A 285,033-nucleotide genomic window follows, 5' to 3' on the forward strand; every position below is an offset into this window, starting at 1 on the left:
TATAGAAGTTCATTCGTGGAAGAGCCCAAAGAGTACACAGTGGGAGAAATGCTGCTTGTGTTCCACCTCAACTAAAGCAGAGCTCTTCGGGTAAAACTGCGTGTTTTGGGAGAGGAAATGCTTACAATCCTTACTATCGCCTAGCTTCGTTGAGGCAGTTCACTGCATGTGGGACACCCTGCATAATGAAGATATATTCGGGGAAGGGCCTTTGTATAAAGTGTGGGACAAATGCAACTTGTATTCCACCTGCAACTAAAGCAGGGTTCTTCGGGTAAAAGTGCCATGTTTTCAGAGAGGAGATCCTTAGAGTCCACAGTACAGCCTGCCATGGTTGAGGCAGTTCGCTCCACACGGGAAACCATTCTTATAGAACAAGTTCATTAGGTGAAGTGCCCATTGTGTACACTGAGGGAGAAAAGCTGCTTGTGCTCCCCATGCAACTACAGCAGAGTTCTTCCGTTAAAACTGCGTGGTTTGGGAGACGATATGCTTACAGTCCTCGCTATAGCCTGCCATGTTTGAGGCAGTTCGCTCCACGTGGGAAACCCTGCATAAAGAAATTCATTAGTGGAAGAGCCCCAAGAGTACACACTGGGAGTAATGCTGCTTGTGTTCCACCTGCAACTAAAGCAGAGTTCTTTGGTTAAAACTGCCGTCTTTTGGAAGAGGAAATGCTTAGAGGCCTCACTAGAGCCAGGCTTGCTTTACGCATTTCACTACAGGTGGGACACCTTGAGTATAGAAATTCTTTCGGGCAAAGGCCCATTGGGTACTGTGGGAGAAAAGCTGCTTGTGTTCCACCTGCACCTAAAGAAGAGTTCTTCGGGTAAAACTGCGTGTATTGGGAGAGGAAGTGCTTACAGTCCTTACGAGAGCCTGCCTTGGTTGAGGCAGTTCGCTGCACGTGGGACTACCCTGCATATACAAGATTCATTCAGGGAATGGCCCTTTGTGTACAGTGTGGGACAAATGCAGCTTGTGTTCCACCTGCAACTAAAGCAGAGTTCTTCGCGTAAAAGTGCCGTGTTTTCAGAGAGGAAACCCTTAGATACCACAGTAGAGCCTGCCATGGTTGAGGCAGTTCGCTCCATTCGGAAAACCATTCTTATAAAACAAGTTCATTAGGGGAAGTGCCCATTGTGTACACTGTGGGAGGAAAGCTGATGGGGTTCCCCCTGCAACTAAAGCAGAGTTCTTCAGGTAAAACTGCGTGTTTTGGGAGAGGAAATGCTTACAGTCCACGCTACAGCCTGCCCTGGTTGAGGCCGTTCACTCCACGTGGGAATTCCGGCATAAAGAATTTCATTCGAGGAAGAGCCCAAAGAGTACACAGTGGGAGTAATGTTGCTTGTGTTCCATCTGCAATTAACCAGAGTTCCTTGGGTAAAACTGCCGTGTTTTGGGAGAGGAAATGCTTAGAGGCCTCACTAGAGCCTGCCTTGCTTTAGGCATTTCACTCCATCCCGGAACCCATGAGTATAAATATTCTTTCGGGCAAAGGCCCATTGGGTACACAGTGGGAGAAAAGCTCTTTGTGTTCCACCTGCACCTAAAGAAGAGTTCTTCGGGTAAAACTGCGTGTATTGGGAGAGGAAATGCTTACAGTCCTTACGAGAGCCTGCCTTGGTTGAGGCAGTTCGCTCCACGTGGGAATCCCTGCATAAAGAAGTTCATTCGTGGAAAAGCCCAAAGAGTACACAGTGGGAGAAATGATGCTTGTGTTCCACATGCAACTAAAGCAGAGTTCTTTGGGTAAAACTGCCGTGTTTTGGAAGAGGAAATGCTTACAGTCCTCACTACAGCCTGCCGCAGTTGAGGCAGTTCGCTCCACGTGGGAAACCCTGCATATAGAAGTTCATTCGTGGAAGAGACAAAGAGTACACAGTGGGAGAAATGCTGCTTGTGTTCCACCTCCTCTAAAGCACAGCTCTTCGGGTAAAACTGCGTGTTTTGGGAGAGGAAATGCTTACAATCCTTACTATCGCCTAGCTTCGTTGAGGCAGTTCACTGCATGTGGGACACCCTGCATATTGAAGATATATTCGGGGAAGGGCCCTTTGTATAAAGTGTGGGACAAATGCAGCTTGTATTCCACCTGCAACTAAAGCAGGGTTCTTCGGGTAAAAGTGCCATGTTTTCAGAGAGGAGATCCTTAGAGACCACAGTACAGCCTGCCATGGTTGAGGCAGTTCGCTCCACACGGGAAACCATTCTTATAGAACAAGTTCATTAGGGGAAGTGCCCATTGTGTACACTGAGGGAGAAAAGCTGCTTGTGCTCCCCATGCAACTACAGCAGAGTTCTTCCATTAAAACTGCGTGCTTTGGGAGAGGATATGCTTACAGTCCTCGCTATAGCCTGCCATGTTTGAGGCAGTTCGCTCCACGTGGGAAACCCTGCATAAAGAAATTCATTAGTGGAAGAGCCCCAAGAGTACACACTGGGAGTAATGCTGCTTGTGTTCCACCTGCAACTAAAGCAGAGTTCTTTGGGTAAAACTGCCGTCTTTTGGAAGAGGAAATGCTTAGAGGCCTCACTAGAGCCAGGCTTGCTTTAGGCATTTCACTCCAGGTGGGACACCTTGAGTATAGAAATTCTTTCGGGCAAAGGCCCATTGGGTACTGTGGGAGAAAAGCTGCTTGTGTTCCACCTGCACCTAAAGAAGAGTTCTTTGGGTAAAACTGCGTGTATTGGGAGAGGAAGTGCTTACAGTCCTTACGAGAGCCTGCCTTGGTTGAGGCAGTTCGCTGCACGTGGGACTACCCTGCATATAGAAGATTCATTAGGGGAATGGCCCTTTGTGTACAGTGTGGGACAAATGCAGCTTGTGTTCCACCTGCAACTAAAGCAGAGTACTTCGGGTAAAAGTGCCGTGTTTTCAGAGAGGAAACCCTTAGATACCACAGTAGAGCCTGCCATGGTTGAGGCAGTTCGCTCCATTCGGGAAACCATTCTTATAAAACAAGTTCATTAGGGGAAGTGCCCATTGTGTACACTGTGGGAGGAAAGCTGATGGGGTTCCCCCTTCAACTAAAGCAGAGTTCTTCAGGTAAAACTGCGTGTTTTGTGAGAGGAAATGCTTACATTCCTCGCTACAGCCTGCCTTGGTTGAGGCCGTTCGCTCCACGTGGGAAACCCTGCATACAGAAGTTCATTCGTGGAAGAGCCCAAAGAGTACACAGTGGGAGTAATGCTGCTTGTGTTCCACCTGCAACTAAAGCAGAGTTCCTTGGGTAAAACTGCCGTTTTTTGGGAGAGGAAATGCTTAGAGTCCTCACTAGATCCTAGCTTGCTTTAGGCATTTCACTCAACGCCGGCCGCCTTGAGTATAAATATTCTTTCGGGCAAAGGCCCATTGGGTACACTGTGGGAAAAAAGCTACTTGTGTTCCACCTGCACCTAAAGAAGAGTTCTTCAGGTAAAACTGCGTGTATTGGGAGAGGAAATGCTTACAGTCCTTACGAAAGCCTGCCTTGGTTGAGGCAGTTTGCTCCACGTGGGAATCCCTGCATAAAGAAGTTCATTCGTGGAAGAGCCCAAAGAGTACACAGTGGGAGAAATGATGCTTGTGTTCCACATGCAACTAAATGAGAGTTCTTTGGGTATAACTGCCATGTTTTGGGTGAGGAAATGCTTACAGTCCTCGCTACAGCCTGCCCTGGTTGAGGCAGTTCGCTCCACGTGGGAAACCCTGCATATTGAAGTGCATTCGTGGAAGAGACCTAAGAGTACATGGTGGGAGAAATGCTGCTTGTGTTCCACCTGCATCTAAATCAGAGTTCTTTGGGTATAACTCCTGTGTTTTGGACGAGGAAATGCTTACAGTCCTCGCTACAGCCTGCCCTCGTTGAGGCAGTTCGCTCCACGTGGGAATCCCTGCAAAATGAAGTTCATTCGTGGAAGAGCCCAAAGAGTACACAGTGGGAGTAATGTTGCTTGTGTTCCACCTGCAACTAAAGCAGAGTTCCTTGGGTAAAACTGCCGTGTTTTGGGAGAGGAAATGCTTAGAGGCCTCACTAGAGCCTGCCTTGCTTTAGGCATTTCACTCCACGCCGGACGCCTTGAGTATAAATATTCTTTCGGGCAAAGGCCCATTGGGTACACTGTGGGAGAAAAGCTGCTTCTGTTCCACCTGCACCTGAAGAAGAGTTCTTCGGGTAAAACTGTGTGTATTGGGAGAGGAAATGCTTACAGTCGTTACGAGAGCCTGCCTTGGTTGAGGCAGTTCACTCCACGTTGGAATCCCTGAATAAAGAAGTTTTTTCACGGAAGAGCCCAAAGAGTACACAGTGGGAGAAATGCTGCTTGTGTTCCACATGCAAATAAAGCAGAGTTCTTTGGGTAAAACTGCCGTGTTTTGGAAGAGGAAATGCTTACAGTCCTCACTACAGCTTGCCCCGGTTGAGGCAGTTCGCCCCACGTGGGAAAACTGCATATAGAAGTTCATTCGTGGAAGAGCCTAAAGAGAACACAGTGGGAGAAATGCTGCTTGTGTTCCACCTGCAACTAAAGCAGAGCTCTTCGGGTAAAACTGCGTGTTTTGGGAGAGGAAATGCTTACAGTCCTTACTATGTCCTTCCTTCGTTGAGGCAGTTCAGTGCATATGGGACACCCTGCATACTGAAGATTTATTCGGGGAAGGGCCCTTTGTATAAAGTGTGGGACAAATGCAGCTTGTATTCCACCTACAACTAAAGCAGAGTTCTTCAGGTAAATGTGCCGTGTTTTCAGAGAGGAAATCCTTAGAGACCACAGTAGATTCTGCCATGGTTGAGGCAGTTTTCTCCACACGGGAAACCATTCTTATAGAACAAGTTCCTTAGGGGAAGTGCCCATTGTGTACACTGAAGGAGAAAAGCTGCTTGTGCTCCCCATGCAACTAAAGCAGCGTTCTTCCTTAAAACTGCGTGGTTTTGGAGAGGATATGCTTACAGCCCTTGCTACAGCCTGCCATGGTTGAGGCAGTTCGCTCCACGTGGGAATCCCTGCTTAAAGAATTTCATTAGTGGAAGAGCCCCAAGTGTACACACTGGGAGTAATGCTGCTTGTATTCCACCTGCAACTAAAGCAGAGTTCTTTGGGTAAAACTGCCATGTTTTGGCAGAGGAAATGCTTAGAGGCCTCACTAGAGCCAGGCTTGCTTTAGGCATTTCACTCCACGCCGGACGCCTTGAGTATAAATATTCTTTCGGGCAAAGGCCCATTGGGTACACTGTGGGAGAAAAGCTGCTTCTGTTCCACCTGCACCTGAAGAAGAGTTCTTCGGGTAAAACTGTGTGTATTGGGAGAGGAAATGCTTACAGTCGTTACGAGAGCCTGCCTTGGTTGAGGCAGTTCACTCCACGTTGGAATCCCTGAATAAAGAAGTTTTTTCACGGAAGAGCCCAAAGAGTACACAGTGGGAGAAATGCTGCTTGTGTTCCACATGCAAATAAAGCAGAGTTCTTTGGGTAAAACTGCCGTGTTTTGGAAGAGGAAATGCTTACAGTCCTCACTACAGCTTGCCCCGGTTGAGGCAGTTCGCCCCACGTGGGAAAACTGCATATAGAAGTTCATTCGTGGAAGAGCCTAAAGAGAACACAGTGGGAGAAATGCTGCTTGTGTTCCACCTGCAACTAAAGCAGAGCTCTTCGGGTAAAACTGCGTGTTTTGGGAGAGGAAATGCTTACAGTCCTTACTATGTCCTTCCTTCGTTGAGGCAGTTCAGTGCATATGGGACACCCTGCATACTGAAGATTTATTCGGGGAAGGGCCCTTTGTATAAAGTGTGGGACAAATGCAGCTTGTATTCCACCTACAACTAAAGCAGAGTTCTTCAGGTAAATGTGCCGTGTTTTCAGAGAGGAAATCCTTAGAGACCACAGTAGATTCTGCCATGGTTGAGGCAGTTTTCTCCACACGGGAAACCATTCTTATAGAACAAGTTCCTTAGGGGAAGTGCCCATTGTGTACACTGAAGGAGAAAAGCTGCTTGTGCTCCCCATGCAACTAAAGCAGCGTTCTTCCTTAAAACTGCGTGGTTTTGGAGAGGATATGCTTACAGCCCTTGCTACAGCCTGCCATGGTTGAGGCAGTTCGCTCCACGTGGGAATCCCTGCTTAAAGAATTTCATTAGTGGAAGAGCCCCAAGTGTACACACTGGGAGTAATGCTGCTTGTATTCCACCTGCAACTAAAGCAGAGTTCTTTGGGTAAAACTGCCATGTTTTGGCAGAGGAAATGCTTAGAGGCCTCACTAGAGCCAGGCTTGCTTTAGGCATTTCACTCCAGGTGGGACACCTTGAATATAGAAATTCTTTCGGGCAAAGGCCCATTGGGTACACTGTGGGAGAAAAGCTGCTTGTGTTCCACCTGCACCTAAAGAAGTGTTCTTCGGGTAAAACTGCGTGTATTGGGAGAGGAAATGCTTACAGTCCTTATGAGAGACTGCCTTGATTGAGGCAGTTCCCTCCACGTGGGAATCCCTGCATAAAAAGTTCATTCGTGGAAGAGCCCAAAGAGTACACAGTGGGAGTAATGCTGCTTGTGTTCCACCTGAAACTAAAGCAGAGTTCTTTGGGTATAACTGCCGTGCTTTGTACAAGGAAATTCTTACAGTCCTCGCTACAGCCTGCCTTGGTTGAGGCCGTTCGCTCCACGTGGGAAAGCCTGCATATAGAAGTTCATTCGTGGAAGAGCCCAAAGAGTACACAGTGGGAGTAATGCTGCTTGTGTTCCACCTGCAACTAAAGCAGAGTTCCTTGGGTAAAACTGCCGTTTTTTGGGAGAGGAAATGCTTAGAGTCCTCTCTACAGCCTGCCTTGTTTTCGGCATTTCACTCCACGCCAGACGCCTTGAGTATAAATATTCTTTCGGGCAAAGGCCCATTGGGTACACTGTGGGAGAAAAGCTGCTTGTTTTCCACCTGCCCCTAAAGAAGAGTTCTTCGGGTAAAACTGCCTGTTTTGGGAGAGGAAATGCTTACAGTCCTTACGAGAGCCTGCCTTCATTGAGGCACTTCACGGCACGTGGGACACCCTACATATTGAACATTCATTCGGCGAAGGGCCCTTTGTATAAAGTGTGTGACAACTGCAGCTTGTGTTCCACCTGCAACTAAAGCACAGTTCTTCGGGTTTAAGTGCCGTGTTTTCAGAGAGGAAATCCTTAGAGACCACAGTAGAGCCTGCCATGGTTGAGGCAGTTTGCTCCACGCGGGAAACCATTCTTATAAACAAGTTAATTAATGGAAGGGCCCTTTGTGTACACTGTGGGAGGAAAGCTGATTGTGTTCGCCCTCCAACTAAAGCAGAGTTCTTCCGTTTAAACTGCGTGTTTTGGGAGTGGAAATGCTAACAGCCCTCGATACAGCCGGCCTTGGATGAGGCTGTTCACTCCACGTGGGAACCCCTGCATATAGAAGTTTATTCGTGAAAGAGACCAAAGAGTACACAGTGGGGGAAATGCTGCTTGTGTTCCACCTGCAACTAAAGCAGAGTCCTTCGGGTAAAACTGCGTGTTTTGGGAGAGGAAATGCTTACAGTCCGTATGAGAGCCTGCCGTCGTTGAGGCAGTTCACTGCACGTGGGACACCCTGCATATTGAAGATTCATTATGGAAATGGCCCTTTGTATAATGTGTGGGACAAATGCAGCTTGTGTACCACCTGCAAATAAAGCAGAGTTCTTTGGGTAAAACTGCCATGTTTTGGAAGAGGAAAGGCTTACAGTCCTCACTACAGCCTGGCCCGGTTGAGGCAGTTCGCTCCACGTGGGAATCCCTGCATAAAGAAGTTCATTCGTGGAAGAGCCCAAAGAGTACACAGTGGGAGAAATGATGCTTGTGTTCCACATGCAACTAAATGAGAGTTCTTTGGGTATAACTGCCATGTTTTGGGTGAGGAAATGCTTACAGTCCTCGCTACAGCCTGCCCTGGTTGAGGCAGTTCGCTCCACGTGGGAAACCCTGCATATTGAAGTGCATTCGTGGAAGAGACCTAAGAGTACATGGTGGGAGAAATGCTGCTTGTGTTCCACCTGCATCTAAATCAGAGTTCTTTGGGTATAACTCCTGTGTTTTGGACGAGGAAATGCTTACAGTCCTCGCTACAGCCTGCCCTCGTTGAGGCAGTTCGCTCCACGTGGGAATCCCTGCAAAATGAAGTTCATTCGTGGAAGAGCCCAAAGAGTACACAGTGGGAGTAATGTTGCTTGTGTTCCACCTGCAACTAAAGCAGAGTTCCTTGGGTAAAACTGCCGTGTTTTGGGAGAGGAAATGCTTAGAGGCCTCACTAGAGCCTGCCTTGCTTTAGGCATTTCACTCCACGCCGGACGCCTTGAGTATAAATATTCTTTCGGGCAAAGGCCCATTGGGTACACTGTGGGAGAAAAGCTGCTTCTGTTCCACCTGCACCTGAAGAAGAGTTCTTCGGGTAAAACTGTGTGTATTGGGAGAGGAAATGCTTACAGTCGTTACGAGAGCCTGCCTTGGTTGAGGCAGTTCACTCCACGTTGGAATCCCTGAATAAAGAAGTTTTTTCACGGAAGAGCCCAAAGAGTACACAGTGGGAGAAATGCTGCTTGTGTTCCACATGCAAATAAAGCAGAGTTCTTTGGGTAAAACTGCCGTGTTTTGGAAGAGGAAATGCTTACAGTCCTCACTACAGCTTGCCCCGGTTGAGGCAGTTCGCCCCACGTGGGAAAACTGCATATAGAAGTTCATTCGTGGAAGAGCCTAAAGAGAACACAGTGGGAGAAATGCTGCTTGTGTTCCACCTGCAACTAAAGCAGAGCTCTTCGGGTAAAACTGCGTGTTTTGGGAGAGGAAATGCTTACAGTCCTTACTATGTCCTTCCTTCGTTGAGGCAGTTCAGTGCATATGGGACACCCTGCATACTGAAGATTTATTCGGGGAAGGGCCCTTTGTATAAAGTGTGGGACAAATGCAGCTTGTATTCCACCTACAACTAAAGCAGAGTTCTTCAGGTAAATGTGCCGTGTTTTCAGAGAGGAAATCCTTAGAGACCACAGTAGATTCTGCCATGGTTGAGGCAGTTTTCTCCACACGGGAAACCATTCTTATAGAACAAGTTCCTTAGGGGAAGTGCCCATTGTGTACACTGAAGGAGAAAAGCTGCTTGTGCTCCCCATGCAACTAAAGCAGCGTTCTTCCTTAAAACTGCGTGGTTTTGGAGAGGATATGCTTACAGCCCTCGCTACAGCCTGCCATGGTTGAGGCAGTTCGCTCCACGTGGGAATCCCTGCTTAAAGAATTTCATTAGTGGAAGAGCCCCAAGTGTACACACTGGGAGTAATGCTGCTTGTATTCCACCTGCAACTAAAGCAGAGTTCTTTGGGTAAAACTGCCATGTTTTGGCAGAGGAAATGCTTAGAGGCCTCACTAGAGCCAGGCTTGCTTTAGGCATTTCACTCCAGGTGGGACACCTTGAATATAGAAATTCTTTCGGGCAAAGGCCCATTGGGTACACTGTGGGAGAAAAGCTGCTTGTGTTCCACCTGCACCTAAAGAAGTGTTCTTCGGGTAAAACTGCGTGTATTGGGAGAGGAAATGCTTACAGTCCTTATGAGAGACTGCCTTGATTGAGGCAGTTCCCTCCACGTGGGAATCCCTGCATAAAAAGTTCATTCGTGGAAGAGCCCAAAGAGTACACAGTGGGAGTAATGCTGCTTGTGTTCCACCTGAAACTAAAGCAGAGTTCTTTGGGTATAACTGCCGTGCTTTGTACAAGGAAATTCTTACAGTCCTCGCTACAGCCTGCCTTGGTTGAGGCCGTTCGCTCCACGTGGGAAACCCTGCATATAGAAGTTCATTCGTGGAAGAGCCCAAAGAGTACACAGTGGGAGTAATGCTGCTTGTGTTCCACCTGCAACTAAAGCCGAGTTCCTTGGGTAAAACTGCCGTTTTTTGGGAGAGGAAATGCTTAGAGTCCTCACTACAGCCTGCCTTGTTTTCGGCATTTCACTCCACGCCAGACGCCTTGAGTATAAATATTCTTTCGGGCAAAGGCCCATTGGGTACACTGTGGGAGAAAAGCTGCTTGTTTTCCACCTGCCCCTAAAGAAGAGTTCTTCGGGTAAAACTGCCTGTTTTGGGAGAGGAAATGCTTACAGTCCTTACGAGAGCCTGCCTTCATTGAGGCACTTCACGGCACGTGGGACACCCTACATATTGAACATTCATTCGGCGAAGGGCCCTTTGTATAAAGTGTGTGACAACTGCAGCTTGTGTTCCACCTGCAACTAAAGCACAGTTCTTCGGGTTTAAGTGCCGTGTTTTCAGAGAGGAAATCCTTAGAGACCACAGTAGAGCCTGCCATGGTTGAGGCAGTTTGCTCCACGCGGGAAACCATTCTTATAAACAAGTTAATTAATGGAAGGGCCCTTTGTGTACACTGTGGGAGGAAAGCTGATTGTGTTCGCCCTCCAACTAAAGCAGAGTTCTTCCGTTTAAACTGCGTGTTTTGGGAGTGGAAATGCTAACAGCCCTCAATACAGCCGGCCTTGGATGAGGCTGTTCACTCCACGTGGGAACCCCTGCATATAGAAGTTTATTCGTGAAAGAGACCAAAGAGTACACAGTGGGGGAAATGCTGCTTGTGTTCCACCTGCAACTAAAGCAGAGTCCTTCGGGTAAAACTGCGTGTTTTGGGAGAGGAAATGCTTACAGTCCGTATGAGAGCCTGCCGTCGTTGAGGCAGTTCACTGCACGTGGGACACCCTGCATATTGAAGATTCATTCTGGAAATGGCCCTTTGTATAATGTGTGGGACAAATGCAGCTTGTGTACCACCTGCAAATAAAGCAGAGTTCTTTGGGTAAAACTGCCATGTTTTGGAAGAGGAAATGCTTACAGTCCTCACTACAGCCTGGCCCGGTTGAGGCAGTTCGCTCCACGTGGGAAACCCTTCATATAGAAGTTCATTCGTGGAAGAGCCCAAAGAGTACACAGTGGGAGAAATGCTGCATGTGTTCCACCTGCAACAAAAGCAGAGCTCTTCGGGTAAAACTGCGTGTTTTGGGAGAGGAAATGCTTACAATCCTTACTATAGCCTAGCTTCGTTGAGGCAGTTCACTGCATGTGGGACACCCTGCATATTGAAGATATATTCGGGGAAAGGCCCTTTGTATAAAGTGTGGGACAAATGCAGCTTGTATTCCACCTGCAACTAAAGCAGGGTTCTTCGGGTAACAGTGCCATGTTTTCAGAGAGGAGATCTTTAGAGACCACAGTACAGCCTGCCATTGTTGAGGCAGTTCGCTCCACACGGGAAACCATTCTTATAGAACAAGTTCATTAGGTGAAGTGCCCATTGTGTACACTGAGGGAGAAAAGCTGCTTGTGCTCGCCATGCAACTACAGCAGAGTTATTCCGTTAAAATTGCGTGCTTTGGGAGAGGATATGCTTACAGTCCTCGCTATAGCCTGCCATGTTTGAGGCAGTTCGCTCCACGTGGGAAACGCTGCATAAAGAAATTCATTAGTGGAAGAGCCCCAAGAGTACACACTGGGAGTAATGCTGCTTGTGTTCCACCTGCAACTAAAGCAGAGTTCTTTGGGTAAAACTGCCGTCTTTTGGAAGAGGAAATGCTTAGAGGCCTCACTAGAGCCAGGCTTGCTTTAGGCATTTCACTCCAGGTGGGACACCTTGAGTATAGAAATTCTTTCGGGCAAAGGCCCATTGGGTACACTGTGGGAGAAAAGCTGCTTGTGTTCCACCTGCACCTAAAGAAGTGTTCTTCGGGTAAAACTGCGTGTATTGGGAGAGGAAATGCTTACAGTCCTTATGAGAGACTGCCTTGATTGAGGCAGTTCCCTCCACGTGGGAATCCCTGCATAAAAAGTTCATTCGTGGAAGAGCCCAAAGAGTACACAGTGGGAGTAATGCTGCTTGTGTTCCACCTGAAACTAAAGCAGAGTTCTTTGGGTATAACTGCCGTGCTTTGTACGAGGAAATGCTTACAGTCCTCGCTACAGCCTGCCCTGGTTGATGCAGTTCGCTTCACATGGGAAACCCTGCATATAGAAGTGCATTCGTGGAAGAGACCTAAGAGTACATGGTGGGAAAAATTCTGCTTGTGTTGAACCTGCAACTAAAGCAGAGTTCTTCTGGTAAAACTGAGTGTTTTGTGACAGGAAATGCTTACAGTCCTCGCTACAGCCTGCCTTGGTTGAGGCCGTTCGCTCCACGTGGGAAACCCTGCATACAGAAGTTCATTCGTGGAAGAGCCCAATGAGTACACAGTGGGAGTAATGCTCCTTGTGTTCCACCTGCAACTAAAGCAGAGTTCCTTGGGTAAAACTGCCATTTTTTGGGAGAGGAAATGCTTAGAGTCCTCACTACAGCCTGCCTTGTTTTCGGCATTTCACTCCACGCCAGACGCCTTGAGTATAAATATTCTTTCGGGCAAAGGCCCATTGGGTACACTGTGGGAGAAAAGCTGCTTGTTTTCCACCTGCCCCTAAAGAAGAGTTCTTCGGGTAAAACTGCCTGTTTTGGGAGAGGAAATGCTTACAGTCCTTACGAGAGCCTGCCTTCATTGAGGCACTTCACGGCACGTGGGACACCGTACATATTGAACATTCATTCGGCGAAGGGCCCTTTGTATAAAGTGTGTGACAACTGCAGCTTGTGTTCCACCTGCAACTAAAGCACAGTTCTTCGGGTTTAAGTGCCGTGTTTTCAGAGAGGAAATCCTTAGAGACCACAGTAGAGCCTGCCATGGTTGAGGCAGTTTGCTCCACGCGGGAAACCATTCTTATAACCAAGTTAATTAATGGAAGGGCCCTTTGTGTACACTGTGGGAGGAAAGCTGATTGTGTTCGCCCTCCAACTAAAGCAGAGTTCTTCCGTTTAAACTGCGTGTTTTGGGAGAGGAAATGCTAACAGTCCTCGATACAGCCGGCCTTGGATGAGGCCGTTCACTCCACGTGGGAACCCCTGCATATAGAAGTTTATTCGTGAAAGAGACCAAAGAGTACACAGTGGGGGAAATGCTGCTTGTGTTCCACCTGCAACTAAAGCAGAGGCCTTCGGGTACAACTGCGTGTTTTGGGAGAGGAAATGCTTACAGTCCGTATGAGAGCCTGCCGTCGTTGAGGCAGTTCACTGCACGTGGGACACCCTGCCTAATGAAGATTCATTCTGGAAATGGCCCTTTGTATAAAGTGTGGGACAAATTCAGCTTGTGTTCCACCTGCAACTAAAGCAGAGTTCTTCGGGTAAAAGTGCCGTGTTTTCAGAGAGGAAACCCTTAGATACCACAGTAGAGCCTGCCATGGTTGAGGCAGTTCGCTCCATTAGGGAAACAATTCTTATAAAACAAGTTCATTAGGGGAAGTGCCCATTGTGTACACTGTGGGAGGAAAGCTGATGGGGTTCCCCCTTCAACTAAAGCAGAGTTCTTCAGGTAAAACTGCGTGTTTTGGGAGAGGAAATGCTTACAGTCCTCGCTACAGCCTGCCTTGGTTGAGGCCGTTCGCTCCACGTGGGAATTCCTGCATAAAAAGTTCATTCGAGGAAGAGCCCAAAGAGTACACAGTCGGAGTAATGTTGCTTGTGTTCCATCTGCAATTAACCAGAGTTTCTTGGGTAAAACTGCCGTGTTTTGGAAGAGGAAATGCTTAGAGGCCTCACTAGAGCCTGCCTTGCTTTAGGCATTTCACTCCACCCCGGACCCCATGAGTATAAATATTCTTTCGGGCAAAGGCCCATTGGGTACACAGTGGGAGAAAAGCTGTTTGTGTTCCACCTGCACCTAAAGAAGAGTTCTTCGGGTAAAACTGCGTGTATTGGGAGAGGAAATGCTTACAGTCCTTACGAGAGCCTGCCTTGGTTGAGGCAGTTCGCTCCACGTGGGAATCCCTGCATAAAGAAGTTCATTCGTGGAAAAGCCCAAAGAGTACACAGTGGGAGAAATGATGCTTGTGTTCCACATGCAACTAAAGCAGAGTTCTTTGTGTAAAACTGCCGTGTTTGGGAAGAGGAAATGCTTACAGTCCTCACTACAGCCTGCCCCAGTTGAGGCAGTTCGCTCCACGTGGGAAACCCTGCATATAGAAGTTCATTCGTGGAAGAGCCCAAAGAGTACACAGTGGGAGAAATGCTGCTTGTGTTCCACCTCAACTAAAGCAGAGCTCTTCGGGTAAAACTGCGTGTTTTGGGAGAGGAAATGCTTACAATCCTTACTATCGCCTAGCTTCGTTGAGGCAGTTCACTGCATGTGGGACACCCTGCATAATGAAGATATATTCGGGGAAGGGCCCTTTGTATAAAGTGTGGGACAAATGCAGCTTGTATTCCACCTGCAACTAAAGCAGGGTTCTTCGGGTAAAAGTGCCATGTTTTCAGAGAGGAGATCCTTAGAGACCACAGTACAGCCTGCCATGGTTGAGGCAGTTCGCTCCACACGGGAAACCATTCTTATAGAACAAGTTCATTAGGTGAAGTGCCCATTGTGTACACTGAGGGAGAAAAGCTGCTTGTGCTCCCCATGCAACTACAGCAGAGTTCTTCCGTTAAAACTGCGTGGTTTGGGAGAGGATATGCTTACAGTCCTCGCTATAGCCTGCCATGTTTGAGGCAGTTCGCTCCACGTGGGAAACCCTGCATAAAGAAATTCATTAGTGGAAGAGCCCCAAGAGTACACACTGGGAGTAATGCTGCTTGTGTTCCACCTGCAACTAAAGCAGAGTTCTTTGGGTAAAACTGCCGTGTTTTGGAAGAGGAAATGCTTAGAGGCCTCACTAGAGACAGGCTTGCTTTAGGCATTTCACTCCAGGTTGGACACCTTGAGTATAGAAATTCTTTCGGGCAAAGTCCCATTGGGTACACTGTGGGAGAAAAGCTGCTTGTGTTCCACCTGCACCTAAAGAAGAGTTCTTCGGGTAAAACTGCGTGTATTGGGAGAGGAAATGCTTACAGTCCTTACGAGAGCCTGCCTTGGTTGAGGCAGTTCGCTGCACGTGGGACTACCCTGCATATAGAAGATTCATTCGGGGAATGGCCCTTTGTGTACAGTGTGGGACAAATGCAGCTTGTGTTCCACCTGCAACTAAAGCAGAGTTCTTCGGGTAAAAGTGCCGTGTTTTCAGAGAGGAAACTCTTAGATACCACAGTAGAGCCTGCCATGGTTGAGGCAGTTCGCTCCATTCGGGAAACCATTCTTATAAAACAAGTTCATTAGGGGAAGTGCCCATTGTGTACACTGTGGGAGGAAAGCTGATGGGGTTCCCCCTGCAACTAAAGCAGAGTTCTTCAGGTAAAACTGCGTGTTTTGTGAGAGGAAATGCTTACAGTCCTCGCTACAGACTGCCTTGGTTGAGGCCGTTCGCTCCACGTGGAAACCCTGCATACAGAAGTTCATTCGTGGAAGAGCCCAAAGTGTATACAGTGGGAGTAATGCTGCTTGTGTTCCACCTGCAACTAAAGCAGAGTTCCTTGGGTAAAACTGCCGTTTTTTGGGAGAAGAAATGCTTAGTGTCCTCACTAGAGTCTGCCTTGCTTTAGGCATTTCACTCCACGCCGGACGCCTTGAGTATGAATATTCTTTCGGGCAAAGGCCCATTGGGTACACTGTGGGAGAAAAGCTTCTTCTGTTCCACCTCCACCTAAAGAAGAGTTCTTCGGGTAAAACTGCTTGTATTGGGAGAGGAAATGCTTACAGTCCTTACGAGAGCCTGCCTTGGTTGAGGCAGTTCGCTCCACGTGGGAATCACTGCATAAAGAAGTTTATTCCTGGAACAGCCCAAAGAGTACACAGTGGGAGAAATGATGCTTGTGTTCCACATGCAACTAAAGCAGAGTTCTTTGGGTAAAAGTGCCGTGTTTTGGAAGAGGAAATGCTTACAATCCGCAATACAGCCTGCCCCGGTTGAGGCAGTTCGCCCCACGTGGGAAACCCTGCATATAGAAGTTCATTCGTGGAAGAGCCCAAAGAGTACACAGTGGGAGAAATGCTGCTTGTGTTCCACCTGCAAATAAGCAGAGCTCTTCGGGTCAAACTGCGTGTTTTGAGAGAGGAAATGCTTACAGTCCTTACTATGTCCTGCCTTCGTTGAGGAAGTTCACTGCATATGAGACACCCTGCATACTGAAGATTTATTAGGGGAAGGGCCCTTTGTATAAAGTGTGGGACAAATGCAGCTTGTAGTCCACCTGCAACTAAAGCAGAGTTCTTCGGGTAAAAGTGCCATGTTTTCAGAGAGGAATTCCTTAGAGACCACAGTAGAGCCTGCCATGGTTGAGGCAGTTTTCTCCACACGGGAAACCATTCTTATAGAACAAGTTCATTAGGGGAAGTGCCCATTGTGTACACTGAGGGAGAAAAGATTCTTGTGCGCCCCATGCAACTACAGCAGAGTTCTTCCGTTAAAACTGCGTGGTTTGAGAGAGGATATGCTTACAGTCCACGCTATAGCCTGCCATGGTTGAGGCAGTTTGCTCCACGTGGGAAACCCTGCATAAAGAAATTCATTAGTTGAAGAGCCCCAAGAATACACACTGGGAGTAATGCTGCTTGTGTTCCACCTGCAACTAAAGCAGAGTTCTTTGGGTAAAACTGCCGTGTTTTGGAAGAGGAAATGCTTAGAGGCCTCACTAGAGCCAGGCTTGCTTTAGGCATTTCACTCCAGGTGGGACACCTTGAGTATAGAAATTCTTTCGGGCAAAGGCCCATTGGGTACACTGTGGGAGAAAAGCTGCTTGTGTTCCACCTGCACCTAAAGAAGAGTTCTTCAGGTAAAACTGCGTGTATTGGGAGAGGAAATGCTTACAGTCCTTACGAGAGCCTGCCTTGGTTGAGGCAGTTCGCTGCACGTGGGAAATCCTGCATAAAGAATTTCATTCTTGGAAGAGCCCTAAGAGTTCACAGTGGGAGTAATGCTGCTTGTGTTCCACCTGCAACTAAAGCAGAGTTCTTTGGGTATAACTGCCGTGTTTTGGACGGGGAAATGCTTACAGTCCTTGCTACAGCCTGCCCTTGTTGAGGCAGTTCGCTCCACATGGGAAACCCTGCATATAGAACTGCATTCGTGGAAGAGACCTAAGAGTACATGGTGGGAGAAATGCTGCTTGTGTTCCACCTGCAACTAAAGCAGTGTTCTTTTGGTAAAACTGCGTGTTTTGGAAGAGGAAATGCTTACAGTCCTTATGAGAGCCTGCTTTCATTGAGGCAGTTCACTGCACGTGGGACACCCTGCATATTGAAGATTCATTCGGGGAAGGGCCCTTTGTATAAAGTGTGGGACAAATGCAGCTTGTGTTCCACCTGCAAGTAAAGCACAGTTCTTCGGGTAAAAGTGCCGTGTTTTCAGAGAGGAAATCCTTAGAGACCACAGTACAGCCTGCCATGGTTGAGGCAGTTCGCTCCACGCGGGAAACCATTCTTATAAACAAGTTCTTTAATGGAAGTGCACATTGTGTACACTGTGGGAGGAAAGCTGATTGTGTTCCCGCTGCAACTAAAGCAGACTTCTTCCATTAAAACTGCGTGTTTTGAGAGAGGATATGCTTACAGTCCTCGCTACAGACTGCCATGGTTGAGGCACTTCACTCCACGTGGGAATTCCTGCATAAAGAATTTCATTCGTGGAAGAGCCCAAAGAGTACACAGTGGGAGTAATGCTGCTTGTGTTCCATCTGCAATTAACCAGAGGTCCTTTGGTAAAACTGCCGCGTTTTGGGAGAGGAAATGCTTAGAGGCCTCACTAGAGCCTGCCTTGCTTTAAGCATTTCACTCCACCCCGGACCCCATGAGTATAAATATTCTTTCAGGCAAAGGCCCATTTGGGTACACTGTGGGAGAAAATCTGCTTGTGTTCCACCTGCACCTAAAGAAGAGTTCTTCGGGTAAAACTGCGTGTATTGGGAGAAGAAATGCTTACAATCGTTACGCGAGCCTGCCTTGGTTGAGGCAGTTCACTCCACGTTGGAATCCCTGAATAAAGAAGTTCTTTCACGGAAGAGCCCAAAGAGTACACAGTGGGAGAAATGCTGCTTGTGTTCCACATGCAAATAAAGCAGAGTTCTTTGGGTAAAACTGCCGTGTTTTGGAAGAGGAAATGCTTACAGTCCTCACTACAGCTTGCCCCGGTTGAGGCAGTTCGCCCCACGTGGGAAAACTGCATATAGAAGTTCATTCGTGGAAGAGCCTAAAGAGTACACAGTGGGAGAAATGCTGCGTGTGTTCCACCTGCAACTAAAGCAGAGCTCTTCGGGTAAAACTGCGTGTTTTGGGTGAGGAAATGCTTACAGTCCTTACTATGTCCTTCCTTCGTTGAGGCAGTTCAGTGCATATGGGACACCCTGCATACTGAAGATTTATTTGGGGAAGGGCCCTTTGTATAAAGTGTGGGACAAATGCAGCTTGTATTCCACCTACAACTAAAGCAGAGTTCTTCGGGTAAATGTGCCGTGTTTTCAGAGATGAAATCCTTAGAGACCACAGTAGAGCCTGCCATGGTTGAGGCAGTTTTCTCCACACGGGAAACCATTCTTATAGAACAAGTTCCTTAGGGGAAGTGCCCATTGTGTACACTGAGGGAGAAAAGCTGCTTGTGCTCCCCATGCAACTAAAGCAGCATTCTTCCGTTAAAACTGCGTGGTTTTGCAGAGGATATGCTTACAGCCCTCGCTACAGCCTGCCATGGTTGAGGCAGTTCGCTCCACGTGGGAATCCCTGCTTAAAGAATTTCACTAGTGGAAGAGCCCCAAGTGTACACACTGGGAGTAATGCTGCTTGTATTCCACCTGCAACTAAAGCAGAGTTCTTTGGGTAAAACTGCCGTGTTTTGGCAGAGGAAATGCTTAGAGGCCTCACTAGAGCCAGGCTTGCTTTAGGCATTTCACTCCAGGTGGGACACCTTGAGTATAGAAATTCTTTCGGGAAAAGAACCTTTGGGTACACTGTGGGAGAATAGCTGCTTGTGTTCCACCTGCAACTAACGCAGAGTTCTTCAGGTAAAACTGCGTGTATTGGGAGAGGAAATGCTTACATTCCTTATGAGAGCCTGCCTTGGTTGAGCAGTTCGCTGCACGTGGGACACCCTTCATATAGAAGATTCATTCGGGTAAAGGCCCTTTGTGCACAGTGTGGGACAAATGCATCTTGTGTTCCACCTGCAACTAAAGCAGAGTTCTTCGGGTAAAAGTGCCGTGTTTTCATAGAGGAAACCGTTAGAGACCACAGTAGCGCCTTCCATGGTTGAGGCAGTTCGCTCTATGCGGTAAACAATTCTTATAGACCAAGTTCATTAGGGGAGTGCCCATTGTGTACACTGTGGTAGAAAAGATGCTTGAGTTCCCCCTGCAACTAAAGCAGAGTTCTTCCGTTTAAACCGCGTGTTTTGGGAGAGGAAATGCTTACAGTCCTTATGAGAGACTGCCTTGATTGAGGCAGTTCCCTCCACGTGGGAATCCCTGCATAAAATGTTCATTCGTGGAAGAGCCCAAAGAGTACACAGTGGGAGTAATGCTGCTTGTGTTCCACCTGCAACTAAAGCAGAGTTCTTCTGGTAAAACTGCGTGTTTTGGGTGAGGAAATGCTTACAGTCCTTACGAGAGCCTGCCTTCATTGAGGCACTTCACTGCACGTGGGACACCCTACATATTGAAGATTCATTCGGCGAAGGGCCCTTTGTATAAAGTGTGGGACAAATGCAGCTTGTGTTCCACCTGCAAGTAAAGCACAGTTCTTCGGGTAAAAGTGCCGTGTTTTCAGAGAGAAAATCCTTAGAGACCACAGTAGAGCCTGCCATGGTTGAGGCAGTTCGCTGCACGTGGGACTAACCTGCATATAGAAGATTCATTCGGGTAAGGGCCCATTGTGTACAGTGTGGGACAAATGCAGCTTGTGTTCCACCTGCAACTAAAGCAGTGTTCTTCGGGTAAAAGTGCCGTGTTTTCAGAGAGGAAACCGTTAGAGACAACAGTAGAGCCTGCCATGGTTGAGGCAGTTCGCTCCATGCGGGAAACCATTCTTATAGAACAAATACATTAGTGGAGTGCCCATTGTGTACACTGTGGGAGAAAAGATGCTTGTGTTACCCCTGCAACGAAAGCAGATTTCTTCGGGTAAACCTGCGTGTTTTCGGAGAGGATATGCTTACAGTCCTCGCTACAGCCTGCCATGGTTGAGGCAGTTCGCTCCTTGTGGGAATCCCTGCATAAAGAAGTTCATTCGTGGAAGAGCCCAAAGAGTACACAGTGGGGGTAATGCTGCTTGTGTTCCACCTGCAACTAAAGCAGAGTTCTTTGGGTATAACTGCCGTGTTTTGGACGAGGAAATGCTTACAGTCCTCGCTACAGCCTCCCCTGGTTGAGGCAGTTCGCTCCACGTGGGAAACCCTGCATAAAGAAGTGCATTCGTGGAAGAGCCCAAAGAGTACACAGTGGGAGTAATGCAGCTTGTGTTCCACCTGCAACTAAAGCAGAGTTCTTCGGGTAAAAGTGCCGTGTTTTCAGGGTGAAATCCTTAGTGAACACAGTAAAGCCTCTCATGGTTGAGGCAGTTCGCTCCTCAGGGAAACCATTCTTATAGAACAAGTTCATTAGGGGAAGTGCCCATTGTGAACACTGGGGAGAAAAGCTGCTTGTGCTCCCCATGCAACTAAAGCAGAGTTCTTCCGTTAAAACTGCGTGGTTTGGGAGAGGATATGATTACATTCCGCGCTACAGCCTGCCATGGTTGAGGCAGTTCGCTCCACGTGGGAAACCCTGCATAAAGAAACTCATTAGTGGAAGAGCCCAAAGAGTACACACTGGGAGTAATGCTGCTTGTGTTCCACCTGCAACTAAAGCAGACTTCTTTGGGTAAAACTGCCGTGTTTTGGATGAGGAAATGCTTAGAGGCCTCACTAGAGCCTGGCTTGCTTTAGGCATTTCACTCCAGGTGGGACACCTTGAGTATAGAAATTCTTTCGGGAAAAGAACCTTTGGGTACACTGTGGGAGAATAGCTGCTTGTGTTCCACCTGCAACTAACACAGAGTACTTCAGGTAAAACTGCGTGTATTGGGAGAGGAAATGCTTACATTCCTTATGAGAGCCTGCCTTGGCTGAGCAGTTCGCTGCACGTGGGACACCCTTCATATAGAAGATTCATTCGGGTAAGGGCCCTTTGGGCACAGTGTGGGACAAATGCATCTTGTGTTCCACCTGCAACTAAAGCAGAGTTCTTCGGGTAAAAGTGCCGTGTTTTCATAGAGGAAACCGTTAGAGACCACAGTAGCGCCTTCCATGGTTGAGGCAGTTCGCTCTATGCGGTAAACAATTCTTATAGACCAAGTTCATTAGGGGAGTGCCCATTGTGTACACTGTGGTAGAAAAGATGCTTGAGTTCCCCCTGCAACTAAAGCAGAGTTCTTCCGTTTAAACCGCGTGTTTTGGGAGAGGAAATGCTTACAGTCCTTACGAGAGCCTGCCTTCATTGAGGCACTTCACTGCACGTGGGACACCCTACATATTGAAGATTCATTCGGAGAAGGGCCCTTTGTATAAAGTGTGGGAAAAATGCAGCTTGTGTTCCACCTGCAAGTAAAGCACAGTTCTTCGGGTAAAAGTGCCGTGTTTTCAGAGAGGAAATCCTTAGAGACCACAGTAGAGCCTGCCATGGTTGAGGCAGTTCGTTGCACGTGGGACTAACCTGCATATAGAAGATTCATTCGGGTAAGGGCCCATTGTGTACAGTGTGGGACAAATGCAGCTTGTGTTCCACCTGCAACTAAAGCAGTGTTCTTCGGGTAAAAGTGCTGTGTTTTCAGAGAGGAAACCGTTAAAGACAACAGTAGAGCCTGCCATGGTTGAGGCAGTTCGCTCCATGCGGGAAACCATTCTTATAGAACAAGTACATTAGTGGAGTGCCCATTGTGTACACTGTGGGAGAAAAGATGCTTGTGTTACCCCTGCAACGAAAGCAGATTTCTTCGGGTAAACCTGCGTGTTTTCGGAGAGGATATGCTTACAGTCCTCGCTACAGCCTGCCATGGTTGAGGCAGTTCGCTCCTTGTGGGAATCCCTGCATAAAGAAGTTCATTCGTGGAAGAGCCCAAAGAGTACACAGTGGGGGTAATGCTGCTTGTGTTCCACCTGCAACTAAAGCAGAGTTCTTTGGGTATAACTGCCGTGTTTTGGACGAGGAAATGCTTACAGTCCTCGCTACAGCCTCCCCTGGTTGAGGCAGTTCGCTCCACGTGGGAAACCCTGCATAAAGAAGTGCATTCGTGGAAGAGCCCAAAGAGTACACAGTGGGAGTAATGCAGCTTGTGTTCCACCTGCAACTAAAGCAGAGTTCTTCGGGTAAAAGTGCCGTGTTTTCAGGGTGAAATCCTTAGTGAACACAGTAGAGCCTCTCATGGTTGAGGCAGTTCGCTCCTCAGGGAAACCATTCTTATTGAACAAGTTCATTAGGGGAAGTGCCCATTGTGAACACTGGGGAGAAAAGCTGCTTGTGCTCCCCATGCAACTAAAGCAGAGTTCTTCCGTTAAAACTGCGTGGTTTGGGAGAGGATATGATTACATTCCGCGCTACAGCCTGCCATGGTTGAGGCAGTTCGCTCCACGTGGGAAACCTTGCATAAAGAAACTCATTAGTGGAAGAGCCCAAAGAGTACACACAGGGAGTAATGCTGCTTGTATTCCACCTGCAACTAAAGCAGAGTTCTTTGGGTAAAACTGCCGTGTTTTGGATGAGGAAATGCTTAGAGGCCTCACTAGAGCCTGGCTTGCTTTAGGCATTTCACTCCAGGTGGGACACCTTGAGTATAGAAATTCTTTCGGGAAAAGAACCTTTGGGTACACTGTGGGAGAATAGCTGCTTGTGTTCCACCTGCAACTAACGCAGAGTACTTCAGGTAAAACTGCGTGTATTGGGAGAGGAAATGCTTACATTCCTTATGAGAGCCTGCCTTGGCTGAGCAGTTCGCTGCACGTGGGACACCCTTCATATAGAAGATTCATTCGGGTAAGGGCCCTTTGTGCACAGTGTGGGACAAATGCATCTTGTGTTCCACCTGCAACTAAAGCAGAGTTCTTCGGGTAAAAGTGCCGTGTTTTCATAGAGGAAACCGTTAGAGACCACAGTAGCGCCTTCCATGGTTGAGGCAGTTCGCTCTATGCGGTAAACAATTCTTATAGACCAAGTTCATTAGGGGAGTGCCCATTGTGTACACTGTGGTAGAAAAGATGCTTGAGTTCCCCCTGCAACTAAAGCAGAGGTCTTCCGTTTAAACCGCGTGTTTTGGGAGAGGAAATGCTTACAGTCCTTACGAGAGCCTGCCTTGGTTGAGGCAGTTCGCTCCACGTGGGAATCCCTGCATAAAGAAGTTCATTCTTGGAAGAGCCCAAAGAGTACACAGTGGGAGTAATGCTGCTTGTGTTCCAACTGCAACTAAAGCAGAGTTTTTTGGGTAAAACTGCCGTGTTTTGGGAGAGGAAATGCTTAGATGCCTCACTAGATATTGCCTTTGCTTAGGCATTTAACTCCACGCGGGACACCTTGAGTATAGAATTTCTTTCGGGCAAAGGCCCATTGGGTACACAGTGGGAGAAGTGCTGCTTGTGTTCCACCTGCAACTAAAGCAGAGTTCTTCGGGTAAAAGTGCCGTGTTTTCAGAGAGGAAACCGTTAGAGACCACAGTAGAGCCTGCCATGGTTGAGGCAGTTCGCCCCATGAGGAAAACCATTCTTATAGAACAAGTTCAATAGGGGAGTGCCCATTGTGTACACTGTGGGAGAAAAGCTGCTTGAGTTCCCCCTGCAACTAAAGCACAGTTCTTCCGTTTAAACTGTGTGTTTTGGGAGAGGAAATGCTTACAGTCCTTGCGAAAGCCTGCCTTCATTGAGGCAGTTCACTGCACATGGGACACCCTGCATATTGAACATTCATTCGGGGAAGGGCCCTTTGTATAAGTGTGGGTCACATGCATCTAGTGTTCCACCTGCAACTAAAGCAGAGTTCTTCGGGTAAAAGTGCCGTGTTTTCAGAGAGGAAACCGTTAGAGACCACAGTAGAGCCTGCCATGGTTGAGGCAGTTCGCCCCATGCGGGAAACCATTCTTATAGAACAAGTTCAATAGGGGAGTGCCCATTATGTACACTGTGGGAGAAAAGCTGCTTGAGTTCCCCCTGCAACTAAAGCACAGTTCTTCCGTTTAAACTGTGTGTTTTGGGAGAGGAAATGCTTACAGTCCTTACGAAAGCCTGCCTTTTGAGGCAGTTCACTGCACATGGGACACCCTGCATATTGAAGATTCATTCGGGGAAGGGCCCTTTGTATAAGTGTGGGACAAATGCATCTTGTGTTCCACCTGCAACTAAAGCAGAGTTCTTCAGGTAAAAGTGCCGTGTTATCAGAGAAGAAATCCTTAGAGACCACAGTAGAGCCTGCCATGGCTTAGGCAGTTCGCTCCACGCGGGAAACCATTCTTATAGAACAAGTTCATTATGGGAAGTGCGCATTGTGTACACTGTATGAGAAAAGATGCTTGTGTTCCCCCTGCAACTAAAGTAGATTTCTTCGGGTAAACCTGCGTGTTTTGGGAGAGGATATGCTTACAGTCCTCGCTACAGCCTGCCATGGTTGAGGCAGTTCGCTCCTCGTGGGAATCCCTGCATAAAGAACTTCATTCGTTGAAGAGCCCAAAGAGTACACAGTGGGTGTAATGTTGCTTGTGTTCCACCTGCAACTAAAGCAGAGTTCTTTGGGTATAACTGCCGTGCTTTGGACGAGGAAATGCATACAGTCCTCGCTACAGCCTGCCCTGGTTGAGTCAGTTCGCTGCACGTGGGAAACCCTGCATATAGAAGTTCATTAGTGGAAGAGACCCAAGAGTACACGGTGGGAGAAATGCTGCTTGTGTTCCACCTGCAACTAAAGCAGAGCTCTTCGGGTAAAACTGCCTTTTTTGGGAGAGGAAATGCTTACAGTCCTTACGAGAGCCTGCCTTCATTGAGGCACTTCACTGCACGTGGGACACCCTGCATATTGAAGATTCATTCGGGGAAGGGCCCTTTGTATAAAGTGTGGGACAAATGCAGCTTGTGTTCCACCTGCAACCAAAGCACAGTTCCTCGGGTAAAAGTGCCGTGTTTTCAGAGAGGAAATCCTTAGAGACCACAGTAGAGCCTGCCATGGTTGAGGCAGTTCGCTCCACGCGGGAAACCATTCTTATAAACAAGTTATTTAATGGAAGGGCCCTTTGTGTACACTGTGGGAGGAAAGCTGATTGTGTTCGCCCTCCAACTAAAGCTGAGTTCTTCCGTTTAAACTGCGTGTTTTGGGAGAGGAAATGCTTACAGTCCTCGCTACAGCCTGCCTTGGATGAGGCCATTCGCTCCACGTGGGAACCCCTGCATATAGAAGTTTATTCGTGGAAGAGACCAAAGAGTACACAGTGGGAGAGATGCTGCTTGTGTTCCACCTGCAACTAAAGCAGAGTCCTTCGGGTAAAACTGCGTGTTTTGGGAGAGGAAATGCTTACAGTCGTTACGAGAGCCTGCCTTGGTTGAGGCAGTTCACTCCACGTTGGAATCCCTGAATAAAGAATTTGTTTTATGGAAGTTCCCAAGGAGTACACAGTGGGAGAAATGCTTCTTGTGTTCCACATGCAAATAAAGCAGAGTTCTTTGGGTAAAACTGCCGTGTTTTGGAAGAGGAAATGCTTACAGTCCTCACTACAGCTTGCCCCGGTTGAGGCAGTTCGCCCCACGTGGGAAAACTGCATATAGAAGTTCATTAGTGGAAGAGCCTAAAGAGTACACAGTGGGAGAAATGCTGCTTGTGTTCCACCTGCAACTAAAGCAGAGCTCTTGGGGTAAAACTGCGTGTTTTGGGAGAGGAAATGCTTACAGTCCTTACTATGTCCTTCCTTCGTTGAGGCAGTTCAGTGCATATGGGACACCCTGCATACTGAAGATTTATTCGGGGAAGGGCCCTTTTTATAAAGTGTGGGACAAATCTAGCTTGTATTCCACCTGCAACTAAAGCAGGGTTCTTCGGGTAAAAGTGCCATGTTTTCAGAGAGGAGATCCTTAGAGACCACATTACAGCCTGCCATGGTTGAGGCAGTTCGCTCCACACGGGAAACCATTCTTATAGAACAAGTTCATTAGGTGAAGTGCCCATTGTGTACACTGAGGGAGAAAAGCTGCTTGTGCTCCCCATGCAACTACAGCAGAGTTCTTCCGTTAAAACTGCGTGGTTTGGGAGAGTATATGGTTACAGTCCTCGCTATAGCCTGCCATGTTTGAGGCAGTTCGCTCCACGTGGGAAACCCTGCATAAAGAAATTCATTAGTAGAAGAGCCCCAAGAGTACACACTGGGAGTAATGCTGCTTGTGTTCCACCTATAACTAAAGCAGAGTTCTCTGGGTAAAACTGCCGTCTTTTGGAAGAGGAAATGCTTACAGGCCTCACTAGAGCCAGGCTTGCTTTAGGCATTTCACTCCAGGTGGGACACCTGGAGTATATAAATTCATTCGGGCAAAGGCCCATTGGGTACTGTGGGAGAAAAGCTGCTTGTGTTCCACCTGCACCTAAAGAAGAGTTCTTCAGGTAAAACTGCGTGTATTGGGAGAGGATATGCTTACAGTCCTTATGAGAGACTGCCTTGATTGAGGCAGTTCCCTCCACGTGGGAATCCCTGCATAAAAAGTTCATTCGTGGAAGAGCCCAAAGAGTGCACAGTGGGAGTAATGCTGCTTGTGTTCCACCTGCAACTAAAGCAGAGTTCTTTGGGTATAACTGCCGTGCTTTGTACGAGGAAATGCTTACAGTCCTCGCTACAGCCTGCCCTGGTGGATGCAGTTCGCTTCACATGGGAAACCCTGCATATAGAAGTGCATTCGTGGAAGAGACCTAAGAGTACATGGTGGGAAAAATTCTGCTTGTGTTCCACCTGCAACTAAAGCAGAGTTCTTCTGGTAAAACTGCGTGTTTTGGGAGAGGAAATGCTTACAGTCCTTACGAGAGCCTGCCTTCATTGAGGCACTTCACTGCACGTGGGACACCCTACATATTGAAGATTCATTCGGCGAAGGGCCCTTTGTATAAAGTGTGGGACAAATGCAGCTTGTGTTCCACCTGCAAGTGAAGCACAGTTCTTCGGATAAAAGTGCCGTGTTTTCAGAGAGGAAATCCTTAGAGACCACAGTAGAGCCTGCCATGGTTGAGGCAGTTCGCTCCACGCGGGAAACCATTCTTATAAACAAGTTAATTAATGGAAGGGCCCTTTGTGTACACTGTGGGAGGAAAGCTGATTGTGTTCGCCCTCCAACTAAAGCAGAGTTCTTCCGTTTAAACTGCGTGTTTTGGGAGAGGAAATGCTTACAGTCCTCGCTAAAGCCTGCCTTGGATGAGGCCGTTCGCTCCACGTGGGAACCCCTGCATATAGAAGTTTATTCGTGGAAGAGACCAAAGAGTACACAGTGGGAGAGATGCTGCTTGTGTTCCACCTGCAACTAAAGCAGAGTCCTTCGGGTAAAACTGCGTGTTTTGGGAGAGGAAATGCTTACAGACCGTATGAGAGCCTGCCGTCATTGAGGCAGTTCACTGCACGTGGGACACCCTGCATATTGAAGATTCATTCTGGAAATGGCCCTTTGTATAAAGTGTGGGACAAATGCAGCTTGTGTTCCACCTGCAACTAAAGCAGAGTTCTTCGGGTAAAAGTGCCCTGTTTTCAGGGTGAAATCCTTAGTGAACACAGTAGAGCCTGTCATGGTTGAGGCAGTTCGCTCCACGGAGAAACCATTCTTATAGAACAAGTTCATTAGGGGAAGTGCCCATTGTGTACACTGGGGAGAAAAGCTGCTTGTGCTCCCCATGCAACTAAAGCAGAGTTCTTCCGTTGAAACTGCGTGGTTTGGGAGAGGATATGATTACAGTCCTCGCTACAGCCTGCCTTGGTTGAGGCAGTTCGCTGCACGTGGGACTACCCTGCATATAGAAGATTCATTCGGGGAATGGCCCTTTGTGTACAGTGTGGGACAAATGCAGCTTGTGTTCCACCTGCAACTAAAGCAGAGTTCTTGGGGTAAAAGTGCCGTGTTTTCAGAGAGGAAACCCTTAGATACCACAGTAGAGCCTGCCATGGTTGAGGCAGTTCGCTCCATTCGGGAAACCATTCTTATAAAACAAGTTCATTAGGAGAAGTGCCCATTGTGTACACTGTGGGAGGAAAGCTGATGGAGTTCCCCTTGCAACTACAGCAGAGTTCTTCAGGTAAAACTGCGTGTTTTGTGAGAGGAAATGCTTACAGTCCTCGCTACAGCCTGCCTTGGTTGAGGCCGTTCGCTCCACGTGGGAAACCCTGCATACAGAAGTTCATTCGTGGAAGAGCCCAAAGAGTACACAGTGGGAGTAATGCTGCTTGTGTTCCACCTGCAACTAAAGCAGAGTTCCTTGGGTAAAACTGCCGTTTTTTGGGAGAGGAAATGCTTAGAGTCCTCACTAGATCCTGCCTTGCTTTAGGCATTTCACTCAACGCCGGACGCCTTGAGTATAAATATTCTTTCGGGCAAAGGCCCATTGGGTACACTGTGGGAAAAAAGCTGCTTGTGTTCCACCTGCACCTAAAGAAGAGTTCTTTAGGTAAAACTGCGTGTATTGGGAGAGGAAATGCTTACAGTCCTTACGAGAGCCTGCCTTGGTTGAGGCAGTTTGCTCCACGTGGGAATCCCTGCATAAAGAAGTTCATGCGTGGAAGAGCCCAAAGAGTACACAGTGGGAGAAATGATGCTTGTGTTCCACATGCAACTAAATGAGAGTTCTTTGGGTATAACTGCCATGTTTTGGACGAGGAAATGCTTACAGTCCTCGCTACAGCCTGCCCTGGTTGAGGCAGTTCGCTCCACGTGGGAAACCCTGCATATTGAAGTGCATTCGTGGAAGAGACCTAAGAGTACATGTTGGGAGAAATGCTGCTTGTGTTCCACCTGCATCTAAATCAGAGTTCTTTGGGTATAACTCCTGTGTTTTGGACGAGGAAATGCTTACAGTCCTCGCTACAGCCTGCCCTCATTGAGGCAGTTCGCTCCACGTGGGAATCCCTGCAAAATGAAGTTCATTCGTGGAAGAGCCCAAAGAGTACACAGTGGGAGTAATGTTGCTTGTGTTCCACCTGCAACTAAAGCAGAGTTCCTTGGGTAAAACTGCCGTGTTTTGGGAGAGGAAATGCTTAGAGGCCTCACTAGAGCCTGCCTTGCTTTAGGCATTTCACTCCACGCCGGACGCCTTGAGTATAAATATTCTTTCGGGCAAATGCCCATTGGGTACACTGTGGGAGAAACGCTGCTTCTGTTCCACCTGCACCTAAAGAAGAGTTCTTCGGGTAAAACTGTGTGTATTGGGAGAGGAAATGCTTACAGTCGTTACGAGAGCCTGCCTTGGTTGAGGCAGTTCACTCCACGTTGGAATCCCTGAATAAAGAAGTTCTTTCACGGAAGAGCCCAAAGAGTACACAGTGGGAGAAATGCTGCTTGTGTTCCACATGCAAATAAAGCAGAGTTCTTTGGGTAAAACTGCCGTGTTTTGGAAGAGGAAATGCTTACAGTCCTCACTACAGCTTGCCCCGGTTGAGGCAGTTCGCCCCACGTGGGAAAACTGCATATAGAAGTTCATTCGTGGAAGAGCCTAAAGAGTACACAGTGGGAGAAATGCTGCGTGTGTTCCACCTGCAACTAAAGCAGAGCTCTTCGGGTAAAACTGCGTGTTTTGGGAGAGGAAATGCTTACAGTCCTTACTATGTCCTTCCTTCGTTGAGGCAGTTCAGTGCATATGGGACACCCTGCATACTGAAGATTTATTTGGGGAAGGGCCCTTTGTATAAAGTGTGGGACAAATGCAGCTTGTATTCCACCTACAACTAAAGCAGAGTTCTTCGGGTAAATGTGCCGTGTTTTCAGAGATGAAATCCTTAGAGACCACAGTAGAGCCTGCCATGGTTGAGGCAGTTTTCTCCACACGGGAAACCATTCTTATAGAACAAGTTCCTTAGGGGAAGTGCCCATTGTGTACACTGAGGGAGAAAAGCTGCTTGTGCTCCCCATGCAACTAAAGCAGCATTCTTCCGTTAAAACTGCGTGGTTTTGCAGAGGATATGCTTACAGCCCTCGCTACAGCCTGCCATGGTTGAGGCAGTTCGCTCCACGTGGGAATCCCTGCTTAAAGAATTTCACTAGTGGAAGAGCCCCAAGTGTACACACTGGGAGTAATGCTGCTTGTATTCCACCTGCAACTAAAGCAGAGTTCTTTGGGTAAAACTGCCGTGTTTTGGCAGAGGAAATGCTTAGAGGCCTCACTAGAGCCAGGCTTGCTTTAGGCATTTCACTCCAGGTGGGACACCTTGAGTATAGAAATTCTTTCGGGAAAAGAACCTTTGGGTACACTGTGGGAGAATAGCTGCTTGTGTTCCACCTGCAACTAACGCAGAGTTCTTCAGGTAAAACTGCGTGTATTGGGAGAGGAAATGCTTACATTCCTTATGAGAGCCTGCCTTGGTTGAGCAGTTCGCTGCACGTGGGACACCCTTCATATAGAAGATTCATTCGGGTAAAGGCCCTTTGTGCACAGTGTGGGACAAATGCATCTTGTGTTCCACCTGCAACTAAAGCAGAGTTCTTCGGGTAAAAGTGCCGTGTTTTCATAGAGGAAACCGTTAGAGACCACAGTAGCGCCTTCCATGGTTGAGGCAGTTCGCTCTATGCGGTAAACAATTCTTATAGACCAAGTTCATTAGGGGAGTGCCCATTGTGTACACTGTGGTAGAAAAGATGCTTGAGTTCCCCCTGCAACTAAAGCAGAGTTCTTCCGTTTAAACCGCGTGTTTTGGGAGAGGAAATGCTTACAGTCCTTATGAGAGACTGCCTTGATTGAGGCAGTTCCCTCCACGTGGGAATCCCTGCATAAAATGTTCATTCGTGGAAGAGCCCAAAGAGTACACAGTGGGAGTAATGCTGCTTGTGTTCCACCTGCAACTAAAGCAGAGTTCTTCTGGTAAAACTGCGTGTTTTGGGTGAGGAAATGCTTACAGTCCTTACGAGAGCCTGCCTTCATTGAGGCACTTCACTGCACGTGGGACACCCTACATATTGAAGATTCATTCGGCGAAGGGCCCTTTGTATAAAGTGTGGGACAAATGCAGCTTGTGTTCCACCTGCAAGTAAAGCACAGTTCTTCGGGTAAAAGTGCCGTGTTTTCAGAGAGAAAATCCTTAGAGACCACAGTAGAGCCTGCCATGGTTGAGGCAGTTCGCTGCACGTGGGACTAACCTGCATATAGAAGATTCATTCGGGTAAGGGCCCATTGTGTACAGTGTGGGACAAATGCAGCTTGTGTTCCACCTGCAACTAAAGCAGTGTTCTTCGGGTAAAAGTGCCGTGTTTTCAGAGAGGAAACCGTTAGAGACAACAGTAGAGCCTGCCATGGTTGAGGCAGTTCGCTCCATGCGGGAAACCATTCTTATAGAACAAATACATTAGTGGAGTGCCCATTGTGTACACTGTGGGAGAAAAGATGCTTGTGTTACCCCTGCAACGAAAGCAGATTTCTTCGGGTAAACCTGCGTGTTTTCGGAGAGGATATGCTTACAGTCCTCGCTACAGCCTGCCATGGTTGAGGCAGTTCGCTCCTTGTGGGAATCCCTGCATAAAGAAGTTCATTCGTGGAAGAGCCCAAAGAGTACACAGTGGGGGTAATGCTGCTTGTGTTCCACCTGCAACTAAAGCAGAGTTCTTTGGGTATAACTGCCGTGTTTTGGACGAGGAAATGCTTACAGTCCTCGCTACAGCCTCCCCTGGTTGAGGCAGTTCGCTCCACGTGGGAAACCCTGCATAAAGAAGTGCATTCGTGGAAGAGCCCAAAGAGTACACAGTGGGAGTAATGCAGCTTGTGTTCCACCTGCAACTAAAGCAGAGTTCTTCGGGTAAAAGTGCCGTGTTTTCAGGGTGAAATCCTTAGTGAACACAGTAAAGCCTCTCATGGTTGAGGCAGTTCGCTCCTCAGGGAAACCATTCTTATAGAACAAGTTCATTAGGGGAAGTGCCCATTGTGAACACTGGGGAGAAAAGCTGCTTGTGCTCCCCATGCAACTAAAGCAGAGTTCTTCCGTTAAAACTGCGTGGTTTGGGAGAGGATATGATTACATTCCGCGCTACAGCCTGCCATGGTTGAGGCAGTTCGCTCCACGTGGGAAACCTTGCATAAAGAAACTCATTAGTGGAAGAGCCCAAAGACTACACACTGGGAGTAATGCTGCTTGTATTCCACCTGCAACTAAAGCAGACTTCTTTGGGTAAAACTGCCGTGTTTTGGATGAGGAAATGCTTAGAGGCCTCACTAGAGCCTGGCTTGCTTTAGGCATTTCACTCCAGGTGGGACACCTTGAGTATAGAAATTCTTTCGGGAAAAGAACCTTTGGGTACACTGTGGGAGAATAGCTGCTTGTGTTCCACCTGCAACTAACGCAGAGTACTTCAGGTAAAACTGCGTGTATTGGGAGAGGAAATGCTTACATTCCTTATGAGAGCCTGCCTTGGCTGAGCAGTTCGCTGCACGTGGGACACCCTTCATATAGAAGATTCATTCGGGTAAGGGCCCTTTGTGCACAGTGTGGGACAAATGCATCTTGTGTTCCACCTGCAACTAAAGCAGAGTTCTTCGGGTAAAAGTGCCGTGTTTTCATAGAGGAAACCGTTAGAGACCACAGTAGCGCCTTCCATGGTTGAGGCAGTTCGCTCTATGCGGTAAACAATTCTTATAGACCAAGTTCATTAGGGGAGTGCCCATTGTGTACACTGTGGTAGAAAAGATGCTTGAGTTCCCCCTGCAACTAAAGCAGAGGTCTTCCGTTTAAACCGCGTGTTTTGGGAGAGGAAATGCTTACAGTCCTTACGAGAGCCTGCCTTGGTTGAGGCAGTTCGCTCCACGTGGGAATCCCTGCATAAAGAAGTTCATTCTTGGAAGAGCCCAAAGAGTACACAGTGGGAGTAATGCTGCTTGTGTTCCAACTGCAACTAAAGCAGAGTTTTTTGGGTAAAACTGCCGTGTTTTGGGAGAGGAAATGCTTAGATGCCTCACTAGATATTGCCTTTGCTTAGGCATTTAACTCCACGCGGGACACCTTGAGTATAGAATTTCTTTCGGGCAAAGGCCCATTGGGTACACAGTGGGAGAAGTGCTGCTTGTGTTCCACCTGCAACTAAAGCAGAGTTCTTCGGGTAAAAGTGCCGTGTTTTCAGAGAGGAAACCGTTAGAGACCACAGTAGAGCCTGCCATGGTTGAGGCAGTTCGCCCCATGAGGGAAACCATTCTTATAGAACAAGTTCAATAGGGGAGTGCCCATTGTGTACACTGTGGGAGAAAAGCTGCTTGAGTTCCCCCTGCAACTAAAGCACAGTTCTTCCGTTTAAACTGTGTGTTTTGGGAGAGGAAATGCTTACAGTCCTTGCGAAAGCCTGCCTTCGTTGAGGCAGTTCACTGCACATGGTACACCCTGCATATTGAACATTCATTCGGGGAAGGGCCCTTTGTATAAGTGTGGGACACATGCATCTTGTGTTCCACCTGCAACTAAAGCAGAGTTCTTCGGGTAAAAGTGCCGTGTTTTCAGAGAGGAAACCGTTAGAGACCACAGTAGAGCCTGCCATGGTTGAGGCAGTTCGCCCCATGCGGGAAACCATTCTTATAGAACAAGTTCAATAGGGGACTGCCCATTATGTACACTGTGGGAGAAAAGCTGCTTGAGTTCCCCCTGCAACTAAAGCACAGTTCTTCCGTTTAAACTGTGTGTTTTGGGAGAGGAAATGCTTACAGTCCTTACGAAAGCCTGCCTTTTGAGGCAGTTCACTGCACATGGGACACCCTGCATATTGAAGATTCATTCGGGGAAGGGCCCTTTGTATAAGTGTGGGACAAATGCATCTTGTGTTCCACCTGCAACTAAAGCAGAGTTCTTCAGGTAAAAGTGCCGTGTTGTCAGAGAAGAAATCCTTAGAGACCACAGTAGAGCCTGCCATGGCTTAGGCAGTTCGCTCCACGCGGGAAACCATTCTTATAGAACAAGTTCATTATGGGAAGTGCGCATTGTGTACACTGTATGAGAAAAGATGCTTGTGTTCCCCCTGCAACTAAAGTAGATTTCTTCGGGTAAACCTGCGTGTTTTGGGAGAGGATATGCTTACAGTCCTCGCTACAGCCTGCCATGGTTGAGGCAGTTCGCTCCTCGTGGGAATCCCTGCATAAAGAACTTCATTCGTTGAAGAGCCCAAAGAGTACACAGTGGGTGTAATGTTGCTTGTGTTCCACCTGCAACTAAAGCAGAGTTCTTTGGGTATAACTGCCGTGCTTTGGACGAGGAAATGCATACAGTCCTCGCTACAGCCTGCCCTGGTTGAGTCAGTTCGCTGCACGTGGGAAACCCTGCATATAGAAGTTCATTAGTGGAAGAGACCCAAGAGTACACGGTGGGAGAAATGCTGCTTGTGTTCCACCTGCAACTAAAGCAGAGCTCTTCGGGTAAAACTGCCTTTTTTGGGAGAGGAAATGCTTACAGTCCTTACGAGAGCCTGCCTTCATTGAGGCACTTCACTGCACGTGGGACACCCTGCATATTGAAGATTCATTCGGGGAAGGGCCCTTTGTATAAAGTGTGGGACAAATGCAGCTTGTGTTCCACCTGCAACCAAAGCACAGTTCCTCGGGTAAAAGTGCCGTGTTTTCAGAGAGGAAATCCTTAGAGACCACAGTAGAGCCTGCCATGGTTGAGGCAGTTCGCTCCACGCGGGAAACCATTCTTATAAACAAGTTATTTAATGGAAGGGCCCTTTGTGTACACTGTGGGAGGAAAGCTGATTGTGTTCGCCCTCCAACTAAAGCTGAGTTCTTCCGTTTAAACTGCGTGTTTTGGGAGAGGAAATGCTTACAGTCCTCGCTACAGCCTGCCTTGGATGAGGCCATTCGCTCCACGTGGGAACCCCTGCATATAGAAGTTTATTCGTGGAAGAGACCAAAGAGTACACAGTGGGAGAGATGCTGCTTGTGTTCCACCTGCAACTAAAGCAGAGTCCTTCGGGTAAAACTGCGTGTTTTGGGAGAGGAAATGCTTACAGTCGTTACGAGAGCCTGCCTTGGTTGAGGCAGTTCACTCCACGTTGGAATCCCTGAATAAAGAATTTCTTTTATGGAAGAGCCCAAAGAGTACACAGTGGGAGAAATGCTTCTTGTGTTCCACATGCAAATAAAGCAGAGTTCTTTGGGTAAAACTGCCGTGTTTTGGAAGAGGAAATGCTTACAGTCCTCACTACAGCTTGCCCCGGTTGAGGCAGTTCGCCCCACGTGGGAAAACTGCATATAGAAGTTCATTAGTGGAAGAGCCTAAAGAGTACACAGTGGGAGAAATGCTGCTTGTGTTCCACCTGCAACTAAAGCAGAGCTCTTCGGGTAAAACTGCGTGTTTTGGGAGAGGAAATGCTTACAGTCCTTACTATGTCCTTCCTTCGTTGAGGCAGTTCAGTGCATATGGGACACCCTGCATACTGAAGATTTATTCGGGGAAGGGCCCTTTGTATAAAGTGTGGGACAAATCTAGCTTGTATTCTACCTGCAACTAAAGCAGGGTTCTTCGGGTAAAAGTGCCATGTTTTCAGAGAGGAGATCCTTAGAGACCACATTACAGCCTGCCATGGTTGAGGCAGTTCGCTCCACACGGGAAACCATTCTTATAGAACAAGTTCATTAGGTGAAGTGCCCATTGTGTACACTGAGGGAGAAAATCTGCTTGTGCTCCCCATGCAACTACAGCAGAGTTCTTCCGTTAAAACTGCGTGGTTTGGGAGAGTATATGCTTACAGTCCTCGCTATAGCCTGCCATGTTTGAGGCAGTTCGCTCCACGTGGGAAACCCTGCATAAAGAAATTCATTAGTAGAAGAGCCCCAAGAGTACACACTGGGAGTAATGCTGCTTGTGTTCCACCTATAACTAAAGCAGAGTTCTCTGGGTAAAACTGCCGTCTTTTGGAAGAGGAAATGCTTACAGGCCTCACTAGAGCCAGGCTTGCTTTAGGCATTTCACTCCAGGTGGGACACCTGGAGTATATAAATTCATTCGGGCAAAGGCCCATTGGGTACTGTGGGAGAAAAGCTGCTTGTGTTCCACCTGCACCTAAAGAAGAGTTCTTCAGGTAAAACTGCGTGTATTGGGAGAGGATATGCTTACAGTCCTTATGAGAGACTGCCTTGATTGAGGCAGTTCCCTCCACGTGGGAATCCCTGCATAAAAAGTTCATTCGTGGAAGAGCCCAAAGAGTGCACAGTGGGAGTAATGCTGCTTGTGTTCCACCTGCAACTAAAGCAGAGTTCTTTGGGTATAACTGCCGTGCTTTGTACGAGGAAATGCTTACAGTCCTCGCTACAGCCTGCCCTGGTGGATGCAGTTCGCTTCACATGGGAAACCCTGCATATAGAAGTGCATTCGTGGAAGAGACCTAAGAGTACATGGTGGGAAAAATTCTGCTTGTGTTCCACCTGCAACTAAAGCAGAGTTCTTCTGGTAAAACTGCGTGTTTTGGGAGAGGAAATGCTTACAGTCCTTACGAGAGCCTGCCTTCATTGAGGCACTTCACTGCACGTGGGACACCCTACATATTGAAGATTCATTCGGCGAAGGGCCCTTTGTATAAAGTGTGGGACAAATGCAGCTTGTGTTCCACCTGCAAGTGAAGCACAGTTCTTCGGATAAAAGTGCCGTGTTTTCAGAGAGGAAATCCTTAGAGACCACAGTAGAGCCTGCCATGGTTGAGGCAGTTCGCTCCACGCGGGAAACCATTCTTATAAACAAGTTAATTAATGGAAGGGCCCTTTGTGTACACTGTGGGAGGAAAGCTGATTGTGTTCGCCCTCCAACTAAAGCAGAGTTCTTCCGTTTAAACTGCGTGTTTTGGGAGAGGAAATGCTTACAGTCCTCGCTAAAGCCTGCCTTGGATGAGGCCGTTCGCTCCACGTGGGAACCCCTGCATATAGAAGTTTATTCGTGGAAGAGACCAAAGAGTACACAGTGGGAGAGATGCTGCTTGTGTTCCACCTGCAACTAAAGCAGAGTCCTTCGGGTAAAACTGCGTGTTTTGGGAGAGGAAATGCTTACAGACCGTATGAGAGCCTGCCGTCATTGAGGCAGTTCACTGCACGTGGGACACCCTGCATATTGAAGATTCATTCTGGAAATGGCCCTTTGTATAAAGTGTGGGACAAATGCAGCTTGTGTTCCACCTGCAACTAAAGCAGAGTTCTTCGGGTAAAAGTGCCCTGTTTTCAGGGTGAAATCCTTAGTGAACACAGTAGAGCCTGTCATGGTTGAGGCAGTTCGCTCCACGGAGAAACCATTCTTATAGAACAAGTTCATTAGGGGAAGTGCCCATTGTGTACACTGGGGAGAAAAGCTGCTTGTGCTCCCCATGCAACTAAAGCAGAGTTCTTCCGTTGAAACTGCGTGGTTTGGGAGAGGATATGATTACAGTCCTCGCTACAGCCTGCCTTGGTTGAGGCAGTTCGCTGCACGTGGGACTACCCTGCATATAGAAGATTCATTCGGGGAATGGCCCTTTGTGTACAGTGTGGGACAAATGCAGCTTGTGTTCCACCTGCAACTAAAGCAGAGTTCTTGGGGTAAAAGTGCCGTGTTTTCAGAGAGGAAACCCTTAGATACCACAGTAGAGCCTGCCATGGTTGAGGCAGTTCGCTCCATTCGGGAAACCATTCTTATAAAACAAGTTCATTAGGAGAAGTGCCCATTGTGTACACTGTGGGAGGAAAGCTGATGGAGTTCCCCTTGCAACTACAGCAGAGTTCTTCAGGTAAAACTGCGTGTTTTGTGAGAGGAAATGCTTACAGTCCTCGCTACAGCCTGCCTTGGTTGAGGCCGTTCGCTCCACGTGGGAAACCCTGCATACAGAAGTTCATTCGTGGAAGAGCCCAAAGAGTACACAGTGGGAGTAATGCTGCTTGTGTTCCACCTGCAACTAAAGCAGAGTTCCTTGGGTAAAACTGCCGTTTTTTGGGAGAGGAAATGCTTAGAGTCCTCACTAGATCCTGCCTTGCTTTAGGCATTTCACTCAACGCCGGACGCCTTGAGTATAAATATTCTTTCGGGCAAAGGCCCATTGGGTACACTGTGGGAAAAAAGCTGCTTGTGTTCCACCTGCACCTAAAGAAGAGTTCTTTAGGTAAAACTGCGTGTATTGGGAGAGGAAATGCTTACAGTCCTTACGAGAGCCTGCCTTGGTTGAGGCAGTTTGCTCCACGTGGGAATCCCTGCATAAAGAAGTTCATGCGTGGAAGAGCCCAAAGAGTACACAGTGGGAGAAATGATGCTTGTGTTCCACATGCAACTAAATGAGAGTTCTTTGGGTATAACTGCCATGTTTTGGACGAGGAAATGCTTACAGTCCTCGCTACAGCCTGCCCTGGTTGAGGCAGTTCGCTCCACGTGGGAAACCCTGCATATTGAAGTGCATTCGTGGAAGAGACCTAAGAGTACATGTTGGGAGAAATGCTGCTTGTGTTCCACCTGCATCTAAATCAGAGTTCTTTGGGTATAACTCCTGTGTTTTGGACGAGGAAATGCTTACAGTCCTCGCTACAGCCTGCCCTCATTGAGGCAGTTCGCTCCACGTGGGAATCCCTGCAAAATGAAGTTCATTCGTGGAAGAGCCCAAAGAGTACACAGTGGGAGTAATGTTGCTTGTGTTCCACCTGCAACTAAAGCAGAGTTCCTTGGGTAAAACTGCCGTGTTTTGGGAGAGGAAATGCTTAGAGGCCTCACTAGAGCCTGCCTTGCTTTAGGCATTTCACTCCACGCCGGACGCCTTGAGTATAAATATTCTTTCGGGCAAATGCCCATTGGGTACACTGTGGGAGAAACGCTGCTTCTGTTCCACCTGCACCTAAAGAAGAGTTCTTCGGGTAAAACTGTGTGTATTGGGAGAGGAAATGCTTACAGTCGTTACGAGAGCCTGCCTTGGTTGAGGCAGTTCATTCCACGTTGGAATCCCTGAATAAAGAAGTTCTTTCACGGAAGAGCCCAAAGAGTACACAGTGGGAGAAATGCTGCTTGTGTTCCACATGCAAATAAAGCAGAGTTCTTTGGGTAAAACTGCCGTGTTTTGGAAGAGGAAATGCTTACAGTCCTCACTACAGCTTGCCCCGGTTGAGGCAGTTCGCCCCACGTGGGAAAACTGCATATAGAAGTTCATTCGTGGAAGAGCCTAAAGAGTACACAGTGGGAGAAATGCTGCGTGTGTTCCACCTGCAACTAAAGCAGAGCTCTTCGGGTAAAACTGCGTGTTTTGGGAGAGGAAATGCTTACAGTCCTTACTATGTCCTTCCTTCGTTGAGGCAGTTCAGTGCATATGGGACACCCTGCATACTGAAGATTTATTTGGGGAAGGGCCCTTTGTATAAAGTGTGGGACAAATGCAGCTTGTATTCCACCTACAACTAAAGCAGAGTTCTTCGGGTAAATGTGCCGTGTTTTCAGAGATGAAATCCTTAGAGACCACAGTAGAGCCTGCCATGGTTGAGGCAGTTTTCTCCACACGGGAAACCATTCTTATAGAACAAGTTCCTTAGGGGAAGTGCCCATTGTGTACACTGAGGGAGAAAAGCTGCTTGTGCTCCCCATGCAACTAAAGCAGCATTCTTCCGTTAAAACTGCGTGGTTTTGCAGAGGATATGCTTACAGCCCTCGCTACAGCCTGCCATGGTTGAGGCAGTTCGCTCCACGTGGGAATCCCTGCTTAAAGAATTTCACTAGTGGAAGAGCCCCAAGTGTACACACTGGGAGTAATGCTGCTTGTATTCCACCTGCAACTAAAGCAGAGTTCTTTGGGTAAAACTGCCGTGTTTTGGCAGAGGAAATGCTTAGAGGCCTCACTAGAGCCAGGCTTGCTTTAGGCATTTCACTCCAGGTGGGACACCTTGAGTATAGAAATTCTTTCGGGAAAAGAACCTTTGGGTACACTGTGGGAGAATAGCTGCTTGTGTTCCACCTGCAACTAACGCAGAGTTCTTCAGGTAAAACTGCGTGTATTGGGAGAGGAAATGCTTACATTCCTTATGAGAGCCTGCCTTGGTTGAGCAGTTCGCTGCACGTGGGACACCCTTCATATAGAAGATTCATTCGGGTAAAGGCCCTTTGTGCACAGTGTGGGACAAATGCATCTTGTGTTCCACCTGCAACTAAAGCAGAGTTCTTCGGGTAAAAGTGCCGTGTTTTCATAGAGGAAACCGTTAGAGACCACAGTAGCGCCTTCCATGGTTGAGGCAGTTCGCTCTATGCGGTAAACAATTCTTATAGACCAAGTTCATTAGGGGAGTGCCCATTGTGTACACTGTGGTAGAAAAGATGCTTGAGTTCCCCCTGCAACTAAAGCAGAGTTCTTCCGTTTAAACCGCGTGTTTTGGGAGAGGAAATGCTTACAGTCCTTATGAGAGACTGCCTTGATTGAGGCAGTTCCCTCCACGTGGGAATCCCTGCATAAAATGTTCATTCGTGGAAGAGCCCAAAGAGTACACAGTGGGAGTAATGCTGCTTGTGTTCCACCTGCAACTAAAGCAGAGTTCTTCTGGTAAAACTGCGTGTTTTGGGTGAGGAAATGCTTACAGTCCTTACGAGAGCCTGCCTTCATTGAGGCACTTCACTGCACGTGGGACACCCTACATATTGAAGATTCATTCGGCGAAGGGCCCTTTGTATAAAGTGTGGGACAAATGCAGCTTGTGTTCCACCTGCAAGTAAAGCACAGTTCTTCGGGTAAAAGTGCCGTGTTTTCAGAGAGAAAATCCTTAGAGACCACAGTAGAGCCTGCCATGGTTGAGGCAGTTCGCTGCACGTGGGACTAACCTGCATATAGAAGATTCATTCGGGTAAGGGCCCATTGTGTACAGTGTGGGACAAATGCAGCTTGTGTTCCACCTGCAACTAAAGCAGTGTTCTTCGGGTAAAAGTGCCGTGTTTTCAGAGAGGAAACCGTTAGAGACAACAGTAGAGCCTGCCATGGTTGAGGCAGTTCGCTCCATGCGGGAAACCATTCTTATAGAACAAATACATTAGTGGAGTGCCCATTGTGTACACTGTGGGAGAAAAGATGCTTGTGTTACCCCTGCAACGAAAGCAGATTTCTTCGGGTAAACCTGCGTGTTTTCGGAGAGGATATGCTTACAGTCCTCGCTACAGCCTGCCATGGTTGAGGCAGTTCGCTCCTTGTGGGAATCCCTGCATAAAGAAGTTCATTCGTGGAAGAGCCCAAAGAGTACACAGTGGGGGTAATGCTGCTTGTGTTCCACCTGCAACTAAAGCAGAGTTCTTTGGGTATAACTGCCGTGTTTTGGACGAGGAAATGCTTACAGTCCTCGCTACAGCCTCCCCTGGTTGAGGCAGTTCGCTCCACGTGGGAAACCCTGCATAAAGAAGTGCATTCGTGGAAGAGCCCAAAGAGTACACAGTGGGAGTAATGCAGCTTGTGTTCCACCTGCAACTAAAGCAGAGTTCTTCGGGTAAAAGTGCCGTGTTTTCAGGGTGAAATCCTTAGTGAACACAGTAAAGCCTCTCATGGTTGAGGCAGTTCGCTCCTCAGGGAAACCATTCTTATAGAACAAGTTCATTAGGGGAAGTGCCCATTGTGAACACTGGGGAGAAAAGCTGCTTGTGCTCCCCATGCAACTAAAGCAGAGTTCTTCCGTTAAAACTGCGTGGTTTGGGAGAGGATATGATTACATTCCGCGCTACAGCCTGCCATGGTTGAGGCAGTTCGCTCCACGTGGGAAACCTTGCATAAAGAAACTCATTAGTGGAAGAGCCCAAAGACTACACACTGGGAGTAATGCTGCTTGTATTCCACCTGCAACTAAAGCAGACTTCTTTGGGTAAAACTGCCGTGTTTTGGATGAGGAAATGCTTAGAGGCCTCACTAGAGCCTGGCTTGCTTTAGGCATTTCACTCCAGGTGGGACACCTTGAGTATAGAAATTCTTTCGGGAAAAGAACCTTTGGGTACACTGTGGGAGAATAGCTGCTTGTGTTCCACCTGCAACTAACGCAGAGTACTTCAGGTAAAACTGCGTGTATTGGGAGAGGAAATGCTTACATTCCTTATGAGAGCCTGCCTTGGCTGAGCAGTTCGCTGCACGTGGGACACCCTTCATATAGAAGATTCATTCGGGTAAGGGCCCTTTGTGCACAGTGTGGGACAAATGCATCTTGTGTTCCACCTGCAACTAAAGCAGAGTTCTTCGGGTAAAAGTGCCGTGTTTTCATAGAGGAAACCGTTAGAGACCACAGTAGCGCCTTCCATGGTTGAGGCAGTTCGCTCTATGCGGTAAACAATTCTTATAGACCAAGTTCATTAGGGGAGTGCCCATTGTGTACACTGTGGTAGAAAAGATGCTTGAGTTCCCCCTGCAACTAAAGCAGAGGTCTTCCGTTTAAACCGCGTGTTTTGGGAGAGGAAATGCTTACAGTCCTTACGAGAGCCTGCCTTGGTTGAGGCAGTTCGCTCCACGTGGGAATCCCTGCATAAAGAAGTTCATTCTTGGAAGAGCCCAAAGAGTACACAGTGGGAGTAATGCTGCTTGTGTTCCAACTGCAACTAAAGCAGAGTTTTTTGGGTAAAACTGCCGTGTTTTGGGAGAGGAAATGCTTAGATGCCTCACTAGATATTGCCTTTGCTTAGGCATTTAACTCCACGCGGGACACCTTGAGTATAGAATTTCTTTCGGGCAAAGGCCCATTGGGTACACAGTGGGAGAAGTGCTGCTTGTGTTCCACCTGCAACTAAAGCAGAGTTCTTCGGGTAAAAGTGCCGTGTTTTCAGAGAGGAAACCGTTAGAGACCACAGTAGAGCCTGCCATGGTTGAGGCAGTTCGCCCCATGAGGGAAACCATTCTTATAGAACAAGTTCAATAGGGGAGTGCCCATTGTGTACACTGTGGGAGAAAAGCTGCTTGAGTTCCCCCTGCAACTAAAGCACAGTTCTTCCGTTTAAACTGTGTGTTTTGGGAGAGGAAATGCTTACAGTCCTTGCGAAAGCCTGCCTTCGTTGAGGCAGTTCACTGCACATGGGACACCCTGCATATTGAACATTCATTCGGGGAAGGGCCCTTTGTATAAGTGTGGGACACATGCATCTTGTGTTCCACCTGCAACTAAAGCAGAGTTCTTCGGGTAAAAGTGCCGTGTTTTCAGAGAGGAAACCGTTAGAGACCACAGTAGAGCCTGCCATGGTTGAGGCAGTTCGCCCCATGCGGGAAACCATTCTTATAGAACAAGTTCAATAGGGGACTGCCCATTATGTACACTGTGGGAGAAAAGCTGCTTGAGTTCCCCCTGCAACTAAAGCACAGTTCTTCCGTTTAAACTGTGTGTTTTGGGAGAGGAAATGCTTACAGTCCTTACGAAAGCCTGCCTTTTGAGGCAGTTCACTGCACATGGGACACCCTGCATATTGAAGATTCATTCGGGGAAGGGCCCTTTGTATAAGTGTGGGACAAATGCATCTTGTGTTCCACCTGCAACTAAAGCAGAGTTCTTCAGGTAAAAGTGCCGTGTTGTCAGAGAAGAAATCCTTAGAGACCACAGTAGAGCCTGCCATGGCTTAGGCAGTTCGCTCCACGCGGGAAACCATTCTTATAGAACAAGTTCATTATGGGAAGTGCGCATTGTGTACACTGTATGAGAAAAGATGCTTGTGTTCCCCCTGCAACTAAAGTAGATTTCTTCGGGTAAACCTGCGTGTTTTGGGAGAGGATATGCTTACAGTCCTCGCTACAGCCTGCCATGGTTGAGGCAGTTCGCTCCTCGTGGGAATCCCTGCATAAAGAACTTCATTCGTTGAAGAGCCCAAAGAGTACACAGTGGGTGTAATGTTGCTTGTGTTCCACCTGCAACTAAAGCAGAGTTCTTTGGGTATAACTGCCGTGCTTTGGACGAGGAAATGCATACAGTCCTCGCTACAGCCTGCCCTGGTTGAGTCAGTTCGCTGCACGTGGGAAACCCTGCATATAGAAGTTCATTAGTGGAAGAGACCCAAGAGTACACGGTGGGAGAAATGCTGCTTGTGTTCCACCTGCAACTAAAGCAGAGCTCTTCGGGTAAAACTGCCTTTTTTGGGAGAGGAAATGCTTACAGTCCTTACGAGAGCCTGCCTTCATTGAGGCACTTCACTGCACGTGGGACACCCTGCATATTGAAGATTCATTCGGGGAAGGGCCCTTTGTATAAAGTGTGGGACAAATGCAGCTTGTGTTCCACCTGCAACCAAAGCACAGTTCCTCGGGTAAAAGTGCCGTGTTTTCAGAGAGGAAATCCTTAGAGACCACAGTAGAGCCTGCCATGGTTGAGGCAGTTCGCTCCACGCGGGAAACCATTCTTATAAACAAGTTATTTAATGGAAGGGCCCTTTGTGTACACTGTGGGAGGAAAGCTGATTGTGTTCGCCCTCCAACTAAAGCTGAGTTCTTCCGTTTAAACTGCGTGTTTTGGGAGAGGAAATGCTTACAGTCCTCGCTACAGCCTGCCTTGGATGAGGCCATTCGCTCCACGTGGGAACCCCTGCATATAGAAGTTTATTCGTGGAAGAGACCAAAGAGTACACAGTGGGAGAGATGCTGCTTGTGTTCCACCTGCAACTAAAGCAGAGTCCTTCGGGTAAAACTGCGTGTTTTGGGAGAGGAAATGCTTACAGTCGTTACGAGAGCCTGCCTTGGTTGAGGCAGTTCACTCCACGTTGGAATCCCTGAATAAAGAATTTCTTTTATGGAAGAGCCCAAAGAGTACACAGTGGGAGAAATGCTTCTTGTGTTCCACATGCAAATAAAGCAGAGTTCTTTGGGTAAAACTGCCGTGTTTTGGAAGAGGAAATGCTTACAGTCCTCACTACAGCTTGCCCCGGTTGAGGCAGTTCGCCCCACGTGGGAAAACTGCATATAGAAGTTCATTAATGGAAGAGCCTAAAGAGTACACAGTGGGAGAAATGCTGCTTGTGTTCCACCTGCAACTAAAGCAGAGCTCTTCGGGTAAAACTGCGTGTTTTGGGAGAGGAAATGCTTACAGTCCTTACTATGTCCTTCCTTCGTTGAGGCAGTTCAGTGCATATGGGACACCCTGCATACTGAAGATTTATTCGGGGAAGGGCCCTTTGTATAAAGTGTGGGACAAATCTAGCTTGTATTCCACCTGCAACTAAAGCAGGGTTCTTCGGGTAAAAGTGCCATGTTTTCAGAGAGGAGATCCTTAGAGACCACATTACAGCCTGCCATGGTTGAGGCAGTTCGCTCCACACGGGAAACCATTCTTATAGAACAAGTTCATTAGGTGAAGTGCCCATTGTGTACACTGAGGGAGAAAATCTGCTTGTGCTCCCCATGCAACTACAGCAGAGTTCTTCCGTTAAAACTGCGTGGTTTGGGAGAGTATATGCTTACAGTCCTCGCTATAGCCTGCCATGTTTGAGGCAGTTCGCTCCACGTGGGAAACCCTGCATAAAGAAATTCATTAGTAGAAGAGCCCCAAGAGTACACACTGGGAGTAATGCTGCTTGTGTTCCACCTATAACTAAAGCAGAGTTCTCTGGGTAAAACTGCCGTCTTTTGGAAGAGGAAATGCTTACAGGCCTCACTAGAGCCAGGCTTGCTTTAGGCATTTCACTCCAGGTGGGACACCTGGAGTATATAAATTCATTCGGGCAAAGGCCCATTGGGTACTGTGGGAGAAAAGCTGCTTGTGTTCCACCTGCACCTAAAGAAGAGTTCTTCAGGTAAAACTGCGTGTATTGGGAGAGGATATGCTTACAGTCCTTATGAGAGACTGCCTTGATTGAGGCAGTTCCCTCCACGTGGGAATCCCTGCATAAAAAGTTCATTCGTGGAAGAGCCCAAAGAGTGCACAGTGGGAGTAATGCTGCTTGTGTTCCACCTGCAACTAAAGCAGAGTTCTTTGGGTATAACTGCCGTGCTTTGTACGAGGAAATGCTTACAGTCCTCGCTACAGCCTGCCCTGGTGGATGCAGTTCGCTTCACATGGGAAACCCTGCATATAGAAGTGCATTCGTGGAAGAGACCTAAGAGTACATGGTGGGAAAAATTCTGCTTGTGTTCCACCTGCAACTAAAGCAGAGTTCTTCTGGTAAAACTGCGTGTTTTGGGAGAGGAAATGCTTACAGTCCTTACGAGAGCCTGCCTTCATTGAGGCACTTCACTGCACGTGGGACACCCTACATATTGAAGATTCATTCGGCGAAGGGCCCTTTGTATAAAGTGTGGGACAAATGCAGCTTGTGTTCCACCTGCAAGTGAAGCACAGTTCTTCGGATAAAAGTGCCGTGTTTTCAGAGAGGAAATCCTTAGAGACCACAGTAGAGCCTGCCATGGTTGAGGCAGTTCGCTCCACGCGGGAAACCATTCTTATAAACAAGTTAATTAATGGAAGGGCCCTTTGTGTACACTGTGGGAGGAAAGCTGATTGTGTTCGCCCTCCAACTAAAGCAGAGTTCTTCCGTTTAAACTGCGTGTTTTGGGAGAGGAAATGCTTACAGTCCTCGCTAAAGCCTGCCTTGGATGAGGCCGTTCGCTCCACGTGGGAACCCCTGCATATAGAAGTTTATTCGTGGAAGAGACCAAAGAGTACACAGTGGGAGAGATGCTGCTTGTGTTCCACCTGCAACTAAAGCAGAGTCCTTCGGGTAAAACTGCGTGTTTTGGGAGAGGAAATGCTTACAGACCGTATGAGAGCCTGCCGTCATTGAGGCAGTTCACTGCACGTGGGACACCCTGCATATTGAAGATTCATTCTGGAAATGGCCCTTTGTATAAAGTGTGGGACAAATGCAGCTTGTGTTCCACCTGCAACTAAAGCAGAGTTCTTCGGGTAAAAGTGCCCTGTTTTCAGGGTGAAATCCTTAGTGAACACAGTAGAGCCTGTCATGGTTGAGGCAGTTCGCTCCACGGAGAAACCATTCTTATAGAACAAGTTCATTAGGGGAAGTGCCCATTGTGTACACTGGGGAGAAAAGCTGCTTGTGCTCCCCATGCAACTAAAGCAGAGTTCTTCCGTTGAAACTGCGTGGTTTGGGAGAGGATATGATTACAGTCCTCGCTACAGCCTGCCTTGGTTGAGGCAGTTCGCTGCACGTGGGACTACCCTGCATATAGAAGATTCATTCGGGGAATGGCCCTTTGTGTACAGTGTGGGACAAATGCAGCTTGTGTTCCACCTGCAACTAAAGCAGAGTTCTTGGGGTAAAAGTGCCGTGTTTTCAGAGAGGAAACCCTTAGATACCACAGTAGAGCCTGCCATGGTTGAGGCAGTTCGCTCCATTCGGGAAACCATTCTTATAAAACAAGTTCATTAGGAGAAGTGCCCATTGTGTACACTGTGGGAGGAAAGCTGATGGAGTTCCCCCTGCAACTACAGCAGAGTTCTTCAGGTAAAACTGCGTGTTTTGTGAGAGGAAATGCTTACAGTCCTCGCTACAGCCTGCCTTGGTTGAGGCCGTTCGCTCCACGTGGGAAACCCTGCATACAGAAGTTCATTCGTGGAAGAGCCCAAAGAGTACACAGTGGGAGTAATGCTGCTTGTGTTCCACCTGCAACTAAAGCAGAGTTCCTTGGGTAAAACTGCCGTTTTTTGGGAGAGGAAATGCTTAGAGTCCGCACTAGATCCTGCCTTGCTTTAGGCATTTCACTCAACGCCGGACGCCTTGAGTATAAATATTCTTTCGGGCAAAGGCCCATTGCGTACACTGTGGGAAAAAAGCTGCTTGTGTTCCACCTGCACCTAAAGAAGAGTTCTTCAGGTAAAACTGCGTGTATTGGGAGAGGAAATGCTTACAGTCCTCACGAGAGCCTGCCTTGGTTGAGGCAGTTTGCTCCACGTGGGAATCCCTGCATAAAGAAGTTCATGCGTGGAAGAGCCCAAAGAGTACACAGTGGGAGAAATGATGCTTGTGTTCCACATGCAACTAAATGAGAGTTCTTTGGGTATAACTGCCATGTTTTGGATGAGGAAATGCTTACAGTCCTCGCTACAGCCTGCCCTGGTTGAGGCAGTTCGCTCCACGTGGGAAACCCTGCATATTGAAGTGCATTCGTGGAAGAGACCTAAGAGTACATGTTGGGAGAAATGCTGCTTGTGTTCCACCTGCATCTAAATCAGAGTTCTTTGGGTATAACTCCTGTGTTTTGGACGAGGAAATGCTTACAGTCCTCGCTACAGCCTGCCCTCATTGAGGCAGTTCGCTGCACGTGGGAATCCCTGCAAAATGAAGTTCATTGGTGGAAGAGCCCAAAGAGTACACAGTGGGAGTAATGTTGCTTGTGTTCCACCTGCAACTAAAGCAGAGTTCCTTGGGTAAAACTGCCGTGTTTTGGGAGAGGAAATGCTTAGAGGCCTCACTAGAGCCTGCCTTGCTTTAGGCATTTCACTCCACGCCGGACGCCTTGAGTATAAATATTCTTTCGGGCAAAGGCCCATTGGGTACACTGTGGGAGAAATGCTGCTTCTGTTCCACCTGCACCTAAAGAAGAGTTCTTCGGGTAAAACTGTGTGTATTGGGAGAGGAAATGCTTACAGTCGTTACGAGAGCCTGCCTTGGTTGAGGCAGTTCACTCCACGTTGGAATCCCTGAATAAAGAAGTTCTTTCACGGAAGAGCCCAAAGAGTGCACAGTGGGAGAAATGCTGCTTGTGTTCCACATGCAAATAAAGCAGAGTTCTTTGGGTAAAACTGCCGTGTTTTGGAAGAGGAAATGCTTACAGTCCTCACTACAGCTTGCCCCGGTTGAGGCAGTTCGCCCCACGTGGGAAAACTGCATATAGAAGTTCATTCGTTGAAGAGCCTAAAGAGTACACAGTGGGAGAAATGCTGCGTGTGTTCCACCTGCAACTAAAGCAGAGCTCTTCGGGTAAAACTGCGTGTTTTGGGTGAGGAAATGCTTACAGTCCTTACTATGTCCTTCCTTCGTTGAGGCAGTTCAGTGCATATGGGACACCCTGCATACTGAAGATTTATTTGGGGAAGGGCCCTTTGTATAAAGTGTGGGACAAATGCAGCTTGTATTCCACCTACAACAAAAGCAGAGTTCTTCGGGTAAATGTGCCGTGTTTTCAGAGAGGAAATCCTTAGAGACCACAGTAGAGCCTGCCATGGTTGAGGCAGTTTTCTCCACACGGGAAACCATTCTTATAGAACAAGTTCCTTAGGGGAAGTGCCCATTGTGTACACTGAGGGAGAAAAGCTGCTTGTGCTCCCCATGCAACTAAAGCAGCATTCTTCCGTTAAAACTGCGTGGTTTTGGAGAGGATATGCTTACAGCCCTCGCTACAGCCTGCCATGGTTGAGGCAGTTCGCTCCACGTGGGAATCCCTGCTTAAAGAATTTCATTAGTGGAAGAGCCCCAAGTGTACACACTGGGAGTAATGCTGCTTGTATTCCACCTGCAACTAAAGCAGAGTTCTTTGGGTAAAACTGCCGTGTTTTGGCAGAGGAAATGCTTAGAGGCCTCACTAGAGCCAGGCTTGCTTTAGGCATTTCACTCCAGGTGGGACAACTTGAGTATAGAAATTCTTTCGGGCAAAGTCCCATTGGGTACACTGTGGGAGAAAAGCTGCTTGTGTTCCACCTGCACCTAAAGAAGTGTTCTTCGGGTAAAACTGCGTGTATTGGGAGAGGAAATGCTTACAGTCCTTATGAGAGACTGCCTTGATTGAGGCAGTTCCCTCCACATGGGAATCCCTGCATAAAAAGTTCATTCATGGAAGAGTCCAAAGAGTACACAGTGGGAGTAATGCTGCTTGTGTTCCACCTGCAACTAAAGCAGAGTTCTTTGGGTATAACTGCCGTGCTTTGTACGAGGAAATGCTTACAGTCCTCGCTACAGCCTGCCCTGGTGGATGCAGTTCGCTTCACATGGGAAACCCTGCTTATAGAAGTGCATTCGTGGAAGAGACCTAAGAGTACATGGTGGGAAAAATTCTGCTTGTGTTCCACCTGCAACTAAAGCAGAGTTCTTCTGGTAAAACTGCGTGTTTTGGGAGAGGAAATGCTTACAGTCCTTACGAGAGCCTGCCTTCATTGAGGCACTTCACTGCACGTGGGACCCCCTACATATTGAAGATTCATTCGGCGAAGGGCCCTTTGTATAAAGTGTGGGACAAATGCAGCTTGTGTTCCACCTGCAAGTAAAGCACAGTTCTTCGGGTAAAAGTGCCGTGTTTTCAGAGAGGAAATCCTTAGAAACCTGAGTAGGGCCTGCCATGGTTGAGGCAGTTCGCTCCACGCGGGAAACCATTCTTATAAAACAAGTTCATTAGGGGAAGTGCCCATTGTGTACACTGTGGGAGGAAAGCTGATGGGGTTCCCCCTGCAACTAAAGCAGAGTTCTTCAGGTAAAACTGCGTGTTTTGGGAGAGGAAATGCTTACAGTCCTCGCTACAGCCTGCCTTGGTTGAGGCCGATCGCTCCACGTGTGAATTCCTGCATAAAGAAGTTCATTCGAGGAAGAGCCCTAAGAGTACACAGTGGGAGTAATGTTGCTTGTGTTCCATCTGCAATTAAACAGAGTTCCTTGGGTAAAACTGCCGTGTTTTGTGAGAGGAAATGCTTAGAGGCCTCACTAGAGCCTGCCTTGCTTTAGGCATTTCACTCCACCCAGGACCCCATGAGTATAAATGTTCTTTCGGGCAAAGGCCATTGGGTACACAGTGGGAGAAAAGCTGCTTGTGTTCCACCTGCACATAAAGAAGAGTTCTTCGGGTAAAACTGCGTGTATTGGGAGAGGAAATGCTTACAGTCCTTACGAGAGCCTGCCTTGGTTGAGGCAGTTCGCTCCACGTGGGAATCCCTGCATAAAGAAGTTCATTCGTGGAAAAGCCCAAAGTGTACACAGTGGGAGAAATGATGTTTGTGTTCCACATGCAACTAAAGCAGAGTTCTTTGGGTAAAACTGCCGTGTTTTGGAAGAGGAAATGCTTACAGTCCTCACTACAGCCTGCCCCAGTTGAGGCAGTTCGCTTCACGTGGGAAACCCTGCATATTGAAGTTCATTCGTGGAAGAGCCCAAAGAGTACACAGTGGGAGAAATGCTGCTTGTGTTCCACCTCAACTAAAGCAGAGCTCTTCGGGTAAAACTGCGTGTTTTGGGAGAGGAAATGCTTACAATCCTTACTATCGCCTAGCTTCGTTGAGGCAGTTCACTGCATGTGGGACCCCCTGCATATTGAAGATATATTCGGGGAAGGGCCCTGTGTATAAAGTGTGGGACAAATGCAGCTTGTATTCCACCTGCAACTAAAGCAGGGTTCTTTGGGTAAAAGTGCCATGTTTTCAGAGAGGAGATCCTTAGAGACCACAGTACAGCCTGCCATGGTTGAGGCAGTTCGCTCCACACGGGAAACCATTCTTATAGAACAAGTTCATTAGGTGAAGTGCCCATTGTGTACACTGAGGGCGAAAAGCTTCTTGTGCTCCCCATGCAACTACAGCAGAGTTCTTCCGTTAAAACTGCGTGGTTTGGGAGAGGATATGCTTACAGTCCTCGCTATAGCCTGCCATGTTTGAGGCAGTTCGCTCCACGTGGGAAACCCTGCATAAAGAAATTCATTAGTGGAAGAGCCCCAAGAGTACACACTGGGAGTAATGCTGCTTGTGTTCCACCTGCAACTAAAGCAGAGTTCTTTGGGTAAAACTGCCGTCTTTTCGAAGAGGAAATGCTTAGAGGCCTCACTAGAGCCAGGCTTGCTTTAGGCATTTCACTCCAGGTGGGACACCTTGAGTATAGAAATTCTTTCGGGAAAAGTCCCATTGGGTACACTGTGGGAGAAAAGCTGCTTGTGTTCCACCTGCACCTAAAGAAGAGTTCTTCGGGTAAAACTGCGTGTATTGGGAGAGGAAGTGCTTACAGTCCTTACGAGAGCCTGCCTTTGTTGAGGCAGTTCGCTGCACGTGGGACTACCCTGCATATAGAAGATTCATTCGGGGAATAGCCCTTTGTGTACAGTGTGGGTCAAATGCAGCTTGTGTTCCACCTGCAACTAAAGCAGAGTTCTTCGGGTAAAAGTGCCGTGTTTTCAGAGAGGAAACCCTTAGATACCACAGTAGAGCCTGCCATGGTTGAGGCAGTTCGCTCCATTCGGGAAACCATTCTTATAAAACAAGTTCATTAGGGGAAGGGTCCATTGTGTACACTGTGGGAGGAAAGCTGATGGGGTTCCCCCTGCAACTACAGCAGAGTTCTTCAGGTAAAACTGCGTGTTTTGTGAGAGGAAATGCTTACAGTCCTCGCTACAGCCTGCCTTGGTTGAGGCCATTCGCTCCACGTGGGAAACCCTGCATACAGAAGTTCATTTGTGGAAGAGCCCAAAGAGTACACAGTGTGAGTAATGCTGCTTGTGTTCCACCTGCAACTAAAGCAGAGTTCTTTGGGTAAAACTGCCGTTTTTTGGGAGAGGAAATGCTTAGAGTCCTCACTAGATCCTGCCTTGCTTTAGGCATTTCACTCCACGCCGGACGCCTTGAGTATAAATATTCTTTCGGGCAAAGGCCCATTGGGTACACTGTGGGAAAAAAGCTGCTTGTGTTCCACCTGCACGTAAAGAAGAGTTCTTCAGGTAAAACTGCGTGCATTGGGAGAGGAAATGCTTACAGTCCTTACGAGAGCCTGCCTTGGTTGAGGCAGTTTGTTCCACGTGGGAATCCCTGCATAAAGAAGTTCATTCGTGGAAGAGCCCAAAGAGTACACTGTGGGAGAAATGATGCTTGTGTTCCACATGCAACTAAATGAGAGTTCTTTGGGTATAACTGCCATGTTTTGGATGAGGAAATGCTTACAGTCCTCGCTACAGCCTGCCCTGGTTGAGGCAGTTCGCTCCACGTGGGAAACCCTTCATATTGAAGTGCATTCGTGGAAGAGACCTAAGAGTACATGGTGGGAGAAATGCTGCTTGTGTTCCACCTGCATCTAAATCAGAGTTCTTTGGGTATATCTCCTGTGTTTTGGACGAGGAAATGCTTACAGTCCTCGCTACAGCCTGCCCTCGTTGAGGCAGTTCGCTCCACGTGGGAATCCCTGCAAAATGAAGTTCATTCGTGGAAGAGCCCAAAGAGTACACAGTGGGAGTAATGTTGCTTGTGTTCCACCTGCAACTAAAGCAGAGTTCCTTGGGTAAAACTGCCGTGTTTTGGGAGAGGAAATGCTTAGAGGCCTCACTAGAGCCTGCCTTGCTTTAGGCATTTCACTCCACGCCGGACGCCTTGAGTATAAATATTCTTTCGGGCAAAGGCCCATTGGGTACACTGTGGGAGAAAAGCTGCTTCTGTTCCACGTGCACCTAATGAAGAGTTCTTCGGGTAAAACTGTGTGTATTGCAAGAGGAAATGCTTACAGTCGTTACTAGAGCCTGCCTTGGTTGAGGCAGTTCACTCCACGTTGGAATCCCTGAATAAAGAAGTTCATTCGTGGAAGAGCCCAAAGAGTACACAGTGGGAGAAATGCTGCTTGTATTCCACATGCAAATAAAGCAGAGTTCTTTGGGTAAAACTGCCGTGTTTTGGAAGAGGAAATGCTTACACTCCTCACTACAGCTTGCCCCGGTTGAGGCAGTTCGCCCCACGTGGGAAAACTGCATATAGAAGTTCATTCGTGGAAGAGCCAAAGAGTACACAGTGGGAGAAATGCTGCTTGTGTTCCACCTGCAACTAAAGCAGAGCTCTTCGGGTAAAACTGCGTGTTTTGGGAGAGGAAATGCTTACAGTCCTTACTATGTCCTTCCTTCGTTGAGGCAGTTCAGTGCATATGGGACACCCTGCATACTGAAGATTTATTCGGGGAAGGGCCCTTTGTATAAAGTGTGGGACAAATGCAGCTTGTATTTCACCTACAACTAAAGCAGAGTTCTTCGGGTAAATGTGCCGTGTTTTCAGAGAGGAAATCCTTAGAGACCACAGTAGAGCCTGCCATGGTTGAGACAGTTTTCTCCACACGGGAAACCATTCTTATAGAACAAGTTCCTTAGGGGAAGGGCCCATTGTGTACACTGAGGGAGAAAAGCTGCTTGTGCTCCCCATGCAACTAAAGCAGCGTTCTTCCATTAAAACTGCGTGGTTTTGGAGAGGATATGCTTACAGCCCTCGCTACAGCCTGCCATGGTTGAGGCAGTTCGCTCCACGTGGGAATCCCTGCTTAAAGAATTTCAGTAGTGGAAGAGCCCCAAGTGTACACACTGGGAGTAATGCTGCTTGTGTTCCACCTGCAACTAAAGCAGAGTTCTTTGGGTAAAACTGCCGTGTTTTGGCAGAGGAAATGCTTAGAGGCCTCACTAGAGCCAGGCTTGCTTTAGGCATTTCACTCCAGGTGGGACACCTTGAGTATAGAAATTCTTTCGGGCAAAGTCCCATTGGGTACACTGTGGGAGAAAAGCTGCTTGTGTTCCACCTGCACCTAAAGAAGTGTTCTTCGGGTAAAACTGCGTGTATTGGGAGAGGAAATGCTTACAGTCCTTATGAGAGACTGCCTTGATTGAGGCAGTTCCCTCCACGTGGGAATCCCTGCATAAAAAGTTCATTCGTGGAAGAGCCCAAAGAGTACACAGTGGGAGTAATGCTGCTTGTGTTCCACCTGCAACTAAAGCAGAGTTCTTTGGGTATAACTGCCGTGCTTTGTACGAGGAAATGCTTACAGTCCTCTCTACAGCCTGCCCTGGTTGATGCAGTTCGCTTCACATGGGAAACCCTGCATATAGAAGTGCATTCGTGGAAGAGACCTAAGAGTACATGGTGGGAAAAATTCTGCTTGTGTTCCACCTGCAACTAAAGCAGAGTTCTTCTGGTAAAACTGCGTGTTTTGGGAGAGGAAATGCTTACAGTCCTTCCGAGAGCCTGCCTTCATTGAGGCACTTCACTGCACGTGGGACACCCTACATATTGAAGATTCATTCGGCGAAGGGCCCTTTGTATAAAGTGTGGGACAAATGCAGCTTGTGTTCCACCTGCAAGTAAAGCACAGTTCTTCGGGTAAAAGTGCTGTGTTTTCAGAGAGGAAATCCTTAGAGACCACAGTAGAGCCTGCCATGGTTGAGGCAGTTCGCTCCACGTGGGAATCCCTGCAAAATGAAGTTCATTCGTGGAAGAGCCCAAAGAGTACACAGTGGGAGTAATGTTGCTTGTGTTCCACCTGCAACTAAAGCAGAGTTCCTTGGGTAAAACTGCCGTGTTTTGGGAGAGGAAATGCTTAGAGGCCTCACTAGAGCCTGCCTTGCTTTAGGCATTTCACTCCACGCCGGACGCCTTGAGTATAAATATTCTTTCGGGCAAAGGCCCATTGGGTACACTGTGGGAGAAAAGCTGCTTCTGTTCCACGTGCACCTAAAGAAGAGTTCTTCGGGTAAAACTGTGTGTATTGCAAGAGGAAATGCTTACAGTCGTTACGAGAGCCTGCCTTGGTTGAGGCAGTTCACTCCACGTTGGAATCCCTGAATAAAGAAGTTCATTCGTGGAAGAGCCCAAAGAGTACACAGTGGGAGAAATGCTGCTTGTATTCCACATGCAAATAAAGCAGAGTTCTTTGGGTAAAACTGCCGTGTTTTGGAAGAGGAAATGCTTACAGTCCTCACTACAGCTTGCCCCGGTTGAGGCAGTTCGCCCCACGTGGGAAAACTGCATATAGAAGTTCATTCGTGGAAGAGCCAAAGAGTACACAGTGGGAGAAATGCTGCTTGTGTTCCACCTGCAACTAAAGCAGAGCTCTTCGGGTAAAACTGCGTGTTTTGGGAGAGGAAATGCTTACAGTCCTTACTATGTCCTTCCTTCGTTGAGGCAGTTCAGTGCATATGGGACACCCTGCATACTGAAGATTTATTCGGGGAAGGGCCCTTTGTATAAAGTGTGGGACAAATGCAGCTTGTATTTCACCTACAACTAAAGCAGAGTTCTTCGGGTAAATGTGCCGTGTTTTCAGAGAGGAAATCCTTAGAGACCACAGTAGAGCCTGCCATGGTTGAGACAGTTTTCTCCACACGGGAAACCATTCTTATAGAACAAGTTCCTTAGGGGAAGGGCCCATTGTGTACACTGAGGGAGAAAAGCTGCTTGTGCTCCCCATGCAACTAAAGCAGCGTTCTTCCATTAAAACTGCGTGGTTTTGGAGAGGATATGCTTACAGCCCTCGCTACAGCCTGCCATGGTTGAGGCAGTTCGCTCCACGTGGGAATCCCTGCTTAAAGAATTTCAGTAGTGGAAGAGCCCCAAGTGTACACACTGGGAGTAATGCTGCTTGTGTTCCACCTGCAACTAAAGCAGAGTTCTTTGGGTAAAACTGCCGTGTTTTGGCAGAGGAAATGCTTAGAGGCCTCACTAGAGCCAGGCTTGCTTTAGGCATTTCACTCCAGGTGGGACACCTTGAGTATAGAAATTCTTTCGGGCAAAGTCCCATTGGGTACACTGTGGGAGAAAAGCTGCTTGTGTTCCACCTGCACCTAAAGAAGTGTTCTTCGGGTAAAACTGCGTGTATTGGGAGAGGAAATGCTTACAGTCCTTATGAGAGACTGCCTTGATTGAGGCAGTTCCCTCCACGTGGGAATCCCTGCATAAAAAGTTCATTCGTGGAAGAGCCCAAAGAGTACACAGTGGGAGTAATGCTGCTTGTGTTCCACCTGCAACTAAAGCAGAGTTCTTTGGGTATAACTGCCGTGCTTTGTACGAGGAAATGCTTACAGTCCTCTCTACAGCCTGCCCTGGTTGATGCAGTTCGCTTCACATGGGAAACCCTGCATATAGAAGTGCATTCGTGGAAGAGACCTAAGAGTACATGGTGGGAAAAATTCTGCTTGTGTTCCACCTGCAACTAAAGCAGACTTCTTCTGGTAAAACTGCGTGTTTTGGGAGAGGAAATGCTTACAGTCCTTCCGAGAGCCTGCCTTCATTGAGGCACTTCACTGCACGTGGGACACCCTACATATTGAAGATTCATTCGGCGAAGGGCCCTTTGTATAAAGTGTGGGACAAATGCAGCTTGTGTTCCACCTGCAAGTAAAGCACAGTTCTTCGGGTAAAAGTGCTGTGTTTTCAGAGAGGAAATCCTTAGAGACCACAGTAGAGCCTGCCATGGTTGAGGCAGTTCGCTCCACGTGGGAATCCCTGCAAAATGAAGTTCATTCGTGGAAGAGCCCAAAGAGTACACAGTGGGAGTAATGTTGCTTGTGTTCCACCTGCAACTAAAGCAGAGTTCCTTGGGTAAAACTGCCGTGTTTTGGGAGAGGAAATGCTTAGAGGCCTCACTAGAGCCTGCCTTGCTTTAGGCATTTCACTCCACGCCGGACGCCTTGAGTATAAATATTCTTTCGGGCAAAGGCCCATTGGGTACACTGTGGGAGAAAAGCTGCTTCTGTTCCACGTGCACCTAAAGAAGAGTTCTTCGGGTAAAACTGTGTGTATTGCAAGAGGAAATGCTTACAGTCGTTACGAGAGCCTGCCTTGGTTGAGGCAGTTCACTCCACGTTGGAATCCCTGAATAAAGAAGTTCATTCGTGGAAGAGCCCAAAGAGTACACAGTGGGAGAAATGCTGCTTGTATTCCACATGCAAATAAAGCAGAGTTCTTTGGGTAAAACTGCCGTGTTTTGGAAGAGGAAATGCTTACAGTCCTCACTACAGCTTGCCCCGGTTGAGGCAGTTCGCCCCACGTGGGAAAACTGCATATAGAAGTTCATTCGTGGAAGAGCCAAAGAGTACACAGTGGGAGAAATGCTGCTTGTGTTCCACCTGCAACTAAAGCAGAGCTCTTCGGGTAAAACTGCGTGTTTTGGGAGAGGAAATGCTTACAGTCCTTACTATGTCCTTCCTTCGTTGAGGCAGTTCAGTGCATATGGGACACCCTGCATACTGAAGATTTATTCGGGGAAGGGCCCTTTGTATAAAGTGTGGGACAAATGCAGCTTGTATTTCACCTACAACTAAAGCAGAGTTCTTCGGGTAAATGTGCCGTGTTTTCAGAGAGGAAATCCTTAGAGACCACAGTAGAGCCTGCCATGGTTGAGACAGTTTTCTCCACACGGGAAACCATTCTTATAGAACAAGTTCCTTAGGGGAAGGGCCCATTGTGTACACTGAGGGAGAAAAGCTGCTTGTGCTCCCCATGCAACTAAAGCAGCGTTCTTCCATTAAAACTGCGTGGTTTTGGAGAGGATATGCTTACAGCCCTCGCTACAGCCTGCCATGGTTGAGGCAGTTCGCTCCACGTGGGAATCCCTGCTTAAAGAATTTCAGTAGTGGAAGAGCCCCAAGTGTACACACTGGGAGTAATGCTGCTTGTGTTCCACCTGCAACTAAAGCAGAGTTCTTTGGGTAAAACTGCCGTGTTTTGGCAGAGGAAATGCTTAGAGGCCTCACTAGAGCCAGGCTTGCTTTAGGCATTTCACTCCAGGTGGGACACCTTGAGTATAGAAATTCTTTCGGGCAAAGTCCCATTGGGTACACTGTGGGAGAAAAGCTGCTTGTGTTCCACCTGCACCTAAAGAAGTGTTCTTCGGGTAAAACTGCGTGTATTGGGAGAGGAAATGCTTACAGTCCTTATGAGAGACTGCCTTGATTGAGGCAGTTCCCTCCACGTGGGAATCCCTGCATAAAAAGTTCATTCGTGGAAGAGCCCAAAGAGTACACAGTGGGAGTAATGCTGCTTGTGTTCCACCTGCAACTAAAGCAGAGTTCTTTGGGTATAACTGCCGTGCTTTGTACGAGGAAATGCTTACAGTCCTCTCTACAGCCTGCCCTGGTTGATGCAGTTCGCTTCACATGGGAAACCCTGCATATAGAAGTGCATTCGTGGAAGAGACCTAAGAGTACATGGTGGGAAAAATTCTGCTTGTGTTCCACCTGCAACTAAAGCAGAGTTCTTCTGGTAAAACTGCGTGTTTTGGGAGAGGAAATGCTTACAGTCCTTCCGAGAGCCTGCCTTCATTGAGGCACTTCACTGCACGTGGGACACCCTACATATTGAAGATTCATTCGGCGAAGGGCCCTTTGTATAAAGTGTGGGACAAATGCAGCTTGTGTTCCACCTGCAAGTAAAGCACAGTTCTTCGGGTAAAAGTGCTGTGTTTTCAGAGAGGAAATCCTTAGAGACCACAGTAGAGCCTGCCATGGTTGAGGCAGTTCGCTCCACGTGGGAATCCCTGCAAAATGAAGTTCATTCGTGGAAGAGCCCAAAGAGTACACAGTGGGAGTAATGTTGCTTGTGTTCCACCTGCAACTAAAGCAGAGTTCCTTGGGTAAAACTGCCGTGTTTTGGGAGAGGAAATGCTTAGAGGCCTCACTAGAGCCTGCCTTGCTTTAGGCATTTCACTCCACGCCGGACACCTTGAGTATAAATATTCTTTCGGGCAAAGGCCCATTGGGTACACTGTGGGAGAAAAGCTGCTTCTGTTCCACGTGCACCTAAAGAAGAGTTCTTCGGGTAAAACTGTGTGTATTGCAAGAGGAAATGCTTACAGTCGTTACGAGAGCCTGCCTTGGTTGAGGCAGTTCACTCCACGTTGGAATCCCTGAATAAAGAAGTTCATTCGTGGAAGAGCCCAAAGAGTACACAGTGGGAGAAATGCTGCTTGTATTCCACATGCAAATAAAGCAGAGTTCTTTGGGTAAAACTGCCGTGTTTTGGAAGAGGAAATGCTTACAGTCCTCACTACAGCTTGCCCCGGTTGAGGCAGTTCGCCCCACGTGGGAAAACTGCATATAGAAGTTCATTCGTGGAAGAGCCAAAGAGTACACAGTGGGAGAAATGCTGCTTGTGTTCCACCTGCAACTAAAGCAGAGCTCTTCGGGTAAAACTGCGTGTTTTGGGAGAGGAAATGCTTACAGTCCTTACTATGTCCTTCCTTCGTTGAGGCAGTTCAGTGCATATGGGACACCCTGCATACTGAAGATTTATTCGGGGAAGGGCCCTTTGTATAAAGTGTGGGACAAATGCAGCTTGTATTTCACCTACAACTAAAGCAGAGTTCTTCGGGTAAATGTGCCGTGTTTTCAGAGAGGAAATCCTTAGAGACCACAGTAGAGCCTGCCATGGTTGAGACAGTTTTCTCCACACGGGAAACCATTCTTATAGAACAAGTTCCTTAGGGGAAGGGCCCATTGTGTACACTGAGGGAGAAAAGCTGCTTGTGCTCCCCATGCAACTAAAGCAGCGTTCTTCCATTAAAACTGCGTGGTTTTGGAGAGGATATGCTTACAGCCCTCGCTACAGCCTGCCATGGTTGAGGCAGTTCGCTCCACGTGGGAATCCCTGCTTAAAGAATTTCATTAGTGGAAGAGCCCCAAGTGTACACACTGGGAGTAATGCTGCTTGTGTTCCACCTGCAACTAAAGCAGAGTTCTTTGGGTAAAACTGCCGTGTTTTGGCAGAGGAAATGCTTAGAGGCCTCACTAGAGCCAGGCTTGCTTTAGGCATTTCACTCCAGGTGGGACACCTTGAGTATAGAAATTCTTTCGGGCAAAGTCCCATTGGGTACACTGTGGGAGAAAAGCTGCTTGTGTTCCACCTGCACCTAAAGAAGTGTTCTTCGGGTAAAACTGCGTGTATTGGGAGAGGAAATGCTTACAGTCCTTATGAGAGACTGCCTTGATTGAGGCAGTTCCCTCCACGTGGGTATCCCTGCATAAAAAGTTCATTCGTGGAAGAGCCCAAAGAGTACACAGTGGGAGTAATGCTGCTTGTGTTCCACCTGCAACTAAAGCAGAGTTCTTTGGGTATAACTGCCGTGCTTTGTACGAGGAAATGCTTACAGTCCTCTCTACAGCCTGCCCTGGTTGATGCAGTTCGCTTCACATGGGAAACCCTGCATATAGAAGTGCATTCGTGGAAGAGACCTAAGAGTACATGGTGGGAAAAATTCTGCTTGTGTTCCACCTGCAACTAAAGCAGAGTTCTTCTGGTAAAACTGCGTGTTTTGGGAGAGGAAATGCTTACAGTCCTTCCGAGAGCCTGCCTTCATTGAGGCACTTCACTGCACGTGGGACACCCTACATATTGAAGATTCATTCGGCGAAGGGCCCTTTGTATAAAGTGTGGGACAAATGCAGCTTGTGTTCCACCTGCAAGTAAAGCACAGTTCTTCGGGTAAAAGTGCTGTGTTTTCAGAGAGGAAATCCTTAGAGACCACAGTAGAGCCTGCCATGGTTGAGGCAGTTCGCTCCACGTGGGAATCCCTGCAAAATGAAGTTCATTCGTGGAAGAGCCCAAAGAGTACACAGTGGGAGTAATGTTGCTTGTGTTCCACCTGCAACTAAAGCAGAGTTCCTTGGGTAAAACTGCCGTGTTTTGGGAGAGGAAATGCTTAGAGGCCTCACTAGAGCCTGCCTTGCTTTAGGCATTTCACTCCACGCCGGACACCTTGAGTATAAATATTCTTTCGGGCAAAGGCCCATTGGGTACACTGTGGGAGAAAAGCTGCTTCTGTTCCACGTGCACCTAAAGAAGAGTTCTTCGGGTAAAACTGTGTGTATTGCAAGAGGAAATGCTTACAGTCGTTACGAGAGCCTGCCTTGGTTGAGGCAGTTCACTCCACGTTGGAATCCCTGAATAAAGAAGTTCATTCGTGGAAGAGCCCAAAGAGTACACAGTGGGAGAAATGCTGCTTGTATTCCACATGCAAATAAAGCAGAGTTCTTTGGGTAAAACTGCCGTGTTTTGGAAGAGGAAATGCTTACAGTCCTCACTACAGCTTGCCCCGGTTGAGGCAGTTCGCCCCACGTGGGAAAACTGCATATAGAAGTTCATTCGTGGAAGAGCCAAAGAGTACACAGTGGGAGAAATGCTGCTTGTGTTCCACCTGCAACTAAAGCAGAGCTCTTCGGGTAAAACTGCGTGTTTTGGGAGAGGAAATGCTTACAGTCCTTACTATGTCCTTCCTTCGTTGAGGCAGTTCAGTGCATATGGGACAGCCTGCATACTGAAGATTTATTCGGGGAAGGGCCCTTTGTATAAAGTGTGGGACAAATGCAGCTTGTATTTCACCTACAACTAAAGCAGAGTTCTTCGGGTAAATGTGCCGTGTTTTCAGAGAGGAAATCCTTAGAGACCACAGTAGAGCCTGCCATGGTTGAGACAGTTTTCTCCACACGGGAAACCATTCTTATAGAACAAGTTCCTTAGGGGAAGGGCCCATTGTGTACACTGAGGGAGAAAAGCTGCTTGTGCTCCCCATGCAACTAAAGCAGCGTTCTTCCATTAAAACTGCGTGGTTTTGGAGAGGATATGCTTACAGCCCTCGCTACAGCCTGCCATGGTTGAGGCAGTTCGCTCCACGTGGGAATCCCTGCTTAAAGAATTTCAGTAGTGGAAGAGCCCCAAGTGTACACACTGGGAGTAATGCTGCTTGTGTTCCACCTGCAACTAAAGCAGAGTTCTTTGGGTAAAACTGCCGTGTTTTGGCAGAGGAAATGCTTAGAGGCCTCACTAGAGCCAGGCTTGCTTTAGGCATTTCACTCCAGGTGGGACACCTTGAGTATAGAAATTCTTTCGGGCAAAGTCCCATTGGGTACACTGTGGGAGAAAAGCTGCTTGTGTTCCACCTGCACCTAAAGAAGTGTTCTTCGGGTAAAACTGCGTGTATTGGGAGAGGAAATGCTTACAGTCCTTATGAGAGACTGCCTTGATTGAGGCAGTTCCCTCCACGTGGGAATCCCTGCATAAAAAGTTCATTCGTGGAAGAGCCCAAAGAGTACACAGTGGGAGTAATGCTGCTTGTGTTCCACCTGCAACTAAAGCAGAGTTCTTTGGGTATAACTGCCGTGCTTTGTATGAGGAAATGCTTACAGTCCTCTCTACAGCCTGCCCTGGTTGATGCAGTCCGCTTCACATGGGAAACCCTGCATATAGAAGTGCATTCGTGGAAGAGACCTAAGAGTACATGGTGGGAAAAATTCTGCTTGTGTTCCACCTGCAACTAAAGCAGAGTTCTTCTGGTAAAACTGCGTGTTTTGGGAGAGGAAATGCTTACAGTCCTTCCGAGAGCCTGCCTTCATTGAGGCACTTCACTGCACGTGGGACACCCTACATATTGAAGATTCATTCGGCGAAGGGCCCTTTGTATAAAGTGTGGGACAAATGCAGCTTGTGTTCCACCTGCAAGTAAAGCACAGTTCTTCGGGTAAAAGTGCTGTGTTTTCAGAGAGGAAATCCTTAGAGACCACAGTAGAGCCTGCCATGGTTGAGGCAGTTCGCTCCACGTGGGAATCCATTCTTATAAACAAGTTAATTAATGGAAGGGCCCTTTGTGTACACTGTGGGAGGAAAGCTGATTGTGTTCGCCCTCCAACTAAAGCAGAGTTCTTCCATTTAAACTGCGTGTTTTGGGAGAGGAAATGCTTACAGTCCTCGCTAAAGCCTGCCTTGGATGAGGCCGTTCGCTCCACGTGGGAACCCCTGCATATAGAAGTTTATTCGTGGAAGAGACCAAAGGGTACACAGTGGGAGAGATGCTGCTTGTGTTCCACCTGCAACTAAAGCAGAGTCCTTCGGGTAAAACTGCGTGTTTGGGGAGAGGAAATGCTTACAGTCCGTATGAGAGCCTGCCGTCGTTGAGGCAGTTCACTGCACGTGGGACACCCTGCATATTGAAGATTCATTCTGGAAATGGCCCTTTGTATAAAGTGTGGGACAAATGCAGCTTGTGTTCCACCTGCAACTAAAGCAGAGTTCTTCGGGTAAAAGTGCCCTGTTTTCAGGGTGAAATCCTTAGTGAACACAGTAGAGCCTGTCATGGTTGAGACAGTTCGCTCCACGGAGAAACCATTCTTATAAAACAAGTTCATTAGGGGAAGTGCCCATTGTGTACACTGGGGAGAAAAGCTGCTTGTGCTCCCCATGCAACTAAAGCAGAGTTCTTCCGTTAAAACTGCGTGGTTTGGGAGAGGATATGATTACAGTCCTCGCTACAGCCTGCCATGGTTGAGGCAGTTCGCTCCACGTGGGAAACCCTGCATAAAGAAACTCATTAGTGGAAGAGCCCAAAGAGTACACACTGGGAGTAATGCTGCTTGTGTTCCACCTGCATCTAAAGCAGAGTTCTTTGGGTAAAACGGCCGTCTTTTGGCAGAGGAAATGTTTAGAGGCCTCACTAGATCCTGGCTTGCTTTAGGCATTTCACTCCAGGTGGGACACATTGAGTATAGAAATTCTTTCGGGAAAAGACCCTTTGGGTACACGTTGGGAGAATAGCTGTTTGTGTTCCACCTGCAACTAACTCAGAGTTCTTTGGGTAAAACTGCGTGTATTGCGATAGGAAATGCTTACATTCCTTACGAGAGGCTGTCTTGGTTGAGGCAGTTCTCTGCACATGAGACACCATTCATATAGAAGATTCATTCGGGTAAGGGCCCTTTGTGTACCGTGTGGGACAAATGCAGCTTGTGTTCCACCTGCAACTAAAGCAGAGTTTTTTGGATAAAAGTGCCGTGTTTTCATAGAGGAAACCATTAGAGACCACAGTAGCGCCTGCCATGGTTGAGGCAGTTCGCTCTATTCGGTAAACAATTCTTACAGAACAAGTTCATTAGGCGAGAGCCCATTGTGTACACTGTGGGAGAAAAGATGCTTGAGTTCCCCCTGCAACTAAAGCAGAGTTCTTCCGTTTAAACCGCGTGTTTTGGGAGAGGAAATGCTTACAGTCCTTACGAGAGCCTGCCTTGGTTGAGGCAGTTCGCTCCACGTGGGAATCCCTGCATAAAGAAGTTCATTCTTGGAAGAGCCCAAAGAGTACACAGTGGGAGTAATGCTGCTTGTGTTCCAACTGCAACTAAAGCAGAGTTTTTTTGGGTAAAACTGCCGTGTTTTGGGAGAGGAAATGCATAGATGCCTCACTAGATATTGCCTTGGTTTAGGCATTTAACTCCACGCGGGACACCTTGTGTATAGAATTTCTTTCGGGCAAAGGCCCATTGGGTACACAGTGGGAGAAGTGCTGCTTGTGTTCCACCTGCAACTAAAGCAGAGTTCTTTGTGTATAACTGCCGTGTTTTGGACGAGGAAATGCTTACAGTCCTCTCTACAGCCTGCCCTGGTTGAGTCAGTTCGCTGCACGTGGGAAACCCTGTATATAGAAGTTCATTCGTGGAAGAGACCTAAGAGTACACTGTGGGAGAAATGCTGCTTGTGATCCACCTGCAACTAAAGCAGAGTTCTTCTGGTAAAACTGCGTGTTTTGGGAGAGGAAATGCTTACAGTCCTTACGAGAGCCTGCCTTCATTGAGGCACTTCACTGCACGTGGGACACCCTACATATTGAAGATTCATTCGGCGAAGGGCCCGTTGTATAAAGTGTGGGACAAATGCAGCTTGTGTTCCACCTGCAAGTAAAGCACAGTTCTTCGGGTAGAAGTGCCATGTTTTCAGAGAGGAAATCCTTAGAGACCACAGTAGAGCCTGCCATGGTTGAGGCAGTTCGCTCCACGCGGGAAACCATTCTTATAAAACAAGTTCATTAGGGGAAGTGCCCATTGTGTACACTGTGGGAGGAAAGCTGATGGGGTTCCCCCTGCAACTAAAGCAGAGTTCTTCAGGTAAAACCGCGTGTTTTGGGAGAGGAAATGCTTACAGTCCTCGCTACAGCCTGCCTTGGTTGAGGCAGTTCGCTCCACGTGGGAAACCCTGCATAAAGAAACTCATTAGTGGAAGAGCCCAAAGAGTACACACTGGGAGTAATGTTGCTTGTGTTCCACCTGCAACTAAAGCAGAGTTCTTTGGGTAAAACTGCCGTGTTTTGGCAGAGGAAATGCTTAGTGGCCTCACTAGAGCCTGGCTTGCTTTAGGCATTTCACTCCAGGTGGGACACCTTGAGTGTAGAAATTCTTTCGGGAAAAGACCCTTTGGGTACACGTTGGGAGAATAGCTGTTTGTGTTCCACCTGCAACTAACTCAGAGTTCTTCGGTAAAACTGCGTGTATTGCGATAGGAAATGCTTACATTCCTTACGAGAGGCTGTCTTGGTTGAGGCAGTTCGCTGCACGTGGGACACCCTTCATATAGAAGATTCATTCGGGTAAGGGCACTTTGTGTACCGTGTGGGACAAATGCAGCTTGTGTTCCACCTGCAACTAAAGCAGAGTTTTTTGTGTAAAAGTGCCGTGTTTTCATAGAGGAAACCGTTAGAGACCACAGTAGCGCCTGCCATGGTTGAGGCTGTTCGCTCTATGCGGTAAACAATTCTTACAGAACAAGTTCATTAGGCGAATGCCCATTGTGTACACTGTGGGAGAAAAGATGCTTGAGTTCCCCCTGCAACTAAAGCAGAGTTCTTCCGTTTAAACCGCGTGTTTTGGGAGAGGAAATGCTTGCAGTCCTTACGAGAGCCTGCCTTGGTTGAGGCAGTTCGCTCCACGTGGGAATCCCTGCATAAAGAAGTTCATTCTTGGAAGAGCACAAAGAGTACACAGTGGGAGTAATGCTGCTTGTGTTCCAACTGCAACTAAAGCAGAGTTTTTTGGGTAAAACTGCCGTGTTTTGGGAGAGGAAATGCTTAGATGCCTCACTAGATATTGCCTTGGTTTAGGCATTTAACTCCACGCGGGACACCTTGTGTATAGAATTTCTTTCGGGCAAAGGCCCATTGGGTACACAGTGGGAGAAGTGCTGCTTGTGTTCCACCTGCAACTAAAGCAGAGTTCTTTGTGTATTACTGCCGTGTTTTGGACGAGGAAATGCTTACAGTCCTCACTACAGCCTGCCCTGGTTGAGTCAGTTCGTTGCACGTGGGAAACCCTGTATATAGAAGTTCATTCGTGGAAGAGACCTAAGAGTACACTGTGGGAGAAATGCTGCTTGTGATCCACCTGCAACTAAAGCAGAGTTCTTCTGGTAAAACTGCGTGTTTTGGGAGAGGAAATGCTTACAGTCCTTACGAGAGCCTGCCTTCATTGAGGCAGTTCACTGCACGTGGGACACCCTGCATATTGAAGATTCATTCGGGGAAGGGCCCTTTGTATAAAGTGTGGGACAAATGCATCTTGTGTTCCAACTGCAACTAAAGCAGAGTTCTTCGGGTAAAAGTGCCATGTTTTCAGAGAGGAAACACTTAGATACCACAGTAGATCCTGCCTTGGTTGAGGCAGTTCGCTCCATTCGGGAAACCATTCTTATAAACCAAGTTCATTAAGGGAAGTGCCCATTGTGCACACTGTGGGAGAAAAGCTGCTTCTGTACCCCTGCAACTAAAGCAGAGTTCTTCCGTCTAAACGGCGTGTTTTGGGAGAGGAAATGCTTACAGTCCTCGCTACAGCCTGCCTTGATGAGGCCGTTCACTCCACGTGGGAATCCCTGCATATAGAAGTTCATTCTTGGAAGAGCCCAAAGAGTACACAGTGGGAGTAATGCTGCATGTGTTCCACCTGCAACTAAAGCAGAGTTCCTTGGGTAAAACTGCCGTGTTTTGGGAGAGGAAATGCTTAGAGGCCTCACTAGAGCCTGCCTTGCTTTAGGCATTTCACTCCAAGTCGGACGCCTTGAGTATAAATATTCTTTCGGGCAAAGGCCCATTGGGTACACTGTGAGAGAAAAGCTGCTTCTGTTCCACCTGCGCCTAAAGAAGAGTTCTTCAGGTAAAACTGTGTGTATTGGGAGAGGAAATGCTTACAGTCGTTACGAGAGCCTGCCTTGGTTGAGGCAGTTCACTCCACGTTGGAATCCCTGAATAAAGAACTTCTTTCAAGGAAGAGCCCAAAGAGTACACAGTGGGAGAAATGCTGCTTGTGTTCCACATGCAAATAAAGCAGAGTTCTTTGGGTAAAACTGCCGTGTTTTGGAAGAGGAAATGCTTACAGTCCTCACTACAGCTTGCCCCGGTTGAGGCAGTTCGCCCCACGTGGGAATACTGTATATAGAAGTTCATTCGTGGAAGAGCCTAAAGAGTACACAGTGGGAGAAATGCTGCTTGTGTTCCACCTGCAACTAAAGCAGAGCTCTTCGGGTAAAACTGCGTGTTTTGGGAGAGGAAATGCTTACAGTCCTTACTATGTCCTTCCTTCGTTGAGGCAGTTCAGTGCATATGGGACACCCTGCATACTGAAGATTTATTCGGGGAAGGGCCCTTTGTATAAAGTGTGGGACAAATGCAGCTTGTATTCCACCTACAACTAAAGCAGAGTTCTTCGGGTAAATGTGCCGTGTTTTCAGAGAGGAAATCCTTAGAGACCACAGTAGAGCCTGCCATGGTTGAGGCAGTTTTCTCCACACGGGAAACCATTCTTATAGAACAAGTTCCTTAGGGGAAGTGCCCATTGTGTACACTGAGGGAGAAAAGCTGCTTGTGCTCCCCATGCAACTAAAGCAGCGTTCTTCCGTTAAAACTGCGTGGTTTTGGAGAGGATATGCTTACAGCCCTCGCTACAGCCTGCCATGGTTGAGGCAGTTCGCTCCACGTGGGAATCCCTGCTTAAAGAATTTCATTATTGGAAGAGCCCCAAGTGTACACACTGGGAGTAATGCTGCTTGTATTCCACCTGCAACTAAAGCAGAGTTCTTTGGGTAAAACTGCCGTGTTTTGGCAGAGGAAATGCTTAGAGGCCTCACTAGAGCAAGGCTTGCTTTAGGCATTTCACTCCAGGTGGGACACCTTGAGTATAGAAATTCTTTCGGGCAAAGACCCATTGGGTACACTGTGGGAGAAAAGCTGCTTGTGTTCCACCTGCACCTAAAGAAGTGTTCTTCGGATAAAACTGCGTGTATTGGGAGAGGAAATACTTACAGTCCTTATGAGAGACTGCCTTGATTGAGGCAGTTCCCTCCACGTGGGAATCCCTGCATAAAAAGTTCATTCGTGGAAGAGCCCAAAGAGTACACAGTGGGAGTAATGCTGCTTGTGTTCCACCTGCAACTAAAGCAGAGTTCTTTGGGTATAACTGCCGTGCTTTGTACGAGGAAATGCTTACAGTCCTCGCTACAGCCTGCCCTCGTTGATGCAGTTCGCTTCACCTGGGAAACCCTGCATATAGAAGTGCATTCGTGGAAGAGACCTAAGAGTACATGGTGGGAAAAATTCTGCTTGTGTTCCACCTGCAACTAAAGCAGAGTTCTTCTGGTAAAACTGCGTGTTTTGGGAGAGGAAATGCTTACAGTCCTTACGAGAGCCTGCCTTCATTGAGGCACTTCACTGCACGTGGGACACCCTACATATTGAAGATTCATTCGGCGAAGGGCCCATTGTATAAAGTGTGGGACAAATGCAGCTTGTGTTCCACCTGCAAGTAAAGCACAGTTCTTCGGGTAGAAGTGCCATGTTTTCAGAGAGGAAATCCTTAGAGACCACAGTAGAGCCTGCCATGGTTGAGGCAGTTCGCTCCACGCGGGAAACCATTCTTATAAAACAAGTTCATTAGGGGAAGTACCCATTGTGTACACTTTGGGAGGAAAGCTGATGGGGTTCCCCCTGCAACTAAAGCAGAGTTCTTCAGGTAAAACCGCGTGTTTTGGGAGAGGAAATGCTTACAGTCCTCGCTACAGCCTGCCTTGGTTGAGGCAGTTCGCTCCACGTGGGAAACCCTGCATAAAGAAACTCATTAGTGGAAGAGCCCAAAGAGTACACACTGGGAGTAATGTTGCTTGTGTTCCACCTGCAACTAAAGCAGAGTTCTTTGGGTAAAACTGCCGTGTTTTGGCAGAGGAAATGCTTAGTGGCCTCACTAGAGCCTGGCTTGCTTTAGGCATTTCACTCCAGGTGGGACACCTTGAGTATAGAAATTCTTTCGGGAAAAGACCCTTTGGGTACACGTTGGGAGAATAGCTGTTTGTGTTCCACCTGCAACTAACTCAGAGTTCTTCGGTAAAACTGCGTGTATTGCGATAGGAAATGCTTACATTCCTTACGAGAGGCTGTCTTGGTTGAGGCAGTTCGCTGCACGTGGGACACCCTTCATATAGAAGATTCATTCGGGTAAGGGCACTTTGTGTACCGTGTGGGACAAATGCAGCTTGTGTTCCACCTGCAACTAAAGCAGAGTTTTTTGTGTAAAAGTGCCGTGTTTTCATAGAGGAAACCGTTAGAGACCACAGTAGCGCCTGCCATGGTTGAGGCTGTTCGCTCTATGCGGTAAACAATTCTTACAGAACAAGTTCATTAGGCGAGTGCCCATTGTGTACACTGTGGGAGAAAAGATGCTTGAGTTCCCCCTGCAACTAAAGCAGAGTTCTTCCGTTTAAACCGCGTGTTTTGGGAGAGGAAATGCTTGCAGTCCTTACGAGAGCCTGCCTTGGTTGAGGCAGTTCGCTCCACGTGGGAATCCCTGCATAAAGAAGTTCATTCTTGGAAGAGCCCAAAGAGTACACAGTGGGAGTAATGCTGCTTGTGTTCCAACTGCAACTAAAGCAGAGTTTTTTGGGTAAAACTGCCGTGTTTTGGGAGAGGAAATGCTTAGATGCCTCACTAGATATTGCCTTGGTTTAGGCATTTAATTCCACGCGGGACACCTTGTGTATAGAATTTCTTTCGGGCAAAGGCCCATTGGGTACACAGTGGGAGAAGTGCTGCTTGTGTTCCACCTGCAACTAAAGCAGAGTTCTTTGTGTATTACTGCCGTGTTTTGGACGAGGAAATGCTTACAGTCCTCACTACAGCCTGCCCTGGTTGAGTCAGTTCGTTGCACGTGGGAAACCCTGCATATAGAAGTTCATTCGTGGAAGAGACCTAAGAGTACACTGTGGGAGAAATGCTGCTTGTGATCCACCTGCAACTAAAGCAGAGTTCTTCGGGTAAAACTGCGTGTATTGGGAGAGGAAATGCTTACAGCCCTTACGAGAGCCTGCTTTGGTTGAGGCAGTTTGCTCCACGTGGGAATCCCTGCATAAAGAATTTCATTTGTGGAAGAGCCCAAAGAGTACACAGTGGGAGAAATGATGCTTGTGTTCCACATGCAACTAAATCAGAGTTCTTTGGGTATAACTGCCATGTTTTGGACGAGGAAATGCTTACAGTCCTCGCTACAGCCTGCCCTGGTTGAGGCAGTTCGCTACACGTGGGAAACCCTGCATAGAGAAGTGCATTCGTGGAAAAGACCTAAGAGTACATGGTGGGAGAAATGCTGCTTGTGTTCCACCTGCAACTAAATCAGAGTTCTTTGGGTATAACTCCTGTGATTTGGACGAGGAAATGCTTACAGTCCTCGCTACAGCCTGCCCTGGTTGAGGCACTTCGCTCCATGTGGGAAGCCCTGCATAAATAAATTCATTAGTGGAAGAGCCCCAAGAGTACACACTGGGAGTAATGCTGCTTGTGTTCCAACTGCAACTAAAGCAGAGTTCTTTGGGTAAAACTGCCGTGTTTTGGCAGAGGAAATGCTTAGAGGCCTCACTAGAGCCAGGCTTGCTTTAGGCATTTCACTCCACGTGGGACACCTTGAGTATAGAAATTCTTTCGGGCAAAGTTCCATTGGGTACACTGTGGGAGAAAAGCTGCTTGTGTTCCACCTGCACCTAAAGAAGAGTTCTTCGGTTAAAACTGCGTGTATTGGGAGAGGATATGCTTACAGTCCTTACGAGAGCCTGCCTTGTTTGAGGCAGTTGCCTGCACGTGGGAATCCCTGCATAAAATGTTCATTCGTGGAAGAGCCCAAAGGGTACACAGTGGGAGTAATGCTGCTTGTGTTCCACCTGCAACTAAAGCAGAGTTCTTTGGGTATAACTGCCGTGCTTTGGATGAGGAACTGCTTACAGTCCTCGCTACAGCCTGCCCTGGTTGAGGCATTTCGCTCCACATGGGAAACCCTGCTTATAGAAGTGCATTCGTGGAAGAGACCTAAGAGTACATGGTGGGAGAAATGCTGCTTGTGTTCCACCTGCAACTAAAGCAGAGTTTTTCTGGTTAAACAGCGTGTTTTGGGAGAGGAAATGCTTACAGTCCTTACGAGAGCCTGCCTTCATTGAGTCACTTCACTGCACGTGGGACACCATGCATATTGAAGATTCATTCGGGGAAGGGCCCTTTGTATAAAATGTGGGACAAATGCAGCTTGTGTTCCACCTGCAACTAAAGCACAGTTCTTCGGGTAAAAGTGCCGTGTTTTCAGAGAGGAAATCCTTAGAGACCACAGTAGAGCCTGCCATAGTTGAGGCAGTACGCTCCACGCGGGAAACCATTCTTATAAACAAGTTAATTAATGGAAGGGCCCATTGTGTACACTGTGGGAGGAAAGCTGATTGTGTTCCCCCTGCAACTAAAGCAGACTTCTTCCATTAAAACTGCGTATTTTGAGAGAGGATATGCTTACAGTCCTCGCTACAGACAGCCATAGTTGAGGTAGTTCACTCCACGTGGGAATCCCTGCATACAGAAGTTCATTCGTGGAAGAGCCCAAAGAGTACACAGTGGGAGTAATGCTGCTTGTGTTCCATCTGCAATTAACCAGAGTTCCTTGGGTAAAACTGCCATGTTTTGGGAGAGGAAATGCTTAGAGGCCTCACTAGAGCCTGCTTTGCTTTAGGCATTTCACTCCACCCCGGACCCCTTGAGTATAAATATTCTTTCGGGCAAAGGCCCATTGTGTACACTGTGGGAGAAAAGCTGCTTGTGTTCCACCTGCACCTAAAGAAGAGATCTTCGGGTAAAACTGCATGTATTGGGAGAGGAAATGCTTACAGTCCTTACGAGAGCCTGACTTGGTTGAGGCAGTTCACTGCACGTGAAACACCCTTCATGTAGAAGATTCATTTGGGGAAGGGCCCTTTGTGTACAGTGTGGGACAAATGCAGCTTGTGTTCCACCTGCAACTAAAGCAGAGTTCTTCGGGTAAAAGTGCCATGTTTTCAGAGAGGAAACCGTTAGTGACCACAGTAGAGCCTGCCATGGTTGAGGCAGTTCGCTCCATGCGGGAAACCATTCTTATAGAACAAGTTCTTTAGTGGAGTGCCCATTGTGTACACTGTGGGAGAAAAGCTGCTTGTGTTCCCCCTGCAACTAACGCAGAGTTCTTCCGTTTAAACTGCGTGTTTTGGGAGAGGAAATGCTTACAGTCCTCACTACAGCCTGCCTTGGTTGAGGCAGTTCACTCCACGTGGGAAACCCTGCATATAGAAGTTGATTCGTGGAAGGGCCCAAAGAGTACACAGTGGGAGATAAGCTTCTTGTGTTCCACCTGCAACTAAAGCAGAGTTCTTCGGGTAAAAGTGCCGTATTTTCAGGGTGAAATCCTTAGTGAACTCAGTAGAGCCTCTCATGGTTGAGGCAGTTCGCTCCTCGGGGAAACCATTCTTATAGAACAAGTTCATTAGGGGAAGTGCCCATTGTGTACACTGGGGAGAAAAGCTGCTTGTGCTCCCCATGCAACTAAAGCAGAGTTCTTCCGTTAAAACTGCGTGGTTTGGGAGAGGATATGATTACATTCTGCGCTACAGCCTGCCATGGTTGAGGTAGTTCGCTCCACGTGGGAAACCCTGCATAAAGTAATTCATTAGTGGAAGAGCCCAAAGAGTACACACTGGGATTAATGCTGCTTGTGTTCCACCTGCAACTAAAGCAGAGTTCTTTGGGTAAAACTGCCGTGTTTTGGCAGAGGAAATGCTTAGAGGCCTCACTAGAGCCTGGCTTGCTTTAAGCATTTCACTCCAGGTGGTACACCTTGAGTATAGAAATTCTTTCGGGAAAAGACCCTTTGGGTACACTGTGGGAGAATAGTTGCTTGTGTTCCACCTGCAACTAACGCAGAGTACTTCGGGTATAACTGCGTGTATTGGGAGAGGAAATGCTTACATTCCTTACGAGAGCCTACCTTGGTTGAGGCAGTTAGCTGCACGTGGGACACCCTTCATATAGAAGATTCATTCGGGTAAGGGCCCTTTGTGTACAGTGTGGGACAAATGCAGCTTGAGTTCCACCTGCAACTAAAGCAGAGTTCTTCGGGTAAAAGTGCCGTGTTTTCATAGAGGAAACCGTTAGAGACCACAGTAGCGCCTGCCATGGTTGAGGCAGTTCGCTCTATGCGGTAAACAATTCTTATAGAACAAGTTCTTTAGGGTAGTGCCCATTGTGTACACTGTGGTAGAAAAGATGCTCGAGTACCCGCTGCAACTAAAGCAGAGTTCTTCCGTTTAAACCACGTGTTTTGGGAGAGGAAATGCTTACAGTCCTTACGAGAGCCTGCCTTGGTTGAGGCCGTTCTCTCCACGTGGGAAACCCTGCATAAAGAAGTTCATTCTTGGAAGAGCCCAAAGAGTACACAGTGGGAGTAATGCTGCTTGTGTTCCAACTGCAACTAAAGCAGAGTTTTTTGGGTAAAACTGCCGTGTTTTGGGAGAGGAAATGCTTAGATGCCTCACTAGATATTGCCTTGGTTTAGGCATTTAACTCCACGCGGGACACCTTGTGTATAGAATTTCTTTCGGGCAAAGGCCCATTGGGTACACAGTGGGAGAAGTGCTGCTTGTGTTCCACCTGCAACTAAAGCAGAGTTCTTCGGGTAAAAGTGCCGTGTTTTCAGAGAGGAAACCGTTAGAGACCACAGTAGAGCCTGCCATGGTTGAGGCATTTCGCCCCATGCGGGAAACCATTCTTATAGAACAAGTTCAATAGGGGAGTGCCCATTGTGTACACTGTGGGACAAAAGCTGCTTGAGTTCCCCCTGCAACTAAAGCACAGTTCTTCCGTTTAAACTGTGTGTTTTGGGAGAGGAAATGCTTACAGTCCTTACGAAAGCCTGCCTGCGTTGAGGCAGTTCACTGCACATGGGACACCCTGCATATTGAAGATTCATTCGGGGAAGGGCCCTTTGTATAAGTGTGGGACAAATGCATCTTGTGTTCCACCTGCAACTAAAGCAGAGTTCTTCAGGTAAAAGTGCCGTGTTATCAGAGAAGAAATCCTTAGAGACCACAGTAGAGCCTGCCATGGCTTAGGCAGTTCGCTCCACGCGCGAAACCATTCTTATAGAACAAGTTCATTATGGGAAGTGCGCATTGTGTACACTGTATGAGAAAAGATGCTTGTGTTCCCCCTGCAACTAAAGTAGATTTCTTCGGGTAAACCTGCGTGTTTTGGGAGAGGATATGCTTACAGTCCTCGCTACAGCCTGCCATGGTTGAGGCAGTTCGCTCCTCGTGGGAATCCCTGCATAAAGAACTTCATTCGTTGAAGAGCCCAAAGAGTACACAGTGGGGGTAATGTTGCTTGTGTTCCACCTGCAACTAAAGCAGAGTTCTTTGGGTATAACTGCCGTGTTTTGGACGTGGAAATGCATAGAGTCCTCGCTACAGCCTGCCCTGGTTGAGTCAGTTCGCTGCACGTGGGAAACCCTGCATATAGAAGTTCATTCGTGGAAGAGACCTAAGAGTACACGGTGGGAGAAATGCTGCTTGTGTTCCACCTGCAACTAAAGCAGAGCTCTTCGGGTAAAACTGCCTTTTTTGGGAGAGGAAATGCTTACAGTCCTTACGAGAGCCTGCCTTCATTGAGGCACTTCACTGCACGTGGGGCACCCTGCATATTGAAGATTCATTCGGGGAAGGGCCCTTTGTATAAAGTGTGGGACAAATGCAGCTTGTGTTCCACCTGCAACCAAAGCACAGTTCCTCGGGTAAAAGTGCCGTGTTTTCAGAGAGGAAATCCTTAGAGACCACAGTAGAGCCTGCCATGGTTGAGGCAGTTCGCTCCACACGGGAAACCATTCTTATAAACAAGTTAATTAATGGAAGGGCCCTTTATGTACACTGTGGGAGGAAAGCTGATTGTGTTCGCCCTCCAACTAAAGCAGAGTTCTTCCGTTTAAACTGCGTGTTTTGGGAGAGGAAATGCTTACAGTCCTCGCTACAGCCTGCCTTGGATGAGGCCGTTCGCTCCACGTGGGAACCCCTGCATATAGAAGACTCATTCGGGGAATGGCCCTTTGTGTACACTGTGGGACAAATGCAGCTTGTGTTCCACCTGCAACTAAAGCAGAGTTCTTCGGGTAAAAGTGCCATGTTTTCAGAGAGGTAACCCTCAGATACCACAGTAGAGCCTGCCATGGTTGAGGCAGTTCGCTCCATTCGGGAAACCATTCTTATAAAACAAGTTCATTAGGGGAAGTGCCCATTGTGTACACTGTGGGAGGAAAGCTGATGGGGTTCCCCCTGCAACTACAGAAGAGTTCTTCAGGTAAAACTGCGTGTTTTGTGAGAGGAAATGCTTACAGTCCTCGCTACACCCTGCCTTGGTTGAGGCCGTTCGCTCCACGTGGGAAAAACTGCATACAGAAGTTCATTCGTGGAAGAGCCCAAAGAGTACACAGTGGGAGTAATGCTGCTTGTGTTCCACCTGCAAGTAAAGCAGAGTTCCTTGGGTAAAACTGCCGTTTTTTGGGAGAGGAAATGCTTAGAGTCCTCACTAGATCCTGCCTTGCTTTAGGCATTTCACTCCACGCCGGATGCCTTGAGTATAAATATTCTTTGGGGCAAAGGCCCATTGGGTACACTGTGGGAAAAAAGCTGCTTGTGTTCCACCTGCACCTAAAGAAGAGTTCTTCAGGTAAAACTGCGTGTTTTGTGAGAGGAAATGCTTACAGTCCTCGCTACAGCCTGCCCTGGTTGAGGCAGTTCGCTCCACGTGGGAAACCCTGCATATTGAAGTGCATTCGTGGAAGAGACCTAAGAGTACATGGTGAGAGAAATGCTGCTTGTGTTCCACCTGCATCTAAATCAGAGTTCTTTGGGTATAACTCCTGTGTTTTGGACGAGGAAATGCTTACAGTCCTCGCTACAGCCTGCCCTCATTGAGGCAGTTCGCTCCACGTGGAAATCCCTGCAAAATGAAGGTAATTCGTGGAAGAGCACAAAGAGTACACAGTTGGAGTAATGTTGCTTGTGTTCCACCTGCAACTAAAGCAGAGTTCCTTGGGTAAAACTGCCGTGTTTTGGGAGAGGAAATGCTTAGAGGCCTCACTAGAGCCTGCCTTGCTTTAGGCATTTCACTCCACGCCGGATGCCTTGAGTATAAATATTCTTTCGGGCAAAGGCCCATTGGGTACACTGTGGGAGAAAAGCTGCTTCTGTTCCACCTGCACCTAAAGAAGAGTTCTACGGGTAAAACTGTGTGTATTGGGAGAGGAAATGCTTACAGTCGTTACGAGAGCCTGCCTTGGTTGAGGCAGTTCACTCCACGTTGGAATCCCTGAATAAAGAAGTTCTTTCCCGGAAGAGCCCAAAGAGTACACAGTGGGAGAAATACTGCTTGTGTTCCACATGCAAATAAAGCAGAGTTCTTTGGGTAAAACTGCCGTGTTTTGGAAGAGGAAATGCTTACAGTCCTCACTACAGCTTGCCCCGGTTGAGGCAGTTCGCCCCACGTGGGAAAACTGCATATAGAAGTTCATTCGTGGAAGAGCCTAAAGAGTACACAGTGGGAGAAATGCTGCTTGTGTTCCACCTGCAACTAAAGCAGAGCTCTTCGGGTAAAACTGCGTGTTTTGGGAGAGGAAATGCTTACAGTCCTTACTATGTCCTTCCTTCGTTGAGGCAGTTCAGTGCATATGGGACACCCTGCATACTGAAGATTTATTCGGGGAAGGGCCCTTTGTATAAAGTGTGGGACAAATGCAGCTTGTATTCCACCTACAACTAAAGCAGAGTTCTTCGGGTAAATGTGCCGTGTTTTCAGAGAGGAAATCCTTAGAGACCACAGTAGAGCCTGCCATGGTTGAGTCAGTTCGCTGCACGTGGGACTAACCTGCATATAGAAGATTCATTCGGGTAAGGGCCCATTGTGTACAGTGTGGGACAAATGAAGCTTGTGTTCCACCTGCAACTAAAGCAGTGTTCTTCGGGTAAAAGTGCCGTGTTTTCAGAGAGGAAACCGTTAGAGACAACAGTAGATCCTGCCATGGTTGAGGCAGTTCGCTCCATGCGGGAAACCATTCTTATAGAACAAGTTCATTAGTGGAGTGCCCATTGTGTACACTGTGGGAGAAAAGATCCTTGTGTTAACTCTGCAAGGAAAGCAGATTTCTTCGGGTAAACCTGCGTGTTTTGGGAGAGGATATGCTTACAGTCCTCGCTACAGCCTGCCATGGTTGAGGCAGTTCGCTCCTTGTGGGAATCCCTGCATAAAGAAGTTCATTCGTGGAAGAGCCCAAAGAGTACACAGTGGGGGTAATGCTGCTTGTGTTGCACCTGCAACTAAAGCAGAGTTCTTTGGGTATAACTGCCGTGTTTTGGACGAGGAAATGCTTACAGTCCTCGCTACAGCCTCCCCTGGTTGAGGCAGTTCGCTCCACGTGGGAAACCCTGCATAAAGAAGTGCATTCGTGGAAGAGCCCAAAGAGTACACAGTGGGAGTAATGCAGCTTGTGTTCCAGCTGCAACTAAAGCAGAGTTCTTCGGGTAAAAGTGCCGTGTTTTCAGGGTGAAATCCTTAGTGAACACATTAGAGCCTCTCATGGTTGAGGCAGTTCGCTCCTCGGGGAAACCATTCTTATAGAACAAGTTCATTAGGGGAAGTGCCCATTGTGTACACTGGGGAGAAAAGCTGCTTGTGCTCCCCATGCAACTAAAGCAGAGTTCTTCCGTTAAAACTGCGTGGTTTGGGAGAGGATATGATTACATTCCGCGCTACAGCCTGCCATGGTTGAGGCAGTTCGCTCCACGTGGGAAACCCTGCATAAAGAAACTCATTAGTGGAAGAGCCCAAAGAGTACACACTGGGAGTAATGCTGCTTGTGTTCCACCTGCAACTAAAGCAGAGTTCTTTGGGTAAAACTGCCGTGTTTTGGCAGAGGAAATGCTTAGAGGCCTCACTAGAGCCTGGCTTGCTTTAGGCATTTCACTCCAGGTGGGACACCTTGAGTATAGAAATTCTTTCGGGAAAAGAACCTTTGGGTACACTGTGGGAGAATAGCTGCTTGTGTTCCACCTGCAACTAACGCAGAGTTCTTTGGGTAAAACTGCGTGTATTGGGAGAGAAAATGCTTACATTCCTTACGAGAGCCTGCCTTGGTTGAGGCAGTTCGCTGCACGTGGGACACCCTTCATATAGAAGATTCATTCGGGTAAGGGCCCTTTGTGTACAGTGTGGGACAAATGCATCTTGTGTTCCACCTGCAACTAAAGCAGAGTTCTTCGGGTAAAAGTGCCGTGTTTTCAGAGAGGAAACCGTTAGAGACCACAGTAGAGCCTGCCATGGTTGAGGCAGTTCGCCCCATGCGGGAAACCATTCTTATAGAACAAGTTCAATAGGGGAGTGCCCATTGTGTACACTGTGGGAGAAAAGCTGCTTGAGTTCCCCCTGCAACTAAAGCACAGTTCTTCCGTTTAAACTGTGTGTTTTGGGAGAGGAAATGCTTACAGTCCTTACGAAAGCCTGCCTTCGTTGAGGCAGTTCACTGCACATGGGAGACCCTGCATATTGAAGATTCATTCCGGGAAGGGCCCTTTGTATAAGTGTGGGACAAATGCATCTTGTGTTCCACCTGCAACTAAAGCAGAGTTCTTCAGGTAAAAGTGCCGTGTTATCAGAGAAGAAATCCTTAGAGACCACAGTAGAGCCTGCCATGGCTTAGGCAGTTCGCTCCACGCGGGAAACCATTCTTATAGAACAAGTTCATTATGGGAAGTGCGCATTGTGTACACTGTATGAGAAAAGATGCTTGTGTTCCCCCTGCAACTAAAGTAGATTTCTTCGGGTAAACCTGCGTGTTTTGGGAGAGGATATGCTTACAGTCCTCGCTACAGCCTGCCTTGGATGAGGCCGTTCGCTCCACGTGGGAACCCCTGCATATAGAAGTTTATTCGTGGAAGAGACCAAAGAGTACACAGTGGGAGAGATGCTGCTTGTGTTCCACCTGCAACTAAAGCAGAGTCCTTCGGGTAAAACTGCGTGTTTTGGGAGAGGAAATGCTTACAGTCGTTACGAGAGCCTGCCTTGGTTGAGGCAGTTCACTCCACGTTGGAATCCCTGAATAAAGAAGTTCTTTCATGGAAGCGCCCAAAGAGTACACAGTGGGAGAAATGCTGCTTGTGTTCCACATGCAAATAAAGCAGAGTTCTTTGGGTAAAACTGCCGTGTTTTGGAAGAGGAAATGCTTACATTCCTCACTACAGCTTGCCCCGGTTGAGGCAGTTCGCCCCACGTGGGAAAACTGCATATAGAAGTTCATTCGTGGAAGAGCCTAAAGAGTACACAGTGGGAGAAATGCTGCTTGTGTTCCACCTGCAACTAAAGCAGAGCTCTTCGGGTAAAACTGCGTGTTTTGGGAGAGGAAATGCTTACAGTCCTTACTATGTCCTTCCTTCGTTGAGGCAGTTCAGTGCATATGGGACACCCTGCATACTGAAGATTTATTCGGGGAAGGGCCCTTTGTATAAAGTATGGGACAAATCTAGCTTGTATTCCACCTGCAACTAAAGCAGGGTTCTTCGGGTAAAAGTGCCATGTTTTCAGAGAGGAGATCCTTAGAGAGCACATTACAGCCTGCCATGGTTGAGGCAGTTCGCTCCACACGGGAAACCATTCTTATAGAACAAGTTCATTAGGTGAAGTGCCCATTGTGTACACTGAGGGAGAAAAGCTGCTTGTGCTCCCCATGCAACTACAGCAGAGTTCTTCCGTTAAAACTGCGTGGTTTGGGAGAGTATATGCTTACAGTCCTCGCTATAGACTGCCATGTTTGAGGCAGTTCGCTCCACGTGGGAAACCCTGCATAAAGAAATTCATTAGTAGAAGAGCCCCAAGAGTACACACTGGGAGTAATGCTGCTTGTGTTCCACCTATAACTAAAGCAGAGTTCTCTGGGTAAAACTGCCATCTTTTGGAATAGGAAATGCTTACAGGCCTCACTAGAGCCAGGCTTGCTTTAGGCATTTCACTCCAGGTGGGACACCTTGAGTATAGAAATTCTTTCGGGCAAAGGCCCATTGGGTACACTGTGGGAGAAAAGCTGCTTGTGTTCCACCTGCACCTAAAGAAGAGTTCTTCAGGTAAAACTGCGTGTATTGGGAGAGGAAATGCTTACAGTCCTTACGAGAGCCTGCCTTGGTTGAGGCAGTTTGCTCCACGTGGGAATCCCTGCATAAAGAAGTTCATTCGTGGAAGAGCCCAAAGAGTACACAGTGGGAGAAATGATGCTTGTGTTCCACATGCAACTAAATGAGAGTTCCTTGGGAATAACTGCCATGTTTTGGATGAGGAAATGCTTACAGTCCTCGCTACAGCCTGCCCTGGTTGAGGCAGTTCGCTCCACGTGGGAAACCCTGCATATTGAAGTGCATTCGTGGAAGAAACCTAAGAGTACATGGTGGGAGAAATGCTGCTTGTGTTCCACCTGCATCTAAATCAGAGTTCTTTGGGTATAACTCCTGTGTTTTGGACGAGGAAATGCTTACAGTCCTCGCTAAAGCCTGCCCTCCTTGAGGCAGTTCGCTCCACGTGGGAATCCCTGCAAAATGAAGTTCATTCATGGAAGAGCCCAAAGAGTACACAGTGGGAGTAATGTTGCTTGTGTTCCACCTGCAACTAAAGCAGAGTTCCTTGGGTAAAACTGCCGTGTTTTGGGAGAGGAAATGCTTAGAGGCCTCACTAGAGCCTGCCTTGCTTTAGGCATTTCACTCCACGCCGGACGCCTTGAGTATAAATATTCTTTCGGGCAAAGGCCCATTGGGTACACTGTGGGAGAAAAGCTGCCTCTGTTCGACCTGCACCTAAAGAAGAGTTCTTCGGGTAAAACTGTGTGTATTGGGAGAGGAAATGCTTACAGTCGTTACGAGAGCCTGCCTTGGTTGAGGCAGTTCACTCCACGTTGGAATCCCTGAATAAAGAAGTTCTTTCACGGAAGAGCCCAAAGAGTACACAGTGGGAGAAATGCAGCTTGTGTTCCACATGCAAATAAAGCAGAGTTCTTTGGGTAAAACTGCCGTGTTTTGGAAGAGGAAAAGCTTACAGTCCTCACTACAGCTTGCCCCAGTTGAGGCAGTTCACCCCACGTGGGAAAACTGCATATAGAAGTTCATTCGTGGAAGAGCCTAAAGAGTACACAGTGGGAGAAATGCTGCTTGTGTTCCACCTGCAACTAAAGCAGAGCTCTCCGGGTAGAACTGCGTGTTTTGGGAGAGGAAATGCTTACAGTCCTTACTATGTCCTTCCTTCGTTGAGGCAGTTCAGTGCATATGGGACACCCTGCATACTGAAGATTTATTCGGGGAAGGGCCCTTTGTATAAAGTGTGGGACAAATGCAGCTTGTATTCCACCTACAACTAAAGCAGAGTTCTTCGGGTAAATGTGCCGTGTTTTCAGAGAGGAAATCCTTAGAGACCACAGTAGATTCTGCCATGGTTGAGGCAGTTTTCTCCACACGGGAAACCATTCTTATAGAACAAGTTCCTTAGGGGAAGTGCCCATTGTGTACACTGAGGGAGAAAAGCTGCTTGTGCTCCTCATGCAACTAAAGCAGCGTTCTTCCGTTAAAACTGCGTGGTTTTGGAGAGGATATGCTTACAGCCTGCCATGGTTGAGGCAGTTCGCTCCACGTGGGAATCCCTGCTTAAATAATTTCATTAGTGGAAGAGCCCCAAGTGTACACACTGGGAGTAATGCTGCTTGTATTCCACCTGCAACTAAAGCAGATTTCTTTGGGTAAAACTGCCGTGTTTTGGCAGAGGAAATGCTTAGAGGCCTCACTAGAGCCAGGCTTGCTTTAGGCATTTCACTCCAGGTGGGACACCTTGAGTATAGAAATTCTTTCGGGCTAAGTCCCATTGGGTACACTGTGGGAGAAAAGCTGCTTGTGTTCCACCTGCACCTAAAGAAGTGTTCTTCGGGTAAAACTGCGTGTATTGGGAGAGGAAATTCTTACAGTCCTTATGAGAGATTGCCTTGATTGAGGCAGTTCCCTCCACGTGGGAATCCCTGCATAAAAAGTTCATTCGTGGAAGAGCCCAAAGAGTACACAGTGGGAGTAATGCTGCTTGTGTTCCACCTGCAACTAAAGCAGAGTTCTTTGGGTATAACTGCCGTGCTTTGTACGATGAAATGCTTACAGTCCTCGCTACAGCCTGCCCTGGTTGATGCAGTTCGCTTCACATGGGAAACCCTGCATATAGAAGTGCATTCGTGGAAGAGACCTAAGAGTACATGGTGGGAAAAATTCTGCTTGTGTTCCACCTGCAACTAAAGCATTGTTCTTCTGGTAAAACTGCGTGTTTTAGGAGAGGAAATGCTTACAGTCCTTATGAGAGCCTGCCTTCATTGAGGCACTTCACTGCACGTGGGACACCCTGCATATTGAAGATCCATTCGGTGAAGGGCGCTTTGTATAAAATGTGGGACAAATGCAGCTTGTGTTCCACCTGCAAGTAAAGCACAGTTCTTCGGGTAAAAGTGCCGTGTTTTCAGAGAGGAAATCCTTAGAGACCACAGTAGAGCCTGCCATGGTTGAGGCAGTTCGTTCCACGCTGGAAACCATTCTTATAAAACAAGTTCATTAGGGGAAGTGCCCATTGTCTACACTCTGGGAGGAAAGCTGATGGGGTTCCCCCTGCAACTAAAGCAGAGTTCTTCAGGTAAAAGTCCGTGTTTTGGGAGAGGAAATGCTTACAGTCCTCGCCACAGCCTGCCTTGGTTGAGGCCGTTCGCTCCACGTGGGAAACCCTGCATACAGAAGTTCATTCGTGGAAGAGCCAAAGAGTACACAGTGGGAGTAATGCTGCTTGTGTTCCACCTGCAACTAACGCAGAGTTCCTTGGGTAAAACTGCCGTTTTGTGGGAGAGGAAATGCTTAGAGTCCTCACTAGATCCTGCCTTGCTTTAGGCATTTCACTCCACGCCGGACGCCTTGAGTATAAATATTCTTTCGGGCAAAGGCCCATTGGGTACACTGTGGGAAAAAAGCTGCTTGTGTTCCACCTGCACCTAAAGAAGAGTTCTTCAGGTAAAACTGCGTGTATTGGGAGAGGAAATGCTTACAGTCCTTACGAGAGCCTGCCTTGGTTGAGGCAGTTTGCTCCACGTGGGAATCCCTGCATAAAGAAGTTCATTCGTGGAAGAGCCCAAAGAGTACACAGTGGGAGAAATGATGCTTGTGTTCCACATGCAACTAAATGAGAGTTCTTTGGGTATAACTGTCATGTTTTCGATGAGGAAATGCTTACAGTCCTCGCTACAGCCTGCCCTGGTTGAGGCAGTTCGCTCCACGTGGGAAACCCTGCATATTGAAGTGCATTCGTGGAAGAGACCTAAGAGTACATGGTGGGAGAAATGCTGCTTGTGTTCCACCTGCATCTAAATCAGAGTTCTTTGGGTATAACTCCTGTGTTTTGGACGAGGAAATGCTTACAGTCCTCGCTACAGCCTGCCCTCGTTGAGGCAGTTCGCTCCACGTGGGAATCCCTGCAAAATGAAGTTCATTCGTGGAAGAGCCCAAAGAGTACACAGTGGGAGTAATGTTGCTTGTGTTCCACCTGCAACTAAAGCAGAGTTCCTTGGGTAAAACTGCCGTGTTTTGGGAGAGGAAATGCTTAGAGGCCTCACTAGAGCCTGCCTTGCTTTAGGCATTTCACTCCACGCCGGACGCCTTGAGTATAAATATTCTTTCGGGCAAAGGCCCATTGGGTACACTGTGGGAGAAAAGCTGCTTCTGTTCCACCTGCACCTAAAGAAGAGTTCTTCGGGTAAAACTGTGTGTATTGGGAGAGGAAATGCTTACAGTCCTTACGAGAGCCTGCCTTGGTTGAGGAAGTTCGCTCCACGTTGGAATCCCTGCATAAAGAAGTTCATTCGTGGAAAAGCCCAAAGAGTACACAGTGGGAGAAATGATGCTTGTGTTCCACATGCAACTAAAGCAGAGTCCTTTGGGTAAAACTGCCGTGTTTTGGAAGAGGAAATGCTTACAGTCCTCACTACAGCCTGCCCCAGTTGAGGCAGTTCGCTCCACGTGGGAAACCCTGCATATAGAAGTTCATTCGTGGAAGAGCCCAAAGAGTACACAGTGGGAGAAATGCTGCTTTTGTTCCACCTCAACTAAAGCAGAGCTCTTCGGGTAAAACTGCGTGTTTTGGGAGAGGAGCTGATTACAATCCTTACTATCGCATACCTTCATTGAGGTAGTTCACTGCATGTGGGACACCCTGCATATTGAAGATATATTCGGGGAAGGGCCCTTTGTATAAAGTGTGGGACAAATGCAGCTTGTATTCCACCTACAACTAAAGCAGAGTTCTTCGGGTAAATGTGCCGTGTTTTCAGAGAGGAAATCCTTAGAGACCACAGTAGAGCCTGCCATGGTTGAGGCAGTTTTCTCCACACGGGAAACCATTCTTATAGAACAAGTTCCTTAGGGGAAGTGCCCATTGTGTACACTGAGGGAGAAAAGCTGCTTGTGCTCCCCATGCAACTAAAGCAGCGTTCTTCCGTTAAAACTGCGTGGTTTTGGAGAGGATATGCTTACAGCCCTCGCTACAGCCTGCCATGGTTGAGGCAGTTCGCTCCACGTGGGAATCCCTGCTTAAAGAATTTCATTAGTGGAAGAGCCCCAAGTGTACACACTGGGAGTAATGCTGCTTGTATTCCACCTGCAACTAAAGCAGAGTTCTTTGGGTAAAACTGCCGTGTTTTGGCAGAGGAAATGCTTAGAGGCCTCACTAGAGCCAGGCTTGCTTTAGGCATTTCACTCCAGGTGGGACACCTTGAGTATAGAAATTCTTTCGGGCAAAGTCCCATTGGGTACACTGTGGGAGAAAAGCTGCTTGTGTTCCACCTGCACCTAAAGAAGTGTTCTTCGGGTAAAACTGCGTGTATTGGGAGAGGAAATGCTTACAGTCCTTATGAGAGACTGCCTTGATTGAGGCAGTTCCCTCCACGTGGGAATCCCTGCATAAAAAGTTCATTCGTGGAAGAGCCCAAAGAGTACACAGTGGGAGTAATGCTGCTTGTGTTCCACCTGCAACTAAAGCAGAGTTCTTTGGGTATAACTGCCGTGCTTTGTACGAGGAAATGCTTACAGTCCTCGCTACAGCCTGCCCTGGTTGATGCAGTTCGCTTCACATGGGAAACCCTGCATATAGAAGTGCATTCGTGGAAGAGACCTAAGAGTACATGGTGGGAAAAATTCTGCTTGTGTTCCACCTGCAACTAAAGCAGAGTTCTTCTGGTAAAACTGCGTGTTTTGGGATAGGAAATGCTTACAGTCCTTACGAGAGCCTGCCTTCATTGAGGCACTTCACTGCACGTGGGACACCCTACATATTGAAGATTCATTTGGCGAAGGGCCCTTTGTATAAAGTGTGGGACAAATGCAGCTTGTGTTCCACCTGCAAGTAAAGCACAGTTCTTCGGGTAAAAGTGCCGTGTTTTCAGAGAGGAAATCCTTAGAGACCACAGTAGAGCCTGCCATGGTTGAGGCAGTTCGCTCCACGCGGGAAACCATTCTTATAAACAAGTTAATTAATGGAAGGGCCCTTTGTGTACACTGTGGGAGGAAAGCTGATTGTGTTCGCCCTCCAACTAAAGCAGAGTTCTTCCGTTTAAACTGCGTGTTTTGGGAGAGGAAATGCTTACAGTCCTCGCTAAAGCCTGCCTTGGATGAGGCCGTTCGCTCCACGTGGGAACCCCTGCATATAGAAGTTTATTCGTGGAAGAGAACAAAGAGTACACAGTGGGAGAGATGCTGCTTGTGTTCCACCTGCAACTAAAGCAGAATCCTTCGGGTAAAACTGCGTGTTTTGGGGAGGAAATGCTTACAGACCGTATGAGAGCCTGCCGTCATTGAGGCAGTTCACTGCACGTGGGACACCCTGCATATTGAAGATTCATTCTGGAAATGGCCCTTTGTATAAAGTGTGGGACAAATGCAGCTTGTGTTCCACCTGCAACTAAAGCAGAGTTCTTCGGGTAAAAGTGCCGTGTTTTCAGGGTGAAATCCTTAGTGAACACAGTAGAGCCTGTCATGGTTGAGGCAGTTCGCTCCACGGAGAAACCATTCTTATAGAACTAGTTCATTAGGGGAAGTGCCCATTGTGTACACTCTGGGAGGAAAGCTGATGGGGTTCCCCCTGCAACTACAGCAGAGTTCTTCAGGTAAAAGTCCGTGTTTTGGGAGAGGAAATGCTTACAGTCCTCGCTACAGCCTGCCTTGGTTGAGGCCGTTCGCTCCACGTGGGAAACCCTGCATACAGAAGTTCATTCGTGGAAGAGCCCAAAGAGTACACAGTGGGAGTAATGCTGCTTGTGTTCCACCTGCAACTAAAGCAGAGTTCCTTGGGTAAAACTGCCGTTTTTTGGGAGAGGAAATGCTTAGAGTCCTCACTAGATCCTGCCTTGCTTTAGGCATTTCACTCCACGCCGGACGCCTTGAGTATAAATATTCTTTCGGGCAAAGGCCCATTGGGTACACTGTGGGAAAAAAGCTGCTTGTGTTCCACCTGCACCTAAAGAAGAGTTCTTCAGGTAAAACTGCGTGTATTGGGAGAGGAAATGCTTACAGTCCTTACGAGAGCCTGCCTTGGTTGAGGCAGTTTGCTCCACGTGGGAATCCCTGCATAAAGAAGTTCATTCGTGGAAGAGCCCAAAGAGTACACAGTGGGAGAAATGATGCTTGTGTTCCACATGCAACTAAATGAGAGTTCTTTGGGTATAACTGTCATGTTTTCGATGAGGAAATGCTTACAGTCCTCGCTACAGCCTGCCCTGGTTGAGGCAGTTCGCTCCACGTGGGAAACCCTGCATATTGAAGTGCATTCGTGGAAGAGACCTAAGAGTACATGGTGGGAGAAATGCTGCTTGTGTTCCACCTGCATCTAAATCAGAGTTCTTTGGGTATAACTCCTGTGTTTTGGACGAGGAAATGCTTACAGTCCTCGCTACAGCCTGCCCTCGTTGAGGCAGTTCGCTCCACGTGGGAATCCCTGCAAAATGAAGTTCATTCGTGGAAGAGCCCAAAGAGTACACAGTGGGAGTAATGTTGCTTGTGTTCCACCTGCAACTAAAGCAGAGTTCCTTGGGTAAAACTGCCGTGTTTTGGGAGAGGAAATGCTTAGAGTCCTCACTAGATCCTGCCTTGCTTTAGGCATTTCACTCCACGCCGGACGCCTTGAGTATAAATATTCTTTCGGGCAAAGGCCCATTGGGTACACTGTGGGAGAAAAGCTGCTTGTGTTCCACCTGCACCTAAAGAAGAGTTCTTCGGGTAAAACTGCGTTTATTGGGAGAGGAAATGCTTACAGTCCTTACGAGAGCCTGCCTTGGTTGAGGCAGTTTGCTCCACGTGGGAATCCCTGCATAAAGAAGTTCATTCGTGGAAGAGCCCAAAGAGTACACAGTGGGAGAAATGATGCTTGTGTTCCACATGCAACTAAATGAGAGTTCTTTGGGTATAACTGTCATGTTTTCGATGAGGAAATGCTTACAGTCCTCGCTACAGCCTGCCCTGGTTGAGGCAGTTCGCTCCACGTGGGAAACCCTGCATATTGAAGTGCATTCGTGGAAGAGACCTAAGAGTACATGGTGGGAGAAATGCTGCTTGTGTTCCACCTGCATCTAAATCAGAGTTCTTTGGGTATAACTCCTGTGTTTTGGACGAGGAAATGCTTACAGTCCTCGCTACAGCCTGCCCTCGTTGAGGCAGTTCGCTCCACGTGGGAATCCCTGCAAAATGAAGTTCATTCGTGGAAGAGCCCAAAGAGTACACAGTGGGAGTAATGTTGCTTGTGTTCCACCTGCAACTAAAGCAGAGTTCCTTGGGTAAAACTGCCGTGTTTTGGGAGAGGAAATGCTTAGAGGCCTCACTAGAGCCTGCCTTGCTTTAGGCATTTCACTCCACGCCGGACGCCTTGAGTATAAATATTCTTTCGGGCAAAGGCCCATTGGGTACACTGTGGGAGAAAAGCTGCTTCTGTTCCACCTGCACCTAAAGAAGAGTTCTTCGGGTAAAACTGTGTGTATTGGGAGAGGAAATGCTTACAGTCCTTACGAGAGCCTGCCTTGGTTGAGGAAGTTCGCTCCACGTTGGAATCCCTGCATAAAGAAGTTCATTCGTGGAAAAGCCCAAAGAGTACACAGTGGGAGAAATGATGCTTGTGTTCCACATGCAACTAAAGCAGAGTCCTTTGGGTAAAACTGCCGTGTTTAGGAAGAGGAAATGCTTACAGTCCTCACTACAGCCTGCCCCAGTTGAGGCAGTTCGCTCCACGTGGGAAACCCTGCATATAGAAGTTCATTCGTGGAAGAGCCCAAAGAGTACACAGTGGGAGAAATGCTGCTTGTGTTCCACCTCAACTAAAGCAGAGCTCTTCGGGTAAAACTGCGTGTTTTGGGAGAGGAACTGATTACAATCCTTACTATCGCATAGCTTCATTGAGGTAGTTCACTGCATGTGGGACACCCTGCATATTGAAGATATATTCGGGGAAGGGCCCTTTGTATAAAGTGTGGGACAAATGCAGCTTGTATTCCACCTACAACTAAAGCAGAGTTCTTCGGGTAAATGTGCCGTGTTTTCAGAGAGGAAATCCTTAGAGACCACAGTAGAGCCTGCCATGGTTGAGGCAGTTTTCTCCACACGGCAAACCATTCTTATAGAACAAGTTCCTTAGGGGAAGTGCCCATTGTGTACACTGAGGGAGAAAAGCTGCTTGTGCTCCCCATGCAACTAAAGCAGCGTTCTTCCGTTAAAACTGCGTGGTTTTGGAGAGGATATGCTTACAGCCCTCGCTACAGCCTGCCATGGTTGAGGCAGTTCGCTCCACGTGGGAATCCCTGCTTAAAGAATTTCATTAGTGGAAGAGCCCCAAGTGTACACACTGGGAGTAATGCTGCTTGTATTCCACCTGCAACTAAAGCAGAGTTCTTTGGGTAAAACTGCCGTGTTTTGGCAGAGGAAATGCTTAGAGGCCTCACTAGAGCCTGCCTTGCTTTAGGCATTTCACTCCAGGTGGGACACCTTGAGTATAGAAATTCTTTCGGGCAAAGTCCCATTGGGTACACTGTGGGAGAAAAGCTGCTTGTGTTCCACCTGCACCTAAAGAAGTGTTCTTCGGGTAAAACTGCGTGTATTGGGAGAGGAAATGCTTACAGTCCTTATGAGAGACTGCCTTGATTGAGGCAGTTCCCTCCACGTGGGAATCCCTGCATAAAAAGTTCATTCGTGGAAGAGCCCAAAGAGTACACAGTGGGAGTAATGCTGCTTGTGTTCCACCTGCAACTAAAGCAGAGTTCTTTGGGTATAACTGCCGTGCTTTGTATGAGGAAATGCTTACAGTCCTCGCTACAGCCTGCCCTGGTTGATGCAGTTCGCTTCACATGGGAAACCCTGCATATAGAAGTGCATTCGTGGAAGAGACCTAAGAGTACATGGTGGGAAAAATTCTGCTTGTGTTCCACCTGCAACTAAAGCAGAGTTCTTCTGGTAAAACTGCGTGTTTTGGGATAGGAAATGCTTACAGTCCTTACGAGAGCCTGCCTTCATTGAGGCACTTCACTGCACGTGGGACACCCTACATATTGAAGATTCATTTGGCGAAGGGCCCTTTGTATAAAGTGTGGGACAAATGCAGCTTGTGTTCCACCTGCAAGTAAAGCACAGTTCTTCGGGTAAAAGTGCCATGTTTTCAGAGAGGAAATTCTTAGAGACCACAGTAGAGCCTGCCATGGTTGAGGCAGTTCGCTCCACGCGGGAAACCATTCTTATAAACAAGTTAATTAATGGAAGGGCCCTTTGTGTACACTGTGGGAGGAAAGCTGATTGTGTTCGCCCTCCAACTAAAGCAGAGTTCTTCCGTTTAAACTGCGTGTTTTGGGAGAGGAAATGCTTACAGTCCTCGCTAAAGCCTGCCTTGGATGAGGCCGTTCGCTCCACGTGGGAACCCCTGCATATAGAAGTTTATTCGTGGAAGAGAAAAAAGAGTACACAGTGGGAGAGATGCTGCTTGTGTTCCACCTGCAACTAAAGCAGAGTCCTTCGGGTAAAACTGCGTGTTTTGGGGAGGAAATGCTTACAGACCGTATGAGAGCCTGCCGTCATTGAGGCAGTTCACTGCACGTGGGACACCCTGCATATTGAAGATTCATTCTGGAAATGGCCCTTTGTATAAAGTGTGGGACAAATGCAGCTTGTGTTCCACCTGCAACTAAAGCAGAGTTCTTCGGGTAAAAGTGCCGTGTTTTCAGGGTGAAATCCTTAGTGAACACAGTAGAGCCTGTCATGGTTGAGGCAGTTCGCTCCACGGAGAAACCATTCTTATAGAACAAGTTCATTAGGGGAAGTGCCCATTGTGTACACTCTGGGAGGAAAGCTGATGGGGTTCCCCATGCAACTAAAGCAGAGTTCTTCAGGTAAAAGTCCGTGTTTTGGGAGAGGAAATGCTTACAGTCCTCGCTACAGCCTGCCTTGGTTGAGGCCGTTCGCTCCACGTGGGAAACCCTGCATACAGAAGTTCATTCGTGGAAGAGCCCAAAGAGTACACAGTGGGAGTAATGCTGCTTGTGTTCCACCTGCAACTAAAGCAGAGTTCCTTGGGTAAAACTGCCGTTTTTTGGGAGAGGAAATGCTTAGAGTCCTCACTAGATCCTGCCTTGCTTTAGGCATTTCACTCCACGCCAGACGCCTTGAGTATAAATATTCTTTCGGGCAAAGGCCCATTGGGTACACTGTGGGAAAAAAGCTGCTTGTGTTCCACCTGCACCTAAAGAAGAGTTCTTCAGGTAAAACTGCGTGTATTGGGAGAGGAAATGCTTACAGTCCTTACGAGAGCCTGCCTTGGTTGAGGCAGTTTGCTCCACGTGGGAATCCCTGCATAAAGAAGTTCATTCGTGGAAGAGCCCAAAGAGTACACAGTGGGAGAAATGATGCTTGTGTTCCACATGCAACTAAATGAGAGTTCTTTGGGTATAACTGTCATGTTTTCGATGAGGAAATGCTTACAGTCCTCGCTACAGCCTGCCCTGGTTGAGGCAGTTCGCTCCACGTGGGAAACCCTGCATATTGAAGTGCATTCGTGGAAGAGACCTAAGAGTACATGGTGGGAGAAATGCTGCTTGTGTTCCACCTGCATCTAAATCAGAGTTCTTTGGGTATAACTCCTGTGTTTTGGACGAGGAAATGCTTACAGTCCTCGCTACAGCCTGCCCTCGTTGAGGCAGTTCGCTCCACGTGGGAATCCCTGCAAAATGAAGTTCATTCGTGGAAGAGCCCAAAGAGTACACAGTGGGAGTAATGTTGCTTGTGTTCCACCTGCAACTAAAGCAGAGTTCCTTGGGTAAAACTGCCGTGTTTTGGGAGAGGAAATGCTTAGAGTCCTCACTAGATCCTGCCTTGCTTTAGGCATTTCACTCCACGCCGGACGCCTTGAGTATAAATATTCTTTCGGGCAAAGGCCCATTGGGTACACTGTGGGAGAAAAGCTGCTTGTGTTCCACCTGCACCTAAAGAAGAGTTCTTCGGGTAAAACTGCGTTTATTGGGAGAGGAAATGCTTACAGTCCTTACGAGAGCCTGCCTTGGTTGAGGCAGTTTGCTCCACGTGGGAATCCCTGCATAAAGAAGTTCATTCGTGGAAGAGCCCAAAGAGTACACAGTGGGAGAAATGATGCTTGTGTTCCACATGCAACTAAATGAGAGTTCTTTGGGTATAACTGTCATGTTTTCGATGAGGAAATGCTTACAGTCCTCGCTACAGCCTGCCCTGGTTGAGGCAGTTCGCTCCACGTGGGAAACCCTGCATATTGAAGTGCATTCGTGGAAGAGACCTAAGAGTACATGGTGGGAGAAATGCTGCTTGTGTTCCACCTGCATCTAAATCAGAGTTCTTTGGGTATAACTCCTGTGTTTTGGACGAGGAAATGCTTACAGTCCTCGAAACAGCCTGCCCTCGTTGAGGCAGTTCGCTCCACGTGGGAATCCCTGCAAAATGAAGTTCATTCGTGGAAGAGCCCAAAGAGTACACAGTGGGAGTAATGTTGCTTGTGTTCCACCTGCAACTAAAGCAGAGTTCCTTGGGTAAAACTGCCGTGTTTTGGGAGAGGAAATGCTTAGAGGCCTCACTAGAGCCTGCCTTGCTTTAGGCATTTCACTCCACGCCGGACGCCTTGAGTATAAATATTCTTTCGGGCAAAGGCCCATTGGGTACACTGTGGGAGAAAAGCTGCTTCTGTTCCACCTGCACCTAAAGAAGAGTTCTTCGGGTAAAACTGTGTGTATTGGGAGAGGAAATGCTTACAGTCCTTACGAGAGCCTGCCTTGGTTGAGGAAGTTCGCTCCACGTTGGAATCCCTGCATAAAGAAGTTCATTCGTGGAAAAGCCCAAAGAGTACACAGTGGGAGAAATGATGCTTGTGTTCCACATGCAACTAAAGCAGAGTCCTTTGGGTAAAACTGCCGTGTTTTGGAAGAGGAAATGCTTACAGTCCTCACTACAGCCTGCCCCAGTTGAGGCAGTTCGCTCCACGTGGAAAACCCTGCATATAGAAGTTCATTCGTGGAAGAGCGCAAAGAGTACACAGTGGGAGAAATGCTGCTTGTGTTCCACCTCAACTAAAGCAGAGCTCTTCGGGTAAAACTGCGTGTTTTGGGAGAGGAACTGATTACAATCCTTACTATCACATAGCTTCATTGAGGTAGTTCACTGCATGTGGGACACCCTGCATATTGAAGATATATTCGGGGAAGGGCCCTTTGTATAAAGTGTGGGACAAATGCAGCTTGTATTCCACCTACAACTAAAGCAGAGTTCTTCGGGTAAATGTGCCGTGTTTTCAGAGAGGAAATCCTTAGAGACCACAGTAGAGCCTGCCATGGTTGAGGCAGTTTTCTCCACACGGCAAACCATTCTTATAGAACAAGTTCCTTAGGGGAAGTGACCATTGTGTACACTGAGGGAGAAAAGCTGCTTGGGCTCCCCATGCAACTAAAGCAGTGTTCTTCCGTTAAAACTGCGTGGTTTTGGAGAGGATATGCTTACAGCCCTCGCTACAGCCTGCCATGGTTGAGGCAGTTCGCTCCACGTGGGAATCCCTGCTTAAAGAATTTCATTAGTGGAAGAGCCCCAAGTGTACACACTGGGAGTAATGCTGCTTGTATTCCACCTGCAACTAAAGCAGAGTTCTTTGGGTAAAACTGCCGTGTTTTGGCAGAGGAAATGCTTAGAGGCCTCACTAGAGCCTGCCTTGCTTTAGGCATTTCACTCCAGGTGGGACACCTTGAGTATAGAAATTCTTTCGGGCAAAGTCCCATTGGGTACACTGTGGGAGAAAAGCTGCTTGTGTTCCACCTGCACCTAAAGAAATGTTCTTCGGGTAAAACTGCGTGTATTGGGAGAGGAAATGCTTACAGTCCTTATGAGAGACTGCCTTGATTGAGGCAGTTCCCTCCACATGGGAATCCCTGCATAAAATGTTCATTCGTGGAAGAGCCCAAAGAGTACACAGTGGGAGTAATGCTGCTTGTGTTCCACCTGCAACTAAAGCAGAGTTCTTTGGGTATAACTGCCGTGCTTTGTACGAGGAAATGCTTACAGTCCTCGCTACAGCCTGTCCTGGTTGATGCAGTTCGCTTCACATGGGAAACCCTGCATATAGAAGTGCATTCGTGGAAGAGACCTAAGAGTACATGGTGGGAAAAATTCTGCTTGTGTTCCACCTGCAACTAAAGCAGAGTTCTTCTGGTAAAACTGCGTGTTTTGGGATAGGAAATGCTTACAGTCCTTACGAGAGCCTGCCTTCATTGAGGCACTTCACTGCACGTGGGACACCCTACATATTGAAGATTCATTTGGCGAAGGGCCCTTTGTATAAAGTGTGGGACAAATGCAGCTTGTGTTCCACCTGCAAGTAAAGCACAGTTCTTCGGGTAAAAGTGCCGTGTTTTCAGAGAGGAAATCCTTAGAGACCACAGTAGAGCCTGCCATGGTTGAGGCAGTTCGCTCCACGCGGGAAACGATTCTTATAAACATGTTAATTAATGGAAGGGCCCTTTGTGTACACTGTGGGAGGAAAGCTGATTGTGTTCACCCTCCAACTAAAGCAGAGTTCTTCCGTTTAAACTGCGTGTTTTGGGAGAGGAAATGCTTACAGTCCTCGCTAAAGCCTGCCTTGGATGAGGCCGTTCGCTCCACGTGGGAACCCCTGCATATAGAAGTTTATTCGTGGAAGAGAACAAAGATTACACAGTGGGAGAGATGCTGCTTGTGTTCCACCTGCAACTAAAGCAGAGTCCTTCGGGTAAAACTGCGTGTTTTGGGAGAGGAAATGCTTACAGACCGTATGAGAGCCTGCCGTCATTGAGGCAGTTCACTGCACGTGGGACACCCTGCATATTGAAGATTCATTCTGGAAATGGCCCTTTGTATAAAGTGTGGGACAAATGCAGCTTGTGTTCCACCTGCAACTAAAGCAGAGTTCTTCGGGTAAAAGTGCCGTGTTTTCAGGGTGAAATCCTTAGTGAACACAGTAGAGCCTGTCATGGTTGAAGCAGTTCGCTCCACGGAGAAACCATTCTTATAGAACAAGTTCATTAGGGGAAGTGCCCATTGTGTACACTGGGGAGAAAAGCTGCTTGTGCTCCCCATGCAACTAAAGCAGAGTTCTTCCGTTAAAACTGCGTGGTTTTGGAGAGGATATGATTACAGTCCTCGCTACAGCCTGCCTTGGTTGAGGCAGTTCACTGCACGTGGGACTACCCTGCATATAGAAGATTCATTCGGGGAATGGCCCTTTGTGTACAGTGTGGGACAAATGCAGCTTGTGTTCCACCTGCAACTAAAGCAGAGTTCTTGGGGTAAAAGTGCCGTGTTTTCAGAGAGGAAACCCTTAGATACCACAGTAGAGCCTGCCATGGTTGAGGCAGTTCGCTCCATTCGGGAAACCATTCTTATAAAACAAGTACATTAGGAGAAGTGCCCATTGTGTACACTGTGGGAGGAAAGCTGATGGGGTTCCCCCTGTAACTACAGCAGAGTTCTTCAGGTAAAACTGCGTGTTTTGTGAGAGGAAATGCTTACAGTCCTCGCTACAGCCTGCCTTGGTTGAGGCCGTTCGCTCCACGTGGGAAACCCTGCATACAGAAGTTCATTCGTGGAAGAGCCCAAAGAGTACACAGTTGGAGTAATGCTGCTTGTGTTCCACCTGCAACTAAAGCAGAGTTCCTTGGGTAAAACTGCCGTTTTTTGGGAGAGGAAATGCTTAGAGTCCTCACTAGATCCTGCCTTGCTTTAGGCATTTCACTCCACGCCGGACGCCTTGAGTATAAATATTCTTTCGGGCAAAGGCCCATTGGGTACACTGTGGGAAAAAGCTGCTTGTGTTCCACCTGCACCTAAAGAAGAGTTCTTCAGGTAAAACTGCGTGTATTGGGAGAGGAAATGCTTACAGTCCTTACGAGAGCCTGCCTTGGTTGAGGCAGTTTGCTCCACGTGGGAATCCCTGCATAAAGAAGTTCATTCGTGGAAGAGCCCAAAGAGTACACAGTGGGAGAAATGATGCTTGTGTTCCACATGCAACTAAATGAGAGTTCTTTGGGTATAACTGTCATGTTTTCGATGAGGAAATGCTTACAGTCCTCGCTACAGCCTGCCCTGGTTGAGGCAGTTCGCTCCACGTGGGAAACCCTGCATATTGAAGTGCATTCGTGGAAGAGACCTAAGAGTACATGGTGGGAGAAATGCTGCTTGTGTTCCACCTGCATCTAAATCAGAGTTCTTTGGGTATAACTCCTGTGTTTTGGACGAGGAAATGCTTACAGTCCTCGCTACAGCCTGCCCTCGTTGAGGCAGTTCGCTCCACGTGGGAATCCCTGCAAAATGAAGTTCATTCGTGGAAGAGCCCAAAGAGTACACAGTGGGAGTAATGTTGCTTGTGTTCCACCTGCAACTAAAGCAGAGTTCCTTGGGTAAAACTGCCGTGTTTTGGGAGAGGAAATGCTTAGAGGCCTCACTAGAGCCTGCCTTGCTTTAGGCATTTCACTCCACGCCGGACGCCTTGAGTATAAATATTCTTTCGGGCAAAGGCCCATTGGGTACACTGTGGGAGAAAAGCTGCTTCTGTTCCACCTGCACCTAAAGAAGAGTTCTTCGGGTAAAACTGTGTGTATTGGGAGAGGAAATGCTTACAGTCCTTACGAGAGCCTGCCTTGGTTGAGGAAGTTCGCTCCACGTTGGAATCCCTGCATAAAGAAGTTCATTCGTGGAAAAGCCCAAAGAGTACACAGTGGGAGAAATGATGCTTGTGTTCCACATGCAACTAAAGCAGAGTCCTTTGGGTAAAACTGCCGTGTTTTGGAAGAGGAAATGCTTACAGTCCTCACTACAGCTTGCCCCGGTTGAGGCAGTTCGCCCCACGTGGGAAAACTGCATATAGAAGTTCATTCGTGGAAGAGCCTAAAGAGTACACAGTGGGAGAAATGCTGCTTGTGTTCCACCTGCAACTAAAGCAGAGCTCTTCGGGTAAAACTGCGTGTTTTGGGAGAGGAAATGCTTACAGTCCTTACTATGTCCTTCCTTCGTTGAGGCAGTTCAGTGCATATGGGACACCCTGCATACTGAAGATTTATTCGGGGAAGGGCCCTTTGTATAAAGTGTGGGACAAATGCAGCTTGTATTCCACCTACAACTAAAGCAGAGTTCTTCGGGTAAATGTGCCGTGTTTTCAGAGAGGAAATCCTTAGAGACCACAGTAGAGCCTGCCATGGTTGAGGCAGTTTTCTCCACACGGCAAACCATTCTTATAGAACAAGTTCCTTAGGGGAAGTGACCATTGTGTACACTGAGGGAGAAAAGCTGCTTGTGCTCCCCATGCAACTAAAGCAGTGTTCTTCCGTTAAAACTGCGTGGTTTTGGAGAGGATATGCTTACAGCCCTCGCTACAGCCTGCCATGGTTGAGGCAGTTCGCTCCACGTGGGAATCCCTGCTTAAAGAATTTCATTAGTGGAAGAGCCCCAAGTGTACACACTGGGAGTAATGCTGCTTGTATTCCACCTGCAACTAAAGCAGAGTTCTTTGGGTAAAACTGCCGTGTTTTGGCAGAGGAAATGCTTAGAGGCCTCACTAGAGCCAGGCTTGCTTTAGGCATTTCACTCCAGGTGGGACACCTTGAGTATAGAAATTCTTTCGGGCAAAGTCCCATTGGGTACACTGTGGGAGAAAAGCTGCTTGTGTTCCACCTGCACCTAAAGAAGTGTTCTTCGGGTAAAACTGCGTGTATTGGGAGAGGAAATGCTTACAGTCCTTATGAGAGACTGCCTTGATTGAGGCAGTTCCCTCCACGTGGGAATCCCTGCATAAAAAGTTCATTCGTGGAAGAGCCCAAAGAGTACACAGTGGGAGTAATGCTGCTTGTGTTCCACCTGCAACTAAAGCAGAGTTCTTTGGGTATAACTGCCGTGCTTTGTACGAGGAAATGCTTACAGTCCTCGCTACAGCCTGTCCTGGTTGATGCAGTTCGCTTCACATGGGAAACCCTGCATATAGAAGTGCATTCGTGGAAGAGACCTAAGAGTACATGGTGGGAAAAATTCTGCTTGTGTTCCACCTGCAACTAAAGCAGAGTTCTTCTGGTAAAACTGCGTGTTTTGGGATAGGAAATGCTTACAGTCCTTACGAGAGCCTGCCTTCATTGAGGCACTTCACTGCACGTGGGACACCCTACATATTGAAGATTCATTTGGCGAAGGGCCCTTTGTATAAAGTGTGGGACAAATGCAGCTTGTGTTCCACCTGCAAGTAAAGCACAGTTCTTCGGGTAAAAGTGCCGTGTTTTCAGAGAGGAAATCCTTAGAGACCACAGTAGAGCCTGCCATGGTTGAGGCAGTTCGCTCCACGCGGGAAACCATTCTTATAAACATGTTAATTAATGGAAGGGCCCTTTGTGTACACTGTGGGAGGAAAGCTGATTGTGTTCACCCTCCAACTAAAGCAGAGTTCTTCCGTTTAAACTGCGTGTTTTGGGAGAGGAAATGCTTACAGTCCTCGCTAAAGCCTGCCTTGGATGAGGCCGTTCGCTCCACGTGGGAACCCCTGCATATAGAAGTTTATTCGTGGAAGAGAACAAAGAGTACACAGTGGGAGAGATGCTGCTTGTGTTCCACCTGCAACTAAAGCAGAGTCCTTCGGGTAAAACTGCGTGTTTTGGGAGAGGAAATGCTTACAGACCGTATGAGAGCCTGCCGTCATTGAGGCAGTTCACTGCACGTGGGACACCCTGCATATTGAAGATTCATTCTGGAAATGGCCCTTTGTATAAAGTGTGGGACAAATGCAGCTTGTGTTCCACCTGCAACTAAAGCAGAGTTCTTCGGGTAAAAGTGCCGTGTTTTCAGGGTGAAATCCTTAGTGAACACAGTAGAGCCTGTCATGGTTGAAGCAGTTCGCTCCACGGAGAAACCATTCTTATAGAACAAGTTCATTAGGGGAAGTGCCCATTGTGTACACTGGGGAGAAAAGCTGCTTGTGCTCCCCATGCAACTAAAGCAGAGTTCTTCCGTTAAAACTGCGTGGTTTTGGAGAGGATATGATTACAGTCCTCGCTACAGCCTGCCTTGGTTGAGGCAGTTCGCTGCACGTGGGACTACCCTGCATATAGAAGATTCATTCGGGGAATGGCCCTTTGTGTACAGTGTGGGACAAATGCAGCTTGTGTTCCACCTGCAACTAAAGCAGAGTTCTTGGGGTAAAAGTGCCGTGTTTTCAGAGAGGAAACCTTTAGATACCACAGTAGAGCCTGCCATGGTTGAGGCAGTTCGCTCCATTCGGGAAACCATTCTTATAAAACAAGTACATTAGGAGAAGTGCCCATTGTGTACACTGTGGGAGGAAAGCTGATGGGGTTCCCCCTGCAACTACAGCAGAGTTCTTCAGGTAAAACTGCGTGTTTTGTGAGAGGAAATGCTTACAGTCCTCGCTACAGCCTGCCTTGGTTGAGGCCGTTCGCTCCACGTGGGAAACCCTGCATACAGAAGTTCATTCGTGGAAGAGCCCAAAGAGTACACAGTTGGAGTAATGCTGCTTGTGTTCCACCTGCAACTAAAGCAGAGTTCCTTGGGTAAAACTGCCGTTTTTTGGGAGAGGAAATGCTTAGAGTCCTCACTAGATCCTGCCTTGCTTTAGGCATTTCACTCCACGCCGGACGCCTTGAGTATAAATATTCTTTCGGGCAAAGGCCCATTGGGTACACTGTGGGAAAGAAGCTGCTTGTGTTCCACCTGCACCTAAAGAAGAGTTCTTCAGGTAAAACTGCGTGTATTGGGAGAGGAAATGCTTACAGTCCTTACGAGAGCCTGCCTTGGTTGAGGCAGTTTGCTCCACGTGGGAATCCCTGCATAAAGAAGTTCATTCGTGGAAGAGCCCAAAGAGTACACAGTGGGAGAAATGATGCTTGTGTTCCACATGCAACTAAATGAGAGTTCTTTGGGTATAACTGTCATGTTTTCGATGAGGAAATGCTTACAGTCCTCGCTACAGCCTGCCCTGGTTGAGGCAGTTCGCTCCACGTGGGAAACCCTGCATATTGAAGTGCATTCGTGGAAGAGACCTAAGAGTACATGGTGGGAGAAATGCTGCTTGTGTTCCACCTGCATCTAAATCAGAGTTCTTTGGGTATAACTCCTGTGTTTTGGACGAGGAAATGCTTACAGTCCTCGCTACAGCCTGCCCTCGTTGAGGCAGTTCGCTCCACGTGGGAATCCCTGCAAAATGAAGTTCATTCGTGGAAGAGCCCAAAGAGTACACAGTGGGAGTAATGTTGCTTGTGTTCCACCTGCAACTAAAGCAGAGTTCCTTGGGTAAAACTGCCGTGTTTTGGGAGAGGAAATGCTTAGAGGCCTCACTAGAGCCTGCCTTGCTTTAGGCATTTCACTCCACGCCGGACGCCTTGAGTATAAATATTCTTTCGGGCAAAGGCCCATTGGGTACACTGTGGGAGAAAAGCTGCTTCTGTTCCACCTGCACCTAAAGAAGAGTTCTTCGGGTAAAACTGTGTGTATTGGGAGAGGAAATGCTTACAGTCCTTACGAGAGCCTGCCTTGGTTGAGGAAGTTCGCTCCACGTTGGAATCCCTGCATAAAGAATTTCATTCGTGGAAAAGCCCAAAGAGTACACAGTGGGAGAAATGATGCTTGTGTTCCACATGCAACTAAAGCAGAGTCCTTTAGGTAAAACTGCCGTGTTTTGGAAGAGGAAATGCTTACAGTCCTCACTACAGCCTGCCCCAGTTGAGGTAGTTCGCTCCACGTGGGAAACCCTGCATATAGAAGTTCATTCGTGGAAGAGCCCAAAGAGTACACAGTGGGAGAAATGCTGCTTGTGTTCCACCTCAACTAAAGCAGAGCTCTTCGGGTAAAACTGCGTGTTTTGGGAGAGGAACTGATTACAATCCTTACTATCGCATAGCTTCATTGAGGTAGTTCACTGCATGTGGGACACCCTGCATATTGAAGATATATTCGGGGAAGGGCCCTTTGTATAAAGTGTGGGACAAATGCAGCTTGTATTCCACCTACAACTAAAGCAGAGTTCTTCGGGTAAATGTGCCGTGTTTTCAGAGAGGAAATCCTTAGAGACCACAGTAGAGCCTGCCATGGTTGAGGCAGTTTTCTCCACATGGCAAACCATTCTTATAGAACAAGTTCCTTAGGGGAAGTGCCCATTGTGTACACTGAGGGAGAAAAGCTGCTTGTGCTCCCCATCCAACTAAAGCAGCGTTCTTCCGTTAAAACTGCGTGGTTTTGGAGAGGATATGCTTACAGCCCTCGCTACAGCCTGCCATGGTTGAGGCAGTTCGCTCCACGTAGGAATCCCTGCTTAAAGAATTTCATTAGTGGAAGAGCCCCAAGTGTACACACTGGGAGTAATGCTGCTTGTATTCCACCTGCAACTAAAGCAGAGTTCTTTGGGTAAAACTGCCATGTTTTGGCAGAGGAAATGCTTAGAGGCCTCACTAGAGCCAGGCTTGCTTTAGGCATTTCACTCCAGGTGGGACACCTTGAGTATAGAAATTCTTTCGGGCAAAGTCCCATTGGGTACACTGTGGGAGAAAAGCTGCTTGTGTTCCACCTGCACCTAAAGAAGTGTTCTTCGGGTAAAACTGCGTGTATTGGGAGAGGAAATGCTTACAGTCCTTATGAGAGACTGCCTTGATTGAGGCAGTTCCCTCCACGTGGGAATCCCTGCATAAAAAGTTCATTCGTGGAAGAGCCCAAAGAGTACACAGTGGGAGTAATGCTGCTTGTGTTCCACCTGCAACTAAAGCAGAGTTCTTTGGGTATAACTGCCGTGCTTTGTACGAGGAAATGCTTACAGTCCTCGCTACAGCCTGCCCTGGTTGATGCAGTTCGCTTCACATGGGAAACCCTGCATATAGAAGTGCATTCGTGGAAGAGACCTAAGAGTACATGGTGGGAAAAATTCTGCTTGTGTTCCACCTGCAACGAAAGCAGAGTTCTTCTGGTAAAACTGCGTGTTTTGGGATAGGAAATGCTTACAGTCCTTATGAGAGCCTGCCTTCATTGAGGCACTTCACTGCACGTGGGACACCCTACATATTGAAGATTCATTTGGCGAAGGGCCCTTTGTATAAAGTGTGGGACAAATGCAGCTTGTGTTCCACCTGCAAGTAAAGCACAGTTCTTCGGGTAAAAGTGCCGTGTTTTCAGAGAGGAAATCCTTAGAGACCACAGTAGAGCCTGCCATGGTTGAGGCAGTTCGCTCCACGCGGGAAACCATTCTTATAAAACAAGTTCTTTAGGGGAAGTGCCCATTGTGTACACTGTGGGAGGAAAGCTGATGGGGTTCCCCCTGCAACTAAAGCAGAGTTCTTCAGGTAAAACTGCGTGTTTTGGGAGAGGAAATGCTTACAGTCCTCGCTACAGCCTGCCTTGGTTGAGGCCGTTCGCTCCACGTGGGAATTCCTGCATAAAGAAGTTCATTCGAGGAAGAGCCCAAAGAGTACACAGTGGGAGTAATGTTGCTTGTGTTCCATCTGCAATTAACCAGAGTTCCTTGGGTAAAACTGCCGTGTTTTGGGAGAGGAAATGCTTAGAGGCCTCACTAGAGCCTGACTTGCTTTAGGCATTTCACTCCACCCCGGACCCCATGAGTATAAATATTCTTTCGGGCAAAGGCCATTGGGTAACCAGAGGGAGAAAAGCTGCTTGTGTTCCACCTGCAAATAAGAAGAGTTCTTCGGGTAAAACTGTGTGTATTGGGAGAGGAAATGCTTACAGTCCTTACGAGAGCCTGCCTTGGTTGAGGCAGTTCGCACCACGTGGGAATCCCTGCATAAAGAAGTTCATTCGTGGAAAAGCCCAAAGAGTACACAGTGGGAGAAATGATGTTTGTGTTCCACATGCAACTAAAGCAGAGTTCTTTGGGTAAAACTGCCGTGTTTTGGAAGAGGAAATGCTTACAGTCCTCACTACAGCCTGCCCCAGTTGAGGCAGTTCGCTCCACGTGGGAAACCCTGCATATAGAAGTTCATTCGTGGAAGAGCCCAAAGAGTACACAGTGGGAGAAATGCTGCTTGTGTTCCACCTCAACTGAAGCAGAGCTCTTCGGGTAAAACTGCGTGTTTTGGGAGAGGAAATGCTTACAATCCTTACTATCGCCTAGCTTCGTTGAGGCAGTTCACTGCCTGTGGGACACCCTGCATATTGAAGATATATTCGGGGAAGGGCCCTTTGTATAAAGTGTGGGACAAATGCAGCTTGTATTCCACCTGCAACTAAAGCAGGGTTCTTCGGGTAAAAGTGCCATGTTTTCAGAGAGGAGATCCTTAGAGACCACAGTACAGCCTGCCATGGTTGAGGCAGTTCGCTCCACACGGGAAACCATTCTTATAGAACAAGTTCATTAGGTGAAGTGCCCATTGTGTACACTGAGGGAGAAAAGCTGCTTGTGCTCCCCATGCAACTACAGCAGAGTTCTTCCGTTAAAACTGCGTGGTTTGGGAGAGGATATGCTTACAGTCCTCGCTATAGCCTGCCATGTTTGAGGCAGTTCGCTCCACGTGGGAAACCCTGCATAAAGAAATTCATTAGTGGAAGTGCCCCAAGAGTACACACTGGGAGTAATGCTGCTTGTGTTCCACCTGCAACTAAAGCAGAGTTCTTTGGGTAAAACTGCCGTGTTTTGGAAGAGGAAATGCTTAGAGGCCTCACTAGAGCCAGGCTTGCTTTAGGCATTTCACTCCACGCCGGACGCCTTGAGTATAAATATTCTTTCGGGCAAAGGCCCATTGGGTACACTGTGGGAAAAAAGCTGCTTGTGTTCCACCTGCACCTAAAGAAGAGTTCTTCAGGTAAAACTGCGTGTATTGGGAGAGGAAATGCTTACAGTCCTTACGAGAGCCTGCCTTGGTTGAGGCAGTTTGCTCCACGTGGGAATCCCTGCATAAAGAAGTTCATTCGTGGAAGAGCCCAAAGAGTACACAGTGGGAGAAATGATGCTTGTGTTCCACATGCAACTAAATGAGAGTTCTTTGGGTATAACTGCCATGTTTTCGATGAGGAAATGCTTACAGTCCTCGCTACAGCCTGCCCTGGTTGAGGCAGTTCGCTCCACGTGGGAAACCCTGCATATTGAAGTGCATTCGTGGAAGAGACCTAAGAGTACATGGTGGGAGAAATGCTGCTTGTGTTCCACCTGCATCTAAATCAGAGTTCTTTGGGTATAACTCCTGTGTTTTGGACGAGGAAATGCTTACAGTCCTCGCTACAGCCTGCCCTCGTTGAGGCAGTTCGCTCCACGTGGGAATCCCTGCAAAATGATGTTCATTCGTGGAAGAGCCCAAAGAGTACACAGTGAGAGTAATGTTGCTTGTGTTCCACCTGCAACTAAAGCAGAGTTCCTTGGGTAAAACTGCCGTGTTTTGGGAGAGGAAATGCTTAGAGGCCTCACTAGAGCCTGCCTTGCTTTAGGCATTTCACTCCACGCCGGACGCCTTGAGTATAAATATTCTTTCGGGCAAAGGCCCATTGGGTACACTGTGGGAGAAAAGCTGCTTCTGTTCCACCTGCACCTAAAGAAGAGTTCTTCGGGTAAAACTGTGTGTATTGGGAGAGGAAATGCTTACAGTCGTTACGAGAGCCTGCCTTGGTTGAGGCAGTTCACTCCACGTTGGAATCCCTGAATAAAGAAGTTCTTTCACGGAAGAGCCCAAAGAGTACACAGTGGGAGAAATGCTGCTTCTGTTCCACATGCAAATAAAGCAGAGTTCTTTGGGTAAAACTGCCGTGTTTTGGAAGAGGAAATGCTTACAGTCCTCACTACAGCTTGCCCCGGTTGAGGCAGTTCGCCCCACGTGGGAAAACTGCATATAGAAGTTCATTCGTGGAAGAGCCTAAAGAGTACACAGTGGGAGAAATGCTGCTTGTGTTCCACCTGCAACTAAAGCAGAGCTCTTCGGGTAAAACTGCGTGTTTTGGGAGAGGAAATGCTTACAGTCCTTACTATGTCCTTCCTTCGTTGAGGCAGTTCAGTGCATATGGGACACCCTGCATACTGAAGATTTATTCGGGGAAGGGCCCTTTGTATAAAGTGTGGGACAAATGCAGCTTGTATTCCACCTACAACTAAAGCAGAGTTCTTCGGGTAAATGTGCCGTGTTTTCAGAGAGGAAATCCTTAGAGACCACAGTAGAGCCTGCCATGGTTGAGACAGTTTTCTCCACACGGGAAACCATTCTTATAGAACAAGTTCCATAGGGGAAGGGCCCATTGTGTACACTGAGGGAGAAAAGCTGCTTGTGCTCCCCATGCAACTAAAGCAGCGTTCTTCCGTTAAAACTGCGTGGTTTTGGAGAGGATATGCTTACAGCCCTCGCTACCGCCTGCCATGGTTGAGGCAGTTCGCTCCACGTGGGAATCCCTGCTTAAAGAATTTCATTAGTGGAAGAGCCCCAAGTGTACACTCTGGGAGTAATGCTGCTTGTGTTCCACCTGCAACTAAAGCAGAGTTCTTTGGGTAAAACTGCCATGTTTTGGCAGAGGAAATGCTTAGAGGCCTCACTAGAGCCAGGCTTGCTTTAGGCATTTCACTCCAGGTGGGACACCTTGAGTATAGAAATTCTTTCGGGCAAAGTCCCATTGGGTACACTGTGGGAGAAAAGCTGCTTGTGTTCCACCTGCACCTAAAGAAGTGTTCTTCGGGTAAAACTGCGTGTATTGGGAGAGGAAATGCTTACAGTCCTTATGAGAGACTGCCTTGATTGAGGCAGTTCCCTCCACGTGGGAATCCCTGCATAAAAAGTTCATTCGTGGAAGAGCCCAAAGAGTACACAGTGGGAGTAATGCTGCTTGTGTTCCACCTGCAACTAAAGCAGAGTTCTTTGGGTATAACTGCCGTGCTTTGTACGAGGAAATGCTTACAGTCCTCGCTACAGCCTGCCCTGGTTGATGCAGTTCGTTTCACATGGGAAACCCTGCATATAGAAGTGCATTCGTGGAAGAGACCTAAGAGTACATGGTGGGAAAAATTCTGCTTGTGTTCCACCTGCAACTAAAGCAGAGTTCTTCTGGTAAAACTGCGTGTTTTGGGAGAGGAAATGCTTACAGTCCTTACGAGAGCCTGCCTTCATTGAGGCACTTCACTGCACGTGGGACACCCTACATATTGAAGATTCATTCAGCGAAGGGCCCTTTGTATAAAGTGTGGGACAAATGCAGCTTGTGTTCCACCTGCAAGTAAAGCACAGTTCTTCGGGTAAAAGTGCCGTGTTTTCAGAGAGGAAATCCTTAGAGACCACAGTAGAGCCTGCCATGGTTGAGGCAGTTCGCTCCACGCGGGAAACCATTCTTATAAAACAAGTTCATTAGGGGAAGTGCCCATTGTGTACACTGTGGGAGGAAAGCTGATGGGGTTCCCCCTGCAACTAAAGCAGAGTTCTTCAGGTAAAACTGCGTGTTTTGGGAGAGGAAATGCTTACAGTCCTCACTACAGCCTGCCTTGGTTGAGGCGGTTCGCTCCACGTGGGAATTCCTGCATAAAGAAGTTCATTCGAGGAAGAGCCCAAAGAGTACACAGTGGGAGTAATGTTGCTTGTGTTCCATCTGCAATTAACCAGAGTTCCTTGGGTAAAACTGCCGTGTTTTGGGAGAGGAAATGCTTAGAGGCCTCACTAGAGCCTGCCTTGCTTTAGGCATTTCACTCCACCCCGGACCCCATGAGTATAAATATTCTTTCGGGCAAAGGCCATTGGGTACACAGTGGGAGAAAAGCTGCTTGTGTTCCACCTGCACCTAAAGAAGAGTTCTTCGGGTAAAACTGTGTGTATTGGGAGAGGAAATGCTTACAGTCCTTACGAGAGCCTGCCTTGGTTGAGGCAGTTCGCTCCACGTGGGAAACCCTGCATAAAGAAGTTCATTCGTGGAAAAGCCCAAAGAGTACACAGTGGGAGAAATGATGTTTGTGTTCCACATGCAACTAAAGCAGAGTTCTTTGGGTAAAACTGCCGTGTTTTGGAAGAGGAAATGCTTACAGTCCTCACTACAGCCTGCCCCAGTTGAGGCAGTTCGCTCCACGTGGGAAACCCTGCATATAGAAGTTCATTCGTGGAAGAGCCCAAAGAGTACACAGTGGGAGAAATGCTGCTTGTGTTCCACCTCAACTAAAGCAGAGCTCTTCGGGTAAAACTGCGTGTTTTGGGAGAGGAAATGCTTACAATCCTTACTATCACCTAGCTTCGTTGAGGCAGTTCACTGCATGTGGGACACCCTGCATATTGAAGATATATTCGGGGAAGGGCCCTTTGTATAAAGTGTGGGACAAATGCAGCTTGTATTCCACCTGCAACTAAAGCAGGGTTCTTCGGGTAAAAGTGCCATGTTTTCAGAGAGGAGATCCTTAGAGACCACAGTACAGCCTGCCATGGTTGAGGCAGTTCGCTCCACACGGGAAACCATTCTTATAGAACAAGTTCATTAGGTGAAGTGCCCATTGTGTACACTGAGGGAGAAAAGCTGCTTGTGCTCCCCATGCAACTACAGCAGAGTTCTTCCGTTAAAACTGCGTGGTTTGGGAGAGGATATGCTTACAGTCCTCGCTATAGCCTGCCATGTTTGAGGCAGTTCGCTCCACGTGGGAAACCCTGCATAAAGAAATTCATTAGTGGAAGAGCCCCAAGAGTACACACTGGGAGTAATGCTGCTTGTGTTCCACCTGCAACTAAAGCAGAGTTCTTTGGGTAAAACTGCCGTCTTTTGGAAGAGGAAATGCTTAGAGGCCTCACTAGAGCCAGGCTTGCTTTAGGCATTTCACTCCAGGTGGGACACCTTGAGTATAGAAATTCTTTCGGGAAAAGTCCCATTGGGTACACTGTGGGAGAAAAGCTGCTTGTGTTCCACCTGCACCTAAAGAAGAGTTCTTCGGGTAAAACTGCGTGTATTGGGAGAGGAAGTGCTTACAGTCCTTACGAGAGCCTGCCTTTGTTGAGGCAGTTCGCTGCACGTGGGACTACCCTGCATATAGAAGATTCATTCGGGGAATAGCCCTTTGTGTACAGTGTGGGTCAAATGCAGCTTGTGTTCCACCTGCAACTAAAGCAGAGTTCTTCGGGTAAAAGTGCCGTGTTTTCAGAGAGGAAACCCTTAGATACCACAGTAGAGCCTGCCATGGTTGAGGCAGTTCGCTCCATTCGGGAAACCATTCTTATAAAACAAGTTCATTAGGGGAAGTGTCCATTGTGTACACTGTGGGAGGAAAGCTGATGGGGTTCCCCCTGCAACTACAGCAGAGTTCTTCAGGTAAAACTGCGTGTTTTGTGAGAGGAAATGCTTACAGTCCTCGCTACAGCCTGCCTTGGTTGAGGCCATTCGCTCCACGTGGGAAACCCTGCATACAGAAGTTCATTAGTGGAAGAGCCCAAAGAGTACACAGTGGGAGTAATGCTGCTTGTGTTCCACCTGCAACTAAAGCAGAGTTCCTTGGGTAAAACTGCCGTTTTTTGGGAGAGGAAATGCTTAGAGTCCTCACTAGATCCTGCCTTGCTTTAGGCATTTCACTCCACGCCGGACGCCTTGAGTATAAATATTCTTTCGGGCAAAGGCCCATTGGGTACACTGTGGGAAAAAAGCTGCTTGTGTTCCACCTGCACCTAAAGAAGAGTTCTTCAGGTAAAACTGCGTGTATTGGGAGAGGAAATGCTTACAGTCCTTACGAGAGCCTGCCTTGGTTGAGGCAGTTTGCTCCACGTGGGAATCCCTGCATAAAGAAGTTCATTCGTGGAAGAGCCCAAAGAGTACACAGTGGGAGAAATGATGCTTGTGTTCCACATGCAACTAAATGAGAGTTCTTTGGGTATAACTGCCATGTTTTGGATGAGGAAATGCTTACAGTCCTCGCTACAGCCTGCCCTGGTTGAGGCAGTTCGCTCCACGTGGGAAACCCTGCATATTGAAGTGCATTCGTGGAAGAGACCTAAGAGTACATGGTGGGAGAAATGCTGCTTGTGTTCCACCTGCATCTAAAACAGAGTTCTTTGGGTATAACTCCTGTGTTTTGGACGAGGAAATGCTTACAGTCCTCGCTACAGCCTGCCCTCGTTGAGGCAGTTCGCTCCACGTGGGAATCCCTGCAAAATGAAGTTCATTCGTGGAAGAGCCCAAAGAGTACACAGTGGGAGTAATGTTGCTTGTGTTCCACCTGCAACTAAAGCAGAGTTCCTTGGGTAAAACTACCGTGTTTTGGGAGAGGAAATGCTTAGAGGCCTCACTAGAGCCTGCCTTGCTTTAGGCATTTCACTCCACGCCGGACGCCTTGAGTATAAATATTCTTTCGGGCAAAGGCCCATTGGGTACACTGTGGGAGAAAAGCTGCTTCTGTTCCACCTGCGCCTAAAGAAGAGTTCTTCGGGTAAAACTGTGTGTATTGGGAGAGGAAATGCTTACAGTCGTTACGAGAGCCTGCCTTGGTTGAGGCAGTTCACTCCACGTTGGAATCCTTGAATAAAGAAGTTCTTTCACCGAAGAGCCCAAAGAGTACACAGTGGGAGAAATGCTGCTTGTGTTCCACATGCAAATAAAGCAGAGTTCTTTGGGTAAAACTGCCGTGTTTTGGAAGAGGAAATGCTTACAGTCCTCACTACAGCTTGCCCCGGTTGAGGCAGTTCGCCCCACGTGGGAAAACTGCATATAGAACTTCATTCGTGGAAGAACCTAAAGAGTACACAGTGGGAGAAATGCTGCTTGTGTTCCACCTGCAACTAAAGCAGAGCTCTTCGGGTAAAACTGCGTGTTTTGGGAGAGGAAATGCTTACAGTCCTTACTATGTCCTTCCTTCGTTGAGGCAGTTCAGTGCATATGGGACACCCTGCATACTGAAATTTATTCGGGGAAGGGCCCTTTGTATAAAGTGTGGGACAAATGCAGCTTGTATTCCACCTACAACTAAAGCAGAGTTCTTCGGGTAAATGTGCCGTGTTTTCAGAGAGGAAATCCTTAGAGACCACAGTAGAGCCTGCCATGTTTGAGACAGTTTTCTCCACACGGGAAACCATTCTTATAGAACAAGTTCCTTAGGGGAAGGGCCCATTGTGTACACTGAAGGAGAAAAGCTGCTTGTGCTCCCCATGCAACTAAAGCAGCGTTCTTCCGTTAAAACTGCGTGGTTTTGGAGAGGATATGCTTACAGCCCTCGCTACAGCCTGCCATGGTTGAGGCAGTTCGCTCCACGTGGGAATCCCTGCTTAAAGAATTTCATTAGTGGAAGAGCCCCAAGTGTACACACTGGGAGTAATGCTGCTTGTGTTCCACCTGCAACTAAAGCAGAGTTCTTTGGGTAAAACTGCCGTGTTTTGGCAGAGGAAATGCTTAGAGGCCTCACTAGAGCCAGGCTTGCTTTAGGCATTTCACTCCAGGTGGGACACCTTGAGTATAGAAATTCTTTCGGGCAAAGTCCCATTGGGTACACTGTGGGAGAAAAGCTGCTTGTGTTCCACCTGCACCTAAAGAAGTGTTCTTCGGGTAAAACTGCGTGTATTGGGAGAGGAAATGCTTACAGTCCTTATGAGAGACTGCCTTGATTGAGGCAGTTCCCTCCACGTGGGAATCCCTGCATAAAAAGTTCATTCGTGGAAGAGCCCAAAGAGTACACAGTGGGAGTAATGCTGCTTGTGTTCCACCTGCAACTAAAGCAGAGTTCTTTGGGTATAACTGCCGTGCTTTGTACGAGGAAATGCTTACAGTCCTCTCTACAGCCTGCCCTGGTTGATGCAGTTCGCTTCACATGGGAAACCCTGCATATAGAAGTGCATTCGTGGAAGAGACCTAAGAGTACATGGTGGGAAAAATCCTGCTTGTGTTCCACCTGCAACTAAAGCAGAGTTTTTCTGGTAAAACTGCGTGTTTTGGGAGAGGAAATGCTTACAGTCCTTCCGAGAGCCTGCCTTCATTGAGGCACTTCACTGCACGTGGGACACCCTACATATTGAAGATTCATTCGGTGAAGGGCCCTTTGTATAAAGTGTGGGACAAATGCAGCTTGTGTTCCACCTGCAAGTAAAGCACAGTTCTTCGGGTAAAAGTGCCGTGTTTTCAGAGAGGAAATCCTTAGAGACCACAGTAGAGCCTGCCATGGTTGAGGCAGTTCGCTCCACGCGGGAAACCATTCTTATAAACAAGTTAATTAATGGAAGGGCCCTTTGTGTACACTGTGGGAGGAAAGCTGATTGTGTTCGCCCTCCAACTAAAGCAGAGTTCTTCCATTTAAACTGCGTGTTTTGGGAGAGGAAATGCTTACAGTCCTCGCTAAAGCCTGCCTTGGATGAGGCCGTTCGCTTCACGTGGGAACCACTGCATATAGAAGTTTATTCGTGGAAGAGACCAAAGAGTACACAGTGGGAGAGATGCTGCTTGTGTTCCACCTGCAACTAAAGCAGAGTCCTTCGGGTAAAACTGCGTGTTTTGGGAGAGGAAATGCTTACAGTCCGTATGAGAGCCTGCCATCGTTGAGGCAGTTCACTGCACGTGGGACACCCTGCATATTGAAGATTCATTCTGGAAATGGCCCTTTGTATAAAGTGTGGGACAAATGCAGCTTGTGTTCCACCTGCAACTAAAGCAGAGTTCTTCGGGTAAAAGTGCCGTGTTTTCAGGGTGAAATCCTTAGTGAACACAGTAGAGCCTGTCATGGTTGAGGCAGTTCGCTCCACGGAGAAACCATTCTTATAGAACAAGTTCATTAGGGGAAGTGCCCATTGTGTACACTGGGGAGAAAAGCTGCTTGTGCTCCCCATGCAACTAAAGCAGAGTTCTTCCGTTAAAACTGCGTGGTTTTGGAGAGGATATGATTACAGTCCTCGCTACAGCCTGCCTTGGTTGAGGCAGTTCGCTGCACGTGGGACTACCCTGCATATAGAAGATTCATTCGGGGAATGGCCCTTTGTGTACAGTGTGGGACAAATGCAGCTTGTGTTCCACCTGCAACTAAAGCAGAGTTCTTGGGGTAAAAGTGCCGTGTTTTCAGAGAGGAAACCCTTAGATACCACAGTAGAGCCTGCCATGGTTGAGGCAGTTCGCTCCATTCGGGAAACCATTCTTATAAAACAAGTTCATTAGGAGAAGTGCCCATTGTGTACACTGTGGGAGGAAAGCTGATGGGGTTCCCCCTGCAACTACAGCAGAGTTCTGCAGGTAAAACTGCGTGTTTTGTGAGAGGAAATGCTTACAGTCCTCGCTACAGCCTGCCTTGGTTGAGGCCGTTCGCTCCACGTGGGAAACCCTGCATACAGAAGTTCATTCGTGGAAGAGCCCAAAGAGTACACAGTTGGAGTAATGCTGCTTGTGTTCCACCTGCAACTAAAGCAGAGTTCCTTGGGTACAACTGCCGTTTTTTGGGAGAGGAAATGCTTAGAGTCCTCACTAGATCCTGCCTTGCTTTAGGCATTTCACTCCACGCCGGACGCCTTGAGTATAAATATTCTTTCGGGCAAAGGCCCATTGGGTACACTGTGGGAAAGAAGCTGCTTGTGTTCCACCTGCACCTAAAGAAGAGTTCTTCAGGTAAAACTGCGTGTATTGGGAGAGGAAATGCTTACAGTCCTTACGAGAGCCTGCCTTGGTTGAGGCAGTTTGCTCCACGTGGGAATCCCTGCATAAAGAAGTTCATTCGTGGAAGAGCCCAAAGAGTACACAGTTGGAGAAATGATGCTTGTGTTCCACATGCAACTAAATGAGAGTTCTTTGGGTATAACTGTCATGTTTTCGATGAGGAAATGCTTACAGTCCTCGCTACAGCCTGCCCTGGTTGAGGCAGTTCGCTCCACGTGGGAAACCCTGCATATTGAAGTGCATTCGTGGAAGAGACCTAAGAGTACATGGTGGGAGAAATGCTGCCTGTGTTCCACCTGCATCTAAATCAGAGTTCTTTGGGTATAACTCCTGTGTTTTGGACGAGGAAATGCTTACAGTCCTCGCTACAGCCTGCCCTCGTTGAGGCAGTTCGCTCCACGTGGGAATCCCTGCAAAATGAAGTTCATTCGTGGAAGAGCCCAAAGAGTACACAGTGGGAGTAATGTTGCTTGTGTTCCACCTGCAACTAAAGCAGAGTTCCTTGGGTAAAACTGCCGTGTTTTGGGAGAGGAAATGCTTAGAGGCCTCACTAGAGCCTGCCTTGCTTTAGGCATTTCACTCCACGCCGGACGCCTTGAGTATAAATATTCTTTCGGGCAAAGGCCCATTGGGTACACTGTGGGAGAAAAGCTGCTTCTGTTCCACCTGCACCTAAAGAAGAGTTCTTCGGGTAAAACTGTGTGTATTGGGAGAGGAAATGCTTACAGTCCTTACGAGAGCCTGCCTTGGTTGAGGAAGTTCGCTCCACGTTGGAATCCCTGCATAAAGAAGTTCATTCGTGGAAAAGCCCAAAGAGTACACAGTGGGAGAAATGATGCTTGTGTTCCACATGCAACTAAAGCAGAGTCCTTTGGGTAAAACTGCCGTGTTTTGGAAGAGGAAATGCTTACAGTCCTCACTACAGCCTGCCCCAGTTGAGGCAGTTCGCTCCACGTGGGAAACCCTGCATATAGAAGTTCATTCGTGGAAGAGCCCAAAGAGTACACAGTGGGAGAAATGCTGCTTGTGTTCCACCTCAACTAAAGCAGAGCTCTTCGGGTAAAACTGCGTGTTTTGGGAGAGGAACTGATTACAATCCTTACTATCGCATAGCTTCATTGAGGTAGTTCACTGCATGTGGGACACCCTGCATATTGAAGATATATTCGGGGAAGGGCCCTTTGTATAAAGTGTGGGACAAATGCAGCTTGTATTCCACCTACAACTAAAGCAGAGTTCTTCGGGTAAATGTGCCGTGTTTTCAGAGAGGAAATCCTTAGAGACCACAGTAGAGCCTGCCATGGTTGAGGCAGTTTTCTCCACACGGCAAACCATTCTTATAGAACAAGTTCCTTAGGGGAAGTGCCCATTGTGTACACTGAGGGAGAAAAGCTGCTTGTGCTCCCCATCCAACTAAAGCAGCGTTCTTCCGTTAAAACTGCGTGGTTTTGGAGAGGATATGCTTACAGCCCTCGCTACAGCCTGCCATGGTTGAGGCAGTTCGCTCCACGTGGGAATCCCTGCTTAAAGAATTTCATTAGTGGAAGAGCCCCAAGTGTACACACTGGGAGTAATGCTGCTTGTATTCCACCTGCAACTAAAGCAGAGTTCTTTGGGTAAAACTGCCATGTTTTGGCAGAGGAAATGCTTAGAGGCCTCACTAGAGCCAGGCTTGCTTTAGGCATTTCACTCCAGGTGGGACACCTTGAATATAGAAATTCTTTCGGGCAAAGTCCCATTGGGTACACTGTGGGAGAAAAGCTGCTTGTGTTCCACCTGCACCTAAAGAAGTGTTCTTCGGGTAAAACTGCGTGTATTGGGAGAGGAAATGCTTACAGTCCTTATGAGAGACTGCCTTGATTGAGGCAGTTCCCTCCACGTGGGAATCCCTGCATAAAAAGTTCATTCGTGGAAGAGCCCAAAGAGTACACAGTGGGAGTAATGCTGCTTGTGTTCCACCTGCAACTAAAGCAGAGTTCTTTGGGTATAACTGCCGTGCTTTGTACGAGGAAATGCTTACAGTCCTCGCTACAGCCTGCCCTGGTTGATGCAGTTCGCTTCACATGGGAAACCCTGCATATAGAAGTGCATTCGTGGAAGAGACCTAAGAGTACATGGTGGGAAAAATTCTGCTTGTGTTCCACCTGCAACTAAAGCAGAGTTCTTCTGGTAAAACTGCGTGTTTTGGGATAGGAAATGCTTACAGTCCTTATGAGAGCCTGCCTTCATTGAGGCACTTCACTGCACGTGGGACACCCTACATATTGAAGATTCATTTGGCGAAGGGCCCTTTGTATAAAGTGTGGGACAAATGCAGCTTGTGTTCCACCTGCAACTAAAGCACAGTTCTTCGGGTAAAAGTGCCGTGTTTTCAGAGAGGAAATCCTTAGAGACCACAGTAGAGCCTGCCATGGTTGAGGCTGTTCGCTCCACGCGGGAAACCATTCTTATAAAACAAGTTCATTAGGGGAAGTGCCCATTGTGTACACTGTGTGAGGAAAGCTGATGGGGTTCCCCCTGCAACTAAAGCAGAGTTCTTCAGGTAAAACTGCGTGTTTTGGGAGAGGAAATGCTTACAGTCCTCGCTACAGCCTGCCTTGGTTGAGGCCGTTCGCTCCACGTGGGAATTCCTGCATAAAGAAGTTCATTCGAGGAAGAGCCCAAAGAGTACACAGTGGGAGTAATGTTGCTTGTGTTCCATCTGCAATTAACCAGAGTTCCTTGGGTAAAACTGCCGTGTTTTGGGAGAGGAAATGCTTAGAGGCCTCACTAGAGCCTGCCTTGCTTTAGGCATTTCACTCCACGCCGGACGCCTTGAGTATAAATATTCTTTCGGGCAAAGGCCATTGGGTACACAGAGGGAGAAAAGCTGCTTGTGTTCCACCTGCACCTAAAGAAGAGTACTTCGGGTAAAACTGTGTGTATTGGGAGAGGAAATGCTTACAGTCCTTACGAGAGCCTGCCTTGGTTGAGGCAGTTCGCACCACGTGGGAATCCCTGCATAAAGAAGTTCATTCGTGGAAAAGCCCAAAGAGTACACAGTGGGAGAAATGATGTTTGTGTTCCACATGCAACTAAAGCAGAGTTCTTTGGGTAAAACTGCCGTGTTTTGGAAGAGGAAATGCTTACAGTCCTCACTACAGCCTGCCCCAGTTGAGGCAGTTCGCTCCACGTGGGAAACCCTGCATATAGAAGTTCATTCGTGGAAGAGCCCAAAGAGTACACAGTGGGAGAAATGCTGCTTGTGTTCCACCTCAACTGAAGCAGAGCTCTTCGGGTAAAACTGCGTGTTTTGGGAGAGGAAATGCTTACAATCCTTACTATCGCCTAGCTTCGTTGAGGCAGTTCACTGCATGTGGGACACCCTGCATATTGAAGATATATTCGGGGAAGGGCCCTTTGTATAAAGTGTGGGACAAATGCAGCTTGTATTCCACCTGCAACTAAAGCAGGGTTCTTCGGGTAAAAGTGCCATGTTTTCAGAGAGGAGATCCTTAGACACCACAGTACAGCCTGCCATGGTTGAGGCAGTTCGCTCCACACGGGAAACCATTCTTATAGAACAAGTTCATTAGGTGAAGTGCCCATTGTGTACACTGAGGGAGAAAAGCTGCTTGTGCTCCCCATGCAACTACAGCAGAGTTCTTCTGTTAAAACTGCGTGGTTTGGGAGAGGATATGCTTACAGTCCTCGCTATAGCCTGCCATGTTTGAGGCAGTTCGCTCCACGTGGGAAACCCTGCATAAAGAAATTCATTAGTGGAAGAGCCCCAAGAGTACACACTGGGAGTAATGCTGCTTGTGTTCCACCTGCAACTAAAGCAGAGTGCTTTGGGTAAAACTGCCGTCTTTTGGAAGAGGAAATGCTTAGAGGCCTCACTAGAGCCAGGCTTGCTTTAGGCATTTCACTCCATGTGGGACACCTTGAGTATAGAAATTCTTTCGGGAAAAGTCCCATTGGGTACACTGTGGGAGAAAAGCTGCTTGTGTTCCACCTGCACCTAAAGAAGAGTTCTTTGGGTAAAACTGCGTGTATTGGGAGAGGAAGTGCTTACAGTCCTTACGAGAGCCTGCCTTTGTTGAGGCAGTTCGCTGCACGTGGGACTACCCTGCATATAGAAGATTCATTCGGGGAATAGCCCTTTGTGTACAGTGTGGGTCAAATGCAGCTTGTGTTCCACCTGCAACTAAAGCAGAGTTCTTCGGGTAAAAGTGCCGTGTTTTCAGAGAGGAAACCCTTAGATACCACAGTAGAGCCTGCCATGGTTGAGGCAGTTCGCTCCATTCGGGAAACCATTCTTATAAAACAAGTTCATTAGGGGAAGTGTCCATTGTGTACACTGTGGGAGGAAAGCTGATGGGGTTCCCCCTGCAACTACAGCAGAGTTCTTCAGGTAAAACTGCGTGTTTTGTGAGAGGAAATGCTTACAGTCCTCGCTACAGCCTGCCTTGGTTGAGGCCATTCGCTCCACGTGGGAAACCCTGCATACAGAAGTTCATTAGTGGAAGAGCCCAAAGAGTACACAGTGGGAGTAATGCTGCTTGTGTTCCACCTGCAACTAAAGCAGAGTTCCTTGGGTAAAACTGCCGTTTTTTGGGAGAGGAAATGCTTAGAGTCCTCACTAGATCCTGCCTTGCTTTAGGCATTTCACTCCACGCCGGACGCCTTGAGTATAAATATTCTTTCGGGCAAAGGCCCATTGGGTACACTGTGGGAAAAAAGCTGCTTGTGTTCCACCTGCACCTAAAGAAGAGTTCTTCAGGTAAAACTGCGTGTATTGGGAGAGGAAATGCTTACAGTCCTTACGAGAGCCTGCCTTGGTTGAGGCAGTTTGCTCCACGTGGGAATCCCTGCATAAAGAAGTTCATTCGTGGAAGAGCCCAAAGAGTACACAGTGGGAGAAATGATGCTTGTGTTCCACATGCAACTAAATGAGAGTTCTTTGGGTATAACTGCCATGTTTTCGATGAGGAAATGCTTACAGTCCTCGCTACAGCCTGCCCTGGTTGAGGCAGTTCGCTCCACGTGGGAAACCCTGCATATTGAAGTGCATTCGTGGAAGAGACCTAAGAGTACATGGTGGGAGAAATGCTGCTTGTGTTCCACCTGCATCTAAATCAGAGTTCTTTGGGTATAACTCCTGTGTTTTGGACGAGGAAATGCTTACAGTCCTCGCTACAGCCTGCCCTCGTTGAGGCAGTTCGCTCCACGTGGGAATCCCTGCAAAATGATGTTCATTCGTGGAAGAGCCCAAAGAGTACACAGTGAGAGTAATGTTGCTTGTGTTCCACCTGCAACTAAAGCAGAGTTCCTTGGGTAAAACTGCCGTGTTTTGGGAGAGGAAATGCTTAGAGGCCTCACTAGAGCCTGCCTTGCTTTAGGCATTTCACTCCACGCCGGACGCCTTGAGTATAAATATTCTTTCGGGCAAAGGCCCATTGGGTACACTGTGGGAGAAAAGCTGCTTCTGTTCCACCTGCACCTAAAGAAGAGTTCTTCGGGTAAAACTGTGTGTATTGGGAGAGGAAATGCTTACAGTCGTTACGAGAGCCTGCCTTGGTTGAGGCAGTTCACTCCACGTTGGAATCCCTGAATAAAGAAGTTCTTTCACGGAAGAGCCCAAAGAGTACACAGTGGGAGAAATGCTGCTTGTGTTCCACATGCAAATAAAGCAGAGTTCTTTGGGTAAAACTGCCGTGTTTTGGAAGAGGAAATGCTTACAGTCCTCACTACAGCTTGCCCCGGTTGAGGCAGTTCGCCCCACGTGGGAAAACTGCATATAGAAGTTCATTCGTGGAAGAGCCTAAAGAGTACACAGTGGGAGAAATGCTGCTTGTGTTCCACCTGCAACTAAAGCAGAGCTCTTTGGGTAAAACTGCGTGTTTTGGGAGAGGAAATGCTTACAGTCCTTACTATGTCCTTCCTTCGTTGAGGCAGTTCAGTGCATATGGGACACCCTGCATACTGAAGATTTATTCGGGGAAGGGCCCTTTGTATAAAGTGTGGGACAAATGCAGCTTGTATTCCACCTACAACTAAAGCAGAGTTCTTCGGGTAAATGTGCCGTGTTTTCAGAGAGGAAATCCTTAGAGACCACAGTAGAGCCTGCCATGGTTGAGACAGTTTTCTCCACACGGGAAACCATTCTTATAGAACAAGTTCCATAGGGGAAGGGCCCATTGTGTACACTGAGGGAGAAAAGCTGCTTGTGCTCCCCATGCAACTAAAGCAGCGTTCTTCCGTTAAAACTGCGTGGTTTTGGAGAGGATATGCTTACAGCCCTCGCTACCGCCTGCCATGGTTGAGACAGTTCGCTCCACGTGGGAATCCCTGCTTAAAGAATTTCATTAGTGGAAGAGCCCCAAGTGTACACTCTGGGAGTAATGCTGCTTGTGTTCCACCTGCAACTAAAGCAGAGTTCTTTGGGTAAAACTGCCATGTTTTGGCAGAGGAAATGCTTAGAGGCCTCACTAGAGCCAGGCTTGCTTTAGGCATTTCACTCCAGGTGGGACACCTTGAGTATAGAAATTCTTTCGGGCAAAGTCCCATTGGGTACACTGTGGGAGAAAAGCTGCTTGTGTTCCACCTGCACCTAAAGAAGTGTTCTTCGGGTAAAACTGCGTGTATTGGGAGAGGAAATGCTTACAGTCCTTATGAGAGACTGCCTTGATTGAGGCAGTTCCCTCCACGTGGGAATCCCTGCATAAAAAGTTCATTCGTGGAAGAGCCCAAAGAGTACACAGTGGGAGTAATGCTGCTTGTGTTCCACCTGCAACTAAAGCAGAGTTCTTTGGGTATAACTGCCGTGCTTTGTACGAGGAAATGCTTACAGTCCTCGCTACAGCCTGCCCTGGTTGATGCAGTTCGTTTCACATGGGAAACCCTGCATATAGAAGTGCATTCGTGGAAGAGACCTAAGAGTACATGGTGGGAAAAATTCTGCTTGTGTTCCACCTGCAACTAAAGCAGAGTTCTTCTGGTAAAACTGCGAGTTTTGGGAGAGGAAATGCTTACAGTCCTTACGAGAGCCTGCCTTCATTGAGGCACTTCACTGCACGTGGGACACCCTACATATTGAAGATTCATTCGGCGAAGGGCCCTTTGTATAAAGTGTGGGACAAATGCAGCTTGTGTTCCACCTGCAAGTAAAGCACAGTTCTTCGGGTAAAAGTGCCGTGTTTTCAGAGAGGAAATCCTTAGAGACCACAGTAGAGCCTGCCATGGTTGAGGCAGTTCGCTCCACGCGGGAAACCATTCTTATAAAACAAGTTCATTAGGGGAAGTGCCCATTGTGTACACTGTGGGAGGAAAGCTGATGGGGTTCCCCCTGCAACTAAAGCAGAGTTCTTCAGGTAAAACTGCGTGTTTTGGGAGAGGAAATGCTTACAGTCCTCGCTACAGCCTGCCTTGGTTGAGGCCGTTCGCTCCACGTGGGAATTCCTGCATAAAGAAGTTCATTCGAGGAAGAGCCCAAAGAGTACGCAGTGGGAGTAATGTTGCTTGTGTTCCATCTGCAATTAACCAGAGTTCCTTGGGTAAAACTGCCGTGTTTTGGGAGAGGAAATGCTTAGAGGCCTCACTAGAGCCTGCCTTGCTTTAGGCATTTCACTCCACCCCGGACCCCATGAGTATAAATATTCTTTCGGGCAAAGGCCATTGGGTACACAGTGGGAGAAAAGCTGCTTGTGTTCCACCTGCTCCTAAAGAAGAGTTCTTCGGGTAAAACTGTGTGTATTGGGAGAGGAAATGCTTACAGTCCTTACGAGAGCCTGCCTTGGTTGAGGCAGTTCGCTCCACATGGGAATCCCTGCATAAAGAAGTTCATTCGTGGAAAAGCCCAAAGAGTACACAGTGGGAGAAATGATGTTTGTGTTCCACATGCAACTAAAGCAGAGTTCTTTGGGTAAAACTGCCGTGTTTTGGAAGAGGAAATGCTTACAGTCCTCACTACAGCCTGCCCCAGTTGAGGCAGTTCGCTCCACGTGGGAAACCCTGCATATAGAAGTTCATTCGTGGAAGAGCCCAAAGAGTACACAGTGGGAGAAATGCTGCTTGTGTTCCACCTCAACTAAAGCAGAGCTCTTCGGGTAAAACTGCGTGTTTTGGGAGAGGAAATGCTTACAATCCTTACTATCACCTAGCTTCGTTGAGGCAGTTCACTGCATGTGGGACACCCTGCATATTGAAGATATATTCGGGGAAGGGCCCTTTGTATAAAGTGTGGGACAAATGCAGCTTGTATTCCACCTGCAACTAAAGCAGGGTTCTTCGGGTAAAAGTGCCATGTTTTCAGAGAGGAGATCCTTAGAGACCACAGTACAGCCTGCCATGGTTGAGGCAGTTCGCTCCACACGGGAAACCATTCTTATAGAACAAGTTCATTAGGTGAAGTGCCCATTGTGTACACTGAGGGAGAAAAGCTGCTTGTGCTCCCCATGCAACTACAGCAGAGTTCTTCCGTTAAAACTGCGTGGTTTGGGAGAGGATATGCTTACAGTCCTCGCTATAGCCTGCCATGTTTGAGGCAGTTCGCTCCACGTGGGAAACCCTGCATAAAGAAATTCATTAGTGGAAGAGCCCCAAGAGTACACACTGGGAGTAATGCTGCTTGTGTTCCACCTGCAACTAAAGCAGAGTTCTTTGGGTAAAACTGCCGTCTTTTGGAAGAGGAAATGCTTAGAGGCCTCACTAGAGCCAGGCTTGCTTTAGGCATTTCACTCCAGGTGGGACACCTTGAGTATAGAAATTCTTTCGGGCAAAGTCCCATTGGGTACACTGTGGGAGAAAAGCTGCTTGTGTTCCACCTGCACCTAAAGAAGTGTTCTTCGGGTAAAACTGCGTGTATTGGGAGAGGAAATGCTTACAGTCCTTATGAGAGACTGCCTTGATTGAGGCAGTTCCCTCCACGTGGGAATCCCTGCATAAAAAGTTCATTCGTGGAAGAGCCCAAAGAGTACACAGTGGGAGTAATGCTGCTTGTGTTCCACCTGCAACTAAAGCAGAGTTCTTTGGGTATAACTGCCGTGCTTTGTACGAGGAAATGCTTACAGTCCTCTCTACAGCCTGCCCTGGTTGATGCAGTTCGCTTCACATGGGAAACCCTGCATATAGAAGTGCATTCGTGGAAGAGACCTAAGAGTACATGGTGGGAAAACTTCTGCTTGTGTTCCACCTGCAACTAAAGCAGAGTTTTTCTGGTAAAACTGCGTGTTTTGGGAGAGGAAATGCTTACAGTCCTTCCGAGAGCCTGCCTTCATTGAGGCACTTCACTGCACGTGGGACACCCTACATATTGAAGATTCATTCGGTGAAGGGCCCTTTGTATAAAGTGTGGGACAAATGCAGCTTGTGTTCCACCTGCAAGTAAAGCACAGTTCTTCGGGTAAAAGTGCCGTGTTTTCAGAGAGGAAATCCTTAGAGACCACAGTAGAGCCTGCCATGGTTGAGGCAGTTCGCTCCACGTGGGAATCCATTCTTATAAACAAGTTAATTAATGGAAGGGCCCTTTGTGTACACTGTGGGAGGAAAGCTGATTGTGTTCGCCCTCCAACTAAAGCCGAGTTCTTCCGTTTAAACTGCGTGTTTTGGGAGAGGAAATGCTTACAGTCCTCGCTAAAGCCTGCCTTGGATGAGGCCGTTCGCTCCACGTGGGAACCCCTGCATATAGAAGTTTATTCGTGGAAGAGACCAAAGAGTACACAGTGGGAGAGATGCTGCTTGTGTTCCACCTGCAACTAAAGCAGAGTCCTTCGGGTAAAACTGCGTGTTTTGGGAGAGGAAATGCTTACAGTCCTTATGAGAGCCTGCCGTCGTTGAGGCAGTTCACTGCACGTGGGACACCCTGCATATTGAAGATTCATTCTGGAAATGGCCCTTTGTATAAAGTGTGGGACAAATGCAGCTTGTGTTCCACCTGCAACTAAAGCAGAGTTCTTCGGGTAAAAGTGCCGTGTTTTCAGGGTGAAATCCTTAGTGAACACAGTAAAGCCTGTCATGGTTGAGGCAGTTCGCTCCACGGAGAAACCATTCTTATAGAACAACTTCATTAGGGGAAGTGCCCATTGTGTACACTGGGGAGAAATGCTGCTTGTGCCCCCCATGCAACGAAAGCAGAGTTCTTCCGTTAAAACTGCGTGGTTTTGGGCCTCCCTGGTGGCGCAGTGGTTGAGAGTCCGCCTGCCGATGCAGGGGATACGGGTTAGTGCCCCGGTCTGGGAGGATCCCATGTGCCGCGGAGCGGCTGGGCCCGTGAGCCATGGCCGCTGAGCCTGCGCGTCCGGAGCATGCGCGTCCGGAGCCTGTGCTCCGCAACGGGAGAGGCTACAAGAGTGAGAGGCCCGCATACCGAAAAAAAAAAAAAAACTGCGTGGTTTGGGAGAGGATATGATTACAGTCCTCGCTACAGCCTGCCATGGTTGAGGCAGTTCGCTCCACGTGGGAAACCCTGCATAAAGAAACTCATTAGTGGAAGAGCCCAAAGAGTACACACTGGGAGTAATGCTGCTTGTGTTCCACCTGCAACTAAAGCAGAGTTCTTTGGGTAAAACGGCCGTGTTTTGGCAGAGGAAATGCTTAGAGGCCTCACTAGAGCCTGGCTTGCTTTAGGCATTTCACTCCAGGTGGGACACCTTGTGTATAGAAATTCTTTCGGGAAAAGACCCTGTGGGTACCCGTTGGGAGAATAGCTGTTTGTGTTCCACCTGCAACTAACTCAGAGTTCTTCGGGTAAAACTGCGTGTATTGCGATAGGAAATGCTTACATTCCTTACGAGAGCCTGTCTTGGTTGAGGCAGTTCGCTGCACGTGGGACACCCTTCATATAGAAGATTCATTCGGGTAAGGGCCCTTTGTGTACCGTGTGGGACAAATGCAGCTTGTGTTCCACCTGCAACTAAAGCAGAGTTTTTTTGGGTAAAAGTGCCGTGTTTTCATAGAGGAAACCGTTAGAGACCACAGTAGCGCCTGCCATGGTTGAGGCAGTTCGCTCTATGTGGTAAACAATTCTTACAGAACAAGTTCATTAGGCGAGTGCCCATTGTGTACACTGTGGGAGAAAAGATGCTTGAGTTCCCCTTGCAACTAAAGCAGAGTTCTTCCGTTTAAACCGCGTGTTTTGGGAGAGGAAATGCTTACAGTCCTTACGAGAGCCTGCCTTGGTTGAGGCAGTTCGCTCCACGTGGGAATCCCTGCATAAAGAAGTTCATTCGTGGAAGAGCCCAAAGAGTACACAGTGGGAGTAATGCTGCTTGTGTTCCAAGTGCAACTAAAGCAGAGTTTTTTGGGTAAAACTGCCGTGTTTTGGGAGAGGAAATGCTTAGATGCCTCACTAGATATTGCCTTGGTTTAGGCATTTAACGCCACGCGGGACACCTTGAGTATAGAATTTCTTTCGGGCAAAGGCCCATTGGGTACACAGTGGGAGAAGTGCTGCTTGTGTTCCACCTGCAACTAAAGCAGAGTTCTTTGTGTATAACTGCCGTCTTTTGGACGAGGAAATGCTTACAGTCCTCGCTACAGCCTGCCCTGGTTGAGTCAGTTCGCTGCACGTGGGAAACCCTGCATATAGAAGTTCATTCGTGGAAGAGACCTAAGAGTACACTGTGGGAGAAATGCTGCTTGTGATCCACCTGCAACTAAAGCAGAGTTCTTCGGGTAAAACTGCGTGTTTTGGGAGAGGAAATGCTTACAGTCCTTACGAGAGCCTGCCTTCATTGAGGCAGTTCACTGCACGTGGGACACCCTGCATATTGAAGATTCATTCGGGGAAGGGCCCTTTGTATAAAGTGTGGGACAAATGCAGCTTGTGTTCCAACTGAAACTAAAGCAGAGTTCTTCGGGTAAAAGTGCCGTGTTTTCAGAGAGGAAACCCTTAGATACCACAGTAGATCCTGCCATGGTTGAGGCAGTTCGCTCCATTCGGGAAACCATTCTTATAAAACAAGTTCATTAGGGGAAGTGCCCATTGTGCACACTGTGGGAGAAAAGCTGCTTCTGTACCCCTGCAACTAAAGCAGAGTTCTTCCGTCTAAACTGCGTGTTTTGGGAGAGGAAATGCTTACAGTCCTCGCTACAGCCTGCCTTGGTAGAGGCCGTTCGCTCCACGTGGGAATCCCTGCATATAGAAGTTCATTCTTGGAATAGCCCAAAGAGTACACAGTGGGAGTAATGCTGCTTGTGTTCCACCTGCAACTAAAGCAGAGTTCCTTGGGTAAAACTGCCGTTTTTTGGGGAGAGGAAATGCTTAGAGGCCTCACTAGAGCCTGCCTTGCTTTAGGCATTTCATTCCACGCCGGACGCCTTGAGTATAAATATTCTTTCGGGCAAAGGCCCATTGGGTACACTGTGGGAGAAAAGCTGCTTCTGTTCCACCTGCACCTAAAGAAGAGTTCTTAGGGTAAAACTGCGTGTATTGGGAGAGGAAATGCTTACAGCCCTTACGAGAGCCTGCTTTGGTTGAGGCAGTTTGCTCCACGTGGGAATCCCTGCATAAAGAATTTCATTTGTGGAAGAGCCCAAAGAGTACACAGTGGGAGAAATGATGCTTGTGTTCCACATGCAACTAAATGAGAGTTCTTTGGGTATAACTGCCATGTTTTGGACGAGGAAATGCTTACAGTCCTCGCTACAGCCTGCCCTGGTTGAGGCAGTTCGCTCCACGTGGGAAACCCTGCATATTGAAGTGCATTCGTGGAAGAGACCTAAGAGTACATGGTGGGAGAAATGCTGCTTGTGTTCCACCTGCAACTAAATCAGAGTTCTTTGGGTATAACTCCTGTGTTTTGGACGAGGAAATGCTTACAGTCCTCGCTACAGCCTGCCCTGGTTGAGGCACTTCGCTTCACGTGGGAAGGCCTGCATAAAGAAATTCATTAGTGGAAGAGCCCCAAGAGTACACACTGGGAGTAATGCTGCTTGTGTTCCACCTGCAACTAAAGCAGAGTTCTTTGGGTAAAACTGCCGTGTTTTGGCAGAGGAAATGCTTAGAGGCCTCACTAGAGCCAGGCTTGCTTTAGGCATTTCACTCCAGGTGGGACACCTTGAGTATAGAAATTCTTTCGGGCAAAGTTCCATTGGGTACACTGTGGGAGAAAAGCTGCTTGTGTTCCACCTGCACCTATAGAAGAGTTCTTCTGGTAAAACTGCGTGTATTGGGAGAGGATATGCTTACAGACATTATGAGAGCCTGCCATGGTTGAGGCAGTTGCCTGCACGTGGGAATCCCTGCATTAAAATTTCATTGGTGGAAGAGCCCAAAGGGTACACAGTGGGAATAATGCTGCTTGTGTTCCAACTGCAACTAAAGCAGAGTTCTTTGGGTATAACTGCCGTGCTTTGTACGAGGAAATGCTTACAGTCCTCGCTACAGCCTGCCCTGGTTGATGCAGTTCGCTTCACATGGGAAACCCTGCATATAGAAGTGCATTCGTGGAAGAGACCTAAGAGTACATGGTGGGAAAAATTCTGCTTGTGTTCCACCTGCAACTAAAGCAGAGTTCTTCTGGTAAAACTGCGTGTTTTGGGAGAGGAAATGCTTACAGTCCTTACGAGAGCCTGCCTTCATTGAGGCACTTCACTGCACGTGGGACACCCTACGTATTGAAGATTCATTCGGCGAAGGGCCCTTTGTATAAAGTGTGGGACAAATGCAGCTTGTGTTCCACCTGCAAGTAAAGCACAGTTCTTCGGGTAAAAGTGCCGTGTTTTCAGAGAGGAAATCCTTAGAGACCACAGTAGAGCCTGCCATGGTTGAGGCAGTTCGCTCCACGCGGGAAACCTTTCTTATAAACAAGTTAATTAATGGAAGGGCCCTTTGTGTACACTGTGGGAGGAAAGCTGATTGTGTTCGCCCTCCAACTAAAGCCGAGTTCTTCCGTTTAAACTGCGTGTTTTGGGAGAGGAAATGCTTACAGTCCTCGCTACAGCCTGCCTTGGTTGAGGCCGTTCACTCCACATGGGAAACCCTGCATACAGAATTTCATTCGTGGAAGAGCCCAAAGAGTATACAGTGGGAGTAATGCTGCTTGTGTTCCACCTGCAACTAAAGCAGAGTTCCTTGGGTAAAACTGCCGTTTTTTGGGAGAGGAAATGCTTAGAGTCCTCACTAGATCCTGCCTTTCTTTAGGCATTTCACTCCACGCCGGACGCCTTGAGTATAAATATTCTTTCGGGCAAAGGCCCATTGGGTACACTGTGGGAAAAAAGCTGCTTGTGTTCCACCTGCACCTAACGAAGAGTTCTTCAGGTAAAACTGCGTGTATTGGGAGAGGAAATGCTTACAGTCCTTACGAGAGCCTGCCTTGGTTGAGGCAGTTTGCTCCACCTGGGAATCCCTGCATAAAGAAGTTCATTCGTGGAAGAGCCCAAAGAGTACACAGTGGGAGAAATGATGCTTGTTTTCCCCATGCAACTAAATGAGAGTTCTTTGGGTATAACTGCCATGTTTTGGATGAGGAAATGCTTACAGTCCTCGCTACAGCCTGCCCTGGTTGAGGCAGTTCGCTCCACGTGGGAAACCCTGCATATTGAAGTGCATTCGTGGAAGAGACCTAAGAGTACATGGTGGGAGAAATGCTGCTTGTGTTCCACCTGCATCTAAAACAGAGTTCTTTGGGTATAACTCCTGTGTTTTGGACGAGGAAATGCTTACAGTCCTCGCTACAGCCTGCCCTCGTTGAGGCAGTTCGCTCCACGTGGGAATCCCTGCAAAGTGAAGTTCATTCGTGGAAGAGCCCAAAGATTACACAGTGGGAGTAATGTTGCTTGTGTTCCACCTGCAACTAAAGCAGAGTTCCTTGGGTAAAACTGCCGTGTTTTGGGAGAGGAAATGCTTAGAGGCCTCACTAGAGCCTGCCTTGCTTTAGGCATTTCACTCCACGCCGGACGCCTTGAGTATAAATATTCTTTCGGGCAAAGGCCCATTGGGTACACTGTGGGAGAAAAGCTGCTTCTGTTCCACCTGCACCTAAAGAAGAGTTCTTCGGGTAAAACTGTGTGTATTGCAAGAGGAAATGCTTACAGTCGTTACGAGAGACTGCCTTGGTTGAGGCAGTTCACTCCACGTTGGAATCCCTGAATAAAGAAGTTCTTTCACGGAAGAGCCCAAAGAGTACACAGTGGGAGAAATGCTGCTTGTGTTCCACATGCAAATAAAGCAGAGTTCTTTGGGTAAAACTGCCGTGTTTTGGAAGAGGAAATGCTTACAGTCCTCACTACAGCTTGCCCCAGTTGAGGCAGTTCGCCCCACGTGGGAAAACTGCATATAGAAGTTCATTCGTGGAAGAGCCTAAAGAGTACACAGTGGGAGAAATGCTGCTTGTGTTCCACCTGCAACTAAAGCAGAGCTCTTCGGGTAAAACTGCGTGTTTTGGGAGAGGAAATGCTTACAGTCCTTACTATGTCCTTCCTTCGTTGAGGCAGTTCAGTGCATATGGGACACCCTGCATACTGAAGATTTATTCGGGGAAGGGCCCTTTGTATAAAGTGTGGGACAAATGCAGCTTGTATTCCACCTACAACTAAAGCAGAGTTCTTCGGGTAAATGTGCCGTGTTTTCAGAGAGGAAATCCTTAGAGACCACAGTAGAGCCTGCCATGGTTGAGACAGTTTTCTCCACACGGGAAACCATTCTTATAGAACAAGTTCCTTAGGGGAAGGGCCCATTGTGTACACTGAGGGAGAAAAGCTGCTTGTGCTCCCCATGCAACTAAAGCAGCGTTCTTCCGTTAAAACTGCGTGGTTTTGGAGAGGATATGCTTACAGCCCTCGCTACAGCCTGCCATGGTTGAGGCAGTTCGCTCCACGTGGGAATCCCTGCTTAAAGAATTTCATTAGTGGAAGAGCCCCAAGTGTACACACTGGGAGTAATGCTGCTTGTGTTCCACCTGCAACTAAAGCAGAGTTCTTTGGGTAAAACTGCCGTGTTTTGGCAGAGGAAATGCTTAGAGGCCTCACTAGAGCCAGGCTTGCTTTAGGCATTTCACTCCAGGTGGGACACCTTGAGTATAGAAATTCTTTCGGGCAAAGTCCCATTGGGTACACTGTGGGAGAAAAGCTGCTTGTGTTCCACCTGCACCTAAAGAAGTGTTCTTCGGGTAAAACTGCGTGTATTGGGAGAGGAAATGCTTACAGTCCTTATGAGGGACTGCCTTGATTGAGGCAGTTCCCTCCACGTGGGAATCCCTGCATAAAAATTTCATTCGTGGAAGAGCCCAAAGAGTACACAGTGGGAGTAATGCTGCTTGTGTTCCACCTGCAACTAAAGCAGAGTTCTTTGGGTATAACTGCCGTGCTTTGTACGAGGAAATGCTTACAGTCCTCTCTACAGCCTGCCCTGGTTGATGCAGTTCGCTTCACATGGGAAACCCTGCATATAGAAGTGCATTCGAGGAAGAGACCTAAGAGTACATGGTGGGAAAAATTCTGCTTGTGTTCCACCTGCAACTAAAGCAGAGTTTTTCTGGTAAAACTGCGTGTTTTGGGAGAGGAAATGCTTACAGTCCTTCCGAGAGCCTGCCTTCATTGAGGCACTTCACTGCACGTGGGACACCCTACATATTGAAGATTCATTCGGTGAAGGGCCCTTTGTATAAAGTGTGGGACAAATGCAGCTTGTGTTCCACCTGCAAGTAAAGCACAGTTCTTCGGGTAAAAGTGCCGTGTTTTCAGAGAGGAAATCCTTAGAGACCACAGTAGAGCCTGCCATGGTTGAGGCAGTTCGCTCCACGTGGGAATCCATTCTTATAAACAAGTTAATTAATGGAAGGGCCCTTTGTGTACACTGTGGGAGGAAAGCTGATTGTGTTCGCCCTCCAACTAAAGCCGAGTTTTTCCGTTTAAACTGCGTGTTTTGGGAGAGGAAATGCTTACAGTCCTCGCTAAAGCCTGCCTTGGATGAGGCCGTTCGCTCCACGTGGGAACCCCTGCATATAGAAGTTTATTCGTGGAAGAGACCAAAGAGTACACAGTGGGAGAGATGCTGCTTGTGTTCCACCTGCAACTAAAGCAGAGTCCTTCGGGTAAAACTGCGTGTTTTGGGAGAGGAAATGCTTACAGTCCGTATGAGAGCCTGCCGTCGTTGAGGCAGTTCACTGCACGTGGGACACCCTGCATATTGAAGATTCATTCTGGAAATGGCCCTTTGTATAAAGTGTGGGACAAATGCAGCTTGTGTTCCACCTGCAACTAAAGCAGAGTTCTTCGGGTAAAAGTGCCGTGTTTTCAGGGTGAAATCCTTAGTGAACACAGTAGAGCCTGTCATGGTTGAGGCAGTTCGCTCCACGGAGAAACCATTCTTATAGAACAACTTCATTAGGGGATGTGCCCATTGTGTACACTGGGGAGAAAAGCTGCTTGTGCTCCCCATGCAACGAAAGCAGAGTTCTTCCGTTAAAACTGCGTGGATTGGGAGAGGATATGATTACAGTCCTCGCTACAGCCTGCCATGGTTGAGGCAGTTCGCTCCACGTGGGAAACCCTGCATAAAGAAACTCATTAGTGGAAGAGCCCAAAGAGTACACACTGGGAGTAATGCTGCTTGTGTTCCACCTGCAACTAAAGCAGAGTTCTTTGGGTAAAACGGCCGTGTTTGGGCAGAGGAAATGCTTAGAGGCCTCACTAGAGCCTGGCTTGCTTTAGGCATTTCACTCCAGGTGGGACACCTTGTGTATAGAAATTCTTTCGGGAAAAGACCCTGTGGGTACACGTTGGGAGAATAGCTGTTTGTGTTCCACCTGCAACTAACTCAGAGTTCTTTGGGTAAAACTGCGTGTATTGGGATAGGAAATGCTTACATTCCTTACGAGAGCCTGTCTTGGTTGAGGCAGTTCGCTGCACGTGGGACACCCTTCATATAGAAGATTCATTCGGGTAAGGGCCCTTTGTGTAACGTGTGGGACAAATGCAGCTTGTGTTCCACCTGCAAGTAAAGCAGAGTTTTTTTGGGTAAAAGTGCCGTGTTTTCATAGAGGAAACCGTTAGAGACCACAGTAGCGCCTGCCATGGTTGAGGCAGTACGCTCTATGCGGTAAACAATTCTTACAGAACAAGTTCATTAGGCGAGTGCCCATTGTGTACACTGTGGGGGAAAAGATGCTTGAGTTCCCCTTGCAACTAAAGCAGAGTTCTTCCGTTTAAACTGCGTGTTTTGGGAGAGGAAATGCTTACAGTCCTTACGAGAGCCTGCCTTGGTTGAGGCAGTTCGCGCCACGTGGGAATCCCTGCATAAAGAAGTTCATTCTTGGAAGAGCCCAAAGAGTACACAGTGGGAGTAATGCTGCTTGTGTTCCAACTGCAACTAAAGCAGAGTTTTTTGGGTAAAACTGCCGTGTTTTGGGAGAGGAAATGTTTAGATGCCTCACTAGATATTGCCTTGGTTTAGGCATTTAACTCCAGGCGGGACACCTTGTGTATAGAATTTCTTTCGGGCAAAGGCCCATTGGGTACACAGTGGGAGAAGTGCTGCTTGTGTTCCACCTGCAACTAAAGCAGAGTTCTTTGTGTATAACTGCCGTGTTTTGGACGAGGAAATGCTTACAGTCCTCGCTACAGCCTGCCCTGGTTGAGTCAGTTCGCTGCACGTGGGAAACCCTGCATATAGAAGTTCATTCGTGGAAGAGACCTAAGAGTACACTGTGGTAGAAATGCTGCTTGTGATCCACCTGCAACTAAAGCAGAGTTCTTCGGGTAAAACTGCGTGTTTTGGGAGAGGAAATGCTTACAGTCCTTACGAGAGCCTGCCTTCATTGAGGCAGTTCACTGCACGTGGGACACCCTGCATATTGAAGATTCATTCGGGGAAGGGCCCTTTGTATAAAGTGTGGGACAAATGCAGCTTGTGTTCCAACTGAAACTAAAGCAGAGTTCTTCGGGTAAAAGTGCCGTGTTTTCAGAGAGGAAACCCTTAGATACCACAGTAGATCCTGCCATGGTTGAGGCAGTTCGCTCCATTCGGGAAACCATTCTTATAAAACAAGTTCATTAGGGGAAGTGCCCATTGTGCACACTGTGGGAGAAAAGCTGCTTCTGTACCCCTGCAACTAAAGCAGAGTTCTTCCTTCTAAACTGCGTGTTTTGGGAGAGGAAATGCTTACAGTCCTCGCTACAGCCTGCCTTGGTTGAGGCCGTTCGCTCCACGTGGGAATCCCTGCATATAGAAGTTCATTCTTGGAAGAGCCCAAAGAGTACACAGTGGGAGTAATGCTGCTTGTGTTCCACCTGCAACTAAAGCAGAGTTCCTTGGGTAAAACTGCCGTTTTTTGGGGAGAGGAAATGCTTAGAGGCCTCACTAGAGCCTGCCTTGCTTTAGGCATTTCATTCCACGCCGGACGCCTTGAGTATAAATATTCTTTCGGGCAAAGGCCCATTGGGTACACTGTGGGAGAAAAGCTGCTTCTGTTCCACCTGCACCTAAAGAAGAGTTCTTAGGGTAAAACTGCGTGTATTGGGAGAGGAAATGCTTACAGCCATTACGAGAGCCTGCTTTGGTTGAGGCAGTTTGCTCCACGTGGGAATCCCTGCATAAAGAATTTCATTTGTGAAGAGCCCAAAGTGTACACAGTGGGAGAAATGATGCTTGTGTTCCACATGCAACTAAATCAGAGTTCTTTGGGTATAACTGCCATATTTTGAACGAGGAAATGCTTACAGTCCTCGCTACAGCCTGCCCTGGTTGAGGCAGTTCGCTACACGTCGGAAACCCTGCATATTGAAGTGCATTCGTGGAAGAGACCTAAGAGTACATGGTGGGAGAAATGCTGCTTGTGTTCCACCTGCAACTAAATCAGAGTTCTTTGGGTATAACTCCTGTGTTTTGGAAAAGGAAATGCTTACAGTCCTCGCTACAGCCTGCCCTGGTTGAGGCACTTCGCTTCACGTGGGAAGCCCTGCATAAAGAAATTCATTAGTGGAAGAGCCCCAAGAGTACACACTGGGAGTAATGCTGCTTGTGTTCCACCTGCAACTAATGCAGAGTTCTTTGGGTAAAACTGCCATGTTTTGGCAGAGGATATGCTTAGAGGCCTCACTAGAGCCAGGCTTGCTTTAGGCATTTCACTCCAAGTGGGACACCTTGAGTATAGAAATTCTTTCGGGCAAAGTTCCATTGGGTACACTGTGGGAGAAAAGCTGCTTGTGTTCCACCTGCACCTATAGAAGAGTTCTTCGGGTAAAACTGCGTGTATTGGGAGAGGATATGCTTACAGACATTATGAGAGCATGCCTTGGTTGAGGCAGTTGCCTGCATGTGGGAATCCCTGCATAAAAATTTCATTCGTGGAAGAGCCCAAAGGGTACACAGTGGGAATAATGCTGCTTGTGTTCCACCTGCAACTAAAGCAGAGTTCTTTGGGTATAACTGCCATGCTTTGTACGAGGAAATGCTTACAGTCCTCGCTACAGCCTGCCCTGGTTGATGCAGTTCGCTTCACATGGGAAACCCTGCATATAGAAGTGCATTCGTGGAAGAGACCTAAGAGTACATGGTGGGAAAAATTCTGCTTGTGTTCCACCTGCAACTAAAGCAGAGTTCTTCTGGTAAAACTGCGTGTTTTGGGAGAGGAAATACTTACAGTCCTTACGAGAGCCTGCCTTCATTGAGGCAGTTCACTGCACGTGGGACACCCTGCATATTGAAGATTCATTCGGGGAAGGGCCCTTTGTATAAAGTGTGGGACAAATGCATCTTGTGTTCCAACTGAAACTAAAGCAGAGTTCTTCGGGTAAAAGTGCCGTTTTTCAGAGAGGAAACCCTTAGATACCACAGTAGATCCTGCCATGGTTGAGGCAGTTCGCTCCATTTGGGAAACCATTCTTATAAAACAAGTTCATTAGGGGAAGTGCCCATTGTGCACACTGTGGGAGAAAAGCTGCTTCTGTACCCCTGCAACTAAAGCAGAGTTCTTCCTTCTAAACTGCGTGTTTTGGGAGAGGAAATGCTTACAGTCCTCGCTACAGCCTGCCTTGGTTGAGGCCGTTCGCTCCACGTGGGAATCCCTGCATATAGAAGTTCATTCTTGGAAGAGCCCAAAGAGTACACAGTGGGAGTAATGCTGCTTGTGTTCCACCTGCAACTAAAGCAGAGTTCCTTGGGTAAAACTGCCGTTTTTTTGGGAGAGGAAATGCTTAGAGGCCTCACTAGAGCCTGCCTTGCTTTAGGCATTTCATTCCACGCCGGACGCCTTGAGTATAAATATTCTTTCGGGCAAAGGCCCATTGGGTATACTGTGGGAGAAAAGCTGCTTCTGTTCCACCTGCACCTAAAGAAGTGTTCTTAGGGTAAAACTGCGTGTATTGGGAGAGGAAATGCTTACAGCCCTTACGAGAGCCTGCTTTGGTTGAGGCAGTTTGCTCCACGTGGGAATCCCTGCATAAAGAAGTTCATTTGTGGAAGAGCCCAAAGAGTACACAGTGAGAGAAATGATGCTTTTGTTCCACATGCAACTAAATCAGAGTTCTTTGGGTATAACTGCCATGTTTTGGACGAAGAAATGCTTACAGTCCTCGCTACAGCCTGCCCTGGTTGAGGCAGTTCGCTACACGTGGGAAATCCTGCATATTGAAGTGCAATCGTGGAAGAGACCTAAGAGTACATGGTGGGAGAAATGCTGCTTGTGTTCCACCTGCAACTAAAGCAGAGTTTTTCTGGTAAAACAGCGTGTTTTGGGAGAGGAAATGCTTACAGTCCTTACGAGAGCCTGCCTTCATTGAGGCACTTCACTGCACGTGGGACACCCTGCATATTGAAGATTCATTCGGGGAAGGGCCCTTTGTATAAAATGTGGGACAAATGCAGCTTGTGTTCCACCTGCAACTAAAGCACAGTTCTTCGGATAAAAGTGCCGTGTTTTCAGAGAGGAAATCCTTAGAGACCACAGTAGAGCCTGCCATGGTTGAGGCAGTTCGCTCCACGCGGGAAACCATTCTTATAAACAAGTTAATTAATGGAAGTGCCCATTGTGTACACTGTGGGAGGAAAGCTGATTGTGTTCCCCCTGCAACTAAAGCAGACTTCTTCCATTAAAACTGTGTGTTTTGAGAGAGGATATGCTTACAGTCCTCGCTACAGACAGTCATGGTTGAGGTAGTTCACTCCACGTGGGAATCCCTGCATAAAGAAGTTCATTCGTGGAAGAGCCCAAAGAGTACACAGTGGGAGTAATGCTGCTTGTGTTCCATCTGCAATTAACCAGAGTTCCTTGGTTAAAACTGCCGTGTTTTGGGAGAGGAAATGCTTAGAAGCCTCACTAGAGCCTGCTTTGCTTTAGGCATTTCACTCCACCCCGGACCCCTTGAGTATAAATATTCTTTCGGGCAAAGGCCCATTGGGTACACTGTGGGAGAAAAGCTGCTTGGGTTCCACCTGCACCTAAAGAAGAGTTCTTCGGGTAAAACTGCATGTATTGGGAGAGGAAATGCTTACAGTCCTTGCGAGAGCCTGCCTTGGTTGAGGCAGTTCACTGCACGTGAAATACCCTTCATGTAGAAGATTCATTTGGGGCAGGGCCCTTTGTGTACAGTGTGGGACAAATGCAGCTTGTGTTCCACCTGCAACTAAAGCAGAGTTCTTCGGGTAAAAGTGCCATGTTTTCAGAGAGGAAACCGTTAGTGACCACAGTAGAGCCTGCCATGGTTGAGGCAGTTCGCTCCATGCGGGAAACCATTCTTATAGAACAAGTTCATTAGGGGAGTGCCCATTGTGTACACTGTGGGAGAAAAGCTGCTAGTGTTCCCCCTGCAACTAAAGCAGAGTTCTTCCGTTTAAACTGCGTGTTTTGGGAGAGGAAATGCTTACAGTCCTCACTACAGCCTGCCTTGGTTGAGGCAGTTCACTCCACGTGGGAAACCCTGCATATAGAAGTTGATTCGTGGAAGGGCCCAAAGAGTACACAGTGGGAGATAAGCTTCTTGTGTTCCACCTGCAACTAAAGCAGAGTTCTTTGGGTAAAACTGCGTGTTTTGGGAGAAGAAATGCTTACAGTATTCGCTACAGTCTGCCTTGGTTGAGCCAGTTCGCTCCACGTGGGAATCCCTGCATAAAGAAGTTCATTCGTGGAAGAGACCAAAGAGTATACAGTGGGAGTAATGCTGCTTGTGTTCCACCTGCAACTAAATTAGAGATTTTTGGGTAAAACTGCCATGTTTTGGGAGAGGAAATGCTTAGATGCCTCACTAGAGCTTGCCTTGGTTTAGGCATTTTACTCCACGTGGGACACCTTGAGTATAAAATTTCTTTCAGCAAAGGCCCATTGGGAACACAGTGGGCAAAATGATGCTTGTGTTCCACCTGCAACTAAAGCAGAGTTCTTCGGGTAAAACTGCGTGTATTCAGAGAGGAAATGCTTACAGTCCTTACGAGAGCCTGCCTTGGTTGAGTCAGTTCGCTGCACGTGGGACTAACCTGCATATAGAAGATTCATTCGGGTAAGGGCCCTTTGTGTACAGTGTGGGACAAATGCAGCTTGTGTTCCACCTGCAACTAAAGCTGTGTTCTTCGGGTAAAAGTGCCGTGTTTTCAGAGAGGAAACCGTTAGAGACAACAGTAGAGCCTGCCATGGTTGAGGCAGTTCGCTCCATGCGGGAAACCATTCTTATAGAACAAGTTCATTAGTGGAGTGCCCTTTGTGTACACTGTGGGAGAAAAGATTCTTGTGTTTCCCCTGCAACGAAAGCAGATTTCTTTGGGTATACCTGCGTGTTTTGGGAGAGGATATGCTTACAGTCCTCGCTACAGCCTGCCATGGTTGAGGCAGTTCGTTCCTTGTGGGAATCCCTGCATAAAGAAGTTCATTCGTGGAAGAGCCCAAAGAGTACACAGTGGGGGTAATGCTGCTTGTGTTCCACCTGCAACTAAAGCAGAGTTCTTTGGGTATAACTGCCGTGTTTTGGACGAGGAAATGCTTACAGTCCTCGCTACAGCCTCCCCTGGTTGAGGCAGTTCGCTCCACGTGGGAAACCCTGCATAAAGAAGTGCATTAGTGGAAGAGCCCAAAGAGTACACAGTGGGAGTAATGCAGCTTGTGTTCCACCTGCAACTAAAGCAGAGTTCTTCGGGTAAAAGTGTCGTGTTTTCAGGGTGAAATCCTTAGTGAACACAGTAGAGCCTCTCATGGTTGAGGCAGTTCGCTCCACGGGGAAACCATTCTTATACAACAAGTTCATTAGGGGAAGTGCCCATTGTGTACACTGGGGAGAAAAGCTGCATGTGCTCCCCATGCAACTAAAGCAGAGTTCTTCCGTTAAAACTGCGTGGTTTGGGAGAGGATATGATTACAGTACTCGCTACAGCCTGCCATGGTTGAGGCAGTTTGCTCCACATTGCAAACCCTGCATAAAGAAACTCATTAGTGGAAGAGCCCAAAGAGTACACACTGGTAGTAATGCTGCTTGTGTTCCACCTGCAACTAAAGCAGAGTTCTTTGGGTAAAACTGCCGTGTTTTGGCAGAGGAAATGCTTAGAGGCCTCACTAGAGCCTGGCTTGCTTTAAGAATTTCACTCCAGGTGGGACACCTTGAGTATAGAAATTCTTTCGGGAAAAGACCCTTTGGGTACACTGTGGGAGAATAGCTGCTTGTGTTCCACCTGCAACTAACGCAGAGATCTTCGGGTAAAACTGCGTGTATTGGGAGAGGAAATGCTTACATTCCTTACGAGAGCCTGCCTTGGTTGAGGCAGTTCGCTGCACGTGGGACACCCTTCATGTAGAAGATTCATTCGGGTAAGGGCCCTTTGTGTACAGTGTGGGACAAATGCAGCTTGTGTTCCACCTACAACTAAAGCAGAGTTCTTCGGGTAAAAGTGCCGTGTTTTCATAGAGGAAACCGTTAGAGACCACAGTAGCGCCTGCCATGGTTGAGGCAGTTCGCTCTATGCGGTAAACAATTCTTATAGAACAAGTTCATTAGGGGAGTGCCCATTGTGTACACTGTGGTAGAAAAGATGCTTGAGTTCCCCTTGCAACTAAAGCAGAGTTCTTCCGTTTAAACCGCGTGTTTTGGGAGAGGAAATGCTTACAGTCCTTACGAGAGCCTGCCTTGGTTGAGGCAGTTCGCTCCACGTGGGAATCCCTGCATAAAGAAGTTCATTCTTGGAAGAGCCCAAAGATTACACAGTGGGAGTAATGCTGCTTGTGTTCCAACTGCAACTAAAGCAGAGTTTTTTGGGTAAAACTGCCGTGTTTTGGGAGAGGAAATGGTTAGATGCCTCACTAGATATTGCCTTGGTTTAGGCATTTACTCCACGCGGGACACCTTGAGTGTAGAATTTCTTTCGGGCAAAGGCCCATTGGGTACACAGTGCGAGAAGTGCTGCTTGTGTTCCACCTGCAACTAAAGCAGAGTTCTTCGGGTAAAAGTGCCGTGTTTTCAGAGAGGAAACCGTTAGAGACCACAGTAGAGCCTGCCATGGTTGAGGAGGTTCGCCCCATGCGGGAAACCATTCTTATACAACAAGTTCAATAGGGGAGTGCCCATTGTGTACACTGTGGGAGAAAAGCTGCTTGAGTCCCCCCTGCAACTAAAGCAGAGTTTTTCCGTTTAAACTGTGTGTTTTGGGAGAGGAAATGCTTACAGTCCTTACGAGAGCCTGCCTTCATTGAGGTACTTCACTGCACGTGGGACACCCTGCATATTGAAGATTCATTCGGGGAAGGGCCCTTTGTATAAAGTGTGGGACAAATGCAGCTTGTGTTCCACCTGCAACTAAAGCACAGTTCTTCGGATAAAAGTGCCGTGTTTTCAGAGAGGAAATCCTTAGAGACCACAGTAGAGCCTGCCATGGTTGAGGCAGTTCGCTCCACGCGGGAAACCATTCTTATAAACAAGTTAATTAATGGAAGTGCCCATTGTGTACACTGTGGGAGGAAAGCTGATTGTGTTCCCCCTGCAACTAAAGCAGACTTCTTCCATTAAAACTGCGTGTTTTGAGAGAGGATATGCTTACAGTCCTCGCTACAGACAGCCATGGTTGAGGTAGTTCACTCCACGTGGGAATCCCTGCATAACGAAGTTCATTCGTGGAAGAGCCCAAAGAGTACACAGTGGGAGTAATGCTGCTTGTGTTCCATCTGCAATTAACCAGAGTTCCTTGGTTAAAACTGCCGTGTTTTGGGAGAGAAAATGCTTAGATGCCTCACTAGATATTGCCTTGGTTTAGGCATTTAACTCCACGTGGGACACCTTGTGTATAGAATTTCTTTCGGGCAAAGGCCCATTGGGTACACAGTGGGAGAAGTGCTGCTTGTGTTCCACCTGCAACTAAAGCAGAGTTCTTTGTGTATAACTGCCATGTTTTGGACGAGGAAATGCTTACAGTCCTCTCTACAGCCTGCCCTGGTTGATGCAGTTCGCTTCACATGGGAAACCCTGCATATAGAAGTGCATTCGTGGAAGAGACCTAAGAGTACATGGTGGGAAAAATTCTGCTTGTGTTCCACCTGCAACTAAAGCAGAGTTTTTCTGGTAAAACTGCGTGTTTTGGGAGAGGAAATGCTTACAGTCCTTCCGAGAGCCTGCCTTCATTGAGGCACTTCACTGCACGTGGGACACCCTACATATTGAAGATTCATTCGGTGAAGGGCCCTTTGTATAAAGTGTGGGACAAATGCAGCTTGTGTTCCACCTGCAAGTAAAGCACAGTTCTTCGGGTAAAAGTGCCGTGTTTTCAGAGAGGAAATCCTTAGAGACCACAGTAGAGCCTGCCATGGTTGAGGCAGTTCGCTCCACGTGGGAATCCATTCTTATAAACTAGTTAATTAATGGAAGGGCCCTTTGTGTACACTGTGGGAGGAAAGCTGATTGTGTTCGCCCTCCAACTAAAGCCGAGTTCTTCCGTTTAAACTGCGTGTTTTGGGAGAGGAAATGCTTACAGTCCTCGCTAAAGCCTGCCTTGGATGAGGCCGTTCGCTCCACGTGGGAACCCCTGCATATAGAAGTTTATTCGTGGAAGAGACCAAAGAGTACACAGTGGGAGAGATGCTGCTTGTGTTCCACCTGCAACTAAAGCAGAGTCCTTCGGGTAAAACTGCGTGTTTTGGGAGAGGAAATGCTTACAGTCCGTATGAGAGCCTGCCGTCGTTGAGGCAGTTCACTGCACGTGGGACACCCTGCATATTGAAGATTCATTCTGGAAATGGCCCTTTGTATAAAGTGTGGGACAAATGCAGCTTGTGTTCCACCTGCAACTAAAGCAGAGTTCTTCGGGTAAAAGTGCCGTGTTTTCAGGGTGAAATCCTTAGTGAACACAGTAAAGCCTGTCATGGTTGAGGCAGTTCGCTCCACGGAGAAACCATTCTTATAGAACAACTTCATTAGGGGAAGTGCCCATTGTGTACACTGGGGAGAAATGCTGCTTGTGCCCCCCATGCAACGAAAGCAGAGTTCTTCCGTTAAAACTGCGTGGTTTTGGGCCTCCCTGGTGGCGCAGTGGTTGAGAGTCCGCCTGCCGATGCAAGGGATACGGGTTAGTGCCCCGGTCTGGGAGGATCCCATGTGCCGCGGAGCGGCTGGGCCCGTGAGCCATGGCCGCTGAGCCTGCGCGTCCGGAGCATGCGCGTCCGGAGGCTGTGCTCCGCAACGGGAGAGGCTACAACAGTGAGAGGCCCGCATACCGAAAAAAAAAAAAAAAAAAAACTGCGTGGTTTGGGAGAGGATATGATTACAGTCCTCGCTACAGCCTGCCATGGTTGAGGCAGTTCGCTCCACGTGGGAAACCCTGCATAAAGAAACTCATTAGTGGAAGAGCCCAAAGAGTACACACTGGGAGTAATGCTGCTTGTGTTCCACCTGCAACTAAAGCAGAGTTCTTTGGGTAAAACGGCCGTGTTTTGGCAGAGGAAATGCTTAGAGGCCTCACTAGAGCCTGGCTTGCTTTAGGCATTTCACTCCAGGTGGGACACCTTGTGTATAGAAATTCTTTCGGGAAAAGACCCTGTGGGTACACATTGGGAGAATAGCTGTTTGTGTTCCACCTGCAACTAACTCAGAGTTCTTCGGGTAAAACTGCGTGTATTGCGATAGGAAATGCTTACATTCCTTACGAGAGCCTGTCTTGGTTGAGGCAGTTCGCTGCACGTGGGACACCCTTCATATAGAAGATTCATTCGGGTAAGGGCCCTTTGTGTACCGTGTGGGACAAATGCAGCTTGTGTTCCACCTGCAACTAAAGCAGAGTTTTATGGGTAAAAGTGCCGTGTTTTCATAGAGGAAACCGTTAGAGACCACAGTAGCGCCTGCCATGGTTGAGGCAGTTCGCTCTATGTGGTAAACAATTCTTACAGAACAAGTTCATTAGGCGAGTGCCCATTGTGTACACTGTGGGAGAAAAGATGCTTGAGTTCCCCTTGCAACTAAAGCAGAGTTCTTCCGTTTAAACCGCGTGTTTTGGGAGAGGAAATGCTTACAGTCCTTACGAGAGCCTGCCTTGGTTGAGGCAGTTCGCTCCACGTGGGAATCCCTGCATAAAGAAGTTCATTCGTGGAAGAGCCCAAAGAGTACACAGTGGGAGTAATGCTGCTTGTGTTCCAAGTGCAACTAAAGCAGAGTTTTTTGGGTAAAACTGCCGTGTTTTGGGAGAGGAAATGCTTAGATGCCTCACTAGATATTGCCTTGGTTTAGGCATTTAACTCCACGCGGGACACCTTGTGTATAGAATTTCTTTCGGGCAAAGGCCCATTGGGTACACAGTGGGAGAAGTGCTGCTTGTGTTCCACCTGCAACTAAAGCAGAGTTCTTTGTGTATAACTGCCGTGTTTTGGACGAGGAAATGCTTACAGTCCTCGCTACAGCCTGCCCTGGTTGAGTCAGTTCGCTGCACGTGGGAAACCCTGCATATAGAAGTTCATTCGTGGAAGAGACCTAAGAGTACACTGTGGGAGAAATGCTGCTTGTGATCCACCTGCAACTAAAGCAGAGTTCTTCGGGTAAAACTGCGTGTTTTGGGAGAGGAAATGCTTACAGTCCTTACGAGAGCCTGCCTTCATTGAGGCAGTTCACTGCACGTGGGACACCCTGCATATTGAAGATTCATTCGGGGAAGGGCCCTTTGTATAAAGTGTGGGACAAATGCAGCTTGTGTTCCAACTGAAACTAAAGCAGAGTTCTTCGGGTAAAAGTGCCGTGTTTTCAGAGAGGAAACCCTTAGATACCACAGTAGATCCTGCCATGGTTGAGGCAGTTCGCTCCATTCGGGAAACCATTCTTATAGAACAAGTTCATTAGGGGAAGTGCCCATTGTGCACACTGTGGGAGAAAAGCTGCTTCTGTACCCCTGCAACTAAAGCAGAGTTCTTCCGTCTAAACTGCGTGTTTTGGGAGAGGAAATGCTTACAGTCCTCGCTACAGCCTGCCTTGGTAGAGGCCGTTCGCTCCACGTGGGAATCCCTGCATATAGAAGTTCATTCTTGGAATAGCCCAAAGAGTACACAGTGGGAGTAATGCTGCTTGTGTTCCACCTGCAACTAAAGCAGAGTTCCTTGGGTAAAACTGCCGTTTTTTGGGGAGAGGAAATGCTTAGAGGCCTCACTAGAGCCTGCCTTGCTTTAGGCATTTCATTCCACGCCGGACGCCTTGAGTATAAATATTCTTTCGGGCAAAGGCCCATTGGGTACACTGTGGGAGAAAAGCTGCTTCTGTTCCACCTGCACCTAAAGAAGAGTTCTTAGGGTAAAACTGCGTGTATTGGGAGAGGAAATGCTTACAGCCCTTACGAGAGCCTGCTTTGGTTGAGGCAGTTTGCTCCACGTGGGAATCCCTGCATAAAGAATTTCATTTGTGGAAGAGCCCAAAGAGTACACAGTGGGAGAAATGATGCTTGTGTTCCACATGCAACTAAATGAGAGTTCTTTGGGTATAACTGCCATGTTTTGGACGAGGAAATGCTTACAGTCCTCGCTACAGCCTGCCCTGGTTGAGGCAGTTCGCTCCACGTGGGAAACCCTGCATATTGAAGTGCATTCGTGGAAGAGACCTAAGAGTACATGGTGGGAGAAATGCTGCTTGTGTTCCACCTGCAACTAAATCAGAGTTCTTTGGGTATAACTCCTGTGTTTTGGACGAGGAAATGCTTACAGTCCTCGCTACAGCCTGCCCTGGTTGAGGCACTTCGCTTCACGTGGGAAGGCCTGCATAAAGAAATTCATTAGTGGAAGAGCCCCAAGAGTACACACTGGGAGTAATGCTGCTTGTGTTCCACCTGCAACTAAAGCAGAGTTCTTTGGGTAAAACTGCCGTGTTTTGGCAGAGGAAATGCTTAGAGGCCTCACTAGAGCCAGGCTTGCTTTAGGCATTTCACTCCAGGTGGGACACCTTGAGTATAGAAATTCTTTCGGGCAAAGTTCCATTGGGTACACTGTGGGAGAAAAGCTGCTTGTGTTCCACCTGCACCTATAGAAGAGTTCTTCTGGTAAAACTGCGTGTATTGGGAGAGGATATGCTTACAGACATTATGAGAGCCTGCCTTGGTTGAGGCAGTTGCCTGCACGTGGGAATCCCTGCATTAAAATTTCATTGGTGGAAGAGCCCAAAGGGTACACAGTGGGAATAATGCTGCTTGTGTTCCAACTGCAACTAAAGCAGAGTTCTTTGGGTATAACTGCCGTGCTTTGTACGAGGAAATGCTTACAGTCCTCGCTACAGCCTGCCCTGGTTGATGCAGTTCGCTTCACATGGGAAACCCTGCATATAGAAGTGCATTCGTGGAAGAGACCTAAGAGTACATGGTGGGAAAAATTCTGCTTGTGTTCCACCTGCAACTAAAGCAGAGTTCTTCTGGTAAAACTGCGTGTTTTGGGAGAGGAAATGCTTACAGTCCTTACGAGAGCCTGCCTTCATTGAGGCACTTCACTGCACGTGGGACACCCTACGTATTGAAGATTCATTCGGCGAAGGGCCCTTTGTATAAAGTGTGGGACAAATGCAGCTTGTGTTCCACCTGCAAGTAAAGCACAGTTCTTCGGGTAAAAGTGCCGTGTTTTCAGAGAGGAAATCCTTAGAGACCACAGTAGAGCCTGCCATGGTTGAGGCAGTTCGCTCCACGCGGGAAACCTTTCTTATAAACAAGTTAATTAATGGAAGGGCCCTTTGTGTACACTGTGGGAGGAAAGCTGATTGTGTTCGCCCTCCAACTAAAGCCGAGTTCTTCCGTTTAAACTGCGTGTTTTGGGAGAGGAAATGCTTACAGTCCTCGCTACAGCCTGCCTTGGTTGAGGTCGTTCACTCCACGTGGGAAACCCTGCATACAGAATTTCATTCGTGGAAGAGCCCAAAGAGTATACAGTGGGAGTAATGCTGCTTGTGTTCCACCTGCAACTAAAGCAGAGTTCCTTGGGTAAAACTGCCGTTTTTTGGGAGAGGAAATGCTTAGAGTCCTCACTAGATCCTGCCTTTCTTTAGGCATTTGACTCCACGCCGGACGCCTTGAGTATAAATATTCTTTCGGGCAAAGGCCCATTGGGTACACTGTGGGAAAAAAGCTGCTTGTGTTCCACCTGCACCTAACGAAGAGTTCTTCAGGTAAAACTGCGTGTATTGGGAGAGGAAATGCTTACAGTCCTTACGAGAGCCTGCCTTGGTTGAGGCAGTTTGCTCCACCTGGGAATCCCTGCATAAAGAAGTTCATTCGTGGAAGAGCCCAAAGAGTACACAGTGGGAGAAATGATGCTTGTTTTCCACATGCAACTAAATGAGAGTTCTTTGGGTATAACTGCCATGTTTTGGATGAGGAAATGCTTACAGTCCTCGCTACAGCCTGCCCTGGTTGAGGCAGTTCGCTCCACGTGGGAAACCCTGCATATTGAAGTGCATTCGTGGAAGAGACCTAAGAGTACATGGTGGGAGAAATGCTGCTTGTGTTCCACCTGCATCTAAAACAGAGTTCTTTGGGTATAACTCCTGTGTTTTGGACGAGGAAATGCTTACAGTCCTCGCTACAGCCTGCCCTCGTTGAGGCAGTTCACTCCACGTGGGAATCCCTGCAAAGTGAAGTTCATTCGTGGAAGAGCCCAAAGATTACACAGTGGGAGTAATGTTGCTTGTGTTCCACCTGCAACTAAAGCAGAGTTCCTTGGGTAAAACTGCCGTGTTTTGGGAGAGGAAATGCTTAGAGGCCTCACTAGAGCCTGCCTTGCTTTAGGCATTTCACTCCACGCCGGACGCCTTGAGTATAAATATTCTTTCGGGCAAAGGCCCATTGGGTACACTGTGGGAGAAAAGCTGCTTCTGTTCCACCTGCACCTAAAGAAGAGTTCTTCGGGTAAAACTGTGTGTATTGCGAGAGGAAATGCTTACAGTCGTTACGAGAGACTGCCTTGGTTGAGGCAGTTCACTCCACGTTGGAATCCCTGAATAAAGAAGTTCTTTCACGGAAGAGCCCAAAGAGTACACAGTGGGAGAAATGCTGCTTGTGTTCCACATGCAAATAAAGCAGAGTTCTTTGGGTAAAACTGCCGTGTTTTGGAAGAGGAAATGCTTACAGTCCTCACTACAGCTTGCCCCGGTTGAGGCAGTTCGCCCCACGTGGGAAAACTGCATATAGAAGTTCATTCGTGGAAGAGCCTAAAGAGTACACAGTGGGAGAAATGCTGCTTGTGTTCCACCTGCAACTAAAGCAGAGCTCTTCGGGTAAAACTGCGTGTTTTGGGAGAGGAAATGCTTACAGTCCTTACTATGTCCTTCCTTCGTTGAGGCAGTTCAGTGCATATGGGACACCCTGCATACTGAAGATTTATTCGGGGAAGGGCCCTTTGTATAAAGTGTGGGACAAATGCAGCTTGTATTCCACCTACAACTAAAGCAGAGTTCTTCGGGTAAATGTGCCGTGTTTTCAGAGAGGAAATCCTTAGAGACCACAGTAGAGCCTGCCATGGTTGAGACAGTTTTCTCCACACGGGAAACCATTCTTATAGAACAAGTTCCTTAGGGGAAGGGCCCATTGTGTACACTGAGGGAGAAAAGATGCTTGTGCTCCCCATGCAACTAAAGCAGCGTTCTTCCGTTAAAACTGCGTGGTTTTGGAGAGGATATGCTTACAGCCCTCGCTACAGCCTGCCATGGTTGAGGCTGTTCGCTCCACGTGGGAATCCCTGCTTAAAGAATTTCATTAGTGGAAGAGCCCCAAGTGTACACACTGGGAGTAATGCTGCTTGTGTTCCACCTGCAACTAAAGCAGAGTTCTTTGGGTAAAACTGCCGTGTTTTGGCAGAGGAAATGCTTAGAGGCCTCACTAGAGCCAGGCTTGCTTTAGGCATTTCACTCCAGGTGGGACACCTTGAGTATAGAAATTCTTTCGGGCAAAGTCCCATTGGGTACACTGTGGGAGAAAAGCTGCTTGTGTTCCACCTGCACCTAAAGAAGTGTTCTTCGGGTAAAACTGCGTGTATTGGGAGAGGAAATGCTTACAGTCCTTATGAGGGACTGCCTTGATTGAGGCAGTTCCCTCCACGTGGGAATCCATGCATAAAAATTTCATTCGTGGAAGAGCCCAAAGAGTACACAGTGGGAGTAATGCTGCTTGTGTTTCACCTGCAACTAAAGCAGAGTTCTTTGGGTATAACTGCCGTGCTTTGTACGAGGAAATGCTTACAGTCCTCTCTACAGCCTGCCCTGGTTGATGCAGTTCGCTTCACATGGGAAACCCTGCATATAGAAGTGCATTCGTGGAAGAGACCTAAGAGTACATGGTGGGAAAAATTCTGCTTGTGTTCCACCTGCAACTAAAGCAGAGTTTTTCTGGTAAAACTGCGTGTTTTGGGAGAGGAAATGCTTACAGTCCTTCCGAGAGCCTGCCTTCATTGAGGCACTTCACTGCACGTGGGACACCCTACATATTGAAGATTCATTCGGTGAAGGGCCCTTTGTATAAAGTGTGGGACAAATGCAGCTTGTGTTCCACCTGCAAGTAAAGCACAGTTCTTCGGGTAAAAGTGCCGTGTTTTCAGAGAGGAAATCCTTAGAGACCACAGTAGAGCCTGCCATGGTTGAGGCAGTTCGCTCCACGTGGGAATCCATTCTTATAAACAAGTTAATTAATGGAAGGGCCCTTTGTGTACACTGTGGGAGGAAAGCTGATTGTGTTCGCCCTCCAACTAAAGCCGAGTTCTTCCGTTTAAACTGCGTGTTTTGGGAGAGGAAATGCTTACAGTCCTCGCTAAAGCCTGCCTTGGATGAGGCCGTTCGCTCCACGTGGGAACCCCTGCATATAGAAGTTTATTCGTGGAAGAGACCAAAGAGTACACAGTGGGAGAGATGCTGCTTGTGTTCCACCTGCAACTAAAGCAGAGTCCTTCGGGTAAAACTGCGTGTTTTGGGAGAGGAAATGCTTACAGTCCGTATGAGAGCCTGCCGTCGTTGAGGCAGTTCACTGCACGTGGGAAACCCTGCATATTGAAGATTCATTCTGGAAATGGCCCTTTGTATAAAGTGTGGGACAAATGCAGCTTGTGTTCCACCTGCAACTAAAGCAGAGTTCTTCGGGTAAAAGTGCCGTGTTTTCAGGGTGAAATCCTTAGTGAACACAGTAGAGCCTGTCATGGTTGAGGCAGTTCGCTCCACGGAGAAACCATTCTTATAGAACAACTTCATTAGGGGATGTGCCCATTGTGTACACTGGGGAGAAAAGCTGCTTGTGCTCCCCATGCAACGAAAGCAGAGTTCTTCCGTTAAAACTGCGTGGATTGGGAGAGGATATGATTACAGTCCTCGCTACAGCCTGCCATGGTTGAGGCAGTTCGCTCCACGTGGGAAACCCTGCATAAAGAAACTCATTAGTGGAAGAGCCCAAAGAGTACACACTGGGAGTAATGCTGCTTGTGTTCCACCTGCAACTAAAGCAGAGTTCTTTGGGTAAAACGGCCGTGTTTGGGCAGAGGAAATGCTTAGAGGCCTCACTAGAGCCTGGCTTGCTTTAGGCATTTCACTCCAGGTGGGACACCTTGTGTATAGAAATTCTTTCGGGAAAAGACCCTGTGGGTACACGTTGGGAGAATAGCTGTTTGTGTTCCACCTGCAACTAACTCAGAGTTCTTTGGGTAAAACTGCGTGTATTGCGATAGGAAATGCTTACATTCCTTACGAGAGCCTGTCTTGGTTGAGGCAGTTCGCTGCACGTGGGACACCCTTCATATAGAAGATTCATTCGGGTAAGGGCCCTTTGTGTAACGTGTGGGACAAATGCAGCTTGTGTTCCACCTGCAAGTAAAGCAGAGTTTTTTTGGGTAAAAGTGCCGTGTTTTCATAGAGGAAACCGTTAGAGACCACAGTAGCGCCTGCCATGGTTGAGGCAGTATGCTCTATGCGGTAAACAATTCTTACAGAACAAGTTCATTAGGCGAGTGCCCATTGTGTACACTGTGGGGGAAAAGATGCTTGAGTTCCCCTTGCAACTAAAGCAGAGTTCTTCCGTTTAAACTGCGTGTTTTGGGAGAGGAAATGCTTACAGTCCTTACGAGAGCCTGCCTTGGTTGAGGCAGTTCGCGCCACGTGGGAATCCCTGCATAAAGAAGTTCATTCTTGGAAGAGCCCAAAGAGTACACAGTGGGAGTAATGCTGCTTGTGTTCCAACTGCAACTAAAGCAGAGTTTTTTGGGTAAAACTGCCGTGTTTTGGGAGAGGAAATGTTTAGATGCCTCACTAGATATTGCCTTGGTTTAGGCATTTAACTCCAGGCGGGACACCTTGTGTATAGAATTTCTTTCGGGCAAAGGCCCATTGGGTACACAGTGGGAGAAGTGCTGCTTGTGTTCCACCTGCAACTAAAGCAGAGTTCTTTGTGTATAACTGCCGTGTTTTGGACGAGGAAATGCTTACAGTCCTCGCTACAGCCTGCCCTGGTTGAGTCAGTTCGCTGCACGTGGGAAACCCTGCATATAGAAGTTCATTCGTGAAAGAGACCTAAGAGTACACTGTGGTAGAAATGCTGCTTGTGATCCACCTGCAACTAAAGCAGAGTTCTTCGGGTAAAACTGCGTGTTTTGGGAGAGGAAATGCTTACAGTCCTTACGAGAGCCTGCCTTCATTGAGGCAGTTCACTGCACGTGGGACACCCTGCATATTGAAGATTCATTCGGGGAAGGGCCCTTTGTATAAAGTGTGGGACAAATGCAGCTTGTGTTCCAACTGAAACTAAAGCAGAGTTCTTCGGGTAAAAGTGCCGTGTTTTCAGAGAGGAAACCCTTAGATACCACAGTAGATCCTGCCATGGTTGAGGCAGTTCGCTCCATTCGGGAAACCATTCTTATAAAACAAGTTCATTAGGGGAAGTGCCCATTGTGCACACTGTGGGAGAAAAGCTGCTTCTGTACCCCTGCAACTAAAGCAGAGTTCTTCCGTCTAAACTGCGTGTTTTGGGAGAGGAAATGCTTACAGTCCTCGCTACAGCCTGCCTTGGTTGAGGCCGTTCGCTCCACGTGGGAATCCCTGCATATAGAAGTTCATTCTTGGAAGAGCCCAAAGAGTACACAGTGGGAGTAATGCTGCTTGTGTTCCACCTGCAACTAAAGCAGAGTTCCTTGGGTAAAACTGCCGTTTTTTGGGGAGAGGAAATGCTTAGAGGCCTCACTAGAGCCTGCCTTGCTTTAGGCATTTCATTCCACGCCGGACGCCTTGAGTATAAATATTCTTTCGGGCAAAGGCCCATTGGGTACACTGTGGGAGAAAAGCTGCTTCTGTTCCACCTGCACCTAAAGAAGAGTTCTTAGGGTAAAACTGCGTGTATTGGGAGAGGAAATGCTTACAGCCATTACGAGAGCCTGCTTTGGTTGAGGCAGTTTGCTCCACGTGGGAATCCCTGCATAAAGAATTTCATTTGTGAAGAGCCCAAAGTGTACACAGTGGGAGAAATGATGCTTGTGTTCCACATGCAACTAAATCAGAGTTCTTTGGGTATAACTGCCATATTTTGAACGAGGAAATGCTTACAGTCCTCGCTACAGCCTGCCCTGGTTGAGGCAGTTCGCTACACGTCGGAAACCCTGCATATTGAAGTGCATTCGTGGAAGAGACCTAAGAGTACATGGTGGGAGAAATGCTGCTTGTGTTCCACCTGCAACTAAATCAGAGTTCTTTGGGTATAACTCCTGTGTTTTGGAAAAGGAAATGCTTACAGTCCTCGCTACAGCCTGCCCTGGTTGAGGCACTTCGCTTCACGTGGGAAGCCCTGCATAAAGAAATTCATTAGTGGAAGAGCCCCAAGAGTACACACTGGGAGTAATGCTGCTTGTGTTCCACCTGCAACTAATGCAGAGTTCTTTGGGTAAAACTGCCATGTTTTGGCAGAGGATATGCTTAGAGGCCTCACTAGAGCCAGGCTTGCTTTAGGCATTTCACTCCAAGTGGGACACCTTGAGTATAGAAATTCTTTCGGGCAAAGTTCCATTGGGTACACTGTGGGAGAAAAGCTGCTTGTGTTCCACCTGCACCTATAGAAGAGTTCTTCGGGTAAAACTGCGTGTATTGGGAGAGGATATGCTTACAGACATTATGAGAGCATGCCTTGGTTGAGGCAGTTGCCTGCATGTGGGAATCCCTGCATAAAAATTTCATTCGTGGAAGAGCCCAAAGGGTACACAGTGGGAATAATGCTGCTTGTGTTCCACCTGCAACTAAAGCAGAGTTCTTTGGGTATAACTGCCGTGCTTTGTACGAGGAAATGCTTACAGTCCTCGCTACAGCCTGCCCTGGTTGATGCAGTTCGCTTCAAATGGGAAACCCTGCATATAGAAGTGCATTCGTGGAAGAGACCTAAGAGTACATGGTGGGAAAAATTCTGCTTGTGTTCCACCTGCAACTAAAGCAGAGTTCTTCTGGTAAAACTGCGTGTTTTGGGAGAGGAAATGCTTACAGTCCTTACGAGAGCCTGCCTTCATTGAGGCAGTTCACTGCACGTGGGACACCCTGCATATTGAAGATTCATTCGGGGAAGGGCCCTTTGTATAAAGTGTGGGACAAATGCATCTTGTGTTCCAACTGAAACTAAAGCAGAGTTCTTCGGGTAAAAGTGCCGTTTTTCAGAGAGGAAACCCTTAGATACCACAGTAGATCCTGCCATGGTTGAGGCAGTTCGCTCCATTTGGGAAACCATTCTTATAAAACAAGTTCATTAGGGGAAGTGCCCATTGTGCACACTGTGGGAGAAAAGCTGCTTCTGTACCCCTGCAACTAAAGCAGAGTTCTTCCTTCTAAACTGCGTGTTTTGGGAGAGGAAATGCTTACAGTCCTCGCTACAGCCTGCCTTGGTTGAGGCCGTTCGCTCCACGTGGGAATCCCTGCATATAGAAGTTCATTCTTGGAAGAGCCCAAAGAGTACACAGTGGGAGTAATGCTGCTTGTGTTCCACCTGCAACTAAAACAGAGTTCCTTGGGTAAAACTGCCGTTTTTTGGGGAGAGGAAATGCTTAGAGGCCTCACTAGAGCCTGCCTTGCTTTAGGCATTTCATTCCACGCCGGACGCCTTGAGTATAAATATTCTTTCGGGCAAAGGCCCATTGGGTACACTGTGGGAGAAAAGCTGCTTCTGTTCCACCTGCACCTAAAGAAGAGTTCTTAGGGTAAAACTGCGTGTATTGGGAGAGGAAATGCTTACAGCCATTACGAGAGCCTGCTTTGGTTGAGGCAGTTTGCTCCACGTGGGAATCCCTGCATAAAGAATTTCATTTGTGAAGAGCCCAAAGTGTACACAGTGGGAGAAATGATGCTTGTGTTCCACATGCAACTAAATCAGAGTTCTTTGGGTATAACTGCCATATTTTGAACGAGGAAATGCTTACAGTCCTCGCTACAGCCTGCCCTGGTTGAGGCAGTTCGCTACACGTCGGAAACCCTGCATATTGAAGTGCATTCGTGGAAGAGACCTAAGAGTACATGGTGGGAGAAATGCTGCTTGTGTTCCACCTGCAACTAAATCAGAGTTCTTTGGGTATAACTCCTGTGTTTTGGAAAAGGAAATGCTTACAGTCCTCGCTACAGCCTGCCCTGGTTGAGGCACTTCGCTTCACGTGGGAAGCCCTGCATAAAGAAATTCATTAGTGGAAGAGCCCCAAGAGTACACACTGGGAGTAATGCTGCTTGTGTTCCACCTGCAACTAATGCAGAGTTCTTTGGGTAAAACTGCCATGTTTTGGCAGAGGATATGCTTAGAGGCCTCACTAGAGCCAGGCTTGCTTTAGGCATTTCACTCCAAGTGGGACACCTTGAGTATAGAAATTCTTTCGGGCAAAGTTCCATTGGGTACACTGTGGGAGAAAAGCTGCTTGTGTTCCACCTGCACCTATAGAAGAGTTCTTCGGGTAAAACTGCGTGTATTGGGAGAGGATATGCTTACAGACATTATGAGAGCATGCCTTGGTTGAGGCAGTTGCCTGCATGTGGGAATCCCTGCATAAAAATTTCATTCGTGGAAGAGCCCAAAGTGTACACAGTGGGAATAATGCTGCTTGTGTTCCACCTGCAACTAAAGCAGAGTTCTTTGGGTATAACTGCCGTGCTTTGTACGAGGAAATGCTTACAGTCCTCGCTACAGCCTGCCCTGGTTGATGCAGTTCGCTTCACATGGGAAACCCTGCATATAGAAGTGCATTCGTGGAAGAGACCTAAGAGTACATGGTGGGAAAAATTCTGCTTGTGTTCCACCTGCAACTAAAGCAGAGTTCTTCTGGTAAAACTGCGTGTTTTGGGAGAGGAAATGCTTACAGTCCTTACGAGAGCCTGCCTTCATTGAGGCAGTTCACTGCACGTGGGACACCCTGCATATTGAAGATTCATTCGGGGAAGGGCCCTTTGTATAAAGTGTGGGACAAATGCATCTTGTGTTCCAACTGAAACTAAAGCAGAGTTCTTCGGGTAAAAGTGCCGTTTTTCAGAGAGGAAACCCTTAGATACCACAGTAGATCCTGCCATGGTTGAGGCAGTTCGCTCCATTTGGGAAACCATTCTTATAAAACAAGTTCATTAGGGGAAGTGCCCATTGTGCACACTGTGGGAGAAAAGCTGCTTCTGTACCCCTGCAACTAAAGCAGAGTTCTTCCTTCTAAACTGCGTGTTTTGGGAGAGGAAATGCTTACAGTCCTCGCTACAGCCTGCCTTGGTTGAGGCCGTTCGCTCCACGTGGGAATCCCTGCATATAGAAGTTCATTCTTGGAAGAGCCCAAAGAGTACACAGTGGGAGTAATGCTGCTTGTGTTCCACCTGCAACTAAAACAGAGTTCCTTGGGTAAAACTGCCGTTTTTTGGGGAGAGGAAATGCTTAGAGGCCTCACTAGAGCCTGCCTTGCTTTAGGCATTTCATTCCACGCCGGACGCCTTGAGTATAAATATTCTTTCGGGCAAAGGCCCATTGGGTACACTGTGGGAGAAAAGCTGCTTCTGTTCCACCTGCACCTAAAGAAGAGTTCTTAGGGTAAAACTGCGTGTATTGGGAGAGGAAATGCTTACAGCCATTACGAGAGCCTGCTTTGGTTGAGGCAGTTTGCTCCACGTGGGAATCCCTGCATAAAGAATTTCATTTGTGAAGAGCCCAAAGTGTACACAGTGGGAGAAATGATGCTTGTGTTCCACATGCAACTAAATCAGAGTTCTTTGGGTATAACTGCCATATTTTGAACGAGGAAATGCTTACAGTCCTCGCTACAGCCTGCCCTGGTTGAGGCAGTTCGCTACACGTCGGAAACCCTGCATATTGAAGTGCATTCGTGGAAGAGACCTAAGAGTACATGGTGGGAGAAATGCTGCTTGTGTTCCACCTGCAACTAAATCAGAGTTCTTTGGGTATAACTCCTGTGTTTTGGAAAAGGAAATGCTTACAGTCCTCGCTACAGCCTGCCCTGGTTGAGGCACTTCGCTTCACGTGGGAAGCCCTGCATAAAGAAATTCATTAGTGGAAGAGCCCCAAGAGTACACACTGGGAGTAATGCTGCTTGTGTTCCACCTGCAACTAATGCAGAGTTCTTTGGGTAAAACTGCCATGTTTTGGCAGAGGATATGCTTAGAGGCCTCACTAGAGCCAGGCTTGCTTTAGGCATTTCACTCCAAGTGGGACACCTTGAGTATAGAAATTCTTTCGGGCAAAGTTCCATTGGGTACACTGTGGGAGAAAAGCTGCTTGTGTTCCACCTGCACCTATAGAAGAGTTCTTCGGGTAAAACTGCGTGTATTGGGAGAGGATATGCTTACAGACATTATGAGAGCATGCCTTGGTTGAGGCAGTTGCCTGCATGTGGGAATCCCTGCATAAAAATTTCATTCGTGGAAGAGCCCAAAGTGTACACAGTGGGAATAATGCTGCTTGTGTTCCACCTGCAACTAAAGCAGAGTTCTTTGGGTATAACTGCCGTGCTTTGTACGAGGAAATGCTTACAGTCCTCGCTACAGCCTGCCCTGGTTGATGCAGTTCGCTTCACATGGGAAACCCTGCATATAGAAGTGCATTCGTGGAAGAGACCTAAGAGTACATGGTGGGAAAAATTCTGCTTGTGTTCCACCTGCAACTAAAGCAGAGTTCTTCTGGTAAAACTGCGTGTTTTGGGAGAGGAAATGCTTACAGTCCTTACGAGAGCCTGCCTTCATTGAGGCAGTTCACTGCACGTGGGACACCCTGCATATTGAAGATTCATTCGGGGAACGGCCCTTTGTATAAAGTGTGGGACAAATGCATCTTGTGTTCCAACTGAAACTAAAGCAGAGTTCTTCGGGTAAAAGTGCCGTTTTTCAGAGAGGAAACCCTTAGATACCACAGTAGATCCTGCCATGGTTGAGGCAGTTCGCTCCATTTGGGAAACCATTCTTATAAAACAAGTTCATTAGGGGAAGTGCCCATTGTGCACACTGTGGGAGAAAAGCTGCTTCTGTACCCCTGCAACTAAAGCAGAGTTCTTCCTTCTAAACTGCGTGTTTTGGGAGAGGAAATGCTTACAGTCCTCGCTACAGCCTGCCTTGGTTGAGGCCGTTCGCTCCACGTGGGAATCCCTGCATATAGAAGTTCATTCTTGGAAGAGCCCAAAGAGTACACAGTGGGAGTAATGCTGCTTGTGTTCCACCTGCAACTAAAGCAGAGTTCCTTGGGTAAAACTGCCGTTTTTTTGGGAGAGGAAATGCTTAGAGGCCTCACTAGAGCCTGCCTTGCTTTAGGCATTTCATTCCACGCCGGACGCCTTGAGTATAAATATTCTTTCGGGCAAAGGCCCATTGGGTATACTGTGGGAGAAAAGCTGCTTCTGTTCCACCTGCACCTAAAGAAGAGTTCTTAGGGTAAAACTGCGTGTATTCGGAGAGGAAATGCTTACAGCCCTTACGAGAGCCTGCTTTGGTTGAGGCAGTTTGCTCCACGTGGGAATCCCTGCATAAAGAAGTTCATTTGTGGAAGAGCCCAAAGAGTACACAGTGGGAGAAATGATGCTTTTGTTCCACATGCAACTAAATCAGAGTTCTTTGGGTATAACTGCCATGTTTTGGACGAAGAAATGCTTACAGTCCTCGCTACAGCCTGCCCTGGTTGAGGCAGTTCGCTACACGTGGGAAATCCTGCATATTGAAGTGCAATCGTGGAAGAGACCTAAGAGTACATGGTGGGAGAAATGCTGCTTGTGTTCCACCTGCAACTAAAGCAGAGTTTTTCTGGTAAAACAGCGTGTTTTGGGAGAGGAAATGCTTACAGTCCTTACGAGAGCCTGCCTTCATTGAGGCACTTCACTGCACGTGGGACACCCTGCATATTGAAGATTCATTCGGGGAAGGGCCCTTTGTATAAAATGTGGGACAAATGCAGCTTGTGTTCCACCTGCAACTAAAGCACAGTTCTTCGGATAAAAGTGCCGTGTTTTCAGAGAGGAAATCCTTAGAGACCACAGTAGAGCCTGCCATGGTTGAGGCAGTTCGCTCCACGCGGGAAACCATTCTTATAAACAAGTTAATTAATGGAAGTGCCCATTGTGTACACTGTGGGAGGAAAGCTGATTGTGTTCCCCCTGCAACTAAAGCAGACTTCTTCCATTAAAACTGTGTGTTTTGAGAGAGGATATGCTTACAGTCCTCGCTACAGACAGCCATGGTTGAGGTAGTTCACTCCACGTGGGAATCCCTGCATAAAGAAGTTCATTCGTGGAAGAGCCCAAAGAGTACACAGTGGGAGAAAAGCTGCTTGTGTTCCACCTGCACCTATAGAAGAGTTCTTCGGGTAAAACTGCGTGTATTGGGAGAGGATATGCTTACAGACATTATGAGAGCATGCCTTGGTTGAGGCAGTTGCCTGCATGTGGGAATCCCTGCATAAAAATTTCATTCGTGGAAGAGCCCAAAGTGTACACAGTGGGAATAATGCTGCTTGTGTTCCACCTGCAACTAAAGCAGAGTTCTTTGGGTATAACTGCCATGCTTTGTACGAGGAAATGCTTACAGTCCTCGCTACAGCCTGCCCTGGTTCATGCAGTTCGCTTCACATGGGAAACCCTGCATATAGATGTGCATTCGTGGAAGAGACCTAAGAGTACATGGTGGGAAAAATTCTGCTTGTGTTCCACCTGCAACTAAAGCAGAGTTCTTCTGGTAAAACTGCGTGTTTTGGGAGAGGAAATGCTTACAGTCCTTACGAGAGCCTGCCTTCATTGAGGCAGTTCACTGCACGTGGGACACCCTGCATATTGAAGATTCATTCGGGGAAGGGCCCTTTGTATAAAGTGTGGGACAAATGCATCTTGTGTTCCAACTGAAACTAAAGCAGAGTTCTTCGGGTAAAAGTGCCGTTTTTCAGAGAGGAAACCCTTAGATACCACAGTAGATCCTGCCATGGTTGAGGCAGTTCGCTCCATTCGGGAAACCATTCTTATAAAACAAGTTCATTAGGGGAAGTGCCCATTGTGCACACTGTGGGAGAAAAGCTGCTTCTGTACCCCTGCAACTAAAGCAGAGTTCTTCCTTCTAAACTGCGTGTTTTGGGAGAGGAAATGCTTACAGTCCTCGCTACAGCCTGCCTTGGTTGAGGCCGTTCGCTCCACGTGGGAATCCCTGCATATAGAAGTTCATTCTTGGAAGATCCCAAAGAGTACACAGTGGGAGTAATGCTGCTTGTGTTCCACCTGCAACTAAAGCAGAGTTCCTTGGGTAAAACTGCCATTTTTTTGGGAGAGGAAATGCTTAGAGGCCTCACTAGAGCCTGCCTTGCTTTAGGCATTTCATTCCACGCCGGACGCCTTGAGTATAAATATTCTTTCGGGCAAAGGCCCATTGGGTATACTGTGGGAGAAAAGCTGCTTCTGTTCCACCTGCACCTAAAGAAGAGTTCTTAGGGTAAAACTGCGTGTATTCGGAGAGGAAATGCTTACAGCCCTTACGAGAGCCTGCTTTGGTTGAGGCAGTTTGCTCCACGTGGGAATCCCTGCATAAAGAAGTTCATTTGTGGAAGAGCCCAAAGAGTACACAGTGGGAGAAATGATGCTTTTGTTCCACATGCAACTAAATCAGAGTTCTTTGGGTATAACTGCCATGTTTTGGACGAAGAAATGCTTACAGTCCTCGCTACAGCCTGCCCTGGTTGAGGCAGTTCGCTACACGTGGGAAATCCTGCATATTGAAGTGCAATCGTGGAAGAGACCTAAGAGTACATGGTGGGAGAAATGCTGCTTGTGTTCCACCTGCAACTAAAGCAGAGTTTTTCTGGTAAAACAGCGTGTTTTGGGAGAGGAAATGCTTACAGTCCTTACGAGAGCCTGCCTTCATTGAGGCACTTCACTGCACGTGGGACACCCTGCATATTGAAGATTCATTCGGGGAAGGGCCCTTTGTATAAAATGTGGGACAAATGCAGCTTGTGTTCCACCTGCAACTAAAGCACAGTTCTTCGGATAAAAGTGCCGTGTTTTCAGAGAGGAAATCCTTAGAGACCACAGTAGAGCCTGCCATGGTTGAGGCAGTTCGCTCCACGCGGAAACCATTCTTATAAACAAGTTAATTAATGGAAGTGCCCATTGTGTACACTGTGGGAGGAAAGCTGATTGTGTTCCCCCTGCAACTAAAGCAGACTTCTTCCATTAAAACTGTGTGTTTTGAGAGAGGATATGCTTACAGTCCTCGCTACAGACAGCCATGGTTGAGGTAGTTCACTCCACGTGGGAATCCCTGCATAAAGAAGTTCATTCGTGGAAGAGCCCAAAGAATACACAGTGGGAGTAATGCTGCTTGTGTTCCATCTGCAATTAACCAGAGTTCCTTGGTTAAAACTGCCGTGTTCTGGGAGAGGAAATGCTTAGAAGCCTCACTAGAGCCTGCTTTGCTTTAGGCATTTCACTCCACCCCGGACCCCTTGAGTATAAATATTCTTTCGGGCAAAGGCCCATTGGGTACACTGTGGGAGAAAAGCTGCTTGGGTTCCACCTGCACCTAAAGAAGAGTTCTTCAGGTAAAACTGCATGTATTGGGAGAGGAAATGCTTACAGTCCTTACGAGAGCCTGCCTTGGTTGAGGCAGTTCACTGCACGTGAAATACCCTTCATGTAGAAGATTCATTTGGGGCAGGGCCCTTTGTGTACAGTGTGGGACAAATGCAGCTTGTGTTCCACCTGCAACTAAAGCAGAGTTCTTCGGGTAAAAGTGCCATGTTTTCAGAGAGGAAACCGTTAGTGACCACAGTAGAGCCTGCCATGGTTGAGGCAGTTCGCTCCATGCGGGAAACCATTCTTATAGAACAAGTTCATTAGGGGAGTGCCCATTGTGTACACTGTGGGAGAAAAGCTGCTAGTGTTCCCCCTGCAACTAAAGCAGAGTTCTTCCGTTTAAACTGCGTGTTTTGGGAGAGGAAATGCTTACAGTCCTCACTACAGCCTGCCTTGGTTGAGGCAGTTCACTCCACGTGGGAAACCCTGCATATAGAAGTTGATTCGTGGAAGGGCCCAAAGAGTACACAGTGGGAGATAAGCTTCTTGTGTTCCACCTGCAACTAAAGCAGAGTTCTTCGGGTAAAACTGCGTGTTTTGGGAGAAGAAATGCTTACAGTATTCGCTACAGTCTGCCTTGGTTGAGCCAGTTCGCTCCACGTGGGAATCCCTGCATAAAGAAGTTCATTCGTGGAAGAGACCAAAGAGTATACAGTGGGAGTAATGCTGCTTGTGTTCCACCTGCAACTAAATTAGAGATTTTTGGGTAAAACTGCCATGTTTTGGGAGAGGAAATGCTTAGATGCCTCACTAGAGCTTGCCTTGGTTTAGGCATTTTACTCCACGTGGGACACCTTGAGTATAAAATTTCTTTCAGCAAAGGCCCATTGGGAACACAGTGGGCAAAATGATGCTTGTGTTCCACCTGCAACTAAAGCAGAGTTCTTCGGGTAAAACTGCGTGTATTCAGAGAGGAAATGCTTACAGTCCTTACGAGAGCCTGCCTTGGTTGAGTCAGTTCGCTGCACGTGGGACTAACCTGCATATAGAAGATTCATTCGGGTAAGGGCCCTTTGTGTACAGTGTGGGACAAATGCAGCTTGTGTTCCACCTGCAACTAAAGCTGTGTTCTTCGGGTAAAAGTGCCGTGTTTTCAGAGAGGAAACCGTTAGAGACAACAGTAGAGCCTGCCATGGTTGAGGCAGTTCGCTCCATGCGGGAAACCATTCTTATAGAACAAGTTCATTAGTGGAGTGCCCTTTGTGTACACTGTGGGAGAAAAGATTCTTGTGTTTCCCCTGCAACGAAAGCAGATTTCTTTGGGTATACCTGCGTGTTTTGGGAGAGGATATGCTTACAGTCCTCGCTACAGCCTGCCATGGTTGAGGCAGTTCGTTCCTTGTGGGAATCCCTGCATAAAGAAGTTCATTCGTGGAAGAGCCCAAAGAGTACACAGTGGGGGTAATGCTGCTTGTGTTCCACCTGCAACTAAAGCAGAGTTCTTTGGGTATAACTGCCGTGTTTTGGACGAGGAAATGCTTACAGTCCTCGCTACAGCCTCCCCTGGTTGAGGCAGTTCGCTCCACGTGGGAAACCCTGCATAAAGAAGTGCATTAGTGGAAGAACCCAAAGAGTACACAGTGGGAGTAATGCAGCTTGTGTTCCACCTGCAACTAAAGCAGAGTTCTTCGGGTAAAAGTGTCGTGTTTTCAGGGTGAAATCCTTAGTGAACACAGTAGAGCCTCTCATGGTTGAGGCAGTTCGCTCCACGGGGAAACCATTCTTATACAACAAGTTCATTAGGGGAAGTGCCCATTGTGTACACTGGGGAGAAAAGCTGCATGTGCTCCCCATGCAACTAAAGCAGAGTTCTTCCGTTAAAACTGCGTGGTTTGGGAGAGGATATGATTACAGTACTCGCTACAGCCTGCCATGGTTGAGGCAGTTTGCTCCACATTGCAAACCCTGCATAAAGAAACTCATTAGTGGAAGAGCCCAAAGAGTACACACTGGGAGTAATGCTGCTTGTGTTCCACCTGCAACTAAAGCAGAGTTCTTTGGGTAAAACTGCCGTGTTTTGGCAGAGGAAATGCTTAGAGGCCTCACTAGAGCCTGGCTTGCTTTAAGAATTTCACTCCAGGTGGGACACCTTGAGTATAGAAATTCTTTCGGGAAAAGACCCTTTGGGTACACTGTGGGAGAATAGCTGCTTGTGTTCCACCTGCAACTAACGCAGAGATCTTCGGGTAAAACTGCGTGTATTGGGAGAGGAAATGCTTACATTCCTTACGAGAGCCTGCCTTGGTTGAGGCAGTTCGCTGCACGTGGGACACCCTTCATGTAGAAGATTCATTCGGGTAAGGGCCCTTTGTGTACAGTGTGGGACAAATGCAGCTTGTGTTCCACCTACAACTAAAGCAGAGTTCTTCGGGTAAAAGTGCCGTGTTTTCATAGAGGAAACCGTTAGAGACCACAGTAGCGCCTGCCATGGTTGAGGCAGTTCGCTCTATGCAGTAAACAATTCTTATAGAACAAGTTCATTAGGGGAGTGCCCATTGTGTACACTGTGGTAGAAAAGATGCTTGAGTTCCCCTTGCAACTAAAGCAGAGTTCTTCCGTTTAAACCGCGTGTTTTGGGAGAGGAAATGCTTACAGTCCTTACGAGAGCCTGCCTTGGTTGAGGCAGTTCGCTCCACGTGGGAATCCCTGCATAAAGAAGTTCATTCTTGGAAGAGCCCAAAGATTACACAGTGGGAGTAATGCTGCTTGTGTTCCAACTGCAACTAAAGCAGAGTTTTTTGGGTGAAACTGCCGTGTTTTGGGAGAGGAAATGGTTAGATGCCTCACTAGATATTGCCTTGGTTTAGGCATTTACTCCACGCGGGACACCTTGAGTGTAGAATTTCTTTCGGGCAAAGGCCCATTGGGTACACAGTGGGAGAAGTGCTGCTTGTGTTCCACCTGCAACTAAAGCAGAGTTCTTCGGGTAAAAGTGCCGTGTTTTCAGAGAGGAAACCGTTAGAGACCACAGTAGAGCCTGCCATGGTTGAGGAGGTTCGCCCCATGCGGGAAACCATTCTTATACAACAAGTTCAATAGGGGAGTGCCCATTGTGTACACTGTGGGAGAAAAGCTGCTTGAGTCCCCCCTGCAACTAAAGCAGAGTTTTTCCGTTTAAACTGTGTGTTTTGGGAGAGGAAATGCTTACAGTCCTTACGAGAGCCTGCCTTCATTGAGGTACTTCACTGCACGTGGGACACCCTGCATATTGAAGATTCATTCGGGGAAGGGCCCTTTGTATAAAGTGTGGGACAAATGCAGCTTGTGTTCCACCTGCAACTAAAGCACAGTTCTTCGGATAAAAGTGCCGTGTTTTCAGAGAGGAAATCCTTAGAGACCACAGTAGAGCCTGCCATGGTTGAGGCAGTTCGCTCCACGCGGGAAACCATTCTTATAAACAAGTTAATTAATGGAAGTGCCCATTGTGTACACTGTGGGAGGAAAGCTGATTGTGTTCCCCCTGCAACTAAAGCAGACTTCTTCCATTAAAACTGCGTGTTTTGAGAGAGGATATGCTTACAGTCCTCGCTACAGACAGCCATGGTTGAGGTAGTTCACTCCACGTGGGAATCCCTGCATAACGAAGTTCATTCGTGGAAGAGCCCAAAGAGTACACAGTGGGAGTAATGCTGCTTGTGTTCCATCTGCAATTAACCAGAGTTCCTTGGTTAAAACTGCCGTGTTTTGGGAGAGAAAATGCTTAGATGCCTCACTAGATATTGCCTTGGTTTAGGCATTTAACTCCACGTGGGACACCTTGTGTATAGAATTTCTTTCGGGCAAAGGCCCATTGGGTACACAGTGGGAGAAGTGCTGCTTGTGTTCCACCTGCAACTAAAGCAGAGTTCTTTGTGTATAACTGCCATGTTTTGGACGAGGAAATGCTTACAGTCCTCTCTACAGCCTGCCCTGGTTGATGCAGTTCGCTTCACATGGGAAACCCTGCATATAGAAGTGCATTCGTGGAAGAGACCTAAGAGTACATGGTGGGAAAAATTCTGCTTGTGTTCCACCTGCAACTAAAGCAGAGTTTTTCTGGTAAAACTGCGTGTTTTGGGAGAGGAAATGCTTACAGTCCTTCCGAGAGCCTGCCTTCATTGAGGCACTTCACTGCACGTGGGACACCCTACATATTGAAGATTCATTCGGTGAAGGGCCCTTTGTATAAAGTGTGGGACAAATGCAGCTTGTGTTCCACCTGCAAGTAAAGCACAGTTCTTCGGGTAAAAGTGCCGTGTTTTCAGAGAGGAAATCCTTAGAGACCACAGTAGAGCCTGCCATGGTTGAGGCAGTTCGCTCCACGTGGGAATCCATTCTTATAAACTAGTTAATTAATGGAAGGGCCCTTTGTGTACACTGTGGGAGGAAAGCTGATTGTGTTCGCCCTCCAACTAAAGCCGAGTTCTTCCGTTTAAACTGCGTGTTTTGGGAGAGGAAATGCTTACAGTCCTCGCTAAAGCCTGCCTTGGATGAGGCCGTTCGCTCCACGTGGGAACCCCTGCATATAGAAGTTTATTCGTGGAAGAGACCAAAGAGTACACAGTGGGAGAGATGCTGCTTGTGTTCCACCTGCAACTAAAGCAGAGTCCTTCGGGTAAAACTGCGTGTTTTGGGAGAGGAAATGCTTACAGTCCGTATGAGAGCCTGCCGTCGTTGAGGCAGTTCACTGCACGTGGGACACCCTGCATATTGAAGATTCATTCTGGAAATGGCCCTTTGTATAAAGTGTGGGACAAATGCAGCTTGTGTTCCACCTGCAACTAAAGCAGAGTTCTTCGGGTAAAAGTGCCGTGTTTTCAGGGTGAAATCCTTAGTGAACACAGTAAAGCCTGTCATGGTTGAGGCAGTTCGCTCCACGGAGAAACCATTCTTATAGAACAACTTCATTAGGGGAAGTGCCCATTGTGTACACTGGGGAGAAATGCTGCTTGTGCCCCCCATGCAACGAAAGCAGAGTTCTTCCGTTAAAACTGCGTGGTTTTGGGCCTCCCTGGTGGCGCAGTGGTTGAGAGTCCGCCTGCCGATGCAAGGGATACGGGTTAGTGCCCCGGTCTGGGAGGATCCCATGTGCCGCGGAGCGGCTGGGCCCGTGAGCCATGGCCGCTGAGCCTGCGCGTCCGGAGCATGCGCGTCCGGAGGCTGTGCTCCGCAACGGGAGAGGCTACAACAGTGAGAGGCCCGCATACCGAAAAAAAAAAAAAAAAAACTGCGTGGTTTGGGAGAGGATATGATTACAGTCCTCGCTACAGCCTGCCATGGTTGAGGCAGTTCGCTCCACGTGGGAAACCCTGCATAAAGAAACTCATTAGTGGAAGAGCCCAAAGAGTACACACTGGGAGTAATGCTGCTTGTGTTCCACCTGCAACTAAAGCAGAGTTCTTTGGGTAAAACGGCCGTGTTTTGGCAGAGGAAATGCTTAGAGGCCTCACTAGAGCCTGGCTTGCTTTAGGCATTTCACTCCAGGTGGGACACCTTGTGTATAGAAATTCTTTCGGGAAAAGACCCTGTGGGTACCCGTTGGGAGAATAGCTGTTTGTGTTCCACCTGCAACTAACTCAGAGTTCTTCGGGTAAAACTGCGTGTATTGCGATAGGAAATGCTTACATTCCTTACGAGAGCCTGTCTTGGTTGAGGCAGTTCGCTGCACGTGGGACACCCTTCATATAGAAGATTCATTCGGGTAAGGGCCCTTTGTGTACCGTGTGGGACAAATGCAGCTTGTGTTCCACCTGCAACTAAAGCAGAGTTTTATGGGTAAAAGTGCCGTGTTTTCATAGAGGAAACCGTTAGAGACCACAGTAGCGCCTGCCATGGTTGAGGCAGTTCGCTCTATGTGGTAAACAATTCTTACAGAACAAGTTCATTAGGCGAGTGCCCATTGTGTACACTGTGGGAGAAAAGATGCTTGAGTTCCCCTTGCAACTAAAGCAGAGTTCTTCCGTTTAAACCGCGTGTTTTGGGAGAGGAAATGCTTACAGTCCTTACGAGAGCCTGCCTTGGTTGAGGCAGTTCGCTCCACGTGGGAATCCCTGCATAAAGAAGTTCATTCGTGGAAGAGCCCAAAGAGTACACAGTGGGAGTAATGCTGCTTGTGTTCCAAGTGCAACTAAAGCAGAGTTTTTTGGGTAAAACTGCCGTGTTTTGGGAGAGGAAATGCTTAGATGCCTCACTAGATATTGCCTTGGTTTAGGCATTTAACTCCACGCGGGACACCTTGTGTATAGAATTTCTTTCGGGCAAAGGCCCATTGGGTACACAGTGGGAGAAGTGCTGCTTGTGTTCCACCTGCAACTAAAGCAGAGTTCTTTGTGTATAACTGCCGTGTTTTGGACGAGGAAATGCTTACAGTCCTCGCTACAGCCTGCCCTGGTTGAGTCAGTTCGCTGCACGTGGGAAACCCTGCATATAGAAGTTCATTCGTGGAAGAGACCTAAGAGTACACTGTGGGAGAAATGCTGCTTGTGATCCACCTGCAACTAAAGCAGAGTTCTTCGGGTAAAACTGCGTGTTTTGGGAGAGGAAATGCTTACAGTCCTTACGAGAGCCTGCCTTCATTGAGGCAGTTCACTGCACGTGGGACACCCTGCATATTGAAGATTCATTCGGGGAAGGGCCCTTTGTATAAAGTGTGGGACAAATGCAGCTTGTGTTCCAACTGAAACTAAAGCAGAGTTCTTCGGGTAAAAGTGCCGTGTTTTCAGAGAGGAAACCCTTAGATACCACAGTAGATCCTGCCATGGTTGAGGCAGTTCGCTCCATTCGGGAAACCATTCTTATAAAACAAGTTCATTAGGGGAAGTGCCCATTGTGCACACTGTGGGAGAAAAGCTGCTTCTGTACCCCTGCAACTAAAGCAGAGTTCTTCCGTCTAAACTGCGTGTTTTGGGAGAGGAAATGCTTACAGTCCTCGCTACAGCCTGCCTTGGTAGAGGCCGTTCGCTCCACGTGGGAATCCCTGCATATAGAAGTTCATTCTTGGAATAGCCCAAAGAGTACACAGTGGGAGTAATGCTGCTTGTGTTCCACCTGCAACTAAAGCAGAGTTCCTTGGGTAAAACTGCCGTTTTTTGGGGAGAGGAAATGCTTAGAGGCCTCACTAGAGCCTGCCTTGCTTTAGGCATTTCATTCCACGCCGGACGCCTTGAGTATAAATATTCTTTCGGGCAAAGGCCCATTGGGTACACTGTGGGAGAAAAGCTGCTTCTGTTCCACCTGCACCTAAAGAAGAGTTCTTAGGGTAAAACTGCGTGTATTGGGAGAGGAAATGCTTACAGCCCTTACGAGAGCCTGCTTTGGTTGAGGCAGTTTGCTCCACGTGGGAATCCCTGCATAAAGAATTTCATTTGTGGAAGAGCCCAAAGAGTACACAGTGGGAGAAATGATGCTTGTGTTCCACATGCAACTAAATGAGAGTTCTTTGGGTATAACTGCCATGTTTTGGACGAGGAAATGCTTACAGTCCTCGCTACAGCCTGCCCTGGTTGAGGCAGTTCGCTCCACGTGGGAAACCCTGCATATTGAAGTGCATTCGTGGAAGAGACCTAAGAGTACATGGTGGGAGAAATGCTGCTTGTGTTCCACCTGCAACTAAATCAGAGTTCTTTGGGTATAACTCCTGTGTTTTGGACGAGGAAATGCTTACAGTCCTCGCTACAGCCTGCCCTGGTTGAGGCACTTCGCTTCACGTGGGAAGGCCTGCATAAAGAAATTCATTAGTGGAAGAGCCCCAAGAGTACACACTGGGAGTAATGCTGCTTGTGTTCCACCTGCAACTAAAGCAGAGTTCTTTGGGTAAAACTGCCGTGTTTTGGCAGAGGAAATGCTTAGAGGCCTCACTAGAGCCAGGCTTGCTTTAGGCATTTCACTCCAGGTGGGACACCTTGAGTATAGAAATTCTTTCGGGCAAAGTTCCATTGGGTACACTGTGGGAGAAAAGCTGCTTGTGTTCCACCTGCACCTATAGAAGAGTTCTTCTGGTAAAACTGCGTGTATTGGGAGAGGATATGCTTACAGACATTATGAGAGCCTGCCTTGGTTGAGGCAGTTGCCTGCACGTGGGAATCCCTGCATTAAAATTTCATTGGTGGAAGAGCCCAAAGGGTACACAGTGGGAATAATGCTGCTTGTGTTCCAACTGCAACTAAAGGAGAGTTCTTTGGGTATAACTGCCGTGCTTTGTACGAGGAAATGCTTACAGTCCTCGCTACAGCCTGCCCTGGTTGATGCAGTTCGCTTCACATGGGAAACCCTGCATATAGAAGTGCATTCGTGGAAGAGACCTAAGAGTACATGGTGGGAAAAATTCTGCTTGTGTTCCACCTGCAACTAAAGCAGAGTTCTTCTGGTAAAACTGCGTGTTTTGGGAGAGGAAATGCTTACAGTCCTTACGAGAGCCTGCCTTCATTGAGGCACTTCACTGCACGTGGGACACCCTACGTATTGAAGATTCATTCGGCGAAGGGCCCTTTGTATAAAGTGTGGGACAAATGCAGCTTGTGTTCCACCTGCAAGTAAAGCACAGTTCTTCGGGTAAAAGTGCCGTGTTTTCAGAGAGGAAATCCTTAGAGACCACAGTAGAGCCTGCCATGGTTGAGGCAGTTCGCTCCACGCGGGAAACCTTTCTTATAAACAAGTTAATTAATGGAAGGGCCCTTTGTGTACACTGTGGGAGGAAAGCTGATTGTGTTCGCCCTCCAACTAAAGCCGAGTTCTTCCGTTTAAACTGCGTGTTTTGGGAGAGGAAATGCTTACAGTCCTCGCTACAGCCTGCCTTGGTTGAGGTCGTTCACTCCACGTGGGAAACCCTGCATACAGAATTTCATTCGTGGAAGAGCCCAAAGAGTATACAGTGGGAGTAATGCTGCTTGTGTTCCACCTGCAACTAAAGCAGAGTTCCTTGGGTAAAACTGCCGTTTTTTGGGAGAGGAAATGCTTAGAGTCCTCACTAGATCCTGCCTTTCTTTAGGCATTTCACTCCACGCCGGACGCCTTGAGTATAAATATTCTTTCGGGCAAAGGCCCATTGGGTACACTGTGGGAAAAAAGCTGCTTGTGTTCCACCTGCACCTAACGAAGAGTTCTTCAGGTAAAACTGCGTGTATTGGGAGAGGAAATGCTTACAGTCCTTACGAGAGCCTGCCTTGGTTGAGGCAGTTTGCTCCACCTGGGAATCCCTGCATAAAGAAGTTCATTCGTGGAAGAGCCCAAAGAGTACACAGTGGGAGAAATGATGCTTGTTTTCCACATGCAACTAAATGAGAGTTCTTTGGGTATAACTGCCATGTTTTGGATGAGGAAATGCTTACAGTCCTCGCTACAGCCTGCCCTGGTTGAGGCAGTTCGCTCCACGTGGGAAACCCTGCATATTGAAGTGCATTCGTGGAAGAGACCTAAGAGTACATGGTGGGAGAAATGCTGCTTGTGTTCCACCTGCATCTAAAACAGAGTTCTTTGGGTATAACTCCTGTGTTTTGGACGAGGAAATGCTTACAGTCCTCGCTACAGCCTGCCCTCGTTGAGGCAGTTCACTCCACGTGGGAATCCCTGCAAAGTGAAGTTCGTTCGTGGAAGAGCCCAAAGATTACACAGTGGGAGTAATGTTGCTTGTGTTCCACCTGCAACTAAAGCAGAGTTCCTTGGGTAAAACTGCCGTGTTTTGGGAGAGGAAATGCTTAGAGGCCTCACTAGAGCCTGCCTTGCTTTAGGCATTTCACTCCACGCCGGACGCCTTGAGTATAAATATTCTTTCGGGCAAAGGCCCATTGGGTACACTGTGGGAGAAAAGCTGCTTCTGTTCCACCTGCACCTAAAGAAGAGTTCTTCGGGTAAAACTGTGTGTATTGCGAGAGGAAATGCTTACAGTCGTTACGAGAGACTGCCTTGGTTGAGGCAGTTCACTCCACGTTGGAATCCCTGAATAAAGAAGTTCTTTCACGGAAGAGCCCAAAGAGTACACAGTGGGAGAAATGCTGCTTGTGTTCCACATGCAAATAAAGCAGAGTTCTTTGGGTAAAACTGCCGTGTTTTGGAAGAGGAAATGCTTACAGTCCTCACTACAGCTTGCCCCGGTTGAGGCAGTTCGCCCCACGTGGGAAAACTGCATATAGAAGTTCATTCGTGGAAGAGCCTAAAGAGTACACAGTGGGAGAAATGCTGCTTGTGTTCCACCTGCAACTAAAGCAGAGCTCTTCGGGTAAAACTGCGTGTTTTGGGAGAGGAAATGCTTACAGTCCTTACTATGTCCTTCCTTCGTTGAGGCAGTTCAGTGCATATGGGACACCCTGCATACTGAAGATTTATTCGGGGAAGGGCCCTTTGTATAAAGTGTGGGACAAATGCAGCTTGTATTCCACCTACAACTAAAGCAGAGTTCTTCGGGTAAATGTGCCGTGTTTTCAGAGAGGAAATCCTTAGAGACCACAGTAGAGCCTGCCATGGTTGAGACAGTTTTCTCCACACGGGAAACCATTCTTATAGAACAAGTTCCTTAGGGGAAGGGCCCATTGTGTACACTGAGGGAGAAAAGCTGCTTGTGCTCCCCATGCAACTAAAGCAGCGTTCTTCCGTTAAAACTGCGTGGTTTTGGAGAGGATATGCTTACAGCCCTCGCTACAGCCTGCCATGGTTGAGGCAGTTCGCTCCACGTGGGAATCCCTGCTTAAAGAATTTCATTAGTGGAAGAGCCCCAAGTGTACACACTGGGAGTAATGCTGCTTGTGTTCCACCTGCAACTAAAGCAGAGTTCTTTGGGTAAAACTGCCGTGTTTTGGCAGAGGAAATGCTTAGAGGCCTCACTAGAGCCAGGCTTGCTTTAGGCATTTCACTCCAGGTGGGACACCTTGAGTATAGAAATTCTTTCGGGCAAAGTCCCATTGGGTACACTGTGGGAGAAAAGCTGCTTGTGTTCCACCTGCACCTAAAGAAGTGTTCTTCGGGTAAAACTGCGTGTATTGGGAGAGGAAATGCTTACAGTCCTTATGAGGGACTGCCTTGATTGAGGCAGTTCCCTCCACGTGGGAATCCCTGCATAAAAATTTCATTCGTGGAAGAGCCCAAAGAGTACACAGTGGGAGTAATGCTGCTTGTGTTTCACCTGCAACTAAAGCAGAGTTCTTTGGGTATAACTGCCGTGCTTTGTACGAGGAAATGCTTACAGTCCTCTCTACAGCCTGCCCTGGTTGATGCAGTTCGCTTCACATGGGAAACCCTGCATATAGAAGTGCATTCGTGGAAGAGACCTAAGAGTACATGGTGGGAAAAATTCTGCTTGTGTTCCACCTGCAACTAAAGCAGAGTTTTTCTGGTAAAACTGCGTGTTTTGGGAGAGGAAATGCTTACAGTCCTTCCGAGAGCCTGCCTTCATTGAGGCACTTCACTGCACGTGGGACACCCTACATATTGAAGATTCATTCGGTGAAGGGCCCTTTGTATAAAGTGTGGGACAAATGCAGCTTGTGTTCCACCTGCAAGTAAAGCACAGTTCTTCGGGTAAAAGTGCCGTGTTTTCAGAGAGGAAATCCTTAGAGACCACAGTAGAGCCTGCCATGGTTGAGGCAGTTCGCTCCACGTGGGAATCCATTCTTATAAACAAGTTAATTAATGGAAGGGCCCTTTGTGTACACTGTGGGAGGAAAGCTGATTGTGTTCGCCCTCCAACTAAAGCCGAGTTCTTCCGTTTAAACTGCGTGTTTTGGGAGAGGAAATGCTTACAGTCCTCGCTAAAGCCTGCCTTGGATGAGGCCGTTCGCTCCACGTGGGAACCCCTGCATATAGAAGTTTATTCGTGGAAGAGACCAAAGAGTACACAGTGGGAGAGATGCTGCTTGTGTTCCACCTGCAACTAAAGCAGAGTCCTTCGGGTAAAACTGCGTGTTTTGGGAGAGGAAATGCTTACAGTCCGTATGAGAGCCTGCCGTCGTTGAGGCAGTTCACTGCACGTGGGACACCCTGCATATTGAAGATTCATTCTGGAAATGGCCCTTTGTATAAAGTGTGGGACAAATGCAGCTTGTGTTCCACCTGCAACTAAAGCAGAGTTCTTCGGGTAAAAGTGCCGTGTTTTCAGGGTGAAATCCTTAGTGAACACAGTAGAGCCTGTCATGGTTGAGGCAGTTCGCTCCACGGAGAAACCATTCTTATAGAACAACTTCATTAGGGGATGTGCCCATTGTGTACACTGGGGAGAAAAGCTGCTTGTGCTCCCCATGCAACGAAAGCAGAGTTCTTCCGTTAAAACTGCGTGGATTGGGAGAGGATATGATTACAGTCCTCGCTACAGCCTGCCATGGTTGAGGCAGTTCGCTCCACGTGGGAAACCCTGCATAAAGAAACTCATTAGTGGAAGAGCCCAAAGAGTACACACTGGGAGTAATGCTGCTTGTGTTCCACCTGCAACTAAAGCAGAGTTCTTTGGGTAAAACGGCCGTGTTTGGGCAGAGGAAATGCTTAGAGGCCTCACTAGAGCCTGGCTTGCTTTAGGCATTTCACTCCAGGTGGGACACCTTGTGTATAGAAATTCTTTCGGGAAAAGACCCTGTGGGTACACGTTGGGAGAATAGCTGTTTGTGTTCCACCTGCAACTAACTCAGAGTTCTTTGGGTAAAACTGCGTGTATTGCGATAGGAAATGCTTACATTCCTTACGAGAGCCTGTCTTGGTTGAGGCAGTTCGCTGCACGTGGGACACCCTTCATATAGAAGATTCATTCGGGTAAGGGCCCTTTGTGTAACGTGTGGGACAAATGCAGCTTGTGTTCCACCTGCAAGTAAAGCAGAGTTTTTTTGGGTAAAAGTGCCGTGTTTTCATAGAGGAAACCGTTAGAGACCACAGTAGCGCCTGCCATGGTTGAGGCAGTATGCTCTATGCGGTAAACAATTCTTACAGAACAAGTTCATTAGGCGAGTGCCCATTGTGTACACTGTGGGGGAAAAGATGCTTGAGTTCCCCTTGCAACTAAAGCAGAGTTCTTCCGTTTAAACTGCGTGTTTTGGGAGAGGAAATGCTTACAGTCCTTACGAGAGCCTGCCTTGGTTGAGGCAGTTCGCTCCACGTGGGAATCCCTGCATAAAGAAGTTCATTCTTGGAAGAGCCCAAAGAGTACACAGTGGGAGTAATGCTGCTTGTGTTCCAACTGCAACTAAAGCAGAGTTTTTTGGGTAAAACTGCCGTGTTTTGGGAGAGGAAATGTTTAGATGCCTCACTAGATATTGCCTTGGTTTAGGCATTTAACTCCAGGCGGGACACCTTGTGTATAGAATTTCTTTCGGGCAAAGGCCCATTGGGTACACAGTGGGAGAAGTGCTGCTTGTGTTCCACCTGCAACTAAAGCAGAGTTCTTTGTGTATAACTGCCGTGTTTTGGACGAGGAAATGCTTACAGTCCTCGCTACAGCCTGCCCTGGTTGAGTCAGTTCGCTGCACGTGGGAAACCCTGCATATAGAAGTTCATTCGTGGAAGAGACCTAAGAGTACACTGTGGTAGAAATGCTGCTTGTGATCCACCTGCAACTAAAGCAGAGTTCTTCGGGTAAAACTGCGTGTTTTGGGAGAGGAAATGCTTACAGTCCTTACGAGAGCCTGCCTTCATTGAGGCAGTTCACTGCACGTGGGACACCCTGCATATTGAAGATTCATTCGGGGAAGGGCCCTTTGTATAAAGTGTGGGACAAATGCAGCTTGTGTTCCAACTGAAACTAAAGCAGAGTTCTTCGGGTAAAAGTGCCGTGTTTTCAGAGAGGAAACCCTTAGATACCACAGTAGATCCTGCCATGGTTGAGGCAGTTCGCTCCATTCGGGAAACCATTCTTATAAAACAAGTTCATTAGGGGAAGTGCCCATTGTGCACACTGTGGGAGAAAAGCTGCTTCTGTACCCCTGCAACTAAAGCAGAGTTCTTCCGTCTAAACTGCGTGTTTTGGGAGAGGAAATGCTTACAGTCCTCGCTACAGCCTGCCTTGGTTGAGGCCGTTCGCTCCACGTGGGAATCCCTGCATATAGAAGTTCATTCTTGGAAGAGCCCAAAGAGTACACAGTGGGAGTAATGCTGCTTGTGTTCCACCTGCAACTAAAGCAGAGTTCCTTGGGTAAAACTGCCGTTTTTTGGGGAGAGGAAATGCTTAGAGGCCTCACTAGAGCCTGCCTTGCTTTAGGCATTTCATTCCACGCCGGACGCCTTGAGTATAAATATTCTTTCGGGCAAAGGCCCATTGGGTACACTGTGGGAGAAAAGCTGCTTCTGTTCCACCTGCACCTAAAGAAGAGTTCTTAGGGTAAAACTGCGTGTATTGGGAGAGGAAATGCTTACAGCCATTACGAGAGCCTGCTTTGGTTGAGGCAGTTTGCTCCACGTGGGAATCCCTGCATAAAGAATTTCATTTGTGAAGAGCCCAAAGTGTACACAGTGGGAGAAATGATGCTTGTGTTCCACATGCAACTAAATCAGAGTTCTTTGGGTATAACTGCCATATTTTGAACGAGGAAATGCTTACAGTCCTCGCTACAGCCTGCCCTGGTTGAGGCAGTTCGCTACACGTCGGAAACCCTGCATATTGAAGTGCATTCGTGGAAGAGACCTAAGAGTACATGGTGGGAGAAATGCTGCTTGTGTTCCACCTGCAACTAAATCAGAGTTCTTTGGGTATAACTCCTGTGTTTTGGAAAAGGAAATGCTTACAGTCCTCGCTACAGCCTGCCCTGGTTGAGGCACTTCGCTTCACGTGGGAAGCCCTGCATAAAGAAATTCATTAGTGGAAGAGCCCCAAGAGTACACACTGGGAGTAATGCTGCTTGTGTTCCACCTGCAACTAATGCAGAGTTCTTTGGGTAAAACTGCCATGTTTTGGCAGAGGATATGCTTAGAGGCCTCACTAGAGCCAGGCTTGCTTTAGGCATTTCACTCCAAGTGGGACACCTTGAGTATAGAAATTCTTTCGGGCAAAGTTCCATTGGGTACACTGTGGGAGAAAAGCTGCTTGTGTTCCACCTGCACCTATAGAAGAGTTCTTCGGGTAAAACTGCGTGTATTGGGAGAGGATATGCTTACAGACATTATGAGAGCATGCCTTGGTTGAGGCAGTTGCCTGCATGTGGGAATCCCTGCATAAAAATTTCATTCGTGGAAGAGGCCAAAGGGTACACAGTGGGAATAATGCTGCTTGTGTTCCACCTGCAACTAAAGCAGAGTTCTTTGGGTATAACTGCCGTGCTTTGTACGAGGAAATGCTTACAGTCCTCGCTACAGCCTGCCCTGGTTCATGCAGTTCGCTTCACATGGGAAACCCTGCATATAGAAGTGCATTCGTGGAAGAGACCTAAGAGTACATGGTGGGAAAAATTCTGCTTGTGTTCCACCTGCAACTAAAGCAGAGTTCTTCTGGTAAAACTGCGTGTTTTGGGAGAGGAAATGCTTACAGTCCTTACGAGAGCCTGCCTTCATTGAGGCAGTTCACTGCACGTGGGACACCCTGCATATTGAAGATTCATTCGGGGAAGGGCCCTTTGTATAAAGTGTGGGACAAATGCATCTTGTGTTCCAACTGAAACTAAAGCAGAGTTCTTCGGGTAAAAGTGCCGTTTTTCAGAGAGGAAACCCTTAGATACCACAGTAGATCCTGCCATGGTTGAGGCAGTTTGCTCCATTTGGGAAACCATTCTTATAAAACAAGTTCATTAGGGGAAGTGCCCATTGTGCACACTGTGGGAGAAAAGCTGCTTCTGTACCCCTGCAACTAAAGCAGAGTTCTTCCTTCTAAACTGCGTGTTTTGGGAGAGGAAATGCTTACAGTCCTCGCTACAGCCTGCCTTGGTTGAGGCCGTTCGCTCCACGTGGGAATCCCTGCATATAGAAGTTCATTCTTGGAAGAGCCCAAAGAGTACACAGTGGGAGTAATGCTGCTTGTGTTCCACCTGCAACTAAAGCAGAGTTCCTTGGGTAAAACTGCCGTTTTTTTGGGAGAGGAAATGCTTAGAGGCCTCACTAGAGCCTGCCTTGCTTTAGGCATTTCATTCCACGCCGGACGCCTTGAGTATAAATATTCTTTCGGGCAAAGGCCCATTGGGTATACTGTGGGAGAAAAGCTGCTTCTGTTCCACCTGCACCTAAAGAAGAGTTCTTAGGGTAAAACTGCGTGTATTCGGAGAGGAAATGCTTACAGCCCTTACGAGAGCCTGCTTTGGTTGAGGCAGTTTGCTCCACGTGGGAATCCCTGCATAAAGAAGTTCATTTGTGGAAGAGCCCAAAGAGTACACAGTGGGAGAAATGATGCTTTTGTTCCACATGCAACTAAATCAGAGTTCTTTGGGTATAACTGCCATGTTTTGGACGAAGAAATGCTTACAGTCCTCGCTACAGCCTGCCCTGGTTGAGGCAGTTCGCTACACGTGGGAAATCCTGCATATTGAAGTGCAATCGTGGAAGAGACCTAAGAGTACATGGTGGGAGAAATGCTGCTTGTGTTCCACCTGCAACTAAAGCAGAGTTTTTCTGGTAAAACAGCGTGTTTTGGGAGAGGAAATGCTTACAGTCCTTACGAGAGCCTGCCTTCATTGAGGCACTTCACTGCACGTGGGACACCCTGCATATTGAAGATTCATTCGGGGAAGGGCCCTTTGTATAAAATGTGGGACAAATGCAGCTTGTGTTCCACCTGCAACTAAAGCACAGTTCTTCGGATAAAAGTGCCGTGTTTTCAGAGAGGAAATCCTTAGAGACCACAGTAGAGCCTGCCATGGTTGAGGCAGTTCGCTCCACGCGGGAAACCATTCTTATAAACAAGTTAATTAATGGAAGTGCCCATTGTGTACACTGTGGGAGGAAAGCTGATTGTGTTCCCCCTGCAACTAAAGCAGACTTCTTCCATTAAAACTGTGTGTTTTGAGAGAGGATATGCTTACAGTCCTCGCTACAGACAGTCATGGTTGAGGTAGTTCACTCCACGTGGGAATCCCTGCATAAAGAAGTTCATTCGTGGAAGAGCCCAAAGAGTACACAGTGGGAGTAATGCTGCTTGTGTTCCATCTGCAATTAACCAGAGTTCCTTGGTTAAAACTGCCGTGTTTTGGGAGAGGAAATGCTTAGAAGCCTCACTAGAGCCTGCTTTGCTTTAGGCATTTCACTCCACCCCGGACCCCTTGAGTATAAATATTCTTTCGGGCAAAGGCCCATTGGGTACACTGTGGGAGAAAAGCTGCTTGGGTTCCACCTGCACCTAAAGAAGAGTTCTTCAGGTAAAACTGCATGTATTGGGAGAGGAAATGCTTACAGTCCTTACGAGAGCCTGCCTTGGTTGAGGCAGTTCACTGCACGTGAAATACCCTTCATGTAGAAGATTCATTTGGGGCAGGGCCCTTTGTGTACAGTGTGGGACAAATGCAGCTTGTGTTCCACCTGCAACTAAAGCAGAGTTCTTCGGGTAAAAGTGCCATGTTTTCAGAGAGGAAACCGTTAGTGACCACAGTAGAGCCTGCCATGGTTGAGGCAGTTCGCTCCATGCGGGAAACCATTCTTATAGAACAAGTTCATTAGGGGAGTGCCCATTGTGTACACTGTGGGAGAAAAGCTGCTAGTGTTCCCCCTGCAACTAAAGCAGAGTTCTTCCGTTTAAACTGCGTGTTTTGGGAGAGGAAATGCTTACAGTCCTCACTACAGCCTGCCTTGGTTGAGGCAGTTCACTCCACGTGGGAAACCCTGCATATAGAAGTTGATTCGTGGAAGGGCCCAAAGAGTACACAGTGGGAGATAAGCTTCTTGTGTTCCACCTGCAACTAAAGCAGAGTTCTTCGGGTAAAACTGCGTGTTTTGGGAGAAGAAGTGCTTACAGTATTCGCTACAGTCTGCCTTGGTTGAGCCAGTTCGCTCCACGTGGGAATCCCTGCATAAAGAAGTTCATTCGTGGAAGAGACCAAAGAGTATACAGTGGGAGTAATGCTGCTTGTGTTCCACCTGCAACTAAATTAGAGATTTTTGGGTAAAACTGCCATGTTTTGGGAGAGGAAATGCTTAGATGCCTCACTAGAGCTTGCCTTGGTTTAGGCATTTTACTCCACGTGGGACACCTTGAGTATAAAATTTCTTTCAGCAAAGGCCCATTGGGAACACAGTGGGCAAAATGATGCTTGTGTTCCACCTGCAACTAAAGCAGAGTTCTTCGGGTAAAACTGCGTGTATTCAGAGAGGAAATGCTTACAGTCCTTACGAGAGCCTGCCTTGGTTGAGTCAGTTCGCTGCACGTGGGACTAACCTGCATATAGAAGATTCATTCGGGTAAGGGCCCTTTGTTTACAGTGTGGGACAAATGCAGCTTGTGTTCCACCTGCAACTAAAGCTGTGTTCTTCGGGTAAAAGTGCCGGGTTTTCAGAGAGGAAACCGTTAGAGACAACAGTAGAGCCTGCCATGGTTGAGGCAGTTCGCTCCATGCGGGAAACCATTCTTATAGAACAAGTTCATTAGTGGAGTGCCCTTTGTGTACACTGTGGGAGAAAAGATTCTTGTGTTTCCCCTGCAACGAAAGCAGATTTCTTTGGGTATACCTGCGTGTTTTGGGAGAGGATATGCTTACAGTCCTCGCTACAGCCTGCCATGGTTGAGGCAGTTCGTTCCTTGTGGGAATCCCTGCATAAAGAAGTTCATTCGTGGAAGAGCCCAAAGAGTACACAGTGGGGGTAATGCTGCTTGTGTTCCACCTGCAACTAAAGCAGAGTTCTTTGGGTATAACTGCCGTGTTTTGGACGAGGAAATGCTTACAGTCCTCGCTACAGCCTCCCCTGGTTGAGGCAGTTCGCTCCACGTGGGAAACCCTGCATAAAGAAACTCATTAGTGGAAGAGCCCAAAGAGTACACACTGGGAGTAATGCTGCTTGTGTTCCACCTGCAACTAAAGCAGAGTTCTTTGGGTAAAACGGCCGTGTTTTGGCAGAGGAAATGCTTAGAGGCCTCACTAGAGCCTGGCTTGCTTTAGGCATTTCACTCCAGGTGGGACACCTTGTGTATAGAAATTCTTTCGGGAAAAGACCCTGTGGGTACACGTTGGGAGAATAGCTGTTTGTGTTCCACCTGCAACTAACTCAGAGTTCTTTGGGTAAAACTGCGTGTATTGCGATAGGAAATGCTTACATTCCTTACGAGAGCCTGTCTTGGTTGAGGCAGTTCGCTGCACGTGGGACACCCTTCATATAGAAGATTCATTCGGGTAAGGGCCCTTTGTGTACCGTGTGGGACAAATGCAGCTTGTGTTCCACCTGCAAGTAAAGCAGAGTTTTTTTGGGTAAAAGTGCCGTGTTTTCATAGAGGAAACCGTTAGAGACCACAGTAGCGCCTGCCATGGTTGAGGCAGTACGCTCTATGCGGTAAACAATTCTTACAGAACAAGTTCATTAGGCGAGTGCCCATTGTGTACACTGTGGGGGAAAAGATGCTTGAGTTCCCCTTGCAACTAAAGCAGAGTTCTTCCGTTTAAACTGCGTGTTTTGGGAGAGGAAATGCTTACACTCCTTACGAGAGCCTGCCTTGGTTGAGGCAGTTCGCGCCACGTGGGAATCCCTGCATAAAGAAGTTCATTCTTGGAAGAGCCCAAAGAGTACACAGTGGGAGTAATGCTGCTTGTGTTCCAACTGCAACTAAAGCAGAGTTTTTTGGGTAAAACTGCCGTGTTTTGGGAGAGGAAATGTTTAGATGCCTCACTAGATATTGCCTTGGTTTAGGCATTTAACTCCAGGCGGGACACCTTGTGTATAGAATTTCTTTCGGGCAAAGGCCCATTGGGTACACAGTGGGAGAAGTGCTGCTTGTGTTCCACCTGCAACTAAAGCAGAGTTCTTTGTGTATAACTGCCGTGTTTTGGACGAGGAAATGCTTACAGTCCTCGCTACAGCCTGCCCTGGTTGAGTCAGTTCGCTGCACGTGGGAAACCCTGCATATAGAAGTTCATTCGTGGAAGAGACCTAAGAGTACACTGTGGGAGAAATGCTGCTTGTGATCCACCTGCAACTAAAGCAGAGTTCTTCGGGTAAAACTGCGTGTTTTGGGAGAGGAAATGCTTACAGTCCTTACGAGAGCCTGCCTTCATTGAGGCAGTTCACTGCACGTGGGACACCCTGCATATTGAAGATTCATTCGGGGAAGGGCCCTTTGTATAAAGTGTGGGACAAATGCAGCTTGTGTTCCAACTGAAACTAAAGCAGAGTTCTTCGGGTAAAAGTGCCGTGTTTTCAGAGAGGAAACCCTTAGATACCACAGTAGATCCTGCCATGGTTGAGGCAGTTCGCTCCATTCGGGAAACCATTCTTATAAAACAAGTTCATTAGGGGAAGTGCCCATTGTGCACACTGTGGGAGAAAAGCTGCTTCTGTACCCCTGCAACTAAAGCAGAGTTCTTCCGTCTAAACTGCGTGTTTTGGGAGAGGAAATGCTTACAGTCCTCGCTACAGCCTGCCTTGGTTGAGGCCGTTCGCTCCACGTGGGAATCCCTGCATATAGAAGTTCATTCTTGGAAGAGCCCAAAGAGTACACAGTGGGAGTAATGCTGCTTGTGTTCCACCTGCAACTAAAGCAGAGTTCCTTGGGTAAAACTGCCGTTTTTTGGGGAGAGGAAATGCTTAGAGGCCTCACTAGAGCCTGCCTTGCTTTAGGCATTTCATTCCACGCCGGACGCCTTGAGTATAAATATTCTTTCGGGCAAAGGCCCATTGGGTACACTGTGGGAGAAAAGCTGCTTCTGTTCCACCTGCACCTAAAGAAGAGTTCTTAGGGTAAAACTGCGTGTATTGGGAGAGGAAATGCTTACAGCCATTACGAGAGCCTGCTTTGGTTGAGGCAGTTTGCTCCACGTGGGAATCCCTGCATAAAGAATTTCATTTGTGAAGAGCCCAAAGTGTACACAGTGGGAGAAATGATGCTTGTGTTCCACATGCAACTAAATCAGAGTTCTTTGGGTATAACTGCCATATTTTGAACGAGGAAATGCTTACAGTCCTCGCTACAGCCTGCCCTGGTTGAGGCAGTTCGCTACACGTCGGAAACCCTGCATATTGAAGTGCATTCGTGGAAGAGACCTAAGAGTACATGGTGGGAGAAATGCTGCTTGTGTTCCACCTGCAACTAAATCAGAGTTCTTTGGGTATAACTCCTGTGTTTTGGAAAAGGAAATGCTTACAGTCCTCGCTACAGCCTGCCCTGGTTGAGGCACTTCGCTTCACGTGGGAAGCCCTGCATAAAGAAATTCATTAGTGGAAGAGCCCCAAGAGTACACACTGGGAGTAATGCTGCTTGTGTTCCACCTGCAACTAATGCAGAGTTCTTTGGGTAAAACTGCCATGTTTTGGCAGAGGATATGCTTAGAGGCCTCACTAGAGCCAGGCTTGCTTTAGGCATTTCACTCCAAGTGGGACACCTTGAGTATAGAAATTCTTTCGGGCAAAGTTCCATTGGGTACACTGTGGGAGAAAAGCTGCTTGTGTTCCACCTGCACCTATAGAAGAGTTCTTCGGGTAAAACTGCGTGTATTGGGAGAGGATATGCTTACAGACATTATGAGAGCATGCCTTGGTTGAGGCAGTTGCCTGCATGTGGGAATCCCTGCATAAAAATTTCATTCGTGGAAGAGCCCAAAGGGTACACAGTGGGAATAATGCTGCTTGTGTTCCACCTGCAACTAAAGCAGAGTTCTTTGGGTATAACTGCCGTGCTTTGTACGAGGAAATGCTTACAGTCCTCGCTACAGCCTGCCCTGGTTCATGCAGTTCGCTTCACATGGGAAACCCTGCATATAGAAGTGCATTCGTGGAAGAGACCTAAGAGTACATGGTGGGAAAAATTCTGCTTGTGTTCCACCTGCAACTAAAGCAGAGTTCTTCTGTTAAAACTGCGTGTTTTGGGAGAGGAAATGCTTACAGTCCTTACGAGAGCCTGCCTTCATTGAGGCAGTTCACTGCACGTGGGACACCCTGCATATTGAAGATTCATTCGGGGAAGGGCCCTTTGTATAAAGTGTGGGACAAATGCATCTTGTGTTCCAACTGAAACTAAAGCAGAGTTCTTCGGGTAAAAGTGCCGTTTTTCAGAGAGGAAACCCTTAGATACCACAGTAGATCCTGCCATGGTTGAGGCAGTTCGCTCCATTTGGGAAACCATTCTTATAAAACAAGTTCATTAGGGGAAGTGCCCATTGTGCACACTGTGGGAGAAAAGCTGCTTCTGTACCCCTGCAACTAAAGCAGAGTTCTTCCTTCTAAACTGCGTGTTTTGGGAGAGGAAATGCTTACAGTCCTCGCTACAGCCTGCCTTGGTTGAGGCCGTTCGCTCCACGTGGGAATCCCTGCATATAGAAGTTCATTCTTGGAAGAGCCCAAAGAGTACACAGTGGGAGTAATGCTGCTTGTGTTCCACCTGCAACTAAAGCAGAGTTCCTTGGGTAAAACTGCCGTTTTTTTGGGAGAGGAAATGCTTAGAGGCCTCACTAGAGCCTGCCTTGCTTTAGGCATTTCATTCCACGCCGGACGCCTTGAGTATAAATATTCTTTCGGGCAAAGGCCCATTGGGTATACTGTGGGAGAAAAGCTGCTTCTGTTCCACCTGCACCTAAAGAAGAGTTCTTAGGGTAAAACTGCGTGTATTCGGAGAGGAAATGCTTACAGCCCTTACGAGAGCCTGCTTTGGTTGAGGCAGTTTGCTCCACGTGGGAATCCCTGCATAAAGAAGTTCATTTGTGGAAGAGCCCAAAGAGTACACAGTGGGAGAAATGATGCTTTTGTTCCACATGCAACTAAATCAGAGTTCTTTGGGTATAACTGCCATGTTTTGGACGAAGAAATGCTTACAGTCCTCGCTACAGCCTGCCCTGGTTGAGGCAGTTCGCTACACGTGGGAAATCCTGCATATTGAAGTGCAATCGTGGAAGAGACCTAAGAGTACATGGTGGGAGAAATGCTGCTTGTGTTCCACCTGCAACTAAAGCAGAGTTTTTCTGGTAAAACAGCGTGTTTTGGGAGAGGAAATGCTTACAGTCCTTACGAGAGCCTGCCTTCATTGAGGCACTTCACTGCACGTGGGACACCCTGCATATTGAAGATTCATTCGGGGAAGGGCCCTTTGTATAAAATGTGGGACAAATGCAGCTTGTGTTCCACCTGCAACTAAAGCACAGTTCTTCGGATAAAAGTGCCGTGTTTTCAGAGAGGAAATCCTTAGAGACCACAGTAGAGCCTGCCATGGTTGAGGCAGTTCGCTCCACGCGGGAAACCATTCTTATAAACAAGTTAATTAATGGAAGTGCCCATTGTGTACACTGTGGGAGGAAAGCTGATTGTGTTCCCCCTGCAACTAAAGCAGACTTCTTCCATTAAAACTGTGTGTTTTGAGAGAGGATATGCTTACAGTCCTCGCTACAGACAGCCATGGTTGAGGTAGTTCACTCCACGTGGGAATCCCTGCATAAAGAAGTTCATTCGTGGAAGAGCCCAAAGAGTACACAGTGGGAGTAATGCTGCTTGTGTTCCATCTGCAATTAACCAGAGTTCCTTGGTTAAAACTGCCGTGTTTTGGGAGAGGAAATGCTTAGAAGCCTCACTAGAGCCTGCTTTGCTTTAGGCATTTCACTCCACCCCGGACCCCTTGAGTATAAATATTCTTTCGGGCAAAGGCCCATTGGGTACACTGTGGGAGAAAAGCTGCTTGGGTTCCACCTGCACCTAAAGAAGAGTTCTTCAGGTAAAACTGCATGTATTGGGAGAGGAAATGCTTACAGTCCTTACGAGAGCCTGCCTTGGTTGAGGCAGTTCACTGCACGTGAAATACCCTTCATGTAGAAGATTCATTTGGGGCAGGGCCCTTTGTGTACAGTGTGGGACAAATGCAGCTTGTGTTCCACCTGCAACTAAAGCAGAGTTCTTCGGGTAAAAGTGCCATGTTTTCAGAGAGGAAACCGTTAGTGACCACAGTAGAGCCTGCCATGGTTGAGGCAGTTCGCTCCATGCGGGAAACCATTCTTATAGAACAAGTTCATTAGGGGAGTGCCCATTGTGTACACTGTGGGAGAAAAGCTGCTAGTGTTCCCCCTGCAACTAAAGCAGAGTTCTTCCGTTTAAACTGCGTGTTTTGGGAGAGGAAATGCTTACAGTCCTCACTACAGCCTGCCTTGGTTGAGGCAGTTCACTCCACGTGGGAAACCCTGCATATAGAAGTTGATTCGTGGAAGGGCCCAAAGAGTACACAGTGGGAGATAAGCTTCTTGTGTTCCACCTGCAACTAAAGCAGAGTTCTTCGGGTAAAACTGCGTGTTTTGGGAGAAGAAATGCTTACAGTATTCGCTACAGTCTGCCTTGGTTGAGCCAGTTCGCTCCACGTGGGAATCCCTGCATAAAGAAGTTCATTCGTGGAAGAGACCAAAGAGTATACAGTGGGAGTAATGCTGCTTGTGTTCCACCTGCAACTAAATTAGAGATTTTTGGGTAAAACTGCCATGTTTTGGGAGAGGAAATGCTTAGATGCCTCACTAGAGCTTGCCTTGGTTTAGGCATTTTACTCCACGTGGGACACCTTGAGTATAAAATTTCTTTCAGCAAAGGCCCATTGGGAACACAGTGGGCAAAATGATGCTTGTGTTCCACCTGCAACTAAAGCAGAGTTCTTCGGGTAAAACTGCGTGTATTCAGAGAGGAAATGCTTACAGCCCTTACGAGAGCCTGCCTTGGTTGAGTCAGTTCGCTGCACGTGGGACTAACCTGCATATAGAAGATTCATTCGGGTAAGGGCCCTTTGTTTACAGTGTGGGACAAATGCAGCTTGTGTTCCACCTGCAACTAAAGCTGTGTTCTTCGGGTAAAAGTGCCGTGTTTTCAGAGAGGAAACCGTTAGAGACAACAGTAGAGCCTGCCATGGTTGAGGCAGTTCGCTCCATGCGGGAAACCATTCTTATAGAACAAGTTCATTAGTGGAGTGCCCTTTGTGTACACTGTGGGAGAAAAGATTCTTGTGTTTCCCCTGCAACGAAAGCAGATTTCTTTGGGTATACCTGCGTGTTTTGGGAGAGGATATGCTTACAGTCCTCGCTACAGCCTGCCATGGTTGAGGCAGTTCGTTCCTTGTGGGAATCCCTGCATAAAGAAGTTCATTCGTGGAAGAGCCCAAAGAGTACACAGTGGGGGTAATGCTGCTTGTGTTCCACCTGCAACTAAAGCAGAGTTCTTTGGGTATAACTGCCGTGTTTTGGACGAGGAAATGCTTACAGTCCTCGCTACAGCCTCCCCTGGTTGAGGCAGTTCGCTCCACGTGGGAAACCCTGCATAAAGAAGTGCATTAGTGGAAGAGCCCAAAGAGTACACAGTGGGAGTAATGCAGCTTGTGTTCCACCTGCAACTAAAGCAGAGTTCTTCGGGTAAAAGTGTCGTGTTTTCAGGGTGAAATCCTTAGTGAACACAGTAGAGCCTCTCATGGTTGAGGCAGTTCGCTCCACGGGGAAACCATTCTTATACAACAAGTTCATTAGGGGAAGTGCCCATTGTGTACACTGGGGAGAAAAGCTGCATGTGCTCCCCATGCAACTAAAGCAGAGTTCTTCCGTTAAAACTGCGTGGTTTGGGAGAGGATATGATTACAGTACTCGCTACAGCCTGCCATGGTTGAGGCAGTTTGCTCCACGTTGCAAACCCTGCATAAAGAAACTCATTAGTGGAAGAGCCCAAAGAGTACACACTGGGAGTAATGCTGCTTGTGTTCCACCTGCAACTAAAGCAGAGTTCTTTGGGTAAAACTGCCGTGTTTTGGCAGAGGAAATGCTTAGAGGCCTCACTAGAGCCTGGCTTGCTTTAGGCATTTCACTCCAGGTGGGACACCTTGAGTATAGAAATTCTTTCGGGAAAAGACCCTTTGGGTACACTGTGGGAGAATAGCTGCTTGTGTTCCACCTGCAACTAACGCAGAGATCTTCGGGTAAAACTGCGTGTATTGGGAGAGGAAATGCTTACATTCCTTACGAGAGCCTGCCTTGGTTGAGGCAGTTCGCTGCACGTGGGACACCCTTCATATAGAAGATTCATTCGGGTAAGGGCCCTTTGTGTACAGTGTGGGACAAATGCAGCTTGTGTTCCACCTACAACTAAAGCAGAGTTCTTCGGGTAAAAGTGCCGTGTTTTCATAGAGGAAACCGTTAGAGACCACAGTAGCGCCTGCCATGGTTGAGGCAGTTCGCTCTATGCGGTAAACAATTCTTATAGAACAAGTTCATTAGGGGAGTGCCCATTGTGTACACTGTGGTAGAAAAGATGCTTGAGTTCCCCCTGAAACTAAAGCAGAGTTCTTCCGTTTAAACTGCGTGTTTTGGGAGAGGAAATGCTTACAGTCCTTACGAGAGCCTGCCTTGGTTGAGGCAGTTCGTGCCACGTGGGAATCCCTGCATAAAGAAGTTCATTCTTGGAAGAGCCCAAAGAGTACACAGTGGGAGTAATGCTGCTTGTGTTCCAACTGCAACTAAAGCAGAGTTTTTTGGGTAAAACTGCCGTCTTTTGGGAGAGGAAATGCTTAGATGCCTCACTAGATATTGCCTTGGTTTAGGCATTTAACTCCACGCGGGACACCTTGAGTGTAGAATTTCTTTCGGGCAAAGGCCCATTGGGTACACAGTGGGAGAAGTGCTGCTTGTGTTCCACCTGCAACTAAAGCAGAGTTCTTCGGGTAAAAGTGCCGTGTTTTCAGAGAGGAAACCGTTAGAGACCACAGTAGAGCCTGCCATGGTTGAGGAGGTTCGCCCCATGCGGGAAACCATTCTTATACAACAAGTTCAATAGGGGAGTGCCCATTGTGTACACTGTGGGAGAAAAGCTGCTTGAGTCCCCCCTGCAACTAAAGCAGAGTTTTTCCGTTTAAACTGTGTGTTTTGGGAGAGGAAATGCTTACAGTCCTTACGAGAGCCTGCCTTCATTGAGGCACTTCACTGCACGTGGGACACCCTGCATATTGAAGATTCATTCGGGGAAGGGCCCTTTGTATAAAGTGTGGGACAAATGCAGCTTGTGTTCCACCTGCAACTAAAGCACAGTTCTTCGGATAAAAGTGCCGTGTTTTCAGAGAGGAAATCCTTAGAGACCACAGTAGAGCCTGCCATGGTTGAGGCAGTTCGCTCCACGCGGGAAACCATTCTTATAAACAAGTTAATTAATGGAAGTGCCCATTGTGTACACTGTGGGAGGAAAGCTGATTGTGTTCCCCCTGCAACTAAAGCAGACTTCTTCCATTAAAACTGCGTGTTTTGAGAGAGGATATGCTTACAGTCCTCGCTACAGACAGCCATGGTTGAGGTAGTTCACTCCACGTGGGAATCCCTGCATAAAGAAGTTCATTCGTGGAAGAGCCCAAAGAGTACACAGTGGGAGTAATGCTGCTTGTGTTCCATCTGCAATTAACCAGAGTTCCTTGGTTAAAACTGCCGTGTTTTGGGAGAGAAAATGCTTAGATGCCTCACTAGATATTGCCTTGGTTTAGGCATTTAACTCCACGTGGGACACCTTGTGTATAGAATTTCTTTCGGGCAAAGGCCCATTGGGTACACAGTGGGAGAAGTGCTGCTTGTGTTCCACCTGCAACTAAAGCAGAGTTCTTTGTGTATAACTGCCATGTTTTGGACGAGGAAATGCTTACAGTCCTCTCTACAGCCTGCCCTGGTTGATGCAGTTCGCTTCACATGGGAAACCCTGCATATAGAAGTGCATTCGTGGAAGAGACCTAAGAGTACATGGTGGGAAAAATTCTGCTTGTGTTCCACCTGCAACTAAAGCAGAGTTTTTCTGGTAAAACTGCGTGTTTTGGGAGAGGAAATGCTTACAGTCCTTACGAGAGCCTGCCTTCATTGAGGCACTTCACTGCACGTGGGACACCCTACATATTGAAGATTCATTCGGTGAAGGGCCCTTTGTATAAAGTGTGGGACAAATGCAGCTTGTGTTCCACCTGCAAGTAAAGCACAGTTCTTCGGGTAAAAGTGCCGTGTTTTCAGAGAGGAAATCCTTAGAGACCACAGTAGAGCCTGCCATGGTTGAGGCAGTTCGCTCCACGTGGGAATCCATTCTTATAAACTAGTTAATTAATGGAAGGGCCCTTTGTGTACACTGTGGGAGGAAAGCTGATTGTGTTCGCCCTCCAACTAAAGCCGAGTTCTTCCGTTTAAACTGCGTGTTTTGGGAGAGGAAATGCTTACAGTCCTCGCTAAAGCCTGCCTTGGATGAGGCCGTTCGCTCCACGTGGGAACCCCTGCATATAGAAGTTTATTCGTGGAAGAGACCAAAGAGTACACAGTGGGAGAGATGCTGCTTGTGTTCCACCTGCAACTAAAGCAGAGTCCTTCGGGTAAAACTGCGTGTTTTGGGAGAGGAAATGCTTACAGTCCGTATGAGAGCCTGCCGTCGTTGAGGCAGTTCACTGCACGTGGGACACCCTGCATATTGAAGATTCATTCTGGAAATGGCCCTTTGTATAAAGTGTGGGACAAATGCAGCTTGTGTTCCACCTGCAACTAAAGCAGAGTTCTTCGGGTAAAAGTGCCGTGTTTTCAGGGTGAAATCCTTAGTGAACACAGTAAAGCCTGTCATGGTTGAGGCAGTTCGCTCCACGGAGAAACCATTCTTATAGAACAACTTCATTAGGGGAAGTGCCCATTGTGTACACTGGGGAGAAATGCTGCTTGTGCCCCCCATGCAACGAAAGCAGAGTTCTTCCGTTAAAACTGCGTGGTTTTGGGCCTCCCTGGTGGCGCAGTGGTTGAGAGTCCGCCTGCCGATGCAGGGGATACGGGTTAGTGCCCCGGTCTGGGAGGATCCCATGTGCCGCGGAGCGGCTGGGCCCGTGAGCCATGGCCGCTGAGCCTGCGCGTCCGGAGCATGCGCGTCCGGAGGCTGTGCTCCGCAACGGGAGAGGCTACAACAGTGAGAGGCCCGCATACCGAAAAAAAAAAAAAAAAAAACTGCGTGGTTTGGGAGAGGATATGATTACAGTCCTCGCTACAGCCTGCCATGGTTGAGGCAGTTCGCTCCACGTGGGAAACCCTGCATAAAGAAACTCATTAGTGGAAGAGCCGAAAGAGTACACACTGGGAGTAATGCTGCTTGTGTTCCACCTGCAACTAAAGCAGAGTTCTTTGGGTAAAACGGCCGTGTTTTGGCAGAGGAAATGCTTAGAGGCCTCACTAGAGCCTGGCTTGCTTTAGGCATTTCACTCCAGGTGGGACACCTTGTGTATAGAAATTCTTTCGGGAAAAGACCCTGTGGGTACCCGTTGGGAGAATAGCTGTTTGTGTTCCACCTGCAACTAACTCAGAGTTCTTCGGGTAAAACTGCGTGTATTGCGATAGGAAATGCTTACATTCCTTACGAGAGCCTGTCTTGGTTGAGGCAGTTCGCTGCACGTGGGACACCCTTCATATAGAAGATTCATTCGGGTAAGGGCCCTTTGTGTACCGTGTGGGACAAATGCAGCTTGTGTTCCACCTGCAACTAAAGCAGAGTTTTTTTGGGTAAAAGTGCCGTGTTTTCATAGAGGAAACCGTTAGAGACCACAGTAGCGCCTGCCATGGTTGAGGCAGTTCGCTCTATGTGGTAAACAATTCTTACAGAACAAGTTCATTAGGCGAGTGCCCATTGTGTACACTGTGGGAGAAAAGATGCTTGAGTTCCCCTTGCAACTAAAGCAGAGTTCTTCCGTTTAAACCGCGTGTTTTGGGAGAGGAAATGCTTACAGTCCTTACGAGAGCCTGCCTTGGTTGAGGCAGTTCGCTCCACGTGGGAATCCCTGCATAAAGAAGTTCATTCGTGGAAGAGCCCAAAGAGTACACAGTGGGAGTAATGCTGCTTGTGTTCCAAGTGCAACTAAAGCAGAGTTTTTTGGGTAAAACTGCCGTGTTTTGGGAGAGGAAATGCTTAGATGCCTCACTAGATATTGCCTTGGTTTAGGCATTTAACTCCAGGCGGGACACCTTGTGTATAGAATTTCTTTCGGGCAAAGGCCCATTGGGTACACAGTGGGAGAAGTGCTGCTTGTGTTCCACCTGCAACTAAAGCAGAGTTCTTTGTGTATAACTGCCGTGTTTTGGACGAGGAAATGCTTACAGTCCTCGCTACAGCCTGCCCTGGTTGAGTCAGTTCGCTGCACGTGGGAAACCCTGCATATAGAAGTTCATTCGTGGAAGAGACCTAAGAGTACACTGTGGGAGAAATGCTGCTTGTGATCCACCTGCAACTAAAGCAGAGTTCTTCGGGTAAAACTGCGTGTTTTGGGAGAGGAAATGCTTACAGTCCTTACGAGAGCCTGCCTTCATTGAGGCAGTTCACTGCACGTGGGACACCCTGCATATTGAAGATTCATTCGGGGAAGGGCCCTTTGTATAAAGTGTGGGACAAATGCAGCTTGTGTTCCAACTGAAACTAAAGCAGAGTTCTTCGGGTAAAAGTGCCGTGTTTTCAGAGAGGAAACCCTTAGATACCACAGTAGATCCTGCCATGGTTGAGGCAGTTCGCTCCATTCGGGAAACCATTCTTATAAAACAAGTTCATTAGGGGAAGTGCCCATTGTGCACACTGTGGGAGAAAAGCTGCTTCTGTACCCCTGCAACTAAAGCAGAGTTCTTCCGTCTAAACTGCGTGTTTTGGGAGAGGAAATGCTTACAGTCCTCGCTACAGCCTGCCTTGGTAGAGGCCGTTCGCTCCACGTGGGAATCCCTGCATATAGAAGTTCATTCTTGGAATAGCCCAAAGAGTACACAGTGGGAGTAATGCTGCTTGTGTTCCACCTGCAACTAAAGCAGAGTTCCTTGGGTAAAACTGCCGTTTTTTGGGGAGAGGAAATGCTTAGAGGCCTCACTAGAGCCTGCCTTGCTTTAGGCATTTCATTCCACGCCGGACGCCTTGAGTATAAATATTCTTTCAGGCAAAGGCCCATTGGGTACACTGTGGGAGAAAAGCTGCTTCTGTTCCACCTGCACCTAAAGAAGAGTTCTTAGGGTAAAACTGCGTGTATTGGGAGAGGAAATGCTTACAGCCCTTACGAGAGCCTGCTTTGGTTGAGGCAGTTTGCTCCACGTGGGAATCCCTGCATAAAGAATTTCATTTGTGGAAGAGCCCAAAGAGTACACAGTGGGAGAAATGATGCTTGTGTTCCACATGCAACTAAATGAGAGTTCTTTGGGTATAACTGCCATGTTTTGGACGAGGAAATGCTTACAGTCCTCGCTACAGCCTGCCCTGGTTGAGGCAGTTCGCTCCACGTGGGAAACCCTGCATATTGAAGTGCATTCGTGGAAGAGACCTAAGAGTACATGGTGGGAGAAATGCTGCTTGTGTTCCACCTGCAACTAAATCAGAGTTCTTTGGGTATAACTCCTGTGTTTTGGACGAGGAAATGCTTACAGTCCTCGCTACAGCCTGCCCTGGTTGAGGCACTTCGCTTCACGTGGGAAGGCCTGCATAAAGAAATTCATTAGTGGAAGAGCCCCAAGAGTACACACTGGGAGTAATGCTGCTTGTGTTCCACCTGCAACTAAAGCAGAGTTCTTTGGGTAAAACTGCCGTGTTTTGGCAGAGGAAATGCTTAGAGGCCTCACTAGAGCCAGGCTTGCTTTAGGCATTTCACTCCAGGTGGGACACCTTGAGTATAGAAATTCTTTCGGGCAAAGTTCCATTGGGTACACTGTGGGAGAAAAGCTGCTTGTGTTCCACCTGCACCTATAGAAGAGTTCTTCTGGTAAAACTGCGTGTACTGGGAGAGGATATGCTTACAGACATTATGAGAGCCTGCCTTGGTTGAGGCAGTTGCCTGCACGTGGGAATCCCTGCATTAAAATTTCATTGGTGGAAGAGCCCAAAGGGTACACAGTGGGAATAATGCTGCTTGTGTTCCAACTGCAACTAAAGCAGAGTTCTTTGGGTATAACTGCCGTGCTTTGTACGAGGAAATGCTTACAGTCCTCGCTACAGCCTGCCCTGGTTGATGCAGTTCGCTTCACATGGGAAACCCTGCATATAGAAGTGCATTCGTGGAAGAGACCTAAGAGTACATGGTGGGAAAAATTCTGCTTGTGTTCCACCTGCAACTAAAGCAGAGTTCTTCTGGTAAAACTGCGTGTTTTGGGAGAGGAAATGCTTACAGTCCTTACGAGAGCCTGCCTTCATTGAGGCACTTCACTGCACGTGGGACACCCTACGTATTGAAGATTCATTCGGCGAAGGGCCCTTTGTATAAAGTGTGGGACAAATGCAGCTTGTGTTCCACCTGCAAGTAAAGCACAGTTCTTCGGGTAAAAGTGCCGTGTTTTCAGAGAGGAAATCCTTAGAGACCACAGTAGAGCCTGCCATGGTTGAGGCAGTTCGCTCCACGCGGGAAACCTTTCTTATAAACAAGTTAATTAATGGAAGGGCCCTTTGTGTACACTGTGGGAGGAAAGCTGATTGTGTTCGCCCTCCAACTAAAGCCGAGTTCTTCCGTTTAAACTGCGTGTTTTGGGAGAGGAAATGCTTACAGTCCTCGCTACAGCCTGCCTTGGTTGAGGCCGTTCACTCCACGTGGGAAACCCTGCATACAGAATTTCATTCGTGGAAGAGCCCAAAGAGTATACAGTGGGAGTAATGCTGCTTGTGTTCCACCTGCAACTAAAGCAGAGTTCCTTGGGTAAAACTGCCGTTTTTTGGGAGAGGAAATGCTTAGAGTCCTCACTAGATCCTGCCTTTCTTTAGGCATTTCACTCCACGCCGGACGCCTTGAGTATAAATATTCTTTCGGGCAAAGGCCCATTGGGTACACTGTGGGAAAAAAGCTGCTTGTGTTCCACCTGCACCTAACGAAGAGTTCTTCAGGTAAAACTGCGTGTATTGGGAGAGGAAATGCTTACAGTCCTTACGAGAGCCTGCCTTGGTTGAGGCAGTTTGCTCCACCTGGGAATCCCTGCATAAAGAAGTTCATTCGTGGAAGAGCCCAAAGAGTACACAGTGGGAGAAATGATGCTTGTTTTCCACATGCAACTAAATGAGAGTTCTTTGGGTATAACTGCCATGTTTTGGATGAGGAAATGCTTACAGTCCTCGCTACAGCCTGCCCTGGTTGAGGCAGTTCGCTCCACGTGGGAAACCCTGCATATTGAAGTGCATTCGTGGAAGAGACCTAAGAGTACATGGTGGGAGAAATGCTGCTTGTGTTCCACCTGCATCTAAAACAGAGTTCTTTGGGTATAACTCCTGTGTTTTGGACGATGAAATGCTTACAGTCCTCGCTACAGCCTGCCCTCGTTGAGGCAGTTCACTCCACGTGGGAATCCCTGCAAAGTGAAGTTCATTCGTGGAAGAGCCCAAAGAGTACACAGTGGGAGTAATGTTGCTTGTGTTCCACCTGCAACTAAAGCAGAGTTCCTTGGGTAAAACTGCCATGTTTTGGGAGAGGAAATGCTTAGAGGCCTCACTAGAGCCTGCCTTGCTTTAGGCATTTCACTCCACGCCGGACGCCTTGAGTATAAATATTCTTTCGGGCAAAGGCCCATTGGGTACACTGTGGGAGAAAAGCTGCTTCTGTTCCACCTGCACCTAAAGAAGAGTTCTTCGGGTAAAACTGTGTGTATTGGGAGAGGAAATGCTTACAGTCGTTACGAGAGACTGCCTTGGTTGAGGCAGTTCACTCCACGTTGGAATCCCTGAATAAAGAAATTCTTTCACGGAAGAGCCCAAAGAGTACACAGTGGGAGAAATGCTGCTTGTGTTCCACATGCAAATAAAGCAGAGTTCTTTGGGTAAAACTGCCGTGTTTTGGAAGAGGAAATGCTTACACTCCTCACTACAGCTTGCCCCGGTTGAGGCAGTTCGCCCCACGTGGGAAAACTGCATATAGAAGTTCATTCGTGGAAGAGCCTAAAGAGTACACAGTGGGAGAAATGCTGCTTGTGTTCCACCTGCAACTAAAGCAGAGCTCTTCGGGTAAAACTGCGTGTTTTGGGAGAGGAAATGCTTACAGTCCTTACTATGTCCTTCCATCGTTGAGGCAGTTCAGTGCATATGGGACACCCTGCATACTGAAGATTTATTCGGGGAAGGGCCCTTTGTATAAAGTGTGGGACAAATGCAGCTTGTATTCCACCTACAACTAAAGCAGAGTTCTTCGGGTAAATGTGCCGTGTTTTCAGAGAGGAAATCCTTAGAGACCACAGTAGAGCCTGCCATGGTTGAGACAGTTTTCTCCACACGGGAAACCATTCTTATAGAACAAGTTCCTTAGGGGAAGGGCCCATTGTGTACACTGAGGGAGAAAAGCTGCTTGTGCTCCCCATGCAACTAAAGCAGCGTTCTTCCGTTAAAACTGCGTGGTTTTGGAGAGGATATGCTTACAGCCCTCGCTACAGCCTGCCATGGTTGAGGCAGTTCGCTCCACGTGGGAATCCCTGCTTAAAGAATTTCATTAGTGGAAGAGCCCCAAGTGTACACACTGGGAGTAATGCTGCTTGTGTTCCACCTGCAACTAAAGCAGAGTTCTTTGGGTAAAACTGCCGTGTTTTGGCAGAGGAAATGCTTAGAGGCCTCACTAGAGCCAGGCTTGCTTTAGGCATTTCACTCCAGGTGGGACACCTTGAGTATAGAAATTCTTTCGGGCAAAGTCCCATTGGGTACACTGTGGGAGAAAAGCTGCTTGTGTTCCACCTGCACCTAAAGAAGTGTTCTTCGGGTAAAACTGCGTGTATTGGGAGAGGAAATGCTTACAGTCCTTATGAGGGACTGCCTTGATTGAGGCAGTTCCCTCCACGTGGGAATCCCTGCATAAAAATTTCATTCGTGGAAGAGCCCAAAGAGTACACAGTGGGAGTAATGCTGCTTGTGTTCCACCTGCAACTAAAGCAGAGTTCTTTGGGTATAACTGCCGTGCTTTGTACGAGGAAATGCTTACAGTCCTCTCTACAGCCTGCCCTGGTTGATGCAGTTCGCTTCACATGGGAAACCCTGCATATAGAAGTGCATTCGTGGAAGAGACCTAAGAGTACATGGTGGGAAAAATTCTGCTTGTGTTCCACCTGCAACTAAAGCAGAGTTTTTCTGGTAAAACTGCGTGTTTTGGGAGAGGAAATGCTTACAGTCCTTCTGAGAGCCTGCCTTCATTGAGGCACTTCACTGCACGTGGGACACCCTACATATTGAAGATTCATTCGGTGAAGGGCCCTTTGTATAAACTGTGGGACAAATGCAGCTTGTGTTCCACCTGCAAGTAAAGCACAGTTCTTCGGGTAAAAGTGCCGTGTTTTCAGAGAGGAAATCCTTAGAGACCACAGTAGAGCCTGCCATGGTTGAGGCAGTTCGCTCCACGTGGGAATCCATTCTTATAAACAAGTTAATTAATGGAAGGGCCCTTTGTGTACACTGTGGGAGGAAAGCTGATTGTGTTCGCCCTCCAACTAAAGCCGAGTTCTTCCGTTTAAACTGCGTGTTTTGGGAGAGGAAATGCTTACAGTCCTCGCTAAAGCCTGCCTTGGATGAGGCCGTTCGCTCCACGTGGGAACCCCTGCATATAGAAGTTTATTCGTGGAAGAGACCAAAGAGTACACAGTGGGAGAGATGCTGCTTGTGTTCCACCTGCAACTAAAGCAGAGTCCTTCGGGTAAAACTGCGTGTTTGGGGAGAGGAAATGCTTACAGTCCGTATGAGAGCCTGCCGTCGTTGAGGCAGTTCACTGCACGTGGGACACCCTGCATATTGAAGATTCATTCTGGAAATGGCCCTTTGTATAAAGTGTGGGACAAATGCAGCTTGTGTTCCACCTGCAACTAAAGCAGAGTTCTTCGGGTAAAAGTGCCGTGTTTTCAGGGTGAAATCCTTAGTGAACACAGTAAAGCCTGTCATGGTTGAGGCAGTTCACTCCACGGAGAAACCATTCTTATAGAACAACTTCATTAGGGGATGTGCCCATTGTGTACACTGGGGAGAAAAGCTGCTTGTGCTCCCCATGCAACGAAAGCAGAGTTCTTCCATTAAAACTGCGTGGATTGGGAGAGGATATGATTACAGTCCTCGCTACAGCCTGCCATGGTTGAGGCAGTTCGCTCCACGTGGGAAACCCTGCAAAAAGAAACTCATTAGTGGAAGAGCCCAAAGAGTACACACTGGGAGTAATGCTGCTTGTGTTCCACCTGCAACTAAAGCAGAGTTCTTTGGGTAAAACTGCCGTGTTTTGGCAGAGGAAATGCTTAGAGGCCTCACTAGAGCCTGGCTTGCTTTAGGCATTTCACTCCAGGTGGGACACCTTGTGTATAGAAATTCTTTCGGGAAAAGACCCTGTGGGTACACGTTGGGAGAATAGCTGTTTGTGTTCCACCTGCAACTAACTCAGAGTTCTTTGGGTAAAACTGCGTGTATTGCGATAGGAAATGCTTACATTCCTTATGAGAGCCTGTCTTGGTTGAGGCAGTTCGCTGCACGTGGGACACCCTTCATATAGAAGATTCATTCGGGTAAGGGCCCTTTGTGTAACGTGTGGGACAAATGCAGCTTGTGTTCCACCTGCAAGTAAAGCAGAGTTTTTTTGGGTAAAAGTGCCGTGTTTTCATAGAGGAAACCGTTAGAGACCACAGTAGCGCCTGCCATGGTTGAGGCAGTACGCTCTATGCGGTAAACAATTCTTACAGAACAAGTTCATTAGGCGAGTGCCCATTGTGTACACTGTGGGGGAAAAGATGCTTGAGTTCCCCTTGCAACTAAAGCAGAGTTCTTCCGTTTAAACTGCGTGTTTTGGGAGAGGAAATGCTTACAGTCCTTACGAGAGCCTGCCTTGGTTGAGGCAGTTCGCTCCACGTGGGAATCCCTGCATAAAGAAGTTCATTCTTGGAAGAGCCCAAAGAGTACACAGTGGGCGTAATGCTGCTTGTGTTCCAACTGCAACTAAAGCAGAGTTTTTTGGGTAAAACTGCCGTGTTTTGGGAGAGGAAATGTTTAGATGCCTCACTAGATATTGCCTTGGTTTAGGCATTTAACTCCAGGCGGGACACCTTGTGTATAGAATTTCTTTCGGGCAAAGGCCCATTGGGTACACAGTGGGAGAAGTGCTGCTTGTGTTCCACCTGCAACTAAAGCAGAGTTCTTTGTGTATAACTGCCGTGTTTTGGACGAGGAAATGCTTACAGTCCTCGCTACAGCCTGCCCTAGTTGAGTCAGTTCGCTGCACGTGGGAAACCCTGCATATAGAAGTTCATTCGTGGAAGAGACCTAAGAGTACACTGTGGGAGAAATGCTGCTTGTGATCCACCTGCAACTAAAGCAGAGTTCTTCGGGTAAAACTGCGTGTTTTGGGAGAGGAAATGCTTACAGTCCTTACGAGAGCCTGCCTTCATTGAGGCAGTTCACTGCACGTGGGACACCCTGCATATTGAAGATTCATTCGGGGAAGGGCCCTTTGTATAAAGTGTGGGACAAATGCAGCTTGTGTTCCAACTGAAACTAAAGCAGAGTTCTTCGGGTAAAAGTGCCGTGTTTTCAGAGAGGAAACCCTTAGATACCACAGTAGATCCTGCCATGGTTGAGGCAGTTCGCTCCATTCGGGAAACCATTCTTATAAAACAAGTTCATTAGGGGAAGTGCCCATTGTGCACACTGTGGGAGAAAAGCTGCTTCTGTACCCCTGCAACTAAAGCAGAGTTCTTCCGTCTAAACTGCGTGTTTTGGGAGAGGAAATGCTTACAGTCCTCGCTACAGCCTGCCTTGGTTGAGGCCGTTCGCTCCACGTGGGAATCCCTGCATATAGAAGTTCATTCTTGGAAGAGCCCAAAGAGTACACAGTGGGAGTAATGCTGCTTGTGTTCCACCTGCAACTAAAGCAGAGTTCCTTGGGTAAAACTGCCGTTTTTTGGGGAGAGGAAATGCTTAGAGGCCTCACTAGAGCCTGCCTTGCTTTAGGCATTTCATTCCACACCGGACGCCTTGAGTATAAATATTCTTTCGGGCAAAGGCCCATTGGGTACACTGTGGGAGAAAAGCTGCTTCTGTTCCACCTGCACCTAAAGAAGAGTTCTTAGGGTAAAACTGCGTGTATTGGGAGAGGAAATGCTTACAGCCATTACGAGAGCCTGCTTTGGTTGAGGCAGTTTGCTCCACGTGGGAATCCCTGCATAAAGAATTTCATTTGTGAAGAGCCCAAAGTGTACACAGTGGGAGAAATGATGCTTGTGTTCCACATGCAACTAAATCAGAGTTCTTTTGGTATAACTGCCATATTTTGAACGAGGAAATGCTTACAGTCCTCGCTACAGCCTGCCCTGGTTGAGGCAGTTCGCTACACGTCGGAAACCCTGCATATTGAAGTGCATTCGTGGAAGAGACCTAAGAGTACATGGTGGGAGAAATGCTGCCTGTGTTCCACCTGCAACTAAATCAGAGTTCTTTGGGTATAACTCCTGTGTTTTGGACAAGGAAATGCTTACAGTCCTCGCTACAGCCTGCCCTGGTTGAGGCACTTCGCTTCACGTGGGAAGCCCTGCATAAAGAAATTCATTAGTGGAAGAGCCCCAAGAGTACACACTGGGAGTAATGCTGCTTGTGTTCCACCTGCAACTAATGCAGAGTTCTTTGGGTAAAACTGCCATGTTTTGGCAGAGGATATGCTTAGAGGCCTGACTAGAGCCAGGCTTGCTTTAGGCATTTCACTCCAAGTGGGACACCTTGAGTATAGAAATTCTTTCGGGCAAAGTTCCATTGGGTACACTGTGGGAGAAAAGCTGCTTGTGTTCCACCTGCAACTATAGAAGAGTTCTTCGGGTAAAACTGCGTGTATTGGGAGAGGATATGCTTACAGACATTATGAGAGCATGCCTTGGTTGAGGCAGTTGCCTGCATGTGGGAATCCCTGCATAAAAATTTCATTCGTGGAAGAGCCCAAAGGGTACACAGTGGGAATAATGCTGCTTGTGTTCCACCTGCAACTAAAGCAGAGTTCTTTGGGTATAACTGCCGTGCTTTGTACGAGGAAATGCTTACAGTCCTCGCTACAGCCTGCCCTGGTTCATGCAGTTCGCTTCACATGGGAAACCCTGCATATAGAAGTGCATTCGTGGAAGAGACCTAAGAGTACAGGGTGGGAAAAATTCTGCTTGTGTTCCACCTGCAACTAAAGCAGAGTTCTTCTGGTAAAACTGCGTGTTTTGGGAGAGGAAATGTTTACAGTCCTTACGAGAGCCTGCCTTCATTGAGGCAGTTCACTGCACGTGGGACACCCTGCATATTGAAGATTCATTCGGGGAAGGGCCCTTTGTATAAAGTGTGGGACAAATGCATCTTGTGTTCCAACTGAAACTAAAGCAGAGTTCTTCGGGTAAAAGTGCCGTTTTTCAGAGAGGAAACCCTTAGATACCACAGTAGATCCTGCCATGGTTGAGGCAGTTCGCTCCATTTGGGAAACCATTCTTATAAAACAAGTTCATTAGGGGAAGTGCCCATTGTGCACACTGTGGGAGAAAAGCTGCTTCTGTACCCCTGCAACTAAAGCAGAGTTCTTCCTTCTAAACTGCGTGTTTTGGGAGAGGAAATGCTTACAGTCCTCGCTACAGCCTGCCTTGGTTGAGGCCGTTCGCTCCACGTGGGAATCCCTGCATATAGAAGTTCATTCTTGGAAGAGCCCAAAGAGTACACAGTGGGAGTAATGCTGCTTGTGTTCCACCTGCAACTAAAGCAGAGTTCCTTGGGTAAAACTGCCGTTTTTTTGGGAGAGGAAATGCTTAGAGGCCTCACTAGAGCCTGCCTTGCTTTAGGCATTTCATTCCACGCCGGACGCCTTGAGTATAAATATTCTTTCGGGCAAAGGCCCATTGGGTATACTGTGGGAGAAAAGCTGCTTCTGTTCCACCTGCACCTAAAGAAGAGTTCTTAGGGTAAAACTGCGTGTATTCGGAGAGGAAATGCTTACAGCCCTTACGAGAGCCTGCTTTGGTTGAGGCAGTTTGCTCCACGTGGGAATCCCTGCATAAAGAAGTTCATTTGTGGAAGAGCCCAAAGAGTACACAGTGGGAGAAATGATGCTTTTGTTCCACATGCAACTAAATCAGAGTTCTTTGGGTATAACTGCCATGTTTTGGACGAAGAAATGCTTACAGTCCTCGCTACAGCCTGCCCTGGTTGAGGCAGTTCGCTACACGTGGGAAATCCTGCATATTGAAGTGCAATCGTGGAAGAGACCTAAGAGTACATGGTGGGAGAAATGCTGCTTGTGTTCCACCTGCAACTAAAGCAGAGTTTTTCTGGTAAAACAGCGTGTTTTGGGAGAGGAAATGCTTACAGTCCTTACGAGAGCCTGCCTTCATTGAGGCACTTCACTGCACGTGGGACACCCTGCATATTGAAGATTCATTCGGGGAAGGGCCCTTTGTATAAAATGTGGGACAAATGCAGCTTGTGTTCCACCTGCAACTAAAGCACAGTTCTTCGGATAAAAGTGCCGTGTTTTCAGAGAGGAAATCCTTAGAGACCACAGTAGAGCCTGCCATGGTTGAGGCAGTTCGCTCCACGCGGGAAACCATTCTTATAAACAAGTTAATTAATGGAAGTGCCCATTGTGTACACTGTGGGAGGAAAGCTGATTGTGTTCCCCCTGCAACTAAAGCAGACTTCTTCCATTAAAACTGTGTGTTTTGAGAGAGGATATGCTTACAGTCCTCGCTACAGACAGCCATGGTTGAGGTAGTTCACTCCACGTGGGAATCCCTGCATAAAGAAGTTCATTCGTGGAAGAGCCCAAAGAGTACACAGTGGGAGTAATGCTGCTTGTGTTCCATCTGCAATTAACCAGAGTTCCTTGGTTAAAACTGCCGTGTTTTGGGAGAGGAAATGCTTAGAAGCCTCACTAGAGCCTGCTTTGCTTTAGGCATTTCACTCCACCCCGGACCCCTTGAGTATAAATATTCTTTCGGGCAAAGGCCCATTGGGTACACTGTGGGAGAAAAGCTGCTTGGGTTCCACCTGCACCTAAAGAAGAGTTCTTCGGGTAAAACTGCATGTATTGGGAGAGGAAATGCTTACAGTCCTTACGAGAGCCTGCCTTGGTTGAGGCAGTTCACTGCACGTGAAATACCCTTCATGTAGAAGATTCATTTGGGGCAGGGCCCTTTGTGTACAGTGTGGGACAAATGCAGCTTGTGTTCCACCTGCAACTAAAGCAGAGTTCTTCGGGTAAAAGTGCCATGTTTTCAGAGAGGAAACCGTTAGTGACCACAGTAGAGCCTGCCATGGTTGAGGCAGTTCGCTCCATGCGGGAAACCATTCTTATAGAACAAGTTCATTAGGGGAGTGCCCATTGTGTACACTGTGGGAGAAAAGCTGCTAGTGTTCCCCCTGCAACTAAAGCAGAGTTCTTCCGTTTAAACTGCGTGTTTTGAGAGAGGAAATGCTTACAGTCCTCACTACAGCCTGCCTTGGTTGAGGCAGTTCACTCCACGTGGGAAACCCTGCATATAGAAGTTGATTCGTGGAAGGGCCCAAAGAGTACACAGTGGGAGATAAGCTTCTTGTGTTCCACCTGCAACTAAAGCAGAGTTCTTCGGGTAAAACTGCGTGTTTTGGGAGAAGAAATGCTTACAGTATTCGCTACAGTCTGCCTTGGTTGAGCCAGTTCGCTCCACGTGGGAATCCCTGCATAAAGAAGTTCATTCGTGGAAGAGACCAAAGAGTATACAGTGGGAGTAATGCTGCTTGTGTTCCACCTGCAACTAAATTAGAGATTTTTGGGTAAAACTGCCATGTTTTGGGAGAGGAAATGCTTAGATGCCTCACTAGAGCTTGCCTTGGTTTAGGCATTTTACTCCACGTGGGACACCTTGAGTATAAAATTTCTTTCAGCAAAGGCCCATTGGGAACACAGTGGGCAAAATGATGCTTGTGTTCCACCTGCAACTAAAGCAGAGTTCTTCGGGTAAAACTGCGTGTATTCAGAGAGGAAATGCTTACAGTCCTTACGAGAGCCTGCCTTGGTTGAGTCAGTTCGCTGCACGTGGGACTAACCTGCATATAGAAGATTCATTCGGGTAAGGGCCCTTTGTTTACAGTGTGGGACAAATGCAGCTTGTGTTCCACCTGCAACTAAAGCTGTGTTCTTCGGGTAAAAGTGCCGTGTTTTCAGAGAGGAAACCGTTAGAGACAACAGTAGAGCCTGCCATGGTTGAGGCAGTTCGCTCCATGCGGGAAACCATTCTTATAGAACAAGTTCATTAGTGGAGTGCCCTTTGTGTACACTGTGGGAGAAAAGATTCTTGTGTTTCCCCTGCAACGAAAGCAGATTTCTTTGGGTATACCTGCGTGTTTTGGGAGAGGATATGCTTACAGTCCTCGCTACAGCCTGCCATGGTTGAGGCAGTTCGTTCCTTGTGGGAATCCCTGCATAAAGAAGTTCATTCGTGGAAGAGCCCAAAGAGTACACAGTGGGGGTAATGCTGCTTGTGTTCCACCTGCAACTAAAGCAGAGTTCTTTGGGTATAACTGCCGTGTTTTGGACGAGGAAATGCTTACAGTCCTCGCTACAGCCTCCCCTGGTTGAGGCAGTTCGCTCCACGTGGGAAACCCTGCATAAAGAAGTGCATTAGTGGAAGAGCCCAAAGAGTACACAGTGGGAGTAATGCAGCTTGTGTTCCACCTGCAACTAAAGCAGAGTTCTTCGGGTAAAAGTGTCGTGTTTTCAGGGTGAAATCCTTAGTGAACACAGTAGAGCCTCTCATGGTTGAGGCAGTTCGTTCCACGGGGAAACCATTCTTATACAACAAGTTCATTAGGGGAAGTGCCCATTGTGTACACTGGGGAGAAAAGCTGCATGTGCTCCCCATGCAACTAAAGCAGAGTTCTTCCGTTAAAACTGCGTGGTTTGGGAGAGGATATGATTACAGTACTCGCTACAGCCTGCCATGGTTGAGGCAGTTTGCTCCACGTTGCAAACCCTGCATAAAGAAACTCATTAGTGGAAGAGCCCAAAGAGTACACACTGGGAGTAATGCTGCTTGTGTTCCACCTGCAACTAAAGCAGAGTTCTTTGGGTAAAACTGCCGTGTTTTGGCAGAGGAAATGCTTAGAGGCCTCACTAGAGCCTGGCTTGCTTTAGGCATTTCACTCCAGGTGGGACACCTTGAGTATAGAAATTCTTTCGGGAAAAGACCCTTTGGGTACACTGTGGGAGAATAGCTGCTTGTGTTCCACCTGCAACTAACGCAGAGATCTTCGGGTAAAACTGCGTGTATTGGGAGAGGAAATGCTTACATTCCTTACGAGAGCCTGCCTTGGTTGAGGCAGTTCGCTGCACGTGGGACACCCTTCATATAGAAGATTCATTCGGGTAAGGGCCCTTTGTGTACAGTGTGGGACAAATGCAGCTTGTGTTCCACCTACAACTAAAGCAGAGTTCTTCGGGTAAAAGTGCCGTGTTTTCATAGAGGAAACCGTTAGAGACCACAGTAGCGCCTGCCATGGTTGAGGCAGTTCGCTCTATGCGGTAAACAATTCTTATAGAACAAGTTCATTAGGGGAGTGCCCATTGTGTACACTGTGGTAGAAAAGATGCTTGAGTTCCCCCTGAAACTAAAGCAGAGTTCTTCCGTTTAAACTGCGTGTTTTGGGAGAGGAAATGCTTACAGTCCTTACGAGAGCCTGCCTTGGTTGAGGCAGTTCGCGCCACGTGGGAATCCCTGCATAAAGAAGTTCATTCTTGGAAGAGCCCAAAGAGTACACAGTGGGAGTAATGCTGCTTGTGTTCCAACTGCAACTAAAGCAGAGTTTTTTGGGTAAAACTGCCGTCTTTTGGGAGAGGAAATGCTTAGATGCCTCACTAGATATTGCCTTGGTTTAGGCATTTAACTCCACGTGGGACACCTTGTGTGTAGAATTTCTTTCGGGCAAAGGCCCATTGGGTACACAGTGGGAGAAGTGCTGCTTGTGTTCCACCTGCAACTAAAGCAGAGTTCTTCGGGTAAAAGTGCCGTGTTTTCAGAGAGGAAACCGTTAGAGACCACAGTAGAGCCTGCCATGGTTGAGGAGGTTCGCCCCATGCGGGAAACCATTCTTATACAACAAGTTCAATAGGGGAGTGCCCATTGTGTACACTGTGGGAGAAAAGCTGCTTGAGTCCCCCCTGCAACTAAAGCAGAGTTTTTCCGTTTAAACTGTGTGTTTTGGGAGAGGAAATGCTTACAGTCCTTACGAGAGCCTGCCTTCATTGAGGCACTTCACTGCACGTGGGACACCCTGCATATTGAAGATTCATTCGGGGAAGGGCCCTTTGTATAAAGTGTGGGACAAATGCAGCTTGTGTTCCACCTGCAACTAAAGCACAGTTCTTCGGATAAAAGTGCCGTGTTTTCAGAGAGGAAATCCTTAGAGACCACAGTAGAGCCTGCCATGGTTGAGGCAGTTCGCTCCACGCGGGAAACCATTCTTATAAACAAGTTAATTAATGGAAGTGCCCATTGTGTACACTGTGGGAGGAAAGCTGATTGTGTTCCCCCTGCAACTAAAGCAGACTTCTTCCATTAAAACTGCGTGTTTTGAGAGAGGATATGCTTACAGTCCTCGCTACAGACAGCCATGGTTGAGGTAGTTCACTCCACGTGGGAATCCCTGCATAAAGAAGTTCATTCGTGGAAGAGCCCAAAGAGTACACAGTGGGAGTAATGCTGCTTGTGTTCCATCTGCAATTAACCAGAGTTCCTTGGTTAAAACTGCCGTGTTTTGGGAGAGAAAATGCTTAGATGCCTCACTAGATATTGCCTTGGTTTAGGCATTTAACTCCACGTGGGACACCTTGTGTATAGAATTTCTTTCGGGCAAAGGCCCATTGGGTACACAGTGGGAGAAGTGCTGCTTGTGTTCCACCTGCAACTAAAGCAGAGTTCTTTGTGTATAACTGCCGTGTTTTGGACGAGGAAATGCTTACAGTCCTCTCTACAGCCTGCCCTGGTTGATGCAGTTCGCTTCACATGGGAAACCCTGCATATAGAAGTGCATTCGTGGAAGAGACCTAAGAGTACATGGTGGGAAAAATTCTGCTTGTGTTCCACCTGCAACTAAAGCAGAGTTTTTCTGGTAAAACTGCGTGTTTTGGGAGAGGAAATGCTTACAGTCCTTCCGAGAGCCTGCCTTCATTGAGGCACTTCACTGCACGTGGGACACCCTACATATTGAAGATTCATTCGGTGAAGGGCCCTTTGTATAAAGTGTGGGACAAATGCAGCTTGTGTTCCACCTGCAAGTAAAGCACAGTTCTTCGGGTAAAAGTGCCGTGTTTTCAGAGAGGAAATCCTTAGAGACCACAGTAGAGCCTGCCATGGTTGAGGCAGTTCGCTCCACGTGGGAATCCATTCTTATAAACTAGTTAATTAATGGAAGGGCCCTTTGTGTACACTGTGGGAGGAAAGCTGATTGTGTTCGCCCTCCAACTAAAGCCGAGTTCTTCCGTTTAAACTGCGTGTTTTGGGAGAGGAAATGCTTACAGTCCTCGCTAAAGCCTGCCTTGGATGAGGCCGTTCGCTCCACGTGGGAACCCCTGCATATAGAAGTTTATTCGTGGAAGAGACCAAAGAGTACACAGTGGGAGAGATGCTGCTTGTGTTCCACCTGCAACTAAAGCAGAGTCCTTCGGGTAAAACTGCGTGTTTTGGGAGAGGAAATGCTTACAGTCCGTATGAGAGCCTGCCGTCGTTGAGGCAGTTCACTGCACGTGGGACACCCTGCATATTGAAGATTCATTCTGGAAATGGCCCTTTGTATAAAGTGTGGGACAAATGCAGCTTGTGTTCCACCTGCAACTAAAGCAGAGTTCTTCGGGTAAAAGTGCCGTGTTTTCAGGGTGAAATCCTTAGTGAACACAGTAAAGCCTGTCATGGTTGAGGCAGTTCGCTCCACGGAGAAACCATTCTTATAGAACAACTTCATTAGGGGAAGTGCCCATTGTGTACACTGGGGAGAAATGCTGCTTGTGCCCCCCATGCAACGAAAGCAGAGTTCTTCCGTTAAAACTGCGTGGTTTTGGGCCTCCCTGGTGGCGCAGTGGTTGAGAGTCCGCCTGCCGATGCAGGGGATACGGGTTAGTGCCCCGGTCTGGGAGGATCCCATGTGCCGCGGAGCGGCTGGGCCCGTGAGCCATGGCCGCTGAGCCTGCGCGTCCGGAGCATGCGCGTCCGGAGGCTGTGCTCCGCAACGGGAGAGGCTACAACAGTGAGAGGCCCGCATACCGAAAAAAAAAAAAAAAAAACTGCGTGGTTTGGGAGAGGATATGATTACAGTCCTCGCTACAGCCTGCCATGGTTGAGGCAGTTCGCTCCACGTGGGAAACCCTGCATAAAGAAACTCATTAGTGGAAGAGCCCAAAGAGTACACACTGGGAGTAATGCTGCTTGTGTTCCACCTGCAACTAAAGCAGAGTTCTTTGGGTAAAACGGCCGTGTTTTGGCAGAGGAAATGCTTAGAGGCCTCACTAGAGCCTGGCTTGCTTTAGGCATTTCACTCCAGGTGGGACACCTTGTGTATAGAAATTCTTTCGGGAAAAGACCCTGTGGGTACACGTTGGGAGAATAGCTGTTTGTGTTCCACCTGCAACTAACTCAGAGTTCTTCGGGTAAAACTGCGTGTATTGCGATAGGAAATGCTTACATTCCTTACGAGAGCCTGTCTTGGTTGAGGCAGTTCGCTGCACGTGGGACACCCTTCATATAGAAGATTCATTCGGGTAAGGGCCCTTTGTGTACCGTGTGGGACAAATGCAGCTTGTGTTCCACCTGCAACTAAAGCAGAGTTTTTTTGGGTAAAAGTGCCGTGTTTTCATAGAGGAAACCGTTAGAGACCACAGTAGCGCCTGCCATGGTTGAGGCAGTTCGCTCTATGTGGTAAACAATTCTTACAGAACAAGTTCATTAGGCGAGTGCCCATTGTGTACACTGTGGGAGAAAAGATGCTTGAGTTCCCCTTGCAACTAAAGCAGAGTTCTTCCGTTTAAACCGCGTGTTTTGGGAGAGGAAATGCTTACAGTCCTTACGAGAGCCTGCCTTGGTTGAGGCAGTTCGCTCCACGTGGGAATCCCTGCATAAAGAAGTTCATTCGTGGAAGAGCCCAAAGAGTACACAGTGGGAGTAATGCTGCTTGTGTTCCAAGTGCAACTAAAGCAGAGTTTTTTGGGTAAAACTGCCGTGTTTTGGGAGAGGAAATGCTTAGATGCCTCACTAGATATTGCCTTGGTTTAGGCATTTAACTCCACGCGGGACACCTTATGTATAGAATTTCTTTCGGGCAAAGGCCCATTGGGTACACAGTGGGAGAAGTGCTGCTTGTGTTCCACCTGCAACTAAAGCAGAGTTCTTTGTGTATAACTGCCGTGTTTTGGACGAGGAAATGCTTACAGTCCTCGCTACAGCCTGCCCTGGTTGAGTCAGTTCGCTGCACGTGGGAAACCCTGCATATAGAAGTTCATTCGTGGAAGAGACCTAAGAGTACACTGTGGGAGAAATGCTGCTTGTGATCCACCTGCAACTAAAGCAGAGTTCTTCGGGTAAAACTGCGTGTTTTGGGAGAGGAAATGCTTACAGTCCTTACGAGAGCCTGCCTTCATTGAGGCAGTTCACTGCACGTGGGACACCCTGCATATTGAAGATTCATTCGGGGAAGGGCCCTTTGTATAAAGTGTGGGACAAATGCAGCTTGTGTTCCAACTGAAACTAAAGCAGAGTTCTTCGGGTAAAAGTGCCGTGTTTTCAGAGAGGAAACCCTTAGATACCACAGTAGATCCTGCCATGGTTGAGGCAGTTCGCTCCATTCGGGAAACCATTCTTATAAAACAAGTTCATTAGGGGAAGTGCCCATTGTGCACACTGTGGGAGAAAAGCTGCTTCTGTACCCCTGCAACTAAAGCAGAGTTCTTCCGTCTAAACTGCGTGTTTTGGGAGAGGAAATGCTTACAGTCCTCGCTACAGCCTGCCTTGGTAGAGGCCGTTCGCTCCACGTGGGAATCCCTGCATATAGAAGTTCATTCTTGGAATAGCCCAAAGAGTACACAGTGGGAGTAATGCTGCTTGTGTTCCACCTGCAACTAAAGCAGAGTTCCTTGGGTAAAACTGCCGTTTTTTGGGGAGAGGAAATGCTTAGAGGCCTCACTAGAGCCTGCCTTGCTTTAGGCATTTCATTCCACGCCGGACGCCTTGAGTATAAATATTCTTTCAGGCAAAGGCCCATTGGGTACACTGTGGGAGAAAAGCTGCTTCTGTTCCACCTGCACCTAAAGAAGAGTTCTTAGGGTAAAACTGCGTGTATTGGGAGAGGAAATGCTTACAGCCCTTACGAGAGCCTGCTTTGGTTGAGGCAGTTTGCTCCACGTGGGAATCCCTGCATAAAGAATTTCATTTGTGGAAGAGCCCAAAGAGTACACAGTGGGAGAAATGATGCTTGTGTTCCACATGCAACTGAATGAGAGTTCTTTGGGTATAACTGCCATGTTTTGGACGAGGAAATGCTTACAGTCCTCGCTACAGCCTGCCCTGGTTGAGGCAGTTCGCTCCACGTGGGAAACCCTGCATATTGAAGTGCATTCGTGGAAGAGACCTAAGAGTACATGGTGGGAGAAATGCTGCTTGTGTTCCACCTGCAACTAAATCAGAGTTCTTTGGGTATAACTCCTGTGTTTTGGACGAGGAAATGCTTACAGTCCTCGCTACAGCCTGCCCTGGTTGAGGCACTTCGCTTCACGTGGGAAGGCCTGCATAAAGAAATTCATTAGTGGAAGAGCCCCAAGAGTACACACTGGGAGTAATGCTGCTTGTGTTCCACCTGCAACTAAAGCAGAGTTCTTTGGGTAAAACTGCCGTGTTTTGGCAGAGGAAATGCTTAGAGGCCTCACTAGAGCCAGGCTTGCTTTAGGCATTTCACTCCAGGTGGGACACCTTGAGTATAGAAATTCTTTCGGGCAAAGTTCCATTGGGTACACTGTGGGAGAAAAGCTGCTTGTGTTCCACCTGCACCTATAGAAGAGTTCTTCTGGTAAAACTGCGTGTATTGGGAGAGGATATGCTTACAGACATTATGAGAGCCTGCCTTGGTTGAGGCAGTTGCCTGCACGTGGGAATCCCTGCATTAAAATTTCATTGGTGGAAGAGCCCAAAGGGTACACAGTGGGAATAATGCTGCTTGTGTTCCAACTGCAACTAAAGCAGAGTTCTTTGGGTATAACTGCCGTGCTTTGTACGAGGAAATGCTTACAGTCCTCGCTACAGCCTGCCCTGGTTGATGCAGTTCGCTTCACATGGGAAACCCTGCATATAGAAGTGCATTCGTGGAAGAGACCTAAGAGTACATGGTGGGAAAAATTCTGCTTGTGTTCCACCTGCAACTAAAGCAGAGTTCTTCTGGTAAAACTGCGTGTTTTGGGAGAGGAAATGCTTACAGTCCTTACGAGAACCTGCCTTCATTGAGGCACTTCACTGCACGTGGGACACCCTACGTATTGAAGATTCATTCGGCGAAGGGCCCTTTGTATAAAGTGTGGGACAAATGCAGCTTGTGTTCCACCTGCAAGTAAAGCACAGTTCTTCGGGTAAAAGTGCCGTGTTTTCAGAGAGGAAATCCTTAGAGACCACAGTAGAGCCTGCCATGGTTGAGGCAGTTCGCTCCACGCGGGAAACCTTTCTTATAAACAAGTTAATTAATGGAAGGGCCCTTTGTGTACACTGTGGGAGGAAAGCTGATTGTGTTCGCCCTCCAACTAAAGCCGAGTTCTTCCGTTTAAACTGCGTGTTTTGGGAGAGGAAATGCTTACAGTCCTCGCTACAGCCTGCCTTGGTTGAGGCCGTTCACTCCACGTGGGAAACCCTGCATACAGAATTTCATTCGTGGAAGAGCCCAAAGAGTATACAGTGGGAGTAATGCTGCTTGTGTTCCACCTGCAACTAAAGCAGAGTTCCTTGGGTAAAACTGCCGTTTTTTGGGAGAGGAAATGCTTAGAGTCCTCACTAGATCCTGCCTTTCTTTAGGCATTTCACTCCACGCCGGACGCCTTGAGTATAAATATTCTTTCGGGCAAAGGCCCATTGGGTACACTGTGGGAAAAAAGCTGCTTGTGTTCCACCTGCACCTAACGAAGAGTTCTTCAGGTAAAACTGCGTGTATTGGGAGAGGAAATGCTTACAGTCCTTACGAGAGCCTGCCTTGGTTGAGGCAGTTTGCTCCACCTGGGAATCCCTGCATAAAGAAGTTCATTCGTGGAAGAGCCCAAAGAGTACACAGTGGGAGAAATGATGCTTGTTTTCCACATGCAACTAAATGAGAGTTCTTTGGGTATAACTGCCATGTTTTGGATGAGGAAATGCTTACAGTCCTCGCTACAGCCTGCCCTGGTTGAGGCAGTTCGCTCCACGTGGGAAACCCTGCATATTGAAGTGCATTCGTGGAAGAGACCTAAGAGTACATGGTGGGAGAAATGCTGCTTGTGTTCCACCTGCATCTAAAACAGAGTTCTTTGGGTATAACTCCTGTGTTTTGGACGATGAAATGCTTACAGTCCTCGCTACAACCTGCCCTCGTTGAGGCAGTTCACTCCACGTGGGAATCCCTGCAAAGTGAAGTTCATTCGTGGAAGAGCCCAAAGATTACACAGTGGGAGTAATGTTGCTTGTGTTCCACCTGCAACTAAAGCAGAGTTCCTTGGGTAAAACTGCCGTGTTTTGGGAGAGGAAATGCTTAGAGGCCTCACTAGAGCCTGCCTTGCTTTAGGCATTTCACTCCACGCCGGACGCCTTGAGTATAAATATTCTTTCGGGCAAAGGCCCATTGGGTACACTGTGGGAGAAAAGCTGCTTCTGTTCCACCTGCACCTAAAGAAGAGTTCTTCGGGTAAAACTGTGTGTATTGCAAGAGGAAATGCTTACAGTCGTTACGAGAGACTGCCTTGGTTGAGGCAGTTCACTCCACGTTGGAATCCCTGAATAAAGAAATTCTTTCACGGAAGAGCCCAAAGAGTACACAGTGGGAGAAATGCTGCTTGTGTTCCACATGCAAATAAAGCAGAGTTCTTTGGGTAAAACTGCCGTGTTTTGGAAGAGGAAATGCTTACACTCCTCACTACAGCTTGCCCCGGTTGAGGCAGTTCGCCCCACGTGGGAAAACTGCATATAGAAGTTCATTCGTGGAAGAGCCTAAAGAGTACACAGTGGGAGAAATGCTGCTTGTGTTCCACCTGCAACTAAAGCAGAGCTCTTCGGGTAAAACTGCGTGTTTTGGGAGAGGAAATGCTTACAGTCCTTACTATGTCCTTCCATCGTTGAGGCAGTTCAGTGCATATGGGACACCCTGCATACTGAAGATTTATTCGGGGAAGGGCCCTTTGTATAAAGTGTGGGACAAATGCAGCTTGTATTCCACCTACAACTAAAGCAGAGTTCTTCGGGTAAATGTGCCGTGTTTTCAGAGAGGAAATCCTTAGAGACCACAGTAGAGCCTGCCATGGTTGAGACAGTTTTCTCCACACGGGAAACCATTCTTATAGAACAAGTTCCTTAGGGGAAGGGCCCATTGTGTACACTGAGGGAGAAAAGCTGCTTGTGCTCCCCATGCAACTAAAGCAGCGTTCTTCCGTTAAAACTGCGTGGTTTTGGAGAGGATATGCTTACAGCCCTCGCTACAGCCTGCCATGGTTGAGGCAGTTCGCTCCACGTGGGAATCCCTGCTTAAAGAATTTCATTAGTGGAAGAGCCCCAAGTGTACACACTGGGAGTAATGCTGCTTGTGTTCCACCTGCAACTAAAGCAGAGTTCTTTGGGTAAAACTGCCGTGTTTTGGCAGAGGAAATGCTTAGAGGCCTCACTAGAGCCAGGCTTGCTTTAGGCATTTCACTCCAGGTGGGACACCTTGAGTATAGAAATTCTTTCGGGCAAAGTCCCATTGGGTACACTGTGGGAGAAAAGCTGCTTGTGTTCCACCTGCACCTAAAGAAGTGTTCTTCGGGTAAAACTGCGTGTATTGGGAGAGGAAATGCTTACAGTCCTTATGAGGGACTGCCTTGATTGAGGCAGTTCCCTCCACGTGGGAATCCCTGCATAAAAATTTCATTCGTGGAAGAGCCCAAAGAGTACACAGTGGGAGTAATGCTGCTTGTGTTCCACCTGCAACTAAAGCAGAGTTCTTTGGGTATAACTGCCGTGCTTTGTACGAGGAAATGCTTACAGTCCTCTCTACAGCCTGCCCTGGTTGATGCAGTTCGCTTCACATGGGAAACCCTGCATATAGAAGTGCATTCGTGGAAGAGACCTAAGAGTACATGGTGGGAAAAATTCTGCTTGTGTTCCACCTGCAACTAAAGCAGAGTTTTTCTGGTAAAACTGCGTGTTTTGGGAGAGGAAATGCTTACAGTCCTTCTGAGAGCCTGCCTTCATTGAGGCATTTCACTGCACGTGGGACACCCTACATATTGAAGATTCATTCGGTGAAGGGCCCTTTGTATAAACTGTGGGACAAATGCAGCTTGTGTTCCACCTGCAAGTAAAGCACAGTTCTTCGGGTAAAAGTGCCGTGTTTTCAGAGAGGAAATCCTTAGAGACCACAGTAGAGCCTGCCATGGTTGAGGCAGTTCGCTCCACGTGGGAATCCATTCTTATAAACAAGTTAATTAATGGAAGGGCCCTTTGTGTACACTGTGGGAGGAAAGCTGATTGTGTTCGCCCTCCAACTAAAGCCGAGTTCTTCCGTTTAAACTGCGTGTTTTGGGAGAGGAAATGCTTACAGTCCTCGCTAAAGCCTGCCTTGGATGAGGCCGTTCGCTCCACGTGGGAACCCCTGCATATAGAAGTTTATTCGTGGAAGAGACCAAAGAGTACACAGTGGGAGAGATGCTGCTTGTGTTCCACCTGCAACTAAAGCAGAGTCCTTCGGGTAAAACTGCGTGTTTGGGGAGAGGAAATGCTTACAGTCCGTATGAGAGCCTGCCGTCGTTGAGGCAGTTCACTGCACGTGGGACACCCTGCATATTGAAGATTCATTCTGGAAATGGCCCTTTGTATAAAGTGTGGGACAAATGCAGCTTGTGTTCCACCTGCAACTAAAGCAGAGTTCTTCGGGTAAAAGTGCCGTGTTTTCAGGGTGAAATCCTTAGTGAACACAATAGAGCCTGTCATGGTTGAGGCAGTTCACTCCACGGAGAAACCATTCTTATAGAACAACTTCATTAGGGGATGTGCCCATTGTGTACACTGGGGAGAAAAGCTGCTTGTGCTCCCCATGCAACGAAAGCAGAGTTCTTCCATTAAAACTGCGTGGATTGGGAGAGGATATGATTACAGTCCTCGCTACAGCCTGCCATGGTTGAGGCAGTTCGCTCCACGTGGGAAACCCTGCATAAAGAAACTCATTAGTGGAAGAGCCCAAAGAGTACACACTGGGAGTAATGCTGCTTGTGTTCCACCTGCAACTAAAGCAGAGTTCTTTGGGTAAAACGGCCGTGTTTTGGCAGAGGAAATGCTTAGAGGCCTCACTAGAGCCTGGCTTGCTTTAGGCATTTCACTCCAGGTGGGACACCTTGTGTATAGAAATTCTTTCGGGAAAAGACCCTGTGGGTACACGTTGGGAGAATAGCTGTTTGTGTTCCACCTGCAACTAACTCAGAGTTCTTTGGGTAAAACTGCGTGTATTGCGATAGGAAATGCTTACATTCCTTATGAGAGCCTGTCTTGGTTGAGGCAGTTCGCTGCACGTGGGACTCCCTTCATATAGAAGATTCATTCGGGTAAGGGCCCTTTGTGTAACGTGTGGGACAAATGCAGCTTGTGTTCCACCTGCAAGTAAAGCAGAGTTTTTTTGGGTAAAAGTGCCGTGTTTTCATAGAGGAAACCGTTAGAGACCACAGTAGCGCCTGCCATGGTTGAGGCAGTACGCTCTATGCGGTAAACAATTCTTACAGAACAAGTTCATTAGGCGAGTGCCCATTGTGTACACTGTGGGGGAAAAGATGCTTGAGTTCCCCTTGCAACTAAAGCAGAGTTCTTCCGTTTAAACTGCGTGTTTTGGGAGAGGAAATGCTTACAGTCCTTACGAGAGCCTGCCTTGGTTGAGGCAGTTCGCTCCACGTGGGAATCCCTGCATAAAGAAGTTCATTCTTGGAAGAGCCCAAAGAGTACACAGTGGGCGTAATGCTGCTTGTGTTCCAACTGCAACTAAAGCAGAGTTTTTTGGGTAAAACTGCCGTGTTTTGGGAGAGGAAATGTTTAGATGCCTCACTAGATATTGCCTTGGTTTAGGCATTTAACTCCAGGCGGGACACCTTGTGTATAGAATTTCTTTCGGGCAAAGGCCCATTGGGTACACAGTGGGAGAAGTGCTGCTTGTGTTCCACCTGCAACTAAAGCAGAGTTCTTTGTGTATAACTGCCGTGTTTTGGACGAGGAAATGCTTACAGTCCTCGCTACAGCCTGCCCTGGTTGAGTCAGTTCGCTGCACGTGGGAAACCCTGCATATAGAAGTTCATTCGTGGAAGAGACCTAAGAGTACACTGTGGGAGAAATGCTGCTTGTGATCCACCTGCAACTAAAGCAGAGTTCTTCGGGTAAAACTGCGTGTTTTGGGAGAGGAAATGCTTACAGTCCTTACGAGAGCCTGCCTTCATTGAGGCAGTTCACTGCACGTGGGACACCCTGCATATTGAAGATTCATTCGGGGAAGGGCCCTTTGTATAAAGTGTGGGACAAATGCAGCTTGTGTTCCAACTGAAACTAAAGCAGAGTTCTTCGGGTAAAAGTGCCGTGTTTTCAGAGAGGAAACCCTTAGATACCACAGTAGATCCTGCCATGGTTGAGGCAGTTCGCTCCATTCGGGAAACCATTCTTATAAAACAAGTTCATTAGGGGAAGTGCCCATTGTGCACACTGTGGGAGAAAAGCTGCTTCTGTACCCCTGCAACTAAAGCAGAGTTCTTCCGTCTAAACTGCGTGTTTTGGGAGAGGAAATGCTTACAGTCCTCGCTACAGCCTGCCTTGGTTGAGGCCGTTCGCTCCACGTGGGAATCCCTGCATATAGAAGTTCATTCTTGGAAGAGCCCAAAGAGTACACAGTGGGAGTAATGCTGCTTGTGTTCCACCTGCAACTAAAGCAGAGTTCCTTGGGTAAAACTGCCGTTTTTTGGGGAGAGGAAATGCTTAGAGGCCTCACTAGAGCCTGCCTTGCTTTAGGCATTTCATTCCACACCGGACGCCTTGAGTATAAATATTCTTTCGGGCAAAGGCCCATTGGGTACACTGTGGGAGAAAAGCTGCTTCTGTTCCACCTGCACCTAAAGAAGAGTTCTTAGGGTAAAACTGCGTGTATTGGGAGAGGAAATGCTTACAGCCATTACGAGAGCCTGCTTTGGTTGAGGCAGTTTGCTCCACGTGGGAATCCCTGCATAAAGAATTTCATTTGTGAAGAGCCCAAAGTGTACACAGTGGGAGAAATGATGCTTGTGTTCCACATGCAACTAAATCAGAGTTCTTTTGGTATAACTGCCATATTTTGAACGAGGAAATGCTTACAGTCCTCGCTACAGCCTGCCCTGGTTGAGGCAGTTCGCTACACGTCGGAAACCCTGCATATTGAAGTGCATTCGTGGAAGAGACCTAAGAGTACATGGTGGGAGAAATGCTGCTTGTGTTCCACCTGCAACTAAATCAGAGTTCTTTGGGTATAACTCCTGTGTTTTGGACAAGGAAATGCTTACAGTCCTCGCTACAGCCTGCCCTGGTTGAGGCACTTCGCTTCACGTGGGAAGCCCTGCATAAAGAAATTCATTAGTGGAAGAGCCCCAAGAGTACACACTGGGAGTAATGCTGCTTGTGTTCCACCTGCAACTAATGCAGAGTTCTTTGGGTAAAACTGCCATGTTTTGGCAGAGGATATGCTTAGAGGCCTCACTAGAGCCAGGCTTGCTTTAGGCATTTCACTCCAAGTGGGACACCTTGAGTATAGAAATTCTTTCGGGCAAAGTTCCATTGGGTACACTGTGGGAGAAAAGCTGCTTGTGTTCCACCTGCAACTATAGAAGAGTTCTTCGGGTAAAACTGCGTGTATTGGGAGAGGATATGCTTACAGACATTATGAGAGCATGCCTTGGTTGAGGCAGTTGCCTGCATGTGGGAATCCCTGCATAAAAATTTCATTCGTGGAAGAGCCCAAAGGGTACACAGTGGGAATAATGCTGCTTGTGTTCCACCTGCAACTAAAGCAGAGTTCTTTGGGTATAACTGCCGTGCTTTGTACGAGGAAATGCTTACAGTCCTCGCTACAGCCTGCCCTGGTTCATGCAGTTCGCTTCACATGGGAAACCCTGCATATAGAAGTGCATTCGTGGAAGAGACCTAAGAGTACAGGGTGGGAAAAATTCTGCTTGTGTTCCACCTGCAACTAAAGCAGAGTTCTTCTGGTAAAACTGCGTGTTTTGGGAGAGGAAATGTTTACAGTCCTTACGAGAGCCTGCCTTCATTGAGGCAGTTCACTGCACGTGGGACACCCTGCATATTGAAGATTCATTCGGGGAAGGGCCCTTTGTATAAAGTGTGGGACAAATGCATCTTGTGTTCCAACTGAAACTAAAGCAGAGTTCTTCGGGTAAAAGTGCCGTGTTTTCAGAGAGGAAAACCTTAGATACCACAGTAGATCCTGCCATGGTTGAGGCAGTTCGCTCCATTTGGGAAACCATTCTTATAAAACAAGTTCATTAGGGGAAGTGCCCATTGTGCACACTGTGGGAGAAAAGCTGCTTCTGTACCCCTGCAACTAAAGCAGAGTTCTTCCTTCTAAACTGCGTGTTTTGGGAGAGGAAATGCTTACAGTCCTCGCTACAGCCTGCCTTGGTTGAGGCCGTTCGCTCCACGTGGGAATCCCTGCATATAGAAGTTCATTCTTGGAAGAGCCCAAAGAGTACACAGTGGGAGTAATGCTGCTTGTGTTCCACCTGCAACTAAAGCAGAGTTCCTTGGGTAAAACTGCCGTTTTTTTGGGAGAGGAAATGCTTAGAGGCCTCACTAGAGCCTGCCTTGCTTTAGGCATTTCATTCCACGCCGGACGCCTTGAGTATAAATATTCTTTCGGGCAAAGGCCCATTGGGTATACTGTGGGAGAAAAGCTGCTTCTGTTCCACCTGCACCTAAAGAAGAGTTCTTAGGGTAAAACTGCGTGTATTCGGAGAGGAAATGCTTACAGCCCTTACGAGAGCCTGCTTTGGTTGAGGCAGTTTGCTCCACGTGGGAATCCCTGCATAAAGAAGTTCATGCGTGGAAGAGCCCAAAGAGTACACAGTGGGAGAAATGATGCTTTTGTTCCACATGCAACTAAATCAGAGTTCTTTGGGTATAACTGCCATGTTTTGGACGAAGAAATGCTTACAGTCCTCGCTACAGCCTGCCCTGGTTGAGGCAGTTCGCTACACGTGGGAAATCCTGCATATTGAAGTGCAATCGTGGAAGAGACCTAAGAGTACATGGTGGGAGAAATGCTGCTTGTGTTCCACCTGCAACTAAAGCAGAGTTTTTCTGGTAAAACAGCGTGTTTTGGGAGAGGAAATGATTACAGTCCTTACGAGAGCCTGCCTTCATTGAGGCACTTCACTGCACGTGGGACACCCTGCATATTGAAGATTCATTCGGGGAAGGGCCCTTTGTATAAAATGTGGGACAAATGCAGCTTGTGTTCCACCTGCAACTAAAGCACAGTTCTTCGGATAAAAGTGCCGTGTTTTCAGAGAGGAAATCCTTAGAGACCACAGTAGAGCCTGCCATGGTTGAGGCAGTTCGCTCCACGCGGGAAACCATTCTTATAAACAAGTTAATTAATGGAAGTGCCCATTGTGTACACTGTGGGAGGAAAGCTGATTGTGTTCCCCCTGCAACTAAAGCAGACTTCTTCCATTAAAACTGTGTGTTTTGAGAGAGGATATGCTTACAGTCCTCGCTACAGACAGCCATGGTTGAGGTAGTTCACTCCACGTGGGAATCCCTGCATAAAGAAGTTCATTCGTGGAAGAGCCCAAAGAGTACACAGTGGGAGTAATGCTGCTTGTGTTCCATCTGCAATTAACCAGAGTTCCTTGGTTAAAACTGCCGTGTTTTGGGAGAGGAAATGCTTAGAAGCCTCACTAGAGCCTGCTTTGCTTTAGGCATTTCACTCCACCCCGGAACCCTTGAGTATAAATATTCTTTCGGGCAAAGGCCCATTGGGTACACTGTGGGAGAAAAGCTGCTTGGGTTCCACCTGCACCTAAAGAAGAGTTCTTCGGGTAAAACTGCATGTATTGGGAGAGGAAATGCTTACAGTCCTTACGAGAGCCTGCCTTGGTTGAGGCAGTTCACTGCACGTGAAATACCCTTCATGTAGAAGATTCATTTGGGGCAGGGCCCTTTGTGTACAGTGTGGGACAAATGCAGCTTGTGTTCCACCTGCAACTAAAGCAGAGTTCTTCGGGTAAAAGTGCCATGTTTTCAGAGAGGAAACCGTTAGTGACCACAGTAGAGCCTGCCATGGTTGAGGCAGTTCGCTCCATGCGGGAAACCATTCTTATAGAACAAGTTCATTAGGGGAGTGCCCATTGTGTACACTGTGGGAGAAAAGCTGCTAGTGTTCCCCCTGCAACTAAAGCAGAGTTCTTCCGTTTAAACTGCGTGTTTTGGGAGAGGAAATGCTTACAGTCCTCACTACAGCCTGCCTTGGTTGAGGCAGTTCACTCCACGTGGGAAACCCTGCATATAGAAGTTGATTCGTGGAAGGGCCCAAAGAGTACACAGTGGGAGATAAGCTTCTTGTGTTCCACCTGCAACTAAAGCAGAGTTCTTCGGGTAAAACTGCGTGTTTTGGGAGAAGAAATGCTTACAGTATTCGCTACAGTCTGCCTTGGTTGAGCCAGTTCGCTCCACGTGGGAATCCCTGCATAAAGAAGTTCATTCGTGGAAGAGACCAAAGAGTATACAGTGGGAGTAATGCTGCTTGTGTTCCACCTGCAACTAAATTAGAGATTTTTGGGTAAAACTGCCATGTTTTGGGAGAGGAAATGCTTAGATGCCTCACTAGAGCTTGCCTTGGTTTAGGCATTTTACTCCACGTGGGACACCTTGAGTATAAAATTTCTTTCAGCAAAGGCCCATTGGGAACACAGTGGGCAAAATGATGCTTGTGTTCCACCTGCAACTAAAGCAGAGTTCTTCGGGTAAAACTGCGTGTATTCAGAGAGGAAATGCTTACAGTCCTTACGAGAGCCTGCCTTGGTTGAGTCAGTTCGCTGCACGTGGGACTAACCTGCATATAGAAGATTCATTCGGGTAAGGGCCCTTTGTGTACAGTGTGGGACAAATGCAGCTTGTGTTCCACCTGCAACTAAAGCTGTGTTCTTCGGGTAAAAGTGCCGTGTTTTCAGAGAGGAAACTGTTAGAGACAACAGTAGAGCCTGCCATGGTTGAGGCAGTTCGCTCCATGCGGGAAACCATTCTTATAGAACAAGTTCATTAGTGGAGTGCCCCTTGTGTACACTGTGGGAGAAAAGATTCTTGTGTTTCCCCTGCAACGAAAGCAGATTTCTTTGGGTATACCTGCGTGTTTTGGGAGAGGATATGCTTACAGTCCTCGCTACAGCCTGCCATGGTTGAGGCAGTTCGTTCCTTGTGGGAATCCCTGCATAAAGAAGTTCATTCGTGGAAGAGCCCAAAGAGTACACAGTGGGGGTAATGCTGCTTGTGTTCCACCTGCAACTAAAGCAGAGTTCTTTGGGTATAACTGCCGTGTTTTGGACGAGGAAATGCTTACAGTCCTCGCTACAGCCTCCCCTGGTTGAGGCAGTTCGCTCCACGTGGGAAACCCTGCATAAAGAAGTGCATTAGTGGAAGAGCCCAAAGAGTACACAGTGGGAGTAATGCAGCTTGTGTTCCACCTGCAACTAAAGCAGAGTTCTTCGGGTAAAAGTGTCGTGTTTTCAGGGTGAAATCCTTAGTGAACACAGTAGAGCCTCTCATGGTTGAGGCAGTTCGCTCCACGGGGAAACCATTCTTATACAACAAGTTCATTAGGGGAAGTGCCCATTGTGTACACTGGGGAGAAAAGCTGCATGTGCTCCCCATGCAACTAAAGCAGAGTTCTTCCGTTAAAACTGCGTGGTTTGGGAGAGGATATGATTACAGTACTCGCTACAGCCTGCCATGGTTGAGGCAGTTTGCTCCACGTTGCAAACCCTGCATAAAGAAACTCATTAGTGGAAGAGCCCAAAGAGTACACACTGGGAGTAATGCTGCTTGTGTTCCACCTGCAACTAAAGCAGAGTTCTTTGGGTAAAACTGCCGTGTTTTGGCAGAGGAAATGCTTAGAGGCCTCACTAGAGCCTGGCTTGCTTTAGGCATTTCACTCCAGGTGGGACACCTTGAGTATAGAAATTCTTTCGGGAAAAGACCCTTTGGGTACACTGTGGGAGAATAGCTGCTCGTGTTCCACCTGCAACTAACGCAGAGATCTTCGGGTAAAACTGCGTGTATTGGGAGAGGAAATGCTTACATTCCTTACGAGAGCCTGCCTTGGTTGAGGCAGTTCGCTGCACGTGGGACACCCTTCATATAGAAGATTCATTCGGGTAAGGGCCCTTTGTGTACAGTGTGGGACAAATGCAGCTTGTGTTCCACCTGCAACTAAAGCAGAGTTCTTCGGGTAAAAGTGCCGTGTTTTCATAGAGGAAACCGTTAGAGACCACAGTAGCGCCTGCCATGGTTGAGGCAGTTCGCTCTATGCGGTAAACAATTCTTATAGAACAAGTTCATTAGGGGAGTGCCCATTGTGTACACTGTGGTAGAAAAGATGCTTGAGTTCCCCCTGAAACTAAAGCAGAGTTCTTCCGTTTAAACCGCGTGTTTTGGGAGAGGAAATGCTTACAGTCCTTACGAGAGCCTGCCTTGGTTGAGGCAGTTCGCTCCACGTGGGAATCCCTGCATAAAGAAGTTCATTCTTGGAAGAGCCCAAAGAGTACACAGTGGGAGTAATGCTGCTTGTGTTCCAACTGCAACTAAAGCAGAGTTTTTTGGGTAAAACTGCCGTCTTTTGGGAGAGGAAATGCTTAGATGCCTCACTAGATATTGCCTTGGATTAGGCATTTAACTCCACGCGGGACACCTTGAGTATAGAATTTCTTTCGGGCAAAGGCCCATTGGGTACACAGTGGGAGAAGTGCTGCTTGTGTTCCACCTGCAACTAAAGCAGAGTTCTTCGGGTAAAAGTGCCGTGTTTTCAGAGAGGAAACCGTTAGAGACCACAGTAGAGCCTGCCATGGTTGAGGAGGTTCGCCCCATGCGGGAAACCATTCTTATACAACAAGTTCAATAGGGGAGTGCCCATTGTGTACACTGTGGGAGAAAAGCTGCTTGAGTCCCCCCTGCAACTAAAGCAGAGTACTTCCGTTTAAACTGTGTGTTTTGGGAGAGGAAATGCTTACAGTCCTTACGAGAGCCTGCCTTCATTGAGGCACTTCACTGCACGTGGGACACCCTGCATATTGAAGATTCATTCGGGGAAGGGCCCTTTGTATAAAGTGTGGGACAAATGCAGCTTGTGTTCCACCTGCAACTAAAGCACAGTTCTTCGGATAAAAGTGCCGTGTTTTCAGAGAGGAAATCCTTAGAGACCACAGTAGAGCCTGCCATGGTTGAGGCAGTTCGCTCCACGCGGGAAACCATTCTTATAAACAAGTTAATTAATGGAAGTGCCCATTGTGTACACTGTGGGAGGAAAGCTGATTGTGTTCCCCCTGCAACTAAAGCAGACTTCTTCCATTAAAACTGCGTGTTTTGAGAGAGGATATGCTTACAGTCCTCGCTACAGACAGCCATGGTTGAGGTAGTTCACTCCACGTGGGAATCCCTGCATAAAGAAGTTCATTCGTGGAAGAGCCCAAAGAGTACACAGTGGGAGTAATGCTGCTTGTGTTCCATCTGCAATTAAACAGAGTTCCTTGGTTAAAACTGCCGTGTTTTGGGAGAGAAAATGCTTAGATGCCTCACTAGATATTGCCTTGGTTTAGGCATTTAACTCCACGCGGGACACCTTGTGTATAGAATTTCTTTCGGGCAAAGGCCCATTGGGTACACAGTGGGAGAAGTGCTGCTTGTGTTCCACCTGCAAATAAAGCAGAGTTCTTTGTGTATAACTGCCATGTTTTGGACGAGGAAATGCTTACAGTCCTCGCTACAGCCTGCCCTGGTTGAGTCAGTTCGCTGCACGTGGGAAACCCTGCATATAGAAGTTCATTCGTGGAAGAGACCTAAGAGTACAGTGTGGGAGAAATGCTGCTTGTGATCCACCTGCAACTAAAGCAGAGTTCTTCGGGTAAAACTGCGTGTTTTGGGAGAGGAAATGCTTACAGTCCTTACGAGAGCCTGCCTTCATTGAGGCAGTTCACTGCACGTGGGACACCCTGCATATTGAAGATTCATTCGGGGAAGGGCCCTTTGTATAAAGTGTGGGACAAATGCATCTTGTGTTCCAACTGAAACTAAAGCAGAGTTCTTCGGGTAAAAGTGCCGTGTTTTCAGAGAGGAAAACCTTAGATACCACAGTAGATCCTGCCATGGTTGAGGCAGTTCGCTCCATTCGGGAAACCATTCTTATAAAACAAGTTCATTAGGGGAAGTGCCCATTGTGCACACTGTGGGAGAAAAGCTGCTTCTGTACCCCTGCAACTAAAGCAGAGTTCTTCCTTCTAAACTGCGTGTTTTGGGAGAGGAAATGCTTACAGTCCTCGCTACAGCCTGCCTTGGTTGAGGCCGTTCGCTCCACGTGGGAATCCCTGCATATAGAAGTTCATTCTTGGAAGAGCCCAAAGAGTACACAGTGGGAGTAATGCTGCTTGTGTTCCACCTGCAACTAAAGCAGAGTTCCTTGGGTAAAACTGCCGTTTTTTTGGGAGAGGAAATGCTTAGAGGCCTCACTAGAGCCTGCCTTGCTTTAGGCATTTCATTCCACGCCGGACGCCTTGAGTATAAATATTCTTTCGGGCAAAGGCCCATTGGGTACACTGTGGGAGAAAAGCTGCTTCTGTTCCACCTGCACCTAAAGAAGAGTTCTTAGGGTAAAACTGCGTGTATTCAGAGAGGAAATGCTTACAGCCCTTACGAGAGCCTGCTTTGGTTGAGGCAGTTTGCTCCACGTGGGAATCCCTGCATAAAGAAGTTCATTTGTGGAAGAGCCCAAAGAGTACACAGTGGGAGAAATGATGCTTGTGTTCCACATGCAACTAAATCAGAGTTCTTTGGGTATAACTGCCATGTTTTGGACGAGGAAATGCTTACAGTCCTCGCTACAGCCTGCCCTGTTTGAGGCAGTTCGCTACACGTGGGAAATCCTGCATATTGAAGTGCAATCGTGGAAGAGACCTAAGAGTACATGGTGGGAGAAATGCTGCTTGTGTTCCACCTGCAACTAAAGCAGAGTTTTTCTGGTAAAACAGCGTGTTTTGGGAGAGGAAATGCTTACAGTCCTTACGAGAGCCTGCCTTCATTGAGGCACTTCACTGCACGTGGGACACCCTGCATATTGAAGATTCATTCGGGGAAGGGCCCTTTGTATAAAATGTGGGACAAATGCAGCTTGTGTTCCACCTGCAACTAAAGCACAGTTCTTCGGATAAAAGTGCCGTGTTTTCAGAGAGGAAATCCTTAGAGACCACAGTAGAGCCTGCCATGGTTGAGGCAGTTCGCTCCACGCGGGAAACCATTCTTATAAACAAGTTAATTAATGGAAGTGCCCATTGTGTACACTGTGGGAGGAAAGCTGATTGAGTTCCCCCTGCAACTAAAGCAGACTTCTTCCATTAAAACTGCGTGTTTTGAGAGAGGATATGCTTAGAGTCCTCGCTACAGACAGCCATGGTTGAGGTAGTTCACTCCACGTGGGAATCCCTGCATAAAGAAGTTCATTCGTGGAAGAGCCCAAAGAGTACACAGTGGGAGTAATGCTGCTTGTGTTCCATCTGCAATTAACCAGAGTTCCTTGGTGAAAACTGCCGTGTTTTTGGAGAGGAAATGCTTAGAGGCCTCACTAGAGCCTGCTTTGCTTTAGGCATTTCACTCCACCCCGGACCCCTTGAGTATAAATATTCTTTCGGGCAAAGGCCCACTGGGTACACTGTGGGAGAAAAGCTGCTTGGGCTCCACCTGCACCTAAAGAAGAGTTCTTCGGGTAAAACTGCATGTATTGGGAGAGGAAATGCTTACAGTCCTTACGAGAGCATGCCTTGGTTGAGGCAGTTCACTGCACGTGAAATACCTTTCATGTAGAAGATTCATTTGGGGAAGGGCCCTTTGTGTACAGTGTGGGACAAATGCAGCTTGTGTTCCACCTGCAACTAAAGCAGAGTTCTTCGGGTAAAAGTGCCATGTTTTCAGAGAGGAAACCGTTAGTGACCACAGTAGAGCCTGCCATGGTTGAGGCAGTTCGCTCCATGCGGGAAACCATTCTTATAGAACAAGTTCATTAGGGGAGTGCCCATTGTGTACACTGTGGGAGAAAAGCTGCTTGTGTTCCCCCTGCAACTAAAGCAGAGTTCTTCCGTTTAAACTGCGTGTTTTGGGAGAGGAAATGCTTACAGTCCTCACTACAGCCTGCCTTGGTTGAGGCAGTTCACTCCACGTGGGAAACCCTGCATATAGAAGTTGATTCGTGGAAGGGCCCAAAGAGTACACAGTGGGAGATAAGCTTCTTGTGTTCCACCTGCAACTAAAGCAGAGTTCTTCGGGTAAAACTGCGTGTTTTGGGAGAAGGAATGCTTACAGTATTCGCTACAGCCTGCCTTGGTTGAGCCAGTTCGCTCCACGTGGGAATCCCTGCATAAAGAAGTTCATTCGTGGAAGACACCAAAGAGTATACAGTGGGAGTAATGCTGCTTGTGTTCCACCTGCAACTAAATTAGAGATTTTTGGGTAAAACTGCCATGTTTTGGGAGAGGAAATGCTTAGATGCCTCACTAGAGCTTGCCTTGGTTTAGGCATTTTACTCCACGTGGGACACCTTGAGTATAAAATTTCTTTAGGCAAAGGCCCATTGGGAACACAGTGGGCAAAATGATGCTTGTGTTCCACCTGCAACTAAAGCAGAGTTCTTCGGGTAAAACTGCTTGTATTCGGAGAGGAAATGCTTACAGTCCTTACGAGAGCCTGCCTTGGTTGAGTCAGTTCGCTGCACGTGGGACTAACCTGCATATAGAAGATTCATTCGGGTAAGGGCCCTTTGTGTACAGTGTGGGACAAATGCAGCTTGTGTTCCACCTGCAACTAAAGATGTGTTCTTCGGGTAAAAGTGCCGTGTTTTCAGAGAGTAAACCGTTAGAGACAACAGTAGAGCCTGCCATGGTTGAGGCAGTTCGCTCCATGCGGGAAACCATTCTTATAGAACAAGTTCATTAGTGGAGTGCCCCTTGTGTACACTGTGGGAGAAAAGATTCTTGTGTTTCCCCTGCAACGAAAGCAGATTTCTTCGGGTAAACCTGCGTGTTTTGGGAGAGGATATGCTTACAGTCCTCGCTACAGCCTGCCATGGTTGAGGCAGTTCGTTCCTTGTGGGAATCCCTGCATAAAAAAGTTCATTCGTGGAAGAGCCCAAAGAGTACACAGTGGGGGTAATGCTGCTTGTGTTCCACCTGCAACTAAAGCAGAGTTCTTTGGGTATAACTGCCGTGTTTTGGACGAGGAAATGCTTACAGTCCTCGCTACAGCCTCCCCTGGTTGAGGCAGTTCGCTCCACGTGGGAAACCCTGCATAAAGAAGTGCATTCGTGGAAGAGCCCAAAGAGTACACAGTGGGAGTAATGCAGCTTGTGTTCCACCTGCAACTAAAGCAGAGTTCTTCGGGTAAAAGTGCCGTGTTTTCAGGGTGAAATCCTTAGTGAACACAGTAGAGCCTCTCATGGTTGAGGCAGTTCGCTCCACGGGGAAACCATTCTTATACAACAAGTTCATTAGGGGAAGTGCCCATTGTGTACACTGGGGAGAAAAGCTGCTTGTGCTCCCCATGCAACTAAAGCAGAGTTCTTCCGTTAAAACTGCGTGGTTTGGGAGAGGATATGATTACAGTCCTCGCTACCGCCTGCCATGGTTGAGGCAGTTCGCTCCACGTGGGAAACCCTGCATAAAGAAACTCATTAGTGGAAGAGCCCAAAGAGTACACACTGGGAGTAATGCTGCTTGTGTTCCACCTGCAACTAAAGCAGAGTTCTTTGGGTAAAACTGCCGTGTTTTGGCAGAGGAAATGCTTAGAGGCCTCACTAGAGCCTGGCTTGCTTTAGGCATTTCATTCCAGGTGGGACACCTTGAGTATAGAAATTCTTTCGGGAAAAGACCCTTTGGGTACACTGTGGGAGAATAGCTGCTTGTGTTCCACCTGCAACTAACGCAGAGTTCATCGGGTAAAACTGCGTGTATTGGGAGAGGAAATGCTTACATTCCTTACGAGAGGCTGCCTTGGTTGAGGCAGTTCGCTCCACGTGGGAATCCCTGCATAAAGAAGTTCATTCTTGGAAGAGCCCAAAGAGTACACAGTGGGAGTAATGCTGCTTGTGTTCCAACTGCAACTAAAGCAGAGTTTTTTGGGTAAAACTGCCGTGTTTGGGGAGAGGAAATGCTTAGATGCCTCACTAGATATTGCCTTGGTTTAGGCATTTAACTCCACGCGGGACACCTTGAGTATAGAATTTCTTTCGGGCAAAGGCCCATTGGGTACACAGTGGGAGAAGTGCTGCTTGTGTTCCACCTGCAACTAAAGCAGAGTTCTTCGGGTAAAAGTGCCGTGTTTTCAGAGAGGAAACTGTTAGAGACCACAGTAGAGCCTGACATGGTTGAGGCAGTTCGCCCCATGCGGGAAACCATTCTTATAGAACAAGTTCAATAGGGGAGTGCCCATTGTGTACACTGTGGGAGAAAAGCTGCTTGAGTCCCCCCTGCAACTAAAGCAGAGTTCTTCCGTTTAAACTGTGTGTTTTGGGAGAGGAAATGCTTACAGTCCTTACGAGAGCCTGCCTTCATTGAGGCAGTTCACTGCACATGGGACACCCTGCATATTGAAGATTCATTCGGGGAAGGGCCCTTTGTATAAGTGTGGGACAAATGCATCTTGTGTTCCACCTGCAACTAAAGCAGAGTTCTTCAGGTAAAAGTGCCGTGTTATCAGAGAAGAAATCCTTAGAGACCACAGTAGAGCCTGCCATGGCTTAGGCAGTTCGCTCCACGCGGGAAACCATTCTTATAGAACAAGTTCATTATGGGAAGTGCGCATTGTGTACACTGTATGAGAAAAAATGCTTGTGTTCCCCCTGCAACTAAAGTAGATTTCTTCGGGTAAACCTGCGTGTTTTGGGAGAGGATATGCTTACAGTCCTCGCTACAGCCTGCCATGGTTGAGGCAGTTCGCTCCTCGTTGGAATCCCTGCATAAAAACTTCATTCGTTGAAGAGCCCAAAGAGTACACAGTGTGTGTAATGTTGCTTGTGTTCCACCTGCAACTAAAGCAGAGTTCTTTGTGTATAACTGCCGTGTTTTGGACGAGGAAATGCATACAGTCCTCGCTACAGCCTGCCCCGGTTGAGTCAGTTCGCTGCACGTGGGAAATCCTGCATATAGAAGTTCATTCGTGGAAGAGACCAAAGAGTACACGGTGGGAGAAATGCTGCTTGTGTTCCACCTGCAACTAAAGCAGAGTTCTTCGGGTAAAACTGCGTGTTTTGGGAGAGGAAATGCTTACAGTCCTCACTGCAGCCTGCCCCCATTGAGGCAGTTCGCCCCACGTGGGAAAACTGCATATAGAAGTTCATTCGTGGAAGAGCCTAAAGAGTACACAGTGGGAGAAATGCTGCTTGTGTTCCACCTGCAAGTAAAGCAGAGCTCTTCGGGTAAAACTGAGTGTTTTGGGAGAGGAAATGCTTACAGTCCTTACTATGTCCTTCCTTCGTTGAGGCAGTTCAGTGCATATGGGACACCCTGCATCCTGAATATTTATTCGGGGAAGGGCCCTTTGTATAAAGTGTGGGACAAATGCAGCTTGTATTCCACCTACAACTAAAGCAGAGTTCTTCGGGTAAATGTGCCGTGTTTTCAGAGAGGAAATCCTTAGAGACCACAGTAGAGCCTGCCATGGTTGAGACAGTTTTCTCCACACGGGAAACCATTCTTATAGAACAAGTTCCTTAGGGGAAGTGCCCATTGTGTACACTGAGGGAGAAAAGCTGCTTGTGCTCCCCATCCAACTAAAGCAGCGTTCTTCCGTTAAAACTGCATGGTTTTGGAGAGGATATGCTTACAGCCCTCGCTACAGCCTGCCATGGTTGAGGCAGTTCGCTCCACGTGGGAATCCCTGCTTAAAGAATTTCATTAGTGGAAGAGCCCCAAGTGTACACACTGGGAGTAATGCTGCTTGGATTCCACCTGCAACTAAAGCAGAGTTCTTTGGGTAAAACTGCCATGTTTTGGCAGAGGAAATGCTTAGAGGCCTCACTAGAGCCAGGCTTGCTTTAGGCATTTCACTCCAGGTGGGACACCTTGAGTATAGAAATTCTTTCGGGCAAAGTCCCATTGGGTACACTGTGGGAGAAAAGCTGCTTGTGTTCCACCTGCACCTAAAGAAGTGTTCTTCGGGTAAAACTGCGTGTATTGGGAGAGGAAATGCTTACAGTCCTTATGAGAGACTGCCTTGATTGAGGCAGTTCCCTCCACGTGGGAATCCCTGCATAAAAAGTTCATTCGTGGAAGAGCACAAAGAGTACACAGTGGGAGTAATGCTGCTATTGTTCCACCTGAAACTAAAGCAGAGTTCTTTGGGTATAACTGCCGTGCTTTGTACGAGGAAATGCTTACAGTCCTCGCTACAGCCTGCCCTGGTTGATGCAGTTCGCTTCACATGGGAAACCCTGCATATAGAAGTGCATTCGTGGAAGAGACCTAAGAGTACATGGTGGGAAAAATTCTGCTTGTGTTGCACCTGCAACTAAAGCAGAGTTCTTCTGGTAAAACTGCGTGTTTTGGGAGAGGAAATGCTTACAGTCCTTACGAGAGCCTGCCTTCATTGAGGCACTTCACTGCACGTGGGACACCCTACATATTGAAGATTCATTCGGTGAAGGGCCCTTTGTATAAAGTGTGGGACAAATGCAGCTTGTGTTCCACCTGCAAGTAAAGCACAGTTCTTCGGGTTAAAGTGCCGTGTTTTCAGAGAGGAAATCCTTAGAGACCACAGTAGAGCCTGCCATGGTTGAGGCAGTTCGCTCCACGTGGGAATCCATTCTTATAAACAAGTTAATTAATGGAAGTGCCCATTGTGTACACTTTGGGAGGAAAGCTGATTGTGTTCGCCCTCCAACTAAAGCCGAGTTCTTCCGTTTAAACTGCGTGTTTTGGGAGAGGAAATGCTTACAGTCCTCGATAAAGCCTGCCTTGGATGAGGCCGTTCGCTCCACGTGGGAATCCCTGCATATAGAAGTTTATTCGTGGAAGAGACCAAAGAGTACACAGTGGGAGAGATGCTGCTTGTGTTCCACCTGCAACTAAAGCAGAGTCCTTCGGGTAAAACTGCGTGTTTTGGGAGAGGAAATGCTTACAGTCCGTATGAGAGCCTGCCGTCGTTGAGGCAGTTCACTGCACGTGGGACACCCTGCATATTGAAGATTCATTCTGGAAATGGCCCTTTGTATAAAGTGTGGGACAAATGCAGCTTGTGTTCCACCTGCAACTAAAGCAGAGTTCTTCGGGTAAAAGTGCCGTGTTTTCAGGGTGAAATCCTTAGTGAACACAGTAGAGCCTGTCATGGTTGATGCAGTTCGCTCCACGGAGAAACCATTCTTATAGAACAACTTCATTAGGGGAAGTGCCCATTGTGTACACTGGGGAGAAAAGCTGCTTGTGCTCCCCATGCAACTAAAGCAGAGTTCTTCCGTTAAAACTGCGTGGTTTGGGAGAGGATATGATTACAGTCCTCGCTACAGCCTGCCATGGTTGAGGCAGTTCGCTCCACGTGGGAAACCCTGCATAAAGAAACTCATTAGTGGAAGAGCCCAAAGAGTACACACTGGGAGTAATGCTGCTTGTGTTCCACCTGCAACTAAAGCAGAGTTCTTTGGGTAAAACGGCCGTGTTTTGGCAGAGGAAATGCTTAGAGGCCTCACTAGAGCCTGGCTTGCTTTAGGCATTTCACTCCAGGTGGGACACCTTGTGTATAGAAATTCTTTCGGGAAAAGGCCCTGTGGGTACACGTTGGGAGAATAGCTGTTTGTGTTCCACCTGCAACTAACTCAGAGTTCTTCGGGTAAAACTGCGAGTATTGCGATAGGAAATGCTTACATTCCTTACGAGAGCCTGTCTTGGTTGAGGCAGTTCGCTGCACGTGGGACTCCCTTCATATAGAAGATTCATTCGGGTAAGGGCCCTTTGTGTACCGTGTGGGACAAATGCAGCTTGTGTTCCACCTGAAACTAAAGCAGAGTTTTTTGGGTAAAAGTGACGTGTTTTCATAGAGGAAACCGTTAGAGACCACAGTAGCGCCTGCCATGGTTGAGGCAGTTCGCTCTATGCGGTAAACAATTCTTACAGAACAAGTTCATTAGGCGAGTGCCCATTGTGTACACTGTGGGAGAAAAGATGCTTGAGTTCCCCCTGCAACTAAAGCAGAGTTCTTCCGTTTAAACCGCGTGTTTTGGGAGAGGAAATGCTTACAGTCCTTACGAGAGCCTGCCTTGGTTGAGGCAGTTCGCTCCACGTGGGAATCCCTGCATAAAGAAGTTCATTCTTGGAAGAGCCCAAAGAGTACACAGTGGGAGTAATGCTGCTTGTGTTCCAACTGCAACTAAAGCAGAGTTTTTTGTGTAAAACTGCCGTGTTTTGGGAGAGGAAATGCTTAGATGCCTCACTAGATATTGCCTTGGTTTAGGCATTTAACTCCACGCGGTAAAACTTGTGTATAAATATTCTTTCGGGCAAAGGCCCATTGGGTACACTGTGGGAGAAAATCTGCTTCTGTTCCACCTGCACCTAAAGAAGAGTTCTTAGGGTAAAACTGCGTGTATTGGGAGAGGAAATGCTTACAGCCCTTACGAGAGCCTGCTTTGGTTGAGGCAGTTTGCTCCACGTGGGAATCCCTGCATAAAGAATTTCATTTGTGGAAGAGCCCAAAGAGTACACAGTGGGAGAAATGATGCTTGTGTTCCACATACAACTAAATCAGAGTTCTTTGGGTATAACTGCCATGTTTTGGACGAGGAAATGCTTACAGACCTCGCTACAGCCTTCCCTGGTTGAGGCAGTTCGCTACACGTGGGAAACCCTGCATATTGAAGTGCATTCGTGGAAGAGACCTAAGAGTACATGGTGGGAGAAATGCTGCTTGTGTTCCACCTGCAACTAAATCAGAGTTCTTTGGGTATAACTCCTGTGTTTTGGACGAGGAAATGCTTACACTCCTCGCTACAGCCTGCCCTGGTTGAGGCACTTCGCTCCACATGGGAAACCCTGCTTATAGAAGTGCATTCGTGGAAGAGACCTAAGAGTACATGGTGGGAGAAATGCTGCTTGTGTTCCACCTGCAACTAAAGCAGAGTTTTTCTGGTATAACAGCGTGTTTTGGGAGAGGAAATGCTTACAGTCCTTACGAGAGCCTGCCTTCATTGAGGCACTTCACTGCACGTGGGACACCCTGCATATTGAAGATTCATTCGGGGAAGGGCCCTTTGTATAAAATGTGGGACAAATGCAGCTTGTGTTCCACCTGCAACTAAAGCACAGTTCTTCGGATAAAAGTGCCGTGTTTTCAGAGAGGAAATCCTTAGAGACCACAGTAGAGCCTGCCATGGTTGAGGCAGTTCGCTCCACGCTGGAAACCATTCTTATAAACAAGTTAATTAATGGAAGTGCCCATTGTGTACACTGTGGGAGGAAAGCTGATTGTGTTCCCCCTGCAACTAAAGCAGACTTCTTCCATTAAAACTGCGTGTTTTGAGAGAGGATATGCTTACAGTCCGTGCTACAGACAGCCATGGTTGAGGTAGTTCACTCCACGTGGGAATCCCTGCATAAAGAAGTTCATTCGTGGAAGAGCCCAAAGAGTACACAGTGGGAGTAATGCTGCTTGTGTTCCATCTGCAATTAACCAGAGTTCCTTGGGTAAAACTGCCGTGTTTTGGGAGAGGAAATGCTTAGAGGCCTCACTAGAGCCTGCTTTGCTTTAGGCATTTCACTCCACCCCGGACCCCTTGAGTATAAATATTCTTTCGGGCAAAGGCCCATTGGGTACACTGTGGGAGAAAAGCTGCTTGTGTTCCACCTGCACCTAAAGAAGAGTTCTTCGGGTAAAACTGCATGTATTGGGAGAGGAAATGCTTACAGTCCTTACGAGAACCTGCCTTGGTTGAGGTAGCTCACTGCACCTGAAACACCCTTCATGTAGAAGATTCATTTGGGGAAGGCCCCTTTGTGTACAGTGTGGGACAAATGCAGCTTGTGTTCCACCTGCAACTAAAGCAGAGTTCTTCGGGTGAAAGTGCCATGTTTTCAGAGAGGAAACCGTTAGTGACCACAGTAGAGCCTGCCATGGTTGAGGCAGTTCGCTCCATGCGGGAAACCATTCTTATAGAACAAGTTCATTAGGGGAGTGCCCATTGTGTACACTGTGGGAGAAAAGCTGCTTGTGTTCCCCCTGCAACTAAAGCAGAGTTCTTCCGTTTAAACTGCGTGTTTTGGGAGAGGAAATGCTTACAGTCCTCACTACAGCCTGCCTTGGTTGAGGCAGTTCACTCCACGTGGGAAACCCTGCATATAGAAGTTGATTCGTGGAAGGGCCCAAAGAGTACACAGTGGGAGATAAGCTTCTTGTGTTCCACCTGCAACTAAAGCAGAGTTCTTCGGGTAAAACTGCGTGTTTTGGGAGAAGGAATGCTTACAGTATTCGCTACAGCCTGCCTTGGTTGAGCCAGTTCGCTCCACGTGGGAATCCCTGCATAAAGAAGTTCATTCGTGGAAGACACCAAAGAGTATACAGTGGGAGTAATGCTGCTTGTGTTCCACCTGCAACTAAATTAGAGATTTTTGGGTAAAACTGCCATGTTTTGGGAGAGGAAATGCTTAGATGCCTCACTAGAGCTTGCCTTGGTTTAGGCATTTTACTCCACGTGGGACACCTTGAGTATAAAATTTCTTTTGGCAAAGGCCCATTGGGAACACAGTGGGCACAATGATGCTTGTGTTCCACCTGCAACTAAAGCAGAGTTCTTTGGGTAAAACTGCGTGTATTCAGAGAGGAAATGCTTACAGTCCTTACGAGAGCCTGCCTTGGTTGAGTCAGTTCACTGCACGTGGGACTAACCTGCATATAGAAGATTCATTCGGGTAAGGGCCCTTGTTACGAGAGCCTGCCTTGGTTGAGTCAGTTCGCTGCTCGTGGGACTAACCTGCATATAGAAGATTCATTCGGGTAAGGGCCCTTTGTGTACAGTGTGGGACAAATGAAGCTTGTGTTCCACCTGCAACTAAAGCTGTGTTCTTCGGGTAAAAGTGCCGTGTTTTCATAGAGGAAACCGTTAGAGACAACAGTAGAGCCTGCCATGGTTGAGGCAGTTCGCTCCATGCGGGAAACCATTCTTATAGAACAAGTTCATGACTGGAGTGCCCATTGTGTACACTGTGGGAGAAAAGATGCTTGTGTTACCCCTGCAACGAAAGCAGATTTCTTCGGGTAAACCTGCGTGTTTTGGGAGAGGATATGCTTACAGTCCTCGCTACAGCCTGCCATGGTTGAGGCAGTTCGTTCCTTGTGGGAATCCCTGCATAAAGAAGTTCATTCGTGGAAGAGCCCAAAGAGTACACAGTGGGGGTAATGCTGCTTGTGTTCCACCTGCAACTAAAGCAGAGTTCTTTGGGTATAACTGCCGTGTTTTTGACGAGGAAATGCTTACAGTCCTCGCTACAGACTCCCCTGGTTGAGGCAGTTCGCTCCACGTGGGAAACCCTGCATAAAGAAGTGCATTCGTGGAAGAGCCCAAAGTGTACACAGTGGGAGTAATGCAGCTTGTGTTCCACCTGCAACTAAAGCAGAGTTCTTCGGGTAAAAGTGCCGTGTTTTCAGGGTGAAATCCTTAGTGAACACAGTAGAGCCTGTCATGGTTGAGGCAGTTCGCTCCACGGAGAAACCATTCTTATAGAACAAGTTCATTAGGGGAAGTGCCCATTGTGTACACTGGGGAGAAAAGCTGCTTGTGCTCCCCATGCAACTAAAGCAGAGTTCTTCCGTTAAAACTGCGTGGTTTTGGAGAGGATATGATTACAGTCCTCGCTACAGCCTGCCTTGGTTGAGGCAGTTCGCTGCACGTGGGACTACCCTGCATATAGAAGATTCATTCGGGGAATGGCCCTCTGTGTACAGTGTGGGACAAATGCAGCTTGTGTTCCACCTGCAACTAAAGCAGAGTTCTTGGGGTAAAAGTGCCGTGTTTTCAGAGAGGAAACCCTTAGATACCACAGTAGAGCCTGCCATGGTTGAGGCAGTTCGCTCCATTCGGGAAACCATTCTTATAAAACAAGTTCATTAGGAGAAGTGCCCATTGTGTACACTGTGGGAGGAAAGCTGATGGGGTTCCCCCTGCAACTACAGCAGAGTTCTTCCGTTAAAACTGCGTGGTTTGGGAGAGGATATGATTACAGTCCTCGCTACAGCCTGCCATGGTTGAGTCAGTTCGCTCCACGTGGGAAACCCTGCATAAAGAAACTCATTAGTGGAAGAGCCCAAAGAGTACACACTGGGAGTAATGCTGCTTGTGTTCCACCTGCAACTAAAGCAGAGTTCTTCGGGTAAAACTGCTTGTATTCGGAGAGGAAATGCTTACAGTCCTTACGAGAGCCTGCCTTGGTTGAGTCAGTTCGCTGCACGTGGGACTAACCTGCATATAGAAGATTCATTCGGGTAAGGGCCCTTTGTGTACAGTGTGGGACAAATGCAGCTTGTGTTCCACCTGCAACTAAAGATGTGTTCTTCGGGTAAAAGTGCCGTGTTTTCAGAGAGTAAACCGTTAGAGACAACAGTAGAGCCTGCCATGGTTGAGGCAGTTCGCTCCATGCGGGAAACCATTCTTATAGAACAAGTTCATTAGTGGAGTGCCCCTTGTGTACACTGTGGGAGAAAAGATTCTTGTGTTTCCCCTGCAACGAAAGCAGATTTCTTCGGGTAAACCTGCGTGTTTTGGGAGAGGATATGCTTACAGTCCTCGCTACAGCCTGCCATGGTTGAGGCAGTTCGTTCCTTGTGGGAATCCCTGCATAAAAAAGTTCATTCGTGGAAGAGCCCAAAGAGTACACAGTGGGGGTAATGCTGCTTGTGTTCCACCTGCAACTAAAGCAGAGTTCTTTGGGTATAACTGCCGTGTTTTGGACGAGGAAATGCTTACAGTCCTCGCTACAGCCTCCCCTGGTTGAGGCAGTTCGCTCCACGTGGGAAACCCTGCATAAAGAAGTGCATTCGTGGAAGAGCCCAAAGAGTACACAGTGGGAGTAATGCAGCTTGTGTTCCACCTGCAACTAAAGCAGAGTTCTTCGGGTAAAAGTGCCGTGTTTTCAGGGTGAAATCCTTAGTGAACACAGTAGAGCCTCTCATGGTTGAGGCAGTTCGCTCCACGGGGAAACCATTCTTATACAACAAGTTCATTAGGGGAAGTGCCCATTGTGTACACTGGGGAGAAAAGCTGCTTGTGCTCCCCATGCAACTAAAGCAGAGTTCTTCCGTTAAAACTGCGTGGTTTGGGAGAGGATATGATTACAGTCCTCGCTACCGCCTGCCATGGTTGAGGCAGTTCGCTCCACGTGGGAAACCCTGCATAAAGAAACTCATTAGTGGAAGAGCCCAAAGAGTACACACTGGGAGTAATGCTGCTTGTGTTCCACCTGCAACTAAAGCAGAGTTCTTTGGGTAAAACTGCCGTGTTTTGGCAGAGGAAATGCTTAGAGGCCTCACTAGAGCCTGGCTTGCTTTAGGCATTTCATTCCAGGTGGGACACCTTGAGTATAGAAATTCTTTCGGGAAAAGACCCTTTGGGTACACTGTGGGAGAATAGCTGCTTGTGTTCCACCTGCAACTAACGCAGAGTTCATCGGGTAAAACTGCGTGTATTGGGAGAGGAAATGCTTACATTCCTTACGAGAGGCTGCCTTGGTTGAGGCAGTTCGCTCCACGTGGGAATCCCTGCATAAAGAAGTTCATTCTTGGAAGAGCCCAAAGAGTACACAGTGGGAGTAATGCTGCTTGTGTTCCAAATGCAACTAAAGCAGAGTTTTTTGGGTAAAACTGCCGTGTTTGGGGAGAGGAAATGCTTAGATGCCTCACTAGATATTGCCTTGGTTTAGGCATTTAACTCCACGCGGGACACCTTGAGTATAGAATTTCTTTCGGGCAAAGGCCCATTGGGTACACAGTGGGAGAAGTGCTGCTTGTGTTCCACCTGCAACTAAAGCAGAGTTCTTCGGGTAAAAGTGCCGTGTTTTCAGAGAGGAAACTGTTAGAGACCACAGTAGAGCCTGACATGGTTGAGGCAGTTCGCCCCATGCGGGAAACCATTCTTATAGAACAAGTTCAATAGGGGAGTGCCCATTGTGTACACTGTGGGAGAAAAGCTGCTTGAGTCCCCCCTGCAACTAAAGCAGAGTTCTTCCGTTTAAACTGTGTGTTTTGGGAGAGGAAATGCTTACAGTCCTTACGAGAGCCTGCCTTCATTGAGGCAGTTCACTGCACATGGGACACCCTGCATATTGAAGATTCATTCGGGGAAGGGCCCTTTGTATAAGTGTGGGACAAATGCATCTTGTGTTCCACCTGCAACTAAAGCAGAGTTCTTCAGGTAAAAGTGCCGTGTTATCAGAGAAGAAATCCTTAGAGACCACAGTAGAGCCTGCCATGGCTTAGGCAGTTCGCTCCACGCGGGAAACCATTCTTATAGAACAAGTTCATTATGGGAAGTGCGCATTGTGTACACTGTATGAGAAAAAATGCTTGTATTCCCCCTGCAACTAAAGTAGATTTCTTCGGGTAAACCTGCGTGTTTTGGGAGAGGATATGCTTACAGTCCTCGCTACAGCCTGCCATGGTTGAGGCAGTTCGCTCCTCGTTGGAATCCCTGCATAAAAACTTCATTCGTTGAAGAGCCCAAAGAGTACACAGTGTGTGTAATGTTGCTTGTGTTCCACCTGCAACTAAAGCAGAGTTCTTTGTGTATAACTGCCGTGTTTTGGACGAGGAAATGCATACAGTCCTCGCTACAGCCTGCCCCGGTTGAGTCAGTTCGCTGCACGTGGGAAATCCTGCATATAGAAGTTCATTCGTGGAAGAGACCAAAGAGTACACGGTGGGAGAAATGCTGCTTGTGTTCCACCTGCAACTAAAGCAGAGTTCTTCGGGTAAAACTGCGTGTTTTGGGAGAGGAAATGCTTACAGTCCTCACTGCAGCCTGCCCCCATTGAGGCAGTTCGCCCCACGTGGGAAAACTGCATATAGAAGTTCATTCGTGGAAGAGCCTAAAGAGTACACAGTGGGAGAAATGCTGCTTGTGTTCCACCTGCAAGTAAAGCAGAGCTCTTCGGGTAAAACTGAGTGTTTTGGGAGAGGAAATGCTTACAGTCCTTACTATGTCCTTCCTTCGTTGAGGCAGTTCAGTGCATATGGGACACCCTGCATCCTGAATATTTATTCGGGGAAGGGCCCTTTGTATAAAGTGTGGGACAAATGCAGCTTGTATTCCACCTACAACTAAAGCAGAGTTCTTCGGGTAAATGTGCCGTGTTTTCAGAGAGGAAATCCTTAGAGACCACAGTAGAGCCTGCCATGGTTGAGACAGTTTTCTCCACACGGGAAACCATTCTTATAGAACAAGTTCCTTAGGGGAAGTGCCCATTGTGTACACTGAGGGAGAAAAGCTGCTTGTGCTCCCCATGCAACTAAAGCAGCGTTCTTCCGTTAAAACTGCATGGTTTTGGAGAGGATATGCTTACAGCCCTCGCTACAGCCTGCCATGGTTGAGGCAGTTCGCTCCACGTGGGAATCCCTGCTTAAAGAATTTCATTAGTGGAAGAGCCCCAAGTGTACACACTGGGAGTAATGCTGCTTGGATTCCACCTGCAACTAAAGCAGAGTTCTTTGGGTAAAACTGCCATGTTTTGGCAGAGGAAATGCTTAGAGGCCTCACTAGAGCCAGGCTTGCTTTAGGCATTTCACTCCAGGTGGGACACCTTGAGTATAGAAATTCTTTCGGGCAAAGTCCCATTGGGTACACTGTGGGAGAAAAGCTGCTTGTGTTCCACCTGCACCTAAAGAAGTGTTCTTCGGGTAAAACTGCGTGTATTGGGAGAGGAAATGCTTACAGTCCTTATGAGAGACTGCCTTGATTGAGGCAGTTCCCTCCACGTGGGAATCCCTGCATAAAAAGTTCATTCGTGGAAGAGCCCAAAGAGTACACAGTGGGAGTAATGCTGCTATTGTTCCACCTGAAACTAAAGCAGAGTTCTTTGGGTATAACTGCCGTGCTTTGTACGAGGAAATGCTTACAGTCCTCGCTACAGCCTGCCCTGGTTGATGCAGTTCGCTTCACATGGGAAACCCTGCATATAGAAGTGCATTCGTGGAAGAGACCTAAGAGTACATGGTGGGAAAAATTCTGCTTGTGTTGCACCTGCAACTAAAGCAGAGTTCTTCTGGTAAAACTGCGTGTTTTGGGAGAGGAAATGCTTACAGTCCTTACGAGAGCCTGCCTTCATTGAGGCACTTCACTGCACGTGGGACACCCTACATATTGAAGATTCATTCGGTGAAGGGCCCTTTGTATAAAGTGTGGGACAAATGCAGCTTGTGTTCCACCTGCAAGTAAAGCACAGTTCTTCGGGTTAAAGTGCCGTGTTTTCAGAGAGGAAATCCTTAGAGACCACAGTAGAGCCTGCCATGGTTGAGGCAGTTCGCTCCACGTGGGAATCCATTCTTATAAACAAGTTAATTAATGGAAGTGCCCATTGTGTACACTTTGGGAGGAAAGCTGATTGTGTTCGCCCTCCAACTAAAGCCGAGTTCTTCCGTTTAAACTGCGTGTTTTGGGAGAGGAAATGCTTACAGTCCTCGATAAAGCCTGCCTTGGATGAGGCCGTTCGCTCCACGTGGGAATCCCTGCATATAGAAGTTTATTCGTGGAAGAGACCAAAGAGTACACAGTGGGAGAGATGCTGCTTGTGTTCCACCTGCAACTAAAGCAGAGTCCTTCGGGTAAAACTGCGTGTTTTGGGAGAGGAAATGCTTACAGTCCGTATGAGAGCCTGCCGTCGTTGAGGCAGTTCACTGCACGTGGGACACCCTGCATATTGAAGATTCATTCTGGAAATGGCCCTTTGTATAAAGTGTGGGACAAATGCAGCTTGTGTTCCACCTGCAACTAAAGCAGAGTTCTTCGGGTAAAAGTGCCGTGTTTTCAGGGTGAAATCCTTAGTGAACACAGTAGAGCCTGTCATGGTTGATGCAGTTCGCTCCACGGAGAAACCATTCTTATAGAACAACTTCATTAGGGGAAGTGCCCATTGTGTACACTGGGGAGAAAAGCTGCTTGTGCTCCCCATGCAACTAAAGCAGAGTTCTTCCGTTAAAACTGCGTGGTTTGGGAGAGGATATGATTACAGTCCTCGCTACAGCCTGCCATGGTTGAGGCAGTTCGCTCCACGTGGGAAACCCTGCATAAAGAAACTCATTAGTGGAAGAGCCCAAAGAGTACACACTGGGAGTAATGCTGCTTGTGTTCCACCTGCAACTAAAGCAGAGTTCTTTGGGTAAAACGGCCGTGTTTTGGCAGAGGAAATGCTTAGAGGACTCACTAGAGCCTGGCTTGCTTTAGGCATTTCACTCCAGGTGGGACACCTTGTGTATAGAAATTCTTTCGGGAAAAGGCCCTGTGGGTACACGTTGGGAGAATAGCTGTTTGTGTTCCACCTGCAACTAACTCAGAGTTCTTCGGGTAAAACTGCGAGTATTGCGATAGGAAATGCTTACATTCCTTACGAGAGCCTGTCTTGGTTGAGGCAGTTCGCTGCACGTGGGACACCCTTCATATAGAAGATTCATTCGGGTAAGGGCCCTTTGTGTACCGTGTGGGACAAATGCAGCTTGTGTTCCACCTGAAACTAAAGCAGAGTTTTTTGGGTAAAAGTGACGTGTTTTCATAGAGGAAACCGTTAGAGACCACAGTAGCGCCTGCCATGGTTGAGGCAGTTCGCTCTATGCGGTAAACAATTCTTACAGAACAAGTTCATTAGGCGAGTGCCCATTGTGTACACTGTGGGAGAAAAGATGCTTGAGTTCCCCCTGCAACTAAAGCAGAGTTCTTCCGTTTAAACCGCGTGTTTTGGGAGAGGAAATGCTTACAGTCCTTACGAGAGCCTGCCTTGGTTGAGGCAGTTCGCTCCACGTGGGAATCCCTGCATAAAGAAGTTCATTCTTGGAAGAGCCCAAAGAGTACACAGTGGGAGTAATGCTGCTTGTGTTCCAACTGCAACTAAAGCAGAGTTTTTTGTGTAAAACTGCCGTGTTTTGGGAGAGGAAATGCTTAGATGCCTCACTAGATATTGCCTTGGTTTAGGCATTTAACTCCACGCGGTAAAACTTGTGTATAAATATTCTTTCGGGCAAAGGCCCATTGGGTACACTGTGGGAGAAAATCTGCTTCTGTTCCACCTGCACCTAAAGAAGAGTTCTTAGGGTAAAACTGCGTGTATTGGGAGAGGAAATGCTTACAGCCCTTACGAGAGCCTGCTTTGGTTGAGGCAGTTTGCTCCACGTGGGAATCCCTGCATAAAGAATTTCATTTGTGGAAGAGCCCAAAGAGTACACAGTGGGAGAAATGATGCTTGTGTTCCACATACAACTAAATCAGAGTTCTTTGGGTATAACTGCCATGTTTTGGACGAGGAAATGCTTACAGACCTCGCTACAGCCTTCCCTGGTTGAGGCAGTTCGCTACACGTGGGAAACCCTGCATATTGAAGTGCATTCGTGGAAGAGACCTAAGAGTACATGGTGGGAGAAATGCTGCTTGTGTTCCACCTGCAACTAAATCAGAGTTCTTTGGGTATAACTCCTGTGTTTTGGACGAGGAAATGCTTACACTCCTCGCTACAGCCTGCCCTGGTTGAGGCACTTCGCTCCACATGGGAAACCCTGCTTATAGAAGTGCATTCGTGGAAGAGACCTAAGAGTACATGGTGGGAGAAATGCTGCTTGTGTTCCACCTGCAACTAAAGCAGAGTTTTTCTGGTATAACAGCGTGTTTTGGGAGAGGAAATGCTTACAGTCCTTACGAGAGCCTGCCTTCATTGAGGCACTTCACTGCACGTGGGACACCCTGCATATTGAAGATTCATTCGGGGAAGGGCCCTTTGTATAAAATGTGGGACAAATGCAGCTTGTGTTCCACCTGCAACTAAAGCACAGTTCTTCGGATAAAAGTGCCGTGTTTTCAGAGAGGAAATCCTTAGAGACCACAGTAGAGCCTGCCATGGTTGAGGCAGTTCGCTCCACGCTGGAAACCATTCTTATAAACAAGTTAATTAATGGAAGTGCCCATTGTGTACACTGTGGGAGGAAAGCTGATTGTGTTCCCCCTGCAACTAAAGCAGACTTCTTCCATTAAAACTGCGTGTTTTGAGAGAGGATATGCTTACAGTCCGTGCTACAGACAGCCATGGTTGAGGTAGTTCACTCCACGTGGGAATCCCTGCATAAAGAAGTTCATTCGTGGAAGAGCCCAAAGAGTACACAGTGGGAGTAATGCTGCTTGTGTTCCATCTGCAATTAACCAGAGTTCCTTGGGTAAAACTGCCGTGTTTTGGGAGAGGAAATGCTTAGAGGCCTCACTAGAGCCTGCTTTGCTTTAGGCATTTCACTCCACCCCGGACCCCTTGAGTATAAATATTCTTTCGGGCAAAGGCCCATTGGGTACACTGTGGGAGAAAAGCTGCTTGTGTTCCACCTGCACCTAAAGAAGAGTTCTTCGGGTAAAACTGCATGTATTGGGAGAGGAAATGCTTACAGTCCTTACGAGAACCTGCCTTGGTTGAGGTAGCTCACTGCACCTGAAACACCCTTCATGTAGAAGATTCATTTGGGGAAGGCCCCTTTGTGTACAGTGTGGGACAAATGCAGCTTGTGTTCCACCTGCAACTAAAGCAGAGTTCTTCGGGTGAAAGTGCCATGTTTTCAGAGAGGAAACCGTTAGTGACCACAGTAGAGCCTGCCATGGTTGAGGCAGTTCGCTCCATGCGGGAAACCATTCTTATAGAACAAGTTCATTAGGGGAGTGCCCATTGTGTACACTGTGGGAGAAAAGCTGCTTGTGTTCCCCCTGCAACTAAAGCAGAGTTCTTCCGTTTAAACTGCGTGTTTTGGGAGAGGAAATGCTTACAGTCCTCACTACAGCCTGCCTTGGTTGAGGCAGTTCACTCCACGTGGGAAACCCTGCATATAGAAGTTGATTCGTGGAAGGGCCCAAAGAGTACACAGTGGGAGATAAGCTTCTTGTGTTCCACCTGCAACTAAAGCAGAGTTCTTCGGGTAAAACTGCGTGTTTTGGGAGAAGGAATGCTTACAGTATTCGCTACAGCCTGCCTTGGTTGAGCCAGTTCGCTCCACGTGGGAATCCCTGCATAAAGAAGTTCATTCGTGGAAGACACCAAAGAGTATACAGTGGGAGTAATGCTGCTTGTGTTCCACCTGCAACTAAATTAGAGATTTTTGGGTAAAACTGCCATGTTTTGGGAGAGGAAATGCTTAGATGCCTCACTAGAGCTTGCCTTGGTTTAGGCATTTTACTCCACGTGGGACACCTTGAGTATAAAATTTCTTTTGGCAAAGGCCCATTGGGAACACAGTGGGCACAATGATGCTTGTGTTCCACCTGCAACTAAAGCAGAGTTCTTTGGGTAAAACTGCGTGTATTCAGAGAGGAAATGCTTACAGTCCTTACGAGAGCCTGCCTTGGTTGAGTCAGTTCACTGCACGTGGGACTAACCTGCATATAGAAGATTCATTCGGGTAAGGGCCCTTGTTACGAGAGCCTGCCTTGGTTGAGTCAGTTCGCTGCTCGTGGGACTAACCTGCATATAGAAGATTCATTCGGGTAAGGGCCCTTTGTGTACAGTGTGGGACAAATGAAGCTTGTGTTCCACCTGCAACTAAAGCTGTGTTCTTCGGGTAAAAGTGCCGTGTTTTCATAGAGGAAACCGTTAGAGACAACAGTAGAGCCTGCCATGGTTGAGGCAGTTCGCTCCATGCGGGAAACCATTCTTATAGAACAAGTTCATGACTGGAGTGCCCATTGTGTACACTGTGGGAGAAAAGATGCTTGTGTTACCCCTGCAACGAAAGCAGATTTCTTCGGGTAAACCTGCGTGTTTTGGGAGAGGATATGCTTACAGTCCTCGCTACAGCCTGCCATGGTTGAGGCAGTTCGTTCCTTGTGGGAATCCCTGCATAAAGAAGTTCATTCGTGGAAGAGCCCAAAGAGTACACAGTGGGGGTAATGCTGCTTGTGTTCCACCTGCAACTAAAGCAGAGTTCTTTGGGTATAACTGCCGTGTTTTTGACGAGGAAATGCTTACAGTCCTCGCTACAGACTCCCCTGGTTGAGGCAGTTCGCTCCACGTGGGAAACCCTGCATAAAGAAGTGCATTCGTGGAAGAGCCCAAAGTGTACACAGTGGGAGTAATGCAGCTTGTGTTCCACCTGCAACTAAAGCAGAGTTCTTCGGGTAAAAGTGCCGTGTTTTCAGGGTGAAATCCTTAGTGAACACAGTAGAGCCTGTCATGGTTGAGGCAGTTCGCTCCACGGAGAAACCATTCTTATAGAACAAGTTCATTAGGGGAAGTGCCCATTGTGTACACTGGGGAGAAAAGCTGCTTGTGCTCCCCATGCAACTAAAGCAGAGTTCTTCCGTTAAAACTGCGTGGTTTTGGAGAGGATATGATTACAGTCCTCGCTACAGCCTGCCTTGGTTGAGGCAGTTCGCTGCACGTGGGACTACCCTGCATATAGAAGATTCATTCGGGGAATGGCCCTTTGTGTACAGTGTGGGACAAATGCAGCTTGTGTTCCACCTGCAACTAAAGCAGAGTTCTTGGGGTAAAAGTGCCGTGTTTTCAGAGAGGAAACCCTTAGATACCACAGTAGAGCCTGCCATGGTTGAGGCAGTTCGCTCCATTCGGGAAACCATTCTTATAAAACAAGTTCATTAGGAGAAGTGCCCATTGTGTACACTGTGGGAGGAAAGCTGATGGGGTTCCCCCTGCAACTACAGCAGAGTTCTTCCGTTAAAACTGCGTGGTTTGGGAGAGGATATGATTACAGTCCTCGCTACAGCCTGCCATGGTTGAGTCAGTTCGCTCCACGTGGGAAACCCTGCATAAAGAAACTCATTAGTGGAAGAGCCCAAAGAGTACACACTGGGAGTAATGCTGCTTGTGTTCCACCTGCAACTAAAGCAGAGTTCTTTGGGTAAAACTGCCGTGTTTTGGCCGAGGAAATGCTTAGAGGCCTCACTAGAACCTGGCTTGCTTTAGGCATTTCACTCCAGGTGGGACACCTTGAGTATAGAAATTCTTTCGGGAAAAGACCCTTTGGGTACACTGTGGGAGAATAGCTGCTTGTGTTCCACCTGCAACTAACGCAGAGTTCTTCGGGTAAAACTGCGTGTATTGGGAGAGGAAATGCTTACATTCCTTACGAGAGCCTGCCTTGGTTGAGGCAGTTCGCTGCACGTGGGACACCCTTCATATAGAAGATTCATTCGGGTAAGGGCCCTTTGTGTACAGTGTGGGACAAATGCAGCTTGTGTTCCACCTGCAACTAAAGCAGAGTTCTTCGGGTAAAAGTGCCGTGTTTTCATAGAGGAAACCGTTAGAGACCACAGAAGCGCCTGCCATGGTTGAGGCATTTCGCTCTATGCGGTAAACAATTCTTATAGAACAAGTTCATTAGGGGAGTGCCCATTGTGTACACTGTGGTAGAAAAGATGCTTGTGTTCCCCCTGCAACTAAAGCAGAGTTCTTCCGTTTAAACCGCGTGTTTTGGGAGAGGAAATGCTTACAGTCCTTACGAGAGCCTGCCTTGGTTGAGGCAGTTCGCTCCACGTGGGAATCCCTGCATAAAGATGTTCATTCTTGGAAGAGCTCAAAGAGTACACAGTGGGAGTAATGCTGCTTGTGTTCCAACTGCAAATAAAGCAGAGTTTTTTGGGTAAAACTGCCGTGTTTTGGGAGAGGAAATGCTTAGATGCCTCACTAGATATTGCCTTGGTTTAGGCATTTAACTCCACGCGGGACACCTTGAGTATAGAATTTCTTTCGGGCAAAGGCCCATTGGGTACACAGTGGGAGAAGTGCTGCTTGTGTTCCACCTGCAATTAAAGCAGAGTTCTTCCGTTTAAACTGCGTGTTTTGGGAGAGGAAATGCTTACAGTCCTCACTACAGCCTGCCTTGGTTGAGGCAGTTCACTCCACGTGGGAAACCCTGCATATAGAAGTTGATTCGTGGAAGGGCCCAAAGAGTACACAGTGGGAGATAAGCTTCTTGTGTTCCACCTGCAACTAAAGCAGAGTTCTTCGGGTAAAACTGCGTGTTTTGGGAGAAGGAATGCTTACAGTATTCGCTACAGCCTGCCTTGGTTGAGCCAGTTCGCTCCACGTGGGAATCCCTGCATAAAGAAGTTCATTCGTGGAAGACACCAAAGAGTATACAGTGGGAGTAATGCTGCTTGTGTTCCACCTGCAACTAAATTAGAGATTTTTGGGTAAAACTGCCATGTTTTGGGAGAGGAAATGCTTAGATGCCTCACTAGAGCTTGCCTTGGTTTAGGCATTTTACTCCACGTGGGACACCTTGAGTATAAAATTTCTTTTGGCAAAGGCCCATTGGGAACACAGTGGGCACAATGATGCTTGTGTTCCACCTGCAACTAAAGCAGAGTTCTTTGGGTAAAACTGCGTGTATTCAGAGAGGAAATGCTTACAGTCCTTACGAGAGCCTGCCTTAGTTGAGTCAGTTCACTGCACGTGGGACTAACCTGCATATAGAAGATTCATTCGGGTAAGGGCCCTTGTTACGAGAGCCTGCCTTGGTTGAGTCAGTTCGCTGCTCGTGGGACTAACCTGCATATAGAAGATTCATTCGGGTAAGGGCCCTTTGTGTACAGTGTGGGACAAATGAAGCTTGTGTTCCACCTGCAACTAAAGCTGTGTTCTTCGGGTAAAAGTGCCGTGTTTTCATAGAGGAAACCGTTAGAGACAACAGTAGAGCCTGCCATGGTTGAGGCAGTTCGCTCCATGCGGGAAACCATTCTTATAGAACAAGTTCATGACTGGAGTGCCCATTGTGTACACTGTGGGAGAAAAGATGCTTGTGTTACCCCTGCAACGAAAGCAGATTTCTTCAGGTAAACCTGCGTGTTTTGGGAGAGGATATGCTTACAGTCCTCGCTACAGCCTGCCATGGTTGAGGCAGTTCGTTCCTTGTGGGAATCCCTGCATAAAGAAGTTCATTCGTGGAAGAGCCCAAAGAGTACACAGTGGGGGTAATGCTGCTTGTGTTCCACCTGCAACTAAAGCAGAGTTCTTTGGGTATAACTGCCGTGTTTTGGACGCGGAAATGCTTACAGTCCTCGCTACAGACTCCCCTGGTTGAGGCAGTTCGCTCCACGTGGGAAACCCTGCATAAAGAAGTGCATTCGTGGAAGAGCCCAAAGAGTACACAGTGGGAGTAATGCAGCTTGTGTTCCACCTGCAACTAAAGCAGAGTTCTTCGGGTAAAAGTGCCGTGTTTTCAGGGTGAAATCCTTAGTGAACACAGTAGAGCCTGTCATGGTTGAGGCAGTTCGCTCCACGGAGAAACCATTCTTATAGAACAAGTTCATTAGGGGAAGTGCCCATTGTGTACACTGGGGAGAAAAGCTGCTTGTGCTCCCCATGCAACTAAAGCAGAGTTCTTCCGTTAAAACTGCGTGGTTTTGGAGAGGATATGATTACAGTCCTCGCTACAGCCTGCCTTGGTTGAGGCAGTTCACTGCACGTGGGACTACCCTGCATATAGAAGATTCATTCGGGGAATGGCCCTTTGTGTACAGTGTGGGACAAATGCAGCTTGTGTTCCACCTGCAACTAAAGCAGAGTTCTTGGGGTAAAAGTGCCGTGTTTTCAGAGAGGAAACCCTTAGATACCACAGTAGAGCCTGCCATGGTTGAGGCAGTTCGCTCCATTCGGGAAACCATTCTTATAAAACAAGTTCATTAGGAGAAGTGCCCATTGTGTACACTGTGGGAGGAAAGCTGATGGGGTTCCCCCTGCAACTACAGCAGAGTTCTTCCGTTAAAACTGCGTGGTTTGGGAGAGGATATGATTACAGTCCTCGCTACAGCCTGCCATGGTTGAGTCAGTTCGCTCCACGTGGGAAACCCTGCATAAAGAAACTCATTAGTGGAAGAGCCCAAAGAGTACACACTGGGAGCAATGCTGCTTGTGTTCCACCTGCAACTAAAGCAGAGTTCTTTGGGTAAAACTGCCGTGTTTTGGCAGAGGAAATGCTTAGAGGCCTCACTAGAACCTGGCTTGCTTTAGGCATTTCACTCCAGGTGGGACACCTTGAGTATAGAAATTCTTTCGGGAAAAGACCCTTTGGGTACACTGTGGGAGAATAGCTGCTTGTGTTCCACCTGCAACTAACGCAGAGTTCTTCGGGTAAAACTGCGTGTATTGGGAGAGGAAATGCTTACATTCCTTACGAGAGCCTGCCTTGGTTGAGGCAGTTCGCTGCACGTGGGACACCCTTCATATAGAAGATTCATTCGGGTAAGGGCCCTTTGTGTACAGTGTGGGACAAATGCAGCTTGTGTTCCACCTGCAACTAAAGCAGAGTTCTTCGGGTAAAAGTGCCGTGTTTTCATAGAGGAAACCGTTAGAGACCACAGAAGCGCCTGCCATGGTTGAGGCATTTCGCTCTATGCGGTAAACAATTCTTATAGAACAAGTTCATTAGGGGAGTGCCCATTGTGTACACTGTGGTAGAAAAGATGCTTGTGTTCCCCCTGCAACTAAAGCAGAGTTCTTCCGTTTAAACCGCGTGTTTTGGGAGAGGAAATGCTTACAGTCCTTACGAGAGCCTGCCTTGGTTGAGGCAGTTCGCTCCACGTGGGAATCCCTGCATAAAGATGTTCATTCTTGGAAGAGCTCAAAGAGTACACAGTGGGAGTAATGCTGCTTGTGTTCCAACTGCAACTAAAGCAGAGTTCTTCGGGTAAAAGTGCCGTGTTTTCAGGGTGAAATCCTTAGTGAACACAGTAGAGCCTGTCATGGTTGAGGCAGTTCGCTCCACGGAGAAACCATTCTTATAGAACAAGTTCATTAGGGGAAGTGCCCATTGTGTACACTGGGGAGAAAAGCTGCTTGTGCTCCCCATGCAACTAAAGCAGAGTTCTTCCGTTAAAACTGCGTGGTTTTGGAGAGGATATGATTACAGTCCTCGCTACAGCCTGCCTTGGTTGAGGCAGTTCACTGCACGTGGGACTACCCTGCATATAGAAGATTCATTCGGGGAATGGCCCTTTGTGTACAGTGTGGGACAAATGCAGCTTGTGTTCCACCTGCAACTAAAGCAGAGTTCTTGGGGTAAAAGTGCCGTGTTTTCAGAGAGGAAACCCTTAGATACCACAGTAGAGCCTGCCATGGTTGAGGCAGTTCGCTCCATTCGGGAAACCATTCTTATAAAACAAGTTCATTAGGAGAAGTGCCCATTGTGTACACTGTGGGAGGAAAGCTGATGGGGTTCCCCCTGCAACTACAGCAGAGTTCTTCCGTTAAAACTGCGTGGTTTGGGAGAGGATATGATTACAGTCCTCGCTACAGCCTGCCATGGTTGAGTCAGTTCGCTCCACGTGGGAAACCCTGCATAAAGAAACTCATTAGTGGAAGAGCCCAAAGAGTACACACTGGGAGCAATGCTGCTTGTGTTCCACCTGCAACTAAAGCAGAGTTCTTTGGGTAAAACTGCCGTGTTTTGGCAGAGGAAATGCTTAGAGGCCTCACTAGAACCTGGCTTGCTTTAGGCATTTCACTCCAGGTGGGACACCTTGAGTATAGAAATTCTTTCGGGAAAAGACCCTTTGGGTACACTGTGGGAGAATAGCTGCTTGTGTTCCACCTGCAACTAACGCAGAGTTCTTCGGGTAAAACTGCGTGTATTGGGAGAGGAAATGCTTACATTCCTTACGAGAGCCTGCCTTGGTTGAGGCAGTTCGCTGCACGTGGGACACCCTTCATATAGAAGATTCATTCGGGTAAGGGCCCTTTGTGTACAGTGTGGGACAAATGCAGCTTGTGTTCCACCTGCAACTAAAGCAGAGTTCTTCGGGTAAAAGTGCCGTGTTTTCATAGAGGAAACCGTTAGAGACCACAGAAGCGCCTGCCATGGTTGAGGCATTTCGCTCTATGCGGTAAACAATTCTTATAGAACAAGTTCATTAGGGGAGTGCCCATTGTGTACACTGTGGTAGAAAAGATGCTTGTGTTCCCCCTGCAACTAAAGCAGAGTTCTTCCGTTTAAACCGCGTGTTTTGGGAGAGGAAATGCTTACAGTCCTTACGAGAGCCTGCCTTGGTTGAGGCAGTTCGCTCCACGTGGGAATCCCTGCATAAAGATGTTCATTCTTGGAAGAGCTCAAAGAGTACACAGTGGGAGTAATGCTGCTTGTGTTCCAACTGCAACTAAAGCAGAGTTTTTTGGGTAAAACTGCCGTGTTTTGGGAGAGGAAATGCTTAGATGCCTCACTAGATATTGCCTTGGTTTAGGCATTTAACTCCACGCGGGACACCTTGAGTATAGAATTTCTTTCGGGCAAAGGCCCATTGGGTACACAGTGGGAGAAGTGCTGCTTGTGTTCCACCTGCAATTAAAGCAGAGTTCTTCGGGTAAAAGTGCCGTGTTTTCAGAGAGGAAACCGTTAGAGACCACAGTAGAGCCTGCCATGGTTGAGGCAGTTCGCCCCCTGCGGGAAACCATTCTTATAGAACAAGTTCAATAGGGGAGTGCCCATTGTGTACACTGTGGGAGAAAAGCTGCTTGAGTTCCCCTTGCAACTAAAGCACAGTTCTTCCGTTTAAACTGTGTGTTTTGGGAGAGGAAATGCTTACAGTCCTTACGAAAGCCTGCCTTCGTTGAGGCAGTTCACTGCACATGGGACACCCTGCATATTGAAGATTCATTCGGGGAAGGGCCCTTTGTATAAGTGTGGGACAAATGCATCTTGTGTTCCACCTGCAACTAAAGCAGAGTTCTTCAGTAAAAGTGCCGTGTTATCAGAGAAGAAATCCTTACAGACCACAGTAGAGCCTGCCATGGCTGAGGCAGTTCGCTCCACGCGGGAAACCATTCTTATAGAACAAGTTCATTATGGGAAGTGCGCATTGTGTACACTGTTTGTGAAAAGATGCTTCTGTTCCCCCTGCAACTAAAGTAGATTTCTTCGGGTAAACCTGCGTGTTTTGGGAGAGGATATGCTTACAGTCCTCGCTACAGCCTGCCATGGTTGAGGCAGTTCGCTCCTCGTGGGAATCCCTGCATAAAAACTTCATTCGTTGAAGAGCCCAAAGAGTACACAGTGGGTGTAATGTTGCTTGTGTTCCACCTGCAACTAAAGCAGAGTTCTTTGTGTATAACTGCCGTGTTTTGGATGAGGAAATGCATACAGTCCTAGCTACAGCCTGCCCTGGTTGAGTCAGTTCGCTGCACGTGGGAAATCCTGCATATAGAAGTACATTCGTGGAAGAGACCTAAGAGTACACGGTGGGAGAAATGCTGCTTGTGTTCCACCTGCAACTAAAGCAGAGTTCTTCGGGAAAAACTGCGTGTTTTGGGATGGGAAATGCTTACAGTCCTCACTGCAGCCTGCCCCCATTGAGGCAGTTCGTCCCACGTGGGAAACCCTGCATATAGAAGTTCATTCGTGGAAGAGCCCAAAGAGTACACAGTGGGAGAAATGCTGCTTGTGTTCCACATGCAACTAAAGCAGAGCTCTTCGGGTAAAACTGCCTTTTTTGGGAGAGGAAATGCTTACAGTCCTTACTTTGTCCTTCCTTCTTTGAGGCAGGTCACTGCATATGGGACACCCTGCATACTGAAGATTTATTCGGGGAAGGGCCCTTTGTATAAAGTGTGGGACAAATGCAGCTTGTGTTCCACCTGCAACTAAAGCAGAGTTCTTCGGGTAAAAGTGCCGTGTTTTCAGAGAGGAAATCCTTAGAGACCACGGTAGAGCCTGCCATGGTTGAGGCAGTTTGCTCCACACGGGAAACCATTCTTATAGAACAAGTTCATTAGGGGAAGTGCCCATTGTGTACACTGAGGGAGAAAAGCGGCTTGTGCTCCCCATGCAACTAAAGCAGAGTTCTTCCGTTAAAACTGCGTGGTTTGGGAGAGGATATGCTTACAGCCCTCGCTACCGCCTGCCATGGTTGAGGCAGTTCGCTCCACGTGGCAAACCCTGCATAAAGAAATTCATTAGTGTAAGAGCCCCAATAGTACACACTGGGAGTAATGCTGCTTGTGTTCCACCTGCAACTAAAGCAGAGTTCTTTGGGTAAAACTGCCGTGTTTTGGCAGAGGAAATGCTTAGAGGCCTCACTAGAGCCAGGCTTGCTTTAGGCATTTCACTCCAGGTGGGACACCTTGAGTATAGAAATTCTTTCGGGCAAAGTCCCATTGGGTACACTGTGGGAGAAAAGCTGCTTGTGTTCCACCTGCACCTAAAGAAGAGTTCTTCGGGTAAAACTGCGTGTATTGGGAGAGTAAATGCTTACAGTCCTTACGAGAGCCTGCCTTGATTGAGGCAGTTCCCTCCACGTGGGAATCCCTGCATAAAAATTTCATTCGTGGAAGAGCCCAAAGGGTACACAGTGGGAGTAATGCTGCTTGTGTTCCACCTGCAACTAAAGCAGAGTTCTTTCGGAATAACTGCCGTGCTTTGGATGAGAAAATGCTTACAAACGTCGCTACAGCCTGCCCTGGTTGAGGCAGTTCGCTCGACATGGGAAACCCTGCTTATAGAAGTGCATTCGTGGAAGACACCTAAGAGTACATGGTGGGAGAAATGCTGCTTGTGTTCCACCTGCAACTAAAGCAGAGCTCTTCGGGTAAAACTGCCTTTTTTGGGAGAGGAAATGCTTACAGTCCTTACGAGAGCCTGCCTTCATTGACGCACTTCACTGCACGTGGGACACCCTGCATATTGAAGATTCATTCGGGGAAGGGCCCTTTGTATAAAGTGTGGGACAAATGCAGCTTGTGTTCCACCTGCAACCAAAGCACAATTCCTCGGGTAAAAGTGCCGTGTTTTCAGAGAGGAAATCCTTAGAGACCACAGTAGAGCCTGCCATGGTTGAGGCAGTTCGCTCCACGCGGGAAACCATTCTTATAAACAAGTTAATTAATGGAAGGGCCCTTTGTGTACTCTGTGGGAGGAAAGCTGATTGTGTTCGCCCTCCAACTAAAGCAGAGTTCTTCCGTTTAAACTGCGTGTTTTGGGAGAGGAAATGCTTACAGTCCTCGCTACAGCCTGCCTTGGATGAGGCCGTTCGCTCCACGTGGGAACCCCTGCATATAGAAGTTTATTCGTGGAAGAGACCAAAGAGTACACAGTGGGAGAGATGCTGCTTGTGTTCCACCTGCAACTAAAGCAGAGTCCTTCGGGTAAAACTGCGTATTTTGGGAGAGGAAATGCTTACAGTTCGTATGTGAGCCTGCCGTCGTTGAGGCAGTTCACTGCACGTGGGACACCCTGCATATTGAAGATTCATTCGGGAAATGGCCCTTTGTGTACAGTGTGGGACAAATGCAGCTTGTGTTCCACCTGCAACTAAAGCAGAGTTCTTCGGGTAAAAGTGCCGTGTTTTCCTAGAGGAAACCCTTAGAAACCACAGTAGAGCCTGCCATGGTTGAGGCAGTTCGCTCCATTCGGGAAACCATTCTTATAAAACAAGTTCATTAGGAGAAGTGCCCATTGTGTACACTGTGGGAGGAAAGCTGATGGGGTTCCCCCTGCAACTACAGCAGAGTTCTTCAGGTAAAACTGCGTGTTTTGTGAGAGGAAATGCTTACAGTCCTCGCTACAGCCTGCCTTGGTTGAGGCCGTTCGCTCCACGTGGGAAACCCAGCATACAGAAGTTCATTCGAGGAAGAGCCCAAATTGTACACAGAGGGAGTAATGCTGCTTGTGTTCCACCTGCAACTAATGCAGAGTTCTACCGTTAAAACTGCGTGTTTTGTGAGAGGAAATGCTTACAGTCCTCGCTACAGCCTGCCTTGGTTGAGGCCGTTCGCTCCACGTGGGAATCCCTGCATATAGAAGTTCATTCGTGGAAGAGCCCAAAGAGTACACAGTGGGAGAAAAGCTGCTTGTGTTACCCCTGCAACTAAAGCAGAGTTCTACCGTTAAAACTGGGTGGTTTGGGAGATGATATGCTTACAGTACTCGCTACAGCCTGCCATGGTGGAGGCAGTTCGCTCCACGTGGGAAACCCTGCATATACAAGTTCATTCGTGAAGAGACCAAAGAGTACACAGTGGGAGAAATGCTGCTTGTGTTCCACCTGCAACTAAAGCAGAATTCTTTGGTAAAACTGCCGTGTTTTGTAAGAGGAAATGCTTACAGTCCTTGCTACAGCCTGCCTTGGTTGAGGCAGTTCGCTCCACGTCGGAAACCCTGCATAAAGAAGTTCATTCGTGTAAGAGCCCAAAGAGTACACAGTGGGAATATTGCTGCTTGTATTCCACCTGCAACTAAAGCAGAATTCTTTGGTAAAACTGCCGTGTTTTGTAAGAGGAAATGCTTACAGTCCTCGCTACAGTCTGCCTTGGTTGAGGCAGTTCGCTCCACGTCGGAAACCCTGCATATAGAAGTTCATTCGTGGAAGAGCCCAAAGAGTACACAGTGGGAGAAAAGCTGCTTGTGTTACCCCTGCAACTAAAGCAGAGTTCTAACGTTAAAACTGCGTGTTTTGGGATAGGTTATGCTTACAGTCCTCGCTACAGCTTACATTGTTTGAGGCAGTTCGCTCCACGTCGGAAACCCTGCATATAGAAGTTCATTCGTGGAAGAGCCCAAAGAGTACACAGTGGAGAAAAGGTGCTTGTGTTACCCCTGCAACTAAAGCAGAGTTCTACCTTTAAAACTCCGTGGTTTGGGAGAGGATATTCTTACACTCCTCGCTATAGCCGGCCTTGGTTGAGGCAGTTCGCTCCACGTCGCAAACCCTGCATATAGAAGTTCATTCGTGGAAGAGCCCAAAGAGTACACAGTGGGAGAAAAACTTCATGTGTTACCCCTGTAACTAAAGCAGAGTTCTACCGTTAAAACTGCGTGGTTTGGGAGAGGATATGCTTCCAGTCCTCGCTACAGCCTGCCAAGGTGTAGGCTGTTCGCTCCTCGTGGGAATCCCTGCATAAACAAGTTCATTCGTGTTAAAGCCCAAAGAGTACACAGTGGGAGAAATGCTGTTGTGTTCCACCTGCAACTAAAGCAGAGTTCTTCGGGTAAAACTGCCGTGTTTTGTAAGAGGAAATGCTTACAGTCCTCCGTACAGCCGGGCTTGGTTGAGGCAGTTCGCTCCACGTCGGAAACCCTGCATAAAGAAGTTCATTCGTGTAAGCCCCAAAGAGTACACAGTGGGAGTAATGCTGCTTGTATTCCACCTGCAACTAAAGCAGAATTCTTTGGTAAAACTGCCGTGTTTTGTAAGAGGAAATGCTTACAGGCCTCGCTACAGCCTGCCTTGGTTGAGGCAGTTCGCTCCACGTCGGAAACCCTGCATATAAAAGTTCGTTCGTGGAAGAGCCCAAAGAGTACACAGTGGGAGAAAAGCTGCTTGTGTTACGCCTGCAACTAAAGCAGCGTTCTACCGTCAAAACTGCGTGGTTTGGGAGAGGATATGCTTACAGTACTCGCTACAGCCTGCCTTGTTTGAGGCAGTTCGCTCCACGTCGGAAACGCTGCATATAGAAGTTCATTCGTGGAAGAGCCCAAAGAGAACACAGTGGGAGAAAAGGTGCTTGTGTTACCCCTGCAACTAAAGCAGAGTTCTACCGTTAAAACTGCGTGGTTTGGGAGAGGATATGCTTACACTCCTCGCTATAGCCGGCCTTGGTTGAGGCAGTTCGCTCCACGTCGCAAACCCTGCATATAGAAGATCATTCGTGGAAGAGCCCAAAGAGTACACAGTGGGAGAAAAACTTCTTGTGTTACCCCTGCAACTAAAGCAGAGTTCTACCGTTAAAACTGCGTGGTTTGGGAGACGATATGCTTACAGTCCTCACTACAGCCTGCCAAGGTGGAGGCAGTTCGCTCCTCGTGGGAATCCCTGCATAAAGAAGTTCATTCGTGTTAAAGCCCAAAGAGTACACAGTGGGAGAAATGCTGTTGTGTTCCACCTGCAACTAAAGCAGAGTTCTTCGGGTAAAACTGCCGTGTTTTGTAAGAGGAAATGCTTACAGTCCTCGCTACAGCCTGCCTTGGTTGAGGCAGTTCGCTCCACGTCGGAAACCCTGCATATAGAAGTTCATTCGTGGAAGAGCCCAAAGAGTACACAGTGGGAGAAAAGCTGCTTGTGTTACCCCTGCAACTAAAGCAGAGTTCTACCATTAAAACTGCGTGGTTTGGGTGAGGATATGCTTACAGTCCTCGCTACAGCCTGCCATGGTTGAGGCAGTTCGGCCCACGTGGGAAACCCTGCATATACAAGTTCATTCGTGAAGAGACCAAAGACTACACAGTGGGAGAAATGCTGCTTGTGTTCCACCTGCAACTAAAGCAGAGTTCTTCGGGTAAAACTGCGTGTTTTGGGAGAGGAAATGCTTACAGTCCTTACGAGAGACTGCCTTCATTGAGGCAGTTTGCTGCACGTGGGACACCCTGCATATTGAAGATTCATTCGGGGAAGGGCACTTTGTATAAAGTGTGGGACAAATGCAGCTTGTGTTCCACCTGCAACTAAAGAAGAGTTCTTCGGGTAAAAGTGCCGTGTTTTCAGAGAGGAAATTCTTAGAGACCACAGTAGTGCCTGCCATGGCTGAGGCAGTTCGCTCCACGCGGGAAACCATTCTTATAGAACAAGTTCATTAGGGTACGTGCCCAATGTGTACACAGTGGGAGTAATGCTGCTTGTATTCCACCTGCAACTAAAGCAGAATTCTTTGGTAAAACTGCGTGTTTTGGGAGAGGAAATGCTTACAGTCCTCGCTACAGCCTGCCTTGGTTGAGGCAGTTCGCTCCACGTCGGAAACCCTGCATATAGAAGTTCATTCGTGGAGGAGCCCAAAGAGTACACAGTGGGAGAAAAGCTGCTTGTGTTACCCCTGCAACTAAAGCAGAGTTCTACCGTTAAAACTGCGTGGTTTTGGAGAGGATATGCTTACAGTCCTCGCTACAGCCTGCCAAGGTGGAGGCTGTTCGCTCCTCGTGGGAATCCCTGCATAAAGAAGTTCATTCGTGTTAAAGCCCAAAGAGTACACAGTGGGAGAAATGCTGTTGTGTTCCACCTGCAACTAAAGCAGAGTTCTTCGGGTAAAACTGCCGTGTTTTGTAAGAGGAAATGCTTACAGTCCTCGCTACAGCCTGCCTTGGTTGAGGCAGTTCGCTCCACGTCGGAAACCCTGCATATAGAAGTTCATTCGTGGAAGAGCCCAAAGAGTACACAGTGGGAGAAAAGCTGCTTGTGTTTCCCCTGCAACTAAAGCAGAGTTCTACCGTTAAAACTGCGTGGTTTGGGTGAGGATATGCTTACACTCCTCGCTACAGCCTGCCATGGTTGAGGCAGTTCGGTCCACGTGGGAAACCCTGCATATACAAGTTCATTCGTGAAGAGACCAAAGACTACACAGTGGGAGAAATGCTGCTTGTGTTCCACCTGCAACTAAAGCAGAGTTCTTCGGGTAAAAGTGCCGTGTTTTCAGAGAGTAAATTCTTAGAGACCACAGTAGTGCCTGCCATGGCTGAGGCACTTCGCTCCATGCGGGAAACCATTCTTATAGAACAAGTTCATTAGGGTACGTGCCCAATGTGTACACAGTGGGAGTAATGCTGCTTGTGTTACACCTGCAACTAAAGCAGAATTCTTTGGTAAAACTGCCGTGTCTTGGAAGAGGAAATGCTTACAGTCCTCACTACAGCCTGCCTTGGTTGAGGCAGATCGCTCCACGTCGCAAATCCTGCATATAGATGTTCGATCGTGGAAAAGCCCAAAGAGTACACAGTGGGAGAAAAACTTCTTGTGTTACCCCTGCAACTAAAGCAGAGTTCTACCGTTAAAACTGCGTGGTTTGGGTGAGGATATGCTTACAGTCCTCGCTATAGCCGGCCTTGGTTGAGGCAGTTCGCTCCACGTCGGAAACCCTACATATAGAAGTTCATTCGTGGAAGAGCCCAAATAGTACACAGTGGGAGTAATGCTACTTGTATTCCACCTGCAACTAAAGCAGAATTCTTTGGTAAAACTGCCGTGTTTTGTAAGAGGAAATGCTTACAGTCCACGCTACAGCGTGCCTTGGTTGAGGCAGTTCGCTCCACGTCGGAAAGCCTGCATATAAAAGTTCATTCGTGGAAGAGCCCAAAGAGTACACAGTGGGAGGAAAGCTGCTTGTGTTACCCCTGCAACTAAAGCAGAGTTCTACCGTTAAAACTGCGTGTTTTGGCATAGGATATGCTTACAGTCCTCGCTACAGCCTGCCACGGTTGAGGCAGTTCGGTCCACGTGGGAATCCCTACATAAATAAGTTCATTCGTGTAAGAGCCCAAAGAGTACACAGTGGGAGAAATGATGCTTGTTTTACACCTGCAACTAAAGCAGAATTCTTTTGTAAAACTGCCGTGTCTTAGAAGAGGAAATGCTTACAGTCCTAGCTACAGCCTACCTTGGTTGAGGCAGTTCGCTCTACGTCGGAAACCCTGCATATAGAAGTTCATTCGTGGAAGAGCCCAAAGAGTACACAGTGGGAGAAAAGCTGCTTGTGTTACCCCTGCAACTAAAGCAGAGTTCTTCCGTTAAAACTGCGTGGTTTTGGAGAAGATATGCTTACGGTCCTCGCTACAGCCTGCCTTGGTTGAGGCAGTTCGCTCCACGTCGCAAACCCTGCATATAAATGTTCGTTCGTGGAAAAGCCCAAAGAGTACACAGTGGGAGAAAAGCTGCTTGTGTTACCCCTGCAACTAAAGCAGATTTCTCCCGTTAAACCTGGGTGGTTTGGGAGAGGATATGCTTACAGTCCTCGCTACAGCCTGCCATGGTGGAGGCAGTTCGCTCCACGTGGGAAACCCTGCATATACAAGTTCATTCGTGAAGAGACCAAAGAGTACACAGTGGGAGAAATGCTGCTTGTGTTCCACCTGCAACTAAAGCAGAATTCTTTGGTAAAACTGCCGTGTTTTGTAAGAGGAAATGCTTACAGTCCTCGCTACAGCCTGCCTTGGTTGAGGCAGTTCGCTCCACGTCGGAAACCCTGCATATAAAAGTTCGTTCGTGGAAGAGCCCAAAGAGTACACAGTGGGAGAAAAGCTGCTTTTGTTACGCCTGCAACTAAAGCAGCGTTCTACCGTTAAAACTGCGTGGTTTGGAGAGGATATGCTTACAGTACTCGCTACAGCCTGCCTTGGTTGAGGCAGTTTGCTCCACGTCGGAAACGCTGCATATAGAAGTTCATTCGTGGAAGAGCCCAAAGAGAACACAGTGGGAGAAAAGGTGCTTGTGTTACCCCTGCAACTAAAGCAGAGTTCTACCGTTAAAACTGCGTGGTTTGGGAGAGGATATGCTTACACTCCTCACTATAGCCGGCCTTGGTTGAGGCAGTTCGCTCCACGTCGCAAACCCTGCATATAGAAGTTCATTCGTGGAAGAGCCCAAAGAGTACACAGTGGGAGAAAAACTTCTTGTGTTACCCCTGCAACTAAAGCAGAGTTCTACCGTTAAAACTGCGTGGTTTGGGAGACGATATGCTTACAGTCCTCGCTACAGCCTGCCAAGGTGGAGGCAGTTCGCTCCTCGTGGGAATCCCTGCATAAAGAAGTTCATTCGTGTTAAAGCCCAAAGAGTACACAGTGGGAGAAATGCTGTTGTGTTCCACCTGCAACTAAAGCAGAGTTCTTCGGGTAAAACTGCCGTGTTTTGTAAGAGGAAATACTTACAGTCCTCGCTACAGCCTGCCTTGGTTGAGGCATTTCGCTCCACGTCGGAAACCCTGCATATAGAAGTTCATTCGTGGAAGAGCCCAAAGAGTACACAGTGGGAGAAAAGCTGCTTGTGTTACCCCTGCAACTAAAGCAGAGTTCTACCGTTAAAACTGCGTGGTTTGGGTGAGGATATGCTTACACTCCTCGCTACAGCCTGCCATGGTTGAGGCAGTTCGGTCCACGTGGGAAACCCTGCATATACAAGTTCATTCGTGAAGAGACCAAAGACTACACAGTGGGAGAAATGCTGCTTGTGTTCCACCTGCAACTAAAGCAGAGTTCTTCGGGTAAAACTGCGTGTTTTGGGAGAGGAAATGCTTACAGTCCTTACGAGAGACTGCCTTCATTGAGGCAGTTCGCTGCACGTGGGACACCCTGCATATTGAAGATTCATTCTGGGAAGGGCACTTTGTATAAAGTGTGGGACAAATGCAGCTTGTGTTCCACCTGCAACTAAAGAAGAGTTCTTCGGGTAAAAGTGCCGTGTTTTCAGAGAGGAAATTCTTAGAGACCACAGTAGTGCCTGCCATGGCTGAGGCAGTTCGCTCCACGCGGGAAACCATTCTTATAGAACAAGTTCATTAGGGTACGTGCCCAATGTGTACACAGTGGGAGTAATGCTGCTTGTATTCCACCTGCAACTAAAGCAGAATTCTTTGGTAAAACTGCGTGTTTTGGGAGAGGAAATGCTTACAGTCCTCGCTACAGCCTGCCTTGGTTGAGGCAGTTCGCTCCACGTCAGAAACCCTGCATATAGAAGTTCATTCGTGGAGGAGCCCAAAGAGTACACAGTGGGAGAAAAGCTGCTTGTGTTACCCCTGCAACTAAAGCAGAGTTCTACCGTTAAAACTGCGTGGTTTTGGAGAGGATATGCTTACAGTCCTCGCTACAGCCTGCCAAGGTGGAGGCTGTTCGCTCCTCGTGGGAATCCCTGCATAAAGAAGTTCATTCGTGTTAAAGCCCAAAGAGTACACAGTGGGAGAAATGCTGTTGTGTTCCACCTGCAACTAAAGCAGAGTTCTTCGGGTAAAACTGCCGTGTTTTGTAAGAGAAAATGCTTACAGTCCTCGCTACAGCCTGCCTTGGTTGAGGCAGTTCGCTCCACGTCGGAAACCCTGCATATAGAAGTTCATTCGTGGAAGAGCCCAAAGAGTACACAGTGGGAGAAAAGCTGCTTGTGTTACCCCTGCAACTAAAGCAGAGTTCTACCGTTAAAACTGCGTGGTTTGGGAGAGGATATGCTTACACTCCTCGCTACAGCCTGCCATGGTTGAGGCAGTTCGGTCCACGTGGGAAACCCTGCATATACAAGTTCATTCGTGAAGAGACCAAAGACTACACAGTGGGAGAAATGCTGCTTGTGTTCCACCTGCAACTAAAGCAGAGTTCTTCGGGTAAAACTGCGTGTTTTGGGAGATGAAATGCTTACAGTCCTTACGAGAGACTGCCTTCATTGAGGCAGTTCGCTGCACGTGGGACACCCTGCATATTGAAGATTCATTCAGGGAAGGGCACTTTGTATAAAGTGTGGGACAAATGCAGCTTGTGTTCCACCTGCAACTAAAGAAGAGTTCTTCGGGTAAAAGTGCCGTGTTTTCAGAGAGGAAATTCTTAGAGACCACAGTAGTGCCTGCCATGGCTGAGGCAGTTCGCTCCACGCGGGAAACCATTCTTTTAGAACAAGATCATTATGGTACGTGCCCAATGTGTACACAGTGGGAGTAATGCTGCTTGTATTCCACCTGCAACTAAAGCAGAATTCTTTGGTAAAACTGCGTGTTTTGGGAGAGGAAATGCTTACAGTCCTCGCTACAGCCTGCCTTGGTTGAGGCAGTTCGCTCCACGTCGGAAACCCTGCATATAGAAGTTCATTCGTGGAGGAGCCCAAAGAGTACACAGTGGGAGAAAAGCTGCTTGTGTTACCCCTGCAACTAAAGCAGAGTTCTACCGTTAAAACTGCGTGGTTTTGGAGAGGATATGCTTACAGTCCTCGCTACAGCCTGCCAAGGTGGAGGCTGTTCGCTCCTCGTGGGAATCCCTGCATAAAGAAGTTCATTCGTGTTAAAGCCCAAAGAGTACACAGTGGGAGAAATGCTGTTGTGTTCCACCTGCAACTAAAGCAGAGTTCTTTGGGTAAAACTGCCGTGTTTTGTAAGAGGAAATGCTTACAATCCTCGCTACAGCCTGCCTTGGTTGAGGCAGTTCGCTCCACGTCGGAAACCCTGCATATAGAAGTTCATTCGTGGAAGAGCCCAAAGAGTACACAGTGGGAGAAAAGCTGCTTGTGTTACCCCTGCAACTAAAGCAGAGTTCTACCGTTAAAACTGCATGGTTTGGGTGAGGATATGCTTACAGTCCTCGCTACAGCCTGCCATGGTTGAGGCAGTTCGGTCCACGTGGGAAACCCTGCATATACAAGTTCATTCGTGAAGAGACCAAAGACTACACAGTGGGAGAAATGCTGCTTGTGTTCCACCTGCAACTAAAGCAGAGTTCTTCGGGTAAAACTGCGTGTTTTGGGAGAGGAAATGCTTACAGTCCTTACGAGAGACTGCCTTCATTGAGGCAGTTCGCTGCACGTGGGACACCCTGCATATTGAAGATTCATTCGGGGAAGGGCACTTTGTATAAAGTGTGGGACAAATGCAGCTTGTGTTCCACCTGCAACTAAAGAAGAGTTCTTCGGGTAAAAGTGCCGTGTTTTCAGAGAGGAAATTCTTAGAGACCACAGTAGTGCCTGCCATGGCTGAGGCAGTTCGCTCCACGCGGGAAACCATTCTTATAGAACAAGTTCATTAGGGTACGTGCCCAATGTGTACACAGTGGGAGTAATGCTGCTTGTATTCCACCTGCAACTAAAGCAGAATTCTTTGGTAAAACTGCGTGTTTTGGGAGAGGAAATGCTTACAGTCCTCGCTACAGCCTGCCTTGGTTGAGGCAGTTCGCTCCACGTCGGAAACCCTGCATATAGAAGTTCATTCGTGGAGGAGCCCAAAGAGTACACAGTGGGAGAAAAGCTGCTTGTGTTACCCCTGCAACTAAAGCACAGTTCTACCGTTAAAACTGCGTGGTTTTGGAGAGGATATGCTTACAGTCCTCGCTACAGCCTGCCAAGGTGGAGGCTGTTCGCTCCTCGTGGGAATCCCTGCATAAAGAAGTTCATTCGTGTTAAAGCCCAAAGAGTACACAGTGGGAGAAATGCTGTTGTGTTCCACCTGCAACTAAAGCAGAGTTCTTCGGGTAAAACTGCCCTGTTTTGTAAGAGAAAATGCTTACAGTCCTCGCTACAGCCTGCCTTGGTTGAGGCAGTTCGCTCCACGTCGGAAACCCTGCATATAGAAGTTCATTCGCGGAAGAGCCCAAAGAGTACACAGTGGGAGAAAAGCTGCTTGTGTTACCCCTGCAACTAAAGCAGAGTTCTACCGTTAAAACTGCGTGGTTTGGGAGAGGATATGCTTACACTCCTCGCTACAGCCTGCCATGGTTGAGGCAGTTCGGTCCACGTGGGAAACCCTGCATATACAAGTTCATTCGTGAAGAGACCAAAGACTACACAGTGGGAGAAATGCTGATTGTGTTCCACCTGCAACTAAAGCAGAGTTCTTCAGGTAAAACTGCGTGTTTTGGGAGAGGAAATGCTTACAGTCCTTACGAGAGACTGCCTTCATTGAGGCAGTTCGCTGCACGTGGGACACCCTGCATATTGAAGATTCATTCGGGGAAGGGCACTTTGTATAAAGTGTGGGACAAATGCAGCTTGTGTTCCACCTGCAACTAAAGAAGAGTTCTTCGGGTAAAAGTGCCGTGTTTTCAGAGAGGAAATTCTTAGAGACCACAGTAGTGCCTGCCATGGCTGAGGCAGTTCGCTCCACGCGGGAAACCATTCTTATAGAACAAGTTCATTAGGGTACGTGCCCAATGTGTACACAGTGGGAGTAATGCTGCTTGTGTTACACCTGCAACTAGAGCAGAATTCTTTGGTAAAACTGCCGTGTCTTGGAAGAGGAAATGCTTACAGTCCTCACTACAGCCTGCCTTGGTTGAGGCAGATCGCTCCACGTCGCAAATCCTGCATATAGATGTTCGATCGTGGAAAAGCCCAAAGAGTACACAGTGGGAGAAAAACTTCTTGTGTTACCCCTGCAACTAAAGCAGAGTTCTACCGTTAAAACTGCCTGCTTTGGGAGAGGATATGCTTACAGTCCTCCCTACAGGCTGCCATGGTGGAGGCAGTTCACTCCTCGTGGGAATCCCTGCATAAAAAGTTCATTCGTGTAAGAGCCCAAAGAGTACACAGTGGGAGTAACGCTGCTTGTATTCCACCTGCAACTAAAGCAGAATTCTTTGCTAAAACTGCCGTGTTTTGGAAGAGGAAATGCTTACAGGCCTCACTACAGCCTGCCTTGGTTGAGGCAGCTCGCTCCACGTCGGAAACCCTGGATATAGAAGTTCATTCGTGGAAGAGCCCAAAGAGTACACAGTGGGAGAAAAGCTGCTTGTGTTACCCCTGCAACTAAAGCAGAGTTCTACCGTTAAAACTGCGTGGTTTGGGAGAGGATATGCTTACAGTCCTCGCTACAGCCTGCCATGGTTGAGGCAGTTCGGTCCACGTGGGAAACCCTGCATATACAAGTTCATTCGTGAAGAGACCAAAGACTACACAGTGGGAGAAATGCTGCTTGTGTTCCACCTGCAACTAAAGCAGAGTTCTTCGGGTAAAACTGCGTGTTTTGGGAGAGGAAATGCTTACAGTCCTTACGAGAGACTGCCTTCATTGAGGCAGTTCGCTGCACGTGGGACACCCTGCATATTGAAGATTCATTCGGGGAAGGGCACTTTGTATAAAGTGTGGGACAAATGCAGCTTGTGTTCCACCTGCAACTAAAGAAGAGTTCTTCGGGTAAAAGTGCCGTGTTTTCAGAGAGGAAATTCTTAGAGACCACAGTAGTGCCTGCCATGGCTGAGGCAGTTCGCTCCACGCGGGAAACCATTCTTATAGAACAAGTTCATTAGGGTACGTGCCCAATGTGTACACAGTGGGAGTAATGCTGCTTGTATTCCACCTGCAACTAAAGCAGAATTCTTTGGTAAAACTGCGTGTTTTGGGATAGGAAATGCTTACAGTCCTCGCTACAGCCTGCCTTGGTTGAGGCAGTTCGCTCCACGTCGGAAACCCTGCATATAGAAGTTCATTCGTGGAGGAGCCCAAAGAGTACACAGTGGGAGAAAAGCTGCTTGTGTTACCCCTGCAACTAAAGCAGAGTTCTACCGTTAAAACTGCGTGGTTTTGGAGAGGATATGCTTACAGTCCTCGCTACAGCCTGCCAAGGTGGAGGCTGTTCGCTCCTCGTGGGAATCCCTGCATAAAGAAGTTCATTCGTGTTAAAGCCCAAAGAGTACACAGTGGGAGAAATGCTGTTGTGTTCCACCTGCAACTAAAGCAGAGTTCTTCGGGTAAAACTGCCGTGTTTTGTAAGAGGAAATGCTTACAGTCCTCGCTACAGCCTGCCTTGGTTGAGGCAGTTCGCTCCACGTCGGAAACCCTGCATATAGAAGTTCATTCGCGGAAGAGCCCAAAGAGTACACAGTGGGAGAAAAGCTGCTTGTGTTACCCCTGCAACTAAAGCAGAGTTCTACCGTTAAAACTGCGTGGTTTGGGAGAGGATATGCTTACACTCCTCGCTACAGCCTGCCATGGTTGAGGCAGTTCGGTCCACGTGGGAAACCCTGCATATACAAGTTCATTCGTGAAGAGACCAAAGACTACACAGTGGGAGAAATGCTGCTTGTGTTCCACCTGCAACTAAAGCAGAGTTCTTCGGGTAAAACTGCGTGTTTTGGGAGAGGAAATGCTTACAGTCCTTACGAGAGACTGCCTTCATTGAGGCAGTTCGCTGCACGTGGGACACCCTGCATATTGAAGATTCATTCGGGGAAGGGCACTTTGTATAAAGTGTGGGACAAATGCAGCTTGTGTTCCACCTGCAACTAAAGAAGAGTTCTTCGGGTAAAAGTGCCGTGTTTTCAGAGAGGAAATTCTTAGAGACCACAGTAGTGCCTGCCATGGCTGAGGCAGTTCGCTCCACGCGGGAAACCATTCTTATAGAACAAGTTCATTAGGGTACGTGCCCAATGTGTACACAGTGGGAGTAATGCTGCTTGTATTCCACCTGCAACTAAAGCAGAATTCTTTGGTAAAACTGCGTGTTTTGGGAGAGGAAATGCTTACAGTCCTCGCTACAGCCTGCCTTGGTTGAGGCAGTTCGCTCCACGTCGGAAACCCTGCATATAGAAGTTCATTCGTGGAGGAGCCCAAAGAGTACACAGTGGGAGAAAAGCTGCTTGTGTTACCCCTGCAACTAAAGCAGAGTTCTACCGTTAAAACTGCGTGGTTTTGGAGAGGATATGCTTACAGTGCTCGCTACAGCCTGCCAAGGTGGAGGCTGTTCGCTCCTCGTGGGAATCCCTGCATAAAGAAGTTCATTCGTGTTAAAGCCCAAAGAGTACACAGTGGGAGAAATGCTGTTGTGTTCCACCTGCAACTAAAGCAGAGTTCTTCGGGTAAAACTGCCGTGTTTTGTAAGAGGAAATGCTTACAGTCCTCGCTACAGCCTGCCTTGGTTGAGGCAGTTCGCTCCACGTCGGAAACCATGCATATAGAAGTTCATTCGCGGAAGAGCCCAAAGAGTACACAGTGGGAGAAAAGCTGCTTGTGTTACCCCTGCAACTAAAGCAGAGTTCTACCGTTAAAACTGCGTGGTTTGGGTGAGGATATGCTTACAGTCCTCGCTACAGCCTGCCATGGTTGAGGCAGTTCGGTCCACGTGGGAAACCCTGCATATACAAGTTCATTCGTGAAGAGACCAAAGACTACACAGTGGGAGAAATGCTGCTTGTGTTCCACCTGCAACTAAAGCAGAGTTCTTTGGGTAAAACTGCGTGTTTTGGGAGAGGAAATGCTTACAGCCCTTACGAGAGACTGCCTTCATTGAGGCAGTTCGCTGCACGTGGGACACCCTGCATATTGAAGATTCATTCGGGGAAGGGCACTTTGTATAAAGTGCGGGACAAATGCAGCTTGTGTTCCACCTGCAACTAAAGAAGAGTTCTTCGGGTAAAAGTGCCGTGTTTTCAGAGAGGAAATTCTTAGAGACCACAGTAGTGCCTGCCATGGCTGAGGCAGTTCGCTCCACACGGGAAACCATTCTTATAGAACAAGTTCATTACGGTACGTGCCCAATGTGTACACAGTGGGAGTAATGCTGCTTGTATTCCACCTGCAACTAAAGCAGAATTCTTTGGTAAAACTGCGTGTTTGGGGAGAGGAAATGCTTACAGTCCTCGCTACAGCCTGCCTTGGTTGAGGCAGTTCGCTCCACGTCGGAAACCCTGCATATAGAAGTTCATTCGTGGAAGAGCCCAAAGAGTACACAGTGGGAGAAAAGCTGCTTGTGTTACCCCTGCAACTAAAGCAGGGTTCTACTGTAAAAACTGCATGGTTTTGGTGAGGATATGCTTACAGTCCTCGCTACAGCCTGCCATGGTTGAGGCAGTTCGGTCCACGTGGGAAACCCTGCATATACAAGTTCATTCGTGAAGAGACCAAAGACTACACAGTGGGAGAAATGCTGCTTGTGTTCCACCTGCAACTAAAGCAGAGTTCTTCGGGTAAAACTGCGTGTTTTGGGAGAGGAAATGCTTACAGTCCTTACGAGAGACTGCCTTCATTGAGGCAGTTCGCTGCACGTGGGACACCCTGCATATTGAAGATTCATTCGGGGAAGGGCACTTTGTATAAAGTGTGGGACAAATGCAGCTTGTGTTCCACCTGCAACTAAAGAAGAGTTCTTCGGGTAAAAGTGCCGTGTTTTCAGAGAGGAAATTCTTAGAGACCACAGTAGTGCCTGCCATGGCTGAGGCAGTTCGCTCCACGCGGGAAACCATTCTTATAGAACAAGTTCATTAGGGTACGTGCCCAATGTGTACACAGTGGGAGTAATGCTGCTTGTATTCCACCTGCAACTAAAGCAGAATTCTTTGGTAAAACTGCGTGTTTTGGGAGAGGAAATGCTTACAGTCCTCGCTACAGCCTGCCTTGGTTGAGGCAGTTCGCTCCACGTCGGAAACCCTGCATATAGAAGTTCATTCGTGGAGGAGCCCAAAGAGTACACAGTGGGAGAAAAGCTGCTTGTGTTACCCCTGCAACTAAAGCAGAGTTCTACCGTTAAAACTGCGTGGTTTTGGAGAGGATATGCTTACAGTGCTCGCTACAGCCTGCCAAGGTGGAGGCTGTTCGCTCCTCGTGGGAATCCCTGCATAAAGAAGTTCATTCGTGTTAAAGCCCAAAGAGTACACAGTGGGAGAAATGCTGTTGTGTTCCACCTGCAACTAAAGCAGAGTTCTTCGGGTAAAACTGCCGTGTTTTGTAAGAGGAAATGCTTACAGTCCTCGCTACAGCCTGCCTTGGTTGAGGCAGTTCGCTCCACGTCGGAAACCCTGCATATAGAAGTTCATTCGCGGAAGAGCCCAAAGAGTACACAGTGGGAGAAAAGCTGCTTGTGTTACCCCTGCAACTAAAGCAGAGTTCTACCGTTAAAACTGCGTGGTTTGGGTGAGGATATGCTTACAGTCCTCGCTACAGCCTGCCATGGTTGAGGCAGTTCGGTCCACGTGGGAAACCCTGCATATACAAGTTCATTCGTGAAGAGACCAAAGACTACACAGTGGGAGAAATGCTGCTTGTGTTCCACCTGCAACTAAAGCAGAGTTCTTCGGGTAAAACTGCGTGTTTTGGGAGAGGAAATGCTTACAGCCCTTACGAGAGACTGCCTTCATTGAGGCAGTTCGCTGCACGTGGGACACCCTGCATATTGAAGATTCATTCGGGGAAGGGCACTTTGTATAAAGTGCGGGACAAATGCAGCTTGTGTTCCACCTGCAACTAAAGAAGAGTTCTTCGGGTAAAAGTGCCGTGTTTTCAGAGAGGAAATTCTTAGAGACCACAGTAGTGCCTGCCATGGCTGAGGCAGTTCGCTCCACGCGGGAAACCATTCTTATAGAACAAGTTCATTACGGTACGTGCCCAATGTGTACACAGTGGGAGTAATGCTGCTTGTATTCCACCTGCAACTAAAGCAGAATTCTTTGGTAAAACTGCGTGTTTGGGGAGAGGAAATGCTTACAGTCCTCGCTACAGCCTGCCTTGGTTGAGGCAGTTCGCTCCACGTCGGAAACCCTGCATATAGAAGTTCATTCGTGGAAGAGCCCAAAGAGTACACAGTGGGAGAAAAGCTGCTTGTGTTACCCCTGCAACTAAAGCAGAGTTCTACCGTTAAAACTGCATGGTTTGGGTGAGGATATGCTTACAGTCCTCGCTACAGCCTGCCATGGTTGAGGCAGTTCGGTCCACGTGGGAAACCCTGCATATACAAGTTCATTCGTGAAGAGACCAAAGACTACACAGTGGGAGAAATGCTGCTTGTGTTCCACCTGCAACTAAAGCAGAGTTCTTCGGGTAAAACTGCGTGTTTTGGGAGAGGAAATGCTTACAGTCCTTACGAGAGACTGCCTTCATTGAGGCAGTTCGCTGCACGTGGGACACCCTGCATATTGAAGATTCATTCGGGGAAGGGCACTTTGTATAAAGTGTGGGACAAATGCAGCTTGTGTTCCACCTGCAACTAAAGAAGAGTTCTTCGGGTAAAAGTGCCGTGTTTTCAGAGAGGAAATTCTTAGAGACCACAGTAGTGCCTGCCATGGCTGAGGCAGTTCGCTCCACGCGGGAAACCATTCTTATAGAACAAGTTCATTAGGGTACGTGCCCAATGTGTACACAGTGGGAGTAATGCTGCTTGTATTCCACCTGCAACTAAAGCAGAATTCTTTGGTAAAACTGCGTGTTTTGGGAGAGAAAATGCTTACAGTCCTCGCTACAGCCTGCCTTGGTTGAGGCAGTTCGCTCCACGTCGGAAACCCTGCATATAGAAGTTCATTCGTGGAGGAGCCCAAAGAGTACACAGTGGGAGAAAAGCTGCTTGTGTTACCCCTGCAACTAAAGCAGAGTTCTACCGTTAAAACTGCGTGGTTTTGGAGAGGATATGCTTACAGTCCCCGCTACAGCCTGCCAAGGTGGAGGCTGTTCGCTCCTCGTGGGAATCCCTGCATAAAGAAGTTCATTCGTGTTAAAGCCCAAAGAGTACACAGTGGGAGAAATGCTGTTGTGTTCCACCTGCAACTAAAGCAGAGTTCTTCGGGTAAAACTGCCGTGTTTTGTAAGAGAAAATGCTTACAGTCCTCGCTACAGCCTGCCTTGGTTGAGGCAGTTCGCTCCACGTCGGAAACCATGCATATAGAAGTTCATTCGCGGAAGAGCCCAAAGAGTACACAGTGGGAGAAAAGCTGCTTGTGTTACCCCTGCAACTAAAGCAGAGTTCTACCGTTAAAACTGCGTGGTTTGGGAGAGGATATGCTTACACTCCTCGCTACAGCCTGCCATGGTTGAGGCAGTTCGGTCCACGTGGGAAACCCTGCATATACAAGTTCATTCGTGAAGAGACCAAAGACTACACAGTGGGAGAAATGCTGCTTGTGTTCCACCTGCAACTAAAGCAGAGTTCTTCGGGTAAAACTGCGTGTTTTGGGAGAGGAAATGCTTACAGTCCTTACGAGAGACTGCCTTCATTGAGGCAGTTCGCTGCACGTGGGACACCCTGCATATTGAAGATTCATTCGGGGAAGGGCACTTTGTATAAAGTGTGGGACAAATGCAGCTTGTGTTCCACCTGCAACTAAAGAAGAGTTCTTCGGGTAAAAGTGCCGTGTTTTCAAAGAGGAAATTCTTAGAGACCACAGTAGTGCCTGCCATGGCTGAGGCAGTTCGCTCCACGCGGGAAACCATTCTTATAGAACAAGTTCATTAGGGTACGTGCCCAATGTGTACACAGTGGGAGTAATGCTGCTTGTGTTACACCTGCAACTAAAGCAGAATTCTTTGGTAAAACTGCCGTGTCTTGGAAGAGGAAATGCTTACAGTCCTCACTACAGCCTGCCTTGGTTGAGGCAGATCGCTCCACGTCGCAAATCCTGCATATAGATGTTCGATCGTGGAAAAGCCCAAAGAGTACACAGTGGGAGAAAAACTTCTTGTGTTACCCCTGCAACTAAAGCAGAGTTCTACCGTTAAAACTGCCTGCTTTGGGAGAGGATATGCTTACAGTCCTCCCTACAGGCTGCCATGGTGGAGGCAGTTCACTCCTCGTGGGAATCCCTGCATAAAGAAGTTCATTCGTGTAAGAGCCCAAAGAGTACACAGTGGGAGTAACGCTGCTTGTATTCCACCTGCAACTAAAGCAGAATTCTTTGCTAAAACTGCCGTGTTTTGGAAGAGGAAATGCTTACAGGCCTCACTACAGCCTGCCTTGGTTGAGGCAGCTCGCTCCACGTCGGAAACCCTGCATATAGAAGTTCATTCGTGGAGGAGCCCAAAGAGTACACAGTGGGAGAAAAGCTGCTTGTGTTACCCCTGCAACTAAAGCAGGGTTCTACTGTAAAAACTGCATGGTTTTGGTGAGGATATGCTTACAGTCCTCGCTACAGCCTGCCATGGTTGAGGCAGTTCGGTCCACGTGGGAAACCCTGCATATACAAGTTCATTCGTGAAGAGACCAAAGACTACACAGTGGGAGAAATGCTGCTTGTGTTCCACCTGCAACTAAAGCAGAGTTCTTCGGGTAAAACTGCGTGTTTTGGGAGAGGAAATGCTTACAGTCCTTACGAGAGACTGCCTTCATTGAGGCAGTTCGCTGCACGTGGGACACCCTGCATATTGAAGATTCATTCGGGGAAGGGCACTTTGTATAAAGTGTGGGACAAATGCAGCTTGTGTTCCACCTGCAACTAAAGAAGAGTTCTTCGGGTAAAAGTGCCGTGTTTTCAGAGAGGAAATTCTTAGAGACCACAGTAGTGCCTGCCATGGCTGAGGCAGTTCGCTCCACGCGGGAAACCATTCTTATAGAACAAGTTCATTAGGGTACGTGCCCAATGTGTACACAGTGGGAGTAATGCTGCTTGTATTCCACCTGCAACTAAAGCAGAATTCTTTGGTAAAACTGCGTGTTTTGGGAGAGGAAATGCTTACAGTCCTCGCTACAGCCTGCCTTGGTTGAGGCAGTTCGCTCCACGTCGGAAACCCTGCATATAGAAGTTCATTCGTGGAGGAGCCCAAAGAGTACACAGTGGGAGAAAAGCTGCTTGTGTTACCCCTGCAACTAAAGCAGAGTTCTACCGTTAAAACTGCGTGGTTTTGGAGAGGATATGCTTACAGTGCTCGCTACAGCCTGCCAAGGTGGAGGCTGTTCGCTCCTCGTGGGAATCCCTGCATAAAGAAGTTCATTCGTGTTAAAGCCCAAAGAGTACACAGTGGGAGAAATGCTGTTGTGTTCCACCTGCAACTAAAGCAGAGTTCTTCGGGTAAAACTGCCGTGTTTTGTAAGAGGAAATGCTTACAGTCCTCGCTACAGCCTGCCTTGGTTGAGGCAGTTCGCTCCACGTCGGAAACCCTGCATATAGAAGTTCATTCGCGGAAGAGCCCAAAGAGTACACAGTGGGAGAAAAGCTGCTTGTGTTACCCCTGCAACTAAAGCAGAGTTCTACCGTTAAAACTGCGTGGTTTGGGTGAGGATATGCTTACAGTCCTCGCTACAGCCTGCCATGGTTGAGGCAGTTCGGTCCACGTGGGAAACCCTGCATATACAAGTTCATTCGTGAAGAGACCAAAGACTACACAGTGGGAGAAATGCTGCTTGTGTTCCACCTGCAACTAAAGCAGAGTTCTTCGGGTAAAACTGCGTGTTTTGGGAGAGGAAATGCTTACAGCCCTTACGAGAGACTGCCTTCATTGAGGCAGTTCGCTGCACGTGGGACACCCTGCATATTGAAGATTCATTCGGGGAAGGGCACTTTGTATAAAGTGCGGGACAAATGCAGCTTGTGTTCCACCTGCAACTAAAGAAGAGTTCTTCGGGTAAAAGTGCCGTGTTTTCAGAGAGGAAATTCTTAGAGACCACAGTAGTGCCTGCCATGGCTGAGGCAGTTCGCTCCACGCGGGAAACCATTCTTATAGAACAAGTTCATTACGGTACGTGCCCAATGTGTACACAGTGGGAGTAATGCTGCTTGTATTCCACCTGCAACTAAAGCAGAATTCTTTGGTAAAACTGCGTGTTTGGGGAGAGGAAATGCTTACAGTCCTCGCTACAGCCTGCCTTGGTTGAGGCAGTTCGCTCCACGTCGGAAACCCTGCATATAGAAGTTCATTCGTGGAAGAGCCCAAAGAGTACACAGTGGGAGAAAAGCTGCTTGTGTTACCCCTGCAACTAAAGCAGAGTTCTACCGTTAAAACTGCATGGTTTGGGTGAGGATATGCTTACAGTCCTCGCTACAGCCTGCCATGGTTGAGGCAGTTCGGTCCACGTGGGAAACCCTGCATATACAAGTTCATTCGTGAAGAGACCAAAGACTACACAGTGGGAGAAATGCTGCTTGTGTTCCACCTGCAACTAAAGCAGAGTTCTTCGGGTAAAACTGCGTGTTTTGGGAGAGGAAATGCTTACAGTCCTTACGAGAGACTGCCTTCATTGAGGCAGTTCGCTGCACGTGGGACACCCTGCATATTGAAGATTCATTCGGGGAAGGGCACTTTGTATAAAGTGTGGGACAAATGCAGCTTGTGTTCCACCTGCAACTAAAGAAGAGTTCTTCGGGTAAAAGTGCCGTGTTTTCAGAGAGGAAATTCTTAGAGACCACAGTAGTGCCTGCCATGGCTGAGGCAGTTCGCTCCACGCGGGAAACCATTCTTATAGAACAAGTTCATTAGGGTACGTGCCCAATGTGTACACAGTGGGAGTAATGCTGCTTGTATTCCACCTGCAACTAAAGCAGAATTCTTTGGTAAAACTGCGTGTTTTGGGAGAGAAAATGCTTACAGTCCTCGCTACAGCCTGCCTTGGTTGAGGCAGTTCGCTCCACGTCGGAAACCCTGCATATAGAAGTTCATTCGTGGAGGAGCCCAAAGAGTACACAGTGGGAGAAAAGCTGCTTGTGTTACCCCTGCAACTAAAGCACAGTTCTACCGTTAAAACTGCGTGGTTTTGGAGAGGATATGCTTACAGTCCCCGCTACAGCCTGCCAAGGTGGAGGCTGTTCGCTCCTCGTGGGAATCCCTGCATAAAGAAGTTCATTCGTGTTAAAGCCCAAAGAGTACACAGTGGGAGAAATGCTGTTGTGTTCCACCTGCAACTAAAGCAGAGTTCTTCGGGTAAAACTGCCGTGTTTTGTAAGAGAAAATGCTTACAGTCCTCGCTACAGCCTGCCTTGGTTGAGGCAGTTCGCTCCACGTCGGAAACCATGCATATAGAAGTTCATTCGCGGAAGAGCCCAAAGAGTACACAGTGGGAGAAAAGCTGCTTGTGTTACCCCTGCAACTAAAGCAGAGTTCTACCGTTAAAACTGCGTGGTTTGGGAGAGGATATGCTTACACTCCTCGCTACAGCCTGCCATGGTTGAGGCAGTTCGGTCCACGTGGGAAACCCTGCATATACAAGTTCATTCGTGAAGAGACCAAAGACTACACAGTGGGAGAAATGCTGCTTGTGTTCCACCTGCAACTAAAGCAGAGTTCTTCGGGTAAAACTGCGTGTTTTGGGAGAGGAAATGCTTACAGTCCTTACGAGAGACTGCCTTCATTGAGGCAGTTCGCTGCACGTGGGACACCCTGCATATTGAAGATTCATTCGGGGAAGGGCACTTTGTATAAAGTGTGGGACAAATGCAGCTTGTGTTCCACCTGCAACTAAAGAAGAGTTCTTCGGGTAAAAGTGCCGTGTTTTCAAAGAGGAAATTCTTAGAGACCACAGTAGTGCCTGCCATGGCTGAGGCAGTTCGCTCCACGCGGGAAACCATTCTTATAGAACAAGTTCATTAGGGTACGTGCCCAATGTGTACACAGTGGGAGTAATGCTGCTTGTGTTACACCTGCAACTAAAGCAGAATTCTTTGGTAAAACTGCCGTGTCTTGGAAGAGGAAATGCTTACAGTCCTCACTACAGCCTGCCTTGGTTGAGGCAGATCGCTCCACGTCGCAAATCCTGCATATAGATGTTCGATCGTGGAAAAGCCCAAAGAGTACACAGTGGGAGAAAAACTTCTTGTGTTACCCCTGCAACTAAAGCAGAGTTCTACCGTTAAAACTGCCTGCTTTGGGAGAGGATATGCTTACAGTCCTCCCTACAGGCTGCCATGGTGGAGGCAGTTCACTCCTCGTGGGAATCCCTGCATAAAGAAGTTCATTCGTGTAAGAGCCCAAAGAGTACACAGTGGGAGTAACGCTGCTTGTATTCCACCTGCAACTAAAGCAGAATTCTTTGCTAAAACTGCCGTGTTTTGGAAGAGGAAATGCTTACAGGCCTCACTACAGCCTGCCTTGGTTGAGGCAGCTCGCTCCACGTCGGAAACCCTGCATATAGAAGTTCATTCGTGGAGGAGCCCAAAGAGTACACAGTGGGAGAAAAGCTGCTTGTGTTACCCCTGCAACTAAAGCAGGGTTCTACTGTAAAAACTGCATGGTTTTGGTGAGGATATGCTTACAGTCCTCGCTACAGCCTGCCATGGTTGAGGCAGTTCGGTCCACGTGGGAAACCCTGCATATACAAGTTCATTCGTGAAGAGACCAAAGACTACACAGTGGGAGAAATGCTGCTTGTGTTCCACCTGCAACTAAAGCAGAGTTCTTCGGGTAAAACTGCGTGTTTTGGGAGAGGAAATGCTTACAGTCCTTACGAGAGACTGCCTTCATTGAGGCAGTTCGCTGCACGTGGGACACCCTGCATATTGAAGATTCATTCGGGGAAGGGCACTTTGTATAAAGTGTGGGACAAATGCAGCTTGTGTTCCACCTGCAACTAAAGAAGAGTTCTTCGGGTAAAAGCGCCGTGTTTTCAGAGAGGAAATTCTTAGAGACCACAGTAGTGCCTGCCATGGCTGAGGCAGTTCGCTCCACGCGGGAAACCATTCTTATAGAACAAGTTCATTAGGGTACGTGCCCAATGTGTACACAGTGGGAGTAATGCTGCTTGTATTCCACCTGCAACTAAAGCAGAATTCTTTGGTAAAACTGCGTGTTTTGGGAGAGGAAATGCTTACAGTCCTCGCTACAGCCTGCCTTGGTTGAGGCAGTTCGCTCCACGTCGGAAACCCTGCATATAGAAGTTCATTCGTGGAGGAGCCCAAAGAGTACACAGTGGGAGAAAAGCTGCTTGTGTTACCCCTGCAACTAAAGCAGAGTTCTACCGTTAAAACTGCGTGGTTTTGGAGAGGATATGCTTACAGTGCTCGCTACAGCCTGCCAAGGTGGAGGCTGTTCGCTCCTCGTGGGAATCCCTGCATAAAGAAGTTCATTCGTGTTAAAGCCCAAAGAGTACACAGTGGGAGAAATGCTGTTGTGTTCCACCTGCAACTAAAGCAGAGTTCTTCGGGTAAAACTGCCGTGTTTTGTAAGAGGAAATGCTTACAGTCCTCGCTACAGCCTGCCTTGGTTGAGGCAGTTCGCTCCACGTCGGAAACCCTGCATATAGAAGTTCATTCGCGGAAGAGCCCAAAGAGTACACAGTGGGAGAAAAGCTGCTTGTGTTACCCCTGCAACTAAAGCAGAGTTCTACCGTTAAAACTGCGTGGTTTGGGTGAGGATATGCTTACAGTCCTCGCTACAGCCTGCCATGGTTGAGGCAGTTCGGTCCACGTGGGAAACCCTGCATATACAAGTTCATTCGTGAAGAGACCAAAGACTACACAGTGGGAGAAATGCTGCTTGTGTTCCACCTGCAACTAAAGCAGAGTTCTTCGGGTAAAACTGCGTGTTTTGGGAGAGGAAATGCTTACAGCCCTTACGAGAGACTGCCTTCATTGAGGCAGTTCGCTGCACGTGGGACACCCTGCATATTGAAGATTCATTCGGGGAAGGGCACTTTGTATAAAGTGCGGGACAAATGCAGCTTGTGTTCCACCTGCAACTAAAGAAGAGTTCTTCGGGTAAAAGTGCCGTGTTTTCAGAGAGGAAATTCTTAGAGACCACAGTAGTGCCTGCCATGGCTGAGGCAGTTCGCTCCACGCGGGAAACCATTCTTATAGAACAAGTTCATTACGGTACGTGCCCAATGTGTACACAGTGGGAGTAATGCTGCTTGTATTCCACCTGCAACTAAAGCAGAATTCTTTGGTAAAACTGCGTGTTTGGGGAGAGGAAATGCTTACAGTCCTCGCTACAGCCTGCCTTGGTTGAGGCAGTTCGCTCCACGTCGGAAACCCTGCATATAGAAGTTCATTCGTGGAAGAGCCCAAAGAGTACACAGTGGGAGAAAAGCTGCTTGTGTTACCCCTGCAACTAAAGCAGAGTTCTACCGTTAAAACTGCATGGTTTGGGTGAGGATATGCTTACAGTCCTCGCTACAGCCTGCCATGGTTGAGGCAGTTCGGTCCACGTGGGAAACCCTGCATATACAAGTTCATTCGTGAAGAGACCAAAGACTACACAGTGGGAGAAATGCTGCTTGTGTTCCACCTGCAACTAAAGCAGAGTTCTTCGGGTAAAACTGCGTGTTTTGGGAGAGGAAATGCTTACAGTCCTTACGAGAGACTGCCTTCATTGAGGCAGTTCGCTGCACGTGGGACACCCTGCATATTGAAGATTCATTCGGGGAAGGGCACTTTGTATAAAGTGTGGGACAAATGCAGCTTGTGTTCCACCTGCAACTAAAGAAGAGTTCTTCGGGTAAAAGTGCCGTGTTTTCAGAGAGGAAATTCTTAGAGACCACAGTAGTGCCTGCCATGGCTGAGGCAGTTCGCTCCACGCGGGAAACCATTCTTATAGAACAAGTTCATTAGGGTACGTGCCCAATGTGTACACAGTGGGAGTAATGCTGCTTGTATTCCACCTGCAACTAAAGCAGAATTCTTTGGTAAAACTGCGTGTTTTGGGAGAGAAAATGCTTACAGTCCTCGCTACAGCCTGCCTTGGTTGAGGCAGTTCGCTCCACGTCGGAAACCCTGCATATAGAAGTTCATTCGTGGAGGAGCCCAAAGAGTACACAGTGGGAGAAAAGCTGCTTGTGTTACCCCTGCAACTAAAGCACAGTTCTACCGTTAAAACTGCGTGGTTTTGGAGAGGATATGCTTACAGTCCCCGCTACAGCCTGCCAAGGTGGAGGCTGTTCGCTCCTCGTGGGAATCCCTGCATAAAGAAGTTCATTCGTGTTAAAGCCCAAAGAGTACACAGTGGGAGAAATGCTGTTGTGTTCCACCTGCAACTAAAGCAGAGTTCTTCGGGTAAAACTGCCGTGTTTTGTAAGAGAAAATGCTTACAGTCCTCGCTACAGCCTGCCTTGGTTGAGGCAGTTCGCTCCACGTCGGAAACCCTGCATATAGAAGTTCATTCGCGGAAGAGCCCAAAGAGTACACAGTGGGAGAAAAGCTGCTTGTGTTACCCCTGCAACTAAAGCAGAGTTCTACCGTTAAAACTGCGTGGTTTGGGTGAGGATATGCTTACACTCCTCGCTACAGCCTGCCATGGTTGAGGCAGTTCGGTCCACGTGGGAAACCCTGCATATACAAGTTCATTCGTGAAGAGACCAAAGACTACACAGTGGGAGAAATGCTGCTTGTGTTCCACCTGCAACTAAAGCAGAGTTCTTCGGGTAAAACTGCGTGTTTTGGGAGAGGAAATGCTTACAGTCCTTACGAGAGACTGCCTTCATTGAGGCAGTTCGCTGCACGTGGGACACCCTGCATATTGAAGATTCATTCGGGGAAGGGCACTTTGTATAAAGTGTGGGACAAATGCAGCTTGTGTTCCACCTGCAACTAAAGAAGAGTTCTTCGGGTAAAAGTGCCGTGTTTTCAGAGAGGAAATTCTTAGAGACCACAGTAGTGCCTGCCATGGCTGAGGCACTTCGCTCCACGCGGGAAACCATTCTTATAGAACAAGTTCATTAGGGTACGTGCCCAATGTGTACACAGTGGGAGTAATGCTGCTTGTGTTACACCTGCAACTAAAGCAGAATTCTTTGGTAAAACTGCCGTGTCTTGGAAGAGGAAATGCTTACAGTCCTCACTACAGCCTGCCTTGGTTGAGGCAGATCGCTCCACGTCGCAAATCCTGCATATAGATGTTCGATCGTGGAAAAGCCCAAAGAGTACACAGTGGGAGAAAAACTTCTTGTGTTACCCCTGCAACTAAAGCAGAGTTCTACCATTAAAACTGCCTGCTTTGGGAGAGGATATGCTTACAGTCCTCCCTACAGGCTGCCATGGTGGAGGCAGTTCACTCCTCGTGGGAATCCCTGCATAAAGAAGTTTATTCGTGTAAGAGCCCAAAGAGTACACAGTGGGAGTAACGCTGCTTGTATTCCACCTGCAACTAAAGCAGAATTCTTTGCTAAAACTGCCGTGTTTTGGAAGAGGAAATGCTTACAGGCCTCACTACAGCCTGCCTTGGTTGAGGCAGCTCGCTCCACGTCGGAAACCCTGCATATAGAAGTTCATTCGTGGAGGAGCCCAAAGAGTACACAGTGGGAGAAAAGCTGCTTGTGTTACCCCTGCAACTAAAGCAGGGTTCTACTGTAAAAACTGCATGGTTTTGGTGAGGATATGCTTACAGTCCTCGCTACAGCCTGCCATGGTTGAGGCAGTTCGGTCCACGTGGGAAACCCTGCATATACAAGTTCATTCGTGAAGAGACCAAAGACTACACAGTGGGAGAAATGCTGCTTGTGTTCCACCTGCAACTAAAGCAGAGTTCTTCGGGTAAAACTGCGTGTTTTGGGAGAGGAAATGCTTACAGTCCTTACGAGAGACTGCCTTCATTGAGGCAGTTCGCTGCACGTGGGACACCCTGCATATTGAAGATTCATTCTGGGAAGGGCACTTTGTATAAAGTGTGGGACAAATGCAGCTTGTGTTCCACCTGCAACTAAAGAAGAGTTCTTCGGGTAAAAGTGCCGTGTTTTCAGAGAGGAAATTCTTAGAGACCACAGTAGTGCCTGCCATGGCTGAGGCAGTTCGCTCCACGCGGGAAACCATTCTTATAGAACAAGTTCATTAGGGTACGTGCCCAATGTGTACACAGTGGGAGTAATGCTGCTTGTATTCCACCTGCAACTAAAGCAGAATTCTTTGGTAAAACTGCGTGTTTTGGGAGAGGAAATGCTTACAGTCCTCGCTACAGCCTGCCTTGGTTGAGGCAGTTCGCTCCACGTCGGAAACCCTGCATATAGAAGTTCATTCGTGGAGGAGCCCAAAGAGTACACAGTGGGAGAAAAGCTGCTTGTGTTACCCCTGCAACTAAAGCAGAGTTCTACCGTTAAAACTGCGTGGTTTTGGAGAGGATATGCTTACAGTCCTCGCTACAGCCTGCCAAGGTGGAGGCTGTTCGCTCCTCGTGGGAATCCCTGCATAAAGAAGTTCATTCGTGTTAAAGCCCAAAGAGTACACAGTGGGAGAAATGCTGTTGTGTTCCACCTGCAACTAAAGCAGAGTTCTTCGGGTAAAACTGCCGTGTTTTGTAAGAGGAAATGCTTACAGTCCTCGCTACAGCCTGCCTTGGTTGAGGCAGTTCGCTCCACGTCGGAAACCCTGCATATAGAAGTTCATTCGTGGAAGAGCCCAAAGAGTACACAGTGGGAGAAAAGCTGCTTGTGTTACCCCTGCAACTAAAGCAGAATTCTACCGTTAAAACTGCGTGGTTTGGGTGAGGATATGCTTACAGTCCTCGCTACAGCCTGCCATGGTTGAGGCAGTTCGGTCCACGTGGGAAACCCTGCATATACAAGTTCATTCGTGAAGAGACCAAAGACTACACAGTGGGAGAAATGCTGCTTGTGTTCCACCTGCAACTAAAGCAGAGTTCTTCGGGTAAAACTGCGTGTTTTGGGAGAGGAAATGCTTACAGTCCTTACGAGAGACTGCCTTCATTGAGGCAGTTCGCTGCACGTGGGACACCCTGCATATTGAAGATTCATTCGGGGAAGGGCACTTTGTATAAAGTGTGGGACAAATGCAGCTTGTGTTCCACCTGCAACTAAAGAAGAGTTCTTCGGGTAAAAGTGCCGTGTTTTCAGAGAGGAAATTCTTAGAGACCACAGTAGTGCCTGCCATGGCTGAGGCAGTTCGCTCCACGCGGGAAACCATTCTTATAGAACAAGTTCATTAGGGTACGTGCCCAATGTGTACACAGTGGGAGTAATGCTGCTTGTATTCCACCTGCAACTAAAGCAGAATTCTTTGGTAAAACTGCGTGTTTTGGGAGAGGAAATGCTTACAGTCCTCGCTACAGCCTGCCTTGGTTGAGGCAGTTCGCTCCACGTCGGAAACCCTGCATATAGAAGTTCATTCGTGGAGGAGCCCAAAGAGTACACAGTGGGAGAAAAGCTGCTTGTGTTACCCCTGCAACTAAAGCAGGGTTCTACTGTTAAAACTGCATGGTTTGGGTGAGGATATGCTTACAGTCCTCGCTACAGCCTGCCATGGTTGAGGCAGTTCGGTCCACGTGGGAAACCCTGCATATACAAGTTCATTCGTGAAGAGACCAAAGACTACACAGTGGGAGAAATGCTGCTTGTGTTCCACCTGCAACTAAAGCAGAGTTCTTCGGGTAAAACTGCGTGTTTTGGGAGAGGAAATGCTTACAGTCCTTACGAGAGACTGCCTTCATTGAGGCAGTTCGCTGCACGTGGGACACCCTGCATATTGAAGATTCATTCGGGGAAGGGCACTTTGTATAAAGTGTGGGACAAATGCAGCTTGTGTTCCACCTGCAACTAAAGAAGAGTTCTTCGGGTAAAAGTGCCGTGTTTTCAGAGAGGAAATTCTTAGAGACCACAGTAGTGCCTGCCATGGCTGAGGCAGTTCGCTCCACGCGGGAAACCATTCTTATAGAACAAGTTCATTAGGGTACGTGCCCAATGTGTACACAGTGGGAGTAATGCTGCTTGTATTCCACCTGCAACTAAAGCAGAATTCTTTGGTAAAACTGCGTGTTTTGGGAGAGGAAATGCTTACAGTCCTCGCTACAGCCTGCCTTGGTTGAGGCAGTTCGCTCCACGTCGGAAACCCTGCATATAGAAGTTCATTCTTGGAGGAGCCCAAAGAGTACACAGTGGGAGAAAAGCTGCTTGTGTTACCCCTGCAACTAAAGCAGAGTTCTACCGTTAAAACTGCGTGGTTTTGGAGAGGATATGCTTACAGTCCTCGCTACAGCCTGCCAAGGTGGAGGCTGTTCGCTCCTCGTGGGAATCCCTGCATAAAGAAGTTCATTCGTGTTAAAGCCCAAAGAGTACACAGTGGGAGAAATGCTGTTGTGTTCCACCTGCAACTAAAGCAGAGTTCTTCGGGTAAAACTGCCCTGTTTTGTAAGAGAAAATGCTTACAGTCCTCGCTACAGCCTGCCTTGGTTGAGGCAGTTCGCTCCACGTCGGAAACCCTGCATATAGAAGTTCATTCGCGGAAGAGCCCAAAGAGTACACAGTGGGAGAAAAGCTGCTTGTGTTACCCCTGCAACTAAAGCAGAGTTCTACCGTTAAAACTGCGTGGTTTGGGAGAGGATATGCTTACAGTCCTCGCTACAGCCTGCCATGGTTGAGGCAGTTCGGTCCACGTGGGAAACCCTGCATATACAAGTTCATTCGTGAAGAGACCAAAGACTACACAGTGGGAGAAATGCTGCTTGTGTTCCACCTGCAACTAAAGCAGAGTTCTTCAGGTAAAACTGCGTGTTTTGGGAGAGGAAATGCTTACAGTCCTTACGAGAGACTGCCTTCATTGAGGCAGTTCGCTGCACGTGGGACACCCTGCATATTGAAGATTCATTCGGGGAAGGGCACTTTGTATAAAGTGTGGGACAAATGCAGCTTGTGTTCCACCTGCAACTAAAGAAGAGTTCTTCGGGTAAAAGTGCCGTGTTTTCAGAGAGGAAATTCTTAGAGACCACAGTAGTGCCTGCCATGGCTGAGGCACTTCGCTCCACGCGGGAAACCATTCTTATAGAACAAGTTCATTAGGGTACGTGCCCAATGTGTACACAGTGGGAGTAATGCTGCTTGTGTTACACCTGCAACTAGAGCAGAATTCTTTGGTAAATCTGCCGTGTCTTGGAAGAGGAAATGCTTACAGTCCTCACTACAGCCTGCCTTGGTTGAGGCAGATCGCTCCACGTCGCAAATCCTGCATATAGATGTTCGATCGTGGAAAAGCCCAAAGAGTACACAGTGGGAGAAAAACTTCTTGTGTTACCCCTGCAACTAAAGCAGAGTTCTACCGTTAAAACTGCCTGCTTTGGGAGAGGATATGCTTACAGTCCTCCCTACAGGCTGCCATGGTGGAGGCAGTTCACTCCTCGTGGGAATCCCTGCATAAAGAAGTTCATTCGTGTAAGAGCCCAAAGAGTACACAGTGGGAGTAACGCTGCTTGTATTCCACCTGCAACTAAAGCAGAATTCTTTGCTAAAACTGCCGTGTTTTGGAAGAGGAAATGCTTACAGGCCTCACTACAGCCTGCCTTGGTTGAGGCAGCTCGCTCCACGTCGGAAACCCTGCATATAGAAGTTCATTCGTGGAAGAGCCCAAAGAGTACACAGTGGGAGAAAAGCTGCTTGAGTTACCCCTGAAACTAAAGCAGAGTTCTACCGTTAAAACTGCGTGGTTTGGGAGAGGATATGCTTACACTCCTCGCTACAGCCTGCATTGGTTGAGGCAGTTCGGTCCACGTGGGAAACCCTGCATATACAAGTTCATTCGTGAAGAGACCAAAGACTACACAGTGGGAGAAATGCTGCTTGTGTTCCACCTGCAACTAAAGCAGAGTTCTTCGGGTAAAACTGCGTGTTTTGGGAGAGGAAATGCTTACAGTCCTTACGAGAGACTGCCTTCATTGAGGCAGTTCGCTGCACGTGGGACACCCTGCATATTGAAGATTCATTCGGGGAAGGGCACTTTGTATAAAGTGTGGGACAAATGCAGCTTGTGTTCCACCTGCAACTAAAGAAGAGTTCTTCGGGTAAAAGTGCCGTGTTTTCAGAGAGGAAATTCTTAGAGACCACAGTAGTGCCTGCCATGGCTGAGGCAGTTCGCTCCACGCGGGAAACCATTCTTATAGAACAAGTTCATTAGGGTACGTGCCCAATGTGTACACAGTGGGAGTAATGCTGCTTGTATTCCACCTGCAACTAAAGCAGAATTCTTTGGTAAAACTGCGTGTTTGGGGAGAGGAAATGCTTACAGTCCTCGCTACAGCCTGCCTTGGTTGAGGCAGTTCGCTCCACGTCGGAAACCCTGCATATAGAAGTTCATTCGTGGAGGAGCCCAAAGAGTACACAGTGGGAGAAAAGCTGCTTGTGTTACCCCTGCAACTAAAGCAGAGTTCTACCGTTAAAACTGCGTGGTTTTGGAGAGGATATGCTTACAGTCCTCGCTACAGCCTGCCAAGGTGGAGGCTGTTCGCTCCTCGTGGGAATCCCTGCATAAAGAAGTTCATTCGTGTTAAAGCCCAAAGAGTACACAGTGGGAGAAATGCTGTTGTGTTCCACCTGCAACTAAAGCAGAGTTCTTCGGGTAAAACTGCCGTGTTTTGTAAGAGGAAATGCTTACAGTCCTCGCTACAGCCTGCCTTGGTTGAGGCAGTTCGCTCCACGTCGGAAACCCTGCATATAGAAGTTCATTCGCGGAAGAGCCCAAAGAGTACACAGTGGGAGAAAAGCTGCTTGTGTTACCCCTGCAACTAAAGCAGAGTTCTACCGTTAAAACTGCGTGGTTTGGGAGAGGATATGCTTACACTCCTCGCTACAGCCTGCCATGGTTGAGGCAGTTCGGTCCACGTGGGAAACCCTGCATATACAAGTTCATTCGTGAAGAGACCAAAGACTACACAGTGGGAGAAATGCTGCTTGTGTTCCACCTGCAACTAAAGCAGAGTTCTTCGGGTAAAACTGCGTGTTTTGGGAGAGGAAATGCTTACAGTCCTTACGAGAGACTGCCTTCATTGAGGCAGTTCGCTGCACGTGGGACACCCTGCATATTGAAGATTCATTCGGGGAAGGGCACTTTGTATAAAGTGTGGGACAAATGCAGCTTGTGTTCCACCTGCAACTAAAGAAGAGTTCTTCGGGTAAAAGTGCCGTGTTTTCAGAGAGGAAATTCTTAGAGACCACAGTAGTGCCTGCCATGGCTGAGGAAGTTCGCTCCACGCGGGAAACCATTCTTATAGAACAAGTTCATTAGGGTACGTGCCCAATGTGTACACAGTGGGAGTAATGCTGCTTGTATTCCACCTGCAACTAAAGCAGAATTCTTTGGTAAAACTGCGTGTTTTGGGAGAGGAAATGCTTACAGTCCTCGCTACAGCCTGCCTTGGTTGAGGCAGTTCGCTCCACGTCGGAAACCCTGCATATAGAAGTTCATTCGTGGAGGAGCCCAAAGAGTACACAGTGGGAGAAAAGCTGCTTGTGTTACCCCTGCAAATAAAGCAGAGTTCTACCGTTAAAACTGCGTGGTTTTGGAGAGGATATGCTTACAGTCCTCGCTACAGCCTGCCAAGGTGGAGGCTGTTCGCTCCTCGTGGGAATCCCTGCATAAAGAAGTTCATTCGTGTTAAAGCCCAAAGAGTACACAGTGGGAGAAATGCTGTTGTGTTCCACCTGCAACTAAAGCAGAGTTCTTCGGGTAAAACTGCCGTGTTTTGTAAGAGGAAATGCTTACAGTCCTCGCTACAGCCTGCCTTGGTTGAGGCAGTTCGCTCCACGTCGGAAACCCTGCATATAGAAGTTCATTCGCGGAAGAGCCCAAAGAGTACACAGTGGGAGAAAAGCTGCTTGTGTTACCCCTGCAACTAAAGCAGAGTTCTACCGTTAAAACTGCGTGGTTTGGGTGAGGATATGCTTACAGTCCTCGCTACAGCCTGCCATGGTTGAGGCAGTTCGGTCCACGTGGGAAACCCTGCATATACAAGTTCATTCGTGAAGAGACCAAAGACTACACAGTGGGAGAAATGCTGCTTGTGTTCCACCTGCAACTAAAGCAGAGTTCTTCGGGTAAAACTGCGTGTTTTGGGAGAGGAAATGCTTACAGTCCTTACGAGAGACTGCCTTCATTGAGGCAGTTCGCTGCACGTGGGACACCCTGCATATTGAAGATTCATTCGGGGAAGGGCACTTTGTATAAAGTGCGGGACAAATGCAGCTTGTGTTCCACCTGCAACTAAAGAAGAGTTCTTCGGGTAAAAGTGCCGTGTTTTCAGAGAGGAAATTCTTAGAGACCACAGTAGTGCCTGCCATGGCTGAGGCAGTTCGCTCCACGCGGGAAACCATTCTTATAGAACAAGTTCATTAGGGTACGTGCCCAATGTGTACACAGTGGGAGTAATGCTGCTTGTATTCCACCTGCAACTAAAGCAGAATTCTTTGGTAAAACTGCGTGTTTGGGGAGAGGAAATGCTTACAGTCCTCGCTACAGCCTGCCTTGGTTGAGGCAGTTCGCTCCACGTCGGAAACCCTGCATATAGAAGTTCATTCGTGGAAGAGCCCAAAGAGTACACAGTGGGAGAAAAGCTGCTTGTGTTACCCCTGCAACTAAAGCAGAGTTCTACCGTTAAAACTGCATGGTTTGGGTGAGGATATGCTTACAGTCCTCGCTACAGCCTGCCATGGTTGAGGCAGTTCGGTCCACGTGGGAAACCCTGCATATACAAGTTCATTCGTGAAGAGACCAAAGACTACACAGTGGGAGAAATGCTGCTTGTGTTCCACCTGCAACTAAAGCAGAGTTCTTCGGGTAAAACTGCGTGTTTTGGGAGAGGAAATGCTTACAGTCCTTACGAGAGACTGCCTTCATTGAGGCAGTTCGCTGCACGTGGGACACCCTGCATATTGAAGATTCATTCGGGGAAGGGCACTTTGTATAAAGTGTGGGACAAATGCAGCTTGTGTTCCACCTGCAACTAAAGAAGAGTTCTTCGGGTAAAAGTGCCGTGTTTTCAGAGAGGAAATTCTTAGAGACCACAGTAGTGCCTGCCATGGCTGAGGCAGTTCGCTCCACGCGGGAAACCATTCTTATAGAACAAGTTCATTAGGGTACGTGCCCAATGTGTACACAGTGGGAGTAATGCTGCTTGTATTCCACCTGCAACTAAAGCAGAATTCTTTGGTAAAACTGCGTGTTTTGGGAGAGGAAATGCTTACAGTCCTCGCTACAGCCTGCCTTGGTTGAGGCAGTTCGCTCCACGTCGGAAACCCTGCATATAGAAGTTCATTCGTGGAGGAGCCCAAAGAGTACACAGTGGGAGAAAAGCTGCTTGTGTTACCCCTGCAACTAAAGCAGAGTTCTACCGTTAA

The sequence above is a fragment of the Mesoplodon densirostris genome, chromosome 9 (assembly GCF_025265405.1).
Source record: "Mesoplodon densirostris isolate mMesDen1 chromosome 9, mMesDen1 primary haplotype, whole genome shotgun sequence".
NCBI classification, from domain to species: Eukaryota; Metazoa; Chordata; class Mammalia; order Artiodactyla; family Ziphiidae; genus Mesoplodon; species Mesoplodon densirostris.